Source organism: Pithys albifrons, chromosome 3, assembly GCF_047495875.1.
Source record: "Pithys albifrons albifrons isolate INPA30051 chromosome 3, PitAlb_v1, whole genome shotgun sequence".
Classification (NCBI taxonomy): Eukaryota; Metazoa; Chordata; class Aves; order Passeriformes; family Thamnophilidae; genus Pithys; species Pithys albifrons.
Genome location: NC_092460.1, coordinates 44,817,704 through 45,099,331, shown reverse-complemented (window position 1 = coordinate 45,099,331; position 281,628 = coordinate 44,817,704). Strand labels below are relative to the sequence as shown.

The window sequence follows — 281,628 nt, the reverse complement described above, 5'->3', positions numbered from 1 at the left end:
ATCGTGTCTCTCAGGTTGCTTGCCAGGTTAGACACTTTTACCTATTCCTCTTCAGTCCATCAGTCTGTGAAAGCCTTATTTTCTTCATATCCTTCTGCCACCCAGAGAACTTACTGAGCACACTATGCCCTGTGTTGCTCCATCACAGAGCTGGGAGGCTGCAAGTAGTGCACAAACATCTGCAGAGATGTTGGTCCTTCACTCACAGCCTGAGATGTTCAAAGCTTCCCAGCTTGGAAGATGCTTATAGAATCATAGAGTCATAGAATGGATTGAGTTGGAAAAGCCCTCCGAGATCATCAAGTCCAACCCTTGGGCCAACTCCAGTCCCTTTACCAGATCATGGCACTCAGTGCCATGGCCAAGCTCAGGTTAAAAACCTCCAGGGATGGGGAATCCACCCCCTCTCTGGTGCTTCCATGTCTGGTTGAGGAGCCAGTGCTTCTGGGACAGCTGTGGAAGTTAAATCCAATCCTGAGCTCAGAGCACAACCTGCCCAAACCCCACACCTCAGCAGTGAGCAAATCTCCATGTGGGATTCAGGACTTTCCTGGCACTGTGGAGAATAACATGGCACCACCAGGCATAGAGAGAAAGGCTCTGAGCTCACTTGTCCTAGACAGCTGGTTTGGGAGACAGGCAGTCCATCTGCATAAAATTCTCTCAGACATACTACATAATGCATGATACACCTCAGCCTGCCTTAATGACTATCCTCCAAAAGACTTGCTCTTCCACTTGCCATGCCCTCCCTGCATGGGTGGCAGTCAGACCCAGCCCTGGGCTGATGGATACAGCTCACTGAACTCACCTGAGGACACAGAAAACAGTTTTGTTAAGTTAGGAGCCAGAAAAGAGCCTGGTAAGAGGGGATGGGGCAGCACAGCTGGGAACAGAGGGAGATGGGAAAGGTGACAGCAAATGCTGCCTGGCCTTTCCAGCCTCTGGAGCCACTTCACACACAGGTTGTGAATAAGGGAAAGATTTTCCTTCTAGGCTAAATTCCTGACCAGGGAAGGATTCAGGGCTTTGTTGTCTGGGTGTCATTTTGTCTCAGTAGTTTGAGTTGCCTCATTTATCAGTTTATTAAAAAAAAAAAAAAAAGCCTGGCTGAGAATTATTATTTTCAGAGCAGCTGGACTAGGTAGGAAACCAGATCATCTTATAGTTTAAAAATCATGTTATTTAAAAGAAAAACCAGTATTATGTCAAGGCTGCCTTCATTTCTGAACATCAAATTTGCCCAACTTCCATTTCCACATGTTTCCCTGGACACTCACCCTGAAGGTGAAGCTGGAAGCTGCCAGGCTCACAAAGACCATCTCAGGTGAGGACTTCACTGTTCCTAAGCATTCCAAAGCCTGAAAAACACGCAAATGATTTTACAACAATGAACTGGAGTTCTAATAACAAAATTTTTAATCTCTATTTAGTCTGTGGTTTTCACATTCTTGGGTGTCATGTTCTTCCAGCTTCTGTTTGTTAGTAAAAGGATAATTCTTTTACCTTTTGAATTTGGCAAAAGATGGTCTAACTCCTTAAACCTTGGCAAGTGAGTTTGAAAGGATCATCAGATACCACGAGCTAATTTCATAAGCATTGGCAAGGCCATCATTGAGTGAATATAACTCACCCTTCAGAGGCTGGAGAAAACTCATGGGGGTTTTTAACTGATATAAAGGGCTCAACAGCACTATGAAAATTAATATTTATTTGTATTCAGAGTATATTTCACTTTATCCAATCTGCCTGTCTTAAAGAAGGTTTTTTCACACAGCAGCCATCCCAAATTCCTGCTTTTTGTTATCAGTGAGGGAAAAGCACATGAAGTGCCTAGGAAAGGCTGGCTCCACCAGGCAGCCCAGAAACTTTCATGCCTGCAAATGCTCTGAATTTCTGGAGGATAAAGGGCCCTACTCAGTATATTTGTGGCCTACAAGGATTATCTGTGGGATATCTGGTGCAACTGAAGTTATCCAGGTTTATGGCCAGAAAGGAAATCACATGTGTAACTGTGCAAAATAAAACTTTCCAGGAGAAAAGCTGGATTCTGATATTAAGAAGGGCAACCATTTGCTGTCCTTGTTGTGAAGTGCAAGAGGTGAAAAGGACCTGATGCTACAATGGTGTGGCATTGAGGTCACAGAGACAGGGAAAGGTTACAACTATGATTGTACAGTTTGATTGTACAGTTTGCTCCTTTTCCTCAAGAACAACAACTGCTGCAGTGGGGAGATGGAAATGTACCAAAAAAAGAAGTTTTTAAAATATAACATTGATTAAAATATTTTCCAGAGATCTGGAAACCAGTGAAACTGGTTTTGAGTCTGGCCTATCCAGGTTCTTATATTGTATTTATCACTAACTACACAGATGCCTTGTGGTAATACATTATTCATTGTGTGGCAACTCTGCCAGACATCAGGTGTTACCTCACCAAATTCTTTTTCAGCCCACAGAGGTGAAATAATTTTGCTTGCAAGGATCCTGGACAAAAAGAAGGCTGTTTGCTCTAAACAGAACTGGGATTTCAAGTTTTCCCTACCTTAACTCCAGGGGAAAAGTAAGGTTTAGGTGTCAAAAATGCTCAAAGACATTGAGGCAAATCTTAAAGGAGGAAACGACAATGGTTTGTAGCAGTTAAAAGCAGACAGTTTAAAGCACAGACTGTGCTTTAGATGCTGAGCAGCAGGTGGCACTCATGGCATTAACAGTTCTCCAGTGTGTCACTGCAGCGTCTGGGGACGAGCAAGGAGGTGGTTCAGAGATGCTTTAGGGACAGCCCTAATTGCCTGCCTGACCTCAGCAGTTCAGGTCATGCCAGCTGTGAAGTGACTGGCCAAAAACTGCCCCAAATCTCCCACGAGGGGGGAATTGTTCCTCCCAGTGAGAAGGTGGCTGTGCAGTGACTCTGGATTTGGAACTTTAACTCTGCTCCCAGGCACTCAGCAATAGGACAAGGGGGCACGGGCTCAAGCTCTGCCAGGGGAAATTGAAGTTGGAGAGCAGAAAAAACTTCTTCCCAGAGAGAGTAATCAGGCATTGGAATGGGCTGCCCAGAGAGGGGGTGGATTCCCCATCCCTGGAGGTTTTTAAAGTGAGCTTGGCCGTGGCACTGAGTGCCATGATCTGGTAAAGGGATTGGAGTTGGACCAAGGGTTGGACTTGATGATCTCAGAGGTCTTTTCCAACCCAATCCATTCCATGATTCCATGTGCCTTTCCAACCCAACCTGGGGCTGTGTGCTGGCCACAGGACAAGGTATGACCCTGCATTTTAATAGGGGAGGATGCAAGTAGTGAGAAACCTGCCTTGCTGTACCCCAGCTGTCTTTATAAACTAGATTCACCATGAATCAGTCCCACTCTCAGTCCTCCAGGACATCCAATGCCCCTTTCATGCACATCACTCTCAAGACAATGTTCCCACAACATAACTTTGAGTTCTCTCATTAACAAAGCCAGGAAGGAACTGTTCAAGGTGGTTCCTGTACTAAATGTGCTCAGGTAAATATTCCCAACGGGCGTGTCCTGCCAAGAGCAGCATTTTATGCCATTTACCTCCTAACAGCTGATCATGAGCAGTTCTTAGCAGGAACTTAAACTGATCTATCCAGGGGTAGAAAGCCTTCCAGTAAGACCTCCACACCAAATTATGAAAGGAGAGACTACAATTTTCAGTCTCCTGTTGGCAAAGAGTTCTGATATTTTAGCCTGTGACTGAGAATAAAACATCTCCTAAAGCCTCCCTGGGATGTCCTTTGTAAATAATGCTGTCAGCAGCATCCCATGCATGATATTTCAGTAACTACTTGATACTTATTAAATCACAGAAGTTACAACTGAACACAACTTGCATAATCGTTCCTTTTAAAAGGAATAAAAATTAAGCTCCTTGCTTGTGAAACTGCTCTAGTCCACTGTGCAAAGCACTTTAGTCAAGTCCTTGAAATTGCTCCAACTTAGTCTCAGACCATTTGTTAAGAAAAAAAAATATTACAGGCCCCTGAATTATGATTTAAGATAGATTTAATGTTTGTGCCCTGGACATCTGGATTGATCAGTTCTAGGCATGCCAAGCAAGTACAGGCTATTCTATGGTTAATATCCATAATTGTAAGTGATCAAGAAATAAACACTGGGATTTCTTCTTTAAAGCTGTTCTCCCCTCCAAGTATATAAGCACTTAAAAATCATGCTGAAATGTAGAGATTAAAGACCAAACTTGACTTGTCTAATAAAACTACCACACTATGGACTCAAAAAAAACCTCTTTGAATTTTGGTTATCAAATAGAAAATAATCATGTTTGTTCCAAACATTATAGAAACCAGACATCATTAACAGGCAAAGAATTCAACCCAGGAGAGATCAGTATCTTACCTACAGGGCTCTTCTAGGCCAGTGGCATAACGTTATTGTTGGCATGTTTTTGGCACGTAGCTCAGAGGAAAATTCCTATTCTACCCATCAGCAAAAAAGAAAAAAGGAATTACTCTATCAGAAACAAGGAAGAACTACACTTAGTTGGCATTTGGTGTGAGAAAAAGCTTCCACTAAGATGATGTCAGTGAAATCCCACCACAGGCCACTACAGCATTATTCCTACCCTTCTAAAAAGACCTGGCAAGTCTACACTTCCATGTAGTCTGTGAGACAAACATTAAAGGAGGATGCCAGAGCGAGCTACAGAATTACATGCTAAAAATAAAGTCAACAGGACAATAAACCAGGCCTGAAAATCGCTTTATTTGTTCATAAGGTTTGTGCGTTACAGCAAAGCGTAAACTGAACTACCATGAACATTTAATGTTAACCTTGGAGATGGATGGTGAGCAGAGCCCATGTGTGCACAACATTCTGGTTTCCTATTGCTGGAGTCTGGCACTGAGGAGTTACAGATCTTTGATATCCTTCTGTGTGTTCCACAGGGTGTCCGCGCTCTTCCTCAGCTGAGCCACCTCCTCGTCCTTCAGCTTTTGGTTGATGACACTGGTCAAGCCAGAGGCACTTAGGACAGAAGGCAGGCTCAGGAAGACATCATTCTCAATGCCATACATGCCCTGCCACGGACAAAAAACATCAGGTATGAACCCCATCACCCCAGATATCCATTTACTTTATGTAACAGGAAGCCTCCTGAGAGCAAAACTAAAAACTATCATTTTGCAGCCTGCACAAGTTCAGTCATGGTGTATTTGAGAAAATAAATAGAGCTGGTTTGGACCAAATGACTGGCAATACCCAGATGGCTGATTGCAGAAACCCAACCTTCCAAACTCTCAGTTTTATTTACAGACAGCAAGTAGCTGACAAGATTCAGATGTAGCATTGGGGCAGGTCGTCCTTCCTGCTATAGAGGCAGCAGAAAGTTCAACCAGCTCAGAGTCCCCCCTGCACCAGGGGTTGTAGAGCTGGTCCAGAGTAGATACAGCAGGTTACACCAGCTATGGAAGGAATGACACAGTTCTCCACACTGGCACCATTTTTGTCCAGAGAAGAGCAACGAAGCTGGTGAAGGGACTGGAGCACAAGTCCTATGGGGAGAGGCTGAGGGAGCTGGGGGTGTTTAGCCTGGAGAAGAGGAGGCTCAGAGGTGACCTCAGCACTGTCTGGAACTCCCTGAAGGGAAGTTCTGGCCAGGTGGGGGTTGGTTTCTTCTCCCAGGCACTCAGCAATAGGACAAGGGGGCACGGGCTCAAGCTCTGCCAGGGGAAATTGAAGCTGGAGATCAGAAACAACTTCTTTGCAGAGAGAGTGCTCAGGCATTGGAATGGGCTGCCCAGAGAGGGGGTGGATTCCCCATCCCTGGAGGTTTTTAAACTGAGCTTGGTCGTGGCACTGAGTGCCATGATCTGGTAAAGGGACTGGAGATGGCCCAAGGGTTGGACTTGATGATCTTGGAGGTCTTTTCCAACCCAATCCATTCTATGATTCCATGAATTGCAGCTGGGCCCCCACGAAGTTTTCCAGTTTTACACCAAAACCTCTTTCCAATCTATCTGCATGCCACAAATGGCACACTTTGCACAAAGGTAGGAGAGTACCCAGAACTTATTTTCACCTCTATACTTGTGAGAGGAGCAGGCTAAGAGGTCAGCCTAGAAAAAATGGCAAGAGTAAGCTCCCATTTTAAATTCCAGGTAGTATTTTACAAAGCCTCATTAGTTTTGCTAATTAAGACTACTTAGCTTGTCCACAACAACACAATGAAGCACTTCTCACCTTTACCAGTGTTGAGACTGAATGGATGCGGTGCAGGTTCTTCAGCATGGTCTCACAGAGGTCAGCACAACTAAGGCCAATGGCCCAGTTCGTGTATCCCTTCAGTTTGATCACCTCATAGGCACTAAGAAAACACGGAAAAACAGCTACATTAAGATGTCTTCAAGACTCAGTGTGAATTACAAGCCTTAAAACAAGTGAAAGTTTCCAACTAAAAAATATTTCAAACTCCTACAACACAGTCCAAGTTTTAGAATTAAAATATCTAAGTAGGAGAGTTACGTGTTTCAGCATTAGAAGAGAAAGCATAAAGTCTACATTATCCCATATGTCTAATAAAGAATCCCTGTTGTTCTCGCAGGATTAGCTGAAAAGAAAATCAGCTTCCATCTAGGAAGAGTTCTTAGTGAAGAAAAGCACACCCATCCCTAATACATTCTCAATATATCAGTTGCACAATCATGCTGAGTGTATTTGGAATTATAAATACTCAGAATCAAAGCCATGCACTACCTACACACCCCCTGGTGTTTTTAGACAACATCTGCAGAGGGTGCACTCATTTCACAAGTGAGACAAGTGATTCAGCAACACATAAATTTTCCTCCATCAACGAACAAAATTTTCCCCAATTCCAACGCTCTGCTCAGAGAAACACACTGCCTTGCCCTTGTCTTGTGCCCTTTGAACAAAGTTAACCACTTAAAAAGCTACATGTGAGAAAACAATCACACGCAGCTCTAAGCACTGCACCATTTAAGTGGGTATGTTATGCAATAGCTTGTTGGCTGCAGGATAATGAAGCTTCCCAGCTGACATCCTGCATTTTTGTGTTTAAAGAAGCAGCCTCACCTACTCATGCAGCCCTGTAAATAAAAGGGCATGAAAACTGCAGCAGAACAGGAGTGCAGACAAGCTAAGCTATTTTCAGCATCCCAAGTCATCCTCAAGTCATTGTACCTGTCAACCACTTGCTTGTGGACCTCCTTCCAGTTCTCAGGATCTTTGTCAGAGCCCATGGCAGGATTCAGCTGCTGGAGACAAACCCCTGCCACGTTAATTCCGCTCCAAACAGCCACTGCAACAGAGAGGGGATATAAGTTCCAACAGTACATTGCAATTCCCCCTCCACTTTTTCCTATCAAAAATAATTGAAACTGTAAGTAGCAGCAGCCAGAACCACAGTAATGTTTGAGCAGATTTTCGATTTTCATTTAGCTGCAGTTAATTCAGAGAACTCAATTATGAGACTATTTTAGTCCTGGCACTTTAACAAGTTTATTGTAACACGTGACAGCAGAACTTCCAGACCCTGGAAGGTGCAGACAGCCATCTCTGAAGTAAGAAACCTCAAATTCTAGCAAAAAGGCACATCTTAGCTGTTCAGCCTTTTAAAACTAATTTGACTCAAAACCGCAACAAGGATGTAGTTGCTGTTTCAATAATCAGTGTCAGGTTCAGCCTTCAAGAAATCTCTTCTTATTTGCATGAGTAAGAGAGTAGCAATATGCAAACTTAAAGGAATTTGCACCTCTCTTCATATTGGAAGCTCACAGGCAGGCTCATTCTCTGTTCCTGTGAAGTAACGGGGAATTCTGAGCTACTTCAAAGGAAAAACTGATGCAGGATGAGCTCTGTGTATGCTCAGCCAAACTCTGCTTTCATTATTGTGGGGCTGATCAAATGCAGTGGGACACTGAAGAGGTGGCTGCCCTAGAAATGCACAGCACAGAAATATAAAGCAGTACCAATGTACACAGATGCTCTGCTGCATCATTTCAGATTTGAAGTACATGAGCTGAGTTAAGACAGATGGGCTTCTTTGATTTTACATGGCTTTAAAAGTCTTTTAAACAACAGGGAGAAAAGTCAAGAAATTAGGTAGTAAGGTATAATTTTGTTGGCCAGAGCTTGGATTCCCAGTGTTTTCTGTTACCTCCAAGAAGCTCTGCCCTGGAGTTAAAAGGAGCTGATGCTGCCTTCAGAGAACAGGCTATGTTATGGTACTCCAAAAACTGAGGATAACAAGAAGTATTAAAAGCTGTGGCCTTTAGGGCACAACTTCAGCTCACAAAATTGGCCTTTTCAGTTCAGGATTTAATTATACAGCCACAACCAATTTATAAAACATTTGTAGCTGCATTTCACAGGATCACAGGGTTGGAAGGGACCTTGAGGCAATCTCATTCCAACACCCTGCCATGGGGCAGCCACAGCTTCCCTGGGCAACCTGTGCCAGGGCCTGCCCACCCTCACAGGGGAGAATTTCTTCCTAATAGCCAATCTAACCCTGCTCTCTGTCAGTTAAAACCATTCTCCTTGTCCTGTCACTCCAGGCCCTTGGAAATAGTCTCTTCTCCATCTTACTTGTGAGTTCCCTTCAGGCACTGCAATGCCACAATTAGGTGATCCCATAGCCTTCTCTTCTCCAGGATAACAATCCCAATTCTGTCATTTCCTGGACTTGCCTCAACTCTAATCTTCACAAAAAGACAGCCAAGTAACTTGAGTTCAGCTGCATCTGTTCTTTCAGAGTTTGTTCACACCTCTCAGCCCTCAACCTTTCACACTGTTCTGCTCATTCCCAAGGAGGTCAGAACTGCTCCTTACCACTGGAATCCCCATGCTCTCCCAAGATCCAGCCATGGCAGCTGCTGGGATGGATCCCAAGCCTCTCAGACAACAGATAACGAAACCTGGCCGTGTCCAGGTTGCAGCCACTGCCAATCACACGGTTCTTTGGCAGTCCACTCAGCTTCCATGTGACATAGGTCAGGATATCCACTGCAAGGAGAGACAGGCACAGGCAATCAGACCCCTCACACCAAGAATGCTCCAACCATTGCTTTACTGCAGGTAGTAGGGCAATCAGGAGGACTCAAAACACAGTTGTCCTCATTGCTCAAAGTATTTGGGGTCTGGCAGTTTGGGGGATTTAAGAAGAATGCACTGCTGGAGATTTTGAGCAGTAGCTTGGTGGGTCCTAAAAAAAATTTGAGGAAGACCTTTGGAGGTTTAGGTTCGTACCAGCTAAAGTTGGGACACATTTTTTGGTCACAGTTAAACCCCCAGGGCATTCAGAACTGGGACTGATCTCATGTGGTTAAAACAGTCAAGTAATTTCCTGAAGTAATATTACCTTCCAGTTCATCACCACAACAACAGGTAAAACAATTTACAATGAAAAGTTTGAGATTTGCATACCCTTTCTAGTTGGTAATTACTGCAGTTTGATTTGTGCACTAAGCAGTTTCTGCAGTTACCACCTGATTTTTTGATAAGTGTTTAAAACTGCCCTAAATTATTGTATTTGCACAGTAGCCATTTGCTTATAACACTGGTGTTCAGCAGGACTAATTATACACCAGCTAATTACTCAGCCCCCAGCTGAGCTGCCAGCTTTGCAGGCACTGTTTCTACTCTGCAAACTTATCTTTAAAAGCAGCACTGTTTCATCTCTGTAGTACTGGCCTCACTCCCATGTTGAGTCAAGCAAAGACAACCCTACAGGGACACCCCCCAAAGCACATCAGGATGTTCCCAGTCAGCTTTAGGTATCCAAATATCCAAACTGTCCCAGTGCAATGAAATATTTGCAAGTGAGCACATAAATATATGTAGTATACTCAGCCCTTACTCCACCACAGGCTTCAGCATGCAAATTCTTTTTCCTGAAAATATAGCCAAGAATATACGGCAAGATCTTCATGCTGAAAAATGGTCATATCACATCCACACATGAAAGTTATCCTTCAAAAATCAAAGTTTAGACTATCAACTGCTTAAGCCAAGTATGTAAAGGACTGAAGTACTTAACATGAAGAATTATTTTAAAATATGGACCCCAGGTCAAGTTCTCAATAAAGAGACCATCAGAAAGTACAGAATGTTTGTGCTCTGCTGTTGGCAACTCCCTGGCAAATGTCCACAAAATGCCATTAACACTCAATTTGTGTTTGAAAAGACTGCCAGAGAGTGAAAGTTGCATTTTATCCAACAGACTTTTGAAGTGTTTTGGCAAAGACTGGCCTTACCTGGATTGGACACCACGAGGATGGTGCAGTTGGGGCTGTACTTCACCACCTGAGGGACGATGAATTTGAAGACATTGACGTTCCTCTGGACCAGGTTGAGGCGACTCTCACCCTCCTGCTGGCGAACTCCTGCAGTCAGGATCACGATCTTGGAGTTGGCTGTGACAGCATAATCTGCACCAGAGTACAGGGGAGGGGACACAGAGGGTGTCAAATACACTTCTCACTAATTCAACAGCACTGTGTTAAAAATCATAGAATCACAGAATGGATTGGGTTGGAAAAGACCTCCGAGATCATCAAGTCCAACCCTTGGGCCAACTCCAGTCCCTTTATCCCAGGTCATGGCACTCAGTGCCACAGCCAAGCTCAGTTTAAAAACCTCCAGGGATAGGGAATCCACCCCCTCTCTGGGCAGCCCATTCCAATGCCTGAGCACTCTCTCTGCAAAGAAGTTTTTTCTGCTCTCCAACTTCAATTTCCCCTGGCAGAGCTTGAGCCCGTGCCCCCTTGTCCTATTGCTGAGTGCCTGGGAGAAGAGGCCAACCCCCACCTGGCCAGAACTTCCCTTCAGGGAGTTCCAGACAGTGCTGAGGTCACCTCTGAGCCTCCTCTTCTCCAGCCTAAATACCCCCAGCTCCCTCAGCCTCTCCCCACAGCACTTGTGCTCCAGTCCCTTCACCAGCCTCGTTGCTCTTCTCTGGCCCTGCTCCAGCCCCTCAGACTCTTTCCTGAACTGAGGGGCCCAGAACTGAACACAACACTCAAGGTGTGGCCTCCCCAAGGCAGAGTCCAGGGGAAGGGTCACTGCCCTGGGCCTGCTGGCCATGCTAGTTTGGATCCAGGCCAGGATCCCATTGGCCTTCTTGGCCACCTGGGCACACTGTTGGCTCCTGTTGAGCTTCCTGTCCCTCAGTCCCCCCAGGTCCCTTTCTGCCTGGCTGCTCTCCAGCCACTCTGTGCCCAGCCTGGAGCGCTGCAGGGGTTGGGGTGGCCAAAGGGCAGTTCATGCAGGTGTTACAAGCAGCTTCTCCACTGTGTGTTACATTCAAACCCAAACCATGAAACATCAATATTAAAGCCAGCACTATCTCTGAACATGGTGCACAGCCAGCCACTCTGAATCCCACTTCCACTTCCCAAATAATAGCATTATTTGGTGTAGAAAGAAGTACTAGAGTTTCATGAAAATCAGTTTTACTGAACAAGCTCCAAACTGTAAAGTGGCCATCAGAGATGTAAGACAAAGTCCAAAGTAAGAGCTCCTCCCATTGTTCTGGTGTTCATCCAAACTTTCACCCCAGTTCATGCTTTTTTTCAATGCCAAATCCTTTGAATTCTTTAGGATTACACAACTAATTCTCCACTGATAAGCAAAGTCACAGAATATCAGTACTGAATTAAAGAAACTGAAGTCCACCTTTGTCTGCCACAATCTTGTGAGTGTGAAGAAACACGCTCCCATGCTGCAGGTCCATCATTTCTCCTTTTAGCCTGTCCTCCACAACATCAACCAGAGCAAGCTCATCACAAAGGCCCTGAAACACCAAAATTAGGAGTTAATAAAGCACTTCACTTGCATTTTAAAGTCAGCCCTGAGCTGAGGTGTCTTTCATTTTAAAGCAATGTGCAAGAGCCATCTGAAAGCATCTCTTCTCCAAAGTTAAACCTGTGGGACAGAACATGCTGTTCTGATGTATCTCATAGTAAAGTCAGAGGCTGCTACAGCACAGGTTCATAAAACTCATTCAGACTTTCCAAAAAAGGTATTTATTATTTGTGGGGAGTTTGAGTTCACAGCCAACCCTTTGCTAGAAATGCACTTCATTATTTACTTATTCCCTTTGGAAAAAAGTTCTGTCTTTCAGAGTTGTAACAAATCCTCTAAATCTATCCAGCAAACAGGCCTGTTTTAAATATTTAAATATCTAAAAAACCACTCCACATAATTATTAAACAAGTATTCTCTTGCAACATGCCTTCAATTAATTAACTTCACAAAACTAAAGAATGGGAATAGACATTTTCCTCAATACTAAAATCAAGAGAAAACAGATTCTTTATTTTTCTCTACTATGCTATGTTTACTTTGCAGAACAGATTTAGCCATGTATGGTTGTTGCCCAGCCAGGGCAAGCTGGGAGATAACCTCATAGAGACTCAGAATAGGAAAACAGTGAAATGTGGGGATGGAAGGAAAAGGTATTTTTTCCTCTAATGCAAAACCTTCCTGCCTTTTGACAGAAATTTTTATTATCCTTGTAAATTCCATTATCCTTAAAGGCTGATCATGCAGTAAATTATATTAAAATTCAAATTACTACTTCTCTTTTTCCTTGATATCTACACCCCATTTGAAAGCAGTTAAACCATTTTAGCAACTAAAATATTGTCTCCTCAATGGAAAAATATATTTAACAGCAGGCATATTTAAAGTTTTCATTTCATACTTAGAAATCTTCTTAGTTTATTGCTTTCCTGCATACTTCCTTTAGCAGCTGATTTGATAAAACTGCTGAAGAAAAATCCCAAGAATCTGTATCTGTACTTGCTCTGTTCTCAAAATAGCCTGCAGGGTAAAATGAATGTCCCAGTTGTTTATACACTGTGAAAAAGTATCCTGAACTGAAGTCATTGGTGTTAAATTAAGGAGTCGGTGCAATTAGAAAGTGAAAAATTAATGTGTGCACATGTGCAGTTATGGATAGATTTGATAGATTTATTCCCACAGTCTGATGGGGCTTGCAGTCTAGAACTTGCAACCACCATTCCCCAGACTCTGCAGGTTCCCAGAGCAGGTTCTCAGTGAAACAGAAGAGCGGCTGGAACAGCTCCAATGATTAATGTCATGAATTTGCATCACTTGTGGAGAGAAAAACTCAGCTCACTCCCAGCACACACCGGGAATAAAGCCCACACGAGCATCAAATGCAGCTCAAAATACTCTCAGTGAAAGCAGCTGATTTGCGCCTGTGGAGATGTTCCCATTTCCTAAATCAGTGTGGCAACATCAGTGACTGGTCTCTAACAGAGAGGACTAAAAATAACCAACATGGAAGTTTTGGTGTAATGCAAATTTAAATATTGTAAATACAACACCAGTGAGCTGAAATAAGTGTTAGAGCCAACACTCTGCACAAGTGGAAGGCACATATGGGTTGACAGAGGCTGAACATGAGCCCAGGTGTGCCCAGGTGGGCAAGAAGGCCAATGGCATCCTGGGCTGAACAAGAACTAGTGTGGTAGCAGGACCAGGGCAGGGACTGTCCCCTGTGCTGGGCACTGGGGAGGCCACACCTCAAACCCTGTGTCCAGTTTCGGGCCCCTCTCTGCAAGAAGGACACTGAGGGTCTGGAGCATGTCCAGGGAATGGAATGGAGCTGGGGAAGAGTCTGGAGCACAAGTGCTGTGAGGAACAGCTGAGGGAGCTGAGGGGGCTCAGCCTGGAGAAAAGGAGGCTCAGGGGACCTTCTTGCTCTGTACAACTCCTGACAGGAGGTTGCAGCCACATGGGGGTCGGGCTCTGCTCCCACAGAACAAGAGGAAACATCCTCAAGCTGTGCCAGGGGAGGTTTAGATTGGATATGAGGAGATTTCTCACTGAGAGGGTGGTCTGGCACTGCAGCACCAAACTGGGTGGATCACCATTCCTGAAGTGTAAAAAGAGCTGTAGATGTGGCACATGGGGACACTTGGCAGTGCTGGGTTAATGGTCTTAATGATCTCAGAGATGGCTTCCAACCTAAATGAATCACAGAATCATAGAATGGATTGGGTTGGAAAAGACCTCCGAGATCATCAAGTCCAACCCTTGGGCCAACTCCAGTCCCTTTACCAGATCATGGCATTCAGTGCCACAGCCAAGCTCAGTTGAAAAACCTCCAGGGATGGGGAATCCACCCCCTCTCTGGGCAGCCCATTCCAATGCCTGAGCACTCTCTCTGTAATGACTTTTAATTTAAAGGAACCAGAGGGTTTTCTTACAGAAATATTTTAAACTGCAGCTTTTACTTGTAAGAGAATAAGAGCAGAAGCCTGGCTGAAATAAAATCCATGCCATCATCCATGATTGAAAAATTCAAAACCAGTTTTCACTCTGGGTTTGGTGCATACAACTGATAAACAGTAAAATTTTGTGATTAGGTATCTGAAAGCAAAACTTTATCCTGCTTAAAGCAGTGTACTAAACACAGATGAATGCTGGATTGTAGTGCAGTTTGTGGTAACATCACCTGGCTCCCTCACTGTACAGGTTTCAGGACCTCAAAAACAAATCAGTTCAGCCCATGAAAGACAAATATTGACTTAAAAAAATAAATATAGAAAACCACAATGAACTATGGCTTGTTTTCCCCTTAAATTTCTCCTTTGTATATATATTTTTTTAAACTATTTGCTACTTTCACATCAATACTTCAGTTTCACTGTGGCCTTTTCTTAATGTCAGTTTTTCCTTCCTCACAGGGCTCATGAACATCAGAAAGTAAAAACCGTTAATTTTTTCTTTATATTTAAAACCCCAGTATATTAAACATTCTCAGGGTAATATATTGAAGGATTATCCACATAAAACACGGCTGGTTTCGTAGTACATGCCAAATTTTTATCTGACTGTGAGCTACCTGATTTAAGTGGGCAGGGCAAATCTGTTTATGCCTTTTTAAATAAAAGATCTGCAGTTCCCATCTGTTTCCAAAAACAGCGTTAAGAGAAATCCAATTTTTAACTCACAATATTCTCTAAAAACAAGAGATCCTTATTGCATGAGCCGTTGCTTTGCTCAAAGGGAGTAATGTGAGATTTGCAAAAAGAAAAAAAGAAATCCTTTAACCAGTAATACGAAAAGTCAGAATAACCTCTAAACCCAGCCCTTTATTTTTAAAAAAAAATAGCTAAAACCTCTCTGGCAAAAATAGTCATATAACGAAGCAAAAAAGGCTTAAGAGAAATACAGAATTCTGCTTAAGGGGTTGGCAGTATTTTCAGCTATTATGGCACACATGCCTTAAAAGAGTGAAAAACATTTATTGTTCTGATTGCTACTCCATATTTCACACACATTTCTGCTCTGTCCACATTCTTTTCCCCATCAGAGCTCCCCTACCAAGCAAACTCCAGCTTTGTTGTGAAAGAATAAGAAAATTAAGAAGAGAATGAGAAGTTTGGCAGGGCCTTACGAGCTATTGCTCATTGTACTTTCCCAGCAGCTGCAAAATAACTCTGCCTACTGAGAGATTTATTGCTAAGCACGACGGGAAAGGTGAGAGAAGAAGGAGAAGCTGAACTGGGAGCTCAGCCTTGTCGGTCACCTGGTTGCTTACCCGAGCTGCCAATGATTCATTGCTGTGCTAACCTACCCAATTCTCCAGCATTTGGAAGGACAAATAGCCCGCCCAGAGCACTGTCCTTGAGCCGTACCTTGCCAAGGATGCTGATGGCAGCGGCCATGCCGACCTGCCCCGTGCCCACGATGGTGACCTTGCTGTTGGGGGCCGCATCTCCCGAGGCGATGGGGGTTATCAGCTTCTCCTTGAGAGTGGCCATGGTATTCTGCAAAGAGAGACGGCAAGAGCTGGGTCAAAGCAAGCCAGAGGGGGCATCTACGGCAGGGGGAGATCCGCCGATGCTCACGGCGCTTTAGGTAGGGTGGCCCCAGGGCACGATGCCCTTGGCTCGCAGGGCACCTTCCCTGGCCACGGGGCTGTGAATCCCGTCCCTCCCTGCGCTCGCCGGTGCCCAGCGAGGGGCTGAAGGGCAAACAACCAAACCCCGCTGGGGGCAGCAATGCTGCCATGGGCTCCCTGCGTTCCAACCCCGTCGGGGTTCCAACCCTCCCGTCGCCACACGGGGGCTCTGTGCGGGGACCTGCACCCCAGGCATCCCAAACCCGAACCCCCGGCAGACACAGCCCGGGCATCCCAAAACCGAAATCCCGGGAACCGCAGCCCGAACATCCCAAAACTGAACCCCTGGCAGACACGGCCTGGGCATTCCAAAACCGAAATCCCGGGAGCCGCAGCCCGGGCATCCCAAAATTGAACCCTCGGCAGCTGCAACCCGGCCATCCCATCCTCAACCCCCCGAGGAGCCACAGCCTGACCCTGAGCATCCCCAAACCTCCGCGATCCACAGCTTGACTCTGACCATCCCACCCCCGAACCCCCGGGATCCACCAGCCCGGCCACCTCCGATTCCGCCCGGCCCGGGGGAAAGCGCCTGACCTCGGCGGGACCGAACGGCCGGCTGGGGAAGCAGGGAGGAAGAGGAGGAAGGGAGGGAGGGAAGGAAGGATGGCAGCAGGGAGGGAAGGAAGGCAGCAGGAATGGAGGGCAGGCTCCGCACCCCGCACCGCCGTTACCCACCGGCACGGCTCGAGCAGCGCAACCGTGCGGGGCGCGCGCAATGAGCGCTCTGCGGCGGAAGGGGCGGGCCGGGGGGCGGTGGCCGCGCTCGGGGTCCGCCAAGGACGGCGCGGCTCAAGGGTGTTCGGCCCCGCTCCTCCCCGGCACTGCCGGCTGTTCCCGGCGCTGCGTTCCCGCAGGGATGCGGGGCCGCCCTGGCCAACGCCCGTCCCGTTCCGCCGGGACTCGTGGCCGCGCCGTCGTTGCCCGCCCCGCGTGTTCGTCCCGCACGCGAGGATGGAGAGAAGCGAAAATAAAGCGTTTCTTACCTATTCTGCCGGAGCGGGGTGGCTCAACTGGATGCTCTCTGCGCTATGGTTCCTGCCCTGAGGCTGGCTGGCTCCCTTGGGTGTTTTGGGAACGATCCCGCCTGGAGCCACGCGGTGCCTTGGCAGGGACGAGGGATGTAACCTGAGGCAAGGGCAATGAGGGACGTAACCCGATGCAAAGCCGCCGCTCCTCCTCCTTCTCCTCCTCCTCTTCCTCCTCCTCCTCCCCCTTCTTCGGCTCCGGCCGCAAACACATCACACTCCTCCCTTACCTCACCATATCCCACCAGGGCTTCCCTTTAAAATGGCAATACGGGGAATGAGCCCCCGGAACCTGAATGGAATTTTGTCCCTTGACCAAGTAATCATGCGGCACTGTAAGCGACAATGATCAGAAGAGACGACATCCTCTGGATGCTCTCTGCAGGGCTCATCCAACCCTGGGAATTCTGTGATTCTTTTCCTCGGACCTATGAAACATACAAAGTGAATTTGGGGGTATACATGAGATTAGCTGAGTTGGTTAAAACTTGGTTATAATAATGCCAGGGTCGTGGGTTCAATCCCCTGTGTGGGCCATTGACTTAAGAGTTGGACTCAATGATCCTTGTGAGTCCCTTCCAGCTCAGAATAGTCTGGGATTCTGTGAATGTGACTCTGTATATGAAATAGGGAAGAATAGCGAGGATGTTTCTATGAATGCTGCAGCATTATATCTTTCCAGCTGTAAAGGAAAAAAAAGTAAAGGCAAAACACAGAATGATGTGCATTTAGTTTCACTGGGGTAAAACCAGAAAGCTTTAGGTTCCTCAGCACACGTGATTGACTCTCTCTAGGGGGAAAAACCAGAACAGCAGATTCCAGAGTCCTCCCAAACAAGTCAGTGGGTTAAATGTTAGAAGGCAAAGAGCCTGGCCCTGCCTGCCTGTGACTATGGTTACCTTTTTCTTTTTTCCTGTTGGTGTAGCTAGTTTGAAGTTTTATCGATTTTTTAATTTATTATTTTGCCAGGTTAGTAATAACTGGATTAATTCCCTCTGGCTCAGCAGGCAGCCAGACAAACTCTGGTGCCAGGAGGAGGGAGGTGGTGAGTAAAGGATGAAACCTGCCTTTCTGGGCAGCAGCACAGATCCATGCTGGCTTTAAATTACTATCTAACCACGACCTACTTTGCTTCTTTAGATTGCTTGACATTGCAAAGGGTCTCCTGAGGGGAAAGAAATGAGTTAAGCCACCCACATGACACTTCAGATAGCAGCTTGCTTAGGAAAATCAAATCAACACTTTGAATTACAGCTGAAATAGCAGCTTAAGGTAAATAATAATTACACAGTGAAATGTGAGGAAATCTAGCCTATATAATCACAATGGAAACATGGACAGATGAACTTGAAGAAAATAAAGAGGAAGGGAGATGAAAAGGTTCTGGAGAGATTAGGGAAGGATCAGAGCAAGGTTTTGTCGTTCTTGAGCCAGAACCAAAGGTTCTTGTCCTGCAAAGTTCCCTTCTGCATTATATGTTCTTTGGACTCTGAGCATCTCTTATTATGAGCATTCAACAATCAATTATCATAGTACCATTTGCAATTCAATAGAGAGAAAAATGCCAAGATGCAAAATCTTGAGGCTTCTAAAGGCAGACTGGACTATTTGCCACATGTTACAATAGTTCTCGAGGCACTCATTTGCATCAGGCTTCATTTTGCACTCAGTGTTAAAATCACAGGGTATTTAATCCCCTCCTTGAAGTCCTTTCAATCTAAATAGACAAGGCAGGAGCAGGACGGTGGGTGGAAGAAAGAAGATTATTCCCTCTTCCTGCTCTTAATTATTTAGTTACTTATTGTTCCACATGATGGAGGATTGAGGCACAGAGAGGCGAAAAGATCTCCCCAGGGTCACACGGAAAGTCTGCTGGCATCAGGTCACAGTTTCAAAGTTCAGCTGTAATTTGGCAACATTGACTTTTTTGATGCAGTGCAGTTTTGCGGAAAAACAAACCCCAGCATTAAGGGACACAGTCTAAATAAATTTGCCTGGTAACCTTCATCCAAGTACAACATGTCTTTTGTGTATACGTTTTAGTCACATTCAACTTTTGGTTTGCATACAAAGTGTGTGATTACATAAATCTGAGATACTTCACTACTTGCATCTGTCCCATCATCCTCCCAAAACACATGAAAAGCAGATAGGATTTCCCTGCTGTTTCTTTTTTCCAAAACTATAGTTAAATCTGATTAAAACTGGCGATCTCACCTGTTTGAAGGAACGGTTCCTAATTTTTGGCAGCAAGCCTACTTTCTGTTTAATTTTTATTTAAAGATTAGACAGTGTTATACAGATAACACACTCATAATAGTTAAGTGCTTTATAACGTAGTTAATAAGAAAAACAAACACATCACGAGCTTGGGGACTATAAAGCAAAAGGAGTGAAATGTGATGATCTCATTTAATATATATCTTTGGAGCCAGAGGAAACAAATGGTTATAAATTTTGCAATTAGGTAAGTAATGGCACCCAGTTTGTAAGAACTAAACTGGCTCATTAAAAAGTTCAGGATTAAAAACAGCTACTAAATAAAATGATAAAACAGAAATGGGGCAAACTACTTACATGACACACACATCTGGCTGTGGCAAAGGACCTGGGTTGGGAAGGACCTTCCCTCCCTTCTGTAATGTTACAGGAGTAATTACTGTAATATTTACTGTATTACAGTATTGTATTACAGTAATTACAGTAATATTTATTGTATTACTGTATTACAATACAGTAATTTATTGTATTCCTGTAATGTATTACAGTTCCCATGAAGGAACACACATAATCTCTTTAACGACTTCTGAAGAAGTTCCACAATGCAGGACTTGTTGCTTCTCTAGGATTTGATTCCAGGTTTCCTCCCGTGGGTGTTGTACTTGGAGAAGGTACTCTGCTATTTGAATCTCCATGTCTGGATATTGTTTACCCTGCTTTTCCTAAGAGCAGCTTCATCTCTCCCACTCCCTTCCTCCTAAACATTCATTTGCACGATCCCCCTGTTTATCTTCTTTAAAATTATCAGCACTGTAAAGACAGACCAAATACAGTTTTTTCCATGTTTTACAGGAACCTCTGCCTGTGCTTCCTGGTACAGCCACAAGCTCCCAGGCAGTGCCTTTGAAGCAGGTTGCTGATGTGAAGGGTCAAGGCTGACTGTCCCCCCTCCTATTTGGGGAGCATCCATTGCCAGCTGAGCTCACCTTTGCCATATTGCACTCTGGACCCTTGCCACTCTGCCATTCACAGGGCAAGCTTTGTGCAAAACACTGTGGACACAACTGAGCTTCCAGTAAGCATTATTTAACATATTTCCCAGTACTGGAGAATGTTTGGCCCCATTGCTACAGCTGAGTCCCATGTGAAGGCTGGGAGGGATACACTTAGAACCCAGTGGGTACTTGCAGATGGAAGATACCCATGGACACATTTTGAGTTTTCTCCTTCAAACTATAAAAACATATCCCAGTTGTTCAACCAATCAAGTTTCCACTTCGGTTTGTAGCGCTGTAGGCAAAGCAAAGTGAGCCATGAGCTTTATATGATGACTGGAAGAAATGCCTTGATCTGGATCTAAAAGGGGCCCAGTTAGAATTTCTCTTATTCCTTTACATTTTTGTTAGAATCATAGAATCATGGAATTGATTGGGTTGGAAAAGACCTCCGAGATCATCAAGTTCAACCCTTGGGGCAGCTCCAGTCCCTTTACCAGATCATGGCACTCAGTGCCACGGCCAAGCTCAGTTTAAAAACCTCCAGGGATGGGGAATCCACCCCCTCTCTGGGCAGCCCATTCCAATGCCTGAGCACTCTCTCTGCAAAGAATTGTTTTCTGCTCTCCAACTTCAATTTCCCCTGGCAGAGCTTGAGCCCGTGCCCTCTTGTCCTATTGCTGAGTGCCTGGGAGAAGAGACCAACCCCCACCTGGCCAGAACTTCCCTTCAGGGAGTTCCAGACAGTGCTGAGGTCACCTCTGAGCCTCCTCTTCTCCAGGCTAAACACCCCCAGCTCCCTCAGCCTCTCCCCACAGCACTTGTGCTCCGGTCCCTTCTCCAGGCTTGTTGCTCTTCTCTGGACCTGCTCAGCACCCCAGTATCTTTCCTGATATTTTTCTTCATGACACTCATCTGGATTGGAACAGATGAATCAAAATAACTTCACTTTTTCCTCTAACTGTAACATGACTAGACAACTATAAACATATGCTTTGAAGGTAGATGAAAACAACCCCATCATCAAAGTGAGAATCCATCTCTCCTGTATTTCCCAATGGAGAGGTTTTCAAAGCAAAATCAAACCAAAAATAAAGCAGAGCCCTGGTCAATTTGAGATTAGCCCAGTTGGTTAGAGCCTCGTGCTAATAATGCCAAGGTTGTGGGTTCAGTCCCTTATGGGCCATTCACTTAAGGGTTGAACTTGAAGATCCCTGCAGGTCCTTTCCAACTCAGAATATTCTGTGAATTTTAGAAGTGCTGCTGCTACAGCTAAAATCCAATTGGAGTTTGTCAAAGTGCTACACTGTACCATATGGAATGTTACATGGAATAACATAATCAAGCTATAGCAGAACTGTTCTCTAACTGCACATACCACACACACACACACGATATCAAAGGTGGTTTGGTTGATACAGGATGTTTTATATTCAGAGACTGTCCCGAAACCAGGAACTGGTACGAGATGAGCCTCCACCAAGAGACCTGGCTGCTGTATTTTCAGAGTCCAACTGCCCTGCCAAATCCTTCCTAGCACTGAGCTAGAGGAAAAGAGTGTAAAGAGTAACAGCAAAAAGCACCTGATGAAGATAATCACCCGTACTCATCAGCTCATTCAGCTGCTATTTGGAACTCAGGACAGCAAACAATTCCCTTGTTCAAACAGGGACAGATGTCAAGCTCCTTCAGTGCATGAAGGATGTGGGGCTGTAAGTGTCCTCTTTGTATACCTCCTATCTTAGAGCAAGACAATTTAATGATGTTTTGCACAGTGATTAAACAACAAAAGAGAAAGTGGAATGTAATTGCTTTCACCACATAGTCAATAATTTCAATCAGGAATAGGTTTGCAGAAGTGAGTGACTACAAGGTGCATCAGCTGCACTGAGGAAAAGTAAACAGCAAATTTAGGACATCACATCATTTTAATAGGCTTTTAATCTACTCACAGATTTAGAAATAAGTGAATATGACAATCACTAAAGACAGCAATGAGTAGAGCACCAATCTGTAACTACAGGGGGATCTGGATAAAAATGGGGGGCTTGATACCTATCACATAATGTTCATTAATTTTTGTCTTCAGTTCTATGAACTTTTCAAAGCAGCTCAGATAAGGCACAGAACTAGCCCAACCAGGTATAGCATCCCACTTATAAAAATGAAGTTATAAAAGGACAAGACAATCCATCTTCACACCAAATACAGTTTTAACCTGCTTTCAGGATAGCTGTCATGCAAAACGTTGCCCTTATTTTTTAAACATTCAAAATAAACCACTTCTGGTTGCACTTTCTTCAGCCAAAAGCCCTTGACATCTAACATGGCCCATTTTAAATTTAATCATTTTAATTACTATTCCAAGTATGGATCAATAAAACTAAACCCCAAGCAGGGTCAATTTCTGCCTCCTTTTCTTAAGGTGTGAAAAAGAAAACAACAGACTTGCAGGGAGCTTGTGGCTTTCTGAGCCTTTTGTGTCTCAGCATTACCTAGGAAGTTTACAATGACATGGAGATTTCAGGAACACAAGCTAAACACACACAGGAAATCTCAGGGAAAAAAACTTGTGGTGCTTATCTAGCCAGTGTTGGCTGATATCACTGCTGGGGCTGGTTCAGGACCATTTCTAATAGTTTATGTGCACGAGCTACTATTAATAAGAAGTGTTGGAATTACAACACTAAAGACACAAAGAGGTATTCACAGAGACTAAATTTAGCTGATCCCCATCCCCAGCTCCTTCTGGAGTCTGGCAGTGTAAGCTTCTCTAGAAGGCAGCTCAGAGCATGAGCTTAATTTAGGCTCAGGTTACAGGAAAGGCAGAGAGCTGATTTAGTGTTTCCCAGCCCCAACACAGGGAAGGGACTCTCCTTGCTCATGCTGCTTCCTGAGCTGCTTCTGGAATTTGCTGGCACCGAACCCAGTCAGTTGGTTAATGAACAGAAATCTACTTCAAGGAAATAACAGTGAGGCTTCCAGTGATTCAATCAGCTGAGCTGGCTCTGGAAGAAACCGGCTCAGGGCTGACTTACAGAACTGAGGAACACTTTCCACATCTCAGTTTCTTTGTTTAGAAGAAAAGGGCATCAGTAATGAAAATAATGGTACTTGGAGCCAGTCAGAAAGCAACATCTTTTGATCTCTGATGGTTTTGGAGTGATGAGTTTGCATGGAAATCCTTCAGGTCACACTATGGAATTGCAAAGATGAAATACATCACTGGCTGCACTTTCAGTATATAGTAATGGTGTGTACTAAAGAAAACAACAGTCCTAACAAGTGCTGGGTCCTGCCCTTTGGCCACACCAACTCCCTGCAGTGCTCCAGGCTGGGCACAGAGTGGCTGGAGAGCAGCCAGGCAGAAAGGGACCTGGGGGGACTGAGGGACAGGAAGCTCAACAGGAGCCAACAGTGTGCCCAGGTGGCCAAGAAGGCCAATGGGATCCTGGCCTGGATCCAAACTATAGTGGCCAGCAGGCCCAGGGCAGTGACCCTTCCCCTGCACTCTGCCTTGGGGAGGCCACACCTTGAGTGTTGTGTTCAGTTCTGGGCCCCTCAGTTCAGGAAAGAGATTGAGGGGCTGGAGCAGGGCCAGAGAAGAGCAACGAGGCTGGAGAAGGGACTGGAGCACAAGTGCTGTGGGGAGAGGCTGAGGGAGCTGGGGGTATTTAGGCTGGAGAAGAGGAGGCTCAGAGGTGACCTCAGCACTGTCTGGAACTCCCTGAAGGGAAGTTCTGGCCAGGTGGGGGTTGGTCTCTTCTCCCAGGCACTCAGCAATAGGACAAGGGGGCACGGGCTCAAGCTCTGCCAGGGGAAATTGAAGTTGGAGAGCAGAAAAAACTTCTTTACAGAGAGAGTGCTCAGGCATTGGAATGGGCTGCCCAGAGAGGGGGTGGATTCCCGATCTCTGGAGGTTTTTAAACTGAGCTTGGCTGTGGCACTGAGTGCCATGATCTGGTAAAGGGACTGGAGTTGGCCCAAGGGTTGGACTTGATGATCTCGGAGGTCTTTTCCAACCCAATCGATTCGATGATTCTGTGACCTCGAATCCTAAAAATGCACGTTCCTTTCACTATGAAAATTGTGCGAGGGGGGAAAAATCCCAATTGATTTTCAACCTGACCAGTGACACGAGAAAAGTGTGTAGGGACATGTACTAGGGGAAAAGAGGGGGTGGGGGTCACTATTTTGGTCCTGGCCGCTGTTAGCTCAGGACCTCCGGGGCAAGGTGAAAGTCACTGGTTCCAGCTGAGCACTGGGCTGCAGGAGTGGTGGGGCATGTGCTCCTGCTGAGCCCCTGCCAGCCTCAGAGGAACATTATTGTACCAAAGCAGCTGCCAGGTCAAGTGACTGCCTGTGTATTTATAGCAGCAGGGCCGTGCCATTGAAGCAGCACTGAATGCCCAGGCTAACACAGGAAAATGAGCAGGTCTAGGGATGCCACCTCCAGCTCAGGTTCCCTCTGCTGCTCCTGTGCTGGAAGGCTTGTTTGCAGCAAGGATAAGTTCTGTCATGATCTTGTTAGCAGGCATAAAAAATGAAATCAGCTTGAGTTACCATATGGATTAAACCCAGCCGAGCCCTGCAAAGCATGCTCTGTGAACCCAGGGTTGGCCAGTCCTTAGAGAACTGAGGGCACTCCAGGATGAAAAATCACCCTAGTGCTGTCATAGAAAAAAATAAAATCCAAGTGCTTCTGGCTGTTAAGGGCCTCAGAGGTAGTGCTTGTGAGAATTTCATGCTGTTTAGACCAGTGTGCTTCTTCACTGGTAAAATGTCTTATAAGGGTAGGATTTGGTGCTGCAAAAGATTATGAGTATTTCTTTCTCAAGCACGAAGATAACAGAAACATCTCTTTAAAAAGCAGTTGAGAAGTACATGTGTCAGGAGCCACTGAGGTTGTTTAATTATGTAATTTACTATGTCTCTGATATTTACATTGTGCTGTCCTTGCATATGGCAGGTATCTGGGTCAGGAAATCAAGGGTGGTTTCCTACTGAGTTTCATATAAGCCCTTCATTGCTGCCACTCCCACTCAGAGCATGCAGAGCCTCCTGAGCACTGGTACTCTTTTCCAACTGGTTTGAACATTGAGAACCACAGTGGAGATGGCCCAGCTTGTACCTATCTGTTGTTTCCTTCAGGTGGAAGATGAAGATCAGAGTCATGCAGTTGGATGGCTTTCTTGGGATCTATATTTGACAAGAACTCTCTGTTTTGTGCTCTGGAGGGATAAAGATGTTATCTAGCCAGGCACAAGGACTATTACATCATGGTGTCCCACAATGTGTTGGACCTATCTCCACCCTGCTGATCTTGACTGCCCCATTTCCTGAGGAATCCTTTCCTAAGCATTGCCTAGTCTTTCATTTTCCTCATGGCTCCAAGTGTTTTTCTTATTCTCTCTAGGTATTCTCTGAAAATGTGGGGGGTTTTGTCTTTAATTGTGTCTATCCACAAGGTACAGAAGAACATAAACCCAGGAAAAAGAAGGGTGTTTTATAGACACTGTGGTCCAAAAGCAAAAACTTAGGGTTGGAACTTGAGATCTTTTAGAGTGGTTAAACCTTGAGGAGATGCAGCCACCATTCTTTCACGAGTTGTGGTACAGAAACCCAGATTTAAACCAGCCACATTTTGGGCCCTGCAATTCTGGTGTCCCAGCATGGAAAGCATGTGGGACATTCAATCAAAGCTTTTTCCTGAGTAGGAAAAGTTTCAGCTCATGGCTATGTCCATTTAGTAGTAATTTTATGTTACAGCTAAAGAGAGTTATATAAAACAACTTGTTTTACATTTTCCACTGACACCTTTAGGCAAAGCCAAAAGTCCTGCTGTGGTACTAAAACTGAAGGGACGTGCTCACCTCCGGCATGTGGAACTGCTCACTCCCACAGACAAGCAATGACTGTCTAACCTAATCCTTCTGGAAGGCAAATCCATCTTCCTTGGCTCACATGACCCCACACGAGGGCAAAGGTCCTGTTTTTGAAACCTTGTTGTAAACTTCTTTACCTTGGGAAGCGTCTTATCCTAATGTAGTTCCATTTACCTCCGTGGGGTTGCTTGCAAAGTAATCAGGGCTGATATGGGTGTCACAAACTGGCCAGAACCAGAGAGTCTTTTGGACCCCTGTGGAAACTGCCAGTGTGGAGAGAAAGGGTTAATGCTGCCAATGTGTATTATGGTTTCCCCTTAAAATTAATACAAAGGCATTTCTCTAACAAACAAAATCATTAGAGCATTGTGCTAATAACACCAAGATCCTGGTTTTGATCCCTTTATGGGCCATTCACTAAAGAGTTGGACTCGATGGTCCTGGTGGGTCCCTTCCAACTCAGAATATTCTGTGATTCTGATTTTATATCTACTCACTCTTATATTTACTTCTCTAAAGAAATTACAGTATTTTTAGTCAGCTATTTTCTTTTATTTACAGTTAAAATAACTTCTCCCCTAAGACACCAGATATTTGCATTTTGCCAGAGACCATTTATTTAGATATTCTGCCTGTATGTTCTGAGGAATTTAATCAAGGAAATTCAAGGGAAAAAAATCACTGCAGAAAGCACTGCTTTTCCTCCCCAGAGCCTGGATTCAGTGAATCCAGTGAAAGGATTTCAAAGAGCATCACAAAAAGAAATTGAAGTTACTAGCAGTGTTTAGAACACAGCATATTAAATAGATATTAAAATAGAGTATCCATAAGTATTAGTAATCCAGAAATAAGTAACCCCAATCATTAATTGCCTACAATTGACATTTCTTTTCAGTGGGTTGTTCCACATACAAGGCCACACAGGAACTGTATGTAGAGTCAGGCTTTTGTAACTACATCTTTTTCTGGGCAGAATGAAGCCTAAAATATCCATGAAAGACAGAAGCAGAGAAAAGATAGAGAATGGAATGTCATCACATATTAATTTCTCCTGCTGGAATTGGATTTGTTTCCCTGCAGAAGGTGGAAATTGGGTAAAAAAAATCTATTAAATTTAATTTTTGAAATTTTTTCAGGTAGAAACTCATGGATTTTTCTATGAAAGCAAACAGCTGGAGAAAGCTTAGGTTAAAATTTTACCAGGAGCATTATCTCAGCACACAAAATCTGAAGTGCCTTTGTGTTTCCCCAAAGTCTATAGGGAGTTTGCTTTGCTATTCCTCTCTGATTTGTGAACAAGGGCCACCCAGAAACATCAGCATCATCAGATAACCCTTATCTCCAGCACTTTATAGGTTGGCTCTAATTGCTTTACTTTTCAGAGTGAACCAGTGCCAAAGCTATTTGGCCAAATCTCTCTCTCCTCCAGCAAACAGAGCAGGGCATCAATCTCCTCCCATCAGCCCTCTGGACTGGAGTTGGGGAGAGCCAAAACTTCATTCTCCCCTCCAAGGTTCATTTTCCACCCTGCCTCCTGAAAGGCAACACAGCTCCAAATATGATCTTTCTTACAGGCTCTGCCTGTGTCTGACTGTATCTCTGGTATCTCTTGAGCACCGCTGAGCAGCTTCCTGGGAATTTTCAGTAGCACCTGAGAGAGGAATTGGGTTCCCAAAGCCACTGACTACACACTCGGTGAAAAATCACTGGAGGATTTTTCATGCTCCCTCCCTATATGGAAAATTGATGAGCTTGTTTTCTTCGCAGCCATTAAAGAATCCACAGGCTAGAGACATTCTGGAAAGCAGACTTCATTCCTTCTGCAGCCTGTAGCATTGCTTAGCATGGTAATCAGAGAAAGCTGGAGTGAAAGAACGGGCAAATCTTTTGTTTCTGTCTGTCAAACCCATTCCTATTTTTTTCCCATGTGGTGGATGTGATGAATCCACTGAAACACAGCCTGACAAAGCTAAAAAAGCTTCTAAGGAAGGCAAAATGTTTGTCTGTGAAGCAGAATCTACCCATGCACTCTGCATTTGTGAGCTTTGTATGGGAGAGGTTCAGCCACCAAAAGCAGCACAGCACAGGCAGCTGAGGAGAGGAATGACTCCAGCCAGGAGGAGACATGGGCAGATGGTTGTTACTCCATGTGCCTGGGATGCTGGTAGTAATGTGGATGGATTCCTGTTTGCATCATTTCTGCTCTCACTGGTGGATTTTCTCTTCCCCCATGTATTCAAAAGCAGCAGTGACTACACAAGCAGAAAGTGTCGTACAATGGAAAACGGGGGGGATGATTTAACTTGCACAGTTTCTCAGGACTAACCACCTAGTGCTGGTTTTGCTACCAGTTACTCTCCTGATACCTTAACAAAATTATCGCCCCGAGGGGTTTTTTTGCTCCTCCTGAGAAACAAAAGTTCCTTTTTGCGTTTCAGTGAAAGGCATTCAGTCTCTTTTCCCCACCCCCAGACTGTTTCCTGGGCAAACTCTCTGAGTTTCATTTTCTTTTTGAACCAGCTACATTTGCATCTCACTGAGCCCTCTGAAGCATCTTCTCTGTCACCACCGTCAGGGCTGTGCGGCTGTGCCAGGGCAGGGGGGCGTGCTGGGTTGCATATCTGGAGCCTGGAGTTGTCTAAGGGAGTCAGGACCAAGTTCTTTGCAGCACAACCCCAGAGAGAGCAGCAATGCCAGCTTTTCTGCCAGCCTGGGGCTCCCTGTGGCAGAGCAGCTGCTCTGGGCCATGCAGGCACATGTGCATGGAGGCAGGTGAGGATGCCAGAAGCCCTGGGCTGCCTGATGGCCTCCAGCAGGAACATCCATTTAGCAAGGTGAACTCTGACCAACAGCCTTAAGTTTTCACACTGACGTACCATTTGTCTTCACGAAGATTTACTATCCCTCATTCAGCTGTATGATGGATTGGTTTCCAGGAGTAAATTGGAAAAAAACAGCTTTTGCCTGTGGGTATGGTGAGGTTCAGTGAGTGAAATCAGATCTATGGTTGCCTGTGGCTGTGGGAAATACCTAAGTGGCACAGGGGAGGAAGAATCAGAAGCAGATTGAGCCTTTGATCTAATTTGTCTGTCTGGCACATGCTGGCATTGTGAAAAGCTTATTGGTAATTTAAATTTGTCCCTTAATGGCTTCATCTTTACTTCTTTTGGTTTTGATGCTACTGTGCCAATTCCAGGTAGGTGGTTAAGGCTGCCAAGTGTACAAAAATAACTGAGACGACCAACACTGTAGCAACCCAATTAGCACCACAGCAGCAACAGCTGATACCTTCCAGGTAACCCATTAAACACCATTAAGAATAGTCCTTCCACTGGGGGAGGTGATCTCAGGCACCTCCTGTGGCAGGAGAAATGAGTGAGAACCTGTTCCAGAGGCAGGTGTGGACTAAGGTGACTGACAAAGCCGTAAGTGCAGATGTGAGCAGTGCCCAATGAGGTGCAGATCCAGGATGCCCCTGCAGGTGACCAGGGAGGCAGATTTGCCTTGGTCTGGGGACTGATGACACATGTGAAGTGTGGATGGTGTTTATGCCCTCCCCCAGTTCCCCCTTTGCAGCGTCAGGACCTCGTTAGCTCTGCAGTTATAATTTGGGCATGATCTGTCTGTGCTGGGCGAGGCTGTGCACCTGACAGAGAGTGGGACTAAAGAGCATGAGCTCAGCAAAGCCCTTGCACCCACATGGCCCTGCAGACCTTCCATAAATTACTAAACCTGCCTCTGGGGACAGCCAACACCTCCGATCTGACCCGTATGCAGAGCAGCTCATGAGTCAGGGCCAGAAATGCTCCCGGTGTGACCCATCCTGCCATCATCCCCAGGAGGATGGGCTGGGAGCCAGCTCTTGTCCAAAAGAGGAGACTGTAAACAAGATGATACAACACAAGCCACAGAGGTGCAATTATATGTGGTAATGAATAAGAAGTCAATTATATGTGGTGATGAATGAGAAGTCCTGTAATCAGGAGGTGATTACTGATGACCTGGAGCACACGTGTATCTTACCTGTTCCCTTCTCAGCCTCTCTGTTTCCCTGTGGCCTTTCACATGCTTGTGCCCAAGTGCAGGAATCCTTCTCCTCTGAGACTGCAGAAGGATATGACCCTCCAAATCATGTTATCCCAGTCAGGCTGTTGTTCAGCATTCCTTAGTACAAAAAGTTTGATGTTATAGAGTAAAAAACCCAATAAATTCACAAAAGAAACCACTTAACATCCAGTATTATTGAGGGCAGCTGGTTTGGAAAGGAACATTTTTTGTTATTCCCTGGCAGGCATTGGGTTGGTACTCAGCCTGAAGTCAGAGCGTGGGATTTGGATGCCAGATGGAGCAATGATGGATGAATTGCCCAGATCTAATTTGCATTTGGCCACTAAGCTGACTTAGCTCTTTTTAGATAATTTCTTATACACTCTGCAAGTAATGTCCTTCGATTTTGTGGCAGGCATGAAATATTTCATATTCTAGCCTTTTTCATTCATTTTTCACTTAAAATGTATTTCATGACACTTTTTGTTAAATACAGGACAGGAAAGGGGGACAAAAAGAGAACGTGGAAAGTATGACTGGTCCTGTTAGTAGGTAAAGTATTTTCTGTGCACACAGGTCAAGTAATCTTTGCTCATTTTAACTCAAACAAGCTTAATTTAAGGATTCCAGCTCCTCCAGCATTACCAGAGGAGCTGCTTGGGCTGAGCAGAGTAAAACACAGGGTGCAAAGTTCCTTACCCTTGGAGAGGGGGATTCTTTCTTTGGCTGTCCTGCTTGATTGCAGATGCTAATAGCAGCTTCTCCTCTTACAGATTTCCTCTCCCAGCAGGGATTTAGGGTTTCCACAGCCTGCAAAACAAAGCCAGACTGCTTAATAGTCTCATTGTCCCACTCAGCCAAAGGGCAGCTCCGGCCAAGCAGAGCTGGGGTAGAAATCCCGCAGAAAGATTAACCTTTGGCAGCTCCCGCTCCAGCTTTGTTGCTTTGTCAGTCGGGGCTGTTTCAAACGACAGAACTGACTCCAGGCTGAACCTTGGGGGAGGAACCTCGAATTTTAATTCTGCCCCGCAGTGGTGTGTGATGGCTTTTAAAAAATATCCCACCCCACCCGGCCGTGGCTGCTCATTCTGCCACAAGTTTTTGTGCTCTAATGCTGTGCAGAATCAAAGTAGAGCAGAATCTTTGGTAGGATGCCCAAAGATTTCTTTTCTCACCCACTGGTATCAAGTATCTGAGCTAAAAAAGAGTGATGTGCTGTTATTTGGGAACAAAACAGGCTGTTTGAGAGGCAAAATTAAGTGCTTGTGTTTTGCAAACTTCTACAAGACAGAACATTTCCATACTAAGAGACACACACAAGGCACACAAACTGAATAAAACCTCCAATTTTTGTAGGGCAATTGTATCATCCTCATAATAGACAGGTATGACGTTTAGAAATCTGCAGCTTTTTAGGGAGAAGGTTGGAAAGCACCCATTTGAGTTTACTGTGCAGTTATAGTAAGCTTTTTCCTGTCAATAACCTGAATTGCCATTGCATGTGTAATTAAGAGAGTGAAAGTTCTATTTTGCAGATAATTGGGGTGTATGTGTTATAGGAAAAGAGCTTTGTTTAGGCAAACATGCTTCTTTTTTTCTCTGTGGAGAATTTGTTTAGCACTCCAATCTCCTACTCATGCATTATAAATGTTGGAATCACAGATATACAAAAAAAAATCTAGGAGATCATGAATGGTTTTTACTCTTTACTAAAACACTAAATTTACTTTGTTATTTCAGGAGGGAAAATGTATGTTAGAGCAAATTGCTAATTTTTTTCCATGTTTTTTAAATCTTTTGGGGGTCCTTTTTAACCTTCAGGTTCCAGAAGCAAAGATCCTATTTTGTCTCAGCGGTTTTTTCTTTAGCTTTAATGAAGTTTTGCTCATGAAACCACACAACATATGAAAATCCTGACTTATTTTGGAAGGAGAAGCATCAATAAAAAAGATCAGTAAGAACTGCATGGATAAAGAACCCCAGGAGTAATTTACTCACTGGCATAATGTTTTATGTTTTGTTTCTCGTTTAGGAAGGAGTTTTTATATTATTTATGAACTCGAATTTAAATCATATTTTACACACATGTGAAGCACTGTGGATTTCAAAGAAAATGGAGTTCTATCTCATATAAACTGTCACACAAAGAAAGCGGTTCAATAGAGACAATGAGACAATGAGCTGCCTGTTACCCCCAGCTCTGCTGTAAAACATTCATGGTGAAGCTTTCCAAGTGCAAAGTGCTTTGTCCTTCAGAAGTATATTTAAAACACCTCTAACCCGAGGCTGTTTAGTACCCTTGACCACCCAGAAGGTGGATGTGGGAGGCATTTTATTAAGCAAGGTACACAAATGCATCTTTCTCACAACCCAAAAGTGGCTTTGCGGGCAAGAGAGGCCTTGGAAAGACAGACACTTGCTAATGATTCCCTCATCAAATAAAAATCCCTACCAGTCGCATGGCTTTGTTTATTCGGTGGTTGAATATTACCTAAAGTACAGATAAGGGTGACTGTCCAGACCAGCAATCCTTCATCCCAGCTCTTCATCCCTCATCACTTCCCTGCTCCCAGCAATCAATTGGGTTTTAAATTCGCGGAGGAGGCATGAAAGGAGAGGACTGAACACTCCAGATCACAGAGTAGATTGTTCCTCTTACTACCTATTTGTTGGCAATTATTAACCCTTTACATTTTAGGGCTTTCCAGTCCTATGAATGCTATGCATTCATTAGAAATCTGTTTTCTGCTGCCATTAAATTTTCATTCTCCATGAGTGGCTGTCTTTCTGTTACTTCCTGCACTCGCATGAACAGTCTTTGAAGCAGCCTGGATAACTCCAAAAAGCCACTGAAAAGTCCTTTTTTGGTTTCCTTGTATGCCTTTTTTTCTCGCTTAAATTGACAGCTCAGTTAGAAATAAAGGAGTCCGAAGGGCTCATTAACAACACACAGCCTTCCCCATAACTTCAAAGAGATTTGCAGCAGCCTTTGCTCCTCCTCCTCTTTGTTTCCTATCTTCTCTACTTCGTAATCCAGGTGTTGTCTTTTAATTGTCAGGATTTTTTCCCCAGCAGTGTCCTAATAACACTCATAAAATAAAGTTATTCAGAGTAACTGTGTGTTGGGATTAAAGGGAGCGTTGCTCCTACTCCTGCCTTTGCTACTGCTGAGTGTGGTGACCTTGTCCTTGGAAAATCCTCTGTGCATTTCCTCCTCTGTGAGGTGTTGGTTCTGGTGGTATAAATCCCAAGGAAGTAATTCCAGTGGCCTGGAGAAGCCAACCCAGCCTGGGCTTTCTGCCAGGGCGCTGTGGATTTCCTTATGTCATGGTTTTAACCCCAGCCAGCAGCTCAGTACCTGCTCATTCATTCCTCCCTAGCGGTGGGATGGGCAGGGGAATTGGGGGAAAAAAGAGGTAAAACCTGTGAGTTAAGAGCAGTTTAATAGTTGGAATAAAGGAAAATATAATAGCAATAAAAACAGTGGAAAGGGAGACAGCAAAGAGAGAGAGAAGAATAAAGCCCAAGGAAAGCAAGTAATGCACAGCACAGTTGCTCACCACCAGCCTGTCCCCCAGCAGCAATCAGCATCTCCCAGCCCTTTTCCCTCCATTTATATACTGAGCATGATGATGTGTGGTGTGGAATATCCCTTTGGCCAGGTCAGCTCAGCTGTTCCGACTGTTCTCTCAGCTTTCTGTCCACCTGATTGCTGGCAGAGCGTGGGAAACTGAGAATTCTTGGCTTAGTGAAAGTGCTGCTCAGCAACAACTAAAACATCGGTGTGTTAGCAACAAATTCAAAACACTCAGTAAGAACCATTTGAGATGTGACCATCCTCAGGTCTGCAGGAGTTTTAACAATGTTTAGCAAAGTCTTTTCCCCTCCATAAACTGCTTTAGTTGCAGCCACGGGCTGTGAAATCAGCTCCAGAAGAGATTTCACAGAATCACAGAATCCCAGACTATTCTGAGTTGGAAGGGACCCACAAGGATCATCAAGTCCAACTCTTAAGTCACTGGTTTGCACCGAGTCATTACCAAACTATCATCTCAGGTTTGCCCATGGCCAACCAAAGTAGAATGGAGCAAGAGGTAAGAATTACAGAAACTGAAAAGAGGAGCACTTATTTTAACCAGTCAGTTTACGCTGTTTTTGTCTCCTTTTATATCATCATCTGACACTCATGCATTGCCCTGGAATGATTTCCTTACAGAGACACACAATTCCATTGGTGCACCTCAAAATGGAGAGCAGATGTTGCTGATCAGCTGAGTTTGGAAGATGCACAAGAGGCTGAAGCCTCTCACATGATCTGTCCCCAACTATTTGATTCTCCTAAGGGACCAGTAGCCACTTTTAGCTCTTAATTAAGTACTTTTCTGGATAACTCTGTTTCATAGTCTTTTTAGCTGTTTTGTGACTCATGTGGGCTGTTGCTATTTAGTTTGTTGTCAAAGGCTCTGTTCTGATGCTCCTCATGGCATTTGTTATGGAAAATGCACGCTCAGTCTTCCTGTTATGTTGCTCTCCCAAGGATGATGAGATCTGACAGCTGGGACCCAGATATAACCTGAGCAGAGGTCTTCAGTCTTTCCCAGTATTTTCCCCATGGCACAGACTGCATTCAGGCTTTTGGTGAAATGATTGTAAGAGCCAAGATCTCATTTGTGAACAGTCTCAGCTCCATTCAATGAAAATAAAGGACGTGCTGAGTTCTGTGGAGCTGTGGTTATTCTGTTCTGTGACCAACAAAGGAGCAATTGTGTTTGGAGTGAAATCAAAGATGAGCTCCATGAAGCTTTGACCTCACATGAAAAAGAGTCCAGGTACTCCAAGTGCCCACGGTGCTGTGGGGTGATGAGCTGGTAAGGCCTGATGGGTTGAGGGAGATGTCTCAGGCCCCTCTGTGGCCTTCTTTTGTGAAATCTTCAAGGACCCACCTCACCTCAGGGCATCTGCATCACCCCCCAACAGATTGACTATTAGTCACACAAACACCTGGAGAAGAAAGAAAAATATATAAAAGAAGTACAGTTTAACTGCAACCTGGGGAGGAAAACTTTCCATCTCTGGGAGGGCAACCTGAGAGCTACCCTGTCTCCCCCATTCCATCAACATTGCAGGGGTAAGCCATGGAATTATTACTTTATTTTCTTATACCTTATTAATCATAATTTGCTATAGCTCACTGGGTGTATGGGTGTTAACGGGAAGTGGCTCTATTTTTCCTGTTGCTTTTCTTTTGGGTTATTGAGTGTGTTTACTGGTGGTGTTGAACTGTTTAGTAATCTTCTGTTAGTTAAGTTTGCTATGGGAGTGATTTACTGCTGGGGTGGCCCTTGAAATGTGTGCTGTGCCCGTGTCTTTGGGGGTATTTTGTACAATCCTGCAGCTCAATGTTATGACCGACTAAGTAACCCTATATAGTTATTGTCACATATTTGTATTAATAAATGTTATTTCGGGAGCTATCGTGAGAAAGTTCTTTTCTCTTGTTGTTATTATGTGTGGTCCTCGTAGGGGAGTCAATTACTCCGAGGACACTTATAGCTAATAATTTCTCCCTGGCTTAACTGTTGGCATCATGTCAGAGGTCAGAACCCCTTCCAACCTGTGTGCTGTCAGTTAAAAGACAGACAGTGTTGGGGTACATAAGGATTTGATTGTCTGGAAGCACTTACAGCTAATAACTTTTAATTAATACAGTTAAGACTAGAAATCTTTGTATTTCTGTCTCCCTCCTCCCTTTCATGTGACAGATGCCAACACAAGTTTCAGTATATAAATAGGATTTTTTATATATATATATATATAATTTTTCTGCAAGTCCATGGCATCTGGGATGACTGTGAAGGAAAATAACTTAAAGAGAAACATGAAGATGCCAAGCATTTTTTTGGTGAACCTTTAAAATACTGGCATGTGTTTTGCAGCAGGCACTCTAATCTTGCTTCCTCCTTCCTATATCCAGCAAATGTCCTAAACAGCAGTCCTGGGGATTGACCTTTTTCCCCTCTCTCCTCTCTTCCTCTAAAATACTGAGGACACAGCACGACTGAAATCACATTCAGACTCTCACAACATAACACGTGTGCTCACTGTTTGGTAAATGTGTTGTTGGCATTTGCACCAAACTCAAAGCAAAGCTGCAGATAAAATAGACATTTTCCTGCTTGGGGTATGGAGGGCTTCAATTTAAATTGGAACATTTCTTTTCTTACTGTCTGTGGCAGAGAAGTTCGGACTTTCCAAGTTGCAAAGTTTTCGTGGTAATTAGTCAATTTCTGAAGCAGGATTATGTTTGTCTTTTTAATTGGCATGTTCTAGCCCGTTACAAACTGGTTTGTTACAAAACCAACCTACTAAACAGTGAATGGCTTGGCGTAATTACCCAAAAAGACAATTTGGTGAAGTGTTATTTCCCCATCTACCCACCCACATAAATAGATAGTTGTGTGTATGTAAAGTATTAAGTGTTTACACACATACAACAAATTTAAAGAGCCCAGAAAACAGTGTATGCACAGAAATGTGGCACATTGACTCATATCTGTTGTATTTCAGTCCCAGAGAGAAACTCCTTTCGGTCCTACAGAGCTTTATCATCATATTATCATACACAGAAAGACTAATTCTAATCTTCTCTATACCAGATACTTAAAATAAAGACATGCTAAACTGTACTCACAGCAAAGCCAGGGGCAGTGAGTTTGCTTTCTTGAAAGGCCTCAGTGTGAACTTGGGTGAGCTTTGTGCCCACTCGGAGATCTCCTTTGTGGAGGAGAAAAACACAGAAGGAGGAGGCACAAAGTGCTGGGATAAACTGAACAGCTCTGTCTGATGAGTCCTTCTGGTGCAATCTGTGGTACTTTAGAAGAGATACTGCTGTTCTCAAGAGATTTCTTACCAGGACACAAATTCATGCTTTCACTCCAAAATTAAACAAACTTAAATTTGCACCTTCTTCCCAAAATGCCCAAGCTCAGACAAAGTGTGAGAAAGCAGAAAAACCATTTGTGGGGGTTTTTTTTGTTGTGTAAATCCCATTCCTGGCAGTCAGGGGTGATGCTTTCCTACCCACTCTGACTCAAGTGCCTTGGAGTGCTTTGCAAACAGACATTACTTGTGCCTCACAGCACCCCCTGAGCCACTTCATGCTCCCTGTTGCCACACAAGCAAGGACACAAACAGGAAGAAAATAAAAACAGCTGTCCTAAACAGAGCAGGAAAAGCCTGGTTTTCACTGCTATGCTGAGCTGGGGTTGGGGCCTCTCCCCACAGCTCTGGTGTCCCCAAACAACACCACAAATGAGTTGCTGTTTCTGCAAGAGCTCTGGGTGTTATAGTTTAACTACCCACTGAAACAAAGAGCCCCAAACCCTGTCTAAGCTGCCAGCCCTCCCCAGGCCTCTGGATTGTGCCTCATGGCTCCATGTGATGTTCTCAGAGCTCCATGTGATGTTCTCATAGAATCATAGAATCGATTGGGTTGGAAAAGACCTCTGAGACCATCAAGTCCAACCCTTGGTCCAACTCCAGTCCCTTTACCAGATCATGGCACTCAGTGCCACGGCCAAGCTCAGTTGATAAACCTCCAGGGATGGGGAATTCACCTCCTCTCTGGGCAGCCCATTCCAATGCCTGAGCACTCTCTCTGTAAAGAAGTTTTTTCTGCTCTCCAACTTCAATTTCCCCTGGCAGAGCTTGAGCCCGTGCCCCCTTGTCCTGTTGTTGAGTGCCTTTGTGGCAGCAAGGCCAGAGCAATTTCCAGCAAACAAGAAAAAGCAGAAAACCCGTCTCTTTTAAGCTTTTAGGATGACTGTCTATAGAGAATAAGATTCATATAACTTACATTCTTTTACAGGAATTTTTTTGTTCAGATTTCAGCAGTAGATAAGGAGGTGAAGCAGATGACTGACCTCATCACTGTCTATAATTACCTGAAGGGAAGTTCTGGCCAGGTGGGTGTTGGTCTCTTCTCCCAGGCACTCAGCAATAGGACAAGGGGGAACGGGCTCAAGCTCTGCCAGGGGAAATTGAAGTTGGAGATCAGAAAACAATTCTTTACAGAGAGAGTAATCAGGCCTTGGAATGGGCTGCCCAGAGAGGTGGTGGATTCACCTTCCCTGGAGACTTTTAAACACAGATTGGCCGTGGCGCTGAGTGCCATGATCTGGTAAAGGGACTGGAGTTGGATCAAGGGTTGGACTTGATGATCTTGGAGGTCTTTTCCAACCCAATCGATTCTATTCTATGATGAGGAAGGTAATGGTGGTAGTTTTGGAAGATGGCAGAAGGCTTTGCTAGACAGTATTCAGATGGGAATTTAGCAAAGTGTTCTTCTTTTCCCTTTCAGAATCCAGATGGCAAGATAAACCTACTAAAGAAAGAGATAAGCTGCAGGTGCTTTTTTTCTCTCAATGCCCATTGTGGGGTGATGTGCGGATAAGGTCTGAGGGTTGAGGGAGAGGGCTTAGCACCCTGGGGAGGTGTTCCCCACAGCAGACAAATGCAAGGCAAACTGATAAGATCAACAAAGGATGGAGTGTTAAGAAATAGCACGGCCTTTCTTTGCGATATCTTCTATAACTGCTCAAGGGCCCACCTCACCTCAGGGCATCTACATCGCGCCCCCCCCCCCCCACCAGATTGATTATTAGACACAAACACCTGGAGAAGAAAGAAAAAGATATAAAAGAAGTACAGTTTAACTGCAACCTGGGGAGAAAAACTTCCACCTCTGGGAGGGCAACCTGAGAGCTACCCTGTCTCCCCCATTCCATCAACATTGCAGGGGTAAGCCATGGAATTATTACTTTATTTTCTTATACCTTATTAATCATAATTTGCTATAGCTCACTGGGTGTATGGGTGTTAATGGGAAGTGGCTCTATTTTTCCTGTTGCTTTTCTTTTGGGTTATTGAGTGTGTTTACTGGTGGTGTTGAACTGTTTAGTAATCTTCTGTTAGTTAAGTTTGCTATGGGAGTGATTTACTGCTGGGGTGGCCCTTGAAATGTGTGCTGTGCCCGTGTCTTTGGGGGTATTTTGTACAATCCTGCAGCTCAATGTTATGACCGACTAAGTAACCCTATATAGTTATTGTCACATATTTGTATTAATAAATGTTATTTCGGGAGCTATCGTGAGAAAGGTTCTTTTCTCTTGTTGTTATTAAGTGTGGTCCTCATAGGGGAGTCAATTACTCCGAGGACACTTATAGCTAATAATTTCTCCCTGGCTTAACTGTTGGCATCATGTCAGAGGTCAGAACCCCTTCCAACCTGTGTGCTGCCAGTTAGGAGACAGACAGTGTTGGGTACATAAGGATTTGATTGTCTGGGAGCACTTACAGCTAATAATTTCTTATTAATACAATTAAGACTAGAAATCTTTGCATTTCTGTCTCCCTCCTCCCTTTCACGTGACACCCATTCTGCTCTTTGTTGTTGTTGTTGTTGTTAGGAAAACAAAAACAAACAAACAAACAAACCCCACACCACAGAAGAACAGAATATTTCTAAACTGTTCTGAAATATATATATATTATTGGATGGTAGAAAAAGGAATAGAATAGAATAGAATAGAATAGAATAGAATAGAATAGAATAGAATAGAATAGAATAGAAAAGAATAGAATAGAACAGAAATGCTTCCAAAGTTACATAGCTTGTATAGTTAAAGAAAAAAGCTTTGGATTAACTGGTCTGTAATTACCTGCATAAGACAAAGGTATCATTAATCATGAAGGTAAAGCATTGCAAGAATGAATTAGGGGTTTTTGGGGAAAAAAACCTGTGCCTTTCAATTTGGTGGGTTTATTTTACTTAACAGCAATGATCCTGCTCCCTTGTGGATCTTCTGTTTAGCAGTGTACAATTGATATGGAATATCTGCAAAAATACTCAAGTAAATAGAAAAACAAACAGAAAATAAATAGTAGTAGAATAAGCAGTTTCCAGAAAAGGATTTCTAGGTTTTTTTTTCTTTTTTCCTGTTTTGTTCTCTTTTCTTCACCCTCATAAATTACACAGGAGCAATGACAACAAAACACTCTCCAAACACTTCCAGTGATCATGATCCCTCCCTCCCTCCCTCCCTCCCTCCCTCCCTCTGCAAGAGAAAATTATCAAAATTGACATAAGACAACTGAAAAGAGTCTTAATAAAACGGCACTATTTGTAGAACTGTGGACTGCTCAACCATTCAAGCACCAGGAGCTCATCATGCTACTGTGAATATTGATAATAAAAAGTCCTGCTGGCTTGTTATACCCTGACTTAACAGCACCTTCCCTGCTCAGATATCAGTTGTTCCATAACCCTACTAAAAACACTCCATTTCACTATTTTCCTTAAAAACAAAACCTTCTTTTTATACCAAACCTGAGCATCCTCTGGGATGACTCAGCTGCCCACAGTTCCACAAGGCTGCTGCTTAAATATGGAGGAAAAAAACTGTCATAAAACAGTTGGTTAGAGAAAAAGGCAAGGGGATAAAAGTCTGACTCATAAGTGCTCCATCTTATTGGTCTGTGCTAGAGTTAAAAAGGAGGTTTTAGGCAGGCCAGTTCCTAAAAATAGACAGGAGAGGTTTGAACAGAGAGCACAGCTCTGCAGAGCTTGCAGCAGGAGTGCTGCAGGTGCACTCCCATCACACCCTTATTCCCCATCTCTGGATATTCCTTTCCCACTTAAACAGGTTTATTTTCTCTCTTCTAAAGAAAGCATTTCCAAGGTGCTTCCAAATTAGGTGCACAAATGAGGAAGCAGATAAATGAGAACTCACAGCAAGGAGTAGTGTTGACTCTGCACACAGTCAGCCTGTGGGGTGCTGCTTTTTGATACTACAATGTTTAAACAGGGTCAGGATGCAAGAGGGGGTTGAAAAAGATATTTCCATTTACTAGAACTGATATGAGAAATGCATGTTCTTATTCGTAAGAATGAGTCATTTTCTAACTGCCTCAGAATAGTAAAAGAAGCTTCCTCGATTGAGATGTGTCATCAGTGTCACCTTTTTTTTTACACTTCTGAAATGTTTGGCAATTACTGCCTTCAGAGAAAGCCTTCAGGAAAACCTGCTTTCAGGGGGGATCTGTGTCTCCACACCTGGATGCGCACATGGATGTGGGTGTAGCAACAACTAAGAATCATAGAATCAGAAAATCGATTGGGTTGGAAAAGGCCTCTGAGATAATCAAGTCCAACCCTTGGTCCAACTCCAGAACAGTAAGCCCAGGAAGGCTGTTCTGTTGGCTGATTCACAGAGAAGGGTCAGGACTTGCACTGACTCATTATCCTGGTTTACAGATGGAAAAAGTTTGGAGCTTGCAAGGGTTCTAAGCCAACCTGAGCTTCCTTTAGCATTCCCAGGCGGGCCATGGTTTTAGTAAAAATAAGTGGGAAGACAATTTGTGGGAAGGTCCCCCAGGAATAAAGCCGGGGCAGGATGAGCTAATGGAGATGTTCACAGATAGCTGCCAGCACAGTGTTCTGCCTCTCAGTGCTGAGCCCCAAGGTTTGTTCCCAGCCAGGATCGGAGCTCTGTGCGGTGCCAACTTATGATCATGTTTTTCCTGGGATGCCAATTGCTCCCACGGTGCCAGTCCATAAGCACCGTGTCTTGGGTTGAGCTGACAAAATACCAACTGCCCAATACAGAGTTAAAACCTCCCCAAAAACACTTCCAGAGAAAATTCCCAGCAAGAGAGGAGAAAATTAAGAAGAAAATGTTCCCCTCCCTGGATAACACAGGGGGGATGGCAGCGAGGCCTCACCTGGGCAGGGCAGGGCAGGGCAGCCTGACGGGGCTGAGGGAAGGCCAAAAGAGGCAGAAGCTCCACCTGCTTTTCTTTTTATACCTCTGGATGATGTCAGATGATATGAAATATCTCTTTGGTTGCTAAAGTCAGGGGATGTTTGTCCCCTCTAATCTATGTCACATCCTCTGGGACTGCTGGAACTGAGGCCCAACTGAGGCCTGGCTGGAACTAAAAGCCCAAACTCACCCACACAGACTTGCCTTGCTCTGAGGGGAACTCGGGCTGTCAAGGAATTCTGGGCAGAGCACCCTGGAGGTTTTTAAAGTGAGCTTGGCCGTGGCACTGAGTGCCATGATCTGGTAAAGGGACTGGAGTTGGCCCAAGGGTTGAACTTGATGATCTCGGAGGTCTTTTCCAACCCAGTCGATTCCATGATTCTATGATTCTATAAGTCATGTGTGAAAGACAAAGATGAAACAAAAACAAGCATTTACAGAGCGAGTTTAGTGTTTAGTGTAGTGAGAGCTGGGAAGTGTTCAATACCAAAGTTGTGCAAAGGAGTCAATAGTGATCCCTGCATATCATGGAAAGCCTCATGTGTATTTTAATGCTGACCTTAGAACTACTCTGTGTGACACTTTCATGGAATCACAGAATGGCCTGGGTTGAAAGCAACTTTAAAGATCATGCCATTCCACGCCCTGCCATGGACTGGGACACCTTCAACTGTCCCAGGTTGCTCAGAGCCCCATCCAGCCTGGCCTTGGACACTTCCAGGGATAGGGCAGCCACAGCTTCTCTGCCCAACCTGTGCCAGAGCCTGCCCACCCTCACAGGGAAGAATTTCTTCCTAATATCCAATCTAAACCTTCTCTCTGTCAGTTTGAAGCCATTCCCCCTTGACCTGTCACTCCAGCCCCTTGGAAATAGTCTCTCTCCATCTTCCCTGTGGGCTCCCTTCAGGCCACAATTAGGAATCTTAAATGTTTCTCAGGAACATTTTCCCTCTGAAACACGTTCATTTCTCCCCTTTTCCACCTGCTGCATATCGACAGCAGGGAGAAAAAAGTCGTGCTGTCGTTTTCCCATGAAGCTTCAGGTTTCTAAGGCTATCCCTGTGTTTTTGTGTGTGTATCACTGACACCTACTGACCGAGCTACAAACCACAGCCTTGGCGGGTGGGAGCTGCCTCAGCTCTGTCATTATTTTAATAAAGATGTGCCTATAAAGAGTAGGAGAATTCTTAGAAATATCGGAGTTGCCTTTCTTTCAAGGCTGAGAACTTTCATGGTCTGAAAACCTCCTTTCAGTGCCCAATTCTGTCAGATTTTTGCCTCACATAGCAAGGCAATAACTCTCCTTTGGTGCACAAATGTGCTAATAAATTCCCAATTAATTTATGCATGAATGCCCAATTAACTCATGCTTGAATGGCCAAATAAATTATGCCACTTCTTACAGTCTTGTCTGCAGTTTAACTTGTCAAATGAATTCATGTGTCAACACATATTCTGAGTCAAACAGGAAGCCAAGCAAACCTAAACACTAATTCTTAATTTCTCTACACAGAGACACATGTATAAAAACATAAACTTTTACTGATGCAGACATTTCACTAAATCACACAGCTCTGTTTGAAAGAGAAGATGTTTCCTCCAAGTCTCACTCAATGAGTTAAATAAACCTTGCTGCTTTTCATACTGAATATGAAGCTGGTTTACAATTGGTTCCTCCGGATTTTCACATGGGAAACCTTGTCCATAGGGAAAAATAGAATAGATGGGGATTACAGTGGTGAGTATTACAAGGCTTGAACAGAGCCTACACCTGGTCTGTACTGGATCAGGCCAGAATCAGGAATGGGGTAAAACCTGGACTTGATCAAGGTGGGGATCCAGAATGTGGGAAAACCTGGACAGGATCAGGGGAAGAAACTGGAATGTGGGAAAACCTGGACAGGATCAGGGCAAGAAACTGGCATGTAGGAAAACCTGGAACGGATTTTAGCCAGAAAACGGAATGGGAGAAAACCTGGACCAGATTTTGGCCGGAAACTGGAATGGGGGAAAACCCGGACCGGATTTTGGCCAGAAACTGGCACAGGGGGAAACTCGGACTGGATCAGGGCCAAAAATTGGAATGGGGAAAAACCCGGACCAGATTTTGGCCAGAAACTGGAATGGGGGAAAACCTCGACCAGACTGAGGGAGGAAGCAGAATGGGGGAAAACTGGTACTGGATCAGGCATGGGATCTGGAATGGGAAAAACTGAGACTGGATCAGGTCATCAAGTTTTGCTTGGAGGATCACTGGATATGCAGAGTGCCATTCCCTCGAAAAATCTATCCAAATTTTGGCTTAGATTGTCATTTTGCAAACATCATTCCCCTGATCTTACTAGTGCCAACAGTAAGGCTTTTGTTTCAGTGAGAGCAGACACTCAATCTTCATCAATAATGTCATCTCACATCTAGAAAAGTCTTTCACTCACTGCTCCAAGATCACAGCCACAGGTATTTCTTACTGAAGCCCATGGGAGCACAGCTAGAACACACCTAGAAGGCACCCAGAACACACCTGGAATGCACCTGGAACGTGTTTCCAGGTGTGTTCAAACACACTTGGAACATACCTGGAACATACCTAGAACACACCTACAGCAAACCATGACTGCATCTCAAACACATCTAGAGAATGCCTGGAACACACCTGGAGCACATCTGGAACACAACTAGAGAGCACCCAGAGCACATCTGAAACACACCTAGAACACATCTGGAAAGCACTTGGAACACTCGGACAGTGCAGCTAGAACACACCTAGAACCTAATTCTGTTTCTGGAATCCTGCTGCATCCCAGCCTGGTGGACAGGCTGTGCTGTGCTTGCTCTCCTGGAAGTTACCAGGAGTGCTGGAAGGATGCTGATAGCAAAGGAGATCAGGACAGATGCTGGGAGATTGTGGCTGCCTTTCTCCATATGGAAAAACTGGTTTGTTTGCTGGGATTTGCAAAACGAGTTGTCTGTCAGAGACTTGATCCTTTCCATCAAGGGTGAAAGTCACCATGAAGGGGCAGACATTGAAGTATGTGGTAATGGCTGTGGCAGTTTGCACATTGTCAATTGACTTCTTAACACCTTCACCTTGAAACTGTTCAAAAGATGCCTTTAAGTAATTTACTGAGAACTTTCCAGTATCCTGAATAATTCAGAACCAGCTCAAAGTAGCATAAGTGGAAAAATGAGTGAGCTTTTTGTTCCTACACCACAGAGCTATGAATTTTAAGTGAGGTCACATAAATCATGTGTACAAAGCCTTTTTCTGAAGTCGATTTTATAAAAGTTCTCACTAGAAACCAGTAGATGGTGGTAACAACACGATTTCTTGGTTGGTTGGGTTTTTCTTTCTGCCTTTTTTTTTTTTTTAATTTGCATTTGAGGAAAGGATTGACAATTTTACGTGCTCGTGACATCTCAGGTACAGTTTGCTCGACTACAATGAGCCACCTGTCAGGCTTCAGATGTGAAAGGGAAACCACAGTTCTGTAACCCAGCAGTGGGAAAGAACGTGGCTCTCCCAGAAACAGCCACAAAGGACTTGCTCACAAACCTGAGAATAGACAGTGCTGATTTCAGAGCAGCTGGGTGCAAAGGGAAGGGATTGTTTTCCAACTCACTACAGATTTTAAAATACCTTCTGTATTTAGATTTAGTTCAATTTCCCCCTTTTGCACAGCACCCACTTTTGCATTTGCACCCAGGTGTTGCCAGGTTCATGCTGCAGCAGCTTTGGCTGGTGTAAGGTTTAAAAATTGAAAGCCCAACCAAACTCCATTTTTTAAAAATGTGTCTTTGAGGGAAACTGAAATGTTTACCAAGACCAGAGGAGAGGATTCCTCCTCAATAACCACATCACCCCTAACTAAGTTTAGGAAGAAACAAAAATTCAATTAAAAATGTATATAAGAAGGATAACTGTTCTTAACTACTATATATAGATATAACTATTAACAGACCAGAGCCAACTACTCCCCCAGCACCAAAAATAAACAACCCCTAAAACGTGTAGGTTCCTCCTGGTGCAATTATATTTATGGACAGTGGCAGTGTCACACCTTGGCTGGCTGTGAGGTGAATTCTCTCAGTCTTTTCCCAGCAAAGCAGAGACAAGGGGGTGAATGACTCATGTGGCGCAGGATGGAGCCTTTTCAGTGGAGGGAAGAGCAGACTCTCTCTCTTTGTCCTTTGTTCAAAAGAAGGAAATGATGGGAGTTGAGGAATGGTGGTAATTCCCAGAAATCTCCTTGCAGTCGAAGTCGGTCCCCAGGAAAAAGGTCTGCCGTGTGTCCCAAAGCAGCTGTGACTCTCCTCTCTCTCTCTTTCTCTCTCTGAAGCTCAGGGTGCCCAGAGATGGAGAGGGAAAGTGAAGAGCAGAGCCAGAAAGAGCTCTCACCAGCTCAGCAAAACGGGGGCTTTCCCCAGGAGCTGCCCCAACCCCAAGTGAAGCAGCACCCAGGAAAAGCCTTTCCCCTCCCAGGTGCATTGAGCACGTTTTCTCACCTCCACCTCACCATTCCGTTGGAATCTGGAGCCTTCAACCACTCCTTTGTTCTCAGTCCTGGCACTTTAACTCCCCAAACCTGTGTGTTGGTAGGGTGAGAAAAAGTCCCTGAAGGAACCCTTTGACAAAATGAAATTAAATTAAAAAATAATATAGAGGATAAGGTAAGGAGCTTTGTTGCTGACCAAGCTCTAGTGAGAGTGCACACACCAATATGATGTTCAAGCAAATCCCAAGTTTATTCAAAAACACAGGTATACATCACCTCAAGTGACTCTGCCCCAGGTAGAATGGTCTGACTCCAATTGGTTGAGGCTGGAAGCATGTCCTTTTAAGGTGAAAATGAAACTTGTAAGGTGGTCCTTTGGACCTACCTGAATTAGAGGCTGCAACAGAGCTTTCTCACTGTTGCTTGAGTATTTCTTCATCTGTAGCTGCTTCAGTTCCAGTAAATCAAAATTTAAGCTAATGAATGTTCAAAAGTGTCTTTACCAATCCCACATTCTTGTATTCCCCAATAGTTATGTTTTTCTAAACAGAAAACTCAAAAAAAATCACAAAAATGAATCTGTATCCATTAGACCAACGTCCAAACACTGTTCTGCACATGTGTTTCTTAACTTTTGTAACCAAGTCCTTGCACAGACAGCACATGAGGAACCAAGGTTTACACACACAAAAAATCATAATGGGATGTAAAATTAGAATTCCCTCTGTGTCTAAATTAGCAAATGTGTCTGCTGGTACAAGCACTTCAGCTGGTGGAGCTACTTACACATTCATTCCACTTAACAGTGGATATAATGTGGTAGCTAAAAGTGTATGAACACAAATCACACTGATATGTGATTAGTTGTAACCTGAGATGAAGATTTACTTGATTATTACACTCAGTCTGATTAAAGAACCATTTCCATATTCTGTAATCTTTACTACTCCTGTTCATAAACTTAGTAAGTCTTTTGAGACTCAGTTGGTAAAATGAGTGCATTTCTCCCACAATGAGTGCATTTCTCCCACAGTGTCAAAGCTATTTTACATTAAAAATAAAACTCTATTTTATGATATGAGACAAAATATCTGACAAAGAAATAACCTTATGAAAGAAATACAGCTTTGAAAAACAGGAGGCCTTTTTCCCTGTTTGAGGCAAATTGTTCCATGCACTTCGTATTTTTGGAATCACAGGATATGACAGGACTGGAGTTGGACCAAGGGTTGGACTTGATTATCTTGGAGGTCTTTTCCAACCCAGTCGATTTTATGATTCTATGATTCTATGTTACATTAGCATTCAGTTGGTTTATTATCATGAATCTGACATTGCTGTGTGTGCAATCATCACTCAATATTGTGATTTATGTGACCCAGGTCAGCCACCACAAACTAATCACCAGAAGTTATATCATCTTCTCAGGTATTCCCTTCATAGAATCATAGAAACAGTTGGGCTGGAAAAGACCTCCGAGATCATCAAGTCCAACCCTTGGCCCAACTCCACTTTGATTACCAGATCATGGCACTCAGTGCCACGTCCAGTCTCACCTTAAAAACCTCCAGGGGTGGGTAATCCACCCTCTCTCTGGGCAGCCCATTCCAATGCCTGAGCACTCTCTCTGGAAAGAACTTCTTCCTGATATCCAGCCTAAACCTCCCCTGGCACAGCTTAAGCCCGTGCCCTCTTGTCCTACTGTTGGTTGCCTGAGAGAAGAGACCAGTTCCCACCTGGCTACAACATCCTTTCTCACTCTTTTCCTCCACTTTTTCTCCAGCCTGGTTCCAGTGCAACCAAGCTGCTAACAACTGAGCATAAATCAATGAGAGACCCCAAAAGTCTGAGCTACTGGACAGAGGGTGAGTTGAAGCAGCCGTGAGTCAGAAAAGCAGCCTTGTTCTTTAGAGACATGACTGAGAACAGCTGTGCAAGTTGGTCCTTGCCTTGCTCGGAGGCTCCACGATATTCCCTTTAATCCTTCCCATTAGTAAAAAACTCCAGCCAGAAGAGGTCACGAAGCTGTAAAATACGCAAAGCCTCCCATCTCTGATGCGTTCTTTGTGGTCTATTTTTTTTGCAGCAATCTCTCTTGGTTCAAACTGTCCCGAGATGAATGGCTCGGGGAGGGTTAGTCATGGAAAAGTCATCACGTCACTCAGCCAGCACAACAGATTGATAAGGTGCTGTGGAAAAGTGGGGGTTTTTTTGTATTCTGGCAGTGTGGGCCCCCAGCCTGAGCCCAGTGTGCTCCAAGGATGCCCCAGCGGCTCAGTCACGTGTAAATCTCGGCCACAAAAGGTCTTCCAATAACGTCAAAGCAAACTTTACTTAAGGGGAACGAGCCCTGCGTGTAAACAGGGCCCAGAGAGCCCTTTGTGCGCTGATGGGGCTGTTAAACATTGTTCTCCCGCGTCGTTTCCATCGCGGCTAAGAACAAACAAGGCAGAGTGCACTGAAGCTTTAGCATTTGTCATCGGAATTGGCAGGTACATTTGCTCAGCAGCAGCAGCTCCGAGAGCTCACCGAGGGGTTTGCAGGTTCAGCAGCCATGGAGAGGCATCCCCAGGCTGCGAGTCCACGGGAGACAAGACACCTGGGGGTGAGCGGGCAGTGTGGGACCCCCCAGCAGTGTCTCTTCACTCCTTTGGTGGCCATGAGGATGGGTGGCACAGCCGGGCTGATGCCTGCTTGCCTGTGCTGATCCCGCTCTGTTGTGCTCATCCTGGAGCTGATAAATTGAACAGAAAAGTCCCCCTCTCTCCTGCTCTGTTAGAAAAATCCTTTCTTTTTTAGCTCACGACACTGTTGGGAGGACCTGATGCAGAAAGCGATTTACGCAGCTCAGACCACCATGTGAACGCTTTGCTCTGACCCCAACTCCAACATGGGAGGTGGGAATTATGAGTTTCATTACCTAAGGTCTGTAGATTTTATTCAAAACCATTCAGATCCAGGCTTTAACTCTTTGAACACCTAATGATGTGAGGCAAGTAATGAGGGTTTTTAAAACTCCTTATTCTGTCTCTGCTTTACAAGGGAATCTAAACCTGAACTCAGGTTTTCAAAGGTAAAAAAGGGAGGGTTTGAATTTGCTGTTAATCTGCTTGCACAGCTGTCACTCAGACTGTTCATGGAAAAGGGTATTTAGTTATTACTTGCAATATAGCCAGCAGTTCTGGTTTAGAAAAACAAGTCATCCAAGCAACAGACTAGAGATGTGTTGCATTTAATCTGGTCCTGTTCAGGCAAAGTTCTGCATTATTTCAATAAGGAACATAAAGAGAAACAGAGTATTTATTTAATTGATGTTTTGATGACACATTGAACAAAGGCAAATTTTTGGCTTGTTCACTTCAGCCAGTGGCTTTGGAGTACAGACTATCAATTCTTTTTTCATAGATGTGGTATGCAGCAAAACCCATCAAAAACTTGAAGCTTTAGTGGTGCAAGAGAAAGGGAAATGTGGCAAGAATCTGAGGTTATAGAGTTCAAAACTAAATACCCTTAAATATAGGGAGGCTCTATTGCTGTGGTATTTCTGTACCTTGATTTAAAAGCCTCAGTCTGGCCATGGATATGAAATCTAGGACTCAGTCCCAACCTTATTACTGGCTTGTTTATGGTCAGTGGCTCCAGCTTTAATTTATTGAAACAAGGACTACTGGCTGAAGCCTTTATGTCTTTTTTCTTGCCCTTCCTCATCCCTTTCTCCTTCTGCTTCCCCTAACCCTTTCCTTTTCCTTCATCTTCTCCATCTCTTTCTCCTTTTCTGTCTTCTTTGCTTTCTCCTTTTTCTTTTAAATGGAACCATTTCTTTTTAATCAGATCAACACTTCATAAAATCATAGAATCACAGAATGGCTTGTGTTGGAAGAGACCTTGAAGATCATACTGTTCAAACCCCCTGTCATGGGCAGGGACACCTTCCACTGTCCCAGGTTGCTCAGAGCCCCATCCAGCCTGGCCTTGGACACTTCCAGGGATGGGGCAGCCACAGCTACTCTGGGCAGACACACATTGTGTTGTCACTGTGGGCTTTGTCAAATCTTTGCACATCAATTTATCTCATCAGACTATGAGAAAAACAAGATTCAGCATCTGCCAGGTTATAATTCTTCTTTCTCCCAGACCTGTTTTTTTGTGAATGGGTTAGCCTACTCCTATGTGTTTGAAAACTCTCAAGGATCCAGCTGTTGAACTGCATGTTAGCTCAATCAAAACCCAAATAAACAGCAAAGATGTGTGGGAAAGGAACCAACTGTACTCACTGTGAACACAGCGGTGTGCAGGATGGACATCTTTTCCCTCTAGTTCCTCTTGTGATTCAAAGTTGGTTTGTTGTTGTTTTTTTTTTACCATGAACCCGAGAGTAACATTTGATCTCAGTTTGACTTCTGAAATAGGTCACTGTCTGGTTGGGGAGCAGAAGATACGCAGAGAAGATACGTCTGCTCAGAGATCAGTGTCTTGTGGCTAAGGGAGAGCAGATAGAAAAGCATAAATCAAAACAAACATCTTTGTCCCTGCTGTGGTTGAAACGGGCTCCTGTGGTATCCAGGGACAGCAGGGAATTTGGAAAGAAAGGTTGCATTGTGATGGTGTTTTTCCCCTTGTGGCTTCCTCAGAAGCTCACATGGGAAGATGAGGAACGCTCTGAGCTCAGAGGAATTGGGATGGTCAGGGCTTCTCATTCCACACAGGAGAGCAGGAGAGCCCCTGGGAGAACTGCAGAGCTTTGCATCAAACCAGAAAGTGCTGCTTTGGAAATACTGCTGGTTGTTTCAAGGGGAGCAAGAGGGAGTAACACACACAAACAGACCAGCTTTGGGCTCTCCATACAGAGCAATATTAAAATTATTTAATCTCCTCTTTGTTCTGTTTTATAAACTAGAATACCTTAAGGGATGAAGGGGAGAGTGAAAACTGCTGTGTGGAAGAAGTCCCTGACTTTTGCCTCTTGATTCATGTGTGAACATAAAACTTGAAGACTGGGAGATGACAAGTTCAGCAGCAGAGATGACAAGTTCTTCTGTTTCTAGAAAAGAAATTAGTCAAAAAATGATTAAAACAAAAAAATAGATGTCAAAACCAGCAAACAAATTGGACATATATAAGTCCATAGATCCTGATGGGTTGCTCCCACAAGAGCTGGCTAATGTCATTGTGAGGCCACTCTGAATACTGTCTACAAATCTGTTAATGTGTTGATAGTTTGATTTCTTTCTTATGTTTTTATTGGAAATAATAAATGATCACAATCCCAATTGCAGAAGTCCCCATGAAGATTCAAAGGACCAAAGACTGAACTGAATGTACCATCTCCAACAAAATCCATATTGCAGATATTATGACACTCCAGATGAAAATTTTCTCCTTGGCACTGAAAAATAATGGGAATTTTTTGAATTTTCATAGGCTGGAGAGGGCCTATGAACCTCTGTGCACTTCAACTGTTTAGATACTTCATAACTACTCTAAAAAAATTCTAGCAAAGTTGAAACAAAACAAATTTAAAGAAAATGACTCTGTAAAATGACACTGTGGGACTATTTCCTCTCAGTATAAACCATACCAAGCTCACAGGAGAAGACAAATTCTTCAGTAATTGCCCTTGCAGCAAACCCAGCCCTGAACTGATATTTTATATCCATCCTACCATGGGAAACAATACTAAAATATGTCTAATTCCAGCATGGTTTGCTTGGGGTTTTAGCAGTAATTTCAGGTCTTTAGTAGGTGCCCCGCTCAGGAAACCCACCCTGGGGCAAACCAAGGAGCTATGCCACTGGGAAGGTGCACACTGGTGTGAGCTGAAAGGGGGGGATATCTGTGGGAGCAGGGAAAAGACAGTGAGTCTAACTGAGGGGAGAGGTGAGCCCATGCCTGGCCTTCTGAAGTCATTCCTCATTCCTGCTGCATCAGTGAAGGGTTCTGGCACACCTAAATACGAGAAAGCCATTTCAGTAGTTGGAAAACCAGTAGTCCTTGCTGGGTGTCTCTCAGAAAGCTCCAGGGGAAGGTGACTACCCAGAAAAAAACCAAAAAACTAGACAGAATAAAAGCCCCTTGCCATACAGATAGGTGAGGAGATGTTGATCTGATTCCTCCATGCCTGCTGGAGAGGAAGCAGCTGAGATGCTGGAGTGGGTCCAGAGAAGAGCAACGAAGGGGAAGGGACTGGAGCACAAGTGCTGTGGGGAGAGGCTGAGGGAGCTGGGGGTGTTGAGCCTGGAGAAGAGGAGGCTCAGAGGTGACCTCAGCACTGTCTAGAACTCCCTGAAGGGAAGTTCTGGCCAGGTGGGGTTGGTCTCTTCTCCCAGGCACTCAGCAATAGGAGAAGGGGGCACGGGCTCAAGCTCTGCCAGGGGAAATTTATGTTGGAGAGCAGAAAACAATTCTTTGCAGAGAGAGTGCTCAGGCATTGGAATGGGCTGCCCAGAGAGGTGGTGGATTCCCCATCCCTGGAGGTTTTTAAATTGAGCTTGGCCGTGGCACTGAGTGCCATGACCTGGGACAAAGGGACTGGAGTTGGCCCAAGGGTTGGACTTGATGGTCTTGGAGATCTTTTCCAACTCAATCCATTCTATGATTCTATGAGATGCAGAGGGTGGCTGTGAGCCAGAGCAGGGGCACAGCGAACCTGCAGCTGTGCAAACATCACCTGCCTGTGTGCTCTGCCTTTCAGGAGCACAGACACACAGACCCTTCCAATCACAGCCCTGGGCCAGCCAAGGACGTGGCACTGTTTGCATCTGGGGCAGACTCAGAGCTGGTGGAAAGCTTAGACCCATTTGCACCATCTAAAGGACTAGATCCTGGTAAATAAAACCTGCATCTGGTGCTAGGGTGGTTTTGTGTAGCTTTTTCTGTCTTTCCACTGTAAAACAGGCTATAAATTCTGTGTTCAGAAACTCCATGGTGTAGGTTGTGCAGCTGAAGTTGAGTCCTCTGCCTGGCAGGGATGGAGATTTTTCCACACCTACATCACAAAGTGCCAAGTGCCTCAGAAGCACAGTCCTTGCCTGCCCCTCTCCTGGCACTGCCTGTGTGAATCCCAGTGCCAAGGGGTTGTTTGCCTGTGAGAGAGCCCAGCCATCTGCCCAGCTCTGCCCTGGTGCAAAACCAGAATAACTCTGGTGACTTCAGGAGAGACAAAGGGAATTGAGGTCAGGATCAGTTCTGCTTAATTAAATAAATAAAGGTTAAGTATCCTAGAAGATCCATTTTCCAGTGTCCTTAACCTTGTCTTTGCTGGTGACCTCCTTATTTATTTATTTACTTATTTTCCAGCCGAGCTTTCCATGGCCATTGACATAGATTTTCCAGCTTATTAATAGGGAACATCTGTGGTCCCTATGCCGTGTCCTCTATAGGTCATGGGAAAGCTTTATCTTCCTAATGAGCTCCATTCCTCTATATATTCAAGCCCAATTGACGGGGCCAAGCATGTTTATAAATAAATATTGCCTTGTAATGACCATTTCCATATGTCCCAGAGGAACAGAGATTTTGTCCTTTGGAGCTGGCCAGCTGCCTCCTTTGTAACAGTGAGAACAGTTTTCCCCTGTCTGGTTAACGTTTGATTTATGTGGAAATGAACTCCCCAAGGTGACAGACTCAAGAATGCAATGCTCCCAACTACTCTTAATAGTCAGAGAAGTTTCTTCATTCACCCACCCACCATTTTTCTCTTCATCAAACAAAATGATGGTTGTGTTTATTGAATATGTCTATTTGTTCCTGACCAGCTCCGTCTGCCTCAGCCACAACAGAGACAAAACCATGAGGAAGGCAAATGAGTTTCACTGAAGTGCTCTCCCATATCTTTCACTGATGTAGGACATTGCTAAGTTATGGAACAACATATTTGCTGGGAAATTCAGGGCCTGGATTGCAAAACTATCTGGTGAAGGCTTGGCTCTTCCTGATGAAGAAATATGCTGCAATATACCTTGTCTTCTGAAGAAAGCATGGTCCAATAGTTGCTTATCTCTGAAGGATGACATGCTGTCCCAGTGGCTCATTTCTTAATACTGCTCTACCAAAGAGAATATTTTGTAGTTCTCCCATGAGCCTTCATCTGCTCTGCATCCTCTTCCATCCAGGCAAAGATGCAGAGGAGGTCAGAATCCATCTTTTCAAGACTTTCAGAAGAAATCCACAACAGGTTTTAGAAGATCAACATACAGGACTAATGTATCTGTTAATCTTCCCTGCTTAAATTTTTCCTTGAGCTACATATGCACATGTGTTTATGTAGATATATACACACACAGAGTAAAGAATGTTTCTTCTAATTTTCCACTCTCCCAAAGCTTTTTACTGTGTGGAAAGGAGTGCATGTCTGTGGATTTCCATGCTTTGTAGGCTTCTAGTAAAGCCAGTCTGATAAACAGCCTCCAGGTTTGGTCAATCATGAGAATTGATTCCTATGGCTGTATTTTTATCCTTTAGTCTGTCAGACTGTTTCATTTGGTGTGATAAACATGTTTCCAGCATGAGGTCCAGATTTGGTGTGATTCCCATGAAAGATGACATTAAGAGAAAGACTAAAGTAAAATATCTCTATCTCAACTTCTATGATTCCTTGATCTCAATGCGAAACAAAAGCATGAAAAGTTTCCCAGTAGTGTCTTACCATGACATCAAAATCTGACTTAAATCTTTGGATTAAAAGAATAGGCCTGCCATCTTCAGTCATATTTCAGGCCACAAATATTTCAGAATGCAGGAGCTCCAGGCTGACACTGAGCTGCCCACATAAGGACAAGACATGGAGATGATAGTCCAAGGGAAAGACGAGGTGTGTATGTGTTTGTGGGGTAACCAAAACTTAGGACTAAATTGAGGAAAGAAAAGTAATTTTCTAGGACTTCATTTTATTACACAGAAGAAACAAAAAACCCAGAGAATTACTCCTCAGCATGTTGGGTTTTAGCTCTCAATAAAAAAAGACTCTACCAAAACAGGACATGTGTTTTGGGTGTCAAGGTGTTCCTCCATTTTAGTGCCAATTCCAGTTTTGGCTGATGCATGAAGGGCCAGACAGAGCCTTCCTTTCCTATTCTCTGGCACGTGTTCCATGGGACACTTCATAAGCAAACCAATTCCTGTGAATTCAGTTACTACAACCTTATCACGTTTCCCAATTTCTCTCACACAGTGTAGGAATGTAGGTTAGAAGGGGATGGGTCACTGTGGCCTGGTTTTGATGCCAGTGAGACCTTGCCTTGCAATCCTGGCTCTTCTGTTTTAAATGGCAAAGAGAAATCCACAACACCAGGAAATAATATAAAATATTGTTTGTGGGTATTTAATTTCAGGATTAGGAACTAGAAAAAAAACCCAAACCAAAACAACCACATGCCAAAAGAGCTGAATTGATCCATCACTGCTGGTATCTGTTCTTTGTTGTTGCTGTTGTGCAAACTGCATGACAGCCTTGCTCTCTGACGGTGGGAAAATCTCCTGAGAAGAAACGTGTCCTGCACTTCCTCTGGGAATGCTCAGTACCCTGGAGATTCTTCTTCCTTGACATTTTGGTTCTCAAGTGACTGCTGGACCTTTGCTCAGAGGAGATAAGTGATTTTTCTTTCCCTGACTACAAGTAGTACATGTAATTATGTAATTGCAAGGCTCTTGTGCTTAAGGCTAAACTGGTTTATGACAGTGGAAACACAGGGTTTGTCCTCCCAGGGCTTTGCTGAGCAAGACTGGGCTGGGCTGGGCTACTTTGACTATGTATTGGTGACAGAGAGCATGGCAAACTCAGAAAATCCCAGTTCATTACTGGGCTATTGTCCATCCCTGCTCTCCTACTTTGTCCCACAGGGAATTTGGGGGAAGAGCCAACAGAGTTGGGTGCAAAACAGAGCAGCACCCGTGGCACAAGTATCAGCGGTGATTTGTGCCTGATGAAATTATGGGGCACTTATTGTGTTGTTGAGCCAGCAAGAAACTCTGTTGTGTTTATAAAATGAAGACAGATATTTGTTCTATCCTCTGGACAAGCAGCAAAGTTAGTGAGAATGAAGGTTGTAAAATATGTTGGGCTTGCATCTGGAAAACCTGCAGTCCTCCATGGAACTCCAGATTCAGATTATGTTCATTTTATGTCAGAGCAAATTGCAAATTTTAGCTTACCTGAAGGTCTTCTTGTTTTCAGATCTAAACTGTTTGCATTCACAGCATTTGGAAGGCACTTGTGCAGGTTCACAGGAAAGACAAGTCTAATAAATACACATAGGTGACCCAAACAGCCTACCTAAATTTATTTTCATCATACAGTTTTCACATCTGGCGTTTCAAACAGCACCAGTCTATTCTGCAGTGTCTGGAGTTCAGGCTCTGTGCAAAAGGAGACAATTCTTTCAAAACCATGAGGTATAAAATAGGAAAAACCAAATCTTGCCCTCTTACTAGATTACTGGTGTGTCTTTTTCATTGCTCATTGAGATCCTATTGCTACATAATCCTAGAAATAACTAACAAAAATAGAAATAGCTGTCAAAAACTTATGAAACAGAAGCACCCTGCTGCCATATGGAAAGAAAGGGAAACTAGAACCTCACTGCCATTTCCTTTGCATTGAAATGTCTGAACAGAGATGCTGGTGCTTGGATGTATGTTCAGGGTCAAGGAGCTCCCTGGGACTGGAAGGCATACACCCACACTCCTTGGGATTAGGAAAACTCCCCTGCTAGAAAGTTTTATGCTCTCGAGATCCTGCTGCTTTTCCCTTGGAGTGCTCTTCCTGCCTAGACTCTTAAGCATGTATTTAACTTCAGAGCTTCCTTGAGAATCCTCATAATTTGGAGGGGGATTAATGCAAGTGTGCAGGGATTGCTGAGCTGTTTTTAGGGGTGCTAAGGTGTTTCACAGAGTCACAGAACGGTTTGGTTTGGAAGGGACCTCAGAATCACAGACTATTCTGAGTTGGAAGGGACCCATAAGGATCATCGAGTCCAACTCAAGTCAATGGCCCACACAGAGGATTGAACCCATGACCTTGGCATTATTGCAACCAAGTTTTAAACAACTTGAGCTCATCTCAGGGTCAATCTCAAAGACCATCTCATTCCAATCCCCCTGCCATGTGCAGGGACACCTTCCAGGTTGCTCAGAGCCACATCCAGCCTGGCCTTGAGCACTGTCTCAGTGGGTAACAGTGTTCCCAGTGTTGTAATTATGTTACAGTTATTCATGTTAGCAGACAGCACAATATAGTTCACACTGGTTTAGGTACCTGTGTCTTAGCATGCCATTCTGAGCACGATACCTGGAATCCAGCACAAGGGACTATTGCTGGTCAGAGTGTGTGCAAGACCCTCACATGCAATAACCAGTTGTTTAGCAAGAGGAGAAGCACAAGCCGTGGAAGGGAAGCAGGAATCTGCTTTGCCTTTGACAGTGCTTTGAACTGTGCTCTGGCAGCTCTGAACAAGCCTTCCCTGGGGGAAAATCAGGCCCATGTGCTTTGCAGAGCAAGATCCAGGGCTGGTCCTTGCTGCTGTGAAGTTCACATGGCCATGGCATCTGACCCAGCTGGCAGCGAGCCCTGGCTGATGTGACAGGGCAGCACGTAGCTGTGTGGGGGCTGCCCAGAGCCGGGGCTGCAACGTGTGTCCCTCCCAGCATCATCATCTGCCATCCTGGGGGCACTCCTGCAGCTCCCTGGGGCCAGGAGTGGGCACTGAGAGCCAGTGGCAGCATTTCAAAACTCGGGTCTCTGAATGAAGTCATTTGGTGAGGCTGCTGTGGCTTTCCTAATGAGCATTTCACCCTTTGGAAGGTACATTTTTATGTGTTTACATTTTATGGCATCATGGTTGATGCTGTTGGGCAGATGGGTCTGTGTGTAAGTTCAAATGCTGCAGCCTCTTGATGATTCCATGTCCCAAATTATTATGGGCAAGCTTTTCAAAGGGAGGGCTGAAATCTCTTTCTACTAAAAAAACCCCAACATTCCCTTTTCACAAAAAATAAGTTCAAGGGCAAAACATCAACAATTTTTCCATGTGTATTTGCACACTCACACTTTTATATGCCCACATTTTCCCACTGCAGTTTATTTCCCTTCTGTCATACTCCAAATGTCATCCCTGAAGTATCCATATAAAATGCATGGAAATCCTAAAGGGGGAAGAAGGACAAGTTTGACTTTGTAGCTATCCTGCCCTGTTTTCTGCCCAGATGGCACACTGGCACGTGCCAGCCTTTCTCCACCCCTACAAACATACATATAAGTCAAGATGGAAACTCCAAAAAGGAAAATGCTCATGTGAAACTCACTGAGACACTTGACAGAAATCTTAAACCAACACATTGCAAGGAGCTCCAAACAGAAATCAGTCTCCAAACCAGTGCTGCTGCTGTGACATCATGTCACATTAATAACTGCTAGGTTGACCTAATAAGGATGAAAATTCCCACTTCACAGCCCGTTCTCCCAAACAAAAAGGCATCTTCTGCTGTGTCAGACCTTTATTACTGTCTGCCAGAACACATGGAGATGGTAGCTTGTTGCTTGAGGCCCTGGCTGGGAGAGAAGTCCATCACAGTGATGATCTTTTGCTCTCTAAAGCACATGAAGGGATCTCTGGGACATAAGGATTCATGATATGATATATATGTGAAATTTATATGTTTGTGTGTGTGGGCAGAGACTAAGCTATCAGAGGAATCTTGGCTGGAAAACCAAAGTAAAAATAACCTAGAGAATCCCTGCTGTCGAATCTGGCAGTGCAAACACTTGACTCTTCATATAGTTTCGCGTGTGTGTGTTTGTATTTATATTTATGTAAATACCAAGTTAAAAAAACTTTTCTCCTTTGGTTCAATAATTTACAAAGAATAATTTAAATTTAAGGGGTTTGCTGATGAATTAATAGTCCTGTGCTTGAAGGGGAATGGGAAGCATGTGTTCATATACACAGATAAATTATGTTGGAAAGGAATAGGGACTTACCACCATTTGCTAGCTGAGGGATTTGCAGTGAGTTGAAAACACTGTGGAAGGTGTGGCTGCCTAAAATGATACCTTAAAATGATATTTTGAGCTGTGGCTACCTTAAAATGATACTTCTGTTTTGTGGACACCAAGAGCAGCCTCTCTGTGAGTGAGTGTTCAGATCTGGACATCTGAAATGAGAAAGGTACAGTTGATTTAGTTTCCATGTTTCCATGTTAAATTATTGTGCTTGCACATGTCTGTGTATGGTTTCACTTTAAACATATCCATCAGTAAAGCCCCTGGCACCTCTGCTTTGAACGCTGTGCCACTCACCATTCAGCACATGGTCAAGAATTCTTTATTTGGTCATCTCAACCTCTAGTTTCTCTGGTTTGTGCCTTTTCTCTAGTAATTGATATGACTGAAGTACATTAGCCCTGGACATTCTCCAGCTCCCCTGACAGCAAATGTACAGCATTGCCCCTTGCATTTTAAACATAGGATTTTCCATTACTTATAAACAGAAGAGGTTTGAAACTATTGTCAGGAAATATTTCAGGAGGTGGTGTATGGTTTGGGTTGCACTGTTTCCAACTAAACAGAGGTGAACCATTTATTAGGACTGAAGCAGAGAACAAACCCCAAAACACAGATGGCCCATTTTGCCTGGGACCTTCACTGACAAAAGGGGCACCAGTGGCTCCACTGGATTTTTGGGTTTATATTCCTGAAAAAGGACACACTGGAAAACTTGGCCTCACAGTGTACTACAAACCTTCACAGAAACATGATGGAATATCACAGGCAATTTTATTGTAGCCAAGCAGTTGATCAAACTATAAACTTACTTTCTGCTTATTGCCTGTTGCTTTTTGTCTTTACCCAGAGTGTCTGAATTAATATTTGAACAGATTATTGTCCCTGAAGGAAAATACACATGACTGATAACATGACATACTTAATATCAATATAAACTCATGTTAAAGACACTCCTGTCTTTAAGACTGGGTTAAATTTAATATTTCAGGTAGAGCATTCAGACTTGTTTTATTTTTCATGTGGATATATATATAGACAGTACAAAGTGGCTGACTGTAAGGAGAGCTTCAGTTCAGAAACTTTATTGCTCTTTTAATTTAACACCAAAAAGTGACTGACTGTGAGGAGAGCTTCAGTTCAGCAACTTTCTTGCTCTTTTAATTTAACACAAAATATTTAAAGAATGCGGTTGGATTTTGTATATGGAAAAAATAGCACATAGCAAACAATTTAATCTGATCAGCCAGGAATAGTATCTGTTTATAATATGATTTAAACCACCAGCTAAGGCTGAGCAGACAACATTTATTAGTATTTGCTACGTTTTAGAAAAGCTGTGGGATGAAAAACTGACCACCCAAGGGGCTCACAATTGTCACTTGCCCTTGCTCAGCCTCAGCAGAGCTCCTTTCACAGACTCCCTTCCTTGACAGACCAACCCACATCACCCAGAACCAGAGACCCAACACCAAAAAATATTCCCTGAAGGGTAACTAGGCTGGGCCATGGAAGAATGCAATTAATTTTCATGGCTCTTGTGGTTACAGAAGAAAAAAGGCACTTGAGGAAAGCAGCGATGTTCTCGGGATGAGGAAGACACTGAGCCCCAAACCACACCAGCCCTTTGCTGTCACTCCAGTGCCATTCCTCACTTGAATGGCTTTCTCACCCTTGCTGCAAAGACAAAATTTGACAAAAGTAGGAAGCCCAGTAAACTCCTGTGATTGCAAGATACTCTGAAGTGCAGCAGGGACCATTTGCTCATCCCACATCATGCACAGCTTCTCCTGTCCAGGGCCCAGAAAAGTGTGTTGGGATGAACACTTATCCTCCAGAAAATCCCAGCATGTCTGTGTATAACAGTAATGTCTTCAGGTAGTCAGCTCTTCTTTGGAGTAGAAAAAAAAAGTGTTAAAAGGGTGACAATAACTAAAGTATGGACAGTATTTTCCTTGAATGCATGTTTTGTGTCTTACATTGTAGTTTGTCTTGATGCTCCCAGCATTTCCCCTCCACTGCTGGCCAGTAACTCATCAGTGTTCTGAGAGTCCTCAGCCAGAAACACACTGAATAGTTAGTATTTTAAAGTATTTCTTTTAATCCAAGGGCCTTGGTGATGTGTCCTGGCTGTGAGAGCCTCAGTCTCTGGGGCTGTTTCTGTTGGACAGCACTGATCTTGTCTCTGAAGGCTATATCTCTCTTCTCTGTCCAATAAGGGAATGTGGGAGGATATTTTATCTTTACTGTCCAGTTATCATATGAGAAATCTTCTTTTTTTAAGTTCAAAGAATTCTTGAGGGAAAAGTAGGGAACATAATTCAGGGAGATAGGGCTGAGAAGCATTATGAATATCCTAGGGGTATTAGAAATCCTTGCCTATCAGCTTAGGTTAGTCTGGATGTGTTGTAAACACAAATACAGGGGAAAAATATTTTAGTATAAGCATTTGGGGGAGAAAAAGTTAACTGTCACCTGGCTATACAAGCAACCCAAACTAGGAAATTTGGGCTGAGGAGGTGTCTTGCTTTGAGCTGGCAAAAAAAAGGATAACACAGGGGAGATGGCAGCGAGGCCTCACCTGGGCAGGGCAGGGCAGGGTGGCCTGACGGGGCTGAAGGAAGGCCAAAAGAGGCAGAAGTTCCACCTGCTTTTCTTTTTATACTTTTTGATGATGTCAGATGATATGAAATATCCCTTTGGTTGCTTAAGTCAGGGAATGTTTGTCCCCTCTAATCTAAGTCACATCCTCTGGGCCTGGTGAACTGAGGCCTGGCTGAGGCCTGGCTGGGACTGAGGCCTGGCTGGGACTGAGGCCTGGCTGAGGCCTGGCTGGAACTAAAGCCAAAACTACCACAGGAGGTGGGAATTTGCAGCCTCATTTTGTATTCAAGAGTTTAGTATGAAGAGTAGGACATGATTTATTGCTTGTTGGTGCCTTCCAAACTACCACCCCTGTTGTGAAAATATCAGGCTCAGCTGAGAATATATTTTATCCAAATAATGAAAGATTTGTTCCTTTCATCACACAATATCTAATGTTTTCTTCTCCAGTCAAAGTTCCTCTCTAGTCTCAGACTAACAGCTTTTGCAGCTTGCAGCAGCAAAGCTCTGTGAAAGACATTTGGGATGGGGCAAGTCAAGCCCTGGCCCCTGAAATGACCCCATGGCCTAAAGTAACACAAGGCTTTGGAGCAAAGGCCTGTTGCATACACGAGGTATTAAGTAAATCTGAATATACTTCTGGCTCTCTTGCTGTCTGGAGTATTCCAAAAATCTTGGGTTAACCCTTCTGTGGATGATGCAAACGGCTGTGGTGCAATGTGTGCCCATGAGGGAATGCTCCAGGGAGAGGATCATTTCTCCAGGCTACAGCGATGCCATGAAGGGTTCAAAGCATGGCTTGCAGCAGGTTTTAGAGGGTTGGCACACAGAGCAGGATGGAGCTGGGTGCCCTGCAGGGTGTCCAAGAGGGGTGCTTTGAGACAGGGATGTCATAGGAGAGTTTGGGTTGGAAGGGACCTCCAAAGGTCACCCAGTCCAGGCTCCTGCAAGGAGCAGGGATGTCTTCAATGAGATGAGGCTGCTCAGAGCCTCACCCAGCCTGACCTTGAGTGTTTCCAGGTGTCTGTGTTTGGCTCAGCTTTTTTGCTAAGCCTGGACTGCTTTTTCTCTCTTCTTTTCCACACTCCCAGAGCAAAGGGAAAAAAAAACTGAAAAGAAAGCAAGAACTCAAAAGAAACTGAACCGAATTAAAACATACATATATTTTTCAGCATTTACTGCTACACATGCAACCTGCAGTCACTCCTAGGGGCTCCCAGGGAAAAGGGGGAAAAAAAAGGGAAAGGGAAATGGGAACAAGGAGGGACAAGAAAACAAAACAAAACAAAACTACAAGACAGACAATTAAAAACTTTAAAAAGGAGGAGAAACTGGCAAAGATACAATCTCACCATGTCCCGGGCCAGAAAAACCAACTGAAGAAAGGGACCGTCTTGGTTCCCTCTGCTCCCCAAGCCTCGGCAGAAGGAAGACTAAACTAAACTCCCTATCTCCCCTCCTTTGTTATGTGGAAAACACGTGTGGAATACTTATGTAATGTCCATTTCCCTAGTCAGAACTGGTTACTAAGGAAGCCTGGATCAAACCCATCACACCAGGGGTGGCACATCCACCCTCTCTCTGGGCACCTGTGCCAGTGGCCCTGGCAGGACACCAGTGGCTGGCTGAGCATCTGCTGGGACCAGTCCCAGGGCATCCAAAGCACATTCAGTTATTGCCCACTGAGTCATGATCCCACTTGCATTAACTTTTAATGCCTAGGTGTCTGTCCTGCCTGTCTCTTCAGCAGCTCTGGGGCTTGCAGAGCAACCTCCTGCAGAGACCTGACCTCCCTACCCTGTCGAGGTCCTGCTCACACTAAATGTTTCAAAAGAGAGCACAAGAAGTTCTGAAGGTGAAAGCCACAGAATGACCTGCTCACAGGGAAAGTTTCCTCCAAATGCTATTACTCAGAGGTTGGCTGTGACCCTGAAACATTAATCTTGATCTCCCCTGTAAGCCCTGCCTGTGTTTGTTTGCTCTCTGTATCCCCACCACAGTAACTCTGAATCTTCTGGGTGTCCAAAAAGAGGACAAAGGGTCTCACTGCCATTTTTTATGTTTGAAACAGAGAAATTCCTTAAGTGAAAGCTAGAAAGGAAAGATAAAGTTCAGTTGCAGAGATTGCATCTGTCCTGGAAGGACTTTGCAATTATTTTTCTCTGCTTAGAAAATATTTTTGCTCTTCCCTGGTAGGCTGTTGAAAGAACCAAAGCATATTAAATACACAGAATAAGCAATGTCAAGTAATACAGTTCCAGTTGCAGGGGAGTGGGAATGGCATGGACTGAAATTAGTGGGAAGGGATGATACTTCTATTCTGTGCTATTGCTTCTGATTTGGTAAATTGTTGTCAATGAGAGAGATGGATGGTTAAATGTCAACACGAACTGTCAGCAGTATTTGCTTGAAATCCCAACTGTTATTCTGAACTTGGCAGTCTGTTAAACACAGAAAACTTCAAATTCAAAATAAATCCCCTTTCTGATAAAGTTGCCAGGGAGAATAAATAATTAAACACACTGAGCTGTGGTCCTGCCAGCTCATCCCCTCTCAGCAGGCACAACATTGCAAAGCTGTGCCCGAAATGTGTCTTTTCAGTGAGGAATGCAGCTCTCAAACCCAAAACCTCTTCCCTACTCCACAGCTGGCTCTTCTACCCCTGGCCCCTTACAGGTCTGCTAAACTTGCTCAAAAAAGGCGGCTTTGCAATAAAGGGTTTTCTGCACAGAGCAGGAGCACAGCATGAACATGACACTCATGACATGTGTGTTCAACATCCTGGCAGGGCACTGAGCTGTCTCAGTGTTGTCTCAAAATACCAAAATCCCTGTCTTTGTCTTACAAGAAACAGAGTACATCAGGTGTAAAGCAGAGAGGGGGAAACAAAATAAAAATTGGAAGGAAGAATGTACTTAAATGAGAAAATGGCTGTGGGTAAAAAAACCTTCAGCTGAAATACTGAGAGAATATTGAGATAATATAAAAAGTATGACTGAAAAGGACTGTGGAAAAGGCTGGGATAAAAGGACTGGGAGTACAGAAGAATGAGTGGAGAATACAAAGGAAAGAAAGGAAAGAAATAGGGAAAAATCAGAGACAGAAGAGATTGTAATTGTCACCTTTTTTTTTTATTTGGTAGAAAATCTGCTTTTGTACAGCATCTGGCTTAGCCATGTATCAAACAGACAACCTCAAAGAAATACAGCCCTGGAAATGGAGGCCAGAGACAAATTGTATAGGCTTTGCTCTGACTCTTCTTGGAAGCTGCAGATATTCATTGTTTGCACACAAAATGGGCAGATTAATATCTCCAGATGTTCATCATCCAGAACACCAGTGGGCAGGCCAGGGAATGAATGCTTTCAGCAGAAACTTCAGTTTCCACTACTGCTTCAGGCAGAGTCATTTGTCGGAGTTGATGATCTGGAGAGCACCTGCTCCAAAAGTAGGGGCTCTACACCACGGAAAAATGCCCTTCTCTGCCACCACCCAACAGCATATGAAGCCTGAAAAACATCCATGCAACTCCTGATGAGCCAACTTCCAAAGAGAATGAGAATCCAGCATTGCTTTTGACTATTTTACCTGACAGGAATAAGCAAATATTTGGAACTGCAAAACTATTTAAACGCTTGAGTGGCTCAGAGAGTCGGTACAAGGATAGTACTTTTCTTGAGCCACAGATATAAGACTATTTTGGTAAGAAATTTAAATGGGAATTTGTCCATAATTATGCTTCTTATTTGCAGAGGGAAAAAAGCAGGTACCAATTTAGCATTACCAAATATGATAAAATTGGTTGTCGTACATTTATGTACTCTAGCAGAAAAATGTGTGCTGACACTTTTGGGACGTCTGTAGGTGAAAAATGTCCATTTTACTTAGAAGAGGAAAACTGTTTAACACCAATTCTCAGTGCCAGGTTATATAAAAGCACAAGTGAAGCACTGCTGATAAAAAAGTAATCCACCAGCAGCACCCAGGTCCCCCTGAAAATGATTCAGATAGCTTTGAAAATATTTTCTCAAGTATTATTGGCATGGTTGCTTCGTATTCCCATTCATGAAATCCCAGTGGCAAAATGTAACCTTCTGCTGGAGCAAACAGACTTAATCCTGTGAAAAATCCTGTAGGTGAAGGAAGTGCATGTGTTGCCCTCCATGTATGGATCTATATACAAAAACCAGCATTTGGTCTTCCACCAATACAAAGAGGATGTTAGAGAGGCATTTGATTGTTCTAGGTTGAATAATTTCAGTGCAACAGATGTTCAGGTGACAGCCAAAAGGACTGGAGTTTCTCAGCTTGGGCTACAGCTGTACTGAGAAGTGTGGAGTCCTGCAGTCAAGTATCTCTTTGCTGTTCCACTGGTTTTCCTGACAGTGCTGCCCAGAGTGGCCCCAGTTTGCCTGTGGGATGGACAGCTCACTTCACCCCACCTGAATTTAGTCTCAAAATGCCCTTGCCATGAACCAGTGGGAAAAAAAAGCCTGGAAAATGAAGGTAAAATAGTTGCTCTCCTCCAGTGAAATCACTGAGGAATTTAGCTTTGCCTTTTAAGAGAATTGGAAGGAATTCCCACCAAAAAGAACAACATCCAAACACCTCACACAGAATCCATGGGAGCTGTTGCATGTGGAAGTTCTGCAAAAGCACTCACTTCTGCCTGCAGGTGGGTAACCCACACCCTGTGGCAGTCGGCAGGAGATAAGAGACCCCTGACAGCAAAAGTATGACTAAAAAAATAAGTGTACCATTAAAACAAGTATAAAAACACATTATATTACATGAGTGAACTGTGTTTCCTTTAGTGTACGTGCCATTTTTTACTAATTCATCACTAAGTGCTAAAGTGTTTCCTTATGCCATTAGGTGGTGCTTTCAGTAAGTAATGGAATAAATAGTTCTTGAATGATTCTCTTCTACATCTTTTCTTAAGTAAAAGAAAAACTGAAGGAGAACCTCACAGGTGTCTCCTCCTTCCGAAGCCCAGAGACCTCCCCCAGAGCTGTGCCTCACGTTTCTGAGGTGCTCTGGCTGCCCTCGGGTGTGATGAACTGCACCTTGGGCACCATCAAGGAGGAGTTGGTCCTCCGCATGGAGTTGCTCCTCCGGATGGAATTGCTCCTCCTCATGGAGTTGCGCTTCCGCAGGGAGTTCTGGTGGGACAGCTCACTCTTCTGCAGGGTCTGGATGAGGATGGAGGGCTTTTCGTCGAGCTCCCGCGCGCTGCAACGCGGCGCCGCCACTTTGACAGTGTTGCCGAACTTGGAGTAGTCGACTGCATACACGCCCTCCTCTTCAGTGACGATGGGCACAAAGCGGTGGCCCCACAGGATCTCCTCGGCCACATAGGAGGTCCTCGCCTGCGTCGTGATGCCGGTGGTTTCCACGACTCCTTCCAGTATCACGATGAGCTCCAGGTCCTGGAGCACTAGGTCGGCAGCGGAGATGTCGTACAGAGGGCTCCGCTTGTCTATGACATGGCAAATGATTAAGGGAGCCACGAGGAAAATGTTGTTGCTTTCAATGGGGTTGTCCACAGGGATATCTACTTGGTGAATGGGTATGACTTCCCCTTCGGGGGTCGTGGTCTTCCTTACCACCTGGATTCTCACTGAGGCACTGATGATCATGCTTTTCCTCAGGTCTCCCACACGGAACATGAAGCAGAGCTTGCCGTTGCGGACGGCGATGACAGCCTGGCGGCTGAAGATCAGCGTCTCTGCCCGCCTGTGAGCCTGAGCTGTCTTCATGAATATGCAGCCCAGCATGACAGCATTGATGATCAGACCCACAATGTTCTGCAGGATCAACACCGTGATGGCCAAGGGGCATTCCTCTGTCATCATCCTGCCCCCAAAGCCAATGGTCACCTGGACTTCAATGGAGAAGAGGAAAGCGGAGGTGAAGGACCTGTGGGAGAAGATTGCAGGAATCATAGAAAGGATTGGGTTGGAAAATACCTCCGAGATCATCAAGTCCAACCCTTGGGCCAACTCCACTCCCTTTACCAGATCATGGCACTCAGTGCCACGGCCAAGCTCAGTTTAAAAACCTCCAGGGATGGGAAATCCACCCCCTCTCTGGGCAGCCCATTCCAATGCCTGAGCACTCTCTCTACAAAGAAGTTTTTTCTCATCTCCAACTTCAATTTCCCCTGGCAGAGTTTGAGCCCGTGCTCCCTTGTCCTATTGCTGAGTGCCTGTAGGAAGAGACCAACCCCCACCTGGCTACAACTTCAGGAAGTTGACTCTCAGGACAGAACACAAACTGGGAAACTGTTAACATTTACTTTGTAGAAACAAACCTAAGGGACTATTTGTATGGTTCTGGCATACTTAAGCCTTCTGTTAACATCAGCAAAAACAGCTTCGTGACTCTGTTTTTGTATGGGTGGTGGGTATCTGTTGGTGGTAGGGAAGACCTCAGAGCCTGAGCTCCTAAAAGACCATCTGTCACACGAGGTGAGCCTGAGCAGCCCATGGGAGTCTCTACTCAGAACATATGCTGCCCCACTGTGTTACCCAACAGCTCTGTAACACCTGGGCTTTCCACCTCCTCCACCCCATGAAGCTCCCTGTGGAGAGAGGTGGTTTTGGCAATAGTGAGCAATCAGCTGTCGCAGCAAGATCCTTCCACCAGTGCAGGGAAAGAGAACAGGGAAAATAGCGGCATTTCATTCATACTACCTGAATCATGACCCAGAATCTCCCTGACACTCCCAGATTCGGGACACTTCCCAAACTCTTGCTTGCCTTGTGATTGAACCTGCAGGATGAGGCTGCAGAGAGAGGCCAGTGGCCAGTGGGAGAGATGTCCCTGCACATCCTTTGCCCCAGGGTTTGGGTTTAGCTCACTGCCATGGCAAGACCAGCTGGCAAATTTCAGCACAGAAGTTGTAGAAGTGTGGGTTAAGTTAAATGCCCTAATATTATATGGTGCTGGACAGCAGAAAATCCTGTGCACAAACTTTTCAAAACACATTATTTATAGTAGCCCACAAAGTCATATACCCTGTATATTATCAAGGTTTTTAATTTCCTTTTATCACCAAAGGAAGTAAGTCTTTTCCTTCAGCAAAGTCTCTTGTGTCCCCAAATCAGTACCTTGGGGTTTATCTGGTAAACCTGCAGCATGCTGGGTCTCATATGAACTAATATGACAATCACCTTTTGAACACAGTGCAATCCACCAAATCTGAAGCACCACCATGCTCAGCAGGGCTTTACTATGGAAAATATGTCCTGCCCAGGAAGATGGGTCTGAATCATTCATTGGGTTCAGTTCACTTCTCAGTTAATCTGCTTTTTCATATTTTTCTTTTCCTAACCATACTTTCACTGGGGTCATGAGGAGACATTAAAATAGTGTAGGCAATATCAGGGATAATTTTCTATAGAATGAGAAAGTCCATCTTTCAGAAAGCCAGCCAGTCTCTGCAGAGATATCTTTGAAAGAACTCTTGACTTTTCTACTTTTTTAATCTTTAACAAATTCCTTTATATTGAGGGGGTTTATTTTTTGCATTTCACTCTGAAGAAATCAGGGACTAAGGAGTTAATTAATACAATCCATGGAATGATTACTTATGCTCATGAATATTTATTTACATGCAGAATGAAACTTCTGGATTAAACTTAATTCAGCTTAATTCAACTGAAAGCTCTGCAGAGTAAATATTCTGATTTCCTTTAACCATACTCCTTTTAAAAAGAAAAATAAAGAAAATCCACCCTTTTAATGGTGGAAGGAACTGAAATGGCAAGCTTGTGAAGCATTTTGACCATATGAAAAGGGAGCCAGAAACTCCAAACTACTCTGTTCCCAGGTCCTTCCCCTTAGAGCTTGGTAACAGTGTTCCTTTCTGGATAATGTTTGCTTTTTGTGGCAGAGCTGTGAGACTTAGAAATGTCTGCAGTACTTTGAGAAGTCAAAGTGCTGTGCGAGTTCTAGGCACTAGTTAAAATTTCAAAATCCAGTTTTCCCACAAATCTGTAACGGCACCTATCCAAGAAAGCTCTCCTGAAATATCTGTGGGCCTAAATCTCAAGGAAGTAGGTTAAGAATTATTTGCCATTATTTTGGCATATCAAAGACATTTTATGCCCAACTACTCACCATTCTTAAAAATGCCAGCAATCACATTGTTACTTCATGGCTTTGAGCCAAGTGGTAGCCAGATTTAACAAAACGAAGTATTTCACTATGAAGCAAAATGATTTTCCATGGCTTGCACATGGACACTGGAGCAGCTGCTGGCTGAGCCCCTCCAGGTCCCTGTTCTTTGGCACAGGCTAAACCAGAGAGTTACACCAATTCATCCCCTCTGCTTTTCCACACCCTTCCTGGCTCTCCTGGCAGGAGTCATCCTGGAAGAGCTGCCAATGTGGGGCTGCAGCAGCTGGGGCTGTGGGGAGGAACCGAGGGACAGAGCCCTGGCTGTGGATGTACCTGGTCCCAGCGGCACAAAGCCCTTGGCATCCAACTCAGGCTCTGCAAGGTGACCCAGTAACCACTCCATGGGGTGGGACAGGCCCAGGGGGCTGCCAACAACAAGGAGGGTTGTCCCCTCAGCTGAGCCTGAGGAGCTGGAGGGTTGTAGCTACTCCCTAATTACAGCTGGGGGTAATGCTCCTGCAGGCACAAGCTGGGTCATGACATCTCAGTTCAGAGGAGGCTGTTTGTGGCCACACATTGGAAGATAAATAAGACAGCAATTCCTGCTCCAATCCCCCCCCAAAACTAACGGAGATTAGCTCAGAAAAACCCCCATTTCTTTTAGTTTGGAAAATTCCTATTTAGCAAAATATCAAAGGGAGAATTAAATCTCTACTCCCTCATGAGCCAGATATAATGTCCCTTCAAATTTGGTGAAGTGCCTCAAAACTATGTAGGAGAAAAGGAGAAAAGTGGCATGGATACTCTGATGTCTCAGAGGACCCTGCAGCCCCCCAGACCCTTACAGCACTTCATTGTGTAAAGGCAGCTAATCTGGGACAGTCTGATGGTACCAAACCAGGAACTTTCTCCCTAAAAAAAGATATTTAACAGATGCTGAAGCGGTCTCATTGCTTATACTACCTCCAATCAACAGTCTTCTCTTCCATGTGTGTACATGCCGGTTTATCAGTGCCTCGACAACTCTCATGGGTTTGGGAGTGGAAGGTAAAATACCCTAACAGGTGATATTTAATATAGTCATCCCTTAAGCTTTCACTATCTGACACATCGTGTTCACTGTGGAAACTCATTCTGTCAAACCAGTGGCCTGTGGCTTCACCAAGGTATTTGGAAACAACCCATATTTAACTGTCTTGTGAGAGTCACCTTGAAAGACATCTAGTTTTGTCCTAAGTGACATTTCTCCTGCTAGCCCTTCCTGGCACCCAAGGCTGGTGTCTTGGGCACCACTCTGGAGTGCCCAGCTTTGGCTGGAGATGCTCCCGCTGCTGTAGACAATGTTACAATACATATAACACATACCCACTCTTGCAGCAGGCTCTTATCTCGACAGGCAAGGTATGTTACCCACAGAGTGTGGAGACACATGAAAAGCAGCAGGTCTCCCTCTCTCACAGATCCTGTAAGGAATCAAAGAAATCTACAGTACAGTATTTTCCAAGCCCAGCAGGCTTGCTGAATATACGTCATCTAGAGGAAAACACCGCACTTTTCAGCTGTCTCAACCAAACACAATGGTTCATGTAAACTAAAAGCTGCAGTTTAGGCAATGCCAGCACAGCAGGCAGCTCTGCTCCCTCCCCTGCCTTCATCCCACTGGCCGCACTTTACCTGACACACGTCACGCACGGCGTCCACTTCGTGCTGTTCGTGGGGTTTTCTGTGCTCGGGTCCATGTCGCCGTGGGCGAAAGCCACCAGCCACCACATCATGGCAAAGAGCAGCCAGCTGCACAGGAAGGACATGGTGAAGATGACCAGCGTGTGACGCCACTTCAGGTCCACCAAGGTGGTGAAGATGTCTTGCAGGAAGCGCCCCTGCTCGCGGATGTTCTTGTGCGCCAGGTTGCAGGCGCCGTTCTTGGCGATGAAGCGAGCTTTGCGTGGCCGGTCTCGGATGCGCGGCTTGCGCAGGTTCTCGGCAGCGATCCGTGCCAACACATACTCTTCAGGGATGATACTCTTCCGAGCCAACATCTTCCTGCCACCATAGTCCACTCAGCGAGATGAGAAGTGCGGGGTGGTGCCTCTAGAGCGTCTCCGCAGGGCTCACTCTGCCCTGCAAAAAGAGAGGACCTGGTCAAACTCCTTACCCGTGCACTACAGCAAGAAGCCCTCGTAGGTACCCCCTAGCAAACCCCATTACATTAAACGTTAATTCCACAGTGCCCTCCCTCTTTCAGACCATCATTTTTATATGAGCAGTTGGTATCGGCTCGTAACACAAAGGAACGATGCTATCTGGACGCTCCTTGCAGGAAGGGAGGCTGCACAAGAGTCTCAAAAACGCAGTGTTAAGTACCCTGTCGTACGCCAGGTCGGTTCCTCGATCTGTTCCTCCGGGAGACAGCAGTGACTGTATAGGTACCAGAACACGAATCACGAAGTTATTCTCATCCTTGAGGACCTGAAGAATCAAGACGTCTCTGGTTTGAGCCGAGGGCAGTCTGTGGAGAGAGCGTGCAGACTCGTTCCTTACGGCCACATCGCACCCAGCACCCTGCCGAGAGCCCCTGCCCCGATCCCCGCGAGCATCACAAGAAGGAGCCGAGCTGGAGGTGCGGGAAGCAGGGAACGGGACACCCCGGAGCAGGCGCTCGCCTTTCCCCTTCACAGCTGTCCTTCCCTTCCGCGATTAGGCGGAGAAACCCTCCCTTTATTCCCAAACTTTGTCCCCAGACGGGTGACAGAAAAATCCCACGAAAAGCGCGGCTCCCCAGCGGGCTGGCCCGTCCCACCGGGGCAGGGCAGGGGCTGCCTGAGCCCGCCCCGCCCCTCAGGGACCCCCTGCCCCGCCCGCACTCACCGCAGGCGGGGCGGGACGGGGGCTCGGGGGCGGGATGCGGCGGGGCCCGTGCGGGGAGCGGCGGTCGGGACTCGTGCGCGGATGGTGCGGGGAGCGGGGAGTGGGGCTGGTGCGAGCCTGGTGCGGGGATGGTGTGGGGAGCAGCGATCGGTGCCGGTGCGGGGCACGGGCGCTCCGTGCGCTGCGCGGTGCCCATGGAGGATGCGGCGCATGGGGCGTTTTAGGTGGGGACCAGCCCACTGAGCGGCGGACCGAAGGTGCTCACACCTCTCCGGGCGTTCGCAGCGCCAGCCCCAGCTGCGCTCCTGGTTGCCGCCCCTGGCAAGGCAAGAATTGCGCCTTCCTAAGTATATCTCGCCTGGAATCTGGCTTGCAAGCAGAAAGCAAAGCATGTGCGTAAGGGTTTGGGAGACCAAAGCCAAGATCTCATGACCTCTGCTGCCTTCGACAAACTTAATTACCTGTCTATGCAAGAAAAGGAAAAAGACGTTCCTTTTCATGGGTCACAGCTATTGCTGGGCAGTCAGTCCTATTACGATGTTCAGCTTGGTTTTGTGTTTGGGATGAGTATAGGAGAAATTAAGCACAATGACACAAAGCCCCCAGTGAAATCTCTGAAGTTCTTTCTCTTTCCCACTGGTTGAGGTTTAGATCATTGGCTCTTGTGTCTAATGGAAACTTGCATTCCCGGAAATGGCAGGCTTTTTATGTTTTGCCTTTTCCCCCCCCTCGAGTTATATGGTTTGTAATAGGAAGGATAAACAGTACATCAATGTTATGAAAAGATCTAAATTTATATTTTAATGAAGCAAAGTGCAGAGATTTCCTGCAACATTGAGTCCCCCATGTCCAAGGAATCTGTGTGTGTGAACAGCAGGGAAGTTTCTAATATTTTTTGTGTTTCACTCAAGCAAATTACCTATAGGGTATAAAATTCATACAGAACAAAATAGTACAGTCCTCTCCTTAAACCAGAGAAAGAAAAGTTTGACAGATCTATTGCCATTGGGAAGGTTTTAAGTGTATTCACGCTTGGAAAGACAGAGAAGGTGCATTTGACAGGCAGTGTAATCCCCAGCTTGAAGATATCCACTCTGCTGAACATATGCACATGCTCAGCTTTAATTAGATGAGTGGTTCCTGGAAATTCCTCTGGCACTGTCCTTTGGCAGTACCACATACCCAGTACCCAGAGAGAGGCAGATGCAGAGCCCCAGGCATATTAGGCAATTAGCTAAATATTTTTGTGTGAAATTAACTTTAGACAAATGGGCAGCTGCAGTCTGAAAAATCAGGATTTAAGCTAAATACCTTTAGATTCTAACCGGACTTTGAGTACAAATACATAAAATCTCTTGGGTGGGTGTCTGTGGGATCAGCCTCGTTGGTGCCAACTCTGAAACTTCCTGTGTTGGGTTTGGAGAATTTGGAATGTTACCCTGCTAGAAATGGGGTGGCAGGGGCAGCTTGAGAGGGGCTGATGGAAATTTTTTGATGCAGCCCTCCAAATGTGCATCTCACTTCAATGTAACTATTGGGAATAACAGATTTAATACACATTAAAAAAAAATCTCTTCCCTTTTCCTTTTTCCCTTATCATTTTTCTCTGCCTTTCTCTCTTTTAGGTCCTATGAAGTATTTGTTCCCTGCTAGGGCTGGAGACAAGGTTGATATTCCCCAGGATGGCTGTTAGATGAAACTCAAAAAATAGGGAGCTGTCTGGGAACTGTGCAGAACACCTCCTACACCTCATTTTTCATAAGATCCTTGAACTGTATGACACAGATTGATTAATGTCACGTGCCCAGTTGCAGAGTTTCCTCTGAAGCTCTTGAAATCCACAGCTTTATAAACAGGGGCACAGAAACACCAAGAAACATGATTTATGTACTTGGCACCTCAGAGCATTACATGATGGTGTGGCTGTTTTGAGCCTCAGCCCCTTCTGTCTCAGCCAGGGCTCCTCAGCTGCTGCTGTTCTCCTCACACCATCTCTGCTGGCAGTGACTATGACTGTGTGATGTAAAATCAGTGTGTGGATCAGTAGCTGGTTTGGAAAGATGGATCTGAATCATCTCTGAGGGCAGGTGGGAGCAAGGGGCAACTTTCCTCAAGCTGCTCAGGTGTAACAGAAACCACTGACAGCACGGGTACTCGTCAGGCTCTCCTGTGAGCTCTCAGCCCGACATGCTGGGGGTTTCCTCACCCTTCACTGGGGACCACACAGAGGCTGGAAGTTTTGTAGCTGAGATAGGAAGGGATCCATCAAACACACGCAAATAGTCTTGGCACAATCCCCCGTATGACTAAACAGAAGCTCCTGATGGCTTTACCCATTATAGTACAATGGAGGAAAAGTGCTCATAAAATGCTGCCTTTTCCTCTATACTGAAAGAGCTTCTGTCTCATAGGAGGAGATGCCTTCCTCCCTGCTGACACTGCAGATCAGATTAGAGGGTGCCTGCTGGGCCATGAGCACAGGGCTGTGAGGATCAGGAGCACCAGTCATGATTTTGGGCACAGCATCCACTTCCCCAAGTTACAGCCCATGAATATGCCCTGGAGAGTGACAGCTACTAAACCCCCTCTCCTTTGACCTTTTAAATACTTGCTTGGTTGTCACATGCACATTTAAGAATGAGATTTAAGTAATAGCTGGGAAAATCTCCTAAAATGTCTCCTAACATATTAGGTCAGGAACACAGTGTCTGAGTGCTGCCAGCACAGCCTTTTCAGGAAAAAAAATGATCAGAATTGATGGCAGGTTTGGGTCCAGTTTTGTTATGGCCCTTCATGCATCTCCTTCTTGCTGTTTCATTCCCTTCCACCCACAGGAGTTACTGATAATATGGTAAATATCACTTTACAATTATGTCTATCTAAAAAAAGGATTGAATAATGTGTTTGGAGATGAATCTGAAATTTCCACATTATAGCTGTGTCCGGCCCTTTCAGAAAATCCTGCTCCGTAATAAGATTTGTTTGAAATTCTAATCTTAGCTTAGAGATAGGATGACTTTGCAGGCATGCAGAGATGTCATGCACTTGGGAAGAGGCTTCCACAGAGACACAAAGCTGATAAGCCATATTTGGATAGCATGGATGAACTCTTCCCCAGATGAGCTGCCAGGACATCCATCAAACATGAAAGAGCAGAATCTGCAAACTAAGGGCATCTGTTGCCCTGAACCAGCTCTTTATTTTTTTCCCTCTGTTTCATGCAAGAGCAGCTGGACAAAAATAGTCTTTATCAACAAAATACATGTAACTAGTGCCCCTTATTCAACATGAGTTGTATAGAGAAGCTTGTTTGTTACATGCCATTTCCTGGAGCAGGAGTTTATTCTAAGGCTCTGGGAAGAGGAATCTCAGTTTGGGATTCTTTGCCTCCCCATGCCATAATTTATGGAAAGGCTCTAAAATCAGTTTCTAGGTAAGTTGAACAAGGTAACAAGAAGTCTCTATGTTGCTAGTTCATTGTGATGTTCTGTCCCTTTGGTGCTTCCCCTCTCTGGCTCACGGGCTGTAATGACTTTTTTCTGTAGAAAAACTGTCTGCTGATTCATTTCTTTATAGTGATTCTCATTTCTGAGTTTACAGACCAGACCAACTTCTGAATAGACTGAGTAGACATGTGAACTCTTTACCTCCTGTAGCTGGTGCAGGTGTGGATGGTCCTCTTCCCACTGTTTGCCAAGGATGGAGGCATCCAATGGTTTAAGTTCACCACAGAATCAGAGAAGGACTCCCTACAAACCCCTAATCTGCTGCACAGTGCCAGGGTGGCTCTCTGCTGGGGTGGAAGAGCTGGTGGGAAGTTCCAAGGCTGTTCTTCCAATCCCTAATCTGGCCAGCAGAATAAAAACACATATAACCATTAAATATGAAAGAATATGCTGCGTGGGGGCATCTGTAACTGGGATCCTGCAGGGTGGTGGGTCTGGACCATGTCATTTACACTAAGCTGCATTAGTTCCTTAGTTACATGGTTAAATATTTTACTGGACGTTTCAGGGATATTTATGGATGTAGCCAGAAAACCCTGAAGTAAATTAAAGGGAGAGTTAAGAAATGCCATGGGAATAGCTCTGAAGAGCAGCCCTAGCTGAGACTGTTCATTTCGTCCTTATACCTTTAATCCAAAAGTTGTATAACCATGTAATGTATTTATGTCTAAACCAGACTAATATACATACATGGGAATGAGTGCACTGGGCAGTGAAATGTGCAGTGTGGGAGCTGAATTTTGCATTATTGTATGGTAGATCATAGGAGGAAAATCTCTGTATTCCATGAAAATGAAAGAAGGCATCTTGCATGTGATGAATGACAATTGCACCAGAGAAACTTATTAAAAAAAATAAAAGGACTTCTTGTTTATAATCTCTGAAGAATGCGGCTTATTATATTAGAGAAATAAACAGCTCCTATGAGGAATGTCTGTTATATTTAAATGGGTAGTGTGTAACAGCAGATAAGTGCCATCAGTGATGAATAATTAATAATTACTGCATTAAATAGATTTCCTGAAAATCTCTCTTCTCCTGAAGGTTTCATTTGGAAGCTTCTCTGAACTCCACGGCTTCACACCAGCCAATACTCTCAGCTGTCCTGCTGGAACAGCATCATCAAATTGTTAATTGGTAAGAGAACTCCTCCCTCCCAACAGGTCTTTGATAATTTGAAAACCTGATCCTCTCTCCCCACAGTTCTGCACACAGGTCAGTTCTAGTGGAGGAAAAGACAGAGCAGTAAAAAACCAATGTGGAAATTATTGAGATGTCTGCATGGCAATGAATAATTTGATTTACAGTTTTGTTTTCAGACTTTTCTTAGTGCTCTCTTAGTTTTGCCTCTGAAAGTATTTCTTTCCAAAGAGACTAAAGAGCTCTTCACATGCCATCATGGAATTTATATCAGAGCATTGACATAACGTATTTGGATTTTACACCAAGTTGAGAGGGAGTGTCGACCTGCCGGAAGGCAGGAGGGCTCTGCAGAGGGATCTGGATAGACTGGAGAGATGGGCTGATTGCAATGGGATGGAGTTCAACAAGGCCAAGTGCAGGTCTTTTTGGCCACACCAACCCCCTGCAGTGCTCCAGGCTGGGCACAGAGTGGCTGGAGAGCAGCCAGGCAGAAAGGGACCTGGGGGGACTGAGGGACAGGAAGCTCAACAGGAGCCAACAGTGTGCCCAGGTGGCCAAGAAGGCCAATGGGATCCTGGCCTGGATCCAAACTAGCGTGGCCAGCAGGCCCAGGGCAGTGACCCTTCCCCTGGACTCTGCCTTGGGGAGGCCACACCTTGAGTGTTGTGTTCAGTTCTGGGCCCCTCAGTTCAGGCAAGAGATTGAGGGGCTGGAGCGGGGCCAGAGAAGAGCAACAAGGCTGGGGAAGGGACTGGAGCACAAGTGCTGTGGGGAGAGGCTGAGGGAGCTGGGGGTGTTTAGCCTGGAGAAGAGGAGGCTCAGAGGTGACCTCAGCACTGTCTGGAACTCCCTGAAGGGAAGTTCTGGCCAGGTGTGGGTTGGTCTCTTCTCCCAGGCACTCAGCAATAGGACAAGGGGGCACAGGCTCAAGCTCTGCCAGGGGAAATTGAAGTTGGAGAGCAGAAAAAACTTCTTTGCAGAGAGAGTGCTCAGGCATTGGAATGGGCTGCCCAGAGAGGGGGTGGATTCCCCATCCCTGAAGGTTTTTAAAGTGAGATTGGCTGTGGCACTGAGTGCCATGATCTGGTAAAGGGACTGGAGTTGGCCCAAGGGTTGGACTTGATGATTTTGGAGGTCTTTTCCAACCCAATCCATTCTATGATTCTATGATTCTATGATTTTAAATAAGGCTTTCAAAAATAATGCTTGAGGATACAAATATGCTGAGTTAATTTGCGCTTTTAAAGACATTTAGTGGGAGAATCATTGCTCCAGAGAGATTTTCACAAGTAGCCCTGTGGTTTCACCAGATTTTTGCTGACTGATTTAGACTGGCAGGATCACACTGGGTTGTGGTGCCTTCAAGGGAAACATATTCCAACTTTTGCCACCAGATAATGAAAACATGATAATGAAAAGATGGCCCCTGTCCACAGCCTTTTTTTACAAAAGTAGCTGTTTGTTTCAAGTGCATTATATCTCCATTTGTGATAAAATACCTGCAAAGCTTGTGTGAAGTGCAGGTGTGAGTTTTCCTTCAGCTCCTCATGGCAAAATGGTCTGTGAATGTATCTGCATCTTTTCACAACAAAGCACGAGAGCCCATTGCTGTAGGAAGCAAAAAGAACACAGTTAATTAAATAAAAAAATTTATTGTATAAGAAGTTGGAGGAGACCTACCTGACCACATTACAAATTGCATTTGTATCTTAAGAAAACATAATTCAACACAATTACTTTTTGCAGAGGTTTTATATATAAGGAGATGCCAAATTCCTTGGGCCATATTCTTCTCTGTGAGGCTGGTGAGGCATTGGAAAAGGCTTTCCAGAGAAGCTGGGGCTGCCCCATCCCTGAAAGTGTCCAGGGCCAGGCTGGATGGGGCTCTGAGTAACCTGGGACAGTGGAAGGTGTCCCTGGGGAGACTTGGAATGAGATGATCTTTAAGGTCCCTCTCACCCCAAACCATTCAGTGCTTCTCTGATTGACAACAAAGGATCTTCCTCCTTCTATGTTGCTACTTTTTCGCAGAAACAATTAACAGAAAAAGAAATGTGGATGAGATGAGAAAAACAATTTAGGATCTCTCACAGAGATGATTTTCCTGTCTCCAGTTAAAAGAAATGTGCACATGATCAGTGTTTGCATTCAAAGCTCCTTCACAAAAGAAGTTCACAGTTTTAGTGTGCAATGGCACTCAGCAATAGCACAAGGGGGCACGGGCTCAAGCTCTGCCAGGGGAAATTGAAGTTGGAGAGCAGAAACAACTTCTTTGCAGAGAGAGTGCTCAGGCATTGGAATGGGCTGCCCAGAGAGGGGGTGGATTCCCCATCCCTGAAGGTTTTTAAAGTGAGATTGGCCGTGGCACTGAGTGCCATGATCTGGTAAAGGGACTGGAGTTGGCCCAAGGGTTGGACTTGATGATCTCAGAGGTCTTTTCCAACCCAGTCCATTCTGTGATTCTATGATTCCATGAATAATGAAAGTTCATTAGTTTAATGCTCTAAACATGGTACTAGAGGAGGGTTGACATGACAGGAATCCAGAGAAGAACAGGGGGAAAGGAGTTGTGAGTGTGAGAGCACAAATGGGGCAGAGGGTGTGAGGCTAAACCAGGAAGGAGTGGGATGGCACAGGCAGAATAAAGAGCACTCAGGGGTACAAGCAGGAGCCTCAAAAAGGGTATGACATATAGAACTAGTGAGGAAAAACCCAAGGATGCTGTGGAACAGAATAAGGCTGAAGTTTCCTTTGCTGGGTACGTGCCACAGCCTAAGGAAACAGCTGCCAAACGGGATGTACTTTGGACTCTTATATGAAACCAAAAGATATTTGTTTCAAAGACTTTGTCCCTTCTGCACCCTTTTTAGTAACAAAAGAGCTGTCACACTGCTGGCAACATTCTCCTCTGTTAAAGGAAAACACATAATAAAAGTTCAGCCTAAGCCCTTGGTAAGGATATACCATCATGTGCACAGCAGCTGTAACAGCAGAGCTCATGTGTCTGCAACAGGTGCTTTGTGTTTGTTGTCTCTCTTGGAATTTGTGCATTTGGAACAGGATTAATTACTTCAGAAATGGGATTGTTCTTTTAAACCTGCTCACCAAAGGCTTTGAGCAATGAAGGAATCACACTGGGAGGTTTCTCTCAGCCCATGATATATTTTCTATATTTTTAAACAGCACTATTAACTTCTAGAGCTCTGCATGAGCAGGGAAGGTGCTTCTTACATCTGTAAAGGTGAAACTTAAGAGAAAAGAGGTGCTAATTATTGTACCTCTCTTAAATTCTGCAAGATAACTCCACAGTCCCACAGTGGGAACCAGGATCTCACTGAAGTACTATAAAATAAATCAGGATCGCATTGTCATCAAAGGTGCACAAACAGATATTTTTGTGTTTCATCTTCACACTGGCTGAGTCTGAGATCAATGAATCCAATTAGCTTTTCACTGAAGAGAGTGAAATTAAACCAAGAATGATTTTAGCCTTTTGGCTGTGAAATTCGGGTAGCAGTATGCAAACATCTGCTTGTTTTGAATTTATTTTATTTGTATGACAAAGGTCAACATGAGGAAACAATCCAGAAAAGAACAAAAACTTTTCACAGCAGTAGACAGGGAAATCACAGGAATACTTCCCCTCATAAATTGTTCAAGACTGAGATTCTTTGCTTAGTTGTGTAACACAGTTTTTATTTCCAATAGCCCAGAGTGAGAAAACCCTTCAAAATCACTAAAAAAAGATAAACCACTGTATCATTATTGCCTTACCAGACTAATTGTAATCCCAATTTTAAGTCCTACAACTTCTCCAAAATTCGGTGCATTTTTTGGGGCCAAATACTGTGCCTTATGTTATTTTAATTGCATCAAAAATAGGCTTAATTGCATCTCATGATCTTCTCAATCTTGTGGCAGTATGTAAATAAGAATCACATTGAATATGACTATAAAAGCTGATACTTCAATTGTGCCTTTAAAAATAGGTGTGTGAAACTCCTTCTGGAGGTTTTCATGGAGTTAACATGGTCAGCATTTAACCATGTGTGTTAGTCAAGTGCAGGCAACCTTTCCAAAGCTGTATGAGGTAATTATCTATCTAGATGCACATAAATTCTTGAAGATATAGTAATAATTTGAAAATCATAGCTCCTGATCTGATTCAGAGATGTGCCAGAAACGTGTAAGGGAAAAGACAGGTTACCTCAGGATAAAATAATAACATGAAGGACTAAAGGCATACAGAACAATTAGTGGCTGGCTAATTACATGCCATTTTAAGTAGTGTTTTTCTAATGGTCAAGAAGGGGCTCATATAAAAAATTGAAAAAGCTGATAGAACAGCACAGCCATACCATCAATAAGGCCTCTTTAAAAGCACTGGCTCAGTGGGTGCAAAAGAATCGAAAATCTGTCCCTGAAAACTTAACCTTTCATGATTGAGCTGATATTGGTGCCTTTTTCTGGGAATCCCTCTCAAAGGGAGATCAAGAAGCCACGCAGGTGGTTGTGGCTTGGCAGTTCATCCTCAGACTCTTAAAAGAGCAAGCCTGCAAAAACTCCAAAAATTATCGTGTATTTTGTTTGAGGAGTTAAGGTTTAGGTATTGCAGTTGATGTGCAGAACTGGTGTCGCGACAAGAGCAGGAAGATTCAGTTAAAGGAGACAAGAGGTTTGAAGATTTTATTGCTGCGTCATCGGAGTTTCAAAACGGCGTCCCTACCCCTCACACACAAAATGGAGCCTCTACCACACAGAGACAAAATGGTGGCCCTGCCCCTCAGACACAAAATAGTGGCTTTACCCCTCACACAAAAAATGGTGGCCCTACCTCTCTCACACAAAATGGCAGATCTACCACTCACACACAAAATGATGGCCCTACCCCTCAGACAAAAAATGGCGGCTCCACCCCTCAGACACAGAGTGGCGCCCCTGCCCCTCACACGCAAAATGGTGCCCCTACCCCTCACACAAAAAATGGTGGCCCTATGCCTCAGACACAAAATGGTGGGTCTACCCTTCAGACATAAAATGGTGGCCTTACCCCTCATAAACAAAATGATGGCCTTACCCCGCAGACACAAAATGGCAATTGTAACCCTCACACACAAATTGGTGGCCCTACCCCTCACACGCAAAATGGCGGCCCTATCCCTCAGAGACAAAATGGCAGCTGTACCCCTCAGACACAAAATGGCGGCCCCACTCCTGAAACAGGCAGTTAAATGCCTCCATGACACTCAATCCCATCAGCTCTCAGAAGCTGAGCAAAGTCAGCCCCAGTCAGTACTTGCATGGGAGCCCTCCTGGCAATACCATACTGGGGACTGCAGGTTCTCGTCCTGAGGACGTCACTGTCACCGTCCAAGCTTGCTCAGCCATGGCAGCCTGAGGAGCAAAGGACGGGGCCAGTTCTGTGCACATTTGTGAAGGTGAGCCATACATACCCCTGAGACACAAAATGGTGGCCCTGCCCCTCAGACACAAAATGAGGGCCCAAACCCTCAGGCACAAAATGGTGGCCCTAACCCTCAGACACAAAATGGCAGCCCTAAGCCTGAGACAGGCAGTTAAATGCCTCTCTGACACCTGATCCCATCAGCTCTCAGAAGCTGAGCAGGGTCAGCTCTGGTCAGTACTTGGATGGGATCCCTCCTGGCAATACCATACTGGAGGCTGCAGGTTCTGGTCCTGAGGCCTTCACTGTCACCGTCCAAGCTCGCTTGGCCGTGACAGATGAGCCTGAGAAGCAAAGGGTGGGGCCAGTTCCGCACACGATGTGCCTCACCTAAAACATCCACTGTGCAGGCTCCAAGGACACACCCACACGGGTGAGCCCTTCCCAACCTTGTTCACGAAGCTGAGCCATACATACAGACATACCCTTGAAACACAAAATGGCGGACCTACCCCTCAGACACAAAATGGCGGCCTTACCCCAGGACAGAGAATGGCAGTCCCGACCCTCACACACAAAATGGTGGCCCTACCCCTTAGACAGAAAATGGCAGCCCTGCCCCTCAAACAGGCAGTTAAATGCCTCTCTGACATCTGATCCTGTCAGATGGAAGCTGGGCAGGGTCAGCCCTGGTCAGTGCTTGGATGGGAGCCCTCCCAGCAATACCATACCGGGGACTGCAGGTTCTAGTTCTGAGGACGTCACTGTCACTGTCCAAGTTTGCTCAGCCATGGGAGATGAACCTGAGGAGCAAAGGGTGGGGCCAGTTCCACAGGCTGTGCCTCACCTAAAACATCCACTGTGCAGGCTCCAAGGACACAAAATTGCAGTTAGCAATAGGACAAGGGGGCACGGGCTCAAGCTCTGCCAGGAGAAATTGAAGTTGCAGATCAGAAAAAAATTCTTTGCTGAGAGAGTGCTCAGGCATTGGGATGGGCTGCCCAGAGAGGGGGTGGATTCCCCATCCCTGGAGGTTTTTAAAGTGAGCTTGGCCGTGGTACTGAGTGCCATGATCTGGTAAAGGGACTGGAGTTGGACCAAGGGTTGGACTTGATGATCTCGGAGGTCTTTTCCAACCCAATCGATTCTATGATTCTATGACACACCCACGTGGGTGAGCCCTTCCCAATCTTCCTTCATGAAGCTGAGCCATGACATACAGACATACATTTTCATGGAGGTGATTAAAGGATTGGCTAATACCACGTTTATAAATTCAGGTTAATTTTAATACAAAGTCTTGAGATACTGTACAAAATTCCTCTATAAGCCTATCAAAGCATGCATAGTTATAGGATGATTTGAATCTCCGCTTGAGGAAAGTAGCCAGAATTAACATGGATTTAGGAACTGACTGAGGGAATGAGCCATCATTGCACTGAGAATAGTCCTGTCACAATTAAAGTGTGCTAACTGAAGAGAAGCACAGGAAGAATTTCCTTGTTCCTGACGGAATTCCTTTCCCTCATTCACTGCTTCTACACTACAGCTTGGAGAGCAAAGTTGATGCCTTTGGAATGCAGCAGATTGCCCCAGGCATTATGGGGTTGAATTTTTTCCTGAGTCTTTTCCCCTCTGGGACAGAGTCCTTCTGGGGAACCTCTTGTTTCCTTGACAAACTGCATGATTCAGTTGTCAGTTCCAGCATAACACATAAGATCAGTGCGTTCTTCTGCTCTCTATAAAAGACAATAAAAAACCCACCAAATTCCCACGCAGTAAAAACTTCTCCCTCCATGTGTGCATGTGTGAGTGTGAGAAGTTTAATAGCTTTGAATTGACATTTTTATTGCTTCAAGGCATACATGTATTGCAATAGGTTTTATTATTTTGGAAGATGGAGGTGTGAAGGAAGAAACAAACAAAAAAAAAAAGAAAAAAAAAGTGATGTTACATTGAATAGAAAATACTTGAGTTTCATTTGTTTAAAAATAAGCTATGAAATTGCATCCTGTGATTCTTCACATGTCAGCCCGGACAAAGGAGGCAAAGATTCCATCTTCTTGGGAAAGCAGGTTCTCAGGTGTGTCATACTCTAGAATGTTCCCTCTCTTCATGACGATCACCACGTCTGCAGTGAGGATGGTGTGAACCCGATGCTGCCCCAAAGACAAGCAAACACAAGTTTTCATTTAGATAATTCCCACTGCAGGTCATTAACAGGCCTAATGCCAAGCAAAGCAAGCTGGGGAAAGGCTATCCTTGTTTATCCTTGGAGTAGGTCCTTGCACTTAATCTTTAATCTGATGTCCAGATTACTTTACAGCCTGTGCCACCAAGCCTGATGCACTTCACTTGGGAGTGCTAATTGCCATTATAGACAGCACAGCTGTTGGAATAACTCCTATGGCATCAATGAAATACATCTTCCAGTAAGGAAACATGGATGAGAAGCATCCTGGATATGCCTGCACTGGCAGGTGGCTCAGCATCCTGCTCTGCCCCTTGGTGTCTGTACCCCAACATTCCACTCTCCCTCTGGGCTGTCTCTTTCTATAAATGAATTATCTCCCTCTGAGACCTAATCTGAGTGTGCTCCAGGCAGTAGTTTAACCCCACAGTCGACAGGAATAAAACCAGTTTGAGTTTAATTTCATATGAACACACCCAGTCAGGTATAGATGGGGTGAATTCTTAAAAGTGGGATATTTCTCTTCACAGGCTGAAAAATCAGAGATCACTTTGTGGGTTGGGCTCCTCTGATGTGCCAGTTTCAATATTAGCTGCTTTTCTAAGCTTTGTTACATGTTTAGCATAAATAATCCTGAAACCCAGGGACTACACAATAAACCCCTTCTTGCACTGTCACATCAGGAGCTGTGCAGTAGAAAGGCAGCAGAATGAAAGGAAACTAAAGAAGTAAAAATAACTACCAAAGAGCCAGAAGTCTGGTGAACAGTGTGGACTGAGAGAGTCTACTTGTGAGTCTTCACCAGAGTGGTGAACAGGCCGTCCTCTTTGAGGAGTAAGTTTGAGGCAGTGTCACACTCAACTAGAAAGCCCTCAGAAAGGACTAGGACAAGATTGGCATCCAAGATGTGAGAGACACGATGCTGGAAAAAAGAAGAGAAAAACAGGTGGGTGAAGGAAGGATCAGAATGGAGAGAGGAAGGAAATGAAGCCAGTTCTGTGAGGAAAGCTAAATGTTAATGTGTGCTGCAGTGCTTGAGACACCAAGTTTGGAAGGGCAAAGCAAAAGGGAAGTCAGAGCACCTGAAGGAAGCCCACAAGGCAGATTGACAGAGACTGTTTTCAAGAGGGTGTAGTGACAGGACAAGGGGGAATGGCTTCAAATTGACTGAGAGTATGTTTAGATTGGATACTAGGAGGGAATTCTTCCCTGTGAGGGTGCTGAGGGACTGGATTGTTCTTCTCCAGGTTTCCCAGAGAAGCTGTGGCTGCCCCATGCCTGGCACTGCTCCAGGGCAGGCTGGATGGGGCTCTGAGCAACCTGGGCTACTGAAAGTTGCCCCTGGCCAGGGCAGGAGGGTTGGAATTAAATGACTTTTAAGGTTCCTTCCAACCCAGGCCATTCTGTTATCCTGTGATTCCAGGCAGAAGGACAATGCTGCAAACTGGAATGGTGTGTAAATGAAGAAGAGTGTGCACACCACTGGCATCTTCAGCACTTACACACCCAAGAACCTTATAACATATTGCAAATGAGCTGGGTTAAGTGGTTTGTCTGACACAAAGAAGTCACTGACAGACCTGAAACCAGAGTCCAGGAGCCCTGACTCTAATCTCTAACCACAGGACTGAGTTCCAGACATAGCAAACGAAACAGCTGTTGAAACATGTAGTTATCCTGTGGAGAAAACATCTGTTTGGTGACTAAGGCTGCTGTCACAAGGTGGAAATATTCTTAATGGTATCCACCATGTGCCTCCATGTGTCTGCCATACATGTGCATATCTGCATGGAGTTATGGAAGTCGTGGGCACTAGAAATGGCAGGAAAACAGGAAAAAATACTCTAAACCCTTAGCTGAGGAGATCTTAATTTTTGGGCAACTCCCACTGATTACAGTTTTCAAAACCTTTATCATAAACCCAGCTTTTTATCCTGAAACAGAGAAAAAATAACCCAACTCAAGAAGATTTTGAAATCTCATCTCATAAATCTGGGCAGTAATTGTAGGCACTACACATACACAGACTTCAGAGGCAAAATTTAAACCTAAGGTTTTGATGCAACTTTCAGTAACAGTTTAACCCATGCATCTGGTTTCAATTTTTTAGTCTTCACATTTTGTTGGAGACAGTGAAGATGCTGAAGTTCCCTGTGAAGTGTTTCTTGAGATTGGAAGGGTTTTAGTTTGGCCCTCAAATGCAAGGCAGCATTTACTGGAAGATTTCAGGTTGATCCAGTCTTGGCTTGTTCTGGTATCTGGGAATACCCTGAACTTGTGGTTTTGGTCTATGCTGTGATGTTTTTAGTTCTCTACAGTGATGTTTAAGGGGTGAAAGGCAAGGTAAGTGCCTGGGGAGTGAGGAAGGAGAGCATTTGCTGGCTCAGCACTCACTGCTATCGTGACGACGGTGCGGTCTGAGAACGCAGTCATCACAACCTTCTGCAGGATGTTCTCCTGGCAAAGGAAAAGCTCATTTCAGTTACATCACCCTTTTACATTTTACCCCATGTGTCTTCAAGCACAGAAGAGAGAGCATCATATTCCATCCTATCCCTGACCTGCACACCAGATCCCCAGCAGTGAAACGCTACACATGTAAAATCAGGGATTTTCTGAAATATTTATCTTTTTTTTTTTCCTTCAATCCCCAAACCACATCAACAGCGATGGCTGGAAGCAAGCACGAGAGACAAGCAAACCCAACCAGTTTTTATGCTGAGGAGATCTCATGGCTGGCACTCTGGTGCCCCTTCTCCTGGCAGATCCGTGCAATCCTGGTGCCAATTGCCATACTCACCGTGGCCATGTCAATGGATGCTGTGGCTTCATCCATGATGAGGATGCTGCTCTTGCGCACAAAGGCTCGGGCCAGGCAGAAGAGCTGCCTCTGCCCCACACTGAAGTTCTCCCCTCCTTCTGTGACCATGGCATCTGTAATCAAATCAGTCACTCTGAATGTCACAACCACTGAAATGCTGCAGGATTTTTCCACAGTGCATGGAAACCCAGGTTATTCTTCAGCTTTTTGGTAAGAATATTGTCTCCAGCATGGGGAGAGAATCTTCATTATGTGCCTGTCAACTCCTACATGATGGTTGAGAGTGTCAGATCATATGTGTCTGTTTATATGTGCATGCATGATTTTATTATTGGCCTATGTTCCCAGAAACTTAGTTCAGACATACCAAGGCCTCCTGGCAACGACTTGACCATGTTCTTCAGCTGAGCAATCTCCAAAGCTTCCCAGAGTCTATCATCAGTGCACTTGCATTCTGGATCCAAATTAAAGCTGCAAAGAAAACCACAACAGGAGTTTCACTACTGCAATTACACTTAGCTCTTCTGCGAATTAACAATGTGTGTCTCACTCGACTTTCCTTGGGCAGATAGGCTGGACTGCAGTAGGAAGGGTTCTTCCCTATTCCACACCTTTCTGTTCCATCAGGCCATGCCATGCTGCCTGTCACCCCCTGAGGACATGGACCTACCGGATGGAGCCGCTGAACAGGATTGGATCCTGGAGAATGATGGACAGTCGGGAGCGGAGGGTGTGGAGAGGCAATTTGCTGATGTCTATCCCATCAATCACGATCCTCCCTGTGTGAAACAACATGCAGAAGACATGAGGGAACGGCACAGAGCACGTGGTCCACAGGCAGAGAGGTGACACAGTACCTTCAGGGTGGAGTCTGCGTCTGGGACCTCTCAGCACTGTCCTACACGTGGGAAATGGGACTGTGTGGAACAACACAAGGCAGAGGTGGCCCAGCTGATTAGTGACACTGTCACCTTGCCCTCTGCCTTTCATTTTGTCCTCAGCCTCCTTAAGGGACAGGCATGGCTTTCCTGCTATGTGATTAGCAATAGCACCAGCAGGATGATTTGAAATGGGCTTTAGAGCCAAACCAGGCAAGAACAAGAGCAATTTATGTAGTCAGCCATGTCCTGGGCCTTTCTTTGTTCCCTTTGCACAAAATATTTACTTGGAGATTGTGCACAGTGGCTTTTGCATAATATATGCATGTAAATGCAATCCATACATCAGAAGACAAAACTATCCTTCAAACTTCAGAATGAATGGAGTGGCATTAACATTTTATCAAGAGGTAGGTCAGAAAAACCGAAAGGATGCCCTACTCCAAGGCATTTTAATCCCACTTGTGCTGGTTCCTACAGCTCAGTTTCATTTGAGTATATGGTGCAAATTAGCCACACACTGCTCTGCTGTCATAAGATTACTGGAAGCAGTCACATAAATCACTCCTTCAAAAGAAAGAAGCAAGAGGAGGCAAATAAAATGGAACACATACAAATTTAAAGAGATAACAAAGACCAAAGGCACAACATGAATGAAATCTTGGCTCTAGGAAAGTTAATCAAAATCTTGTTATGTAACTTTTCTTAGAGTCAGGACCCCACCCAGGAGTGGACCAGCACAGAGGCCAAATATGGGTCTAGCTGAGAGAGGGATGTGCACAGAAGATAAACAGAGCTTGATTAGAGAAGTCTTGGATGTTCCTATCGGGAAAAATCAGGGATACTGAAGGAGCAGACAATGAAAATATACAGAAAAAAGATTTAAGTAGAAGGAACATGTCAAGTTGGCCATAAGCACAGCTATTATTTGTGGTCATGAATCAGGAGCCCATTACCATAGATACATATGGGCACAGGAGCACAACAAAAGCAAGTGTTAATCTGCATCAGATTCACTTTCCCTTCCACATCCTGCTGGGGTTTCCTAGAAAACATTCCATATACAGTGGCTAAATTAGAAACACGGAAATCTCTGAAACCAAAAGATGACATTTTCACTTTCCACTTGGGTTTCTGTATTCCTGCAACAGCATACAAGTGTCTGTGTTATAAATGCCAGGGTGGCTATTGCCAGTTCATGCATGCCAGTTCATACTAATTAGCTGGGAGAGCAAAACCAGCCACATTTTCCCAACTTTCAGTTAGTTTCTGCTGCAGTTGTGGGAAACCACAATAAAATAAAAAATAAATATCTAGGGAATGGACTTGTTGAGTTCTAGTTTCTATTCTGATGATATTTTGACAGCTATAATAAGTTAATTCAGTTATTCTTTAGGGAGAAACTTAGACGCTCCAGAGGGTGACACATTTTTTCATCCTATCTCAAAAATGGCATATTGTTTTTTCAGAGCATACACACAAAAATAAATTTAATATCTTAAAAGTATAATCTCTGTGCAACATTTCCTGGAAGAACCAAGTGTTATTCACAATAGGACACTTTGTACTTTGAAGGATCAGGCGTAACAAACCCCATCCTAATCAAGTATCTTCTAAGCCAGAGAGCCCCAGGATATAGACTATCAAAAAGACTCCTCATTCTGAAGAAATAAAGGGGGAGCAGGTTAGGAGTGGCATCCTCCAGTGAAAACTCACCATCAAATATGTCCACCATTCTGAAGAATGCCAAGGACAGGGAGGACTTGCCACTGCCAGTACGACCACAGATCCCAACCTGCAAAAAACAGCAAGATGTCACTTCCTTACAGAGGAAAGCCACAAATCAGACCTTCAGTTCTTTTGGGAAAGCTGGACTGGCTTATGCTATGGCTAAGTAGAAAGTTCCTTCCCAAAGGCCAGTGGCAGACACCAGGGGAAAACCAAACCAGCACAGCAGGACACACTCCCCTTTCCTGCCTCTCTGCATCATAAGGACTTGTCCCAGGAACATTTCTGAAACTTCTGGGTTTTGATCTGGACTCCCAGGACACTTAAATATGAGATATTCTTGCATTTTTCCTCTGGTCCAGTGTGGTATTCCAGATCTAATCCCACCTGCCACCCAGACTCCCTATGCAAGGAGAATGGGCTTGGAAAGAAATGGGACTCTCATAAGGAAAGCTGATCCCATGCAAATGTAGTTTCTGACCCATGCCCAGGCACCTCACAGAGGACTGTCAGTGCAAGCTGTTGTCATTCTTGCTTTTCTGCCACCTTAGAAAAGAAAACAGCAGGGAAGGACCTGCTCTGGAATAAGGAAGATGGGCAGTAGCTTGGTACCTTTTGTCCTGGTTTGATATACGCCTTCACATGCTTAAGAACAGGCTTCAGGTTGTTCTCATACCGAACACACAAATTTTCTATCTTGATTTCCCCCTCCTGGGGCCAGTCTTTGGGGACCTGAGAGGGATCTGAAAGAGTTACGGAAAAGCAAAGTGAAAGGAGTGCTGTGAGGGGGTCACCCTTTACTACAGTCCCCTCTCCCATTCTCTGCTGCCTGGGCTCCTTCCTTAAGCCACGGGAGAAATGGAGCCCCAGGTCCCTGCCAAGGGAGAGCTGAGCTGGGAACTGCCAGGCAGGCACACTGGCAATTGGCCTCCAGACCTCAGCACAGAAGGAGAGAGGGCAGGCCCTGGAGCACCTCTTGGCAGTGACCCAGGGAGAAGCCAAAGGAGCAGGGAACGCCGTGTCCAGTGCAGCCTTGGCGTGTTCCTCGGTCAGTAACCGGCACAGGAAGGGCAGTGGGAGCGAGGATGTTGTTACTGCTGCACAACATGAGCTGTTGACATTATCACAGCTCATATTTCAGCCTAATTTGCAAACAGGAGGCAGGTTTTGTCTCCAGGCTGAGGAGCTTGGCTTTGCAGGGAAGCTGTTGGCCTGCCAGCCTTCTGGTCTTGCCTTTCAGCCACTTCTGAAATACCAACCAAAGCCAAATTGAAGTATGTATTGTATACAAAGTCTGAGGTGCAGCTCAGACCCCAGGTGACCAAGTCTGACAATGTGACCCTGTCCGGTAGTCCCCATTTTGAAGTATGTGACTGAAGGCACAATTCTAATTTTTATCCATATTTTTGTTTCCTAAATAGCCATATGGGTGTTTTGTTCATCCCATCTATAACTGGTGTTTTCTGATTGTACTACAGGGCCATTCTCTGTCTCATAGAATCATAGAATGGATTGGGTTGGAAAATACCTCCGAGATCATCAAGTCCAACCCTTGGGCCAACTCCAGTCCCTTTACCAGATCATGGCACTCAATGCCACGGCCAATCTCAGTTTAAAAACCTCCAGGGATGGGAAATCTACCCCATCTCTGGGCAGCCCATTCCAATGCCTGAGCACTCTCTCTGCAAAGAATTGTTTTCTGCTCTCCAACTTCAATTTCCCCTGGCAGAGCTTGAGCCCGTGCCCCCTTGTCCTATTGCTGAGTGCCTGGGAGAAGAGACCAATCCCCACCTGGCCAGAACTTCCCTTCAGGTAGTTCTAGACAGTGAGGAGGTCACCTCTGAGCCTCCTCTGCTCCAGTCTCCCTGGCACTGGTCAGGGATTTATTTCATGTTAGCACAGGCAACATATCCCATAGCTGCTTTTGGCTATCCTTGTCACTCACATCAGTGGCAGCTCCTCCACATCAATGAGAACAAATTTTGGCCAAAGTGGGGTGTACATTTTGCCTCACCAAGTCTACAGTTCTTTCCCTTTACCACAAAAAAACCGAAAAAGGTTAGAATGCAATACCCAAGCAGCCTTCGTAGTTCTCTGACTCCATGTTCAGGAAGCTGTGGACTTTTTTGACTGCACCCATCTGCACCTCCAGGTCAGCCAGATTCCTCACCACCCAGTTCAGATAGTTGGTGATCTGCATCACAAAATGATAACAAGGACAGTGTTCAGCCTTCTCTCTGTTCATCTACCTGTTTGCAAATAAAGGTTTAATATGTTTGGGAAAATCCTTGGCCTGACTCAGCACAGGAAGTCTCCAAGTGACATTCCAGCAGGATCAAATCCACAATAAGCCAGTCATACTCCATCACAAACAGCCCTGACATAGTAACTCAGTGCCTGGTATTCTCATCCTTGTCGTTTGAAGGAGAAATATAGAAAAAAAAAATCAAAGTTGGAAGCACTGTTTGGAAATATAACATTTTCTAATCTTTCAAAGACTGCAACGAAGGATTAAGGAAGTTTATTATTTGCAAATACATGGAAAAGATTTGATGATCATTTCATTTCTGTTTCTGCCTATGTCTATTTAGACAATCCATTTCTCTCTGTGAAAAATATGAGAAATTTTTAGCATAGAAATATACGAGGAAAAAACATGTTATCAATTAAGCAGCACTTTTTTCCTGGGTTTATTCTCATTTGTAATGAAAAGGATTTGATCAATAGTAAAGGTGTTACTTTTAGTAGATAATAGTTGACAATTAGTTCTCTAACAATACCCAGTAACTTAGACTCATTTCTAGTCAGGGCTGACTCTTTAAGGCTGAAAATTGTAAAGCTATTTCCTAAACATTCCTAAGTCTGTAGTTAGATGCTTATATATATAAAAAATTGAACTTACGAGGAACAGTTGATTGCCAAGAACCTTTGAAAACTGAGATATTTATATACCTGATAGAGGTTTAGAAATTCAACACAGTGAAAACATCCTATTCATAAACATATTCAGAGAAGGGCTTTGTCAGTTATTTTTGGTGGGAGATTGTTGAATCTGACAAATAAGGGCTTTATTATGAGTAAATCACCCAGCCCCACTTCTTTCCCACTAAGTTAATACTGATGCAATAGTTGTTCCTGCCACTATGACCATACTGCATTTGCCCCACTCTTGTGATTAACTCAGTAATATTTCTACTCTCTATGGTGATTGTAATTCACTCTGTGCTCCTGGTGCTCTCTCCTAGCCAGGAACACTAAAACACTGTTCGTTCCCCACAGCTCAGCCAAAATAACTCACTGCTAATGACAGTGGCAAAATGAATCAGCTGCTGGACCACCGAAGACTTGTCATTCCTATCTCCACGTCCTCTGCTTTGCTTCTGCTACCTGGCATGATGAGCCATGCCCACAAAGGTGCCAATCCCCAGATCCCTTCAGAATTGCATGGCCAATATCAGGCATCTGAGTAGTTTCCCTCCAAAGGCAAACCTGCTATTTCTGTTTCTTCAGCAATTGTTTTATTTGGTCTCTGGTTAAAGATTACCCAGATAATGGCAATCTGTGGAATAGTGTTTCCTGGCAGGTTTTTGCCATGTAGAGGAGGAACCAACACTGTGTTACACAAACCAGAGTGCACAGCAGGTCCTCTTACGCATTTTTAATTTCCCTGCCTGGCCTAGGAGCACGCAGGGCCTGGGAATGGCTGCATTTTTTTAATTGGCTCATAAAACCTGAAGCAAGTCCAAGTTGCCCTGAACTCTCTGAGATTTGGCTCAAATCCATTATTTGCAGGATTGGGGTTTTTTTCAAGATTAAAAAAGCTGGAAGATAACCATGTATATATAAAATAATATAAAATTAATACTTCTTGGTCTGAAAGTTCTTAAGCTTTGCCTTGGTACCTACTGTCAGAGCATAGAGCAGACCCAGTCCCACAAATCCTGAGTTTGGTCCTTCAGTGATGGAAGTGACAGCTGCGGTCAGAACGATACAGGCACCAAGGTAATCCTGGAATGAGCGAGACAGGGAGAGAAAGATTCCAGGCAACATTAAAATGCAGCAACAAAAACATTTGTTTAGTTGCAGAGCAGTGTCACTTTACTGAGAATTATTTATATAATAACACCTGGTAATGAATTTTTGCTTGTTTTTCCCTGCAGAAGAACAGGGTTGTGGTGCCCAACCTGAAACACTCTAAAGCAATAAGTGAAACAGGCCAGGAAGTTCAGCAAATCCATTTGGTGTCTCACTGTGGCAACAGTGTGACATTAACAGGCATTGCCACAGCTTATTCTGAGATTGGTATCCAGCAGGTACCAAAAAATCTAATAAGCACATAAAAAATCCATAAGAATGATATAACACTGACACCCCTAATTCCTACCATTAAACCAAATCAATTCCACTCTCTTTCTGGTCTTTTCAAATGTGGATTTGCCTTCCCAGAAAGGGGAAGTATCATTGACTTCACAAAGTCCAGGAAGGCTTTTGGTAGAATTTATACAGATCATGTCTCTGTTTTATTGGCAGAAGCTTTGCAGGAGCTGAAACATATTTTCTTGATGTGGACTTCAGTTTGGAAGTGAATGCCACATGTGATCTCATGGAATCCAGGTGCCTGATTAATGACACCCTTGGTATTCCCACTCTCCCACTGCTGCCTGCACTGTATTTACTTTGGATTACATTTTCCATCCATTTTTCTCTTCCTGGCTGATAATATCCTGCCTGAAATCTTTCCTTCTGAGGTTTGAAATGAGGGCTGCCTGGTTCATCTGTCTGTAAATTGTGTTGAGGAGATGACAGACTCAAACTTAAGTGGGGGTTGGATTTAAACTGTCAGAGAGGAGGTTCAGATTGGATATTAGGAAGAAATTCTTCCCTGTGAGGGTGGGCAGGCCCTGGCACAGGTTGCCCAGGGAAGCTGTGGCTGCCCCATCCCTGGAAGTGTCCAAGGCCAGGCTGGATGGGGCTCTGAGCAACCTGGGAGAGTGGAAGGTGTCTCTGCCCATGGCAGGGGGTTGGGATGAGGTGGTCCTTTTCAACTCAAACCATGTGATTCTGGGATTCTATGATTGCCATCACAGGGAATTCAAAGCACAGTGGGTTTGAGTCTCCATCAGTAGCTGGGACAGGACTTAACAGCTGCTATAAAATCCCACAAACATTTTGGTCATCTTAGTACCACTGTGCCATTAGGCAGAGCTAAATGAACCATTCCTTAGCAAGGCCACATTGTTTCTAAAGCTATGATGCAGCAAGGCACATTCTTGGATCAGATTCATTCCAGATTGTAGGCAAGTCTAAAACTGTGAGACACTAACAGGCATTGTCACAGCTTATTCCAGGATTGGCTGTTGCTCTGTTATTTATCTGTCTTAGATTTGGAAGCAAGTTCAGCTTGATCTTGGGTGCTGTAAGAAGCTGAAAGCTTCATCCACAAGGGAAAACTTTGCCACCATAAGAAATGGAGAACAACTCTGTTGCTCCAACAGCATACCAGGAAAAGAAGGTGAGTGTACAGCCTTTGATGTGGGGATTAATCATTCCTGTTGCTATTTGTGTCTGGCTGAATCAGGTCACTGCTCTGTTTATTCACTGCTCTTTTGGTTTCGGATGAGTAAGGAAACCACAGTTACTTTGCTTGCCTCTTCTTGCCTTACAGATCAGGGAAGTGCCTCATGCTGTCCCTGAAAAGCCACCCCAAAACCCTGGAGCCTGTTTCACTGTCAGTGGCTGCCCTGCTGTCACTTCTTTTTCAGCTGGAGTCTAGTTCTCCTGTCTTTCATGAAGCCAAACAGTAAAACCACAAGCAGTGTGGCCTGACAGCTGCACTTACAACTTAAACCTGTTGCTGGAGAGACACTTTAGAACGTAAAAGGTGAGTGGTGCCTAAAACAGCCCTGGCAGAACAGTGGCACAGTTCACAAAACTACTAAAAATCCATGTCCTTCTTTGAAAGCCGTTCCTGCTGCAGCAGCTCTGCAGCTGCTGCACAGTAGTGGAGAAAGCCTTGGTTCAAGTTATGTATATGTTTGTCCTTGCATTCTCTTCAGACACTACACAGCATGGCAGCAAAAGATGAGGGAGCCTTGTGTTTTCTTACTCCTGGCCAAACAAGCTGCAAGAGCTCTGTGGGTTTCACGTAACAACCCCGCTCTATTTTAAGGCACTGCGTGTACAACCTCACGGCGAGATTAATTCTCGTTATTCCCTTCTCCACATCAGGCAGAGCCCCTGTTTGCTTCCAAGGTTCCCAGAGCCGAACGTACCGTCCTGACCTCCAGCCATCTGTTGGCAGCCGACAGGAACAAGTAGGCAATGTTGTTTGTGTCCGTCAGCTCCAGCATACGCTGCTTAAATCTGGCTTCGTGCCTGCCGAGGGCAAAGTTGGCACATTACAACACATGGCACACTCACACACAAAAGGGTGGGGCATTAACTCTTCTCTGCCTCCACCCCACCCCTCCAAACCAGAAGTTTTTACCCTCCTGATTTGGCCAGAATTTGGGTTAAAAACTCTTCCCTGAGGAGCTGTGCGTGCTGCCATGAGTCCCCAGAACTAGAGCTGCACGTGCAATGGGGAGGATTGTATTGGAGTGGATTTTGGATCAGAGCCTATCCCCTGGAAGAGAATGCAATGCTGAGGTGCTGGGGACAGGTTTTGCTTCCCAAAGTTGATCCATTTTTTATAGCTGTGGACTGGGGCCACCCCCTGGTATTCTCACAGGTGATGTGCTGCTGTGACCCCTTCCTTCTTCCTCACAAGCCACCAGCAAGCCCTGTCAGCTTCAAACCTGACTTCAGAAGGCACCTGGCCAGCTGCAGGGCTCTTCAGCAGGAGTGACATCTCTAAAGTAACAAGTGACACCTCTAAGGTTCCAACTCAGATAGATTGATCCACAGATCAACCCCTTTCAGCTACGCAGCTCAGCTGTTTCCTCAGCCAGTCACACGTTTCCCAAACAACTGGGAAACTACAATAAGGGAGAGCTGAAGATCATCTCTGACTTACAAAATGAGGGGTGTTACCTCCACTGTCACTGGTTTCTCTCTCCCCCATATAATGCCCATCACAGTGCAAGGATGCTGGAGCCCCTGAGAGCTGAGGTGCATTTTGGGAGGGGAGGGAGAATTCTCTGTTGGTGTAAGTGTATTAAAATCACGGTGTCTTGCACAGTCAGATGGAAACCATTTTGTTGTTTCACATTCTGCTGTCTACTCAATACCCTTACTTGAATAAACCAGCTGAACTTCAGTCATCTGTTTTATCATGGCAAGCTCTTTCATTTTAAAGCCTCAGGGCCCTGCTGTGAAGCACCTGAAATCCCTGTTCTGCCAGAAATTTCCTTCTTTTTTTTCCTGCTGTTTCCCACTGGTGTTTTATTTCCCTCTATACAGCTTGCAAACATGGCAAGTAACCTCCCCCAAACAACTGGTGACGGGAATGACGTGAGGAGGAGCAAAGATGCACTGACTACTCTGCTCATCTGCCTTCCTGGCAGCAAAACTCCCCTTTTTCCTAATGGAAAATCTGACAGGCTCAATCTGTGTGTTTTCATCCACGTTCAGCTCATCTTCAGGCAGTTTAAGGCTTTTATCCTGTCAGATGACAAACAGCAAAGGTCACTGAGATTACTCCCTGATCCAACTGTACTACTTTGTGGTAAGTTTTGTGAGGAGCTGCTCTATTTTATCCTGGAACATACTGAACTCAAACTGCAGGGAATGACTAACAGGACTGTTAGTAAATACAAACTTGCTGACGAAAAGTGCTGGAGACATCAGGTTGCGGTGACAGTGGAGCACAGACAGGGAGATGAAATGGCTTCGATTAGCACCAGAGTTCCTGGAGAACTCAAGTGATGGTTGTGATGCCAAGTCCTTCTCCCAGGTTGCCTTTTGCCCTCTGCCATCCAAGCCCAGAGTGCCTTTTTTGCAAGGTGGAGCTGAACCACTCCCAAGAAGTGCTAAGCTCCTTCATCTCTCCAAGGAGATAGCACGATGAAAGGCCACTCTGAACCTCTCAAGAAGCACTCAGCTCCATCATCATCAAGCCTTGAGGATGATTTACTCTTTCAGTACGTCATTCTGGTTGATCAAACTTGTTAAAACATTTCCTGTTGACCGCTGGCTCACAACTCATCAACTCAGCAATGTTTCTGCTTGTCCTTCCACAGTCCTGACTGCAGCACTCTGCTCTAAGAGCTGAGCTCCTGAAGGGGTGAAACAGCCTTAGGATGATCAAAGAGGTGTGTAAATAGCCCTGCAGTGAGAGCTGCTCTGGTTTGAAATTCTGCATGGTACAGGGTGAGTGCAAGTTGCTCTTACTGGGGAGCAACATCATCTGGGACTTTGTCAGCCATGCCAGTGATAATGTAATTAATATAAAAGGAGAATATGGCCTATATTTCTTGAAATAAGTACAGAAAAACATACGTGCATGGAAAGCTGGAAAAATTCTCTGCATCTACTGGAATTTAGTATTCAGTTTTGATTGACAAGAGTAGGGTTTACAATATTAAGATCAAGCTCTGTTCTGCTGTATTTTCCTTGGAAAGTCTCTCAAGTTGCACACTGACTTTCACTTGGAGAGTACTATGAAGTTGTTTTCTGCCCAGGGAAGGGGTTAAATACAGAACTGATTCAGGGACACAGCTTGTAGGATACAGCACGGGGGTCTGAAGGAGCAATGCCTGTGCCTGCTTGGCAAAAGAGAGTTCCCTGCTGCCCAGGTAAGGCATGGTTAAAATGGACTCCTGCAAAAGCCTAAATATCATCTCCAAAAAATGTAATCATCTTTAATTCAGTGGAAAACCAATACAGAAATAATTAGAGTGTTACTGAAAATATGCAAAAGGTTTTAGAGGCATGGCAAAGCAACAGGAAAGCAAACTCTTTTCTCTTTTTCCTTTGAGATAGCTTAATAAAATTTGTCAGCTCCAAGACCTTGCCCTCAGACATACTCCAGGCCAGACCAAAACCCAACCTCCCTTTAATGTGTTTTACTGACCCAAATGCTCTAATGGTGGTGAGGCCTTCAGCTGTCTCAGAGAAGTGACAGAGGAGGGGGAGCTGGGTGCTGTCATCCAGTTCCTGGAGGTCCCTGGGAGTATAAAACACAACAGGCAATGGAAACATCTCTGTCTGTAGAAATCCCACCGCACAGCAGGCAAGAACAGAAATTTCACGTGTCACATATACTCTTTTCAGGATCACACAAAACAGTATTTTTATGGTATAGAAAGACACTGGCATGGGAATTACACATTCCACTTGTGCCACAAGAGCCTTTGATTCATTTCCCTGTCACCACCTCCTTCTGCTTTTGGTCACAACTAAGCTTCTCTTTGTCCCCCACTGATAATGACATCAGCATGTCTCTCCTGGAAAAAAAACCTGCTGTCCATTTTAGCCAATCCTAATCCCCTGTTACTCTCACACCTTCTGATTTATTAATATAATGAACTTGGATGCAGAACAGTTGATTTTAAATTTTATAGCATGTTATTTGTAACTCTTAGGTCAGTAATAAAACAGGAGTTGTGTATCTGTAACTTTATCAGTACCAGCTGGTCTAACAAAGAAAAATTGCCTTTCCAAGTAACTCTTGCTTCATTTTCCACATCTGTAAGAACCACAACATGCTGAATGTAAATATAACAGATAATAGCAGACCTTCTATTTGTAGTGTTAAATTCCCGCAGTGGTTGAAACAGAGACAGCACTGACAGAGAAATAATAAGAATGTTAAATTTCCTCAATTACTCAGCAATGGCTCCTCCAAGACCTGCTTGGAGCAAATAATATTTAAGTCCAAAAAAGTTCCAGTCTCCTGAAACAGGAAGGTTTTCCACACCACAGAGAAAAATACATCTTTCTGCAGCACTACCATTGGCATAGCAGGCAGTTGGATAAACAGATCATTAGAGATTTAAACTCTTTATCAAAATCCTGCTGTTTTTGCACTCTGTATTGGATGGGCCAGGAGGGATCAGTGCTCCATGATGCTGAGTGTTGCACTACACAGAGCTGAGCCTGCTACTGCTGTTTGGATGATAAATATCTTTCAAATTTATGATGGAAAATACCCAGAAGTTTCTGAAAGATGTCATGGAAAATACAACAAAGAGTCAAAGTGCTGCAAGAAATACTGTAAATATTTGCATTTCTAAAAATTAGTGGAGCTTATACTCCTGCAAAGTACTGTGTCCAAGTAGATTATAAATATTATTGCTTCTCCTAATTTCCCAAGACTAGATTTTATAGCAATAAATTGGATTTTTTAATTTCTGTTGTGCATTGACAGAACACAAGTCAACCCTGAATGCCTCACGAGTGATTTAAAAGAGTTTAACTCAAACAGAATAATAATGATTATAAATAAAAAATTGCATGGTTATTGGTACACCAATTTTGGTGAGGTAAGAACTAGGTTTCAGTAAAAACCCCAGAGAAATTAAGCAGATTGTTTCAGGTTTCAACATTTTTGTGGTTTGTGAATTGTGATTATAGAGTTTTCTTAAGAATAAAACTTGGAAAATCTAAGGAAAGGAGGTGAAAATTGGGGTAAAGTGAAGCAAAATTATTAATATATTGCTCTGTGCCCACTGTGCTCCATGGATTTAAGGGGAATAACTGGCACAACTCTTTCTCAGGCTACCTGGATAAGAAACTCCTAGTTTATGTATTTCATATTAACTACAAAAACAGCAGCCAAGGCTTTAACATGTGCCTGCTGCAAAGACAGGGCCAGACAGTTGCTAATAATGGCAGGTTTTTGGCCTCCCTACAGGTCAGCAGGAGCCTTGATGAGTAACTTAAAGCATTAGAAAGTGGTGTAAATCCAGATTCTGGGTGCTAAAAACACCAAAAAAAGACAAGAGCGAAGGACTGAATTTAAGAAAAAAATTCAAAAGGCTTGCTTAAAATGTTTTACTGAAGTATAGAATGAAGTTGGCATTTCTAAGAAATCATGATGCTCCTTTTTGTCTGAAAAGTTTTATTTTTAATACTCAGCCATACCATTAAAATGGTTTGAATATAATTATAAAATGCTGTACAATGGAAATGACTCTCTGTGGAGTTTTTTACCCCCAATCTGAAGAAAAAGCTGTGACTGATGTTAATCCAGGGAGTTATTTTCCATTCTCTACTAACCCTCAGAAGGTCAAAGAGGAGCTTTGAGCAGATGCAAGCTGGTTCAGATGATTAACAAACTTCATTCTCAACTGACTCTGCAGCCAACAGTGTACAAAAGTGATGCAACTGGTGTTGCTTCCCTAAGTATCCCATTTGTGCTCAGGTCAGCTGGAAAAATCCTCCAGTGTATGTCCCAAACCTCAGGATCAAAAGCAAGATGCCATGGCCATTTTTCCGTTATTCCTGCAGCCTTACATTCCCTCACAATTCTTAGTACCATTTTTTTGGGGAGGAAATTTCCAGGAGAGTTTTTTGGGAGGGGGTTTAATACGTACTTGGAAGCAACTCTGAAGTATTTCTGGATGAAATAAAAGGCTATCCCGAGAGGCACGAGGGCAACCAGGAACCAGGGGGTGGCATAGGAGATCATGCCAATGGCTGACAGGCAGAGCAGGGTGGACCTGGTCAGAGACTCCAGAGTAGGAGGGATGTGCTGGAGTGAAATAAAGAACACACAGAAGGCAAAAATCACTGGTGGTACCACTATAACCCTTTTCCTACACAGGACTGTAGGGAAAGTGGAATGATACCACTGTGCAGTCATTGATATTGTCCTTATAACAGATTTTTTGGTTTTGTGAGTCTAATAGCCAAAAGGGAAGAGGTTAAAAAAAATTAACCAATAGGGGTTTTTCCTCCTAAAAGTCAGAGCTTCAAATCTCGTGGGGAAACAGGAGCCATTCCCACCTCACGCAGATAACAAGCAAGGATGAAAAAATTGTTCTTCATAACCCAAGTATTTAGGGCAATCCAATGCTCTTTCTCAGAGCCTCTTCATTTTTCTTCCATGTTCTCACCACCCTTCCATTCAGGATTATTACCCATCCAAAAATTTCAATGCACAGCCACAGTGAAAGCATCCCTTCCTCTCCCTGAGTGCTTTAAATCCACATGTGCTACAGCCAGGGTGGAACATTCATGTGTCATATGTACTCCCATACAGTTAAAATTATTATATTCTACCCTGTTTCCTCTTCTGGGCCCAAAATAGGATGTTTTGCTAATCCAGATCTTCATCTGCATATGAAGAAACTGAGAGTCACCATCTCCCACTATATTTATTTTAATGGTTACCTGCCCTTATTACTTTCAACTTTTATCATTCCCAAAACCTACGTTTGCTACGCCTCTCTCTACTGAACATTTTAACACATCATCTTATTCAGTACCTAAGTGAAAATTTGCAAAGCCAAGGTGAAATAAAGCAGAATATATTGATGTATCTACCTGGTCAATGATATTTGTGTCAGCAGAGAAGCGATTTAGAATTAGCCCCAGTGGAGTCATATCGAAGAACCTGTTGAACAAATTAAAACCAAAAAGTTACCTGTAAAGGAATTCCATTTTGGGGTAAGAAATCCAGACAGAGAGAACACAGAGCTGACTCCACCCTTTTTATAAAACCAAGCAGTAAGTAAGAATATAAATGAATACATAGGGTATAAAATCTGCATCATGAATGCTGCTTAAATCCTTCTTTTGGCATTTCCCCCACAAAAAATATTCTCCCTCCTCTTCCAAAACCCTGCTGTCTTATGTCCTGCTCCCTCAAGACTTAAGATCCCTTCCAGAGATCTCAGCCTGTCCCTGGCTGCTCCTGCTGATGGGCACCAACCCCAGATCACAGAATCACAGAATCAGTTGGGTTGGAAAAGACCTCTGAGATCATCAAGTTCAACCCTTGGGCCAACTCCAGTCCCTTTACCAGATCATGGCACTCAGTGCCACGGCCAAGCTCAGTTTAAAAACCTCCAGGGATGGGGAATCCACCCCTTCTCTGGGCAGCCCATTTCAATGCCTGACCACTCCCTCTGTAAAGAGTTTTTTTCTGATCTCCAACATAAATTTCCCCTGGTAGAGCTTAAGATGTTCTAGGGGAGCAGTGGGACAACTTGATTTGTTATTCGGGCATCCTCTTGGTCATTCTGCTGCCTCTGTTGTCATGCACAGAACCCGTCCCCAGTCAACAGAAGAAACCTTGGTGTCCACCTTGTTTGTTACCATGTCCACCTTGTTTGTAACCGTGTCCACCTTGTATGTCACCATGTCCACTGCTCACAGCTGGAGCCTGCCAGCCCTCAGAGCTGACCTTGACACCCCAATCTTGAAGGGCCTCATCACCTCACCAGTTATTTTCAGCCTTTGAGACCTTGAAAGAAACAGGTCAGCTACAGGAGGAGAGGTTTGGATCCTGTAGCTTTTCCCGCTGTACCTGATGGGTCCAAGGATGATCTTGTTGAGGAGATTGTGGTGCAGGTTCTTGGCTGCTGTGAGGCCCATCCACTCCACAGTCAGGGATGTGATGAGGCAAAGCACAATGCCAGCTCCAGAGAGGATGCTGAAGACAGCTACATGGTAAGTCTAATAAAATGACAAATACATCAATCCTAGAAATAAAAACCCACTTCTGGTTTCTTCTAGGAGGTTCCCAAGGTACCAATCAGCTACTATGTCATATCACCTACATTACATAGTTATATAATTACTTTAATTATAATTATAGATAATATTTGTAAAATAGAAAACTATGACTGAATACCAATTCATTAATTTCACATAATTAGAAGTTTTGAGAGTTCTAAAATCCTTCACCCTACTGATGAATACCCTTCCAGACCATGGAATGATAGTTCTTAGAACCGTGAAGATGGACTAAATGGACAGATACAAAGGATCACACACTGTTGGCCAAGAAACTCAAACAAATTAGAACCTCTCAAGAATTAAGGCATTTGAGAGATATTGGAAAGTTCCACCTTATTAAGTTCAAGCATCTTAAAATTCCCAGAGCAAATCCTACACTAATCTACCTGGGTTACAAAACATTCAAGCCTTCTGAAAGTTTAGTAAGTGGATTCCAGAGAGATATTGTATATGAGTCAAATTTACAGCTATAAGCAGACTGCACTTAAGTAGCACAATTAAAGACTTTTTGAAATTGCTTTTCTGGCAGGACATTACTTGACAGCCAGTAATTAGGAAAATGGGGTCATTGACTTGGGTGTTAAAACGTCCAGATGGAAAAGTTTAGTATAATGTTCCTTCCTTTGAAAGGTCAATTAATTTTTTTCTACCTTCAACCATGTTTCAGTTTTGCATGTTCGAAAAGATTGACAAAATTTGAATTGCCTTTTTGTAACGTGAAGAATTTGTCCATCCTGTATAATAATCAATCCTCCTATTTCTATCATCTTTCCAATCTAACTGGCTTCTAGATGAACAGCAAGTAGCAATTTTAGAATATTTTTTCTTTATTTCTTTTCCCCTGTCAAGCTCTAGGATGTGGCTCACCTTGTCATCCTCAGCATTCCTGGCTTCATTGGTGTTGTCCATGGATGTCCACGTAGCCAGCCAGTAGTCTATGGCCACTATCACAGAGTGCTTCAACAACTTGGAGAAAATCATCAGGAAGAGCAAGAAAAATCCCCCAGAGGTGAGATATCTCCAGCAGGTTTTCCATGGCATCTTTGTCCTCAGCCTCATGACAGTTGACATATTATCATCTTCATCCTCTTCCTCTTCTTCCTCTGTGACTCAGACATTCAACCAAGTTAGCTGGGACTCAGTATTAGGAATTTTCCCTTGTTTTACTGGGTTTTAATTTTAAAGAAAAATTTCAGGTTGTTGCTTAGAAACAGCAAACACTTCAGACATATTTTCATGAGACTTCCTCTGTGCTAATTAAGCCATTCTATAGTTTGTCAGTCTTTGACTTTGTTAATAAAATATTTCTGTAAATCAAGCTCTCAATACTGACTATTTAGTAATAAAGCTTTGTCTCTGATAAACTGATAATTGTTCACATTCTGCTGACACACAATTGGTGGGAAATACCTGCTTCATAAGCATATAAACATGACATTTAATTTTTTTTCCCAGATAATAAGAATATTTATCTCACAGCCTTGCAGGCTGCACTCGAGGAAGGGAAATGTTGACCCCCTTTTGACAGATACCCCAATCTGTTTTCTTTGCAATCATTTCTGTTGTGTTACTTCTATCTCATCCCTCAATAACTCCAGGCAGTGTGAGTTAGCAAAGAAATTAACTTGTTTTGTGACACCCTTATCCCTGCACAAATATACAGAGAATTCCTTCAATAAATCGTGTCACAAACAGGTCGAACTTTTGACCTTCCAAATGTTACTACCAAGTGTCATCAACATCTTCACACTTCATAGCTGAGAACTGCCAGCTATTCAAGTGGAAAGGCAATGAAATATAGGAATAAATTAAATAAAGTGAAATGATAAAACACACCCTCATCTTCATCTTCCAGCTGTGACTTGGATTCTCTGGGGTACATGGCCCTTCTCAGGGTTTTTCTCTCAAGAGTAGTCTGGTCAGCTTCCATATCCTGAAATAAGGAAATGTGTTTATTCACTGGAGAGCTGAGCTGCCTGCCCCTGTGGCAGCACCAACAGGAACCTCCAGGAGACTTTACTTGGAGCACTCAGCTCACAGAATGGAAAAGCACAGCATTTTAGGATTTAACTTTCAGAAAATCCTATGTGTCCACTTACTTCTCACTCTCTTTCTTCCATTCTTTCATTCCCTCTCTTCAGAAATGATAAAATCTTCAAAAACAGTCTTTAGGGAATCCCAAATCTTCATGGCAATTAAAGAATAAAAGGCTAAGAGATACCAGGGGAATTCTCTTAGGCCATCCTTGGCCCATCAAAACATGAGATTTGCACCACATTTCAAAAGGTTGTTTGGTTTATGTGTCCTTACAACCTGCCCATTATGGATACACCACACACTTCCTGGAAAATCCATTCCAGTCCTTAAAACTCCTTCCAGGTCATGCAGTTTTGCCCTAATATTTAGTTTAAAATTTCTGAGATAGTTTGAGGGTTTTTTGAATTCAAATGAAAAATATTTTTCAGAAAAGCCATCCTTGTCAGAACACTCCTATTTACCTTCTCCAATTCTTGATCTTGGCGATTCATCAGAGTTTTCCAGTGCTCATAGAGCTCAACATCCTTGTTTTGGATATCCTTTAGTGTCCCTTCTCTAAGCACCATTCCATCCTTCATTGCTATGATCTAGGAGAGAAAGCATCTGATAAACCCCAGAGCTCCCATAATCACTGCCCTGGATCCTGCAAGACTTTTCTCAGTATTGGTGACATTACCATTACGCACATTTCTGTGTCCATTTGATTCAACATTTTATTAATAATTTCTAAACTTTGTTGGCACAGCTCCTAAACTGAAACTGGAAAGCAAAGATTACCTGCCTTTATAAAAAGCACAGACAAAACAAAGTAAGTAATAGTCATATTTGCAATTAAATAAAAAATTAACCTTGATTCAATTTCAATTAAAAAACTCACATAAATAATGAAAAATAAAATAGTTTTTCCACTGTAAAACCTGTACTAGTTAAAGTGGCAGTAAGACACATGGCATAAGGAATTAAGGACAGAATGTAATGCAGAGAAAAGCAGTAGTCCCATCAAGTGTGATGGTGTTCACTCCAAGTGCATGTTCATCCTCATCAAATTGGCATCTTGGCAATGCTCCCCTTACCCAGTCAGCGTGGGGCAGGTACTGCAATTTATGTGTCACCAGCACAAGGGTCCTCTTGTCCTCTTGCAGAAACTTCAAAATCCCTTCCTGCATTAAATGATCACTTAAGTGAATGTCCAGTGCAGAGAATGGGTCATCCTGCAATCAAATCAAATATTGGAAAATATTACAGCAGGATACACAAGCAAGGTTTATTTCTAAAATGGTGGGTTTTTTTTTAAAAAAAGTATCTGTTATTGCTGATATTTCACCTCTGCACTACAAAACAGGGAGCTGGAATCCACTGATCTTCAGTTCATACCAATTGATTTTTAACTGATTTAATTAATAATTTTGATGGGAAACCAGCACAAAAAAATTAAAACAGAGTTAGCAACTCTTCTGATTTCCTCCAAGCTAAACTGCATATATTCTTGGGCTTCCCTTTGAGTTAGAGAACCTGTTCTACTCTTCCAGTGTTGATTTGTGTAGGAACTCCCACCTTCATGAGTCTCCCAGAATGTTTTGATGTTCCCTCATGGCTGTTTATTTCCTAGCTCTGTCATTTGGATTTGGAGTTGAATAAAAGTCCCTATAGCTCTTCTAAATCCAATATAAATATATAGAATGGCAATTTTATTACCAACCTTCCATGGTCCATGTGGAAAAGAATCTTACCAAGAAGACAATGTTGGTGTTCTGATACAGTGCTCGAGCAACACAGATTCTCTGTCGTTGTCCTCCACTTAAATTAATTCCCTGATGAGCATAATGGATCAAAAAGAGGCATCTTTGAATAAATATTATGACAGGCCTTCAGAAATGTGATTTTTTACAATTATACAGAGCTCCAATAAATAAAAAAATCTTCATTAAAATGCTAATTCTGTTGATAAACAAGCATAATTCTCATGTGGTATCAGAAGAAAACTTATTACTCAGCAACTACTCATGGGTAAGTGTAAATTATGAAGAGCTCCACTGAGCACAGAAGGCTTTCAGATTGAAAAATTTAAGCAATAGTAGAATCAAATTCTGCATGCAAATTACAGGAGACTTTAGTCAAAAAGTCCCATTTGAGAAACAGCTGAAGAAGGAAAAAAATTTCAACTTTTTTTGTAGTAACACTTGATGAACTACAATTATTTACCAGTCCAATACAGACTAGATCTGAGTTGACACCAGAGTGTCTTCTTCATAGGCTAAACAGAAATGAAAGCATTTGTGTTATTTACCCTTTCTCCAATCTCTGTCTGATCCCCAAATGGCAGCAAATCAATGTCAGGCTGCAGAGAACAGGCATCTGTAACAGCCTTGTACCTGTAAGAACAATGTGGGTATTGCAATTATTCAATTATTTTGCTGACATAAACCCTCCAGCTCCAATTCCTGCTAAGTTTCTATGGCTCTGTGATGGCTGGGTTATTGCAGAAATAAGAAGGGCAAAAAGCATCATTCAGCAACTAATCCTGGAGCATTGTAAACTAAACACTGTAAAAAATGACATTTTTATTAGAGGTCTTTATTGGCAACACTGCTTTTTAAAGATTTAATTACATGCGTTTTTAGTATGTTCCTCCCTGTTGTGGAGCTGTTTTGTTGGGCTCTGGAGGATTTCAAGCCGTTTTTCCATTGAGTTTATTATTCTTCCCCCTTTAGGTGCCTCTTCATTTTCTTCACAGTGATATTGCAGAACAAAAGATCCTTACAGTAATTCTGACCTTGCCAGAACCAGGAAACCTCTTGCAAAACCTTGACATTTGCTGTGAGATTTCCAGATCTGGAGGGTAACACAGAGGACCTGCTAATAAGCAGCTGGGATCAGACTATTTGAGTGGTATAATTCAGCTTTGCCCCTTGAAATCAAGTGAATTTAGACTGATGGATGCAGTAGCTGAAGAATCGGGTCCCTGATATTTCAGATGCTTTTCTAGATTTTGAGGCATTTGGTCGTGGTTAAGTTTTATCAAGTCATCCCTCTTAACAAAGCACAGACTGGGAGGAATGAGGTGTATATTTAATAACTTAAAACAAAGAGAATGTTGCCTTTGAAAACATCAGCAATTTGTTTCCCTTCAATCCAGTCACTTTTCCCATAGTTGTTGGCTGACTTTTTAAAAGTATACAAGAAGCAAGTGCTGGATGGATGAGCACAAGAAGAGCTGTTCCCCTCAGCTTCCACATTCCCTTCTCCTGTATTTCTGAAGGAAGAATTGAGGTTATTCCCTTGAAGGAGCCCATCCTCAAACAGGCACTGTTTTTGTACAGTGGCTGCTCTCACAGCAGGATAAGCACATGAACTCAATGGAAACATTGGCTATCAGGAAAAAATTCATTGCAGAGAGAGTGCTCAGGCATTGGAATGGGCTGCCCAGAGAGGGGGTGGATTCCCCATCCCTGGAGGTTTTTCAACTGAGCTTGGCCGTGGCACTGAGTGCCATGATCTGGTAAAGGGACTGGAGTTGGACCAAGGGTTGGACTTGATGATCTTGGAGGTCTTTTCCAACCCAATCCATTCTATCATTCTATGCCTAGAAATCTCTATTTCCAGAGTCCTCTGGCAGCTTCACTCCATTAAAGAAAAAAGAAGTATGTCAGTACTCTCCAAAGAAGGGATTCATCTCACCTTGGAAATTACACCTGTGGCATCACTAAACCTACCCCAGAGTTTAACAGGCATTGATAGAGATTTTTCCAAACCTACAAAATGCCAAAAATCCCCCCACCTCTCTAAATGGGGCTGCCAGGTGGTTTTCCAAGGAGGATATTTACCTCTGTTTGTTAAAAGGGCTCCCAAAGATGATGTTCTCCTCCACTGTTGCATTCAGCAGCCAAGGCTTTTGAGCTGCATAAGCCACAGAGTACCTGTTCCTACTATAAACACACACAGAGCATCAGCAAAAAGCGAAACAATCACATCATGAACTGCCTGAGAGTCAGGGGGTTTGACATTAATTTTATGAAGGTGCATTCAGAAAAAAACAGGGAAACACAGAAGCAAAGCAACTGCTACAAAAGGGAAAGGAAGAATTTTAAATTAGATGCTTTTGTTAGAACAGCACCCACTCTCTCCCCTGATGGTAAAAATCTACATTCTAGGCTATATTCTATTCTCTTGTAAGTGGCTGGTACCTACCTCAATCTAGGAGGTGCAATTTTAATCCAAAGGCAAATTATAAATAATAAAAATGATTAAATTCTCATAAGAATAGTTATTTGGTAATTTTTTTTCTTTAACATCAAAACAGGTAATGAAACAAGACTGTTCAAATGGCACCAGTACAGCTGACTTGCTGCTTTCTGAGTTTTAGATTATTTTAGGTGGCCACACACATAAAATAGCTTTTTCTCAGTGAATGATTTTTTACTTTCAATCTATCAGATCCTCAGTGGACTGACATGATATTGGAAAAGAGGGCAGTTTAACACACATTGGGAAGAAATCACTGCACTCTCCCAAATGTTCATGAGACATCCTTTAAATGTGTCTAAATAATTACATGTTCTTTCCTTCTGGTTGTTTTGCCAGTGTACAGAAGCAGAAAAGGTCATGTAATTCCAGGTATTTTTCTGAGATGTCCAAGGTGTGTGAGGAAGGAGGTGGGAACTGGTGTCAGCTCATGGATCTGAACATTTATCATAGACTCTTAGAGTCATAGAATGGCCTGAGTTGGAAGGGACTTTAAAGATCATCCCATTCCAATGGGACACCTCCCACCAGCCCAGGTTACTCAGAGCCCCATTCAGCCTGGCCTTGGACACTTCCAGGGAGGGGCAGCCACAGCTTCTCTGCCCAACCTGTGCCAGGGCCTGCCCACCCTCACAGGAAAGGATTTCTTGCTAATAGCTAATCTAAATCTGTTGTCCTTCAATCTGAAGCCATTCCCCTTGTCCTGTCACTCCAGGCCCTTGGAAACAGCCACTCTCCCCTTTTCCTGTGGGGTCCCTTCAGATTCTCAAGGCTGCAATGGGGTTCCTTCTCAGTCTCTTTGATGCTATTGCTTCCAGCAAAACATTTGGTTAACTTTGTGTGTAAACACCTCGAATTTGCTACTGACAGAGAGGGTGCAATGGCATGAGAAACAGCTGGTTAGAAGCCACCAGTGGTGCCCCAAAACTCTGAGGAGTTTAAGCAGTTCAGGATGCACTGGCACAAAATCTGTCCTTGGGATTATCAGGCAGCAAATCATGGTGTGTCTCCCAACCGGAGCTCCGTGTGCCACCACTCCTCTGTTAGTTATGGTGTGGTTTTAATTTGCTTTGTCCTTCTAAACCCACAGGTCCCTTCCCCGGAGCCAGGGGTGGAGGAGGCACTGCTTGAGTTTAGCTGGAGCAGCTCTCTCTGTGACCTGCTCCATCCCACAGGCTGTGGCAGACCTGGCACAAATCCCAGAAAACACATGAAACACATGGGAGCATCCAAATAACAATGACTTAAATCCATCTAGAGGTCCTGTCTTGCACAATCTGGAGCACACCAACCTCCCAGTGCTGCTAAATGGGACCTGGGAGCACTGGACATCTTTTAGGACAAGACTGAGGGAGTGGGACGGTGTCTGGAGAAGATTGGGATCCACTGGATTTAACACAACCTGTCAGTTAATCCCACAGGAAACAATTATCAGCAATCAAAGCATTATCAATGATCAATTATGGTAAGGAAACAGAGATGGCTGAAGAGTACAAAGATGAAGGTTTGGGGGAAATTCTGAAGAAATTAATGAGTGTATTAAGATACACTATAAAAAAAAGAAATAATACCTTCTGGATGCTTCAAAAGAAGGTTCAGTTTCATTTACACTGTAAGTTATGGTAAATGACATTTAGTAAGCAGGAAACAGAAAGAATAACATTTTGTGCTAGTTTTAACTGGAGTTAAGGACATATCTTAAGAACTCAACATAAGTTTGGGGTTTTTTGTTCTTGAAGGGAAAACAAACAAGGTCTTAGCAAAAGCATAAAACTTTTCTAAATACAACAGTTTCATATCTGTAACACAGAGTGGTTAAGCAGGCAAATTATGTTGTTAGAAAATGTATTAAAAATTAAAAATGTATTGTAAAACTTAGTAAAAATTAAAATACTAATATTTCCTGGGTGTATAAAAGGCTGGCAAGCAATAACTTCTCCACATAGTTCTGCCAATAACCTGCAAGAGCTAATTTCACAGTCAGAATTCCCCTGGAGCAAAAATAAGCTTTGCAGACAAACTTTTGAATCAGAATAGATTTTGAAAACCTGTCTATAGCACTAAGGTTGTATGAAACACAACACGTAGGGCTTCCTTGGCAACAACCTCCACTTCTTAAGGATCACATCCTTAAGAAACACATTCTGAAGAGCATTCAATGGCAGTAATGGTACAAATGATTTTGCAGATCCCTCTGTTTAGTAATTGAGGCAAAAACAGTGTTGAGGGCCTGGAATGGCAGCAAAAGCAGCTCTAGGTCAGTGATGATGCTCATATCCAGGCATGGTGATGCATCACTGAAAAGTACAAAACCTAAAAGAGTAAGTCTATGCCAGAGAAACAGAAAAAGAAGGGACTAAAAAACTAATTCTAAGGCATTATTTTCCCAACTTAAAAAAAAAAGATAAACCCAAAACCTGAACAAACTTATCCTCCTCTCTCAAGACTATGAATCCTCCATCTGAAGTATTTCACTGCTGAGACAGAAATGTCTTCTTGACCACTGGCATACCAGTAAATGCAGTGCACTCGTAAGGAGAATATCTCTAGGAAGGAATGAAAATTCAAATAGCAGAGTCCTTGTAATGCCAGACTCATGTATTTAAGCGTCTTTCCAAAATGCCAGAACTGAGATGCAGCAGCACATCAGGACTTTGATAATTCAGGCCTCCCAAAGTGCACAGTCTGGTTCCTTTGGGCACCAGCTGTCAGAGAGAACACTGAATTACAGGTAAATCCTGCTGGTTATCTCAGAAGAGTCAGGGAGCCACAACCTGAGGCTCAAAAAAGACATCACTTGGCTAGAACTGGTCACTTATTCAGCAGAAGCTTCCAGGTCTTCTCTACAATAAAAAAAGTTACTAGAAAACAACATATGGGAGTCTAACAACAGATTGAAAAGGGATTGGCAATTAGGTGAAGCCAAACAATAAAGGAAAAACCCCTAAATTTCCTCTATTCAAAACCCCCACACTTTTAGCATCAGGGCATTGCAATGGAAGAGAAAGAGACAATGTAGATATTTGGTAGTGCCCTCTGAACTGCAAATTAAAAAAAACTGAGCACAAGCCTTGCCAGAGCCCTTGCAATTCCATATCAGATTTAATGTACTTGCCATTGGAGTCAAATAGATGACCTGAATGAGCAACGACTAATTTTTGGAGCTAAGATTCTTAAACTCTTTCCTTGCTTAGAAATGTCACTCCATGCTTAGCTTGACAAATACATTTCAATCCTTCCAAATTATGAGTGAGATTTCTGTGAGAACTCCTGTTCACCACTAATCCCATGAATAAACCCATATGAGACCTTTACTGAGCTGGGGTCTTCACAAACAAGGGCATTAAGTATTTGGTCTTATACTTTTTTACCCTGCTGAATGTGAGAGAGTGATGTTATTCCAGGGCATGGCAGTGGAATTGAAACTCCTGAGGTTTCTAAAAGGAGTATTTTATTTGTCTGAGGGGTTTAGCAATTTTTGATCTAGTTTCTTTATTGAAATAAGGCTTTTTATGCTGATTTTTCATCTGTATTGTAAAATATACATATTGGCCAAAATGAGCCATGGGAAGTTCAAGTTTGAAATGGTAGGAAAGTCTAAATTATTAGAATGATTAGTCATTTTATGAGACTTTGAATAGATAAGATGAAATAAAATAGAAATTCATTTAAATCAAGTTTTTAAGGAAAAGTAAAAAAAAGACACCTTGTTGAGGTTTGGACACTTTTACAGTAACTCTGAATGTTTTAAAATAAACTAATGCATCTATAACCAGACACTATTCCTTCAGCCTACAAAGTGAAAAAAGAGGAGAATAAAGGGATATAAAATCTCTCCTCTGCTAATCCAGGCAGGAAACTTGAGGAAAGATGAAGACTGAGCATCAAGATGAATTCTACCCAGGAGTTTAGAGGAGTTTAATCCTGTTCCTGCAACCAGCCACAGCAGCACAGCAGCACCAGGGAGTTGTGCTGATTTTGGCCACTGATACTTCTCTGATATCATTTATCCACCCATTTATACCTCCAGTGCCCATCATGTGGTTTATATGAGCTGTTCTTCCTGTGGTTGCCACCTGAGGGGAACACTGACTTTTCCTGACTTTTCTTACATCCTTCTGGATCCTTGAGGGCAGAACAGACCATTTGTGAGGGTCTATTTAGTAGTTCTCGTGTTTGATGAGTTTTTCACTGGGTGTACAAACACCTGTTTGCACAGAAACCAGTTCAATGCAGAGAAAATGTATGGCAAGTGGATTTTCACTGAGACATTCCTTGTTTGGCAGCCTGAGAAGATGATTTTAGTTTGGAGTGGATGAGGGGAATACATGTCTGCATAATCCCCACAACTGTACTTAATAATAGAGACTTAATAATTCAGATGTGAAACCAGCTTGGCTCAGTCACTGCATCCAGACAGCCTCAGATATGTCACAAACCTCAGACAAGGAGCTGGTTTTTTGTGTGTCCAAGGTTTGTAACATACCTGAGATGTGTCTCACGCAAGTGGGAAGATCTGAGATCTGGCCCCTAAGACTTGCCCTGGCCAAGATCTTTCACAGAAAGACACACCAACATGCCAAAGTGACAACCCTGGCAGCAGAACATACAGCTCTTCCTGCATCAACCTCCACAGCAACAGGATATTCAAATCCCAGTGATGCACTGCAGGGTGGCCCCAGTATAACTGGGGCCGAAACCTTACCCATTATTACTATTACTGTGTTGTTATGCCTGACTTTGGGGGGGAATTCACTGCATTCCATCCCTGGATCAGTAGCTGCGTTAGTCATGCATGTAGAATCACATGGAAAGGGATTTAAGAGGGTAAATAGGACCTTTATTATGGTTTTGTAAAAGAGAGGATCCACTTGGGTAAATACCTGAAGTATCCTTCTGTATTCATCTGTCTGCCAGGCAGTCTGAAATTACCAGCAAAACATAACCACGTTTGCATCGGCTACATCCTGGTACCAGTCACAGTGTGCAATGAAAACAGAGCCTGAGATGCTTCCTAAACCTGAGCTGCCTGGAGATGTACAGACAACCAACTGGAAGTGTGATCCTATCCCTTGAACAATGTGAGACTTCCATTTTTCTTTCATAATTCGTAATTCTGAAACATTCCATAAGCTGTCTCTAGTACATTTCTGAGATTTCTCATTTCTATACTCTTCCTTTGGTTTCATATCTTTTTCTAGGACAAACCTGAGTCTTTCTCAAATATATCTTTGAAAACAATTGTGAGAATCATTTCAAGGTACACTCTATTTATCCCTGGTATTTTTTTAAACAAATGTCTGAGTGATGTAAAAACCTCAAAGAAATTAATTGTGGTAAGTCACATATTCTTCCTTCAAAGCTTAAATTCACTACCTAAAGTTAGTCTTGCCTTGGCTCCAACTGTACCTGCTACTCCAGTGAGATCATGTGTTTAGAATAGCAGAAAATGAAGTGTAGCTGGAGAGCAAAAAATGCCATGGATACCAGCACAGGAAAAGCAAAAAACACTCAGCTTGAAATATGAAATAAGAAAAACACAACGAAAGAGGTTACTAGTCAAGAGATGGGGCAACAAATTATTGGTCTCTGTGACAAAATTCCCTCTTTGTCATCAAAAAGCTAATTGAGAGGAGTTTGTCTTGGTAGAATTAAGGAAATAGGATTGGTTTTTAAAATAAAAAAACAAGTCTTGGGGTTACTGTGAAGAGTAACACTGATTTCCATTAGTGAGACTTGATCAAGGAAGGAGAAAAATTACTACCTGTGTAATATTGTAGCACCTTTTTTTTTTTTTACTGCCAGCACCGGCAACTCTGAGGGAGAAATACTCCCTTTCCTACACATCCCACTGGCCTGAAGCTCCAGCCTGTCCCACTCTCCCTGGTGTGCACAGGAGCAGTTTGGCAGTGCTGACTTCAATTCTAGTGAGAACTGAAGCCTCTCTGATAACAGGAATAGTAGATGTCTTCTACTCAGGTCATTCACTAGCCTAATATATTAGATTATTATTACCAGGGAAATTAGCCATTAATTTCCCTTCCTAAGGCTGCTCTGCCTGCTCTGCACCATGCCAAAACAGCAAGGAATACCCTTCTGAAGTTTGCAGGTGATGCATTCCAGAGAGGATCTGGGTGATGGGAATCTCTCAACATGCAGTTCTGAGGCACGAAGTTTACATTTCTCACAGCAAACCTCAACCACCTTTTCCTTAAAAAGCCATTAAAAGCCACACAAACATACTTGCTCCAGTGAACTTTCCCCTCCAGAGTCTGCATCTCTCCCAGGATTGCAAGGAGAAGGGAGGACTTGCCACAGCCAACCTGGCCCACAATCATTGTCATCTGACCTGTGATAATAATGAAAACAACAAAACACATCTTAATAAAAGGAAAAACAATATACTCTAGTCAGCAAGATATAAATATAAGGCTATTTAATAGCATGAAGGTATTTCACAGCATTAACAAAATTATTATTATTATTATATCTTATTATTATTTTATTTTAATTATTGTTATCATCATCATTGTCATTTTTTTCAACATTATTATCATTAATAACAATAACAGAAAATAATGGTTCTTTTCACACTTGCTATGTAAGCTTTCCAAAACAAGCCAGTGTTTTGCAAACCTGTGGAACTACCAGACAAAAGACATCAAGGATTCAAGGAATTACAGAAAATCAGCTTGAAAAGGAGGAATTCATTGAACGAGAAAGTAATTAAGATTTTCTCAACAAAAAACTGCATTTTTTGAGATGAAAACAGTTGTGAACTGGGAGACTGTAATGTTGATTTATGGCAGGAAAAGTGTAAGACATAAATGCTGTGTCCCTGGGCACCAAGTGGTGGAAATAAAATACTGGATTAGATTCATTCTTGGTTTGAACAAGTTTGGAGTTCTCCCTCACTCTTTCTTTTTTTTTAATTTGTCTATTAAAAATAATAATTAATTTTTTGCAAACATCTTTTTCATATTTATTCTCACTCTTGACTTTGTTTGTGCCATTATAAGAACTATTTAAACTGTAAAGGTATGTGGAAACCACATAATTTATCTAATGATATTGCTGCATGACCAGCACAGGTCATGGCCTTGTATACGTTTTCAATCTTCTTTTTTTATTTATAAAAATCTAAATGTGTAGCTTTGGGCTTTTCACAACATCAAGAAACTCAATTAGTGACACTAATTTGACATTCCAATTTCAAGTTTAAGGTGTGCTTTTATCCTACCTGTTGGGATTCTGATGTTTATGTTGGACAACGTGGCCAAGCCACTTCCCCATGAAAAGTATCCATTGGTCACCTACAAAACAATTACCATGACTATCACATATATGAGCAAAGGAGGGGAAAAAGCAAAATGTGTGGTTTGGATTCAAAATATGTTACTTAAATAAATTGTACACACAAAAAACCCCCCACCAAGTTAGGTTTGTAAAGACTGCCAAACCCAGAAGAGCTTGTGAATAAGAAAAGTTCTATACACAAACATATATACTGTATGTAATGCAATGAAGATATTCTTGAGTTGACCTTTGTTTACCAAATACTTTCAGTCTGTCAAATATAGACTAAAGACTTGGAATAACAGCCACATGACCTCACAGGAGACAATCCAAACAGCAGAGCTTATCAAGGAATGAATCATTCTGCAAGTTCTGATATGTGGCCACCTGCGAACATATTCCCAAAGCACAAATTCAGTATTCACAAGGTTTATGCTGCGCATAAGAAAAGTGTTGCTCCAGTGGACTGTAGGCTTTCTGTCCAATCTTCCTTTGGAGACATGAAACATTCCTTGTACAGAGTACTCTGGGGGGACATGTGGCAAACACAACCTGAAATAGTGTCATGATAAATGACATCATAATGTAGATCAAATTATCATGGAATGATTTGGGCTCGAAGGGACCTTAAAAATCATCTTGTTCCAACCCCCTGCCATGGGCAGGGACACCTCCAGCTATCCCAGATTGCTCAGAGCCCCATCCAAACTGGCCTTGGACACTTCCAGGGATGGGACAGCCACAGCTTCTCTGCCCAACCTGTGCCAGGGCCTGCCCACCCTCACAAGGATGGATTTCTTCCCAATATCCAATCTAACCCTGCTCCCTGTCAGTTTGAACCCATTCCCCTTGTCCTGTCACTCTAGGCCCTTGGAAATAGTCTCTCTCCATCTTCCTTGTGGGTTCCCTTCAGGCACTGCAAGGCCACAATGAGGTCACCCCAAAGTCTTCTCTTCTCCAGGCTAAACAATCCCAGTCCTCTCAGCCTTTCCTCACACCTCCATCCTTCCAAAACGTTGATGCCAACTCAAAGGTTTTGATCTCGTTTCTAAGACTGAATGAGAACTCCATGAAAGGCCAGTCTAATCAATCTCTATTAATTCCTGCACATCCTATTTCCTAGTTTTTTCTCCCTTATATTCATGATGACTCTTTGTTCCCTGAGAAGACTGGGAATCACTACAAAGAGCTGCTCCGAAGCCAACTCTTCTCACTGTACTTTTGGCTAAAGTCCTAACTTATCTAAAGTCTTGCCCTTGCAATGGAAAATTTGAAGCAACTGGGCACTCTCAGGTGCTGTTTCAGGACATGGAATGAGAGGATGTTTTCAAACCACCTTGATGGCCACATCATCGATCTCCATGGGCCGTGTCTGCTTCCTTGCTGGCTGCTCATACCCCTCCAGCTGGTACCTCAAGGGCTGCCTCCTGTTGATGGCCTTGGTGTGCTACACAGGGAGAGGAACAGAGCAGGAAAAAAGTTGGAATCCTCAGGAGAAAGCAGCATTTGGTTCCCTGCAAAACAATCCATTCCCTTTCTTACCACTGTTCCACTTTAAAACAAGTCAGTGCTTTTCAATGTGTGTGATGATAAAAACACACTATTGTCATGTACACTTCTAACTGAAGCACAGAAAATACCTGATTTTTTGGTTCCCATGCAAAACCACCCCAAATTTCACCTCTGTCACCTTCCTCAATCCACTGGGTGAGTCTGTCCTATCTGAGGCAGCTCCAAACAAAGCTGTGCTAGTAAAAATGAAATGACATGCTGAGTTACCAAGTTTGTTCTTGGAAGCAGAAGAGCTGCGGGAGAGGGAGCACCTTCCTGAGACATAATTGTGATTTTGGAGCCAGCCCATTCAGACCTACTTGTATTTTTTAGCACCTCTGTATTGAACTGAATTGACATAATATCAGTGATTATATTTGGTTATTAATTTAACTTTTTTAGACACTGCCTTCATTTTTCCCTTTCCCATCACCTCTCCAGACTATGTCTATCTCTATAAGGCAAGACAAAAGGTGGACAGGAGAAACAAAACAAATGCTGAAATGGTTTCATTTTTCTTTCTTTAATTATAATTTTCAAAGTAGGAAAAGAAGAAATGTTGTTTGGGGTTGGAAAACTGATTGAATTCAGCTCAAAATCAAACTTGTTTTGTGCTAATCCTTTCTGTTGTCATCTTCAAGATTCAGTCACATTTCAAATCGTATAATCAGTTGGAAAGAGCTGAAATATCTGGCTTTAGAAAAATGCCAAAATTAAAAAAAACCTCCAACCCTTTCCCCAAATCATCTCCATTTGGGTTTTTCTGCCCTCAAATTTTACTCAAATTCAGTGCATGAAACAGCATTTTGGAATTAATTCCTATTTCAAAAGGTTTGCTGCAGTTTTCCCCCTCCAACTCTGAATTTCCCAAAGCAGGAATTGTTCCTACCTAAGGATGCCCCAGACACAAAGGGATGTACTGACAATGCACAGTACAAAGCCCACAATCACAGGAGATGCCCCTGGGGCTTTGATAAAAACTGAGGAGGATTAGTTTGAACCATGTGCAAATGGGTTGGTGTGTTATGGAGTTTTTATTACTACTGGCACTTCAGCAATGCTTAAATATGTTTGGGGAGCCTTTATGTCATAGAAACACAGAGACTAAGACATAAATGAGGCAAAATTCATCAGTATTAGAGTCAGGCTAGAAGGCAGATCTCTCAAGGTCTGTCAGCTCACCACTGGTCTTGTATGGGACTATTTTGCTTTGAAATTCAGTATCATAAAGCAGAACTTACAAGTCCTGTGTGTTTCTTGCAGGATTCATAGGACACAGAGCTGTCCCCCCCTCTCCAGCTGTCATCTCCAATCTCATCACTCAGCAGAAACTCATTCAGCTTCTGTACACTTGAAAGAAAACAGGACAGTGAGTTCCAAAAACCCAGGTTTCCATTAGGGTATGGCCATTTTTTGCACCAGGATTTATATGAAATGCTCCCAAGGAAGTGCATGGGATACTTTCAGTACTTTCTTCAAGCCAGAGGTGAGTGAGAAAGCATTGCTATTGTCATTATTTCTTCCTGTCAGTACTTCTACCTCCTCTTTGGGGAAAAAAATGTATGTGTCTAACCCCCATGTCAAGATTTCAGTCTTACATAAGTGCACCAAGCAAGAATTGATTTTCTTGTAGAAGATAAGAGACCTTGCTCTGATCATGCACCCAAGAAAACACCAACCCTCACTTCAAGTTTGAATGAGGCACCCTCAGAAGTTTTCAAGGCACTGGAACCACTCTTGGACATAAAATTGAAATTCTGACCAAAGTAAGAGCAATTAGTCATAAAACAAATGAGCACATACTCCTGTATGTATTTGATTGAGGATGGAGCCATGGAGTGGCCAAGCCCACATTCTTCATTCTTTGCTTGAGGGACATGATGTTCATGGGAGAAAGATGTTAGGAAATGAGTTTGCCAAAGGATACAGTTTGTTTTGGCAAATATGGTCTTTGAATAGTGCCCAGAGGGGTGGCCAGCAGTGTTAAGGAAAATGTACACACCATTTTGATATTAGGGCTATGCTAAACATAGCACAGGGATGTAGAGGCTTGGATGATTTATAGAGGGGCCTTGAGATTTTCCACTACTCAGAAACCCTTTTCAACCTAGGGAAAATGTCTCATGTGGCCCTGCTGCTGCTTTGATATAAATAAACCCTGTTTAATTATTTTTGTTTTTCAAAGTTAGTGTGGTGCTGGCAGAGGACAGCTGTGGAGCCTGAAGTCCCTTTGACTGCAATTAGTTGTCATTGTTACCCACCAAAAAGAGGCAGTGACAGCAGAAATGCAATACCTTGCCAATGAGCCTCAGTCTTGGCATGAAGGAGAGATGCTTCTGGGTGGGAAGGTTAGTTCTGTCCTCACACCCTGCTAGAGCTTGGCATCTGGCACGTTGCTGCCAATCAGATGTCACTTTGTGCCTCCTGGGACATCCTGGCACTGTGTAGATCCACAGAACTGCCCTGTGGCCACGACACTGTCCACACAGGCCACTGGCACAGCAGCCAAAAGCCAGAAATTTGACTTCCTACCAACCAGTTCCCTCGAGATTAAGTGCTTTATAGCCCAGCATGAAGGAATCTGTTCTGGAAATGCCTGGAAAACATCAGGCAGGACATTGCCAAATTCCCACTGAAAGCCCAATGCACTCTTTGTGGAGGTAGAGTTGTTCTTTCTTGCCTCAGCAGGGCCATTCTTGCTAAGAGAGCGTCACACCAGACCCTCCTCTCCCTCTGCACTGACATGAGTCCAGAAAGTACTGGATGAGCATGACGGGGAGTGCCCACCCTGTGAGCAGAGGAGCATTTCCCAAGGAATGAAAGCACAGCTCTGACTCTGAACTGCCAAAGGCAGTGAAATTATAAAAAGAGTGGAACTTCTAGAATCATGGAATCACATGGAATTATGGCCTGGTTTGGAAGGGACCTTAAAGATCATATTGTTCCAAACCCTGCTATGGGCAGGGACACCTTCCACTAGCCCAGGTTACTCAGAGCCCCATCCAAACTGGCCTTGGACACTTCCAGGGATGGGGCAGCCACAGCTTCTCTGCCCAACCTGTGCCAGGGCCTGCCCACCCTCACAGAGAAGAATTTCTTCCCAATACCCAATCTAAACCTGCTCTCTGTCAGTTTGAAGCCATTCCCCCTGTCCTGTCACTCCAGCCCCTTGGAAATAGTCTCTCTCCATCTTCCCCGTGGGCTCCCTTCAGGCACTGCAAGGTCACAATGAGGTCACCCCAAAGTCTTCTCTTCTCCAGGTGAACAACCCCAACTCTCCCAGCAGAGCTGCTCCATCCCTCTGATCATCTTGGTGTCCCTCCTCTGGTCTTGCTACCACAGTTCCATGTCCTTGCTGTGCTGTGTCCCTTTGTATCATTCAGTACAAAGAAACAGTCACTCAGACTTCTGAACACTCGAATTCCACACCTGACCTTTCTCCCAACCCCAGCAGGTACAAACACAACTTTCCTCCAGCACCTTCCCTGGTGTGTTACCCAAGCAGGTGCAAACAGAAGGGCCACTCACCTCACGATGGCTTTGACTGCAAACCTCACAACGGTGGAGAGCAGGAACAGGGGCGTGACCAGGATGTGGAACAGGGACAGGGATGCGAAGGCTTGGGCGGGTTGCAGCGGCTTCTCGTTGGTGTATGCATAGGTCACGAATGTCTGCCAACCAGGGAGCAGGGACAGGGACAGGGACGGGGACAGGGACAGGGACAAGAACAAGAGCAAGGACAGGGAGGAGAAGGAGAAGGAGAAGGAGAAGGAGAAGGAGAAGGAGAAGGAGAAGGAGAAGGAGAAGGAGAAGGAGAAGGAGAAGGAGAAGGAGAAGGAGAAGGGGAAGGGGAAGGGGAAGGAGAAGGAGGAGAAGGAGGAGAAGGAGGAGAAGAAGGACAGGGACAAGGACAAGGAGGACAAGGACAGGGAGAAGGAGAAGGAGAAGGAGAAGGAGAAGGAGAAGGAGAAGGAGAAGGACAAGGACAAGGACAAGGACAAGGACAGGGACAGGGACAGGGACAGGGACAGGGACAGGGACAGGGACAGGGACAAGGGCAAGGACAAGGACAAGGACATGGACAGCAGAATGTTTGTCAATTCACTACACACCTCACTTTACTCTCAGTAAACCGAAAAGTGTCTCCTCGCCAGCGGTTTCAAGAGATTTTGCACACTCAAGAATGAAATAAGTTTTCACTGTACAATCTAACTTTGTGGTTGACTTCTGGCTTCAGAGGAGACACATAACTCAGAAAAAGCAGTAAGAATTTAACAAATCTTATGGGTGGTTTTTTTCACAGATGCAGAAGTCTGGACAGTTCTGGTACACACTGTCACCTTACTTTGAGTCATGCCCTCAAAGTGTGATCCATGAAATTCCATCCTACTGGCATGCCATAGTTCCTCTAGTGCAGGAGGCTGAGATGCCAACCTGGCCAGAGCACAAGCAAAACTTATTCCTCCTTAAACTGCAGAGCCTTGAAAACTGAAATGGGGGCTTAGAATGCTCCTAATGCTAAAGAGACAAGCAAAGCCACTCAAAATCCCTTCAAAAAAGAGCTTTTCAAAACGGGTTATTTTTCAAGCTGCAATGACTTTTTTTGCTATTTTTTTATGGCAAAAAAATTGTATTTCTTTTTGGTTTTACCAATCCATCCTTTGGGAATGGATGCTCCCAGTGTCATGCTCTGTTAGCAGAGGCACATTAACTCATCTGCTGGTTTTAGGAGGAATAAGTGATACAAAACCAATGGTGTCTTTTCTTCTTTTCCACCACCCTTTTTCTCCAAATTTTATAAGAAAAAGTAAAAAAACCTCATGTCTTACTGCAAGAACAGCTGCTATTGGTATGGCTGCATTCATAAAAACTGGGAAAGAAAAACAAAGAAAGGCATCAGATTATGTGAAATAAGATAAAACAATTTTACAGTAAATGTATGACACCAGAATAGTGCAGTTTCTTGGATTTCCAATTCAAGTAATTAAAACTCCCAAAGGAAAATTACTCTACAGGAATAAATCTCCTTCCATGGCAGTCAGAGATCTTAAACACACCAACAAATAAGGCAAGAAATTCTCTCATCTGTATATTCCAGTAAACTCGGATAAAAATTATTATGTGCACAAATATTATGCAACACAACTGAAATATTACCTTCCCAACTCTTCTACATTACACAAAATATGATTTCTTTCAGACACTAATTTCTCTTTGCTGCAATCAGAGCTGCTAATATATAATGTGAAAATGAAGGTAAGAGAAAACTTACTATGAAAATAAATCAACAAGATACACTCTATATCTTCAACTTTCTGTCTTGCATATTTATCATGCCTTTTTATTTTAATCACGTTACACACACAAAAAAGTGTCATAGACAAGGTTGGATGTTGCTTTAGTTGAAGTCAAAAGAAATGCTGACATGAAGAACAGGATCCATTTCCAAACACTAAAAAAAGAGTTACTTACTGGAAAGAGAGGTGTGAAGTGCAAAGGTTTTGAGACTGGTGAGCTCCTTCATTCTCGTTTCTTCTACACTGGTACAAAATATGTGCTCCCAGGCATAAAGCTTTAATAACTTAATGCCTTTCAGTATCTCGTTGGTTTTCTTTAATCTCTCAGTAGAATAGTCCTTCATTTCAAAAGAAAACCAGGATAAGAAATTGGTAGCAGGTTTGTAGCCTTAATGAGAATGCTCTTTCCCCTTCACTCCTGTTGCAAAACTCCTTAAAAATGAGTAAATTTTTCTGTTTGTAATTTTGTACAGGTGCCATACTGAGAAAAATAATGTCATATCCATGTTCTTTGGAGATATTAAAATGTTTACAACCATGAGGAGAAATTAAATGATCCTGTGCTGAAAAGAAAAGTAACAGAAAACATCCAAAGCCTTCAAACAGAGGGTGAAACTCAGGGAGGTGGATTAATAGGTCAACAGTGTTCATAACAATAGATAGAAGACTATATGTGTGTATTTGCTGATCCAAGATTCATTCTGGGATCCAAACAGACCAGTTGTGAAAATAAATGAATTAATTATTCATATATACATATATACATATATATAATTGCCCCTAACCAGAAAACAGTAATCATAAGTTTTGGTAAAATCATAACTTTTGGTCAAATCATAATCCAAAAGATGTTATGAATCAGAGGAAGTCAGAAAAGAGCAATAAGAAAGATCTGGACTACTTCTGAAATTCTGCAAAGATAAATCCTCTGTATATTTTGGACAGATAGTACAAAGTGGCACAACTCAGCAGGATTGAGGCACGATGGAGGTCAGATCCAGGTATGCAGAATTTGCTCACTGAATATTAAGATAAAAAGGATCTCTAAATATTTGGCAGTTTAATCATCAAACGTTGATCTTAAAAGTTCAAAGATCATGACAATAAAGTTAAAAATTAGACAAAGTACCAGAAAACATTTCCAAATGGGGAATTAAATCAGACAGCAAAACAAATCTGAAGCACTGAAGAATGTAAAATAGATATTAATGCAGCAGTACCAGCTGATTTTTAGAGAATATCAATGTTTGGTCCTCACATTCTTCAATATTTTCCTACTATAATTTATCAGTCATGTGTACAATTTGCTAACATTCCGTGAAATGCATGGTTTGAATGTGGGAATAACACCCTCCTATGGAGTTGAATTCACACAAAATCATACTTGTTGAATGAAAAATACTCTTTGCAGGAAAGGCAGGTCAAGGCCCACGTACTTTTTTTTTTGAGATTCTCTTCTGACAAATGTGAGGAAGGAAGAGACACTGAGACACAGAGAAACAGAGGAACGAGGGGGAGTCTTCAGTAACAGAGGAACTAAGGGATGCTCACTAACCACAGGAACAGAATCCAGAAACCCTGATATCTTGTCCTCATTTCTGGACCACAAATGTCACTGAAATAATTTACTTACAAGAGTGCTCTTCTGAGCTTCAGCCAACTTTGTGGCTATGAAATATTGAATTGGAGCTAAGAGGACGATGACAGCAGCACCAACCAAGGCACTCACTCCCAGTAAGTTGTAGAGGAGGATCACACCCATTATTATCTGTCAATTAAAAAAAAACAACATAGGAGAGAAAAAGATAGATTTCAATATGCCAGAATGATACCAAGAAAAAAAAATTTGTTCTCCTAATAAACACTTAAAAGTTTCACAGGAATCAGCTGAGCCCACCCTTCAGAAGGTCACGTTTGGAAAGTGTGGGAAATAAACCCAGAAGCCTTTCTTTTTGACATTAACTAAACAGTTTGTGTTACTGCCTGGTGGTTCTAATCCAGGCTGGGTTTCCACAGAGCCGAAGAAGCATTAAGATGATGGTGCTTGCTCTGGGGCAATATTTAGCTTTTCAGGCTTTTGTACTGCAAATTATCATACCCAGATACCATTTTCTTAGGGAATAATAAGAGGTTACAGGCAGCAATTTGCACTTGGTGTAAACTGAAGCCCTTTCCTGGGGCCCTGATCCTGCAGTGAATGTTTGTCCAAGATATCAGGCCATCATTGGTGGAAAAACAAGGTATTTTCTAAGATTCACCCTGATCTTCAGGAGGATGTGGCTACACCTGATCACTCTGGATGGATATAAGTTCAAGATTTGCTATAAGCTGCTCTGCTTAGGGAGGGAGAGGCTTTGATAATTGCTGGTTCTTGGAGCATCCCTCAAAACTCAATTCCTTTGCATAAGGCAAGATGGAACAGTCTCATTGCCTTTTCCAGAGTGGAAAAGCGCTCATAGTTAATATAGGTTAGTTTCTTCCATCTTTTTTTTTCCTAAAAATTAATCAATTCAGACATTATAAGATACTGTAAGAGCTGGTTCTATCCATTTTTAAATTCTTTAATGTCAGTGGGATCACTAAGAGGTAAGGACCATGCCAAATCCACCCCAAGCTAAAACTGTAAAGATTCTCCAGCTTCATGGAAAACCAGCACGTCTTCGGTCATGAAAATTTCCTTTAGACTAATAATTTCAACCTTTTCTTCCTACAGATCTGCCTGTAGTTGTTTCCCAGCCTTGTTAATAACCAGATGTGAACAGTAACTAATCTTGTTTAGATGAGAGCTCCTCTGAGCACTGTCAGTGTTGCCGTCAGTCACGGAGCACAACTCAATTGCTTTTTGGTCCTGCCACAAAACCCAGTTACAAATGGGCACAGCAAAATGCAATAATTAGCCCTGGTCAGATGCCTGTGCTGCTGCCATGTGGCAGAAATAAAAGGAAGGGCTTTGTGTCAGGATTAGGAGCAGGGAAAGGATTGCAGGTCGTCCTTTTTAAAGTCACAGGCCACACCCATGACACGGAAATCCTGCTTAAAAAATCCTCTCTCTCAAAAAATCCCCTCTCTCTTCACCAGCCCTTGGAGAGACACCCTCCCAGCCCTTGGAGGAGATGATGGGTCACATTTCTGCTTGTTCATCTTCCTGGGAATGGACATAAAGACCAGGTTTTTTGTGGTAGTCTCACAGACATACAACCTTCTCAGCCAGGCTGGACAAGCTCTGAAATCAGGCCCTTTGATGCTGTACCTGAACAGGCATTGCCCACAGATTGGGGCACAGGAACAAGAACCACATCAGTTGGTTGGTTTCTATGGCAACCAAGTTATTGATTTGTCCCAGAGTCATCTCTCCCATTGACAAGTTGGAGGTAGAAAGCCTCAGGATCTTATTATAGATCATTGCCTATAGGAAAGGAATCAAATGGAAGTTAGGGTGAAAATGATATAATTATGAAGCAGCAGTGGCAGCAGGATGTTTTAAACTCGGCATCAGCCTGTGCCTAATTCAGCCCTTCTCCCAGTCTCTCACCTGAGACAGAGAGATGGAGACAGAGTGAGAGAAAGCACAACAGAGAGAACTGACTTAAAAAACTCCAGTTTTTTAAACTCCAGTTCCTCTTAAAAGCTTTGTTGCTTAACACAGACCTAAAATAGAACAAAATGACAACAAAACATCAACATTTAGGAGACTGGCCAAAGAGATTTTTTAATACACTTTTAGTGAACCTGCTTTTCTGTGAGACTGCCTGTCAAAGAGATCCTTGTTTGCTGTGAGGTTTTGATTCCTTTGTTTTCTCCCCTTTACCTGGCCAACTCTTCTCATAAAATTTGTAGAAGCTTGACAGGGGTTTAAATTAATCAGGGCTTATGCCTACTAAATTTTAAAGAAAAACATTGTGAGCCCAGTGCACAGTTAAAGACCAAATATCAAACACTGCGGTTCCAATGAAGCTTTTAAAAATAATTTGAGTGGGTTTGGCCCTGAGCAATGTAGAATTGATCAGAAATGTCTACAGACCATGGTGAATTATATCAGCTGCGTATCATAGAATATTCTGAGCTGGAAGGGACGCACAAAGATTAAGTCCAACTCTTCAGTGAATGACCTGTACAGGGATTGACCCCATGGCCATGGTGTTATTAGCACCAGCTGAGCTAATATGCTACTCAGAGTCCCCATTTTGCCAAGTGAGAGTCACAAAATGCACAAGGAAATAACCAGGTGCTCTTCTTCCCAAGTCTGTGCTATCTCATCCTGGGAGAAGGCAGAAAACCTTTGAAAGAGCTCCATCAGCCATAGTGAGTGCAACAGAAGCAGCTTCCATGCTGAGATATTCCCGTGGTTAGTCCCATCTGGCAAAACATCAGTTCCTGCTTCTGTTTTGCACATTGTGCTGCTGCTGCCTGAGGATTCTGGTCTGAGAGAGCCCTGCTCCAACCACCCACGTGCTGAGCTGGAACTCCTGGCTCCATTCCATCAGCACCACTGTCACAGGGGAATCAGGGGGGCTGGGCTGGCCTGGGAGACACAGCCCTGCAGATGCATCACTGCCTGCCCACCCCACGGGGCTCTGTGCAAGAGGGCATAGATGTTCAGCATCACCACTCAGGGCACGTGGACAAGGTTCCCATAAAAACAGGAGGCTTTGCAGATCACTCTGTTCACAGTCAGCAGAGCCAAACCCATAAGGAAATGTACTTGGGGGGACTAATTGACAGGAAACTCAACAGGAGCCAACAGTGTGCCCAGGTGGCCAAGAAGGCCAATGAGATCCTGGCCTGGATCAAAACTAGCCTGGCCAGCAGGTCCAGGGCAGTGACCCTTCCCCTGGACTCTGCCTTGGGGAGGCCACACCTTGAGTGTTGTGTTCAGCTCTGGGCCCCTCAGTTCAGGAAAGAGATTGAGGGGCTGGAGCGGGACCAGAGAAGAGCAACGAAGCTGGAGAAGGGACTGGAGCACAAGTGCTGTGGGGGGAGAGGCTGAGGGAGCTGGGGGTGTTTAGCCTGGAGAAGAGGAGGCTTAGAGGTGACCTCAGCACTGTCTGGAACTCCCTGAAGGGAAGTTCTGGCCAGGTGGGGGTTGGTCTCTTCTCCCAGGCACTCAGCAATAGAACAAGGGGGCACGGACTCAAGCTCTGCCAGGGCAAATTGAAGCTGGAGAGCAGAAAAAACTTATTTGCAGAGAGAGTGCTCAGGCATTGGAATGGGCTGCCCAGAGAGGGGGTGGATTCCCCATCCCTGGAGGGTTTTAAACTGAGCTTGGCCATGGCACTGAGTGCCATGATGTGGTAAAGGGACTGGACTTGGCCCAAGGGTTGGACTTGATGATCTCGGAGGTCTTTTCCAACCCAATCAATTCTATGAAATTAAGAAAACAGCTGCAGGGCCAAAATGACACTGTTAGGTTCCTCTATCTTTCCTCATCTGCAAAGGTGTGTTCTTACCCCCACACAGGGAGTGTTCCACCTCTGCAGCTCACCATGGTGGGGTTAGTTTCCAGCAAAAGGAATTTCTGCCAGCAGCTTGGGTGATGCTGCTTTGTCCAGTCCTCTGTGTAAAAACACAGCCTGAACCTTCCCTCAAACCACCACCAGCTAAGACTTCAGGTGAAAGATGAGACAAACAAAGTGGAAGCACAAAGCTGGAGCAGTTAGTGGGGGATTTTTTGGCAGAACATCTTGGCTCACCAGCAGGGCACCTCTCAGGTTGATGCCAGTCTCTGTAGTCACATAGTAGGATGCCTGCAGGAATGTCCTCTGCAAGATGAGGGCCAGGAAGAGAAGGACTGCCAAGACATAAACATTCCTGAGAAATTCCTCTGAGGAAAGATAGGAGTTTGATGGATCCTTCACCTGAAAAGAAAGGAAAAAATGATGCAAATGCATCCCTCATAGGAGAGATTGTATATTCTTTAGAAACAAGGAAATTTGGTCATTGCATTAAAATAAAAAAATACTGATGGAATTTTATTTTTATTTTATATATAGGAAAGATTTAGAAATCAATTTCCTCACTGCCCTAGTTATCAAAATAATTTTGATGCAAATTAAATACTCCACTCACTTAGGATCTCAACTACTAGCAGTTCTAAAATAATTTGGTTTTAGCAGGGAAGTGCCAGTAAGTTCACCATGTCTGCCTTGTCTTTAGTTTCTCCATCAAACTCTGGTGATTTGTAGCATAGAAATGCTACTCAGTAGAAAATAAAGCTCATTCCACTTGTGCTGCAAGGAAATTTTTTTTTATATGAGATTAGTTACTTATCTTACATTTGCATATTATGGAAACAATTCCTTCCAGAATTATAGTCTCTGATACCTGTGAATTCAGAATAATACAATGCCAGTAATCCCCACAAAGTGAGGTTTAAACATCTCAAGAGGGGAGAGAAAAAAAGTCTTGTTTAAATCACTCTATTTGTTTTCATTTTCTAGTTTTTGTGTTCATTGTTCTGCTCTGTTTCAGGCAGAAAAGGAAACAAATGTACCAAAATACTGCAAGGAGGACTGTTCCTCTGGTATTTCCGATCCAGCTGGAAGCAGGATGGACTGGAATTCTTAGGGAGATAAAAAAAAAAAAAAAGAAGAAGAAGAAGGGAAAAAGCCTTTTCTACTGAAATACCCAACCTGACTCTGAGATGAAAACTTTGGGCAATATAGGAAAGCAGACCACCTGCCCAAGACTCCTTGAAACAAGGATTGTTTAAATGCATGATTGGTTAGATAAATATATTTGAAAACTCATCTTTTCACATTCTGCTTCAGCAAAGCTGTCCATGTTTTCATAGTGCAGTTATCAAGAATAACAATTGTAAATACATTTTTTAATGTATATAGACTTCTCAGGAATTAAGGCAGAGGAAGCATGAAACTAAATTTGTTCACATTAATTGAAACTAGAGAGAATTCAAAGGAGAAATGGGTAATAGCAAGAACAACCAAGGGAAAGTTTATCAAAATCCATAATTTAAAGGCAAATGTATTCTGAAATGTATCCAAGGAAAATAGTGACTGTCACCAAGACAGGCTCTTGGAGTGGTTTCAAGATCTCCAGTGATTCCAATCTTAGCCAATGCTGATTAAAACTTCAAAAAACCCACAAGTGAAACCACTACATTGAAGAGTACAAAAGACAAATGAAGCAGAGAAGATAAGGATTCCAAATGATGAGATCCAGAAATTATTTTCAGAGTTAAATACCTTGTTTGTTCAACTTGCAAAAAAAGCCCCATTTTTGAAGGCAAAACATGCCCTTTGCCTTCTGACTTTGTGGCTCAGACCCAGCATGTGCAGGTTCAAGGATGATAAAGAGCTTTATTTGATAAGCCGTACAATTAAACTCTCCTTCAGAGCAGAAGTCTAAAGCCAAACTGAGACCATCAGTCAAGAAAATGAATGTCAGGAGTGAGCAGCCAAGAAAAAGATATTTGGATAGCGATGATAGTCAAATACTTTATCTGGAGGGGAAAATATTACTCCATAACATACCTATCTGCCCATTCAAATACAAATTACAAAGTGTATGGGGATGTTTCTGTTATCAGGAGACAGATGTAGGAAAATTTCTCCATCGTGTCCTCTCTGCTCTCAGCAAAATAACTGTATTTTTTCACTAATTAAATTTTTTTTTCCTTATGATAGGAAATGTTCTGTATCAGAGGCTTGTTCAGTGCTTAGAGGTGACCTCTGAAAGTTCAGTCTCAGTGAAACTTGAAATGAGCTGTATTCAAATGCCTTATGTGCCTCTCTATTATTATGAAAGTCATTGAATAAAGTGGATGCTTTTCAATTTCTCACATGGGCCAACACATTTCATGACTGCAACCAGCAGTATCATCAGTCACAAACAGACTCTGACTCCTCTCAGCTTCCCAGAGAAAAACAGATTTCAGAGAGCTCAGACCTGTCAGTGAACTACAAATTGAGGAATGGAGAGAAATGAAGCAAAATTCCCAGGCTCATCCTTGCTGGATGGATCCCTGAGGCACCACCAGTGGGTGTCCTGCCTGAAACAAAGAGGGACAGTTGAGGAGAGGCAGAAAAGTTGTTCCTTCTCACCAGAACTGCTGGGATGAATCCATCAACAAACAGACAGCTGGGAAATCTGAGGGAATGGTTGGAGTTGTGTCAGGGGAGGTTTAGGTTGGAGATTAGATGTTGTTCCCCCAGAGGGTGGTGGCACTGAACAGGCTCCCCAGGGCAGTGGACACAGCCCCAAGGCTGCCAGAGCTCCAGGAGTGTTTGGATGATGCTCTGGGGCACAGGATGTGACTCTGGAGATGGTGCTGTGCAGGGCTGAGGGCTGGACTGGATGGTCCTTTTGGGTCCCTCCCAGCTCAGCACATCCTGTGATTCTGTGAAAGTGGAAAAAGCCTCCCCTACCTGTGTTCCATTCATACCAAAGGTCACACTGCTCTGGTTCATAACTTGACTGTCTCTCACAACAACAAAAAAAATAAATACTCGATTTGCCCAAAAGAAAACAAGAAATAACACAGTGATGATCACACACATAGAAAAGCCAAGTGTACCAACCACCTGACACGAATCTAGACCTACTATCTAAGCCTTCAATCCATGTTGTCAGGTTACCTTTTCTGTGTTGTTTGTGTTGTTGGTTGTGTTCTGGAAACCCTGGACGATGCCAGAGATGCACAGTGGCCCAGCAAAGCCCAGCAGATCAGCCAAGTACCGGAATGTGCTGCTGAGCAGGATGGGGCGTCCAAAGGCACTGTACATGGCCAACCAAATGGACGGGCTCCGATTGGGCTGGTCCTCCACCTTTTTCTGGGAAACAGAGAAATAGGTGTCAACATGCTAAGAAAAAGCCTCCCTGGCTTTATATGGCAACATCCTGGATGCCCAAATGGCTCCTGAAAGGTGAGGTAGCAAACAACAGATTTCAGACACTCTTCATAGCAAATTCACGTTCTGCCTGCCCTTGGTGACTGTTGTTTCTCACCTCTGTGTCCCACTCCTTTTCTGAACCTGTGGGCACAGGAATGCAAGCACAGATTATGAGTCCTGGCAGGCAGCCACTGCTCCTTGTCACATGTGTGCTCAGGGGAAGGTCTGACCTTCCAGCCCCTTGCCCTGTGGGTATTCTTGGTGCCACAGTGGCTGTGAAATCACTTCACCCAGCAAAGGCTTCTGGTGTGACAAAGGAATTGAAGGAAAAATACATGGACAGACACCTGCAAGAATGTAGTTTAATTAAATTTATCTGGATTTTTTTTTCTCGTCTCTTGGATGCCTCCCAGGAAGATACACTTCAACTGATCACTTCTTGCTGTGCTCAAAAGGATGAAAGACCCAAATGGGAGGTAAAATTAAATCAACCAAGGGTCCTTTCCAGCCTTCAGTTCTGTAAATTTATGCTGTTATCACAACTCTTGCCCTGAAACACCAGCCAGCAGACTCTCTTTATCTAGTCAGAGGAGTTCTGATGTTTCTGAGCTCCTTTCAGTCTGATAAAGAGTTTTACTGAACAGATCCGTGGTTTGCACAGCCCTTCCTTGCAATTCAGGCAGCAGCTTTTGACACTCTAAAAAAGCATCTGTCATTTTTCAAGTAGCACAGATGCCTCCAAGCTGGAAGCCAAGCCAAGCCCTCCTGAGCATTCACAGAGACATTTTAAGCCCAGCCCAGCAACAACCATCCCCTGCCCCAGAGAAGTCACCAGAGAAAAGCCAGAGTACCTCTAATCTGCCTGGCTGCCTCCAGCTTTTTTTTTTTTTACCTCTTTTCTTAGTTTTTTCCTCTATGCCACTTCAACAGTGAGATGGAATATGTTTGTGGTGCCAAAAATGCCCAGGTGGACCAGATGGCTGCTGGAGACTGGACCAAGAAGCTTAGGAAGGAGAAACAAGCAGCATGGGGACAAAGGAGGGCTAACATTTCAGAAAGGGTAGGGATGAAACTGCTTCTTCTGAGGAGGGAAAGAGCACAAGAGCCTCCTGTCCTCTGCCCAGGCAAAGGGCTCTGGATTTGCTGCCAATGGGGTTTTGAGCCTGAGTGCAGTAAAGGGGCTGCTGTCACTCCCCTCAGAGAAATGATTGTCACTTTAACAGCTTGCTAGGAGCTCAGCTAAATTATTGGGAAAGAAGAGCTGCCATTTGGGGGAAAAAAACCCTGTCATTCTGCTCCGGATATTCAATTAATAATGAATTTGATAATGGCAATGGTTAATCCTTATTTCTGTAACAATGTAGTAGCCATTTTTACTACTATTACAACTCCCACATTTGTCATCACTATATGAAATCTATTCGCTTTTCATTGGAAAAACTACTAATTAAATCAAGTTATCTAATAATCTCTCTTGCTGAACACTGTTGTTTCTTCCTATTTTAATCAGGACTTCATACTAGGTGAAGTATCTAATGGGAAGAGAGGAGAAAGAGTGGGTTTTTCTTCTAATGATTAGCTCTTTTCCAGAATGATTCTTGAGTGCATAGAATTGCAGTAGAGTTGCAGTATAGACTGTTGTATGTGCAGCCCTACTCTTTATTTAGGGGCTGAAGGATGATCTGTCCATCACCACCCATTATAGATCAACTCTGCATCTGTTTGTTTCAATTTGCAGGGATTATTTTTGTTGGAATAGTAAGTAGCATTTGTTGTGTTAACTCTCTAGGCTGTGCTGCTGTTCTCAGCTGTGACACTGGATTAGGTTTTCCTTGTCTGTCCCCTTCCTTTCAAATCCCTGTCATTTACTCTACCTTGGCAGCTGGAATAAGGACAGCAAGGCAGTGCCTGCTGATAAATTAAGTCCCCTGCAAGATGTGCCTCAGTAAAGATGGAATTCTGAGCATTCCCATAGTCCCGGAGCTGACAGTGCCATCCTGGTGCAGTAGGGCAATGCTCTGTCCCTGGGATTCCTCCTTAACTTCATTTCCTCCCTTTTTTCCCTTCACAGGCAACATCCATCATAGCACAGGAATAGCAGACATAGGAAACTAATGTTCCTTGACTTTAAAAATTGATTTTTCTATGACATTCCCGAAAGAAAAGCTTTCTATTGACCATCAGGACAAACCCTGGAGGTTTTTAAACTGAGATTGGCCGTGGCACTGAGTGCCATGATCTGGTAAAGGGACTAGAGTTGGCCCAAGGGTTGGACTTGATGATCTCAGAGGTTTTTTCCAACCCAATCGATTTTATGATTCTATTAAAAAAAAAATCCACAGGATTTAGGTTGATGGGGTAAACCAAATGTGCTGATTTTATTTTCACATATGTGATGCACGATGCATTAGCATGTGGTTTGAAACATCTAGTCTGCTTGGATAGGAACTGAAACAAAAGCCAAGCAACAACAGAAATAGGATCTTATTTTTAGGGGGGTGGGAGGCGCAATTATCTGAGAATTTATTGAATTATTTCTATTTTCATAGCATGCAGAAGAGATAGCAAGACAATGTCATTTGAGCTATCTCAAAGGCATTTTGCAGTATAGAATACTCATGGTCATGAGTACAGAATGCAGTATAGAACACTCACTGGCTTCCATCAGGGTGTGATAAGAAGGGTTTGGAGGGGAACAGGAGCTTTCTTTCTGCAGGGCCACAGAGCACAGCTGAGATCAGTTGTGTCCAGGCACAGGCAGGGGTAACCCCACTTGATCCAGAAGGTGCTGGGGGTTACCCCCTCTCCCAGAAGGAGATTAGTGTAAAATACACACTGGCAGCAGAGACAGCGACACATCATCCCTTCCAGACTGCAGACCACACTCCAGCCTGAAGAATTTTCCTAATTTTCTGTCCCAGCCAGCACATTACTCCACAGGAATAAACTGCAGTGAGTTCCACTGCCTGGCTCCTTGGACTTGCTTTAGCTATGTGGTTTACTTTAACTTTATCTATGAAGTATCAGTTTACTTTAGGGTTGCAGCCTGTTTTTAAATATCAGCACCACTGTAACAGCTGTGCTAATCTCAAGATTTTAGACTACTGCAGAACTCAAAATATCTTATGTAAGGCAACCTTATAAAAGTAGGTGAGTGTAACTGAATGGGGTACATTTGTTCAAGGCTTCACACATGCATGACACACACCAAGGGAAGCCACAAACCAGAGATTGGTGCTCATGCACACCAGGAACAGCACATTTAATTTTCCTTGTGGCACCTGAACTGCTTATCTGTGCAGGCACAGACACATCTGCAGGTGTAAATAAGCTACAGGATTTGTCATTAGGAATGGCCCGGAGACTCGGGTCCTTGGGGCATGGAGGTGCCTAAGGGTTTTTGACCTCTTTAAATAGGATTTAGGCACCTTAAGGAGCTGTCCTAAGGCAGGCACTTCTCCTTGGTTGTGAAAAGGTCAGTTCCAATGACCCAGTAGCTTTCGGCTTAAAGCAAAAGGGTCTTGATTTCTAATCTCTGTAATCACCAGCTCCAAAAGGGAAGAGAAGCAACTTATATCTAATAAAATATAAACAACTGTACTGACTATCATTTCATTTCAGAGTGCACAGAAAGGAGCCTGCAGTTCCATTGGCAGCTGGGAGAAGAGAGCTGCCTAAATGCATCCAGAAAGTCTCTAGGAAGTCCTGCTCTCCCCAGGGAATTTTTCCCAATTCTGTACTGGGTCTGGCTGGTATGGAGTTAATTTCTTTCAGAGCAGCCCATACAGTGCTGTGCTTGACAGTGGTGACTAAACCACTGCTAAAACACCAGTGTTTTTTTATTCTTGATGTGTAGTTTTGGCTACTTCTCTTTCTGGAGAAAAGCAAACAAAAAGTGAAGATGAGTGTTTCCAGCTGAAACTATGGACAGAATGCCTTCTAGTTTAAGATGCTGCCTGGAATAGCTAAGATTTAAACAAAGCTTTCACTTTTAAAATCTAGCAAGCAATCATTTTGTTGCAGTTTTAGTTTCCAGTTGCACTCAATCTGGCAACTCCCTCCTGCTATAAATTCACTTAAAACCAAACAGCAACTGTTGGATTGGAACTTCCTATGCCAAGTTTCACCTTGGAACAAACAGTCCTAAGTTAAAAATTCCTAAAAGTAAGATTTCATAAAAGTTGAAAAAAAAATTCAGTGACACTTCACGTTTCTGAGGCCAAACAGTGACAGGAACATCTGTGCTTACCTTTTGTTCCTCATATGCTTCTTTGAGACAAATGTAATTTGTGAGTGCTCTCATGGCAATTGGGAGCTTTCCAATGGCCTTCAGGTCCACAGGTTTCTTGTGGGCAGATATAATGAGGGTGTTCATCCACCAGTAAGTGGCCTTTGAGAGCAAATTGACAAAGGGCTGCAGAAACCTCACCCCCAAGTCCTGGAGGTCCTCTGGGGGCTTCACTTTCTGAGGGTTCATGAAGAACACATACCTCTGGAGAGGAGAAAAAACACAACATGTGCTCAGAAATTACCCTATTAACAGTGATTTTTAGCAAAAATTATGCCCAGTACAACTACAATGTCAAAATTGCATTTAAAGGTAAATGTATGCTGAATTTAAACATGAATTTGCTTGTAAACAGGAGCATTTCCATTCTGGCAATTTCCACCAGCACCACCTATTACTGCCTGAACAACAAAAAAGAACTCTTGGGATATATAATCATATTTCAAATTACCAAGAGTAAGAATTTGTGCTGATTTACACATTCACTACATAAATACTTCATCAGCATTAACACAGAATGTATTTTATATACATACACACACATACACCCTCCTTACATGCACAAATATGCATCTATCTATATAAATATGTGTTCACTCTGTGTGTAGAGCTATGTAGAGATAGATAGATAGATAGATAGATAGATAGATAGATAGATAGATAGATAGATAGATAGATAGATAGATAGATAGATAGATAGATAGACAGGCACCCATACATACCAAGCCCAAGGGACACACCAAGGACATACATTTAAAAGACATGCCCACTGATTCCTATAGAATTAACCACATTTTAAAGACATGCCCACTGATTCCTATAGAATTAACCAAACATTTATGGCTAAGCTAAACATGGGCCTAAACTTGACCCAAAGCAGAGTTCCTGGGGCTAAAGACCCACATTAATCCTCATAATAACACTGATAATCATTTTCCCAGGTGCTGGTAAAGGAGCCACATACCCTGACTCGGATGACATTGATCTCCACAGCCATCAGCAGCCCATAGAGAATGACCATAATTCCAGTGATGCAGAAACGCAGCTGGGAAAAAGGAACACCATCCTGGCAGTATCTGACAAGCTTGATGGTTTTGGTGACAAAGGCCATTATCCAGTAAACGAAGAGAGCTGTAAGACAGGTGCACACTCATAACAACAAAAAATACAGAAGAATTTAACCACACCAGTGCTGCAGAAGTGTCAGCTTCCATGGAAGTGTCCAAGGCCAGGTTGGATGGGGCTCTGAGAAACCTGGAATAGTGAAAGGTGTTCCTGCCCATGGCAGGGGGTTGGAATGGGAATTAGAAATCACATAACTGAACAAATATCATATTCCCTCTTTGAAAGAGCAGGATGCAACCCAAGTGGGAGTAGGGAAATGAGCTCATTTTGGAACAGAAGTCATGGAGTTTAGTGGTATCCTGAATCCTGCTTGTAGCTGTCAACAGCTTGTTCAAGTTGCTGAGTTATAGATAATTTGGACAGTATCAATGTGAATGAAATATTATCCTGCAATGCCTAGTCTGACCATCTCCTGACTGAGACAGTAGACTGGATAATCTTGCAATCAACTGCAAAGGATACTGAGAAACAACAGAATCTGCACAGAAGGGTTTGTGGTCAGATTGCTATTAAAAATGGCCTTTTGCAATAGTCTTTTTGAAGAAAAATAAATTTTTCCTCAAAATAATGAGCAGTGTTAAAAATTTCTCAAAAGTTCATGACAGAAATACAACAGATATACAAGGCTTTGCCTTTTGTGATAATTTTAAAAATAGTTTTCAGCATGTACTTTATAAAAGGTGCAGTAACTCCTGTGATACTGCTAGTTGGAAGAGCAGAGAGGCATTCCTTTCTTTTTTGATATTCTCACATATTTCACCATTCTCTTCAGTCTCCACAAGCTGACTTTGGCTAAACTGCTGGGTTTTGTAAGAGAACATAAATATCAGCCTTAGACTTACCCAACAGTAGCTTTGGAAAGTTGGATGTCTCAATATTATGGTAATAGACTATGGATACAGTGGCAGCCACAAAGCCCATTATAGCTGGTAGGAAGAGGTGCAGGTGGCGAGATTTCATTTGTCTGAAAATAAATTAAGATAGAAATTAGTGAATTTGACACCTTTTTCCACCATTGTGTGAAACTATAGGTGTTCTGCTAATTTAGTCAAGGGGAAAAACATGACTTTCCTAGAGACAATAAGATTTTTATCTTGTGAATGCTTTAACTTTTGTCAATATTTACTTGCCATTAAAGCTTGAGAGGAGAATAAACAGTAAGAACAATCACCTTCATCCCATTAAAATGATAGACAGCTCATGAAATGATTCTATTATTTTTTTGGGGGAAAACATCCTTATGGTTTACTATCTACCCCATCACACATTAAGACTATGCATTAATGAAAGCAATTAGCTTGGTTATCCACCCAGCTCTGCCACTTACGTGTCAGAGACGATGCCCTCTGCTATTTCACACACGTGCACAAACAGGAGAGTGAATGTCAGGATCCACCTCAGGTTGTGGCCAGGGAAGTGCAGCCAAGTGTTGTGGTGGATCTGGACTTTGGAGCTCTGGCTTCCCCAGCCTGGGAAAGGATGGTAATTAATGAAAGAGAAAGGTGATCACACAGGCAGGCAGTGAGTCAGCTGGGTGGCATTTTTCTATTCTAAATCCATGGGTCACACTTGAGAGATACAATCAATACACGCTACACAAATATAAGAGGGCTAAGAGGATCACCCAGGAGCATCTCAGGTGCCATGTTATTTCAGTCTAACCCTGAAGACAATATGAGAACAGTCTTCCCACAACTGCAGACAGAAGTCCCTGAACAAAAAAATTATGAGAAAATCAACAAATTTAAAAAACCCATCTCAAGTGTCACCCTCAGACCAACAGATCTGAAATGATGGCATCTTTCCCAGTCACAGACAAGAGTGGGCAAAGTTTTCCACATACAATTTAAGCTATTGTGGGTTTTTTTCCTAAAATTGTTAGAAAATGGAAGGGATTTTCAATGGCCTCAATATTCTTTCAAAATTAGTTGGCTAATACCTGTAAAAACATTAAAGCAACCTGCTACTACTCAGTGCATAATACAGAGTGTTGGAAAAGATTTTCTCTGCCCCCAGACCTTGCATTGAACTTCCATCAAACACTTCTGCAGAAAACCCTGACATTCAATGGTGGCTTTCATTGATCTCAAAGAGACCAAAAAAAAAAAAAAATACAGCAGTGACATAAAAATCCAGCATTGTTGGACGGAGTTCTCCATAACTTTTGTTCCTTGAGGTTCTGTTTGGGGTTTTTTTTTTCAGCCTTTAGTTATTATTTTGCTGAAACTTGTTTCTGATTCCCTTGCTTAACTATTTAATGGATTTACAGTCACTGCATCACGTTACACCTTTGATTGCCTGGTACTGAGTGTTTTAGCCCACAGGTTCCTGTAGCCTATTATTCAGTCACTGTAGGGTCTTTTTACAAGATAAAAGCCCTTGAATCTCCAGTTCAAACATAGCCCCAAATTCAAATCTTCCCTGTGGAATTAATGTATAACTATGTACTTTTGTGATGCCATTAATGTGGCATGAAAGAATTGAAATGCTATTTCTCATGCAGTTGTCAGGAGAATATTTATTTTCATTAATAATTTGTGCTTTTTGGTGGTTATTCAACTCTTTTTGTCTCCTATGATCAGTTGAAATGCCACTGTTTGACAGCTCTAAAAAAGGATTAAATTGTATTTATTTCATCACTGCTAATTAACTGGGGTAAAGTGACAACTAGAGGGGAAAAAAGTGTCATTAGAGTACTAATTGAGATAGGGTTTTTACAAGAAAGTGTGAATTAGTGTTGCTCCACTGCCCTAAATTCCTCAAGAGGGATTTATCATTTCTTCTTTTCATTCCTGGGGGGGGAGGAAAAAAGAAAATCTCTATTGCTCTACTTTTGTTTACAAATGCTGGCAAAGGAAGCAATTACTCTGTTTAGAAAGTTTCCTACACTTCTCCTATCCTTAGTTCCACATTTTAGATATTCTATGAAATGCCCATCACTTGAAGGGAATTCAGCCCCACTGCCCTAAGTCCTTCCAATGTCTAATAATAGCAAAGGGTGAGAGTTGCCAATTTGAATTCTGAGGAAAACTTCTCTAGAGAGAAGTTTGGCTCTGATGCCTCTGGTTCTCCTCCATCTCTTCATGCTGATTAGTTCACATTTATATCTATAATTCCCACATTTCAAGTGGGTTGGCATCACATCCTCTGGGTGAAGCCTTTCCATGTCCCTTCTCTTTTAAAATCCATAAATACAACCCATCCAATGCTTTCACCACAGGCACATTGAACCATGCCTGACTATAATCCCCTGCTCAGGTGTTACCACAGCTCACCAACTCACCAATGAAGAGGATTGGGAAGGTGATGAACAGCAGGAAGACGTGGGGGACCAGGTTGAGGGCGTCCACGAAGCAGACATTACGCAGGACGCCGGCGCTGATGTTGTAGGCGGAGGCGTTGTCGTTGCCGCAGAACGCGAGACTCATCGCTCCAGCACCCCTGGCTGCTCCAGGAACAGAGGGTGGCTGAGCCCCTGGAGCTGAAGGCAAAATAAACAGCATCGGGGGGTAGGGAAGGAGCACACAGAACAACCCAGGCAGTCGCATTTTGACGATTATTTTTGGCTATGTCAAGTAGGACCCCACTGGAATGAAGGCTGTGTTTATGTGGCATTAGTATGATTTAGGGTGACCTCCTCACTGTCTAGAACTACCTGAAGGGAAGTTCTGGCCAGGTGGGGGTTGGTCTCTTCTCCCAGGCACTCAGCAATAGGACAAGGGGGCACAGGCTCAAGGTCTGTCAGGGGAAATTGAAGTTGGAGAGCAGAAAAAACTTCTTTGCAGAGAGAGTGCTCAGGCATTGGAATGGGCTGCCCAGAGAGGGGGTGGATTCCCCATCCCTGGAGGTTTTTAAACTGAGCTTGGCTGTGGCACTGAGTGCCATGATCTGGTAAAAGGACTGGAGTTGGCCCAAGGGTTGGACTTGATGATCTCGGAGGTCTTTTCCAACCCAATATATTTTATGATTCTATGATTCTATAGTTTGCTAATATTGTTTATATTTAGTTGCATTTACTATCTATAGTAAGTGCTATTTTTTAAATGCATTGTGCTACACCATTCAGTGTTCATCATATGCACAAATATTCTCTCTGCGAGAAGAAGGAAGATTTGAACAAAAAGCATTGCCATTTCTCATAAGAAAACCAGAATGGAATAAGCTGGCTTGTAGAGGAATTTCTTATAGAATATGGCCATGTGAGTGATCCAGACTGTATGGACTCTGTGAGACTGAAGCAGCTACCAGCAAAGAATAAACAAAGGCACAGCTGCTGCTGAGTGGTAAAGAAGAAGTCACTCCCCAGGAGTTCACACGTCAACTCCCCAGACTTTCACACAAGAACTCTTGAAAGTTTCTCACAAGACTCTTGAGATTCACCTGGGAGTCATTAGGATGTTTTATCAAAACACTGGACTTGCGAGATATGGAATATAACCAATAAGAAATGTTGCTTTGTGGTGTGAGAATTACTATAGTCAATTAGCATGTAGCTTTAACACCATATAAACTGCTTGCAATGTATCAGTAAATGGCATTCTACCTAAAACCACAATGGTTCGTTGTGTGATGTCCTTTGATCCTCTACATTACCTGCTCTGACTGTGTGTTCCTGCTCCTCTGGTGAGCCAACACTGCCTGTGCAGTATCTCTAACCATGTGTTGCACCACGTTCTGCTCCGAACCTTTGATGTTTATGATTTGACAGCTTTGCATTCGCTGATATTTTGTATTTCTTCTCTGTTACACAGAGCAACAGTGACACACAGGAGTCATCCCAGAGGGCTGACAAGCTCCTCCCCAAAGTAGGCAGCACTGAAGATGCACAGCCAGAACATCAGCATTTATGCTTGATCCTGCAAATCCTTATGCACGTGCTCAGACCCATCCAGGCAGTCCCTGACTCCCAAGGTTTCTTGGAGATTATCTCTGTGCACCGAGATAAGCTCATGTGTTCGTGCTTCCACGCTATGGTATGACCCAGAGTTATGGACAGTTTCTGGCTCTCATCAACCTGTGTATCGTTTATTTTTTTCATTCTTCTTCATAGGAAGTTGAAAACAAGATTGCAACCAAAAATATTCCTTGCTCATTTCTTTGCCTGAGACTCACACAGAGCAACACAGTCCTGTGGATTGGGTTGAGTAAACTCATTTACTCAGTTCATTTTCCTTTCTCAAATTTGACATACCACAACGGAAAGAATATATTTAATTTAGAAAGAATATATTTTAATTCTGCAACAATTGGCATTAATGATAGAGGAGTTCTGTTGAATCAGAACAAGATGGAGATGAAAAAAGGCATGAATGCAGTTTGAAAGAAAAAAAATGTTTTCCTTCTTTCTTCAAATAGTTCAGATTAGTTCTGTGAGCCTGGTTGTTTAAAAAGGTGAGCATAAACTACCAAGTACTCCCTTAAATACAGATCTTCAAAAGATAGAGAATTCTAAGAGGCATTTTGAACCTTTGCTAAAGTCCCTTTTCACTTTTAACTAACTTCTTGCTGGATCTGAAAAGCATAATCCATATTTGAAACATATCAGTGACATTTGTGAAGGAGTTTCTTTGAAAAGAACGTGAGAAATGCAGTTCCTTTCAAAATACATCACCAATTTATGGCTGAGATTTGCCAGAAGTAAAGCATAACTTGCATGCATGTACTTACTGTGATACACAAGCTGATGGACAACCCACTCAACCTTCAGTAATAACCATCTGCTAATAATCCAGCACAATGTGGTGGAGAGTTTGGCCCATTCTCTATAAAGAATAGAGTGATATCATTCTATCATTTTATTTTTAGATAAAAATGCATTCATCAATGAATAGCACTAGCAAGGCAAAAGAAAAACTATGTTAATATTAGTTCTGTCTGAATACACTGAGGAGTTACCAGGAAAACACACAAAGAGCTTCTCAAAAAACTACACAGAGGCTGATTTGGTTTAATTTGTGAAAACTTGGCTTGACTCCTTTAAGAGAAACTTAGTGGTAATGATAATCTCTTGAAAATCAGAAGTGCTGTTTCCTCATTTTTATCGAAGGTCAGAAGTCCAAGGGAGTTCTGCTGGGAATTTTCCTCCCTTTCCCACAAAGAGGACTCTTTTCTGAGACAGTACAAGATGCTGTTGTGGTCTCGTGGTTGGAGTGGTACTGAAAGGCAGGAGAATCCTGGGTTCAAATGAGCACTGAATCATTCCCTTCCAGTGTAGCTTTTGGCTTCCAGTCAAAATTAAATCTGGGAGAAAGGATTAAAACCGCATCCAAGAGAAGCTAAGGGAACTGTTGGGTTTTTTTCCCATTTTCCTGGAAGGGAAATGGAATAGAGGCACTAAGTGTTTCAGTGGAGGAAAAGCTTATTAACTACATGAAGAGTGTTATCTCCCTGCTAACAGTTTGTAGAGGTTTTCTATTACACCAACAGCACACTCAGTTCTCCTTTGCATGTTGCCAGGGCTGAGGAAAGAATCTGATCCTATTAATACTGATGTGTAGAGACAGTGCCCATCATACTGGTGATAATTCCCAAGACTAGGTATGAGCAGTTTATTCACATTACTTTTGTTACAGATTCATTTAAAAAATGAAGCAGAATTCAATTATCTCTTAAAATGAGACAGAAAATCAAGCCTAGGTTGGTTAGTTTGCAAAAAAGTCCCCAGAAAATCAAAAACAATGTTGCATTTTCAATGAAATGAAATAGAGTAATTGACAATGCATTCCCAAGATTTTAAATCAGAAAACACTTCATCATTAAGGAGCATATCCAGTGATCATACTCATTAAACCTCCACAGGCTTGAAATCCATGAAAACATTCTGGTCAGTGTCCTGATGCAGTGCTGACCCTTTGCAGCTCATGGGTTTGGCCTCATAAAATGCCAGATCATAAAATGTACAACTCCCCTTTTCTAGCAGCACACAGCTGGTACAGCATGGCATCCATAGGGAATAGAGGGGATGGGAACTCTGGAAGCATTAACAGTCCAGGGATCTTCCCTTCCACCCCTTTGTCCCCTTCCACCGTGCTGGGAATGAGCTGTGACTGGAAGTGGAGGGTTCGTGTTCTGCATCTGTTGGTGTATCCCAACTTCCACAGCACCTTCTGGTGTTTACACAGACAGGCTGCTCCCAGTTCCCTGTGTCTTCAGGAGTGCTGTATGAAAATACCCTGCAACACAGCAGAGCTCCAAGGAATCTATCATTCCCACCCATTTCTGGAACAGAAGGCAGATCTGATAAACCCTCCATGGTTTTGTGACTCAAACCACTGGACCTTGCTCTGTGTTTTGGAAAACTTGCATACATGGGAGGCTCTGGAAGTGCAGGGATACCCAGACACATCACCCCAGGAATAAAGCATGTCATGGAGTTTCTACTTCTTGGCTCAAGTTTCACAAATAGGGGAAAATACATTGGATGAAATGTTACTGACATCTAAGGGATGAGTGAGACTCCCATTTGGTTCAAGGCTGAAATTAGCCATTGCTTTCTGCTGCATCAGGGCCTGTTTCCAGAAGCTAATTTGCACCAGCCTCAAGGCTTAACAAGCTGTGCTCATCCCCAAAGAAGGGCAGAAAGAAAAACCCCTAAGGCAGAATAAATCCTTGATTTCTTTAGGCAGTGCATTTTTCAAGAGTGCTTTTGCAGCTCCACTGAAAAATAGCAGGAGCTGGACCATGACAGGTTTTCAGATGCAATCACTCATTCCAACAATGCAGCTTCCAGTCTTCTTTGAATTAAAATTTGATAACTTAATGGCAAAATTTCTCATGCCCACCCTCAGATCCCAGGATTGGAAAGGTCAGCGTAGCTACACAAGGACACATTCTCAAGGCTGTAAACAGTGTAAGTAGAATATTCAGAAGATTCAAAAGACTGATTTGAGAGTGTAAGTTGCATTTTCAAACAGCGTTGTAGTATTGGGAGTTAAGGCTAAAGAGATCTTTAATAATTCTAAGAATTTTAAAGGCATTTAAAAGGCCTCAGCTATACTGGCCTTCAATGAGGGTTTGAAAATTTGCACTCAAAAATCTGAGCCTGGAAATTAAGACAGTTGGAAAGACCTTGGTTGCAGATACCAAGTGTAAGGTAGGACAAAAAGGCACTATGCCTTCCTCTTCTGTACATCCATAAGAATTCATGTCATGAAATGAAAAAGTGAAAAGGAAGAACAACTTTAGAGCAACCATGAAGAAATGCAGTTGTTCTTACTCTTGTAATTCATCAAAAACTGCAGCTGGGAAGGAAGATGGAACTTGATTAAGCACTGATCCAATTTGGCTCTCAATAAAAATTCAACTATTCTTCCATTGCTTTAACTCCTCTACTAAGCCAGTGTTGGGCTTTGGTCAGAATTGGATCTGTGAGGGGGTGAAGCAGATCTTTAGAGAGGTGAGTTTTGCCCACATTTGTTTCTCTCAGTGCTGAGCATTGTGCAAGTGCATAACCAAATACATGGAAGACTTCTGATATTTTTCCCAAGCTCCAGCTGTCGGTCACTGCCAAAGACAAAATGCTGCGCACAAAGGACAGCAAAACCTGTAAGGAACAGTCACACTGGAGGTGTTTGAATTACTCCTAAGCAAAGTCAGAATACAGGGCTGACTGAGGCTTTCCCAAAGGTGATTTTCTCTGAGAAGACAGAGTTTTTCAGCCACAGTAAGGATGGAAATCAGAGGAAAAACTCCAGTGCTGAGCTGCTGCACTTGCCACACTTCAATTCCAAAGCTGGCTCATGCAGGACTGTCTCAAGGACCACAGTGGAGAAATGTCCACTAGTTTCTTGGCAAATCTTTATCTATGGATCCCACAGGAAGGGACACTCACTGGAAGGCAAAGCCCTCTTCCCATATGGATTTATAAAGACCTTTTCTTTAAGCTCCTGCTCAGGTTGGAATCTTTGGAGCTGAAGGCTTTGACGGGCAAGCAGCAATGGCTGCACAAAATGGGAGCAGTGCAACCGCCACATTGAGGCAGTAAAATGTATAACCTAAACAGGAATATTCAGGAGAGAAAAGATGAAAGGGTAGCAAGTTCTTTTGAGATTTGTTGGCCATCTGCACTTACTGACCACTAACTCTTGTCAGCATTTCAGAACGGCTGTTGACATCCTCATATATTCGTTTCACAAGACATCATCGTTCATAGTTGATACAAACAATGGCTTTTTCAGAGCCAAATTCTCTTTCTATAGAATATAGTAGACCATATAGATATGCTGGGGTGATGGCACTGCAGTGAGTACATCACAACATATCTGCTTCACTGCTAATTAAAGCAGGAAATGTTATACTTAATAGTAATGTTGTCAGATATACCAGGTTTAATCTACCATTTCACTCAGGGGAAATGCAGTAATGTGTTAAAGATCATCTGATAATAACAAGTATGTGTTATCTGAGGGTACCAGCTGCATTCCTCAGTAGGGGTGCCAAGTACCAGGTAAACTTTTGTTTTACAATATACAGACTGACAGGCCTTTGTCCTTTAAAGTTACTGACAAGTTACTCACTTTAACTCCTGTCTTTAGGAGCTCTCCAACTCATCAGAAATTCTCAGCGTTGGTTTATCTTCCTGCCTTTGAAAATGCCCTTTGCTAAAGGCTAAAGCCACGAGCAAAACTTTACAGAGGAAGGGAATGGAAAGAACAATCAGGAGGACAGGCCCATGTGGGTGCCAGGGAAGGCAATTCTCAGCTCTCCTTTGCATCATTTGGGAATCTGATTTCCCTTGGTTTACTTTAATGAGGATGTGAACTATCTGGACAGCAATTCACCCTGCAATGAAACAGCTAAAAAACCTTGTGACCTTTAAGCATTTACATTTTTATGCTAAAATCCTCATCACCGGCAAGTTGAGACTTTCTGGGTTTTGGGCTAAGGGGTACAAACATAGTCATAAGATAATAAACAGAGAACAGCACAAAAGGTCTTCACTGTGAAGAAGACAAAGGTTTTGGGAAGACAAAAAGAGGTCAAAGTCGTAAACATGAGAATGACATAATGCTGAACTTAAACACCCACAAAGAAAATTTTAACAAGCATAAATGGGGATTCTCAGGGCACTAAGCCAGTTCATGAGATATATTTTCCATAAGCAACTGTGAGGAAGAGAATGGGAAAACAGTAGATAATCTAAATTTCCATAAAAACTATGAGAACATCCTGACAACCTCACCAAGTATAAAACTACATGAATTCTAGTTAAAGACATTTTAACTACCTTAAGGGTCTTTTAAAGTGGACTTTAAAAAATCTTCACATTCAAGAGTTTCATCTTACCTGGATTATACCTCTGTTCGTCATGCTCTGCAAGATACTTATAACTACAAAGAAAAGAGTATAAATACACTCCTCAGGTGGAGCTTCCTTGGGGAAATAAAAATATTTTGAAAAACATTTATTGCAGTAGTTCTGTTGCCCATATTTAAAAAAATATATATGGATTGATAGCTGCACTTTCTAAGTAAAACAGATCAGTTTACAGAGCATACTTGTGTCTCAGTTCAGATCAAATTTCATGTTGGTCTTACAAATTATATGCATTATATGCCTGTATATGCACACACATAATATATACATAAGTCTCTATATATAGACAGATATGTGTGTGCATATAGATGCAGGATTGAGAAAGTACTCCCAGTTTTACAAAAGTACTTAGTTCTTGTCTTCTGAATAAATCAATCACTACAAAAGCAAGAATTTGTCTTTCCTCCTTGAACTTCACAGATTGAATTTCAACTAAGGGGAAATAATGAATTTGTAGGTTTGAACAGACACAACAGCAGGCCTCGCCCTGAGGTTTGCCACAGATTTGAGGTGAGTGCTCTGAATCTTTGTCCTTTTTGTGTGGAAACCTCCTCGTTTGTTCTCCTTACCTTCCTAAACGCCCTGGCCCTGCCACAGCCTGTGTGATCTGAGCATCCTTTGCAAAATGCGCCGCCCCTTTAAAAGCAGCTTTATGAAAAACTATCCCACACAAACCCCCATTTCCTTTTTATTCCTATTTAAGCTGTGACCACCTATGCCAGGCAGTTTCCCAGTTTCCCTTGGTCTTACAGGGATGAATTACCTCCGGTGCCTGTCAGTCTCCTCATCGCTCGCTGCCCTGAACCAGCCTAACCCAAACGGTGCTGAAGCCAATGCAAAGAATCTCATTGACTTCGGGAGGCTTTGGGATCAGGCTCAAACCACAGAGACAATCACGGCAGCGGCGGCGCTGAACAGGCTGCTGGCACAGAAAAGCCTCTCACATCTGCAATGCTCTCACAGGTCTAACACAGCACTTTTTTTGTCTCTTTTTTGGTTAAGTTTCTCCACACAATGCCATTCCTTCCAACAGCAACGTGCTGCTCTGCCCTGCTGGAAAACCTTCACACGCCAAGACAGGACAGCTTTAAAAAAAAAAAAAAACCCAAACGTAGCACTGTGAACAGCAGAAAAAAAACCCAACAAAACCAAAACATCAGCAAGAGGAGACAGTAAAGGCTGAGAACGCCTGCGAAAGGAAAAGGAGACGGAAAAAGAGATTGGAGTTGTAATCCCAGCAAAGAGCGAGGAGCAGCCCCGTCCCACGGATATAAAGGCGAGGAGGAGGAGGAGGTGGTTAGTGGGAGATCACGGGGGAGGGTCCCCCATGCCCCTGTTGGTTGCCGAGTGTTAGACCGAGCTCTGCAGCTTACCTTTGGCAACACAAACCCAACGTACCCACCCAAAGTGCCACTCGGCTGTGCTATGTGATCGATATCATCCCGATGGCAGGGTTTGCCTCTACTTAGCGAAGCCGCTCCGAGCCCTGGAGTGGATTATTTTTAGGCTGGTGATGGGAAGATCAGCTGCTGCCTCCTATCGAGTTTCCAAAGTGCACAAACTCTTCTTGTCTTTCTCATGCGCCGAAGGGGGCAGGAAACTGGGAAGAGACAGGCAAGAAAAAGCACCAATTTTTCGCCTCCTGAAGCTGCAGTCCCCTGGGATTTCTTCTGCTTGCTTTTATTTTCATTTCCTTCCTCTCTGGAGCAGTAAGATTCCAAGAGGCTGCATTGCAGCGCATGGACTATTAGCGGATGGCTATTCTGAAGTAAGGGATTTAGACAAGGTAGTCTAACTTTGGCCAGGCTTTGGATCTCTTTAGAATTAAGCTTAGCTAATTGGAATTTCACAACATAATTTTGCATGCCTTCCACCATATTGAGCAGAAAAGCCTACTCAGATATTTTTCTTACCTAAACTCCCTCCAGCACTTCTGCTTTAAGACACAGACCAAATCCCACACCTTGATCCCACAGATCTGCTTCTTTAGAAACAGCTTTTTTAAAACTTGAAATAAAACTCCAAGCTAATTTGATGGCCATACCAAGAATACAGTTTTCAATATAATAGCCCTTATTTACATGGGATAATATTTAGCTGAAAAACACATTAGATATGTTCACTCAGAGGGAAAGAAGTCCTGACAGGGCCTACATGTTTGCTCTTTTTCTTTCAATGTCCTCATATAAAATGAACGAAGATTCAGACTTTTTTCATCATTACTTGAGCCCTGTAACTCGAGGGCACAAACTGCATTTACTTCTTTTTCCCTTTCTCTTATTTCTTTCCTTTTAATGTATTAAAGTTCAGTGCTTTGGAAAGAAGGTTGTGGATTGAAGCTTCTGAGTTCTACTGTGTATCTATGTCTTGTTAAACAAGATTTAAAAAAATAAATCTCTAACCCATCTAACCATCATCTGGAATAGCACCACTATGAGATATTTTTGAAAATACACATCATGAATAGCATTTATGCTCATAATTTTCTTTATTAAAACATGAAAATTCATTTCTGTCTATGAAATTTCAAAATGTAACTCAGTCCTGTCATTTCCACAGTATTGTTTAAACAGGAAGGGAAAAAAAGAAAACAAAATGAATGTGGAATCAATCAGCATGTTTCATTTTGCTGTTTCTAAATGAAGCACTTTCAAGCCTCTTCTTTCCTTTATGTGACAAGCTAAAACGTTTTGAAAAGCGTTTTTTGAAGGGATTAGGAAAAATGAAAAGCTCTTGAATGTCAGAACACCCTGAGCTCTGATCTGAAGGGATATTTTGTATCAGGGCTTTGCGATTTACCGCGAGGAGGGAAAGGGGGGCAAGGAGGGTGGGGGGAAAAATGGTAATTACGGGAATGCAAAATATTTTCGGGTATGTGGACCTTTAAGTGAGCGGAAACAACCACAGGCCGATCCTCAGGTACTACACGTCACCAGTTTTCCCGCGTCAGCTTCCAGAAGAGGAACGCTGGGGGACCGACTGCTTCCCGCGACGGGGCGGGGAGGGATGCGGGGAGGTGGGGGATGGCGGGAAGGAGCGCGGAGGGTTGCGGGGAAGGATGGGGCGAGGGATGAGGGGAGGGATGAGGGGAAGGATGGGGCGAGGGATGCGGGGAGGGATGAGGGGGGAGGGATGCGGGGAGGGATGAGGGGAAGGATGGGGCGAGGAATGCGAGGAGGGCTGCAGGGGAGGATGAGGGGAAGGATGCGGGGAGGGATGAGGGGAGGGATGAGGGGAAGGATGAGGGGAAGGATGGGGGGAAGGATGAGGGGAAGGATGAGGGGAAGGATGAGGGAAAGGATGAGGGAAAGGATGAGGGGAGGGATGAAGGGAAGGATGCGAGGAGGGATGAGGGGAGGGATGCGGGGAAGGATGAGGGGAGGGATGAGGGAAAGGATGAGGGGAGGGATGAGGGAAAGGGTGCAGGGAAGGATGCGGGAGGGGGATGAGGGGAAGGATGGGGCGAGGGCTGCGGGGAGGGATGGCGGGAAAGGATGGCGGGAAGGAGCGCGAAGGGATGCGGGGAGAGATGGAGGGAAGGATGAGGGAGGGATGCGGGGAGGGATGCAGAGCAGTATAAGGGAGGGATGCAGGGAAGGACGCAGGGCAGGATGAGGGATGCGGGGAGGGATGCAGGGAAGGCTGTGCCGCCCCGCCAGCCCCGCGGAGCACCCACCGGCGGCCAGGGGGTCCCTCGGCGGGCTGGCGGCCCCGCAGCTCCGGCACTACGTGACCATGGCGGATGGGCAGCTGAGGGACAGAGGCTGCTTCACCTGGTGGCCTCGTGGAGCGGCGGGGAACGCAAAAGATTCTAAGCAGATGTCGATGAAAGCGCTGGGGTTTGGCACCGCGACATCCCCGGGGCAGCCGGCTGGGGTGGGGGATTCCAGTAGCCTGGCCAGCCTATCCCAAAGGAATTAAAATGGCGGAGCAATAGCAGGAGTGGGAAAAGGACTCACCTGGGAGCCGCTGCAGTCCGGATTAATAGGCCCCAGGTCCTGGCTGAGAGCTCTCCACCTGCATTGTCCTGGTTCGTTTAACTCTCTGACCAGGGATGGAAAGGTGTCTGTACTCTGTGGTCACCCAACAGGCTGCTCTGATTTCAGATGAAACAGTTTTCTCTGCCATTCTTCCATGCTGTGGATCAATCCACAGGTCTCCCTCCGGGTGCTTTTATGGCACTGCAGGACCCGCAGAGAGGGCACCGGACCATGACGAGTTCCCATTCCCAGCCAAACTCAGGTTTGCAGCCTGCAGGTTCCATCTTTCCCATTCCTTAGGGAAAGAGCTGAAATCTCCATCATTTCACCCCTGTGTGCACATCATTTGGTTTGAAATCTGAACAATAAAGCTGCTGTTTTGGAGAAAATCTCATGGATGTTGTGCTGAGAAAGTGGGGACAAATTCCCTGACTTATTTTAAGCCTACTTATATAATTTATACCAGGGCTTTATGCTAACATAGCAATATAAGTAAATATTCAGAGTAAATTACGTAAGTTATGGGCTATCAAGTCTTTATTTTACTTCTAAATTTATCACAGTGACAGAATCCCCATAGTGCTGTGTCAGAACTTGTGCCATCATATAAAAAGATCAGACTGACACAGCTTCAAGATTAATTTTACTTACACTTACTACCCTACCTAAAAAAGGAGGGTTTGCTGTATTTAATTACACATTTCTCATTTTGTCTAAAAAATAATATTGGCTTTACCAAGAAAATGTTAATAAAGTAGCAAAGATTAATTTTTTATTTTCACTTTTTTATTGTAATGGAAAATGCAACCTGGTCTCCGAATAACTTCTCTGTCCCTTTTAAATATTTATTGTGATTAAGCTTGGAGGGGGGAAGCAGTAGAAGCTTAGTATTATTTGAAATATTTTCCACAGCTTTTTAAAAAGTTATTGCTCCTGGTTTCTATGGGGAAAAGTGTTGTGGAAAATATATACAGCAAAATTTCAACACAGCAATCTAAGCAGTTCTAAGAACTCTATATGGAGAGCTACAAGAAAATCCCAGACCTCGGAGTTCATCACTATAAAAGGTGAAGAAACCCACAGGATCTGAACAGGGATTTACAAACCTTCTGATCTTTGAGGGGCAACTGCACACCAGAGGCACCATGATTTGCCTTGGTATCTCTTAATCTTGGCCCAACCTAAGTGCAAAGTTATATCCTGCACATAATATAACTTTTTAAGCCTCCAGTTTTATTTGTTCTGTTTGACAACGGTTGTTTTATTTAAAAAAAATCAGCCACATATAGTTTGGATTACACTCTTCTCTTCTTTTTCTGCTTCAAAAACCCCACAAAACCTGAGAGCTGTTCTTTTAATATTGCAGGGCTTTCAAGGTTGTCAAGAACAATGCAAGATCTCCACATCCTCTAAGTGTAGAGGAGTTGCATCCTAAATATCATCAGGTAACTGAGTACTGTAATTTAAATTCTACCAAACCCATAGATCCACTTGTTCTACAGATTACAATGATCAGGCAATTCAGACTGTTCCTGTGTGTCACCCAGAAAACCATCATTATTTCTAAGCCAGCAAACCCACCAGTCAGATTTTAAACCCTCTGCAACTAAGGCAGAACTAAACTAGAAATAGGTTCATTTTCTGCCGTAGAACTCAACCAGGCACCTGCATTGTTTAGTCCCATTTACAAATTTTAGCTTTTAGATACATGGTAGCCAGAAATAAAAATTTAGGTGTCTAATTTCAGTGTGAATGCCTGGAAGGAGCGTTAGATACTAAACACAGAACTCGCCTCACCCAGGATTAAATGGCAGATATTTGATTTCCTACATCTCTGTCTGTTGGCCAGACTCCCTCTGTGGCCTTTGGAGAGAAAAATACATTTTCAGATGATTATCCTTTTCATCTTAAACTGGGTTTATAAAATAGTGAGAACTAATTCCCACCTGGGTGTGACTGTCCCACCCCATGGAGAGTGAGAGTGTCTATCTGGTTGTTACAGGCCTAAGTAATTCCCAAACATAGAATTAGGGAAGTGGTCTCTTGCTGCTCCACATGCTATGCTGCATTTGGAAATGAACCTAAATCACTGGAGCTTTTTATTTTCTTGGAGGAGGAATTAAGTCTAAACAATTCCTTGAAGTTTTTCAGGAGCACGGGGCTTTTTTTCCTGGGTTTGTTAAACAGCCCCAGAAGGACTCCTTGATCTCCCAAGGGACACAGGAGAATCAGAGGTAAAATGAAGTGAGAAACACACTGATCCCAGGCACAGTCACATGTGGGATAATCACCCCAGGGAGATGATATGCGAATTGTAGTGGTTGGGCTTGTGTGAATTATGGCAGTACCTTGATTTTGACAAGACAATAATGTGTTCCACCTCCACCCCAGCTCACCTCTGAACCAATGCTGGCTGTGCAGATGATAATCTGCTGCTGGTGGGGAAAGACAGCAAAAGTTTCCTCTTCTGGCACCCTTTGTGTGGGAGCAATCCCCAGATGTATTAAAATTTTGCAGGCTGCATCCAAATTTTAGAGGTGGGCTCCTGAATGATGGTGACACCGCCTTTCCTTGGGAAAGAAAGCACCCAGACCCAGTATTTTGGTGGTGCAGATGATAAAACACCAGGGGAAGGTGATGCAATTCAAGGAGTGTGAGTTCCATGTGGAGCTTCTCAGTTGGCACTTACCGTGACTGAGAATTTTGCTGGATATTTTTAATTTAGGTCCAGGATCTCTTTGACTGTGAAAGAATGTGCTGGCACATATAACTGGAAAGGAAAGCTCTTAGTGCATAGTACAGGCGATTTTCTTTGCTATGAAACCCACTGAGTGTATCCTCTCCCATCGTGAAAAACTTTTGTTGCCTTTTACCTTCCAGCAGCTCCACCAGATGGCGTGATGTGCTTCCAAAAAAGAAATTAAATGCACCTCCAAAACTCCATCACCACCTTCAAAATGAGAGACCTCTAGGGATTTCTCCCACACAAGGAGATAGAGCTGTTGCTGTCCTTTACCTCCACCAGGCACCACGAACACCAGGAATGGATTCTTCACTTCCACAGAAAGGTACTGTCATCTTCTTTCTGGAGCCAACAGCCAAGATTTTAAAAGCACCTCCAAAACTGAGTGTGTCAGATGATTACTCCAACCCAAAATGTGCCAGAACACAAAGCTTTTGCTGTCCTTTGCCAACCCGAGACACCTTATAATCTGCACCACTGACACTTCATCTGGGACTTCCTTTTTCAGGAGATGACCTCCCAAATTTGGATATCTCAAACCAGGTATTTTCCCTTGCAGCAGCATCTTTGTCCAGTTTTTGACATGATGAAGCTTGAAATGAGCACCATGGAGGGGAGATTATTCCCTGCTTGCTGTGACTGCCACTGCCTGGTTTCCCAAGAACTGCAGACACAATCCTGCTGTCCTGACTGGCTCTGGAGTGAATCTCTCCTTGGTAAGGCTGACTTTGAAGGGAAGGGAAAGGCTTTGTGTCACAGCAAACAAGTTGTGCTCATTAACTCCTCTGCAACAATTACACTGTGATCCAGAGCTGCAGTTCCCAATTTTAGGGGGGGAAACACAGCCTGGAAACCCATCGAAGAGAAAAATACATGATGGAAAGAGATCATAAAAAATTATTTTCTAGGTGGTCACATCTATGAAGACACAGATTTACGTGAGGAGACGGACCTGAGTAGAAACGGGAAATGCACCTCATTTCCCTCCCTGCTGCGTTGAAAGATAAGCTCTCACCAAAAATTATTGATTTACCATTATTTTAAGGGCTTTTTGCCCTTCCAAGCACAGTTGATTTCCTATTTCTTGAAGCATAATTGAGAAATTTGTGTGCAGCTCATTCTTCATTATCTTGAGGTCTCTTTAAGTTGTGTCTTGTTGTCCTTCACTTGGAAAGAAAAGGTTGTGTCCTGTTTTCCTTTACATAGAAAGAAAAAGAAGGAAGTGATGTAGGGAAGAGGAAATTACATTAATTTTGGATTAAGTCTAAACAATTCCATGAAGTTTTACAGCAACACAAGGCTTTATTTCCTGGGTCTATTAAACAGTGATTAATATGCAGTAAATTCAGCCTTGATCTCCCAAGGGGCACAGGAGAACTGAAGGTAGAATGAGGTGAGAAACACACATCCCAGGCACAGTCACATGTGATAATCACTGTCTTTTAGCAAGAACTGGAAGCACAGTATTAATAGCAATGCCATAGAAATTAAAAAAGACTAATCAGTAAGTTTCACTAAAGGTGAATTATGATCTGCTTTTGGAGGGGTCACTGTTTCATATCACACTCTTGCTTTTTCTTAAGAGAAATGTTTTTATCACTTTACCTGGTGTTTCTCCAGTTGGATCCTTCTAGAATATGAAATTATCACATGACTGAATTTCAGCTAAAATCCAGTGATAATCTATTGAATTCTCACACTAATAATAAAAAGCCCATTGGTAATTTGCACTCCTTTGCCACCTTGAATCCCACCAGCTTCAAAAACCATACATGCAAGAAAAAGGTTATTTTACAGTTCTGCTGGGTCTTTTCTTCTAAGACTTCTGTAACACACAAAAGATTTGGGAGAAAGAGACAAACAGAATATTCAAAGCCAATATAGGTCATGTTTCTTTCTTCCTTGTCCACCAGGACTCAGAAACCCTCTTCCAGAAGACTAGGACAGGTGGATGGATAGATAGACAAACCAATGCAGGTTTATACTGCACCACTAACTTTTATAGTAGAGAATGAGAAATAGTTTTTGGCCTGCCTCGGGAGAACACATTATGTTCATGAATCCATTGGTTCTGCTCTGCAACTCAGAAATGCCTCACCAAGGCTAATGATTCACCAGTTTAATGTCAGTAGACTGTAGTTGCAACATGGGGCAACAAGTTTCACTAGTTGCTACCCTGCCTTTAACCAACATTTATGCACCAGTCCCAGGTGGTTTCCCAGCACAAATAGTAACACAATCCTGCAGAGCATTTTTTTGTGTCTCAGCTACTCAAAAGAGAAAGATTAAGTGAATACAATTATGTGCATGTAATAATAACACACTGAATAGCCACGAGCACTAACAGAGTTTTCAAGCAGTTCTACAAGACAGAGAAAATTAATGGGTCGTTGAATGGAACTTATTAAAATAATCAGCTGCAGGACAAATAGTATCCAGGATAGGAGGATCAACATGTATTCCCTGTGATGGAAGGTATTTAGGGGGACTTGGATGGCAATGAAGGAATTTTGGGAGTGGGACCTGTGAGTGAACACTCTTAGCTGCAGGACTGACATAGCAGGAGACTACCAGGTAAGGGGATGGTGGCAGAGCCTTAAAATGGGAGGTAGAAGAGATGTTGCATATGAGTATATATGTGTATATATATATATGTATGTGTGTATATATATATATATATATATATATATATATATATATATGCATTTATATGTTGCATATATATATATATACACACATGCATATAACTCCATATATATATAGAGTGCTGTATATATTGTATTGCAAATCCTTTCACTTCAAAGTCAGTAGATTTGGATCCACACAGGTAGGACAATGTGAGTGCCAGGACAGAAAAAGTACTAGAGGAAGGAGAGGAATCTGAACTCCATTAAAAAGGTCAATAACTTGACCTTCAACCCACTCCCCTCGGGGTAGGGGCGGGGTGAGAAGTAATTGGGAATGAACAAACTCAGAGACCCTTTCTGCTCACAGAAGGGAAGGGTCAGGTCTGCAGAGATCTCATGATGCCCTTCACTGAACTAGTTCAACATCTAAAGGAAGGGCTTGTAGCTACTGCTCTTCTCCTGATCTGACTGGAAGGCTTTAGAAATCCCTTCCAAAGAGGGAGAGAAACAGGCCAGCAAAAAGAGGCAAGAGGCAGAAACAATCAGGAATTAAGTGACAAAGAGGGAAAGAGAGAAAGCAAAAGCCTGAAGGGCAGAGGACAGAAAAAGGCAGAGTAGGAAGCAGAGACTGGATTTAACAAAGAACACGGAACCTGCTCCTTCTTCCGATCACTGGACTGGTGAGAATGAACTGAAACCAGAAAGGACAAGAAGACTTTGAGCAGCCTGAGACACCCAGAGGGCACAGAATCACCCTAAGGGATGTGTAACTCAGACATGATCTGCTTTGTTTTAGGGTGTTGCTTATGGGTAAGTCACAGCTCACGTTCCTGTTTATGGGTCCCTGCTCTGGAGTTACTGTGGAAAGATGGAGGGGCATCAGCAATTGACTGTCTCAAAAATTTCCCTGATATTAGAAAAAAACTGGACATAGAAAAGGCACACACATGGGAGAGAATATTTGCTGTTTTTCCAGGGAGGGTGTCCCAGAGTTAAGGGACCTTAAGGTAATGAGAAGGGTGGGAATGCTGGAGGGACAGAGCAGAATTCGTGTCAGTGTGGGTATAACATGAAGCAGAGTATTTAAAGGTTCTTCACAGTTGAGTGTGGAGAAGGATCTACACCTGGAGCATGATGTGGCTTGTGCTGGAGAAAGGGGACATTGTGGTGAACATAAAGATAAGTAAGGCAATGGTACTAAATAGGATTTTAATGACTACAGGAAGTTAAGATATGAAACAATGCAGTTGGTATCACAGAAATTCAAATCTACAGCAGAATATAGGATGGAGACAGGGGAAGGTAGATAATAGGAAGTCCTTCCCCCATAGGAGGTTCAGACTGGCAATGGTCCAGGTAACAGAGATTAAAGTTGTATATGACAAAGATTCAATTCTCTCTAACTGGGTGGTTTTTGGTTTTCTCCTAGTTCCCCCAGGTGAGAGGTGAGGAAGGCTGCCTCAACTCTGAATTGTAAGTATTGGTCAAAATTGCTCCTTTTTTTGAGAAAAAAAATGAAGGACAACGGCAGTAGTGGACATGAGTGTTATGACTTGATGGTTGACATTTTCCAGAAGAGCTTATTTAATTGTGAGTAATAAAAACTCATGTGAAATTGCCATTGCTTTGAATGGGAAGTGTATTAATTACTATGTTTATTGATCAACATACGGATCATGTTCCTGCTGCCCATTTGCATAACTGCAATAGGTAATTTCAATTGACTGAGATTATGAATTTGGAATTGAAATTTCCCTGAAAAAATTGTTTGAAATACACTGCTTTGGTGAATATTCCTATCAGTGATGTCATTTGTAAGAGTAACAGATATTATTTATCACAAAAAAAGACAAAACAAATGTGGGTGCAGCTCTAAGGTTTGCAAATGGAATTGGGCAGGTGTAAATATCAGGATGACAAGAGATAAAGCCAAACAGAAGGGAAACTCTCCTAATAGGGTGATTGATGAGGCTGGATAATTGTATCCTCCCCAAAGCACAATTGAATTTCTCATCATTGTGCCACTTAGGAGCTGGACAGTAGGTGAAGAGCAAGAGGGGAGATGGGAGAAGGTAGCACAGGGATATTCCCACTTATGTGATATTCTGTGAATAACTATTTTTGTACCCTCTTCTCTTCAGCTGCTCAGGTACAGAGTGGGACCGTTTGTGGTATATCTGGTAAGAGAGCATATTTTTACTCTAAATATCTGCATCTCTACACAACTCCAGTAGCAAAGAGTGGGGTTAAATGTGACATGCTCAAGTGTGATGCCACCCCCCGCTTTCCCTTGGGATGCTCTAATGCTCTACAGTAGCAAGGCAACCCCTTTGCTACCTCATCATCTTTAACAAATGTTGACTTGCCAGCCTCCTTTTTTATTCCACATATTAATCTAGGTGTATGAACAATATTAGTAAAGCATACATGGCACACTATGCCTTTTAAAAGTCCTATTTTTTAAGTAATTTTGGTCTGATTCCTTAGTAATTCTCATCAGGATGAGATTAAAAAGGACAATAGTTGTTGACCACCAGAAGGCTGCATTAATATATATATATATATATATATATATATACACATAAATATATAAATATATATATAATTTTTAATATATATAGAAAGAGCACAGCCAAAAGATTGTGAGATCTGATTTTTCCTCACTGCTTATTGCTCATGACAAGTTTTGGTCCCTTAATACAAAGAAGATGCTGACAAACTGAAACAAGTCCATTGGAGAGCCAGTAAAAAGGACCAGGTTTCTTCAGCTTGGAGGAGGCTGAATGGGCACCCTAATTTCAGTTTTCCACTAACTAATTGGGATCTTGAGAGAAGACGGAGAGAGAGACTTCTCAGAGGTGCTCAGCAAAAGTGACTGGCCAAGTTGCATACAGAAAATTCTGATCAGACAGAAGGAAACACACTTCCACTGAGGATGGGGCAGCACTTGAACACGTGCCTGGGGAGGGGACAAGGGATTGCATCCCTGGGGAATGTCCAAACTCTGCTGGATAAGAGTTTTAGTGTTTAGTGTTGAGATCAGACAGAGATGTTAAGGGGTGTCCTGCAAACTAAATCTCTGTGTCCTAACTCTGTGTGCCCCCCCTTTGCAGGGTGGTGGTGGTGGTTGGGGGGCTCCTGCTCCTCTGTGGGCTCGTGTCTGTCTGCATGAGGTGCTGCTTCCACTGCCAGCACACAGGGGACGAGTCGGGGCCGCAGCCCTACGAGGTCACCGTCATCGCCTTCGACCACGACAGCACCCTCCAGAGCACCATCACCTGTGAGTTGGCTTTCACCCAAGATGGGGCCTTCAACATGCCACCAAGGGAGGGGCTGCACTGGCCAAAGTGACACCCCAAGACTGGCAGGGAGATGTTCACAGCACAGTGGGATGGAGGGAAAGTGGCTTCTGTACATCCCATTCTGTACATTCCACAAAATCAGGTGCTGCAAATGCAGCCAGATGGTGGATCCAGTTTGGGTGGAATTAGGGCAGCTACAGGTCTCAGTGGCACTTCAGGAGAGAGTAATTATGGGATGTCCTTGATTGGGTTTCACACACACTCCTTTTCAGGAAGGCTGAAGGAGCAGGAAAAGGAAAACCCTGGGGCTGTGGGGACAGAAGATCCTGTGCCTTGCAGATGGTCTCTAATCACATGATGCTTTCAGGATGAGGCAAACGGCTTTTGTGTCCTCCCTTGCAGCTCTGCACTCTGTGTTTGGGCCTGCTGCCAGGAGGATACTGGCAGTGGCACACTCCCACAACGCTGCCCAGGCAACACCACCCCTCTCAGCAGCAGACACTCCTCCAGTGTACGAAGAAGCTCTGCACATGAGCAGGTTCACGGTGGCCAAGGCGGGGCAGAAGGTGCCAGACCTGGATCCTGTTCCAGAGGAAAAACTGCAGCCACCTGCTGAGGGCAAGGATGCCCAACCAGCCCTCCCAGGACATTAGTGACTGGTTCTCCTTAATGGCAAGTAACACAGAATAGTTACATGCAAAGACTAATTCATCCGGGTAAGGTTAGGAATCTCAGATTAAGTTCCTTAGTCTAAGGAGAAAGGGGGGAAAATTAACTAAAATTCAAAATATTTTCGGATCTAGCATAGATTGATGGCTCTTTCTGACACTTCCTTGAGATGATTTGGCATTCTGCAAGTCAATTTATTACATACACACAACTCCAGTATCACAGTTTGCACAAATAAGCAGGCAGCAGGATCAAGGTGCTGAGCCATTTTGCAGGCCAGGGACCTGCAGGGTGGTTGCAAATGCAGTCCCATTCCTCTTGCCTCCAGCCTAAGTTTCCTCAGGATGGCAGAGAGGTTTCCAAAACAAAAGAAAAAAAGAAGAAAAAGACATGTGAGAAGATCTATTAAGACTCAATAATAACACCAAACTTCTGGAAAGTGCCAAATATTTTTTGTAAGTTTAAAAAAAAAGTAACAATCTGCATATAAACAAAAGACATCATATATACAGACAGTATAATATGCAGTATGTGCCCTAAATGCCCTGCAGGATATACAGAGTGAAGCCAGTCTGGTTCTAAATAGGATATATAGCAATTCTGAAAGAGTAGTCACAAGCTCTTATATTTGAATTAAAAACACCATATACATGCCAACAGATCAAAACAAATGGAGAAGCAAGAGCACTACCCCTGAAATAAAGCTCCATCATATTTTAATTGCATTTCTATTGTATCATTTATTAATTCCTAATGTTACTGTCAAAACCAGACCTCTTCCAGTAAGGCCATTTAAAACATTTAAGCCATTCCTCAGACAGAAAAGTTTGTGAGTCTGTCCTGATTGATAAAAAAGATAAAAAGAAATATTAATCAAATGGATGAACATGGGTATGGACCATCTGTAAAATGTTTTCTTAGCTTAGGCACTCAGGACAAGGTGAGCGTTAAATTATAGCAGTATTGCCTCTACCCAGGTTCAGCTCCCAAAAACAGTAAAGTAGAAGGACATTCAAATACAAATGATAAGTAGCCATGAATGAATTGATGTGTATGTTGAGGTTGATATGAATGCACATGTCACAGATATCACATCTTTCTGAGACACCTGCAAGGCTCTTCTTACTGAAGTTCCCAAATTCTCACTGCCCCCAGAATGCTGGTCTTCTTTCCTGTGCAATGCAAAAAAATATTTTGTAGATAGGGAGAACAAGGACAACATTGGACAAGGTCCCAGATATGTTTCGGAACTTAACTGCTGTGAGATTAACCATAGAAGATTTTAGAGAAGGCTGATAAGATCACTTCAGGAGTTGAAAAACGCTGACTTGAACAACAAAAACATCTTTGATGATGTCCCAGACCTTGCCCAGTCACAGGAATTTTGTGTCTAAGGCTCTTGATTTCCAAGGTTATAAACTTCTTCCAGAATTGTCTAGTCATTGCCTGACTGTGTCATTAGTGAGTGATAAACTGGAATGGAGTAAGGAAGTTTATGGCCCTTGTGCAATACATCATGCTTGAATCATAGAAGAACAGAATGATTTGGCTTAGAAGAGACCTTAAATATCACTGAGTCCCACCCCCTGCCATGGGCAGGGACACTTTCCACTAGACCAGGTTGCTCAAAGCTCCATCCAACCTGACTTTGAAATAATAATAACAACAGTATTTGGGGAACATCTTGAGGAGTGACCCACTATATCAGCTGCTCCCTGAAATCTGTTCAGCCCTGATGTCTCCTCCAAGCTGTAGAACATTTTCCTGGAAGGCTCTTGTTTACTCCACAGTGAAATCCCAAAGCAAGCAGCGACACTGGAGTCTGCTGAACGTGCGTCAAGTGCTGTCAAACCCAGAAACTTCCTGGAAGTGTTGGCAGTGGTTTCCAGGGGGAACGTGCTGTTCCTACTCCACCTCCTGCCTGTGAACACGGAATTGAACACACGATGGCAGCGCTGCTCCACAGGGCATCAATCCTGCCTGGCATCTCGGGGATGAGCAATTTTAACAATTCACCATAGTAATTACACCGCAATTCCACCCCCCACCCCCCACCCCCCAGTGTGTGCAATAATAAGGGAAGTTTGAAAATTCTTCGTTTTCCTCTCCTCTGCTATCTCAAATATTTTAAATTCTATGAGCTTTTTTTTTTCTTCTATGTATTTATGGAATCGTCTTTAAATCACAGAATGTTCTGAGTTGAAAGGGACCCACATGGATCATCAAGTGCATGGCCCATATGTGGATCAAACCTGTCATCTCAGTGCTACTAGCACCGTGTTCTAACAAACTGAGCTTGCTTCTTTCTCAGTTTCAAGGGGAAAAGTTACAGGCCACTTGCACCCAGAGCTGGGCATTACCTGCTGATTTCTATGTCTGACCCTCAAATTCCTTCCCATCTGCTCACATCCTTCTTTTCTCATCTCACTCCCAGTTTTTAGGTTCTATGCTGGTACCCTTAAGGGTTTTTTACTGGCAAGATATCTAAAGTATTTCAAGTGGCAATAATGACAGAAATAACTTCAGTTGCTTGAGGATTGTTTCCTACTAAACTGACTTCAGATGAGCTCTCTGAGCACATAATGCCCAATAAAAATCAGACTTAAACAAACAAAAAGCAGGAATACTCTATTTAACCACAGAAAGTTGTGTAAGAAAGCAAAGACAAGGCTCTTGCTCACAGATCTGTTACAATTCAAAGTTCTGTCCTCTGAAATAATCCAAAAATGAGGATAGAGTCAATAAAGATCACAAATATTTTGTGAGAAAGCAGGACCACAGCCCATAAAAATACAGCAAGTTTCCTTATTAACAGACCTAAATTGCAATTTGCTGTAATTTGCTGCTTATCATCCTGCAACAAGGTATATTCCTTAATCTCATAATACCATTTGTATGCTTTTAAGCAATTTGAGCAAAGCTGGGCCATACAATAATTTGGAGAGGAATGAGCAGCTTTTTTGTGAAAAATAAGAAACTAGAAAATAGAGTAGTGAGGCAGCAGTTCAGCAGAGACAACACAGAGTCCTCTTCTGGAGGGAAGGAAAATATACACACAATTAGACATTGTTTGCTGGGGGTGACGAATCCTGTGCCCTCATCCAAGGCCAATGTGCCCAGACTGGCTCTGAAGTCACCAGACCAGTCGTGAGGGGTTTGGGAGAGACTGTGCCAGGAGTGGACATCAAGAACAGAATCACAAGTGCTTTCAGGTACACCATCTGTAGTTTAATCCCCATTCAGAGTACAAAGTAGAAGTTTCCCGACAAGAGAGGCTTTGATATGCTGAATCTACAATATAGACTGTAAAAAAATTAAAGTCAGCCTGTGGAGGCACAAATGAAGTATCCCAAGGGAGGTACTAATGAAAGAGAAACCCAAGGGAGTCCAGACTTCCAAACAGCTGAGCAGTTTTGCTGAGCTGGAGCCCTGTTTGGTACAGCACAGACTGCAAACCCTGCCCCCAGGTTCTGTGCAAATATTTTTATCTCCTGCTTCTATGGCTACAGCATTGGCAACGCTTGGGAAATCCCTTTTAGAAGATCCCTCTGTGTGAGCAGAACACACAGCAGCACAGGACGTGCTCAGAGCTGTTCTGACACTCTGGGTTAAGGAAAACTGGATTGTTTTGATAGCCTGTGGATTGTGCTGGCAGTCCAGGGAAGGAAAACTGGCCAACACCACTTCCAGTTCCTCGTTCTGCACACAGATTCATAACATGGGGCTTGTCACATGCCCATGGCATGACATTTCAGTAACTCCGAGTCAGATGTTTAGCTGTTTGTCCCTGCTCCTGCGTGTGTCATCTTCCTGCCTGCTGTTTTGCCAGTGATGTTATTGTTGTTATTGAAGCTGGAGGAGCCAGCTGGGAACTTGGTGGGGAAGCAGGAGGAGCGAGTCCTGTGGCTGCTCATCCAGGGCTGCATCATCAGAGCAGGAAGGGAACAGTAAGGAGATTTGTGAACCTCATGTGGGATTTTGTTGAGGAGAAGTCACCTAGCAATGCACTCCCAGGCCATGTCTTTCCATCAGGGCATGTCTTTTTATTTTGCTGCCTCCTGGCATGTCTTTCCATCAGGACTGGGAAGAACCCTGAACCTTCTCTCTGGTCTGTCACCAGAAATTCAAACCAAACAAGGCTCAACTGCCTCACGTGTAGTCCTGGGGATGGAAACAGCAAAACGTTGGAGCTCAGTCTGTTAAAATGGCCAGAATATGCTGGTGGGTGGGTGAAACGGGCTAGAAAACTTCCTCCCTCTCGACCTTGACCACACTGTGCTGTGATGCCATCAGTTCCAAGCACAGCTATTACAGAATGCTGCAGTGCCACGAAACCAGGATTTTCCATGGGTCTGGACCTTGGAATTCCATCAGTCTTGTGCTATTCACTGTTGGACTGAGCAAAACCAGTGCATCCTTCCAACTCAATCCTCTGATATGACCTGGCAGCTACGGGAAAATATTCACATGTCCTGACACAGACTCAAAGGGGCAGTGGGGCCATCCCCCCGTGACGTCACGGCAGCAAGGGGGTCCTCTGTGAGGTCACGGCAGCAAAGAGGCAGCTCCCCGTGACGTCACAGCGATCTGCGGCACAGCGGTGCACCTTCCCTGTGACGTCACAGCGCTCTGCAGTGCAGCAGGGTCCCCAGTGACGTAACACCTCTCCACACCACGGCGGCAGCAGGGGGTCCTCTGCGTGACGTCACCGCAGCGGAGGTGAGGAGTGGGGTCATTTCCCATGACGTCACAGCTCCCCACGGCGCAGCTCGGCAGGAGAGGAGCTCCTCCCCGTGACGTCACAGCGGCAGCGGCGCCCCTCCCCGTGACGTCAAAGGGAGGCTTTGCTCTGGCCCGGCGGCGGGGGGAGGGATCCTGCGCAGCGCTCGGGAGCGAAGGGGCATCCCGGCAACCATGAAGTTCCAGTACAAGGAGGACCACCCGTTCGAGTACAGGAAAAAAGAAGGCGAGAAGATCCGCAAGAAATACCCGGACAGAGTGCCCGTGAGTGTGCGGGGGGCGGGCCGGGGGCGGCCCCGCAGCGCCCCTTTGTTCTCCCTGCCCTGGTGCTGTGCTGCATCGCGGGGGGATCGCGAGATGCGGGGATGCTGCGATGATGCCGCGATGTCGCGATGCCCCGATGCGAACTGTGCCCAGCTCTGCATTGAGTGGGTGGGTGCGGGCGGTGAGACCCCTTTTTTTCTGGGGTAACTCCCCCCCGCGGTCACTGCCCATCATTTTCTGCGTGGGGAAGGAGCTTACCCTGTGTAAAAATGGAGGAGAACAATGAGTGGGTTAAGCCATCACGGGAAGCATCATCCGCCCCCGTGTCATCGCGTATTCTCCCCGTATTTTTATTTTGCTGCCTCCTGGCTTGTCTTTTCGGTATGGTCTTGCTCTGTTCCTTTTCCTTTGCATTGAGCAAAAAAATTGCTCTTCTCAGTCTTTTTGCCCTCCTTGTGGGGAAAATGTCCCTTGGAATGCAAGGTCATCCAGCTAAACTTTGCTTCCTCATTCTTAGGTCTCATTGCTGGGCCTGTGGAAAACTTCTGCCTTTATAATTATTAACAGTAATTGGGGGGGGAAAAACAAACAAACAAAAGAAATGACAAATCTAATTAATCACGTTTGGGGATTCTTTTTCTTTTAATAAACATTTTGCACATATTCTTTCTTTCCATCCCCACTGGAGAGGTCTGCCCTAGATTTACAGCACTGCAAAAAAACCCCCTAAGGATAAGGGGGAAACACTTACCAAACCCCATGTTTTCCCTGCAGGTTAACAGCATATTTTTCTCTTGGGAGTGACCCTCAATTGGACTAGAAACAAGTGTTTGGAAGGCAATATTTGGGTGCATTTGTTTTTTTGGGATGCCTGCCATGGCACAGCAGGTTGAGCACACGGGGAATCAATAGTGAGGCGTGTGTGGTTTGGTGTCCATGGGGAGGACCTGAAGTCAGGCAGGCTGTAAATTGAGGATTAACATGACAGGTTGTGCTGCAGAGAGTGAGAAATGTGGCTGGAAGAGCCTGTGGGGAGCCCAGGACCAGACCTGATCTGGCAAGAGGTAAAGGAAGTCATAGAATCATAGAATGGATTGGGTTGGAAAAGACCTCTGAGATCATCAAGTCCAACTCTTGGGCCAACTCCAGTCCCTTTACCAGATCATGGCACTCAATGCCACGGCCAAGCTCAGTTGAAAAACCTCCAGGGATGGGGAATCCACCCCCTCTTCTGGGCAGCCCATTCCAATGCCTGACCACTCTCTCTGCAAAGAATTTTTTTCTGCTCTCCAACTTCAATTTCCCCTGGCAGAGCTTGAGCCCGTGCCCCCTTGTCCTATTGCTGAGTGCCTGGGAGAAGAGACCAACCCCCTCAAGACAGGGGGTGCATCAGCAGATCTTTATAAAGAAAACCAGGACCAAAATAACAGAGTCTGCTGGAGTTCAGGATAAATGGAAATGCTGCATGGCAAGGCCCACTGGGGATTATTAGGGGTAGCCCATAGTCAGAGCTGCACAGGAAGCAATTAATGCAGCAGCCTGTTCTTCACTCCTGTCTCTGCCCTTCCTGACAGCAGGAGCCTTGAGGATGTCACCCTTTGGCTGCCCACACTGCAGTGCCCTGCATTCTGCTGAGATTTTATTGCTGGCACAGTCCTGCATTGCCACAGCCACCACTCAGCAGCAGCAGCAGAGGTTCAGATAATCTGTATCTGCCCTCTGGATTATCTCTGTAGGGTTTTTTGTGTGTGTCAAGGGCTTAGTGCTGCAGAAGAAGTAACCTGGCACACTGACTAGTTGCTGGTCGGATTAGCAGGGCACCTCCATTCCTTCCCTGCCTCTTTGCAGGAGGGAGATCTCTCTTAAACTCACTGGTGATCTAATTTAAATCTTTCCTAAATCTTCCCTGGGGGGTTAGAAGCCCCAACAACACTCTCACCTCTTCCTCACAGGCATGACTTGTTTTCCTTTATCATTTAGTGGTACATTCAAGCCTGGGTCAGGGGAGTCACAGCCAGAAGTTCTGCCTGTCATTAGTTTTTTTAATTAGAGGCAAGAACTGAATGTTTCTCTCCACTGCAGTTTTATTGTGTTAGATATTGCCTTGCTGTGGATGTGCTGGTAAAAAATGTGCAAAGTGCTGTTGCTGTTCAGTGAGGTTGTGGAACTGTCATTCCTTCACAGCACTTACCAACTGCATCTTGCACAGAAATGCATGTCCTATCCCACAAACTTGTGCTTATTTAGGTGCTTGAAATTCCTGAAATAGTAGATACAACTGTGTTTCTGTTTTAAAATCAAACTTGGAAATTTCAGGGGGTTTGGCTGTGTTGGTCACATTCAAATGGAGCACAGGGAAGAGATGTCCAAGCTGGGATCTGTGGGAGCATGGAACCCTTGGAAATTAATCTCACAGATTGAGTATTTACAACTACAGGGTCTAACAGAATTAAAAAGTTGGGGAAGTTGATAAAATCCAGCTTTAGATTGAGTTTGGATGGTCGAAATGGCTTCTGCAGAACAGCAAGCTACATAGTTTGAATCATGTAATGTATTTATTACCAGTTCAAAAAGACATATCACAGAGGGGGAAAAGATAGCCTGCAGTTTTTTTCTGCACGAGCCTAGTATTTCCAAAGGTTCCAGTGCAAGGAGATCAGGTCACTTTGGAACACTTTCTGCTTCTGAGGTAAACATTTGCCTAACTCTGCTAACAAAGATTACCTTGTAGTAGAAGGTCTCTTGGTCTGTTTGACCTTAAAGCTGCTGAGCTTCATAGTTTTCTATGTTATAATGGCATTAAAATGTAATGAAGATTAGTATTTTGTGTTAAAGATCTCTGTGGGTCCAGTGGCCCAGATACTAGGCTGGTTTTAATTACTGGATATTTATATAAATAAGGAAATGTCCATGGCTGTATGAATTATGGAAAATATCCTTATAGGATATGAATATCAGAGTAAAGGTGACTAACAAGGAACTAAAGATTTAATTTTTTTTAAATTCCCTGATGAGCTGTAGTTTGCGTTTAATTCTTTGCTTCATTCTAGAGCATTTGATACTGGTGAAAGTAGAAATTAGGGTGTGGGACTACTGGGAGTAGGGCTGATTTTGTGCAGTTTGGAACCGTAACCTGGAAAGTTTAACTTACTTGTGTCACTTCTTGTGTTCATGTCTTGGCCTCCTACCAGCTGCTTCATAAAAAATTAACCTGAATTGGGAGCATCAAGGTGTCCTGATTTTTTTTTTCCTCAGCCATTATGGCTTATTTTTATGTCTGTGCTGGACTCCATTTTTCACTCACCATATTTACTGCTGCAGTCCTGAGCTTCCAGGACAGCTATTGTTAGTAATTTTAAGTCAGCTTCTCACCTATCTCTTCTTAAATGTTGTGTATTTGTTATAGATTAAATTAATAGCTATAGGCCTGTTAGCACCATCAAAGGGTAATATCCACTGCTGCTTTTTGGACCATTTTGATTTATGATATTCATATTTGTTTCTTGCTTTCTCTCTCTCTCTCCAGGTAATTGTGGAAAAAGCACCAAAAGCCAGAGTACCTGACCTAGACAAAAGGAAGTATCTTGTGCCTTCTGACCTCACAGGTAACAATGTCTACCTCCTTTCTTCCTGATTTTCAGTGAGAAGGTTTCCTGATTTTCAGAAGTGCTTTTTACTCTATGATGAGCACAAAGAAAACATCCAGTCAGGCTCAGCATCTTACCTATATCCCAGTTTGCTGTCCTTGTTGTATTTATGCACCTTACAGCCTGGATTACAACATGCAGAACTCCTTGAGCTCCTCTGAGGTGTCCCACTGGCTTGGGTGACATGCCTGTGTCACAGCTGAGCTCTGGCCATGATGCAAATGTCTGAATTGTGTCTCATGGGCAGCAGCACAACCATCAGGCAGTGATGACCTACTGCAGAGTTGCCAGAGGCTTTGTTCCTGTTGCAGGAAGAGACAAGTTCTTGAAACAGTCCCATCCTTTTCCACCCCTGTGGTTGGAGTCATAGCTGCAAAGTTCCCTTTCTGAATAGTCAGGGTGATTTTGTGTGTGGTTACACTTGTTTTCATTGAAGAACATGAATGAGTTAAAGGAACAGCATTTATTTTTCTTGCTGTATATAATGAACTACGAAACACTTTCTTGCGCAACACAGTTCAAGGATTTATTTTTCAGGAATGGTATGACCAATTGTACCAAGGCTAAATTCTCTGAGGTGTCTCTGATCTATGGGATTTAAAGGGGTTAAACTGGTTAAAGGACTTCTCACCAATCCCCTTAGTAGAGCATTTCTCACCATAGTATGGAGTGTGGATTTAGAGGGTATGAGGTGTGTACCTGAGAGCCTGGCAGCTCTCAGTGGATTGACTGCTCATGTGGTTACAATCATGAAATTACTGCTTTCTTTCACTGCCTTTTTTTTTTCCTGCATTGTTCATTTCCCCCTACTTTTTATATACAGCACATGCCCTCTACCAGCCAAAGAAAACAGCCATGGTTAGGGTTAAAATCAAAAAAGAAATAGCAACAGAACAAAACCCCAACCAACCCAAACCAACCAAACCACACCAACACCCAACATTCGTTCTGCATCTTAGGCATTCTCTGTTTCTCTTTAGTTGGTCAATTCTACTTCTTAATCCGAAAGCGGATCCACCTGAGGCCAGAGGATGCCCTGTTCTTCTTTGTCAACAACACCATCCCTCCCACCAGTGCTACCATGGGCCAGCTCTATGAGGTGAGTGTGGCCTTCTTCTCTTGCCTTTGGTTGGAGTTTGCAGAGGAATGCCCTGCTCAGCTGGCAGTGGTCCAGCTTGTTCACAGATACCTGAATGTGGACCCTCTTGCCCTGAGCTGCATCCCATCACCTGTTCAGGGAAGTTCCATCCCACATTTAGGAGCCTGGGGAGCCTTATAAACCCAGCTAATTGTTTGCTACTTCAAAGGGTTGTGGGAAATTGTTGCCCCAGCAACGTGTCGGTCCTGCTATTTTAACAAAGCATTGAAATAAACCACTATATTTCACAGGAAGGATTCTGTCTGGGGCAGGGAGGGGGCAGAACACAGGCACTGGCTTTCCTGTTTATACCAGAGAGATTTCCTTTCAGCCAGCAAAAGAACACAGTATCACTGAGCAACCAATGTCTATAAATAGGTTCTTAAGGAACACTTACTCTTTGCTTAGAATTCCTTTTCCACTGCTTGTGCTGTGGAAGTGAGGACTGTGTAGGATGCTGTTAACATTGCTGCCCACTGTTTCTGCTGAGCAGTGGTGTTTGATCGACCTTACAGGCATATTCAATGCCCAGCAGATGAATATTGCTCATTTCTACAGCCATTATGTTATGGGTGGTTTGCAGCCTGCATTGATTTCTCCTTGATTTCTCCTTCTGCTCTGTTAAAATGTGTTTTAGTAAAAGGGCTCCAGCATGGTGCTGTGAGCCTTGTCTGACCTGTCTCTCTTTGACAATAACTGGACACTTCATCAGTATGGGGAAGGGTGAAGATAAAAAAAAAAAGGGTGAAGATAACACAGGCAGGGAGTTTTCCAAATCTGAACACATGGGAGGGAACTGTCTGACTGTCCAGAACTGAGGTCAGAACTCACACTGCAGACTTTTTGTGTCAGTCAATGTAATCACTGAACATCTCAGCTCTACTGCCCACATGTAAAACAGGTCTTGAAAATACCGGCCACTTGTCAAAGTGTTCTGAAAAATTAAAAATACCACCCAGAGGCGATTTTTGACTTGTTTAAGGCCATCCAAGTCTCTGCTCTTGATGTTAAGACCATACGAGTGCTGAGCTGTGCTGCACAGCTGGTTCTGTTGCCTGCTTGCAGCAGAATCTGGCTGTGGCTCTTCAGGTAAAACTCACTGTGCCCAGAAACGTGTCATGCCTGTATTTAGAAGTAGAGCTGTGGCCACAGAGAGGGAGTTGGGAAGCAAAGTCTTCAATGTAAACAGGGAGAAACAGAAAGGTTATACCCCCTGGTTACAGTGATCTCTGGGCTGGGCTTTTTCACATGTGGGGAGTTCCAGGGCTTTGCTTTGCTGCTTTATCCCCTTCTCCCTTGCAGGATAACCACGAGGAGGACTATTTTCTGTACGTGGCCTACAGCGACGAGAGCGTCTATGGCAAGTGAGCAGCAGCCCCTCAGGCCTGCAGGGTGGATGGACTGATGGATGGGATTGGCAGGGGAGGGGTTGTTGGAGAGGCAGGAGGAGGAGGATGCATGAGAAGAGGGAAAGAACTGGAAGCGAACCACCATGCACACTGTCATCAACTTCCATGCATTAATTATAACCATTGTTTTTTTCAGTTGAGGGGAGGGAGGGTAGGGGGGGAAGGGTGAACTGGAAGACTAACGGGGGGTTCCACACTGAGGGATGGGGAGACTCCACTACTCACAGTTCTTCTCTTGCCACAGCTGGAAGTAGTTAGCTAGGTCTGGAGGCTCCAGGAGAGAGGCTGGGCAGAATGGCCATTTCCATGCAACCCTTTCAGTGGATGAAGAAGGCATGCCATGTATTGTACACTGACCCTGTCATGTGCACTCCTGTGAGCATCCAGTGGCCTGTGAAATACTTCACTCTGCTCTCACAAGGCTGTCCTGCCCTGACAGTCCTCACTCTAGCTGCCACCTATGAATTTTTCCAAGGGTATTGTGTTTCCCATCACTTCCATCAGTATTAGAAGGGCTGACTGTCCACCTGTATTAGAAGGGCTACCTCTGAGAGCTGGGAACTCCCCAGCTATGGGACATGAAGGTTGGGGAAAGGAAGGAAACATATTAATTTTTTTTTCCTTTGTTGCTTTAATTGCAACTGCTGGACAAAAAAATCAGAGATGACCCTTTTGTTCTTTTCAGTGAAGTCAACTGATAAACCTGTAAGCACAGGGCTAGGAAGGACCTCAAGAGAAGGACTAGCCCCCACCAGCTCTGAGGCAGGACTGGGTGTCCCAAACATGTCCACCATGGCTGCTCAGCACACTTGTTCTTACTGAACTTCACTGAGGAAGAGCCTGGAGGCTGCTGGGATTGTCTGTTCAGTTCCTAGCTAGCCTACAAGTGAGATTGCTTTTCCTGATACCTGACTTGTCTCGCTTGCTGTGCATTAAGACAACTGACTCCTAGTGGTCTTGTTATTGGTGAGCACAGAAAATTATCCATCAGTGTTATCCTTGCACCAGTCTGCTGCAGATTTGAAGGTGGCAGAAGTCCTGTGGGTTCAGCCTTCCCTTCCATGTCTCATCCCTGTACAGCCCTTGTACCACATGCACAAGTGGAAGAAATCAGTCACTGCCACAATGTGTTTTGCTGGCTTTTTATGATTGGATAACAGTGCCACTCTTTGCCACAAGAGAGGTTGTTTTAGACTTGAAGGAGAATAGATTATCTGTAGATTTTTTTTGTTTTAAATAATTATTTTATTTTAAAGCAGTGTTGTTCTTAGAAAGGTGCCAGATGGGTGATGTCCTGTGCAAGCCTTATGCTGTCATGCCAAAGCAGTTTCTTCCCAGTGGCACAAACAGCAGATTTGCCCATAACTGCCATAACTATGATGAAGGAATGGGGTTTGGAGAGCGAGAAATTTCAGGAAACTTCTGGGGTCTCATCTAAAAATCAGAGAACTAGACCTGAATTGCTATAAACATTCCTGCATTTCAGAGAGGGACCAAGAGGGAGGAAGAGACAAGGATGAAGAGTGCAGGCAGATTCCAAAATAAGTTGAAGGTGTTTTCTCTATTAGTTCGATCCCAGTGCCCTGTGTTCCTCAGGAATGAGAAATCAAGATGAGTGCTCCTCTGATTGTGGGAAAGAGGTAATCAGGTTTCAGCCTTCTCTGGGTGTTGTTATGCAGAGGTACATGAGGCAGAAGAGCTCCTGGGAGTGTCAGAACTATGTGAAGGTTGGGGAAGGCAGTTTGGAGAGGCAGGAGGGGGGTTATTCCCTGTGTGGAGTGGAGAGTGGCAGAAGAGTGGGAGACAAGGAAGGAACCACAAAGGGTGTAGACAGGCTGGTCATAACGAGGGAGCAGAGGATGAAATGGTTGGTGTAATATCCCCAGTGTTACATCCTGAACTCCAGGTTGGCTGTTCCATCATGTGTTCATCCGGAATAGTGTTTGGATGAGTTGCACCTACTGCCAGCTTAGGTCACTTCAGTTTTCTGCTTGCACTGCTCAGTCCTCTCTTTGAGACTCAACTACCAGGCTCTCTTCACAGCCTTTGGGTTCAAATCCATATCAGTCTCATGTTTTGGGAAGCTCTGAGTGTTGTGAAGCAGAGAACAGACCCGGAAGGCTTTCTGGGGTGAAGGACACAAGACAGGCAGAGGGTGTGTATCCCTCTGCTGCTGTCCCACCGAGCACACGTGGTTAGGTGTGCTCAGGGGAGAGAGAGTTGGCATCTGGGGTGCTTGGTTGTGTGTTCAGACCTCTCCTCCCGCTGCTGAGTTTATAAATGACATGTGGGACTAATCACAGCTGTTTGTTACATGTAGAGTTTACAGTTGAGTTCTTTTAACAGTTCTTTTAACTGGATTGTGGCATTTACTTCTGTTTTTGTGCTAGTCCGGTATTGTACGAGGCAATGATGGTAATTTTTTTGTGTTGGTTAGCTGCAGGTTCTTGTAAAATAAAGTTCAGACTAGAGCTTAATCAACCTATCAATAAAGATGCATTTGAAAATCACAGATTGGTCCAAAATGGGTGACTGGCATTTCTTCCCAGCGTGGGCGTATAAATAAAGGAACAGCTTTGCCAGAGCTGTTGCTTGATGTTTTCCTGACAACCCCAGATCTACTCAGTCCTGTCTACCAGGAGAAGTCACTTAAGTCCTTTTTTTGGTGACACTGTCACACACACACCAAGCTCTGTCCTGCCATGCCACCAGTGGGAACTTTTATTAGACCAGGATGATGTGAGAACATTCTAAGATGCAAAATGGATGCAGCACTGAGGTGTTTTCTGACATTGTAAGGCCCTGAGCAGTCCTGACCAGCTGATGGGGCCTCAAGGACATCACCAGCCACTGTCTGTGGCAGTGCCATGGCTGAGAGGCACAGACACAAAGTGTGCAGGCACATTTATCCCCATTTACTGTGTGATTTGCCTGGGCCAAGTGTGAAACGAGCCTGTACTCAAAGGCTGGGTCATTTATATCTGTAACCTGTGCTTCGTGGGTTGTAGGAATGGTAGCAATGTAGAATGTAGCAATGCCTGGGGGAAATGATGGGCTCAGCTGCTTTAGGGAGGCTAAGGAATTACAGCTCTGTCTTGGTCACCATCACTGCACCCACCATCCTTCCTCTACTTTGCAAGAAAATACTCTCCTGGAGCAGAGACTGCCTAAGGAAAGAGATGGCCTGAGGTATTAGGGCCTGACAGCATCACTGTGAAGGATATATATGGGCTGACATGAAAGGTCCAAAATTATGCTAAACTCTGATGTTTTCACTCTCAGAAAACAGTCATGTACAGAATGGAAGAAACACTGATTAAAACAGAAAAAAGACTACCAGAGGGACAAAGTCCAGCTCACTGTTGTCACTCAGTCTCAGAGAAATGCTCCCCCAGGATGAGCCACAGAGAGGGCTTAGGACTGGCCCAAGCAGGACTGGCTCAAGCAGGACTGACCCAAGCAGAGCACAGCCCACCACAAACAGCCGGTGCCCCAGCTCATACTGCCAGTCTTTAGGAGGATGTTGCAAGTGCCAAGGATTTGTGTTCTGGAAGCTTGCAGGCATTCCAAAGCACAGCTCAGGCCTGGATATACAAGTGTTGCAGGAAATAGTTAATATTCTCCTGGAAAAGCTGGATCTTTCTGTAAGGTAAGAGTCTGATTCTCCCTTACTTTACACTGGCCAATGTCATCTGCATGTTGTATTGTTCTTTGGGAATTAAAAGGTTGTTCATAAATGCTATAAATAGAAGGATAAATGCTATACATGGAAGCAGGAGGAACAAAAAGATCCTAATTTTCGAGTGATGACATTGCTAGAACTTCATTAAGGTTGAATGGAGTGGATTGTGAGCTGAAGGGAAAACTGATCTGGTTCATCTCCTGTCTAGTCTCTATTTCCCTCCACAGCTTAGAAGAGTCTTTGGCAGAGCTCAGCACCCTGTTTTGGCTTTTTGTCAGAATTCTCTCATCCCCTGAGCCATCTCCTGCAGTGTCCACACACCATCCAGGAACCTACAGAGCTCCCCAGCAGCAGCAGTCCCTGACCCTCACCATCCTTGAGCCAATGGATAGAGCCCTTTGAGGTTTGGTTTTGCTGCCTTGCTTCTTGACTCCTTTGGAATGGTTTTCCATGTAACAGTAGCCCTCTGGGAATGCAAATCCCTACATTTATAAATCCCTACAATTTGCAGAGGATGTAACTTTTCGCTGTATGTTGGGGCAAACCCATCCCCATCCATGTGTGTTTCCAGCACAGGAATAAAGGGGAATAAAGACTGGACAGGAGATGAACCAGATCAGTTTTTCCTTCAGCTGATAATCCATTCCATTCAATCTTAATGCAGTTCTAGCAATGTCATCACTTGAAAACTAGGATCTTTATGTTCTCCTCCTGCTTCCATGTATAGCATTTATTTCTCTATAGCATTTATTAGCAATCCTTAATTCCCAAAGATACTTGGCAGCCAAACAGTGAGCAGGGCTGAAAAGTTCCTCACATCCCATGACATTCCCACAACAAATACACTCCTGTCAACCCACCACCTTTGTGGCAGGGCAAGGGAGTGAACAGTTAACACAGGGATGGGTTTTCTTTCTCTTATTCTGAGCCCAACAGCAAAATAAGCTTATAATTGGAGGAGTGGTATAACCCTGCAGATATGAAGGGCAATAGAATAAAGCTTTTAGGATAGAAAAAGCAGAGAACAACAGGCAAAAAAGCCTTTTAGAATGAGAGCCAAGAAAGGCAGGAATCGGTCAGCAATGCACCATGCAAGAGTGTGTGGAGAAGATGGTAATACAGATTAGAATAATCTAAAATAAGTATTGTTCCATTTTCCAGTGGGTGTTCAGAGGTGACACTGGAATATTTCAGATCTCACTGTGTTTCTTCCTAGGGACATGTAACAGAAATGAGCAAGGACAGGGCTGATATCACACAGTTTGCATTTTATTCCTTCACACTCGTAAGTTCTAGATGCCATTTTTAGCTCTTTGAAAAACATTGTCTCCAGCCTGCACCTGGGGAAATACAGGTGCACAGATGTTCACAACTGCTTGTCCTCCTGATTTCTACACTTCTAATAACAAGCTTAAGCTCTTTACACAGTCAAATTTGCAGTGGGCATTCTGTATATTCATATTATCTTTCCTTGATGAAAGAAACCCTTTATCATCTCTGGGAACAGAGCATTGTAACATTTGGATATTGTGGCCTTGGAACAGCTCTGATTTCTTTGCCAGAACCAGCAACAAGGAGGTGGTTCCTGCTCCTGACATAGTTCCAAGGAAACACTGCTGGATTGTCTCTGAGCAGCAGCTCTTCAAAGCTCATTGTTACATTTATCAGTGCCTTCTTTCTCTGGAACAAAAAAAGGAGTCATGGTGCAAGTCTGGAAAAAATAAAAATGCTTTTTCTTCTTGCCATTTCCATTTTGTTGGATTTTCTGGCAACTTAGAAGTATTTAGCATCTGCTCTTCTGTTTTATTATGAACATGTTTCCCAAAATTTGCAAACTTTTGACTGTTCCAGAAGGCAGAATCAAGTGGATATTTGGACCAATTTCTGAGCTCTTGAAAAATCCCAGACCTGTTAAGGCAGGTTTGTATTTTGGCATATTCTCTTACTGTAATATTTTCATATTTTCCCAGAAATCAGACAACAGACAGAAGTGTGACATCCCCTGTGGAATGGGATTTAGGTTGATGGAGTGCAATGACACTTCTCTGTGGCTTGGACATCTTCTCTGCTTCTGCACCTGGTGTTGGGTTGTCCAAGCTACAAAAATCTCCTCTCTGCAAAGGGCTCGTTGTCCAAACCTGCTCGCCAGGGAGGATCTGAACATGCCACCCAGTCTAGGAGCATCTTCTTGAGCAAGATATAAAGAAACAAGTATCAAAGGCTGTTGCTCAAACAGGTTAAAGGAAGAGCAACACCCCCAAAAGGGAGGAGGGATGTGAGGAGACACATGGAAAAAGTCATTGCTGCGGTCATGGAATAAAATTGAGTTGGGGGAAAGAGGAAAAAAGCTCTTTACAATAAATATTTAGAAATATTTATTTAATTGTTCACTTTTCCCCCACCTCAGTGTTCAAGTCAGTAACCAAAAGTCTGCACTATTTGGCAGTAAGTTAATTTAAATAAAATTCCTGCTGCTTTGGCCATGACCAGGAAGTTATTCCACTTTGGAAAAGCATCCAAGACCTGCCTGGTGGCACAGCTTGGAAAAAAGCAGCAGTTCCAACTCAGCTTTAGCCTTTTGTGTGATGGAAGTTCCTCCCCTCAGCAACAATTGGTTTCTTGACTTATTGTTAATTAATGGTTCAATTAATGGCTACAATTTGGGAATGGGATTTTTCCTGTGGAGTTTTGTGCTGCCCCTTAAAATGTACAGAAAAAGAGGTGGGGTGAATTAGTGTGAGACAGAAAACCCCCACCTATTCTGGTTTTCCACTTTCAGGTAATTGTTATCATAAACATTTTCTATTAAAATCTCATATTGCAGTCAAAGAACTCAAATAACCACTGCTTATGTAAGGTATTTATTTGACTGCCTGATGGGGGGTGTGGGAGTTGTGAATCTGCAAAGTGTGGAATGGGGATTATAAAGTCATATTTATACAGATTAGGTAATAATAATTGTTAATATATAAAATAATAACTATTATTACAATATTAATTATTAATATAATACAATTTTACTATTATTCATTAAAATTATATATTATATACCGATTATTAAAATATTGTTCATACTATTATAGTAATAAATATAATTATTTATTACTGATATATTTAATATCATATATAATAATAAAAATAACAGTAAAATAAATATAAAGAACCCAAGGCCACAACATTAGGTAGGATTCACTGTCATGAAGTTTAGAGGCTTCAATCATCAAAATACTCGTGAATCTCTTCTGCCAAACTTGTGCTTTATTAGTAAATATTATTCAATTTACTTTCCACACAAGAATATATTAATAGATTTCATAATGACCTCATTTCATTGTAATTAAAAAAAACAAGAACCAAAACAAAACCCAAAACAAACAAACAAACAAACCCACCAGAACAACAGAATTAATTAGCAGTTCTGACTCATATATTTGATGACAAGACTCTGGTCAAGAAGTAGAGAAAAAAAATAAAAGGGAATTTTAATTAATTAAAAATATTAAAATACATGTCTGCAGAAATATTTTATATTTAATTGGGAGCTTATTTCAAACATATTACTTCTTGCTAGTTAATTACTGTTGCAAAGAAAGATTCAGAGTGCTCAGAAGTGCCAGCTCTGCCAGAGCAGTGCTCATTCCCACCTGCTCCTGTGGGAGGCTGATAACCCACAGTTATTTTACACACAGGATAGTTCCTTCTGCTTTCCAGACCAGTGGCTAAAATAACCCCTATTCCCATGAACAGGGTAACTCTACATGTAGAATTCCTTCTATGCCACTATAAAACTTAATCTGATTTAGATTTAGTCACTTCTAAGTCTGGGAGGGAAAAAATCAAATCAGAATAAGAGTGCTTACATAGAGAAAGAGACCAGTTAATTGAGGGGACTTAAATGAGACCTTATCATAGAGTAGGAAAATGTCAAATTCTCACTATGGACAAATTCACAGGCAGGCTCTTGGCACAGATTTGCTTTCAGGAGACACCAAAGCAGCTCTTTTGTCCGAGGCTGTGGGATGCTCAGCAGGCAGAATTCCCATGGATTCCCCTGATCAGAGCTTTGACAGCAGACACAAAACCTGAGCATTGTGTGCACAGGACTTTGCTCTCTGTGCTCTGAGAACAGGGCTGTGCTTGTTCCCTGGGACAAGGCTCCCTGTGCCTCATTCACCAGCCCTGCAGCAGCTCTGAGATTGTATTACCTGTCTGAAACACACCTGGCACAGCTAAAACCTCTGAGAATATCCCATTCCTGAGCAGCAGGCTCGAAAAATCAAACACTGGCTTTAATGAATAGTTTATTCACCAAAATGCCTGGTAACTGTGAATGTGACCTAAATAATTTCCCAGGTAGCTTTGAACCTGTTTTCAAGTGAGGGAGAGAGAAGAGGATGTTATTACTTGAGCACTTGGAAAAGAAAAAGTTTCATTTCTTTGTGTCAGATTGAGACCATGAAGGGTTTATGGATATCAAGGTGGAAATTGGCCAACACCATGAGAAAAGGCAGAGGGAATGAGCCCTCTTTAGTGGACTTTGCAATGTACATAGGTGATACACATGCTGTATGAACCCACATGATATTTATTTCTGCATGGAAACATAGTTTCTAACAAAGCCTAAGTGATACAGGAAAAAAAATCATATTCTTTTACATTCAAAATAGAAAACTCCTTAACATTGTCTTTGAAAGATCACTAAGTTCTGATGGAAACCAGGATGTTTCTTTTTGCAGCTGTATATGTTTAATACCTAAAGTGGTTGAAGATTTCCTTTTGAAAAGCCACCATTTAGCTTTTCCACCCCCATTTCCACCCCCATTTTGGTCCTCATTTTGGTCCCATAGGATGCTGCAGGCCTGAAACTGGTTCTGAAATCATCAGGGATTCCACTTTATGAAAACACTGAAACCTAATGAATATCACCAACTGCAAGTGGCTTTTTGTGGGTCTCTGTGCCCTTCAAATTCATGCAAGAGCCATTGGAAGGATACTGAGTGAACATTGAATCTACTCTTCACACAGAATGGTAAAATTATTCCTTTTAATGTGCATTTCACAAGTACCTTTAATGCTCAAAGTGCCAAAATAATGAGAGAAAAAACCTTAAGGCACTGTCAGCTTAGAAACCACCAACAGCAGAAGGGAGAAAATTCCTTTCACAGACTGATTCTGCGTCTCTTGAAATGAAGGCAAAATGTTCACAACTCCAAGTGCCTCTAATTTTTCACAAATCTGCATGTCCATAAAAATTAATGATCAAATATTTTCAGCTAAGCTCTGTACAGCTTCTGTTATGACATACAAATATTGAACATGGCTTTTTAATTTGCATTGGTTTTGCTGTTGTTGTGGATGTTTGGGGGTTTGTTGTTTGGGGTTTTTTTAAACTATAAAGCACTAGAGAAATCCCAGACATTTACTGAACACTTCCCCAGCATATCTACTTTTTTGAATATCCAACTGATGCATTTCCTGCGACAGAAAGGATGGGGAAAGACTTCCAGTAAACTTGTGCTGGGCAGGGGAAGGAAAACAGAACAAAAGGGTCACAGGTCAAGGTGAGGACAGGGAGAAATGGGTCACCAATTACCATTATGGCAAAATAGACTTGACCTGGGGGAAATTAATTTATTGCTAATCAAGTTAGGGTAGGGCAATGAGAAATAAACCCAAATCTTAAGATGCCTTTCCTCACCTCTCCCTCCTTCCCAGGCTTGATTTCACTCCTGATTTCTCTGCCTCAGTCCAGCAGAGGGGTTGTGGTCAGTCCATCACACCTTGTCCCTGCTGCTCCTTCCTCCTTAATGGGGAGGACTCCTCACACTCTTTCCTTGCTCCAGTGTGGGATGTTCTTGGAACTTCTCCAGTCTGAGTCCTTCCCTGAAGGAGCAGCTCTCCACAAACTGCTCCAGTGTGGGTGCCTGTCCAGGGGTGCAGTCCCTCTTCAATGTGGGTGCCTGTCCAGGGGTGCAGTCCCTCTCCAGCGTGGGTCCCTCTCTCCAGAGGTCCCTGCCAGGACTCTGCTCCAGCACAGGCTGCCCATGGGCTCACAGCCTCCTTTGGGCACCCACCTGCTCCATGTGGGCTCCTCCAGGGGCTGCAGGTGGGTCTGTCCTCCCCTGTGGACCCCCATGGGCTCCAGGGGAACCTCAGTTCCAGCACCTGGAGCAGCTCCTGCCCCTCCTTTCCACTGCCCCTGGTGTCTGCAGGGCTGTTTCTCTCACATGCTCTCACTCCTCTCTTCTGGCTGCTGTTGTGCAGTATTTTTTACCCTTAAACATGCAGTCCTAGAGGTGCTGCCAGTGTTGGTGCTGGGCTCAGCCTTGGCCAGCAGCAGGACCTGTTTCCACCAGACATGGGGGAAGGTTCTGGCATCTTCTCACAGAAGTCGCCCCTGGAGTCCACCCCATAACCAAAACTTTGCCACACAAACCTAATACACTCCTTCAACTCAAGTTTCTCATTGCATTTTCTGCAGTTCCCCAAGCACACTTTGCTCTCAAATGACCACTGGCAGAATGAACTCAACACACTGGTTTAATATTAATAATAATAGTTTGTTTTGTCTGGCCTGGAGGAGAGATGTGACATATAAATATGTTTGAAAACCAGAGGGATCCCTTCCAACACACACACACCTCATTCTGAGCTTGCAAAATATTTAGGAAGGGAAAATTCAAGAGATTTCCCCTTTACCAACACGTGCCCTTCAGAGGATGGTGTATTCCCTCACCAGACTGTGCACATCAACACCAGCAACATCAGCATAGAGTTCAGGCACCACTGGCTCAGGCACCTGCAGAACTCTGTGGCCATTGCTGCTCTTCACTGCTGCTTTGAGGGACCAGATGAGCTGTGCTGGAGAAGGCCTGTGAGCTGCATCCCACTGCCAGCAGGACCTCATGATGCTGTACCTGTAGGATGGAGAAGCAGGAAAACACTGGGAATGAGAAACACCAACAGCAAGTTTTACTACAGTCAAGTCATATTTCAAATGTCTGGAGAACTCCCCTTTCTCTCCTTCATGTCAAGTTCTTTCAATAACCCTTTGAAATCTGCAGCCACATAATGTATGGACATGCAGTTGTTTGCCAGGATGTCAGCTGGGAGTATGGAAAGGGAAAAAGATTGTCTGGTATCCCCTTTTGAAACAGAATTATGGAAGAAAAAATTAAAAGAATATTAGAAAAAATTATGTCTTCACACAAGGAAACCTGCCTTAGAGCTTTCCTCTTTTCATTTCAGTGAATAGCCCAAAACTTAGAGGAGAAAGATGACTCCAGAGTACTCCTGCACCTTGCAGGGAGTGACAAAATGCAAGGGCACATAAGGAGATAGAAACAAGTGTAATTTGCAAAAGAAGGAAAGGTTTTTGGCCATCAAGGTTTCATGCAGCAGATGTGACACACATCAGAACAAGTTACTCAGCTTAGTCTACACTTAGAGATCTTGTGTAAGATCTGGTTTTCTATGCCTGCCCTCATTTAGCTCTTGCAGATCTCGTTTAATTGTTCATAAGGCAAGTGGCTTACATGGCTTGCTGGCAGCTGGAGGGCTGCTTCATAATGTTCTGCCTCTGCAGGTATGATAAGATGGCACAAGGTGGCACCTCAGGGTATGGTGGAGCACCTGGAAGGGCAAAAGGAGTAACAGTAGGAAAAAACTGTAAGGTAATGGTTGCAAATAGCAGCTTCTATGCAAGACTGCCTCCATTCCATACCAAAATCCAGTTTCTTTCCTACCACAATGCACACTGACAGAAAGCCTAAAAGGAATTGCCAAGACTTTGCAAGCTGGGAAAAAACAGGGTGTTTGTTTAAATGGCCCAACTTTACATTCTGAAATTTGAGAATTTGGGTCTTCTTAATTTGCTGCTTCCCTACATTTTTTTTTAATTTTCACTACATCTTCTTACCTAATGTAATCATTTCATACAGCAGAATTCCAAAAGACCATCTGCAAGAAAAGAAAACAAAACCACGTGGAGCATTTTGCTGGGATGGATATGCCTTCAGGACATGAAATGATACATGAAGGAGTGAAAAAGAGAGGTCTGACAGACTCAAAAATTAAACCCTACATGTCTGCCTTGATGCTGGGGGGTTTCTTCAGGAGCCTCTCTGGTGCCTGCCACTTGACTGGCACCCCCCTTGTGACTGAGGTGGCCCCACGAGTGTGAGTTTCATAGGCCAGACCCAAACCACAGAGCTTCGCCGTGAAGTTGGGCTGAAGGAGGACATTCCTGGCAGCAACATCACCATGGGGCAGCTGCTTTTCTTCAAGGTAAGCCTGGAAAGTTGGAAAAGAAAGAAAACATGATCATTTTAAGCCTGGAAAGTTGGAAAAGAAAGTAAACATGATCATTTTAAAAGGGTCTGTAATTGATATATAAGTTTTCACTTAGTTTATGCTTGTCTTCCACACTGTGGAATAGAGGCACCAACATCTTTCAAGCACACTGGACTCTGTTTTAACAAAGCCCAAAAACTCAGTGCTTGGGCCAAGAAGACTTAGACCACCACACAGACTTGTGTTGCAACAAAGCAAGAAGGACAAAAAAGCAGCAAATATGAGCAGACTTACCAGAGCTGCTGCAACCTGCTGTCCAATGTTATACACCTGCCTCTCAGTGAGGTCACAGGGGGTCCCATTCACTGCCAGCTTGTCCTGGAGACAGATTGGTTTGGGTCCAACAGATGCCAGAGCAGCAGGATGGTGTGGGGGAATGGTTCCTTCTAATCTCATAAAATGAGTACCATCTAATCTCATGCTCCCCCATGTAATTTCACAGTTGATCATAAATTGAGTGAATAGAATCCCAGAATATGCTGAGTTGGAAGGGACCCATCAGGGTCATCAGTTCCAATCCTGGCCCTGCTCAGGACATCCCAAGAATTCCATGATGTGCCTGAGAGCATTGTCCCAACATTTCCTGAGCTCTGTGAGGTTTGACACTGTGCCCACTGCCCGGGGAGCCTGTTCAGTGCCCAAACCACCCTCTGGGTGAAAAACTTTGTCCTGAGATCCAATCTGAACCTCCCCTTGTATTTAGGGTTCTTTTTAGCTTGAGTTAACATTTTCCATGGACTGCATATTTCCAGACCTCATACCCTCAGATTGTATTCCTCATCAGCAATGGGCAGATATGAACCCATCATTTACATATGTAAAACTAAGATTGCTTTTCTACCTGTGCATCATTTCATTTTTAGACTTGCTGAATTTCCTCTGTTCTTTTCATTGGCCAGTCTCTCAATCTTGGCAGATCCTTCTGCAATTCCTCTGGGTCAGCCCTTGCCTTTACTGGCTGAAATCATCAGTAACCATCATCACCTCACTGTCATCCCATTTCTTTAGGTTATTAATGCATGCCACAATCAGCAGCAGGTCCTAGAGAGTTGACCTCCCTCCAGTGCAAGCACCAACCTTTCATTCTTATATTCTATTTCTTATCTTTTAAGCAATTAGTTGTCATTTAATGACCTTCTCCCTGATGCTGTAACTGCTCTGCTTTCTTCAAAGCATTTGAAGGGAGACATTATTTCAAACTATAGAAATTCAGGAAGCTGTATCAATTCTCACTCTAATTCCAGTGCCTGCCATACCCTTCAAGGGGCTACAATGGTCGACAAAGTTTGGTTTAACTTTACAGAACTAGGTCAATAGAATAGAAGGTATTCTAGTTTAGACCTGTGTGGAACTTCTCTGGCGGATGGAAATAGTTTAAACTGATGCATGGAGAGATGAAAAGAATCATCTATGACTTATGGACTATGATTTATGGATAGAAATGTACCTAAGGAATTTCAGGAGCTGTTCTGCCATCACTTCTTTTGGCTCACCTTCCGACATGTCCACAAGAAGGTCAGCAGGTCACCAAGAGACACGTCCTCCATGACCATATAAAGTGGGAGCTGGTCTACACAACATCCAACCAGTTCAACCAAGTTCTCGTGATGGCCAAGGTTTTGATGGAATTTAATCCTTCCCAGGAAATCCTTTACTTCCTGGGAACTAGCCAGGCCTGAAAGAAAAGAAAAAAACCAAAACCAAATGAAAAATACAGCAAACATATAAAACCTATGCAATAAAACCAAACAACAGAAGTAGCAAAGGACAGGGTGAGTAGCTTAAAATCGAGATGGTCAGCAAGTCTTTAATCCTACCAAGACATTCCCACAAAAATACCATTCTGAGCAGCTAACATGATACAGGACACAGCTTGGTCTTGCCCAGTAGTGACTGGCCAAGTTGTGCCCAGCATTGTGCCCATGACACACAGATCTAGTCCTGAGATTGGCTCAGTTGTTTAAAACTTGGTGGTAATAATGCCAATGTCATGGGTTCAATCCCCTGTGTGGGCCATTGACTTAAGAGTTGGACTCGATGATCCTTGTGGGTCCCTTCCAACAGAGTATAGTCTGAATAGTCTGTGAAAGCAGATCCTGAGCAGGTGCCTCACCTTGCAATGCTTTCAGCACCACAGTCCTGGTCTTCCCAGAGCTCCCAGTCTCCAGGTGTGCTCTGTAGATGCTCCCATGGCCACCATGTCTTAGCAGCTGCCAGGGGCCTGGCAGGAGTTTCTCCCGAGGTATCTGGAGCTCCTTCAGGGTCAGGGATGCAGATTGTAGCAGGCTCTCCACAGATGCCTCTCTCAGCTGGATGTAGCTGTTCTCTGCTGAGCAGGAGTCCTGATGGTTCCTTTTCTTCACTGACAAAAGCAAATACACCTCATGCATAAAGACAGGCAGATGAGCTCTTGTAAAAGGTGGCAATGCTCATCCTTCTATCCTCTTTAATTTGTGCTCCACAGTGTTACGGAAATCAGGACAAAGTAAGGAATTGTTATTGTACCTTATCCTGGCCCTTGAAAAGGAGAAAGAATTTATCTCCCACTCTATGAGAATGAGGTTAGAAATTTCTAGAAATTTTTCCTATATTTAACTACATAAACTTTCTAGATCAGACACATTTTTATTTCATTCCCTTTCAAGCAATGACCATTTCTTTTTATTTTCAGCTCTTAGCTGCTATGAAAGGGACATGCGCAGGGTGTTCACACAAAGGCCTTATCTTTATTCTCAATTATTTCCCTTAATATGGTCTTAAAAGGCCTCTACAAACCCCAAATAAGCTCAAAACTATATTTTCATTTCCACACAGCAACACATGGACCAACAAACCTTTCCTTACCCCCTCACCATGTTCATGTTATCTCCATAGGAGGTGGGAGACAGCAGCTTGAAATTAAATTTCTTAACTGGCAGTATAGAAAATGGATTAACTAGCTGTGATCTACCTCCAAATTACTGTGATTCATAATCACCCCAGTGAAACCCTCCTTGCAGTGGCCTTTGGAAGGCTGTCACATAAATGCACTTGGTAGCTCTCATGTCTATGTTAAACAGCCTATATGATATTCTGCTTTAGATTTTCTCAGATCCATCTGCACTACAGATTCCACCATTGCTGTTGCAAAGTGGAGCAAATCAGAGTTCCCAGTTTTTCTAATATTCACTGGATTGTCACTCAGGATCTTCATAAATGGTGCTGCCTGCCAGCTCAAGCAATGGGGAAATGGGATTGACTTCTGGCCACTGAAAACAACACACTTTCCCCTGAATGAAAGCACTTTTCTTTTTTTACCTTGGGATGGTGGGGGTTGCTCCTGCTTTGCCCTCATGCCTCGACAGTGGAGCCACAGAATGACAGTGAGCACAATGACAAAAAACCCCACGAGGAGAACGGGGACAACAATCACTTCAGTCTGATGCTCACGCACCACTGGCATTGGGGAAAGGGAAAAAAGGCAGGGAATAAGTACCAACAATCCATTTCAGCAACTTTCAACCCCCAAAATTGTGTGTTCCATCCCCTGCTCCTTGGAAGAGCAGCTGAACACTGAGAGTGCTGCCACCCTGTTTTTCAAAACTTATTTAGGTGACTTAATGGCATTGTAGCCTTTTGTGAGGACCATCCAGCACTGAAACAGAACCAGCACATGCAGAGGGACAGCAGGGAGTGGGAAGGGCTGGGCATTGCTGTGCCATCACAAATACATGTGCAACCACAGCTGCATCCCCTTCCGTTAAAATGGTACAGAGAATTTTAAAGAAAACAGGCTGTGGTCACCTGCTTTGGAATTTGACTGGGAGACATCACAGTTAACAAGGTTTGTGAAGGTAACCACCTTTCTTTTGAGTTGGTGCTATTTTTGCATAGGGCAAGATAACATTTCAGTTCCCAAAGATGCCAGAAAGTCATGAAATAAGAATCTCACAAAACTGGCCCTCTGGGAAGCTGCAGGGAATCTTTAATGATGACTGGATGTCTCACTCAAAGTAGAAATTCTCTAACATGATATGTTAAGCTGATTCCTGCCCCAAAGGCTGCATCCCTGTAAAAGTGTCTCCCCTGAGGCACAAGGAAGGCTCAATCCCATTTTTCTGTGTGGGCTGGGATGCAGCTGGAGGAGGGGGAAAGGGCTCGGTCTGATTTTTAATAAAGCTGGACTTCCTGCTTGGTATGTGAAAGCTAATAGACTTTATTACTATAAAGTTAATGAGCTTTATTATGAAAATATTAGTAAGCTTTAGTATTCTAAAGGGGTCTGTGGATCTTACCACACAGCTTGTCATTGCTGCTGCATTCCAGTAGCGTCCGTGTGAACCTTTTCACATCCCCTGCCATGTTCAGTTCCAGGCAAGGAGCTCTCCAACCTCTGCCTTCTGCACAGACACGAGGAAAAATAACAGCATTTGTTAGGAGAAAGGCTGGTTCTGAAGCAACAAGTGAACTGAGCATGGAGCTTTCTACCCCTACATTAAGTATACTATCTGAATTGTAAGACGAATAGTTTCTGTGGTGCTGCCCTGACCATCAGAGGGCCTGGACTGCTATTTCTAAACTGCAAAAATCAAAGTAGGGAGTAGTGATGAGTGATAGGAAGGCAAGGCATTCCATCACTGCTTCTTATAAGCACTGCCAAAAGTTTCAGACTTAACAGCTTCACACACAGCATCATCTAGAACATTTCACAGACTTTTATCCTGTAAGTAATGACTTTATTTTTGGCAATGAGTGGCAAATGTTAATAATAATATGTAGCATTGGTCTTATGGACTTGGGTGATGGAACATTAAACAGAGTTTGTTCTCACAAGTAAAATTAATGAGTGAAATTGGGCTGGGTCACTCACACAACAGAGGCAGTAAGAAGAGGACAGTGAAATATAACTGTGCTTTAAGACACATGAATAGTCTGTTTCCTTTTTTAATTTAATTGGATTGGATTGATATGCTGGCAAATTCACCTGGTTTCAAGGTTTCAACCTCCAACACACACACACAACAGCCAGGAACAGTCCTGGCTTCTTTCACTCTCAGATACTCACAGATAAGAAAGACACTCATGAAGAGACCCAGAGAAATAGACTTTAGGACCATTAGCCAGCAATTATGTTGTATAATCTGTCATGAACAGTCCAAGCTCCAGGTTTGATTAGACAAACCCATTTGCACTCTCTGTGTCCATCCTCTTGCAACACTCAGGAAGCAGGAAAAGAAGTTGTGGTCAGTGTGATAATTATGATGTTCCTTTCAGTGCTACTTTTCAGGCTGAGACCAAATGAATTCTCACACTTGGGCTCTTTCTGCAGATTATTTGTCTAACAGTGGCATTATTGAAGTTCTTACATTCCTGTCCTCACAGGAATGGGAACTCAGAAACCCACAGAACTCCCATTATACATTGAATATGTTTTGCAGTGTTCCAGTAGGGCCCACATGACAGTCATGGGGAACTAAGACATAGCAGGTGACATATTGCCAGTGCTCAATTACTTATTTTATTATCTGAAGACAGTTTTCCAGTACCAAGCCAGGATAAAGGGGACAAAAAATACCTTAAAAGGTCCAAATTCAGAATTTGCATTAGAGAACTGCTGCAATTGCAGGTAAATGTCAGCTGGTTCCACTGTGGTTTTTTAGTACTGTTTTACATACTCTGAATTCCACTCACTGGAATTCACAGACTCATTAAGGTTGGAATAAGGAGAATAAGCTGGATATATTCACAATAAACAGACAGTTTTGCCACCGAATGTGTCTGACTAACAGCAGTTCCCACCATCAGTGCAAATGAGTCAATCCCTGTGCAGTGATTAGCTATTTTGCCTAAAGAAACAGCTGCTTAATTTAATAAGACAAAAACAAAGGCTAAGATTCATTTGGATCTTCATTTAAAATGTGCTACGAGCTGGTACAGAATCAATGCAATTATTTATCCAGACTTCCTATCCCACATTAACTGCACACCACTTTATTATAAAATTATTCTTCCACTTGTTTTCCACTAATTATGAGGAGCAATTGGAATACAACTAAAGACCAGCTGAGCAATGCCCACTCCAGCCCAGCATCTTGCCTGACTGATAAAAGACAGAATAAATCCTTTCACCATGATGCCTTCTACTTAATTTCCTGCAGTGGCACGACCTTACTGCCAAGCTTTTCCAGTCACCATTTCTCTGCTGCTTTTATTCTTTTCCTCCTCTTTTTCATGACCTTTGAACGTGCTCACCAGTCAAGGCTCAGGGAGCTGCTCTGCACCAGCCTCATGTCCTGGGCGTGCACTGAAAGGGAAAGGAGCCACCAGGAATTCCAGGAACCACCAGGACAGGACAGCCCAGCAGCTGTGGATACTGAATGGGAGGGAAAAGGGAGAAAAGAAGCACCATGGAAAAGCAAACAGAGCCATTTCCCCCTTTTACTAAAAGCAGCCTCCAAAACAAATACAAAACAAGTCTGACAGGTTCCAAGATTAACAGCCTGATGCCATAAGAACATATTTCTGCAAAAATCTATGCATTTGTCAGACTATATATTGTGTCTCTTCTGCCTTCAGAAGACCTCAGAGACTGTTTCCCGTGGCCTGGCAGGTCATGACACCTTTGCAAGGTTTCCCTGAACCATGGAATCATCTCATCTCTCACCTGTGGTTACCAAGCAGCAGCTTCAACTGCACTTGAATGGGAATGGGGAAAAAATGGGAAATTCTGACCAGGCAGCTGAGATTTTAACACAGCAGAGTCACCTCTGTCCCTGTTCACAAGGATTACAAAAAATGTGGCTTGTTGTACTGGTTGTACCACTCAGCCATAAAGATTTAGAAGTACAACTCACTTTGGAGCCAGCTGGTAGTTGTAACACCCTGTAAGAAAACAAAGCCTTTCAAAAATCACGGACAGGGACTCAATTTCCTCTTAGTCCACAACTAGAAGCAGCACTTGAACACCAAACCCAGGGCAGCTGCTGCTGAAGAATGTCAAGGGAGAGAAAGAAAATTAGGCTGACCATTTCTGAAGAGCTGGACCATGGAGAAAACAGCAAATAATGAGGTCCATGCTGCTATTTGAGCTGGTGGGTTACTCAGGGCAAACTTGGCTCCTTTTCAACACAGCAGAAAGATAATCTCACATTCATTTATTAGTGCCATGTAAGGAAGTCTAAGTACAGAAGTGTGAAAAGGTACAGAACCTGAATGGTGATTAAGACAATAAATTTTTTTCCTTATGCAGACACAGCCTTATTATGGGTTTTGAAGAATTAACATGTATCTTAATCACATTACCCCTGACTTCAGGCCACAAAAAGTAATTCCTCAAAGGTAATCTGCAAAATATGTTAAAATAATTTTAAAAAAAGAAAAGTGAGGAATATATTAACCTAGAGTCCTTAGTGAGCAGTCTGATTAGGATATGAAAAGTCTAGAGGCCAAATTCTCAAAATTTTTACTTATGATTTCCTTTTGTGAAGTCAAAATCAGACACTGCTTTTGAAAATGTCTCCTTACAGAGCAAAAGCTGTCACAGAACATAAGAAGAATGAAGGATTCTTTTCAAATGACCATGCATGTAACTCTTGTAAAAAAACCCTCCTGGGTGATAAAAATATTGCATAACATCACATTGCTGCTTAATGGCTTAAGAAATGGAAGATCAATCTGCTTGCGGGAATTCACAGCCACCTGACTCTGTGTGCACAACTTTAGTGTCGCAGTTTCCCAAGTTTTGGGTGTTTCTGGGTGGATTTAACACAGATTTTGTTTATCACTTAGTCAGTAGCTCATGCACACACCCAGGCAAACACAGGGAAATCTATAGGTATCTGCACCACTTTGGATTAGAGTTCACTGCCCCACAATCAAGCAGCAGTGATGGAAGTAAAACGTTAATTAGTTCTGAATTCAGCCCTAGGCAGGTATTACTTAACCAAACACTGAACATATTTATCCACACAAGCATCACCCTGCACTGTTTCAGTGAACTGAGACTGATTTTATATGAAACTTAATTACTTTGTTAATTCCTTCCTGCTTAAAAAGTGCCTATAAGCTATTTTGTTCAAACTAACTTGTGTGTAGAGGACATATCCCCCTTACTTCTTTTCTCTAACCCCCATATCATCATGATCACAGAAATTTAGAAGTAACTCCAATACAAGAAGTAAGAACATGTATATATATATGTATATACACATGTATATATGTATATACATATACATGTATATACATGTACATACACAGACTTTATGGTACAGCTACATTCCAACTCAGATCACATTTCTGTTAATAAAGGTCTTTTTAAAAACTAAACACTCATCAACTGCTCTTCCAACAGGGCTCTCTTCTCCCACTTACCTGGATTGCACCACTTCTCCTGCCCTGCAGTTGTCTTTTCCCGCAGCTGCTTCCCAGTTCCTTTGAGGCCACTCCTAACAGAGCTGCTGATTACCTTGGTGTGGTTGTAATTCTCATGACTAAGTTCCTCCCTCACTGATTTTTGTGCCCCAGACCCGCCCAGCTGCAGTTCTCTCCTTGCCCAGGTCTCCTCAGTGCGTGCCCAGGGATGCCCAACACGCAGCTGGCAGGCAGGCTCTCCTTTGCCAGGCTCTCCCTGCCTGGCTGCTGCTGCCCTGGGGACAGGGACAGCAAGGCAGAGCCCTCGGAGAGCAGCTGGAAAGGCAGATAAATACAGATCAAGAGGGAGAGGCTGCTGGAAGAAACAGGAATCAGGTGCTGCCAGTCATGGGCTCACATTCAGGAAAAATGGGTTCTCTGAACAGAAAATCTGCACAAAACCCCCGAGGCTCCAGGTGCTGAAAAAGCATCCTCTGAGGGACACAACCTGCAGGTGGAGAAAGAGAGGAAAGGTTAACAGTCTTCAAACATGCCCCAAGAGCCAGCAGAACGCTGGCTTTTCTCACAATCAGCCTTGCCCATTGGTACCCCTCCTGCTCAGGCTGTGCAGGCATTTTCCATCAACTCTGCCCTGCCCTTTACTCACACCATCCTGAGCTCCCCAGCCACACCAGACGACATTCTTGACCTTGCCTTGTGACCTTTTCCTGCCCTTGGTGCCCACAGAGCTGGACAGCCATGGGGTGGGAGCTCCACTGCACCTCAGCATTCCAGTCCTGGGGATCTTCTCCCCACCCAACCCGTGTCTGCAGTGCCAGCTGCTGCCCTGCCCTGCCCTGTCACTGGTGAATCTGATTCCTGAGTCCTGCTGAGGAGTCTACACAAGATTATTTGCTTACCTACTTCAGGGAGTTGTATGACAAGAGTTAAACAACTGTTGAGAGACAAACTTCATTTCCCAGCCAACATCTGGGAAGATGTGGCAGGTGATGTGGTGTCTGCCAACTGTTCCAGCAAAACTCAACTACTCCTGTTAACACTCTGGTGCTTCAAATAGTTATTGCTGTGGGAAAATTGGAGTTGTGGCAGAGTCAATAGCTTGAGATAGCAAAATACATTAGGTAATTTATGCACCAAAGAGACTACATATGACTATATTTGCACACCAGTGCATCCCAAAATTCTCCCTGGAGTTATTCTTCCAGCTGGCATTTATGACCCATGTGGTAATTATTTCATCATGCAAAATGGAGTGGTTTCTTCATTGCTTGATCTCTCTACAACAAGTGGCAGAAGTTGGCAAAACAGTATTAGTGAAACAGTCCTGGGATGTGGACTTTCATTCCCTCAGAAGGCAGGAGAGAAACCTCCCAGGCTGAAAAGCTTCTTCAGTTCAAAAGATCAGGACAGCTGCACAGTGTAGGCTTAGACTCTGGTTTCAGCTTTCCTCTCATTCTGCTACACTTGTATTGACTCTCTGTAGTATTGTCTTCATGAAGCAGCAAGGGATCTGTCTTATACCTCATTCTCCATTAAAAAGAGGCTAAAATGCAAAAGGAGATTTCCTCATTTTCTTCACTGCAATGAGTTATGCTTCACAGATTCCTTTCCCAAGGGCACCTGGGAAAACCGATTCAGATTCCTGTTTAAAAACATAATTGAAAACATTCCTCCTCCTTTCAGCTTCTCCCCCCTCCCTGCTGTGGAAGAGAGTGTGGAAAGGCAAAAGGTTAATATTCAAGATAACACATGCAAAAGCAGCACCCAGCGCTGCTTTTAATTTCCCCGATCAATCTCTCCATTGTGCTCCCAGCCTGACTGGTTGGATAAGATTATTTTAGTGGTTCAGAGTTCAGGCCTCAGACTATATAATCCTCCTCACTCATCCACAAGCCTCTCCCTCCTTCAGTAAAGTGACAGAAGTCATTCATTGCCCTGTGAAAAACAAACGTTTCGTGCTATGCCTCGTATTGTCTGTGCATCCACAAAGCAAGCGCTGCCTGTTTAACTGCCCCGTCCCTCTCCCTGCTTTTCCCCCAGGCAACTGTGACTCAATAAATACCCTGACAGGCAGCAGACTGGCAGCCTTATTAACATAACCATCCTCTTTATCTCCAAGACAGCTACAAACCTTCCAAACCACACACAGCCTCAAGACGGGATTCTGGGACTAAACAGCAATAAATTCAACCACAAACCATTCATTGTCCTGTGTGAGGGGCACTTAATTAAAATTAGCACAGGGGTGCTAATTTTGCAGTTCAACTTCCAGGGTTGAGCCTACTCCAAGTAACTGCTGCTAGACAAGAAAAAATGCCAAACTTTCAGGTGAAAGGATCCTCTTCTCAAATATCACTGTGGTATTCACTTCTATGTCAGTAATTTAGAGGCTGTGAAGTCTCTGACTTACTTTCACACTCTAATGTAAGACTTTAAACCATGGTTTATGGCTGATAGACTAGGACTAATCTTACCATCAACCTAAGCCCACAGAGGGGTAGAAACTCAGAAGATAAGGGGCTAATGTGTGTCAAACACCAATAGCTGAATTTAGCAAGGATTGTTGGTAAAAATAGACAAGAATTGGTAATTACCAAGGATCGTTGGTAAAAGTATACAAGGATTGTTGGTAATAAACAAGGATTGGAGGTAAAAATAGACTTCCTTTCCCCTTCTTCTCCTTTTTCCTTTGCTGTCCTTTTCCATTTGCTCTCCTTTTTCCTCTGCTCTCCTTTTTCCTTTCCTTTTTCCTTTCCATTTTCCTTTCCTTTTTCCTTTCCTTTTCCCTTTCCTTTTCCCTTTTCTTTTCCCTTTCCTTTTTCCCTTCCTTTTTCCTTTCCTTTTTCCTTTCCTTTTCCCTTTCCTTTTCCCTTCTTTTTTCCTTTCCTTTTTCCCTTCCTTTTTCCTTTCCTTTTTCCTTTCCTCCCCTTTCCTTCCCTCCCCTTCTCTCCTTTTTCCTCCCCTCCCCTCCCCTTCATCTCTTTTTTTTCCCCCCTCTCTCTCTGTCTTTCTCTTCCTCCTCCTCTTGTCCCGTTATCCAAACCCCACTGCTGTGTGCTTACATAGTAGGTCATGGACTCACATACCAATTTCCATGCCAAGTATGTAATTTAATTATAAAACTTTGTGTCAGTTTTTGTGGATCCTTTGACTTCTGTCATTCCTTTTGACCACAGGCATTTACATATCTTGGGTACTCCCTTTCCCTTAAGGGTGGAACATCATAAGAGGTTGACAGGCTCAGTACCTTTTGGTTTCTCCAAGCCAGTTATTAATCCCTGACTGGGTAAGAACCAGAACAAATGACCTAAAAGTGGAAAAAAAACCTCCCATCATTATCCCAAGTCTCCATTCTGCCTCATGAGCTTTGCCTCTCAAGATAGCAGGTCTTCTTAATTAGAGAAAAATTAATTAGCCTATTTAATATTTAGATTTTTTGCCCTTGAAAATGGCAGTTCTAGTGTGATTTTCAGTTCATCGCTGCAGTTGTTATTTAAAATTTCCAAAGGAGCAAAGGCTACAAGGGGGTAGCATTATATGAAAAGAAATAAAGAAATAAAAATAGCTTCTCCATATAAAACTGAAATGAACTTCAGCAACACAATACTCTGTGATAAATCACATGTAAATTGGGGGAAATAAATATTTTGTTTATTTTGAAGGTGGATTATCATCTTCAAACAAGCTACTTGACTGGCTTTGTTAATCCCCTCTGTATCTTCTGGTTACTCCAATAAGTCTTTGAAGGACCACAAATTGAAGATCCCAAGTGTCCCATCCTCAGCTCCCTCAAGTTCTTTTTGAAGCTCATCAAAGTAAGTTCAGAGAAACTCAAAAGTTTAAGTGGTTTACAACCAAATCAACAGGAGTCTGTCAAAAAGACACCCAGCCACTTGCTGCCATTAAATAAAAATTTTGGGAAGTGATATCGTTTCCAACGGGGCACCCCCAACTCTTCCAGTACCTCCCTCACCATCCTCACTGCAAAGTTTTTATTGCCTTTTATCTGATCTAAACCAACTTTTTTCCCCTGTAAAACTTGCTTCTCGCCCCTACTCTGAAGCCTCTCTCCATCTCGCAGGTGGGGAGATACAGACCCCGCAGGGAACGGCGTTGGGATCCAGGGGTCAGGATGCGACTTCCCGGAGAATTCAAGGAATATCCCCGAAATCGAAACGGGCCCGCCCGACCGCGCTCACCGCAGCGCCGGTGCGCGTCAAACACAGAGCCAGCGCGCGCGCGAGTGGTGTGCCAGCGCGCGCGCGAGTGGTGTCTCGTCGCCGCCCGCGCCTGCAGGCCCGTGAGGGAGGAGCGGCGGCTGTGAAAGCGCGTGTAAAAATAAGTAAAACGGGGAATGTGGTGTTTTTAAGGGCTCTGGAGCACAAGGTTTGCCGGCACACAATCACCCCGTGGGGCTGGGGGGCGAAGAGACGCCCGAGCGCCCAGCGAAAGGGGAGAGCCCGGAGCCATTTGTGAGAGTGGGCGCGGCCCTTCCTGCCCCGTGTGGCGGCGATAAAACAGCGGAAAAAACCCCTGCTGGGTGTGTGACAAACCAGGTGGTGGATTTAGTCACTGATGTGATTTTCTTCCGCAGTTCTGTCCCATCCACCTGCTATTTAATCACTGATTTCTGTCCCATCCACCCGCGGCCCTCAGGGAATTAAAGGCAGCGCTTTGTCACCCTCAGTTCTGAACCCGCTCCCGTGTTTCGGCCCCGGGCACTTTTACACCCTGAAATCTCTCTCCTTACGGCTTAAAACAGAGGTCAGGAGGTCATAAACACACACACGGGGACACAACTTGGTGTATGTGCTCGGCTGTGAAATCGTGGTTATAAATGGGGATTTTGCACCTCACTCAGAAAATCAAGGGTTGCCCCAGGTCAGGTGCTTGAAGGCAACTCAGTAGAGAAAGTTTTCTAATTAAATGTTCCACACAGTGATCATGGTCATCACTGATACCAAACATCCCTATTTGGCACATTCTATTTATTGAGTGTACTTCTTTCTATTTCAATTTATTTCAGAATAGATTGAAAATAATACACAGCATATGTGTGATGTTCAGTAGCTTCAAGGTCAGGTTTTTGTTGAATTCACATGTAAATTTGAAATGTATTATGCTCCTTTATTATTATTTATTGCAATATTACTTTCTCTCAGCTGTGGAAATCAATTCACTTTTTAGAGTAAAATACGGTGCGAAATTCCTGTTTTTCTTGTAGATGGCTGAAGCAGAACCTCAGGGAGAAAACTGGGAAAACTCCATGAAGAAGATGGAGAACTGCAAAAAGGACTTAGAAAACCTTCTGGAGGAAATGGAAAAAATAACAGGTACGGGTCTTTATTAAGAATGATACAGCTTTGTCTACTAAAGACACTAAAGATTTATTATTTATATTTATTCTGGTAAACTTCCTTGTGATAGAAATGCAAGTGGAAACAATCACCACAACTAATGCCCTGATGTTCTTAATTGTGAAAAAACATGTAAAGAGAAGTTTCAGATGGCTCAGAATTAAAAATCAGTAGCTGATGGATGCCTAGTTAAAAACAGAACTACTTAAGGTATTTAATGTACAATTATTAAGATATAGTATGTAAAATGAGACTTAATTCTAAAAAATGGTGGGATAGATACATAACACCTCTCAGGTTTAACTCCTCAGCTACAATAAAGACTCCTCTGCAAATTTAATCTTAGTCCTGTATGTGTAGAGAGGCTGCATATTCCTCTCCACGTTCTGCAACATTTCCACCAGAAACCGTGTGCTACCAACAAGAACTGTTAATTAAACTGTTAATTAAACAATTCATGAGTGACATTGAGGAAGCTACTGTCAATTCTTGGTAAAACAAAAGGGCAAAGTATGGCTTAAGTGCTCAAACTATTTGCTCACCTTTATTAACTACTATTTCAAAATCAATTTCATTATTTAAGTTACACATTCTTTCAAGATCGATTTCATTATTTGTTATTAAAACCTTTTATCTCTGTGTTGCAGTCTCCTTGGTGTTAGTCTCCCTCACCTAAAACAAACCTCTTGTTTTTTTCTGGAGGGAAGGATTCTTTATATAATCATAGAATGGATTGGGTTGGAAAAGACCTCCGAGATCAAGTCCAACCCTTGGGCCAACTCCAGTCCCTTTACCAGATCATGGCACTCAGTGCCACAGCCAAGCTCAGTTTAAAAACCTCCAGGGATGGGGAATCCAACCCCTCTCTGGACAGCCCATTCCAATGCCTGAGCACTCTCTCTGCAAAGAATTTTTTTGTCATCTCCAACTTCAATTTCCCCTGGCAGACCTTGAGCCCATCGTGCCCCCTTGTCCTATTGCTGAGTGCCTGGGAGAAGAGACCAACCCCCACCTGGCCAGAACTTCCCTTCAGGGAGTTCCAGACAGTGCTGAGGTCACCTCTGAGCCTCCTCTTCTCCAGGCTAAACACCCCCAGCTCCCTCAGCCTCTCCCCACAGCACTTGTGCTCCAGTCCCTTCTCCAGCCTCGTTGCTCTTCTCTGGCCCCACTCCAGCCCCACTCCAGCCCCTCAATCTCTTTCCTCAACTGAGGGGCCCAGAACTGAACACAACCCTCAAGGTGTGGCCTCCCCAAGGCAGAGTCCAGGGGAAGGGTCACTGCCCTGGGCCTGCTGTGTTTTAAAACAGTCTGATGCAACTTTCTATTCTACCACCTCTTTTGTTGTCATTTTAAAGTGAAATGTCCATCTCCCTTTCACATACCATTCCATTATTATATAGCAGTATAATTCCATTATGAAGCACTTTGAGACATTTATAAAGAATACTGACCAGTCTGAGTATTACTACAGGCAGTTTCCACTTTAGTTTACAGCCAAGCCTTCCCTGACTGGTAATAATTCATGTCTTTTTGTTTGTTGTATCAGCCATTGCTCTTTTTTTTAACCCAAATTCCTGCTCAGTGGTGTCTGTTGGGTTTGTAGTGCATGCAGCCTGGATGACCTATAACATGGTAACCATCCACACCAACCCTGACCTGAACATCTCCATGAAGCATCTGGAAAATGCCTTCCTGAGGTGCAAACAACAGGTGGAGAGGAAGTGGCAGGAGGTGTTAAAGGAATCTGAAGGTGAAGAGCAAACAAAGGAATAAACTGAATTAACCCTGGAAAAAAATCACTCCAGTCTTTATTTGCCACCCATGGAGGTTTCACAGCCACTGTGGAAAATGGATTGGCTTTCGTTGTGCTAAGAACTTGTTTGTGAACATCCACGGAGGTGTTTTAGTGGGATTACACAGTTAATATTTATGTTATTGCAGGTAAAAGGTAACAATGTGTCTATTTCTGAGTCCCCTGAGTAATGCTTGTAAGTGTTTGCACACACGATTCTTGTGCCTTTCCTCCTGCAAGTTCCTCCTTGAATTCTTTGAGCCCTGAGCAAACTGTGAGTGGGGAGCAGGGCTGCTCTGGTGGGGGCATCACTGTGCTATTGCACCAGCCCCTGCCTTCCAAGGAAAATTCTGTAATTCCTCAGTTTTCCCAACAAAAAACAGGTGAAATTCTAGATTGAGTTAGTTCAATGCAGGATTGCCATGCAGGTGTTCAGTTACAGGGTTTTATTATTCAGGTAGCTCCAGGTATTATTCATGTAGTTGTTTCATTGAATTTTTAACCATTTCTTTGAACTGGTTTTCCCACAGAGATTGTTCTCCTCAAACCCTCTGTAGGGCAGTGTGACTTAAGTACAAGTTTTTTACCATTATAGACTGCAGTGTGTGTGGTGGGACTGCTGCAGAAACCAAACCAGGTTATAAAATGTGCTTTCCTCCATATATTCCTACTTTACCATATTAAAAAAAAAGAACAAAAATTGTTAGTTTTTAGTGGATTAAGAGCACCACCTCGTGGCTTGCAGCTGTACATAAATGTTTTATCTGACATGGAAGTCAGTGGAACAAGTTTTGAGAAGGATCTTCCCTTGCATTCCACTCTGTCTTTATTATACCCCCAATTCAGGTTATCTCAGAAAAGCTCAAGAAGAGAATCCATATTGTTTTACCTCTCAGCATAAATTGTTGCAAAATTCCAGTCTGCATTCTTGCAGCAATTTTTCCTGAAATGTCATTTTACACATGGATTGAGTTCTGCTAGTAACTAGGGAATTCTCCTCAGAAAGTTAAAAAATGCTTAAAATAGCACACATGGCCTCTTCCCATCTCCAGAAAGCCTGGAGAAAAACAGGCAAGGTGGCTGTGAAATCACGGTGATTTTACACACAGCTTGTTACACACACCAGCTCTGCATTACACAGGGTGTCTTAAAGGAAGAAGGGCAAGACAGAGGAAAACTGTTAACAGCACTCTCCAAATCAGACAAAAACAGGAGTATTGTACAATGTAAGTGAAAATAATTGGCTACACCAATATGAGCTGAAACTATGGAACATGAACCTTGGAAATAAATTGGCTATTACAGACACACTGTACAAAACATATTTTAACATAATTGCTGTTCCTTAATATATTGAAGCAGCAGAAGTTTAACTTGAGCTGCAGCTCAAGCTGGCTTAGGCTGACACCAACCACTTATCTAAGACTACATGGGGCTTAACACATTAACTCCTGCTCCAAATTTCTTGAGAGCAGGTTGCTTTCAATACTACAGATACATTTTATAGCCAATTTTCCTTACAATTCTTAATTCTAAGGACCTTCGTGATCTTAGTAAAGTTACAATTTACAAATCAAAACTGAGAGCCAAGCACTGAAAAATGATGATGCATTTTTATGCTGATCAGAAAACAATGTAGATCCCAACTCAGTGATAACTTGGTGCAGGTCTATCCTATCATGTTTTAAAACCTTCAGATATTAAAGGTAATTATTCATCTCATCAGCTGGTGTTAAGATCAATTTTCTGCTCAGTGCATCTCTGTTGAGCTTTAGGACTCAAATCACAGCATTGCTCCACTGCTGTCAACAGCACAAAATAGAAGCTGAAGTGTAAAATGATTACAATATAAAAGTGGCTCCAAGTAGTTACAAAAGCAAGTGAACTACTCTGCAGATTCAAAATCCATGTAACCAAGAGTCTTTTTAAGAAACCAAAGCAACAAAACAAACTAAACCTCCATCTGAAACTCTACCTGAGGCAAATAACCCATTATCTTATTGAAGGTACACACACACCAGTTGCCAAGAGAACTGACCTTCATTATTGAGCACCAGTTTCGTAATTTTTTCTGCCAAATTCAAGTAACCTGGGCCCAAGTGGCCTAGCAAAGGAGCAAATTATGCCCAGCCTAAGACATCTAAACTGTAATTTCACTAAGTGCTTTAAACTTGCTAGAGTTAAGCCTGTATTTCCATAGGTGGAGATGAAGCGGGTTTGTCATTCATCAGCTTCTGTTTTATGCAAATATTCCTCATTACAGAGGCAAAAAAATAGCAAAGAGAACTAAATGTTGGGACACTACTTGCATTTTTCCCCTCAATCTTTCATAAAGTAACAAGGACTAGTTAAGTACTTTCATTAAACTGGTTCAATCTGACCTACATTTTTGAAGAGGTGAAGAAAATTCTCTTTGGCCTGTCAAAACTCACTTTAAGAAAAAACCCCCACCTACTTTTGAAGAACTGAATGCAGTTAAGTAGTTTTGATGACAAATCCTTCAGTAATGTTGCAGTATTTATGAATACCTTGCATCTGGCTATTATGATGAAATTGCCAATGTGCCTGAAATAGATTTAGTTCTGAACACAACTTTAATAGGGTGCAAAGAATATGGAAACTAAAGGAGACAAGAATAAAGAGCCAACAGTTCCTCTACTCTCCTTTAGTCCTACATGTGTACAATTCCAGCCTTGCCCTGCACCAAGGGGTTTGCATGAGGTGTTGTTCAGTAGAGGCTGGATAAAGATCGCACAGCTAAAAACAGAAAGGGCTGTTTGAAGGAAGCAAATCCACTATCTAAGGTTTGGGTAACAGCAGTTGCAAGGCAGGAATGTGAGAAACGTTGGAGTAGAGAGTGAAGGACACAATATCTGAAGAAATGCACCCATATTCTACAGCTGGCAGTGGACTGATAACACTTGCAAGACAGCAGTTTTAGGGAGGAACATCAGAAAAGCACAGACACTGTCAGACAGCAAAGGCCTTTGCTCATTAACACAAGATGGCACAGGTAGAGATTTTACTGGTTTCAAATAAGAAAGAGCAGGAGGCCAATAAAACACACTGCTCTGGTTTGTGGGAACAAGCATGGATAAAGTGGCACTATAAGAGTGTCTTTCTTCAACAGAGGGGTCTCAAAACTTGTATTTTACTGTATACAGAGCCAGAAGAGCAGAAGGAACAGTGTAGGTTACAGCTCCTGTATAATTTCTCTGCAGAAAGTGTATCCACCCATATCCTTATGTATCATCCAGCATCCAACACCAGACATCATGACAGAGCAGAGGCAGCTCCCTTTCACACACAAATACCAAAGCAACAAGATACTGAATTATTTTAAATATTAAAAACCCCACCAAAACGGATTTGAGTAATTGAAATCACTTTTATTTGTGAGGAACGTCATCCAGTGCTGCAGTTTCAAATAGATCTTAACAAGGAAAGCGGAAGTTTCTCCTCCCCAGGTCCTGCAGGGAACAGGACTGGCACAGAAAAAATCAACTCATCACACTTGGGAGGTTTAGCACCAGCATCCAATAAAAAAACCCAAAAAAATGCATTTTAGTTCAATTTTAGTTCTTTGGTTGCTTTTTTTCCCCCTTTTCAGTTTGATACCAAAAGAAAAATTGAAATATTCCTTACTAGTAAAAGAGTGAAATTCTAGGAAAAAAAACAAAAACCCAAAAAAACAAAAGCTCCTCAGTTGCTGTTGAAAGTAGGGAGGTTTTTCTTTCTGAACCTCGCTCTCTTTTGCTTTCGTGCATCTGTCTCGTAGGCGTTCCGTGGATCTCAGCTGCTGGTAAATTTTGTTTCCTTTTGCATTGCCGTGTTTCAAGTCTTTGCTTTTGTCATCACTGTTGACCATTTATTGCTTGTGTGTTTCTTTGGTGTTAACTTTTGAGCTGTATTTTTTTAGGACACCTGTTGAAGAGCCATATTAAAAAAATGCAATTTAAGTTTCATTTTCTTGTTGAATAGGCAAGATATCAGGTGAGAATAGCAGAATAGCAGACAGGATAAACATGACTGGCTTATCCTGTCCATAATGAGGATCTTCTTAAAATAAAATATTACTAATTATCAGCAGATGTTGTAACTATATAGACCAGATAAAGCTTCCTGAACAGAACTGTAAAGCAAAACTTACTTTGTGAGAAACACAGACGCAGAGGCAGAAGAGAAAAGCAGGAGACTGCTCTTGGTTTGCCTACCAAGCACTCTCAGAACTCATCACAAATATCAAGCCACACATAAGGGCAAGTGGACAGCGTACAAGCCCTGGAAGCAAACCCAGCTCTGCTTCAGCTGGAGAACAGAACTCTCCTTATTCCTTACCTGAGGGATGGTAAAGGTGCCTGGGGAGCCGGGCGTTACTCAGCACCACCACTCTGCTCTGCCACTGGAGCAGGAGTTTCAACAGGTGTTTCAGTGACCTTTGTCTGAGACACAAGAAACCCTTATTAGAGGCAAAGACTGACCTCCAGACCCTTCCTCTATTCAGCGGTACAGCCAGCATAACACAGCTTTTAAAATCATCAAGAAAAATACATCTCCAGAAAATATTAACCTTTAGTGTATTTCCTGTAATTGGATATTTCACAGCAGACTCTGTCAGGGGAAGATCTCAAGTAAACACAGAATGAGACAATCTTTCCTCATTAAGGTAAAAATCTGTTTGCAGTTTCCTGAAATGACTTGGTCCCAGCAGTTCAGGAAATGGATCCAGAGGTTTCAAATCCATCTCATACTGCAGACAGAGGGTTTGAGGAAGTAGCAAAACACAACTGCTTCTCTCCACTTGAAAAACAGTTGTTACAGCCTGACCCCAATTAAGTACTACCCAAAAGCAATCCCTATCCCACTGCTGGTTCCATTTAAGATAAGCTGCTAACTCTCCAAGGTCAGAGGCAGGCAAGGAAATCAGCACTTCAGAGCTGGGCATCACTTACCCAGCACACCAACAATACACTTATTAAAAACTCATATAGGACAGAAGGTCTTGAGCATTCACCCCATCAAAAACTTGGTTTCTGCCACACAGAATCACAGAATTACAGAATGGTTTTGATTGAAAGGGCACTTTGAAGATCATCTTATTCCAATCCCTCTGCCATGGACAGGGACACCTTCCACTAGCCCGGGTTGCTCAGAGCCCCATCCAGCCTCGCCTTGGACATTTCCAGGGATGGGGCAGCCACAGCTTCTCTGGGCAACCTGTGCCAGGGCCTGCCCACCCTCACAGGGAAGAATTTTTTTTCCTAATATCCAACCTAAACCAAGTCCCTGTCAGTCTGAAGCCATTCTCCCTTGTCCTGGAACTCCAGCCCCTTGGAAATAGTCTCTCTCCATCTTCCCTGTGGGCTCCCTTCAGGCACTGCAAGGCCACAGTGAGGTCACCCCAAAGCCTTCTCTTCTCCAGGCTGAACAATCCCAGCTCTCCCAGCCCTTGCTCCCAGCAGATGTTCCCACCACCCCTGTGGCCTCACCTCTTTGCCCTCCTGTGCCGGGGCAGCCGTAGGGCGGGGCCGGCGCCGGTAGTTGTAGGGGCGCCGGTAGCTGCGGCGCAGTGGCTGCTGCCCCATGGCCGTGGCCTCGTGGTGGTTCTCCTTGTTCTCGGCCTCGCCAGTTGCTGGGGCAGGGCGGGGGCGAGAGGGCCCTCTGAAGAGGGGAAGAAAAAAGCATCAACAGGAAAGAAGCCCAAGGAGGTTCAATTACAGCAATTTTAGCCCAGCAAAGCCTTCCATAACCAAGTGCCATAGTCAGCGATCTTGAATGCAAGCAAACCTTCCCTTTGGAGTTTGACTGGCATTGAGCTGAAGAGGAAAGACAAGCACCATGTGTGTCTTCTCACTGCTGAAGGTGTATCAGCCTATTCTACATCCTTTGGCATCACCATGCTACTCATTCTGGGGCTCTCTGTAATCAATCATCATTTATCTCTTCTCCCAGCCCCCAAGTCTTCAGTCACTTCACTCTTAATAGATTTGTTCCCCTTCAATCATTTTGATGAGTTTTCTCATTATTCTGGAAGCTCTCCAGGCTCTTCAGCATCCCCTTTCTCCAAAACATCTCACAAAACTTAACTAACACTCCTGTTTTGTTACCTTCTCCTTCAGGAGGTTCTCAAGGAACCTAAAGTTGACATCTTGACTGACAGCAATACCTTCCACTAACACAGGATATACTACTACATTAAACTACGTAAGACGAATGACAACTTCAGTTTTTACTGAATAGTAAGCTTTCCTCTGTACCTACCAGCAGCCCCAGAGCATAAAACCAAGCTTGAGTGACACACACAACTGAGTTCAGTGGGCTTAAGCTACTAGTCCAGTGCTGAACTGCAAATCACTGCCTGCAGTCCACAAGAAATGCTACAAAGCACACCCTGCCCCAGCAAATGGTGGGCCTACTGTCCCAGATCCAGTGGGATTTGGATTTGTTACTTGTCCAGCACAGTATGAGTGTTCAGCTGGGATGACACAGACCTTGCAACTCACTTCAGTTGTGAGAAGTAAGGGAAGAAAAGAATTCTTTGCCCTTTCTTGGCCAGTATGTCTCCAAACAACATATAAACACATTAAACAAATTCTGCAGTTGTTTCCTTATTCCTGTGGCTCACTCTTTCCCTAGAAAGAGTAAAACACTTCTCACTGTCCCTACATTTGCACAAGTGCTCCTGCACTTGGAAGCCTGTGCAGAACACAAAAGCACCTGAACTGTAAGCAAAGGAAACAGCACAGACCTGCGATAGCGGGGACGGTAGGAAGTAGGATTCCTGTGCACTTGCTGAAGTTGTCCTCCTTCTGTGACCCCATCCTTGATCTCTCCCTCAGCACCCTGCTACCAAAAGAAAACAGAAGACACTCAGAGATGAAGTGTTACCTTATTTGGCAGGCAGTGTATTAACCATGAACCCAAATGACTGAAAGCAAGTCCAAAACCAGTGTATCAGTACAGAAACATCAGCATATGGGGTAAAAACAAGCAGCAGGTTCTCAAAAGGCTTTAATTTGGGCAAAGAGGAGGACAAAACAAGAGCCAACAGTGCTGCCCCTGTTCCTCACAGTAACAGACTAAAAAACTACCTGATGATGCCTCCACCCTGTGTGCCAAAAAAGGCACAGATCTTGACAGTTGTCTCTGGTGCACATTCAGGTGCATTTCAGTAAAAGGCATGGCATTGTAAGGGGCAAATGTGTTATGGAGAAGCAGCCACTGATCAGGGCACTTCCCAGTTCAGAAAGCTAACTGGAAGAAACTTGTCAGAGACCTCTTCTAGCTCCATTCTGCACAAAGCCCCACTTCACAGAGAACTCCAACAAAACACCAACCGTAGGGAAAAAAAAAACCACAGTACATCATGTCAAATGCTCTTCTACACAGTCTTGTCAGCCCTTCAGAGATGCAGTGCTTATCTGCCCCCTGTAGTTGTTACAGCTGGTAGTCATAAAGCTGTATGCCAGTATGGGGGTTTTGTTTTGTTTCAAATGCCAGCCATCAGCAATATCCGTTTTATAAAACATGACATGATTTACAGTTCTTCCCTTTCAGAGAATGAATTTAACAAGAGATCCAGAAACAGAAGTGCATCATCTGCATCTGATCCAGGAGGGAGCAAAAGTTACTGCCTCCTGACAGCCTTTAGTAGTCACTTATAAGTTTGAGAGATATCCTTCCAATTCTACACCACCATCATAGTTTGCTCTATTTTAACTGGCAATCTCAGGTACCTGTGTGGGCAATGGACTTTTCTTTAGATAAAATAACAGGATGATAAACCTTTAATAAAGGCTGAAGTGCTGTAGGTCACACCAAGAAATATTGAGGAATTAAATGAACCTCAGTGACCAACCTTGACAACCTTACCATAAAATACCCTCCAAATGCATTAATAATTTCAAGTACACTTTGTAGCTTTCCAAGTCTTCAAAAAGCAAAGACTTGGTCTAATGGCAACTCCAATATTTCATGTGCTGCTGAGACTAGTATAGAAAATCTGAATTCAATTAAAAATCCCACAGTCATCTGTTATGTTCCCTCACATATAAAGCTGATCAGGGTAAGTAAATATCCACTAACTAGGTAGATAGTAATAACAGGTAGCATCTGATGGAGATGAGATCTAATTGAGAGACCCAGAAGTCAAAAGGAAAACGACACTTGTCAGTTTACAACAGCTTTATCCTACTGATGTACTTTGCAATATCAATCTGTTCTGTTTTTATCAAGATACTTTGTGCTACATACAACTTGAAGTTGATTAGACCCACAATGCATGGTCAGAAGTGCCTCAGGCAGCGAGGTGAGAAACAGCACTGCCAGAATTGTGTGGCAATGGCAATTCAAAGATCTGGGGATTTGCCTTTTGTAAAGCAGAGATCTGCTGCTGTTCTCACTCTCACTGTCTTCCTCTCCTGAGGACTGGCAAAGCCCAGAACAGGAGCATGCAGCAAGATGTGAAGGGAAGGACAGACCCAAAACTAAAGCAATCAAACATGTCACAGCATAACTGCTAGTTCTGAGATTTCTGAGCAAGCCAAAGTGAAACCAGTGCTTGGTCCTGGCACTGCAATGCTAAAAACCAGAACCACAAAGGCCTAGGAGGTCCTGTCTGAGGGACAACAAGCATCAACCAGTGTAACTGTGGGAGGAGCACTCAGCATTTTTCATTGGCTAAAGCCCTCCTACAGCACTTGACAATCAGCATCACATTCACAGCTCTTCAAAAGGCACTACTGAATTTTTGTACATGTTTATAATGGCACAGCCCAAGTCCACTCCTCCCTGCAGAGGGCTGAGTTGGAATCTCAGTTAAAAGACTCCATCTCCTGTAGTGATGGAAAGAATGACTAGACCTGATGAAGCATCACTCAGAAACAACACAAATGTTTTACTATTCATCTTGAACTGAATACTGCTACAGCAGTATGTTAAATGGTTTGGGCTTAAAACAGAATAGCAAAGCAACTGAACTGCTTAGCCCAGAAGTCCTGATGATTTTCTGCATCTTCTAGAGTAGCACAAAACTTCAAGAACACATGACATTAGTATCACTGTCAATTGATCAGAAGGGAAGTATGGCTCCAGAATAGAACAATCACAGAAACACAGACTATTTTGAGTTGGAAGGGACCCATAAGGATCATTGAGTCCAACTCTTAAGTCAAGGGCCCACACAGGGGATTGAACCCATGACCTTGACATTATTACAACCAAGTTTTAACCACCTGAGCTTAATCATATTATGCTGTCATAAATAACTGAAACAGGTGTAGTTTGACCAGAAAACAGAACCCAAGCTCTGAGGTCTTGTTTTACTATACATTAATTAAGTATATGAGATTAATTTATTAAGAAAGCTTCATTTGTACTCTTAAGCATCACACCATGTCTGGCACACATATGTTCATCTCCTCTACAGAAACCTTCCAACTCTGTCTGTACATTCAAACAAAATAGCAGGTCACCCTAAAGGACATATGAAAGAAGCAGGTCTGCTGCACTCTGCATTTTCCTCTGACGACCACCAAGATAGACAGGCAGGCTGTGACTTTGCATGATCTTCCACAGATTCTCTAACCCTAAGGTACAAAACTTTGTTGTTTTCCTCCAAAGAATAGTTTTGTAAGCATTAACTAACTGCAATGAGCTTTTTAACCACCTGCTTCCCCTAATTTCTTCTTCATTCATTCTTGGATCTATTAAGCTCAATCTCTACCTTTTGTATAATACTATTCAGCTTCTCAGGGCTCTTTTCTACAAGAAGCATGTCAGCCATGGGGAAACCAACTTGCTGTGCTATGAGGTTGGCCTGGAGTTACTGACTGACATCAATCAAAAGTTCTCGAATCTTAGAAGGCCATCATGTCAGAAGTCACAAATAAGCAGTTTTAATTTTTCTTTCTTCCAGTAAAAACCTTTCACCTCTGCAGTCTAGTAGATATTTTAAGTATAGCAGGTGTGGGTACACTTAAACCTTTTCCTTCAAGTGTGCAAAAGGACTAAATATACTTTCAGCAAACACAGCTCAAGAGTGCCCAAGAGCTGGAAACACTTCCAGCTGTAGAGAGGCAGAACCTTCAATGACCCTTTATTCAAACCCAAGTATCCTGGTTTTTTGCCACTTGGTGTGAAAGCTCAGCCTGCAAACTGTGTAACCCTCAGAAACAAAGACCTGCTCAGTAATAAACCATCACCAACTTCCAGCCTTCTCCAAGGTACTCCAAGGTACTCCAAAAGAACACCTTTAAAGGCTCAGTGGTGACCAGCAGGATGAAAGGAAAGACCTATTGATAGCTGGAATAAACAACCAGGCTTTAAGGAAGGATTTGACAACACTTGTTCTGTTTGCCCCTATGCTGCCATCTCTGTAGAACAACAGGAGAATTATTCTGCCTGGGCAGAGCCTTCCACCATATTGGATTATTCAGACATTTCAGCAAGTGATGATCAGACTCAACTATTACAGAAAGTAGAATTAAACCTCGAGTATGTTCCAGTTTGTTGGACTATTCCAGGCACCAATTCAGCAGAAGCACAGCATGGACAGGAGCAGAAATTGCTAGAACTACAGTCCTGTACCTCATGTTTACTTCCTCCTCTGCAAAACTCTGCAGGGAAGCTGCTTAGGAAGTCTTGCAGACAAAATGAACAGTGGGGCACAGCTGGTTTGAAGGAAAAAACCCAACCCAAACACCATTATCTTTATACTGAACACCTGTAAGCAGAAGCCTATGAAGGGATGATACATGGAGGTTTTGGTAGCTGGTCAAACTACTACCATGCCATGCAAAAGTGACAAACTTCTAAAATAAATCCCACTTTCCAAGTAAATCTCTCAAGTTATGGTTATATTACTTAGAGTAATATATTTGCTTCAGGTAAAGGGCACAGTGAGCCACTTGGGTGTCTCACTCCTTTGTGTTTACTTTTCAAGCCAACACTCATGGAGAGGCTTTTAACACACTCTAGAAAAACATGACAAGGGTGGGCCTGCAAGATACCAAATAAAGTATCAGTGTCAACATCAAGATGTGCTGGAGGAACCTTGCATTTTATACTACTGAAGAAGACTCACAACTTAATCACTGACAGCTTACTAAATGCCAGTGCTGAAGGTGCAGTTCCCTCTCATGAGAGAGCTGGAGAGCTGCTGAGGAGGTGGATGCCCACCAGGAAAGGAACTGAACTCACACTTCGAGGTGGTCCACGGCGTCGGCCAAAGTAGCCCCGTCGGTAGCGGCGCCGGTCGGCAGCGTAACGACTGCCTTCCACAGGGACCCCGTCTGGACCAGTGACATTGGCTGCCTCTGCACCCTGAGAGCACAAAACACAGTCAGCCAGGGGCCTCTGAGAAGAGACCAATCAGCTACAGGGACAGATGAAACAGCAAAGAGGCTTTTTTGCCTTAGTTCCAAGCTACAGCAATTCCTTTCTCCCATGAAGCGCAAAAGCAGGTTTGTTATTCCCAATCCCATCATGAGTTAAGATCCTAAAATCCTATCAGTCTGAGCTTGGAGGAAAAAGCAAGAAGCAACTGATTAAAAACAAAGAAATGAAAAAAACCCATCCTCAAAAAAAACATTTAAGAAAGTAGGAGCATAAAGAACTTGAAAGTTCTTACAGTTATTAAGCTACCAGACTCCAAACATTCTTCAGGGCAGTATATGCCTCAGTTAATAATTACTGAGCAGGTTCTCTAAGCTTCAAAGCTCTATCAAGTAAAGTTACTGATTCTAGAAGCACTAGGATGTGGCTGAAGTAGTTTTAACACATATCTAGAAATACACCCTAAAGAAGCCTTTAAGAAACAGCTCTCCCAAAATAAGACTGTATGAATGCCACCTACCTGGGGATTAACGCAGACAAAAACCCCAGAGACACAGCCAAGGTTCTCTGTCAAGTCCCCACTCTGCTGGGCCACACCCCAAGCCTCCATAATTTCCTACCTTCTCTCCCTCAACCACATCAAATTCCACAGTCTCTCCATCACCAACACTGCGCAGGTACTTCCGTGGGTTGTTTTTCTTTATTGCAGTCTTGAAAGAAGAAACACAAAAATACATTATTTATGTTTTTTATCTTATGAATTCATAGCCCCAGCAATGAGGGAAGCGCAGCATTTTTCTGCTACAATCCCAACTCTACACACCAGCTCAGTCACCACACCAAGATATTCAAATACACAGATGTGTCTCATTCCATGTCCCGCTGAAGGAAAACTTAACCAGTTTGAAGTTGATCTTGACTGGTTCAGGGAATGTGTTCTCCTGGCTGCTGAATACAATCTGCTCTGTGTTTCAGGCAACAGGCCAGCATGTCCTTCTAGCCACACCTTTCCCTGTACCCTGCAGCATCCCTCAACAGCTTCAGGAAGAATGTAAGAGTGTACATATTGTTACTACCAAAGCAAAAATAACCCAGGAGGGTGGGGTTTTTTTCTTTATATACAGAAACAAGAATGAGCTGCTCAAGTGAATTCTGCTGGAAATTAATTCAGCAAGCAGAGACTCTCACCATTAGCTCAAACAACTTTGCTTTCTGCTAAGCTTTTAGTGTAACTATCCATTTCTAAAAATCAGAGGTGTTAGCTTTTCTATAAGTGTTATATATTAATACTGTACCCCTTAATCTGCAGTGAAATTAGTGATTTAGTTCTGAAACAACTGACTAAATACTTGGGCTTGAGATGTCAATAAACTGTATTTCAAACTCCTTCCCCTTCCTTATAAGTGCAGAGGAAGAACGGACTAACAAATTTCTTTTCAGCAAATGGTGTACTTAAGATTAATAAAGTCCCTCAAATAGCCTCCAAAAAGCCAAATGGAAGATAATCAACAGGATTCTTCATGTTCTATTCCAGCTTTATGAACAGACAGTTCGAAAATTCAGATCTGCAACTAAATAAGCTGCCAACAGGAGACAGAGGCTGCTACACACGGGGCTGGAGCTTGTTTTATAAAGGCAATCAGGACAATTTCAAGTAAGTTCTAGAATTCCAAGTAGAAACTGTAGAGCTTTACTGCTGACTACTTCAGCTGCAGGTAAACATTGCTGAAATAAGCCTCTAATGAGCTTAAGCTCTAAACTTGATGAAAAGACTTTTACTCTGTGTATCCAGAGGGGAGCAAGCACCGTTCTCCCTGTTACTGTTTACCAGCACCCTGCAGGCTCCAGCTTTTCTGATTCAGAAGACAGATGTTTTATATTAACACAGCACTCAACAACAAAGCCTTTCCTTTCCAAAGGGGACACTGATGAACAGGCAGCTACAAGAGTCTTCAGAGCTAATTCAGGGTTGTGTTTCAAAGAGTTCTTCCCCTATGCTCACACCGCCACATTATATGGACATCCAGCACTGTCACAGCAATAGCCAAAATTTGTTACACCAATTACTGGGGCAGGTACACCAGGCTTTGCTCAATCAACACAATCCAGTGCAGTGAAGAAAGACCTGCACCACACAAGAGATTAACTCCTCTTCATTGCTTGTTCATTCAAACTACACCTAATTAGACTGGACTTTTCTGCCTACTGACACTTCTAATGGTGTTAGAATTGCAAGGCACACTCCACCCCACAAGGATTGATCCCTGTTGCTCACAATACCTGGAGCTGACTGACACTGTGCCCCAGCCAGCACCTTGCATGAACCAAGCAAGGCTGAGCAGGTGAGGAGCCACCCTCCCCCAAAACACTGCTCGGGTCCCCCGCAAAACAAAGGGTTAACTCAAAGCAAGCCATGCATGCCCTAAAAAGAAAAGCATTTTAATCTGTACTAGGTTTATAAATAGCACCCAATAGCCAGACACCAAGCATTAACCCCCATTCCAATCATGAGATCGGGCTGCTCCCTCCCCACACTGGTGCATGCAGGGGAGGAGGCTGTATCTATTCAACTAGGTCAGCCTTATTCTGAAGGGATTAGGCATGTAATCCAGCCCCTCCCGGGCCGGCGCGGGGAGGAGGGGCAGAGCCGACAGGGAGCTCTCTGGGAGCAGGACGTTTGCTCACACCATGGATTTGCCTCCCTCGCCCGGCGGCCTCATCAGCAGCGCCGGCCAGAACGTCCCGGGCTCTGGGACAGGCTCTGCTGAGGAACATCCTACACGGCCCAGCCAGAAACATCTACTGTGCCGTGCTCAGCCCACCAGGAGGGCTGATGGGGTGCAGGCCCGCACATGATGTGGTATTTCTGAAACAACGCCAGTTTTGCTCTGTGCTCACTCCCAGAGCATTTACAGCCCCAGGAGATGGGAAGTGCCCACCTCCACCCGCCCTCCACACACACCCAGCAGGTGACATTCAGGTGAACAGTCCCTACAGGTGAAGGAGACAAAGCAGCACAGGTAACAGCTGCTTGCTGTTTGGGTCTCTGCAGGCGGCTTTCCAAGCAGAACAACAGTGATCCGTGTTATCTCTGCCATAAGCACAACAGCCATTTTCCACGATATCCTCTCACAGGTATCAGAGACCTCACTTGTCTTCAAGGCAGTTTTACAGTGCTGCCTATCCAGAACATGTTTCTGTTAACTAGAACTCTTCCCACCCTCCCCTGGACACACTCATGTGTCAGCATGCTCACAGCACAGCTCATTAGGGAAGGAAAACGACCATTAAAAATCGGCAAATGCACTGACAGCTCCTGCTCTCAAGTCCACCAACTGAACCAGGAACGTGCACTGTGCACACTTCCCATCAGGCTCACTCTCTCCCAGCTTTATCCAGTTTCAGTCTACTCCCTATGACCCAGAGAAACAGCACAGGCTATTTAGTCATGAAGCCACAGGAACTAAACTAACTCTCAGCACTGACTCAACTAACTTTATTGCACATATCCTCATCATCTGTGAGCAGCTCTGAGCACAAGTTTCCTGGTTACAGTTGATGGAAATACTGTCACTTATGCCACAGAGAAAGTTCCTGCTTTTAAGGATCCATCACATGAGCCTGCAGACATTTTATATGGGACCAGTTCAAGGGGCACTATTGCCTTTTCTGATGAATGATGCAGATGATGCAAAACCGGATCTAATCCAACTAATGAGTTCACACCAGCATGGAGATACCATCCTCTGTCTTGCCATTATTTGCCTGCAACCTGAGAGTCACAGTATAAACTTAGAACAGCCTCCTGACAGCTCAAGGAAAGTGAACCAATGACGAGCTGCTGGGCAACCTCTCCCTGCTTGGGCACACTTGGCACACAGCCTTCCTCTTCTTTTCCCTGGGAGCAGCTGCTTCATGCAGCAACAGCTGATGGCAACCAGGCTGGTCGAGGGCCAGACTAGATCACTTTCTCTCCAATACCAGGGAGGGCAGAGAGAACAGACCTGCAAATGAAGAGGGTAGGAAGGAACAAAAGGCACAAGGAGCTTGAGGAAATGAGGAGGAAGGACAGACAAGTAGCAAAGTATTCACAAACAGAGGAGTGATCTCACCCATGGGGAAAACCAAACAAAACAAAAACCACACCAGAAAACTCTCCAAGCATCTTTAGCATTCAAATTGAAGCAGACAAAAGGAAGCATTAAGGGGGTTATACCTCACCCTTCAGTTATATTCCAGAGAAGGGTAACAACCTAATTTCTCCATGAGAATTTCAACACAGACATCCATTCAAGGTATCTGCAGTAAATATTGAAGGAGAAGCTAGCACAAGGTTGGGTGGCTGTTGCAGGAGTTGTATTAGAAACCTATCATAGTACACATCCCTAATTACAATTACTGCTGTCTTACCTGATGAACAAAAACATCTTCTTTGGTATCATTTCTGTGGAAAGAAAACAAGAAGTCATAAGAGTTTAAACTAGGAGACTTAAATAGAAATTCCTGGCTTTACAAGTGAAACCCTCCTTCTCTCAGTCTGTAGCACATGCCCTGAATTCCATACATTCTGTCTAAGTCTATGCTACCAAAATCCTGCTCTGAACTTGTAGGGTCATATGGTGGAGAGCAGAAAGGACTCCCCAGCCTTCAAGAGCGTGAGAGGACAGGGGGAGGTTCTCTGTAATCTTCTGGCAAGCATTCAATGTTTTGTTTTGCACAGAGCACAGTTAGTGACTGGACTGCTTGTTTTTCACTATTCTCGCTGCCCCAAAAACACTTGCACAGGGACTGCAACCTGAGCTGTTACCCCAGAGGTCAGACAAGACTAGCCACAGCTGTTAACAGAGATCTCCTTTCAGTGAAACTCAAAGCAACGGTGCACAAGAGGTGTTAGCAGAGTCCATGGGAGGAGGATCCAGACAGGAACATGAGGTTGTCTGGATTAGGTCAGACAGTTCAGGCTTCCACGTGCAAAACATGAAGATAAGTCTGAGACCTTGATTCTGCGTTCCCATACAACAAGGAAGAGCCTAAACCCTGCCATCTGTTCACTCGACTCCTTCTCTGCAAACACAACAGACAGGTCAAAGAGCTTGTGAAGATAATGCATAATCCAAAACTTGTTGTGCAGGATTGAAGCAGTTGTAGACTTCACTTTAGGCAGACAGCCGACAAGTTACTACACCATAACGAGCCGAAGGCTTCAAGTCAACTGCCATAAAAGATTTTAAGAGCACTTCTTAACTCACTTCTAAGCTTATGTAACACTGGCTAGAAACCTCCAGGGACTGAGATTAATACTGCACCACAACTGGCTTCAGATCCTTGAGACAGGGGGTCTTGCACCCCTTGCTGCACTTACCCAAATCTACCTGCTGGCAGAATGAAGCAACTTACCAGGTATGTCTTTTGCAACACAAGAGCTCAGCATGCAAGAGTTTCATTCTTCATAAAGCACACAAGACATTTAAGCCCCTCAACCCCACAGATACTTGGAAGCCTGGGTCTTGTGCATCTGAGCCTGCAATGTCATCAACATCACCTGCAGCCCTTTGGATTATCAGTGCCATTCAGATGAGAAGGGAAAAAACAAACAAATCTCTGTGAAACCCAGGCCTGAAAGACCTTCAATGAGATGCTATCAGAGGATCTCAGTGTGTATCCACAGGAGCTATTTTGACCAGTTGACACTTAAGTTTACAATAAAAGCATTTCCCCTCAATCCTCCTACCTTTAAAAAACAGCCAGGCAGTCACAAAAGGATATACAGCTCATTAAAGGTGTACTGTGAGAAACAGGTAACAGACCAAATTTGTAATGAGTTTGACCCTTTCTGTTTTCTCCCCATACACTCAACCTTTGATTGGGGGCGGTAGAGTGTTTTCAGGAAAAAAGGTTGTTTGAATGTCTGGCCAAAGCTGACTATTGACTGCATGAACCTGGCAGTCAAGTCCTCCAGTCTCTGTTGCATTTACTAATGCACAGCATGTTATCTGTACCACAAGTTTTAGCACAGCATAAATATGACTATCACAATTTAAACATACCTGTTGATAAAGCCATATCCATTTCTGACATTGAACCACTTCACTGTGCCAAGAACTTTGGTGGCTGCAAAGAAGAAGTTAAAGAATTTAATCTAAAGTCTAAGAAAAGGCAACATGGTTACAAAATTACTTCATACTTGCATATCCCCCAGTTCAGTTTATACTAATGCAGTAGCAAGATACAGTGCTTTAACATGCTGTTCTTCAGCCAGGGGTTTACCACACAGCACAAAGCTCTATTTGCAGAATTGGCCATCCATCTCTTTTCTTTTTGTATTTCTTTTCCCAGAAATGGGCAGCAGAGTTGAAAATCCCACTGCCATTCATCAGTTCTCTTCAGCTTAGTAGCTGGACATGAAACATAGATGAAGAAAGTCCTTTCTTTCCCTAGGAGTTACCCTTCTTTCTTCCTCAGAAACCAGAACTGGCTCAACACGCAGTATTAAGCACTATGCAAATCTCTCAAGGGGAAAGGCTGCACATCCTTATTTTGGACAAGCTCTTCTTTACATTGTCAGCATCGCTATAACCAAATAAAATACCACAAGACTTCCAGAGATGATCTGTGATTTATGAGTTAGGAACTGACCAACTTGATGTTCTGTGACTTCCAGGATCAAGACAAGCTCCTGTCTCAACACTAAAAGAGCATCTACTTAGAAGCCATACTGCAGGATCTGACAAAACCTGTTCATCCAAATTACAGGAATGTGTGGGAGGAACTCCACGGTGATGGAGGCAGTTCAGCCCCTCCTTCCCCCTCAGCAACTGGGTGGACACCATGTACTTGTACTTTTCAGACCTTCAGTAAAAGAGGAGGTTTGGCCCCTACAATTTAATAGTTATTAAATACAGCTTGTTAGTTAACACAGCTTGATCACAAGTATCCAAGCAATGTACGTAGCACTTACTTGGAAAGCATCTAGTCACCTACAGATGAGCTGCTTACTAAAACCCTTACACCTGTGTTCTGGGGGTGGCAGGAACCTAAGGAGCAATTAAAAGGAGAACAGTCTAGAGAAGCACCAGTTCAGAAGTCCAAGCCAGGCTGCTGGAAGCAAGAACTCACTGTAAATTGTCACCTTCATCTGCTCTATGCCTGCATTCTTCCCTAAATGCCCATGAGGAGATGACAGAGCTAGGCAGACCTTCAGTCTCATGCAGTCCTGCCAGTCTCATACACCCCTCTGAACACGGAGCTCAAATGAGAATGTTTACCAGCAGCAAACCATTGTAGTGCTGCTGCTGTTATTACTTTCAGTAACAGCATTCCATTTGTAGAAGTGAAGTTTTTGGTCTCCTTTAACACACTTTTTAACAGAAAATGTTCTTACTTAGAAGCAGCAAAGTCATGTTAAGACTGAGACATCACCTAGAAATAAAAGGCTCTGCCTAGTACAACACACATTCACAAGAATTGTTGTTTACCGAGCTAGAAACACTCTGAGTCAGTAACAGTCTTCAGCATCAATATTTACAGCTGTAGTATCATGGGGACATCACCACATACAGACAGTGCTACCACGAGGGCTCTGGCTACACAAGCTCACAGCACTAACACAACAGGAGAAGGGGGAACACAGAAACAGGTGCCAATAGCACATGGCAGGTTTTAGCCTACTTTAAGAAACAATGCTAATACCACTGAGTCCCTCAACATCATCCTTTCCCTCCCCTGCAAAACAGCTTTTGAATCTGTTGGCCTGTTTCAATCAGATTAAGAACAGGGTGAGAAGCTTAGGAAGCATGGCAAAAACCCTCAGAGAGGTCAGGAAGCCAGTGGAAGGAGGGGTAGCCAAAACTCACTGTGTGGCCAGCTGGCTGCTGTGTGTTCACAGCTTCACAGCAACTTTTGCACAAGTTGACAGAAACAAAGCATGAGTTATTGGGGAAATACTATTCCCTACAGACATCAGTCTTACAGTCTATGCATCACCGTGGGGCCGAAGAACCTCAGACAACAGCATGACACTGAACACCCACGTGGCCCTGGCACAGTCACTGGAAAGCCTGAGCTGTCCTAACAGGGAAGTCAGGCAAGAAGGAGGACAAGCCCAGAGGGAAACACACTAAGGAGTTAAACTGATGAGTCAGAGAAGGTGGTTGGTGCTATGACGTCTGTCCCACCAGTGAAAGCCCACATATTTCTACAAGATGCTGTACTGTGATGCTATCAGAGGAAACAATCACCAGCCACTCCCACCCGTGACAAAATAGCCTTTTAATAAGCAAAGCCAAAGCTTCCTGTGACCAGCAGAACCAGAGAAAGTTGAGTAACCTTTATCTGCATTCCTAGAAGTCAGACATTTGGATGTCCTGGGTAAGCTGCGACTTTGCTTCTAATGAGATCTTTGTGAAAGAAGACTTAAGTGAACATAATTACATGACTATTAACAAGGACACCTGTGATGGACTGCAAGGTAAGGCCATTTGCAATTAGCATTATCAGTGATAATTTTCCTCACAACTCCTCCTAAAAAGCTTTCCCAGCAATAAGGCCATTGTGGAAAACCATCACCACAGCGGTTTTCCTTTTCCTGCCTGTCTGGGAAAAGCATTTGTGCCTTCACCTCCCCTCCACCCCTTCTTCTCCAAGCAATTGGTGAACAAGGTAGAAAACATACCAAAAATAAAACAAGCCATATTAAGGTAAGAAGCAGACAGACATACCAACAGGTACAGATGTAGTGATTACTGTGTAGTACTGTGTGCTAATTACTTACAAATCAAGTAACAGAGGAAAAATATCACACAAACGTGCCTCCAATCTGTTTTCCTACAATTCTTCCTCTTTTACCTCTATCTGCTGCAGCAAGACCTCAGTCTTCCCTTTCACAATAAAAGGTGCTGTCACTTTTTAGTGAAACTTAGAACTCCACACTATCAATCAGTTTTAACTTCACCTTTACCAACCTTCTGAAGTTACACAGTTATAAACAGAAGATCCGTATTTCCACTGCAGACTAAAAGCCTTGCCCTTTTCAACAGGTTGACCCTATTTAATCACAATGAAAACAAAAAAACCCCACACTTGCTTGAGAGGTGGCAGCATGGCATTTTCACAGAACATGCCGAGCTAGAAGACACACAGGGATTGCTGAGTCCAATCCATGGCCCTGCACAGGACCATCCTCAAGGGTCACACTATGAGCTTAAGAGGATGATCCAAAGGCTCCGTGAGCTCTGTCAGTCAGCTATGATCACTGCCCTGGGGACCGTAGGGGTTTTTTACTGACAGGAGAAACTAAATATAATAATTACAAAGGAGAAGAAAGAAAGGCAAAGTCCCAAGCAAACAAACCCCAGAAAGATAACAAAAAAAAAGGCAAAGTCCTAAACAAACAAACAAGTAACCAAACAAACGCCAGAAAGCCTAGAAACATTGTTAAAGCAGGCAGAAAAGTTGTGGCAGTACTTTAGAAGTAGAGAGGAGCGCGCAGCAGAGCGGCAGGTGCCGGGCGGGCCCTGCCTCGCTGTCCCTCGCTCTGCCCCGTGCCCTGTGCCGAGCTGAGGCAGCGCCGCCCGGCACCCCCACCCCTTACCCAGCACTTTCTTCTCCGTCTCGGGCGCTGTGGTGGCGGTGGCGGCCACGCCGGGGGCAGCCTCTCCCCCGGGGACAGGCACAGCCGCGGCGCTGGCAGGGCTCTGAGCCGCGTCCGCGCCGGCAGCGGAAGGTGCGGAGGAGCTGCTAGTGGTAGTGGCCGCGCCGGCAGCGCTGGGCTCCGCCGCCTCGCTCATGGTGCCGTGCGGGGCGGGCGGGGGTGACTCTCGGGCCGCGCTGGGTGTTCTCCCTTAGCCCCAAAATGGCCCCGCACAAGTTTTTCAACGCGGCCCGCGGGGGCCGGACCGGCGGCACCGCCCCCTCTGCGCCGTTAAAGGCGCCGCGCACGCCCTATCGCGACATGGCGCGACATGGCCTGCCGCGTCCCCACGCCACTCTGCTCCTCACTGATAAATATTCCGTGCAGTTTTGGTTACCACTGCCCCTGACTAGCCTTTAGTCCTGCTCAGCACCAGCACAGATGGTCCTAGTTAACTCACTGATTAGCTGGTTTAATTAGTTGTAATTAGGCCTGAAATCACTCTGAGCCGCCATACAGCACAAAAAATTGTCATCAGGTGTTTCTGTGAGAGCGTGAGTAGGGAAGGTTATAATGCTGGGAAAGGTTTTAAACTTATCTTTCATTTGGTTTAACAGCAAAGGAGGAGAGAGGACCATGTGCTGGAGGTACCAAACCAGCACAGGGATTTGGGGAGTACGACGAGCTGCTGTAGTGGAGTGTGTGCTGGATGCTGGAGGTGTAGGATAGGGATTTGGGAGCACGGGAATCTGTTGCAGGGAAGGATTTGTGGGATGCTGGATGTGTGGCACAGGGATTTGGGAGCCACAGGGACCTGTTGCAGAGAACCATGTGCTGGATGCTGGAGGTGTGGGAGGGGGGTTTGGGAACCAGAGGGAGCTGTTCTATGGATGCTGGAAATGTGGGAAAGGGATTTGGGTCCACTGCAATCTTTTGCAGAGAAAGATGTTCTCGATTCTGGGGGTGTGGGACAAGGAGCACAGGGAGCACAGGGACCTGTTTCAGAGAAGGTTGTGCTGGATGCTGGGGACGTGGGACAGGGATTTGGGGAGCACGGGGAGCTGTTGCAGAGAAATATTTACGGGATGCTGGAAGCGTGGGACAGGGATTTGAACAGCAGAGGGAGATGTTGCAGAGAGGGATGTGCTGGATGCTGGAAGTGGACAGGGATCTGGTGAGCACGGGAAGCTGTTGCACAGAGGATGTGCTGGATGTGCAGCTGTGGGACAGGGATTCGTGGACCACAATGACCTGTTGAAGAGTGGATGTGCTGGATGCTGGAGGTGTGGGACGGGGATTTGGGGAGCACGGTGAGCTGTAGCAGGGAAGGATTTGTGGGATGCTGGAAGTGTGGCACAGGGATTTGGGGAGCAGAGGGAGCTGTTGTAGAGAAGGATGTGCTGGATGCTGGAAATGTGGGACAGGGATTTGGGGAGCACGGGAATCTGTTGCAGGGAAGGATTTGTGGGATCCTGGATGTGTGGCACAGAGATTTGGGAACCACAGGGACCTGTTGCAGAGAACCATGTGCTGGATGCTGGAGGTGTGAGAGAGGGGTTTGGGAACCACAGGGAGCTGTTCTATGGAAGGCTGTAATGGATGCTGGAAATTTCGGACAGGGATTTGTGGAGCACAGGATCTCTTTCAGAGAAGGATGTGCTGGATTCTGGAGGTGTGGCGCAGGGATTTGGGAACCACAGGGAGCTGTTGCAGAGAAGGAAGTGCTGAATGTTGGGGGTGTGGGACGGGAATTTGGGAACCACAGGGACCTGTTTCAGAGAAGGATGTGTTGGATGCTGGAGCTGTGGGACAGAGATTTGGGGAGCACGGGGAGCTGTTGTAGGGAAAGATGTGCTGGATCCTGGGGGTGTGGGGCAGGGATTTGGGGAGCACAGGGAGCTGTTGCAGAGAAGGATGTGCTGGATGCTGGAGGTGTGGGATAGGGATTTGGGGAGCACGGGGAGCTGTTGCAGAGAAGGATGTGCTGGGGCTGTGAGACAGGTATTTGGACAGTAGAGGGAGCTGTTGCAAAGGAATATGTACGGGATGCTGGACGTGTCGAATAGGGATTTGGGGAGCACGGGGACCTGTGTCAGAGAAGGAGGTGCTGGATGCTGGAAATGTGGGACAGGGATTTGGGAACCGCAGAGAAGGATGTGCTGGATCCTGGGGGTGTGGAACAGGGAATTGGGGAGGATGGGGACCCGTGTCAGGGAAGGATGTCCTGGATGCTGGAAATCTGGGACAGGGATCTGGGTCCACTGAAATCTTTTGCAGAGAAGGTTATTCTCGATTCTGGGGGTGTGGGACAAGGTTTTGGGGAGCACAGGGAGCTGTTGCAGAAAAATATGTACTGGATGCTGAAAGTGTGGGACAGGGATTTGGGGAGCACGAGGACCTGTTGCAGAGAAGGATGTGCTGGATCCTGGGGGCGTGGGACAGGGCTTTGGAGAGCACAGGGAGCTGTTGCGGAGAAATATTTACGGGATGCTGGAAGCGTGGGACAGGGATTTAGACAGCAGAGGGAGATGTTGCAGAGAAGGAGGTGCTGGATGCTGGAAGCGTGGGACAGGGATTTGAACAGCAGAGGGAGATGTTGCAGAGAAGGATGTGCAGGATGCTGGAAGTCTCGGACAGGGATCTGGTGAGCACGGGAAGCTGTTGCATAGAGGATGTGCTGGATGTGCAGCTGTGGGACAGGGATTCGTGGACCACAATGACCTGTTGAAGAGTGGGATGTGCTGGATGCTGGAGGTGTGGGGACGGGGATTTGGGGAGTTCGGTGAGCTGCAGCAGGGAAGGATTTGTGGGATGCTGGAGGTGTGACACAGGGATTTGGGGAGCAGAGGGAGCTGTTGTAGAGAAGGATGTGCTGGATGCTGGAAATGTGGGACAGGGATTTGGGGAGCACGGGGACCTGATGCAGAGTTATATATACGGGATGCTGGAAGTGTCAGACAGGGATTTGGTGAGCAAGGGAATCTGTTGCAGGGAAGGATTTGTGGGATGCTGGATGTGTGGCACAGAGATTTGGGAACCACAGGGACCTGTTGCAGAGAACCATGTGCTGGATGCTGGAGGTGTGGGAGGGGGGTTTGGGAACCACAGGGAGCTGTTCTATGGAAGGCTGTAATGGATGCTGGAAATTTCGGACAGGGATTTGTGGAGCACAGGATCTCTTTCAGAGAAGGATGTGCTGGATGTTGGAAGTGTGGGAAAGGGATTTGGGTCCACTGCAATCTTTTGCAGAGAAAGATGTTCTCGATTCTGGGGGTGTGGGACAAGGTTTTGGGGAGCACAGAGAGCTGTTTCAGAGAAGGATGTGCTGGATGCTGGGGGTGTGGGACAGGGATTTGTGGACCACAATGACCTGTTTCAGAGCAGGATGTGTTGGATCCTGGAGGTGTGGGAAGGGGATTTGGGAACCACCAGGAACTGTTACAGAGAAGGAAGTCTTAGCATTTGTGTTGAAAAAAGACCCTAAGAAGACTAAAGGTATTTATTTCTTTACCATGGAGAATGAGAGATTAATGATGGATATAGGATAGAATTTTAATTAGTGAAAGAGAGTTTTGTAATTTAGAACCAGTGAACTTTAGTTCTTTGTTAAAAGTGCATGAACAGCTGAAAAATGGCTACATTGCACTGTCTGGAGGCAGGATTTTTGTTGGCCACATACACACACAAATAAAGTAATGCCTCTCTTTCTGAAACTAAAGGGACAGTGTTAGGAAGTTTTAGTCATCCCGACCATCTCCAAGGTATTTGGCAGCAATTTTTGCTCTCTTTTTCAGTTTTTGCACATGATAGCACCTCATCCTTATTTCACATTTCCCTACTATATCACTTCCCTTACTTGCCCCTGCTGGTGCCCATTCTTTCCCACCAGATGGATGCCTGACCTGAAGCACCTTGGAGGTCTTTGGAGAGCATCCCTTGATGAGCATCCCTCAGGCAGCAGTGCCCATGTCAGCTCCAGCCAGGTTTACCCACTCCCACCTCAGTTACTTAAACCAATTCCTGTATCCCAGAAATTCCTGCTTTTACAGTGCTCCTCTTTGCATCCTACTGGACACAGAAGAATAAATACTTTTTGACCCATAGTTTTCAGTCCTCCACTCCATGTTCCTTTCATTAATTTAAGAATATGTCCCTCTGTGTCCTTTTCCAATTTCAGGGTAGATGAAAATGTCTTAGAGGGTGTTCATTTGAATGAATTTTGAGAGGAAGCCTTTTTATGTTGAATCAAATGCACAGTCAACACACTGACATGCACTTGACACATCAAATTTGTTTTCAGTGAACTTGTGAGTTTTCTTTCCCTCGGTTTTAGAGTTTACTGAAAAAAACCTTTCAACAGAAGACTAGGATACAGTATACAAGTTGTGGAAATGGACTGTGATAGAAAATGTTCAATGTTTTCCTCTGGGTTTTTACATTTTTAATGAGCTTGGAGGAGGTGGTTGGTGAGCTGAAACCCATTCAACAAAAGATAGTAAAGCTGCAAAGTTAAACAAAGTAAAGCTAAGAAATGGCAGGAATTAGGTTACTTATAAACTTGAAGCTCAGCCCCCTGGAGTGTAGGGATAATTATATATTTCTTAATGACATGATCACATATTTCTCTTCCCACAGGATCCTGCCTTTTTTTTTTGCCAGCAAAGGTTTTGCTTTCCAATAGTCCCTTTCATCCTCCTCATTTGATGTGCAATTACTGAATGCATATTTTATAACCCTTAGACTAGATGCAGAATTATTAATTCCCTTCTCTCTTCAGGATCCTCTGGTGTTTTGCCCTTTATGTATCCAGGAATCACAGGCACTGCTGAGTGTATTTACCATGCCCACTCTGGCACTGGGGGGCACAGGTAAAAAGGGATTAATGCCACTCTTTCCAAGTCTCTGCTGATTAAGTATGGCTGCCTTGACCATCCTTCCATCTTTTCCAGGGAAGCTGCTGTTCCCACAGGTTGGGTGGGACAGGGGATGCCTCCGTGAGGCTGGGACATGTGGCAGGGAAGTTATTTTATGGGCTTATTTTAAGTCCCTGGTTTCGGGCGAGGTCAATCCTGCAGATCTCGAGGGAGAGGAGATGTCTTGGAGAACCAGCAGGTCCGAGGCAGCTGCCCACGAGCAGCAGATACTGCCAACAGCGATATTAATGCTGAGAAGATCTTGAAATGGACTGCTTATGGTTTAAAGAAAGCTAAAAATCATAATTGTTATAAAAATTTCATTATTGAAACCAAGCCCAGTGAATTTGGAGTGCTGAGAACTGTCACAAGAGTTCTAGATCAGATAGGTAGAGTCTGTGTGATGATTTATGGATATAAATAACATTTTTATTTATAAATATCTCTTCAGAGGCCTCAGGATCTGCTGAGAAATGTGAGGGGAAAACAGGATTCCTGAAGATTTTCCATGGTAGGTGGTGTGCAAGGTGGCTGCGTTCCCCTGTCTGGGACAGGACACACTCCCCCAAGAGGTGAGGTCCAAGAACATGCTAAGAACAGGTGACATACCCAAGAACATGCCCCAAAACAGGGTAAGAAGATGTGGCATGCACATGAGCATGCTAAGAACATGCAAAAGTCATGTGACATGCCAAGAAAATGCTACAGTCATGTGACATGCTGGGAATATGCTACAAACATGTTAAGGTCACATGACATGCCAGGAAACAGGCTAAGAACATGCTACGGTCACATGACATGGTGGGGAACATGCTGAGGTCATGTGACATGGGGAACATGCTAAGATCACATGACATGATTGAGAACATGCTAAAACAAGCTACAGTCACGTGATGTGTTGGGAACATGCTAACACCATGTGGCATGCTGAGGAACATGGTAAGAACATGCAAAGGTCATGTGACATGCCGGGGAACATGCTCAGAGCATGCCCTGCATGCTCTGCCCTGCAGCTGCAGTACCTGCAGAGCCCGTGGTCCCCCTGCTCATGAAGAACATCCTCTTTGCTCTCCAAATCCCAACTCCAAACTCACCTACATCAGCTTCCTCCTCAGTCCTGCCCTCAGCCCTCACCCCTGCCCTCCCAAAGCAGTGCTAATCTCCTTTTCCCTTCAGCCTCTTTTAGCTGGCACCTTGGCAGTGCAGAGGGCACAGAACACCTTTCCAGTGCAAACCCACCCACTGCTGACACAGCCTGCCACAAGTCCTTTGCCTCAACTCTGTGCCCTTGGAGCGCTTTAAAAAACACACTGAAAACCCCCAAACACCTGGTATGTGCCAGAGCTGTGCTGGCTGCCCTTCTGCTGGGCACCTTGGCACAAACCTGCTGTACCCACCTGCAACCTCCTCCCTGCTCTGCCCATTGTTCCAGGCTTTCCCAAGCAAGGACTGAATTTTGCTTTGTCAAAGCCTGTGTTGACTAAGCTGAACCTGATCTGCCTGAACTGTGTGTGCCCCCTGCCCTGTGGGGGTTTCTCTGCTGTACTCCAAAATCAGCACAACCAAACGTGCCTGGGCTGGGAGGAAACAGAGGTCACACCTCTGCAGACTGGAACAAGCTGGAGGAAAGCAGTTTGCCCTCTCAGAGGGCTCTCTGAGCCCAGTGGAGGGGCTGAGAATTCACGATGAACCCATTTTCAGCAAACCACTGAGACTCTGCTGTGTGTGTTCACAAACAGGTATTACCTCCTGGCAGAACAAAGTGGCAGAGGTAAGACTTACACACCAAATTCTCACCTGCTCTGCAGTCAGAATAAGCCCTGTTAGAGGAATAATTTTGTCCCAGTTTCCAAATGCCCTGTGCATGCCATGCCCATTCCTGGGCACTGGTTTCCTTTCTGCACAGATGCAGCTGCACAATTCATGGATGTATCATTATGAACACATGATAATGTTGCCTCACAAGATTTTTCCCTCTCTTCATGTTATCCTGCCTCAGAAAGGAAGGTCTTGTCACTGTCCCTTGAATCTCCAGCCAGTGCCAAGTTGTGGCAACGTCAGTGTGAGAAGCTGCTCTGTATCTCCCTTCCTTTCACTGTGGGCACTGAGACACAGACAGAAGATAAGGAACGCAAAACACCCAAACATGGTTTGTGTTCAGCTGGTGAGGGTTTTTCAAATGGCTTGGGGGCAGAAGGAGAGGCAGCAACAGGAAAGCATCAGACGCTAAAGACAGGCTAGTCTGCCCTTGATCCACAGAAAACTTTCAGTTTTTTATATCTTCTATAAACTGTCATTAAACATTTCATGAGACTGTGAAGGAAAAAGCAGAAGATAAACATCAGTAAAAGATATGAAATGATTGAAAGTAAGGACATTACTTTGATGCTTTAAGTACAGTGCTTAGGATCCTGCAGAAGCTGAACAGCCAGTTTGCTAATAAAGTTCCAACAAAAACAGTGATATGAATTTCTGGCTTTTATAGGTTTAGGGTTAGAGGTTTCTGATTCCCAGCTAAGTGACTCCCCTGGGCAAGGAAGAATGAAACTCTTTGCCTTTGCAAAGAATGAAACACTCAAAACCCAGGGGCTGTACTGGAAATACACTGACTTGATCATTATTGCAACAATATATATGGTGTGTATATATATATTACAATATTTATATAATTTGTATAAACTAATATTCTCTTGATAAGAATTAAGAACTTTTTTTATGAAATGACAACTCAAAGCATGCATTCTGAACGCAACTCCTTGCTGTGCTGGGTATTATTTCTTTCCTCTAGTAGCCTATCTCTTGATCCCTATAATAAATGAGCTGTAGGTTCTGTAAAAGGGTGTTAGTGGTAAGTGTTAATATTGTCATAATGATGGTTCAGATTCTTGTAGTAAAAGAAGAAGAAATAGAAACAATAAGAATACAGGTACTTGAGGCTGTTATCACTTAATGCAGTTAATGATTTATCACCACTATTAAAAAATTGCAAACCAGTCCTTTACATGCTAAGGGTTGGGGGGGGTGGTTTGTCATGTAACTGTTCTGGGCTGCTAATTCTTTAAAGGTGGAAAGCTTGATGGACTGAATGAGTGTGTCAGTGGTATATGGATGGTTTATTTCACTAGCCATTAATTCTTATTTTCAGATGATGCATGTCTGTGGAAAACCAGACAGAACAACCACATACTGGGATCAATCTCGTTGCTTGAAGCCAATGGTAAATCTTTATTTGCACCAGAATCTCTTAGTGTACTTATGCATGTATATTGGCCAAATATCTGTATATTTTTATTTATATGCTTTAACTTTTATTTATATGCTCTAACAAAATCCTAATTTATATGCTCATGTTGCACTTGGCAAGCTATTTCTGGTAGTTAGGATAACAACAGTTGGGATGATTAGCTACCAAAACAGAGAGAACAAAAGATAAAAATGGGCATTTCATGCTTCTAACAGCATAGCAGATAAATAAACTAGTTGGATCTGTGACTGGCTGTTGCTGAGAGTTGTGAATGTCCACGGAGCCACAAAAGTAAGCTTTTCCCAAAGTGTTTAGTTTCTTCAACAAGTAAAACAGACCACTTTGGCTGCTTTTGAGGGCAGGAAACTGAGGTCTTTGGGGCACTTGGTGCTGGTGACTCTCAGTCTGAACACAGGGAGGAGCAGCTTGGGCTGGGCTGACCAGAAATATCCTTACACGTAATCTGGGATTCATCCTTGCCATGAAGAATGAAATATGTGGGCTGAGTCACTCCAAGTGCAATCTTGGTCTTCGCTGATCTTGTGTCCTCCATTAAAATAAAGACCAAAATCCAGCTGATTCTGTGCTCGTCTCACACTTGAATCTTCTCACAGGCCTCTGCAAAAGAATATTATGGTTGGTTCTTCAAACAAGGCTAAGAGAAGGTGTTCACTGCAGGATGGTGAAGCTCATCTAAATTCCAGGCCTCATATTTTGAGGTTGGGATTTTCTGGTTTTGTTTGGGTTTTGTTCTTGCCTTGTTTTTTTGTTTTTGTTTTTTGTTTGTTTGTTTCTTTGGGGTTTTTTTTGTTTGTTTTTTTTTGTTGGGTTGGTTGTTTGGGTTTGGTTTTTTTAAATTTTCTGACTGAGTCTTGCCTGTGTATTTGAACCTTGACAGGTAAGTAGGTGCATGGTCAGATGTGTTAATCATCAGTAGTGTTGTTTTAATTATGTGATATTTAGTGGGCACATGTTTCCAGTTTTACCCCCAGCTGCCTGTTGTAAAGTGGGAAGTAGCAGCAGCCTTAGGAACTACAAGACTTCAGTGAACAATATTTGGAGTCAGAACTTACTAACTGAGCTGCAGTGACTTTCAGTCTCACTTTTGGGAAGGCTTAATGGGAAAGCAAGACTAGGGTTTATTGCTGTAGAAGGCTTTGGATGACTGGATCCAGGGGATGCTTTTAGTTGTAATTCCACTGATGGGTAACATCTACATAATCTTGTTCTTCCAGAGTAGTTTGGCAGGTGGTCACTCTGTGTTTTGTTAGTACAGGTAGGCAGTGAATTGAATCAGGGCCTCCAGAGCACAGACATTGCCAAGCTAGAATAGTAATGGCATTGCCTGTAATATCACTAATATTGAATATTCTTATTTAGTTGTTTAGGGGGGTTCTCATGGCTTGGAAAGGGTGAACTCATCTGAGCTTTCACTTTTAGTATTAAGTGTAATAAAGCATCTCTTCCATTGATTTAATGTGATGACAATTTTTCAGAAGTCAGGGCTGAAAGTCTTGCTATTGCTTTCAAAAAATAAAGATCTCCCTCCCAGTGTGTAGCAGGTATATTTAATTCAAATATAGTATTGGCTGAGATAATGGGAAATATTTTTGTAGTAGAGCTGTCAGTTCTGAACAAGCAAATCCTTCTCTCTGGCCACTGTAGTATTGAGAAAGCATCTTTCAAACCCTTGAAGATGTCATAGTTTTGTAAAATATTTAGTAAATTATCACTACTATCTCCAAGTATAAACATTAAAGTACTACTAACTGGGGGGGAAAAAAAGAAAAAAAACTTGATAGGAATCTTAGACTATGTAGTACATAATCTCAGAAAGAGAATTTAGATTTCAAACGTTGTTACCACATTTTACAGTTATGTCCCCAACCAGTGTCTTAATTTATCTTGCTGACCCAAACCTGAATTTAGTAATGCAATGTTCTCTTTAAAGAGCAAGGAGCCACAGAGACTGCAAATGCAGGGACCTTCTCTTCCTGATCTCAAGCCACGTTCTTTGGAAAAACAATAGGCCACTGATGATATCCATCAGGCTGCTCTCTCCCTGTTTCCTTTTCCAGGAGGCTTTTTGCAGAGCTTCAGCTTGGAAGGCCTAACTATATTTTCAGTCCCAATACATGAAAAACTTATGTGTGCAGTGGGACTTTTGAGGACCAAAACTGAAATAATGTGAAATTCTACAACACTAAGTTTGGGTTTCTGATTATCAGTATCAAACAAACCCCAGGAAAGAAAATCTGCCAGCAAGAAATGCTTCCTTTTCTATGCAGAACTTGAGGCCTCGTGTGTAGGTAAGTGAAATGTTCTTGAGAAACTCAAAATTAGGAAGCTCTGTTTCTTCCTAATTGTTTTTTTTCTCTGTGTAAGACTTGTTGAACAATATTACAATGATTCTCTGAAAGAATTCGAGTAAGGAAAGTTTTTGAATAAGGAGATTTTTGAATAAGGAAATAATTGAATAAGGAAATAATAGGGAAAGGTCTGTGGTAGCTGGAATGGGTCTTTGCTCTTGTCCTTGTCTGCAGACTCTGGAACAGGAGGATGACAAGGAAACAAAAGCAGTCATAGTAAGAGGAGGAGAAGGAGATCACCCTGTGAGATGCTTGTTTGTACCTGGTCTTGAAAGGTGAAAATCCTGTGAGGAGGAGGAGAAACTGGGAAGAAAAACTTCTAATTGTTTACTCAGAGATAAAATCTTAAAACTTTTAACTGCTTGAAGGGAATCTGTTGCTGTAACAGGACAGAACTAGTGGTACAAAGTGGTGCAGAGGCCGGTGATGGCCTGGGGGATGCTCTGCCATGGGCTGGGACTGAGGGGCTTAGGGAGGGGTGTTCTCCACCAGAGGCACGTTAAGGAGGGTTGGCTGAAGGTGTGATGCTGACAGGTATGATAGAAGATGATAAAGCTCGTGTAGATGCTCATTCAAAGGTAAAGTAGCTCTTCTTGCTTAATTCTCTGAAAGATTAAAGCCTGTTCTACCTCTGACTGAGAGGGCTTAAGTGGGATTCAATCTGAGTGACTGCCAGCACACAAGCTCTTAGTTCTGAGTAACTACTGTGGCCTTGGGCCAATCATCCTCCCAACGTATCTGACTGTGGGACAAAGACACCGGTTTGGCTTTCAGGGGAGCAGAATAAATTGGAAATAGCAGTTCTCAAAGTCCTGACTCTGGCTGGTGTAAGAACTTGCTGGGCAGGGCTAAAATAAATGTATGTCTCAGTCTTAAAATGCTGTTCCTCATATGCTCAAGTGATCCCTGGCATAAGGACAGCATTGTGTGAAGAATTAAACAGACAAGCTTCCAACAGCTCCAGGGAATTGTTACAATGGCATCAGTGTAGAAGGAGCTCATTGCTGCAGTTGAATAAGAGGGGGTTTTGCTTCCTGGGCACTAACCTTTCTCCCTATTAATTCTTTGACATGGAAAGAATTAATAGGATTCCCACAGAATAGCTTCTTTATGTGGCTTTAGGAACTTAATTATTATAAAAGAAACAGTGTTATCCCTACAGCGACTTTGTTACTGTTGGCTTTACAATAGGACTTCTGCCTGAAAGGTCCCTGTCTCCTGCTTCCCTTCCTGCTGTAAACTCAGCAAAACAATGGGTATCTCTCAGAAGATGGATAGTCCTGCATTTCATCAGCAGGACGTGTCAGCCAGGCCTCATTTATCTGCAGGAAAGGAAGGGCTTCACTCTGCCAGAATAATGTTTCTGAAGCAGACAGAATGAAAAAAAATATATAGCTGAGAAAAACTGTCAGTGTGGCCACAATTTTGTTGAAAATTCCGTAATTAAGAGGAAATAGGAACATAAATGAGCATCTCGGAAAAACTGATTGTTTTTACTGAATAGCAGGAAATTGTGTGTGCTGCACTGGATGTTTTTTCCACCTTTTTTAAGTTGCCATCAAGGCTGAGGCAAAGTTCTCCATACTTGGAGCAATCCCTATCCAGAACTTTCCCAGTTGTTGTGATGACATAGATGCCTTTTAGATTGACTGAGTCTCCTATGCCTTAATTGTTCTCAAATTTTGTACCTATTAAAAGCATATCACTCACAACTGAGTTAGTCATAGGCAGCTGCTGTAAAAGAGAACAGTTTGGACAGTATGAAACAGTAATTAAAAACAGTGATGTGAAAAACAAGGAGATAACAAAGACTATTTCAGACAGGAAGGTGTCTTTTATTTGAAAGGTTCTTTCCCAGTGAAAGTTGGCCAATGAAACAGGGAAATTGCTTGTTTTGAGTGGAATTAAATGTAACAATCTGAAATTCTTTGTCATCGGGTGACACCCATAGTCACGAATGGCATTACATTTGCAATGCAAATATGGCTCAGGGTTTATATTTACACTTAAAGTGTAAATAAAGATGTAGAACACGTGGCCTTCCTCAGCAAGAGAGAAATATTTTGAAGAGAATGCTGGATGTTATTGCAACAGTCAAGAAACACAAATAAAATTTGTTCTGAGTGAAGCCAAGAGGCAGAATTTCCTTACAGAGAAAGTACTGATGCCTAAAAGGATACATGGAGTTTCTGAGGACAGCAGAAGAAACAAGAAGCATATTTAAAAATAGACTGTGTTAAAAGTAAAAATAACCATGGGATACTTATCTAAAATAAGAGAGGAATTTTTTTTTTCTCCCAGAAACTTCCTGTCCTGTTCCTAACAGTCTAAATCAAATGCCCACCAGAGCTGGATAGACTGTCAGCTGTTCTTCCAAGAAAAAAGATTAAGGTACCATCTTTCCCAGGATGGCAAATTTTTAATATAACTGAAAGTGCATTTTGATAATAATAATTTAATATTTAAATAATTTAACAATCTTTTAATGGTGTAATATTTTTAATGTTTATAAAAATCAAAATGCTAAAATGAAAATGATTAATATGTTAAAGTGTGACTCACCACATCAGTAAGTTATTTATGGCATCCTAATAATGTCATCATGATGGGAGTTGCATCACTGATGAGAGAGATAATTACACCACTAATCTCTTTTAATTCACTGCAAGAAAAACTTAAGGGTTTGAATATACATAAAGTTAAACTACATTTTATAAATTGAAAGAAATAGTGCTCTGTTAACTGAGGTCTATTTCCCCAAGCAGTTTTTCAAGTGCATATATGTATTTATTAGGTTCAGGTAGCCTCAAGCCCTGTATATATTTATACCTACATTAAACTCTGTTACTCTAAGTAATGAATTCAAATTACTGCAGCAGCCTGTGTGTTAATCCCAATGCAGGCAAATGCTGCTTTCATATTTGGAGTTAATTCACAGGCAGAAAAGAGTGTTCATCCAAAAAGATGCCTTCAATAATGCTGCTTCTGTATTGTTTCAAGTGGTACCTTTGAAAAGGGGCAAAAACTTGACAGTTGAAAAGGTGTGTTGAAAATTCTGAGAGCAGTTATTGTCTTTCAGGCTTCCAAAGGTGCCTTCTAAGCATTTTTAGTCTAAATGGAAAGAAAGGATAGGAAGCAGCTGGAAAATACTATTCCCTAAAGTGGTGTCTTGAGAAACCTCCAAATCTTGAATTAAGATGTTCATAAAAATTGGCTTTTGGTAATTTTTTGTTCAATTAATAATTCTGCCTTTACCTTTTTATCTTCAAAATTATAATTTCATAGCATTTTTACAGGTGTTTCATAGCAGTTGCTAATTGATTAATGAAGATATTTAAGTGAAAAACTGGAAAACACAGTTATTTCTCGAGTTGTATCAAAACCTTAATTCAACGTTAGTGTAAAAAATGTTGTGCAAATTGCTCATTTCTGATCACTCTCCATTCCCTTGGAAGGCAGTTTGAGTTCCATATGAAGAAGACTCCCAAAATAGCACAATATGAATATAAATTTACTGTACCTATATTTTTGTGTATATATATTACATATATATGCATATATATTACATATATATATAACATTTATATATACAGCTTGTATATATATTTATAAAGTATAGTAAGTGTGTATATATGGAAATACAGCAAAATGTATGTAAATACAGCAATAAATTATATACAAGGTAGATGGCCATATTATAATGTAATATGTATAATTATACCTTATATATGTATATAAAATATCCATATAAAGTGTGTTCCAGCACAAAGTCGATGCAGGTTGAACTCCTGTCCTCTGCCCAGCTGGAATTCCCTTTCCTGGCAGCAGGAACTCAGTCCTGCCAGGGAGGGCTGTGATTTACACTGAGTTCCTGTGCTGTTCCTTCGATCTTTGAACAAGTTGGAGCATTATTGGCCCATACAAAGAGATGAATGAGTGTTTTGGTGTTGAGGTTGAGTCTCTAATTGTTCTGGCACGGAGAAGTCCCAGCTTTGACAGCGCTCCAGGCAAACAGAACCTTGATTCCCTACAAAAAGAGCTGGATTTATGGCTGGACGTGTCCCTTGTCATCTCTCCCGAAGAAAGGTGGATTATGCAAAGCTTCATCTCACACTTAATGAGACAACGTAAAAAAAATGAACTGCAGCTGTGGCCAGAAGGGAAAGAAGAAACAATTAATTGCACGATTTCTGCTCTCAAACGTGAACTGTGGACTTTCAACAGGGGAAAGAGAAGAAAAGGAGATTACAGGAGGGAGAAACCATGTTCAGTCTTACACAGCTTAACCAGCCTGACCAAATGTCGCAGTGGTTAATCGCCATTAACACAGAAGGTTTTTAAGGACACATTTTCTTCAGAAGGTAAAATTTGCTGTGGTCTCACAATGAAGCTGTGAGTGAAGTTAATTTCCCAGTGAACTTAAAACTCCTTAAGTTAATGAGTCACTGCCTAAGTGAAAGAGTACAGGAAGGCTTGGCGCTGATCCTGGTCTTATCCAGATTCTTCTTGCACAAGAACCATGGCCAAGAGGAAGGGACTCTCAGAGCTGTTTTCCAGCCCTGCCCAATGATGCAGAGCTCTCACTGTCCCCAGCCCAGGCTGTCCCGAGGGACAGCGCCGGAGGCAGGTCCCTGATGAGGGGGGCAGATGGACGGGAAACGCAGGAATGAGCGGAGGAGAAGAGGAAGGCTGAAGGGACAACACAAGGTCACCGCCGTGGCTCCCACTGGGAACTGCAAACAGTCCTGTCTAAAACAAACACCCCCGGCACTCGAGGTGACCCCACAGTGGCCGGAGCCCCCAGAGGTGAGCCTGAGGTGTCCTGCAGGGACAGACCTGGCTGTATCCCCCGAGGTGACCCCGAGATGTCCTCCAGGGTCACTCCGGTCAGTGTCCCACCGAGGTGACCCCGAGGTGTCCTGCAGGGTCACACCTGGCTGTGTCCCCCTGAGGGGACCCCGAGGTGTCCTGCAGGATTACACCTGGCTGTGCCCCCCAAGGTGTCCTGCAGGGTCACACCTGGCTGTATCCCCCGAGGTGAACCCCGGTGACCGGAGTCCCCCAAGGCGAGCCCGAGGTTTCTTGCAGGGACACACTTGGCTGTGTCCCCCGAGGTGAGCCTGAGGTGTCCTGCAGGTTCACACCTGGCAGTGTCCCTCGAGGTGACCCCGAGGTATTCTGCAGGGTCACACGTGTCTGTGTCCCCCGAGGTGTCCTGCAGGGTCACCCCTGTCAGTGCCCCCCGAGGTGTCCTGCAGGGTCACACCTGGCAGTGTCCCTCGAGGTGACCCCGAGGTGTCCTGCAGGGTCACACGTGTCTGTGTCCTCCGAGGTATCCTGCAGCGTCACCCCCGCCCATCCCGGGCCGTGTCCCCCGTTCCCGCAGCCCCCCCGTGCACGCGCACCAGCCGCGGGGCCGCGCGCGCCGCCCCTCCCAGCCCCGTCCGAGGAAGGGGCGTTGATTGACAGCCGCGTGCAGCCAATGGGCGGCGCGCAGCCGGGCGCGCTCAGCCAATGGGGCGGCGGCGGGGCGGGGCGGCGCGCGCCGGGCGGGCGGGGGCGGCAGTCGCGGCGGCGGCGCCGAGCGGGGCGGGTCGGAGCGGAGCGCGGGGCAGGGGCCGGGCCGCGGCCGCCGGATCGCCACACAGCCCCGGGCACGGCGCACGGGAGGCTCCCGGCGCTGCAGGTGAGGCTGCAGCCTTGCGGCCAGGCTGGAGGCGGAGGTCGGGGGTGAGGTCCGTGGCGGGCGGTGGGTGCTGGGCCGGGGCGCGTGAGGGGCCTCGTGCCGGGGCCGCCTGAGGGGCCGCCGCTGCCCGAGCGGCGGACGCGGGGAAGGTGAAGCTCTCCTTGCACGGCCGGCGGCGGGGAAGGGCAGGGCTGGGGCCGGATGACGACACTGGGTCGGTTCCTGTAGGAGAGCAGAGCTCGCCGCTCGGCAAAGTTGGGTGACCCACTCAGGCGGCTTTGTGAGGGGAGAGAGGGCGACGATAGAGCTCTGAGCTCGGGCCGGGTTGGGTTTTCCCTGCCGGCGGTGAAATCCCGGTTGGTGGCAGGAGGTGTTTCCACGGCGTTTTAAGCTGCTCACAGCCCTCTGCGTGTTGGTGTGGACCCACCAGCCTTCCTGGCCTTCCCATTTTTGGCTTGTGGAAAGAATCTCCTCATGTCCCGAACCGCAGGGTCTGTGAGGACAGACAGGGCTTTATGTTACCTGGTCAGGGAGGGACAGGGTGTGTGTAGTGTCTGCCCGTGGCTGTGTGGGTCTGTCCCGGCGGTCTCTGGCCGGAGTGATTCAGAAGCTGATAAATTCACCCTTCTGAGCCTTCACCCTCTTGCCCTTTCTGTAAAGGGAGCCAGAAGGATGCGATGCTGCCCTTTGTAAGCCCAGCGTTTGGAAACTGAATGTAACCTTGCAGTTTCGAACGACCGGATTACTTATTAAATTGTTGGGGGTACTTTAAAACCACTACACAGCTGTACGTATTTGTCTAAGTCTGATCATTTCCACCTGACCCAGACTGGGGTAAAAAACGAGTCTTGGGATGTATTAATTTTGTTTTCTTCTGTTTTGCTCCACGACCTCCAAAAGAGTTCTTAAAAGATTGCCATGACACTGTTTCCTCTTGCTGTTGAGGAGTGGGGTTGTGTGAGGGGATGCCCTTCTGCTTATTTGGATCTCATTCCAGTATTTGCTCAGCCCTTCTCTGAAAACAAAACCTTCCCACCGCTTTTAAAAGTTGAAACAATGATAGTGCGTTACTATAATAGTCGTGGTAAAGGCTGCATTATGTAAGCAACCGGGTTTTAGTGCAACAAAAGGATCATTCTCGTATGGCTGTGACCACAGCGATGGAAAAACTGCTGTGTGGCTTCCTTGGGCACGGAGGACACACAGGACACGATGGCTCTGCTGGAAGGTGAGGGGTGACTGGGACACTTTGCCAGCTCCGTTTCAGGTGGGCAAAACTTCTTCATTGCGTTCTTTACTTAAAGGTGATTAACACCGAGGGCTCGTGTGCTGGCTCTTCTGTACCTGCCTGAAACGATGTTTAGTCAAACTTGCAATTTGCTTTTAAAGATAATAGTTACATTCTGCCAGTTATGACTGAATCATATGGAGTGTGCAGGAGTGTCTCTGTTTATTTAGCACAATGCAGCATCATTTTAGAGATCATTTTAGCTTGGTCATGGGGAGCAGGAGAGGGGTGCAGGTGCTACCTTGGCATGGCTGTTCTGTGTTGAAGAGCCCCAAACTCTCCCTGGTAGGCAGTTCATAGATCTGGAGTCGATGTCTTTGGCTCAGGGTCTGTGTGTTGTGCCGAGCTAGAACAAGTAAAACATTAAAAACTGCCCTGGGGGTTGAACTGCTCGCCACACACCAAGCACCAGTGTCGGTGTTCAGGGAAGGCTACGTGGCACAACTGCTGAAACAGTTTATTAAAAGTTGGTTGATAGGCAAAACTGATTTGGATTTTATTTTTATTGAATGAGTTTTTTTTCTCTCATTTTAATGAGAGTGGATTGGAAGTGGATGCAGTAATTAACATTAAGCTGACAAGATGGGGGTTGGTCTCTTCTCCCAGGCACTCAGCAATAGGACAAGGGGGCACGGGCTCAAGCTCTGCCAGGGGAAATTGAAGTTGGAGAGCAGAAAAAACTTCTTTGCAGAGAGAGTGCTCAGGCATTGGAATGGGCTGCCCAGAGAGGGGGTGCATTCCCCATCCCTGGAGGTTTTTAAAGTGAGCCTGGACGTGGCACTGAGTGCCATGATCTGGTAAAGGGACTGGAGTTGGCCCAAGGGTTGGACTTGATGATCTCAGAGGTCTTTTCCAACCCAATCCATTCTATGATTCTGTGACAAATTAGGTGGCATTTATGATTGGTAGCCTTGATGTTAGCTGTGTGAGTCTTTGTGGATGGCCTTAAGTGTTCTTTCACTTTTTTTTAAACTGTCATAGGTTAATGAGAGAATTTCAACCTTCCACAAGTCATCTCTGCAAGAAAAGCTTCATTTTACTTTGTAGTATATAATTACTTGTATTTTTCTAATTTTTCTTTTCTATGTCTTTGAAACACCATCACAGTGATGTCACTTTCTGACTGTGATCTAGATCATTGTGATGTTTGAGTGTTTTTAAACAATACCTTCAGAAAATACCTGTATTTTTTCTCATTGGTAGTTGTTTGCTTTCTTTTGTTGTGTCAAGGCACGTGAATGTTGGTCTGAAAATCAGTGTTGTGAACCAGGGAACATGTTTGGATGATTTAGTGTTAGGCATGAGAAGTTTTGTTCTCGTGGTCTGTCTGTACAACGCATGGATGTCTTTTCCTGCTCTAGAGCTGTGTCCATTCTGTGCTTTCCTGACTGTGGTTAAAAGGAGCCTGAAGGCTCCTGCAACTTGAATTGGCAGCCTGTGTAAATTGAGGACAAGAAATTTCTGTGCTTGTTGCAGGAATTGGAAGAGCATAAAATGCTTAGCAGTGCTGCCAGTCAAAAATTGCCTGTGCTTGTAGGAATCTGTGGCAGTAATACAAAGTAGCTAAAGGTAATAATAAAAAAAAGGTGAAAAAAAAAGCTCCTAACTCACTCAGCTTTCTGTATCTGAGTTGGTGCGTGGCTCTCTCAGTGTGAGAGTGGCAGGTCCTAGAGAAAGTTCATCTTCTCCTACTAAGGCAGGAGAACAGCAGATGCAGATTGAAGGGGTGGGGTTTGGGTTTAGATTTGTTTAAACATGCATGTAAATTGATACATGAAAGTAGTGTCTTCTTGGTTCTTGGAATTTCTGCTGTAAAAAAAATGCTAAGATTTAATTACTTACTTGATTCCTGAGACCTTGAATCAAAGACCAGTCTCTGAGATTAACAACTTCTTTGTAAGGTAGGATTTAATTCCAATTCTGTCTTAATTCCCAGAACTTCAAGAAATGACATTGTTCCTTTCAGCTAAACCCAGTTAGTGATTTCTGGCTTGACTTAATGTACTGATGAATTGTTCCCAGGAGATGAAAAGGAAGAAAGCAGGAAATAACAGTGATGTAACTGTACTGAGATAAACCAAGCTAAGGATTCTGAGGTAGATATTTAATATGAGTGTTACCTGGCTAATTGGCTCTCTGGGGTTGAGAGGAATAACCTGGAGTTGATGGTAAATTCTGTTATATTCTGGGGTCTGCAGTCAAGCTTGGATTTGTCACGAGGCTTGAATGTTGCTCCTGGTGTGTTCCCCTTCCATGTGCCCTGCCTGGGCCAGGGAACAGCCCACATTTCTCTGGGAATGCTGCTCCTTGGAGGGAGAGTGACTGTGCTGAGCTGGTGTGCAGGGGTAGAGCCCTGTGAATCTTGGTGGACAGGATGTGTCAATATTTGAGCAGTACCCAGCCCTAATTAGCAAACAGGGGCAGACCTGGCCTAGCTGCTCTGACACTGCTCAGGAATGGGCTCCAAAGGAAAAGGCTCTCCAGGTGATGTGGTTCGGTTCGGCTTCTTAGAGCCTGCAAATGTTTAAAAACTGTTCTGGCATAGACAAGGTGTTGTAAATATTTAGATAATATTGGAAACCTGTGTATTGCAGTGTTTGGCTTTGGGCCAGGGTGTATTGTTAACTGTTTTTTGCTTGGGCACAACTCTAAGCTAAGATTTACTTCTAAAATATCTGCAGCCAAATATTTTAAACTACTTTCTTTGCTTTTATCGCATACTCCAGACCAGTGAATGACAAACCAACAGCAAAAAATTGTGAGGATAAGAACAAATCCTATTATTAAATATTTCTTTCAGTTTTACTGAAACAAAAAATGCTGGATTTTAGGTAATCTTTTGACATAAACCTTACAGATGTGAACATAGATGCACAGCCATAGTTCACTAGTCTTAAAAAAATGACAAAATAGAATAAGAATATAATAATGTGTTTGTTGGTATCCTAATTTCTGACTTAATAGGTTAAATGAAGGGTGTGTGGTGAATGTGTCCTGTAATGTGAAGTACAGATTTCAATAACTGATCTGCCATGAGTCAGAGGACAAATGGGACATCTCTTTAGTTTGACTTGTGCCTCTCATCCTCTCCCTTAATAGAGGCTTTCTGGGCAAGCTGACAGCTCCCTGGATCCCTGCTGAGGGGAGCAATGCTTCTTTCTTGTTGGGAGAAATGAGGAATCTCTAATAATATTGGTAATGTGTTCAATGCCTTCGTCAAAGGCAATGTGTTCTTTGAGTTAGGACTTTGTCACCTGTATTGTGTGTTAAATTCCATCTGATTTTAGAGCTGGGCAAGTGACCCCTGGAACACAGATCAGTGGGGCCAAAGCACCCCATGGCCATGTGGCATTTTCCCTCAGCAGCAGCTGCTGCAGGAGCAGCTGAGTGCCCTGTGTTGTTTGTGCGTGTTGGTGGGCTCTGTTAGATACCAGTTAGTGCTCTTGTGGTGCTGGAGCTGCTGGGAGATGTTCCAGAGTGTCTGTGGAGTTTCAGTGCTCTCTACAGCTACTGATATTTCACATGAGTAATGAGTATTTTTGCACAAGTGTCACCACTCCTTCCTTGACCACTTAGTCATAGAGAATCACAGAATCATAGAATGGATTGGGTTGGAAAAGACCTCCGAGATCATCAGTCCAACCCTTGCTCCAACTCCAGTCCCTTTACCAGATCATGGCACTCAGTGCCACATCCAGGCTCACTTTAAAAACCTCCAGGGATGGGGAATGCACCCCCTCTCTGGGCAGCCCATTCCAATGCCTGAGCACTCTCTCTGCAAAGAAGTTTCTTCTGACATCCAACTTCAATTTCGCCTGACAGAGCTTGAGTCCGTGCCCCCTTGTCCTATTGCTGAGTGCCTGGGAGAAGAGACCAACCCCACCTGGCCAGAACTTCCCTTCAGGGAGTTCCAGACAGTGCTGAGGTCACCTCTGAGCCTCCTCTTCTCCAGGCTAAACACCCCCAGCTCCCTCAGCCTCTCCCCACAGCACTTGTGCTCCAGTCCCTTCTCCAGCCTCGTTGCTGTTCTCAGTTGGGTTGGAAGAGACCTCTGAGATCATCAAGTCCAACCCTTGATCCAACCCCACTGTGATCACCAGCCCAGGGCACTCCGTGCCCTGGGCTGGTGATCACAGTGGGATTGGATCAAGACATGGTGGATTCTCTGTCCCAGTCCCTTCTCCAGCCTCGTTGCTCTTCTCTGGCCCCGCTCCAGCCCCTCAATCTCTTTCCTGAACTGAGGGGCCCAGAACTGAACACAACACTCAGGAATGCAGAGTGCAGGGAAAGGATCTGTCTGCCTACGTTATAACCCCATGCAAAGTGTTCAGTTTGTGACATGTACAGTTAAGTTTGTGTTATTAAATGGGCTTGACTTATGTTCAACAATGAAAAGAACTTTTTTACCTGTCTTTTGAGGGTCTCAGACTTTATGAAGACTGTGTTGGCTGTGCACTTGCTTATTCCTTGTGTCAGGATAACATCTTGTAACTTGTTAAACTAGGTGAGAAGTTTGTTGCTCTTTCTGCTCACAGAAGGAAGGCAAGTTCAAACCCAGTGATAATCAGGATGTAATAAAGTCAGGAATATAGAGTGTGTAGAAATGCAGTTTATACACAAATCTGTTGCTCATCCTGGCAGCTCAGGTTGTGCTACATGAGCTGCTGAAACAGCTGAGAAGGATGTAACAACATTTACACACTCAAGACTTCACTATAAACCCTCAAACTGTTCATAGTTAGTAAAATTGAAGATGTGCATAAGCTCCTGTTTCTTGATTTTTACCAATTATAAATGCATAGGTGAATAGATCATTATCAAATTATCTTAAGTTCATAAATTTAAAGGTAAACTTGTTGGTTTTGTCTTCAATTTTTGCTTAAAATATTTTAGTGTGGAAGGACCAGAAGACACTTGAAATAGTTTTTAAAATCAGACAAGTTCCAAGCAGAAAGGAGCCAAAAGTCCTTGTCCTTCTGCTTTTGGAATACTCACTTGTAGATGTTTTAAGGTATAATGCTGACATTTGTTCTTCTGTAGTGAAACATTGTTTTTATAGAAAAAAGTGAGTGCTAAATGATTTTTTAAACTCCTAGCAGAATATTTAAATTCATCTGTTAGCACATTGTTGTTAAATCAAGTTTTGAAGAAGCAGCTTTGAATTCCAACTCAGTGCTTAGTTTTCAAAATTTGTAGAAAGAATCAGGTATGGTTTTAGAATGTAATTATTTTTTCCTTTTTTTTTCCCCCTCCCAGAGTAAAATATAGGCAAATATAAAATAGAGTTTTATTTCCTAGACTGGAAAAACTACTTCCCTATTTAATTGTAACCTTTTGGGTTTGGTTTTTCTTTTTTTTCCCCTTTTTTTTTAAATCAGTGGAATTCTAGAAGAAGAAGAATTAGTTGGATTTTTGGCTGTTTTCAGTCAAGTGCTATTCCACCTGATGTTTTTTTTTCTGAGGCAGGTGCTCAGGTTGACCAGCAGAGAACATTGTAGCAGATAGAAGAGCATTGCAGAACATTCTGTGCTTTTCTTTGTTTAATTGTTCTCTGCACTGCATCTCACATTCTCTGGATGCCACCAGTGTCTTGTCTGTTCATTGAGGTAGGGCCAAAGTTGTTGTTTATGTCCATAAACACCAATTTGAGGAGATTCTACGACAATTTAAAGGGTCTGTAAGTTAACCTTAATATTGATTTGGAAGGAGATTTGATCTTAAAATTGGTTTGAATTTGGCCAAGAAATCCTTTGTCCAAAGTAATATAAAAGCAGCTGCTTGTGCTTTGTAGTGTCCCTGTCCCAGAGAGCAACGTGTGGGTTTGGTCTGTGTCAAATGACTGTATTTTTAGCCCTTGGAGCCTATTCCATAGTTTTGGTAGAATATAAATGCTGTGGGTGGTACAGGTATCATGAGTAAAATCTGTGTGGGGCAACGTTAATCATTGTCAAGTCAGTAACAAACAGTTCAGGAGGTCATAAACACCAAGATAAAGCCAGTGCCATGCCTTGATTCTGGATTTATTTGGGGTTCTGCAAGATAACCTGGGGGTTCCTCACTTCAGACTTTGCTCAGGCTGATAAAGTGTCATCTCTTCTCTCTGCGAAGATCCAGTTATTGGGGTTTTCACTGCAGAGAAACCAAAACTGCAGCTGGAGATCTGCCCTTTATTCCTCCTCCTCTCTCTTGCCAAAGAGGCCACAGAGGAAGCACCTTTGTCCTGACTTGTTAGTAGGGATTGCAGAAACATTTGTGTAATTGTAATTAAGGAAAAATGGGGCTAAATTTAGCCTGTCATGAGTGTAATGCTGAACAAAATTACTGGGTTTGCAACAATAATTTTAGCAGTTTTTATGCCACTGCTAAGAGAGCTTATTGCATGGTAGGGACATACAGAGGAACAGGTTTTGGTGTTTTCAGACACATCTAAAGGTATTTTCCTTGTGCTCATTTTGTGAGGGTTTTTTTGTGCTTGCAGTGTTTATTTCATATTTCATAAATGTGGATAAAATACTCCATTTTTTGAGTGAATAATGCATCATATCAGCATCAGTATAATGTCAGTACTATATCAGCAAAATATCTTTTGATATGGTTTGTCTGAGTTGTGATTGGTGTTGATAGTCCAGTTTTGAAGTTTATAACGTTTTTATGACATTTAAAATTTTTCAGGGATGTGTCAAGTGTCTAATTTAACTCTCATACTCACTGGAATGCAACTTATTAAGTAGGAAAAGCACCATGAAAATCTGCTGTACAAATTGGCTCTTTAAAGCTGGAGATTTTATAAATGCACCTCTCAAAATGTGTTTTGAGTTTGCCAAGGAAAAACATGTCACTTGAGTCTTTCTACTTCTTATTGCAGTGAACAGTTAGAGAACAAAGTTACACGATCTCATTGCAGGGAAAAAAAAGCTTCAATAAAAGTGTTGTGAAACCCTCCCTGTAATGCAAGACTTGTGCAGTGTCCAACCCTGCAAATGGGGAGAAATAAGCAACATAAAGCTCCAGCTCTTGTTAAATTGCTTCATCAGCTGCTGCTGCAACCCCTCCAGGAACCTCTGCAGTGCCTTCCACAGGGAATTAAACGGGAGCTGCTGGCTCTGGTTGTGCAGCTCAAGTGGCTTGTGAGAACCATTGGAATGTGCAAATACCTGTTGGAATTAATTTTAAATTTTAAATTTAATTTTTGTCACTTTTGAATAAATTTCGAAATTTAATTTTAAATGAAATAAATTTAAGATGAAAAAATAATCCCCCCCAGGCACTGACATCAGAACCAGTGTGTAAGTTTTAAATTTGGAGTGCTGTGACACATCTCAGTCTGGCTCCACTCTCTACCCCCAAAAAAGGAGTGAAGTCCTGCCTTCCATGGATCCACCACCACCCAGTTTCAAGTGCTGAAGTGTTTTATGGAGCTGTGAATACTGAAAGAGGTGCTGGAAATCCAACTACATAACCTTAAAACCACATTTTTATATCTCGTTTCTCAGTTGTTTTTCTATTTTAAGGAAAAAAAATTAAATCATCATTTTGGGTGAAAGGCCAAGCAGGGATTTGGCACACAAATGACAAATGCATAAAATGAAAATGGAGTAGTTTGAAATTTTGTCTAAAACTTAAATATTCAAGAATCCGACTGTTCTGAGCTGGAAGGACCCACAAGGATCATCGAGTCCAACTCTCAAGTCAATGGCCCACACAGGGGATTGAACCCATGACCTTGGCATTATTACAACCAAGTTTTAACCACCTGAGCTACTTGAAAATTCACTTAACAATTTGTTATTGGATTTATTCTGATTTTTTTTCTAGAATTTCAAGCTTGGTACAGAATTCCAAGTTATCTGTGTTAAGCTGATGAAGATTCAGAGAGCAACCTGCATCTAGATCCTGAAATTGTTGGATATAACCTTGGAACGTGGCTATTGAAATACCCTAATTAGAGGGCTGTGAAAGATGATTTTCCACCTTTGCAGGCACTGCAGGATGGACAGTGGGGATGGATTTGCTTTGGATCTGTCAGTTGGATCCACTGGGAGTTATTTAACCTCAGGGCAATGTTCGTGTTCCTGGGGCTGAGTCAAAGCTGTGATCCAGCACTGTCCAAACAGCCCTCTTTGATGCTGCACTGATTTTAGGCTGAAAAGGTTGTTTCTGGAAACTTCTTTATTTGATGAATATTGTAGGGATGTAGCTCATGTATTAACCCACACAAGGAACCAGGAAGGACTTGGAAAACCCCTTAGGACTTTGCTGGTGTCACATAATTCAGGCTGCAGTGCTGGATTGTTCCAGGCATTGTTCCTGAGCCTCCTCAGAGTGAAACCAGCACAGGATTGGTGTGGCAGCTGCTGCATCTTCTGTCACAAAAAACTCCCCAGTTTTGGGGGTTTGTGTTCTAACCAAATGGTGGCCAGACTGGTCTGGGTTCACTGGGGTTCTTCCCTTTGTGGAGCAGTCAGAATAAACACAAAAACAGCTCTGAAAGAGCAGCTTCATTCCTTTCAAAGATGTTTCAGGTGCCAGTGGTATCAATTCAGGACTGAAATATGTTGGATTTAGAGCTGTATCTTTGTTTTGGGGTGTTGTTGGGCATTGATGATTCACGTGGTTTGTGTTGAGAATTGTGATATTGGATTGCTTGTGCTCTCAGAGCAGCTTTAAGCATGAGATCAGGTAATTGCAAAGTTAATAATGGTGTGACAATAATGAGATGATAATGCAAGTGCTGAGAGGGCAATAAAGGGGACAGATGGATGTTACAATACAAATGTGTTCATGGGTAAGAAACAGGTAGTTACACCATGATGTAACAGTAAATTGACTTCCCAATCCAAATCTGGCATTAGAAATGCAAGCAGATCTAACCTTTCTTTCCTGTGAAGGGAGAATTTTTCCTGATGGAATTATTTTTGGTGGAATTGGATTTTTCCTGATGAAAACAAAATCTGGTGGCCTGTCCTCTGTCACAGGTAAGGCTCATGGAGAGATTGGAGCCAAGAGTCTCCAGTGCTGAAGTGTTACCTGTCCATGACAGGATCAATAAACATCAGCCTTCCTAGTCTGGAAATTGGCATTTTTAGTTGGAATTAAGGCCCCAGTTTTTAAGATGGTCGGACAAATGAGGTAATAAAGCATTTTCTCTTCCTAAGAAATATTGTGAATATTCAAAGTCTTTGTAGAGCTCTTATGAGGGGAAAAGGTTTGAAGGTGTTGAGAGATGGATGTTCCGTTTTCAGTTCCATCAATTACAAGGTACAGAATTAATGCTCATTGTCTAAGGAATCAGCTTAAGGTTATTAAGCCCTTGAATACTCTACATAGCACATATTTTAGAGGTGATGTTGTGAGTGTAATACCTGTTTTTAGGTTTTTGGGTGACTGAGGCATCAAACAGATATTTTGCCTCAGTGAAGCAGCTCTTTCATCTTTCAGATATGGACAGTTGTACAGGTTCTTTCAGCATAAACTGAATTTCAAGTGAAACAGAAATATTAATGTTCCTCCCTCTGCTGGGAGGATGGGAAAGAAAGAAACTTTTCCTATAGGAGCATCTTTGTGTTTATCCTTCAGGTGCTCAGTGCAAGAAAAACCTTGCAGCTGGACTCACCCTCTCTTTTGTGCTTTTAGTGTTCTCTTTTAATGTTATGCTTCCATCTGAAACACTTTGCATGTTCTGAAATAACCTCAGTAAATACTCCAAAATACATTTTAAAAGTATTTCTGAAGTGTGTTCTTTGGTGTGCTCTGAGCTTTAGGAGGTTTTCTAGAGGCAGGGCTGCTTTTCCTGATGTTGTTGATATCAGAGGGTTCCATTAAGGCTTAAACCTTCAGAACCAGGAGGGAAAAATGCCTGTTCTCAGCTGAAATCTTCTTGTCTTCAACTGTGGCATTAAAGGGTGTGATTATGAAAAATATCTTTATATGTGGCTTGTAAGTACTATAAGTAATATGTTTTTATATGCCATTTCTGTTATCTTTCCTTCATTGTCATTCATTTTTTGTCTGAGCTTTTTCCTGCATTATTTCAAGATTTTACATATCTGTTTTATTCTTCCCACTGCCATATGATAAAGGTAGTTAAATGTGAAATTTATTATTCATTGAGCAAGCACATCATTTTCTTATTCTTGGGGAAAGAGAAATCTTACTTTCAGTTCAACTTCTAAGATGTTTCTGCATAATTGAAGCTTTAATCTTGCAGGTGTTTGAACCCATCACTCCTTTCCTTTTTTAGGCACAGAAACTGTCTATTGGTTGGTTTGTGTGCATATAAATTATATATTTATGTGGTTTGAACATATATATGTTAGAAATGTGGCTTCAGCCATTCCCTTTGAGTGTGTGCAAGTTTGATACTGTAATTCCAGAGTGATTTTTTTGCATTTTATTTTTGCATCTTGCAAAAAAACCCAACTGAATTCTGTTCTCATTTAACAGATGATGTTGCATTTGGCTGGAGTGACTCCAGACTTCTTGGAGTCCAATGTAATGCAGTTTATCAGTTTGATTACCATGTGTAGAATGATTTGCAGTGAACTGAAGAGCTTGAGAAATTTGATCCCTTTGTTCTGAAGCTCTCTGGGCCTGCTTTTCCCAGCTGTTATGGCTGTCACTCTGCAGGTTTGAGAGGTTACTGACCCATCAGTTAAACTGATGCAGCAGAAAAGGTGTACAATTCTACCTTTGGTAGCAATTGATGCTGATTTTGAGGATCCTTTAAAATGCTGAAGTCACTCAATAAAAAGGCAGTTGTGTGTTACTGCCTTTAGTAAGACTTTGCTTCCAAGCTGTGATCCCTTTCACAGAATCATAGAATGGATTGGGTTGGAAAAGCCCTTCGAGATCATCAGTCCAACCCTTGCTCCAACTCCAGTCCCTTTACCAGATCATGGCACTCAGTGCCACGTCCAGGCTCACTTTAAAAACCTCCAGGGATGGGGAATCCACCCCCTCTCTGGGCAGCCCATTCCAATGCCTGAGCACTCTCTCTGCAAAGAATTTTTTCTGCTCTCCAACTTAAATTTCCCCTGGCAGAGCTTGAGCCCGTGCCCCCTTGTCCTATTGCTGAGTGCCTGGGAGAAGAGACCAACCCCCACCTGGCCAGAACTTCCCTTCAGGGAGTTCCAGACAGTGCTGAGGTCACCTCTGAACCTCCTCTTCTCCAGGCTAAACACCCCCAGCTCCCTCCCTTTGGCCCATATATATTAAAAATGATCTTGCGTACTTAAATTTTCAACAGTTGGGTGTTTCAGACTGATCTTGAGAGAGCACTAAACTGCTTTGCATTCTCTACTTTTATTTTCTCTGTCTTTTGGGTGTTTCAGTGTGCAGGTTGCTGTCAAGTGCTGTGCAGTCAGTGATGGCCCAGCTTTATTAAGTGCAAAACCAATGGTGAGTGCAAGGACTGGCAGCTCCTGGGGCCTCCTGTCCCAGTTTCCCTGAACTCCAGTTCAGGCTGCAGAGTTCAGGGCTGACCTACTTGTACTTCAGTCAAGCATGAACTGAAAATGGCATGAAAAGCTTTCCTGGAAAGCTGCAGAAGGGTTAAAACCCCGAGTCTCTCTAAGGTGAGTTGCCCAAATTAAGCATTCCTTTCACATTATTACATGTAGGGATTCTGCACTGCAGTGATTGGTGGGTTTGGTCACAGAATATGTGCCCAGATCTGTGAGAATCACTTGCTGCTCTGCTGTGCTTTCTGTTCTAAACCCTTAATAAGATTAGTGAGACCTTGGAGAACCACAGGGAAGCTTCCTTCTTCTCCCTTGCCTAACCTGGATCTCACAGGCCTGTTGTAAAGCAGCTCCTTGCTTTGCACCCTGAAAACTTTGGATTTTTCAATTATATTGGGGTTAGAGTGGGTTTAAGTGTGCTGTGTATGCTTTAAAAAAACAAACAAGCCAAACCCAACAAAACCCCCTGTCTGTCTTTGCTTGTCAAATCACAAGTGTGAGGAAGGCCATAAAATATAAAATATCACCATAATATTTAGGAGTGATGCTTCCAAGTAGCTCAGACCACTGAGTTTGGTGTGTGGTGAGGAGCCAGTTCATTGTATTTATTGCAAAAGATAATAAATGTTTCTAGGGAATGTGGAACTCTGCTGGGTCAGCAGCCCGTGCTGTGGAGATTACTGAGTCATAAGTACAGGTCTTCTCACTGGGTTGCAGTAATTATCATTTCAGGACCAGCAAATTAAATTGCCTGGAAACATGAGAGGTCCTGGCTAAAGTTTAGCTCAGATTCACTGAGCTGAAAATCTGTTTAAACAGAATTCAAGAGTTTCTTTTGTCAGTGGCCATGTTACTGAAACTAAGTGTTGAGTAACCTTCTTCCTCAACTTCAGCACAAGCAAACAATTTAAATTCTCCTGATAGTTCTTTAGAAGCTGGATTCAGTTTGCTTTGAAATCTGAATTAATCGTGTTCAATCTGAAATATGAAATACTGTCACATGCTCCTTTGCAGTGTTACACTATGGCATTGATTCTGAAACACTCCGACAGATCTTTGATTGTTCCTGAATGAATAATTGCTTATTTAACTTACTGGAAAGAAAGACAGTCAGAGTTAAGTGTGCCTGTGGTTGTTTTCTTTCTGTATTTATGAACTGTGCTCTGCAGAGGTCTGTAAGAGCGATATCAGTTCCAGAAACGACCCTGCTGAAATGATGTGTAAAGTTTATCTGAGATGATCACAACTGTAAAAGTTGCTTTAAATTTGCAAGGCTGTTTTCATTTTTAGTGTTTCCCCCAATACTGAACTACCCTTTAGTCTATTTTGAGAGCTGAGGAATGTTGCAGGATGGTTTGATCCACTTTGTGTCAGCAGGGCTGTGGCAATGAGGGGATAACAACTGCAGGAAGAACTGGAAATAATAATGGAAACTACTGTTTGGAGCTTTTTCACAGCCTCCAGTTGTGGAAGTGGTGCTTTCATTCATTCAGCAAAGCTCCCAGGGCACAGCTCTGCCCCAGCTCTGGCTGTGCCTGGGGCAAAAGCTGTGCTGGCCAAGGATTCCTGATGTTGCAGGATGGGGCTGTCACTGCCCTGTGCTGAGGAGCTGTCACAGAATCACAGAATCAGAGAATCAGTTGGGTTGGAAGAGACCTCTGAGATCATCAAGTCCAAACCTTGATCCAACCCCACTTTGATTACCAGATGATGGCACTCAGTGCCATGTCCAGTCTCACCTTAAAATCCTCCAGGGATGGGGAATCCACCCCCTCTCTGGGCAGCCCATTCTAATGCCTGAGTACACTCTCTGCAAAGAACTTCTTCCTGATATCCAACCTAAACCTCCCCTGGCAGAGCTCAAGCTGTGCCCTCTTGTCCTACTGTTGGTTGCCTGAGAGAAGAGACCAACCCCCACCTGGCTACAACATCCTTTCAGGGAGTTGTAGACAGTGTTAAGGTCTCCCCTGAGCCTCCTCTTCTCCAGACTAAACAACCCTACTCCCCCAGAAAACTGCTGACTGGGCCTAGTAGGGAATAATCCATTCAGCTCCAAGGAGTTCTGTGTGGAAATGGGATGTCTGTGCTCTTTATATGAATTACAAGATGAGCCCACTGTGGTCTGAGAAACATGAGCTATTTCACTGGTTCTGGGAGTCTTCTCCTCTGTCACTCTCAGCAATGCCCTTCTGGGACCCTGCATAGGAAGGCCTGTTTTCCTTTGTGCCTTCTCTGGATCCGTGCTAAGAAAAGACACAGTAAAAAGATGAAGGTGGAGGATGCTGAACTGTTGGTCATGCCCAGATTTACAGTTTCTGACAGTGCTTTAGACTTTGGAAATACGTGTGTGCTCAGGACAGTCCCAGGGCTGGTTTTGGTTCCAGTGAGGCTCTGATTGATTCTCTCCTGAAGGAAAGAACAGCAGCTCCTTCATTTAACCTTCAGATGCAGGAAGAAAACCCTGTGCCACCTTAATTCCAGGGTTTAGATGTGCTGCTGTTCAACCCTCCTCAGTATTTCATTAATTAGTATCACAGCCCCACATTTCCTGGGATGGAAAAGTACAGCTTTGACTGAAGCACCAAAACATCGCAGCTGTTTCCCCAGTGACGTGGCTGCAAAATGTGCCCACATGTTTCACTGAGGGATTTAAAAACACTTCTCCACTCCTTGGGTGATTAAAAATAGCAACCTTTACCATGGTCTCTCCTATAGTAAACTTGACTATCCCCATCTTCCAGAATATTCTATGTATTATCCCCATAAACGTGGATACTCAGCTGTGCAGAGCCACGTTGGGACTGGAACCCCTGGGCTGTTTGGAGTGTGTGGGGAAGGGAAAAAGGCATTTTAGAACACTTGTCAATATGTCCCTTTTCTCTGCAAGTCAGTGCAGCTGTAAATGCTGTTTCATGGTTTCTCTCCTGGAGAATATGTCAATATTATTCCTCTGCACCATCCTTGGGTTTGTTGTCAGATTTTACTTAAACTGAATATTCAGTGTCTGTGCTTTAGATATTTCCCTGGACATTTTACTCAAATAATTTTTCATTATGTGTGTGTATAACTAGGCATCTAATTCCACTTGGTAAAGGGTCAGTTACTTATTTTTAAAGTATCTGAGCACCTGTAGATTTCTTGGTAACTAAACTCTTATCCAGTTTAATTTGCAGGTTCCAAGGGGCCTTGTGCCCCCTTCCTACTTCTTTGAAACAAACCTAAAGGGCATATTGAGGGATGGGCTGATTCCAATGGCATGAAGTTCAACAAGGCCAAGTGCGGGTCCTGCCCTTTGGCCACCCCAACCCCCTGCAGTGCTCCAGGCTGGGCACAGAGTGGCTGGAGAGCAGCCAGGCAGAAAGGGACCTGGGGGGACTGAGTGACAGGAAGCTCAACAGGAGCCAACAGTGTGCCCAGGTGGCCAAGAAGGCCAAGGGGATCCTGGCCTGGATCCAAACTAGCGTGGCCAGCAGGCCCAGGGCAGTGACCCTTCCCCTGGACTCTGCCTTGGGGAGGCCACACCTTGAGTGTTGTGTTCAGTTCTGGGCCCCTCAGTTGAGGCAAGAGATTGAGGGGCTGGAGCGGGGCCAGAGAAGAGCAACGAGGCTGGAGAAGGGACTGGAGCACAAGTGCTGTGGGGAGAGGCTGAGGGAGCTGGGGGTGTTTAGCCTGGAGAAGAGGAGGCTCAGAGGTGACCTCAGCACTGTCTGGAACTCCCTGAAGGGAAGTTCTGGCCAGGTGGGGGTTGGTCTCTTCTCCCAGGCACTCAACAATAGGACAAGGGGGCATGGGCTCAAGCTCTGCCAGGGGAAATTGAAGTTGGAGAGCAGAAAAAACTTGTTTGCAGAGAGAGTGCTCAGGCATTGGAATGGGCTGCCCAGAGAGGGGGTGGATTCCCCATCCCTGGAGGTTTCTAAAGTGAGCTTGGCCGTGGCACTGAGTGCCATGATCTGGTAAAGGGACTGGAGTTGGCCCAAGGGTTGGACTTGATGATCTCGGAGGTCTTTTCCACCCCAATCCATTCTATGATTCTGTGAGTCTATGATTCTATTTATCTCATTTTTATATATTTAATATTAAGTTTAATTTATTAATGTTAAGGTTAATTTCATTTTGGGAGACCCTGCAGGGTTCATGCATTGGTGGGTGTTGTCTCAGGCACTACAAAAGTGAACATTAGAAAAGGGTGAACACTTGCAATTAAATTGCAGGTTTTCCTGCACTTTATAATTTGAATCACTCAAACCTAAACAGTGGAAACATTTGATTTGAAAAATCAAAGCATGTTTTTTCAAGTTACTTTACTTGACAAATGGTCCTGAGTTCTTCAGGTGGTTTTCTGGCAAAATTTGCTCAAAGCCAAATTTTAGGTGCTTTTTTTCCTGTAGTGAAGGAAATGTTAATGCGGATTTTTTCCTTTCTCAGAAGGAGGACCTGAGGCTCTTAAAGAAACAAGTTTTAAAATTAACAATGCCATCCAGCTTTGGGCAGAGCATTATAAAATAAACACAAGTGCAGGTTTTATCTGCAGACCTGTGTATTTTCTTTTCCTCACATAGTTTATCCCGGTTACTGCATCATCTCTCAGACCTCCAGATAAACAAAAAGTATAATCTGAATCTGTTAACGTTCCATTGAAGTATATGCAGGTATTTTAATCTCCCCACACCACTTTATCAACTCTGCCTCCTTAGCTGGTGTGTCTGTGCTGTTTAAAACATGCATTTTGCAGTGTTAATAATGATTTCCTGTGGTCAGTGTCTGTTGAACTTAAAATTAGAAACATCTGCACAGCCTCTGGAGGTGATGAATGACTTTCCAGGTTAAAACAGAAGTTGCACAATTAAAATTATACACCCAGTGGCTGGTCAAGCAGAGAACTAAAATTTTAGTTCTGTTTTCTTTCAGTGTCAAACCAGAGAGAGCAGTGGCTCCTGGCGTGGGCCTGTCTGCTCTGGGGTGTGAGGGTGGATCGTAGTTGGAACTTATGAAACAAAATGTTAACTTTGATGTTCTGATGTGTGTTAAAGCCGTGACTTGGATGTGCCTTCATTGCCTGGATATTTATGGCAGGCAATTAATGCTCCTCTCCGTGGGTACAACTGTAACACCCAGGCTGAGCTCCCCAGGAAGGAGGGATTGAATTTCCTATTTTGGCCTTTTGCTGCTGGTTGTTGCTGCAGTTGTTGAGAGATTTTCTGAAATTCCTCTGAAAGAGGGTGCTGCTCTCCCTGTTTTGTGCATTGGAGAGTGAGAATTAGGCCCAAGGCATTGACTGGAGACTGCAAATCTGAGGCCTGGCTTCTGTTAATAGAATGCAGCCATTCTACTTATTGCAATTAGACTTCAGAGCCCTTGGTAGTGATTAATTGTGGTTCGGTGCATTTGTTCCCTGCACCAGGGGCTGCAATTCTCTGGTGTCACTGGAATGTGTAAACCAAAGCCACCTTTTTGCCTGTATTTACTTGGCCTATGAATTTATGGATTTCTTTGGTGTTAGCTGTGATTCTTAGCAGGGTTTGGTGCCTGATTTCACAATATTGCTGAGGAAATTATGTCACTTTTTCCTTCCTATACAGACAGTAAGCAGATTGCAATCCTGAGGAAACTGGAACTCTCATACAGAGCAAGTCCTTTGGAGAGAGTAGAGAAGGAATTAATGTCTAAATTGCTTTATTTAACCAGGGAACATGAGCTCAGCACATCCATGGCAGGCACACTCAGCAGGCTGCACTTAAAGCATGGGATGTATTTATTTCTATACAGTGAAGTCTCATTTCCCTCCTGCTCTGCGTGGAACAAAACATGAGCCCTCAGTGAGTAACAGGGAGCAATCTGTAGCTGAGGGTTTATGAGCAGCTCATTGAGCTGAGTTGTGCCCTTACATAGCAGGAATTCACTCCCTGGTCGTGGAACGTGGAATCCTGATGAGTCAGATCCACAGTGACAAATACTGTCAGGCCAAAAATAAATTTAAAAGGTTTACAATAAGTTTAAAAGCCAGGTGCTTTTGTCTTCCAGACACTGTTTCACAGTGAGCCCACCAAAGTTACCTGTTATTAGGAGCTTGAGGGGGTTTATCTGAAGGATTTCTTTCCCCTCTTTCTGTCTGGAAACACCTCCAGGTGAGTTTTTGATTCTCACTGGGTCATTTCAGCTTCTTATAAGTCTGCATTTATTGCACAGATTTTTGCCACCTGACATAGGAAGGAAAAGAGAGTAAAAAAATTCAAGTATTTCAACATGAACAAAACAAGGAATTTTGCAAATTTGCTTCCAAGGTAACGACATCAAACCCAGCTTGGTGAGAGCAGAGGCAGCACACTCTGTTCAGCTGCTTTTCTGGTGATATCTGAAGGTCTGCCTGCTCATTAGGAGTTAATATTTTCCAAAATCCTGGTGTGTTAAGCCTTCAGGATGTTTATAGCAATTCTTTTCACATTGTAGGCCAAGGTCTTAAGCACATATAGCATGGCTGGAATGTTCCCAAAGAGGAAGCTTGAAAAAAACCCTCCCATTAATTTATTGGCTTGTTACAAAGATCAGTGTATCCTGATTTACAAGAATTGCTTAAAAACCAGAGTCAAGAAACCTGAGCCTTATTTGTTTGCACCATTTCCTCAGCTATTACAGCCTGTACTGATTGGTATAGAGTTATTTTTCTCTGCTGGACTTTATGGCTTGTTTTTAGCCTCTCTGAGTTCTCCTGGCTAATTTGGGACTTGCTATGACAGAAGGCAACAAGGGCTCTGAGCAGCTTCATGTTGGGTGGGTTTTGTGTTGTAACGACACAAGTAAAAACTTATTTTTAAGGCCTTTGGACTTGATGATGCTGGAAATATTGATATTTTGGTTTTTAATGGAAATTCCAAAGTTCCTTGACACAAGGGATGAAAATATCTTGAGGAGTATGAAAGTTCTGAACTCCCCTTGTCTGGCCAGGAGCTCACTGAGAAAAAGGCCCAGAGCAGCACCCGGGGGGGTTTCTGTCCAGTGAAGGCCTTGAATGTGCCTTTGCTTGGAGGAAAATGAGATTTACACCTGTTTTCTCTTCCTCCCTGCTGCAGTGTAGCTGAGCAAAGACCCCCCAGCCTTGTGAGGTGATTATTTGTGGAGAATCTGTGCTGTCTTGGTCTAAATTGTCCAGGTTTATGTGACAGCTGTAGTTGTTCATAGATTTGCTTCTTGTAGTGAAAGGGAAAAAAGATACTCAAAGAAAAAGATACTCAATGAACTTTCCTTGTGAAACCTCTGCAGATTCACTTGAAGGAGAGGAGGGCCAAACCCTGACAAAACAAAGAGCTCTGCTGGAATAATTCTCTTTTCTGACTCGCTCCACTCAGTGTCCCTGTCTCAGAATTCAGTTTATTTTTGAGTGGGGCTGTGCAAATGGTGTTTTTCTGTGCCAGCTGTTGCCATGACTGCACAATATTTCCCCAAATACGCTTGCTCATACTTTCTCACAGTGTAGTATTTGGCACAGGAAACCTTCATTCCATCAGTATTTCCTGAGGTTGAGCATTTTCAGGCTTTTATGGAAAAAAGGGATAACTCTGCATGGCGTAGTTATTTTAGCTGAGGAGGAATAAAAGGGTTTTTTAAAGAAAAAAACCCTCAACCTGTTCCCTCATTTAAGAGAATGTTCCTCTGCTTGAGCTTTTTCATTTTTTCCACGCAACTTTTCAGATTAAATTTCCAGCTCTGGGGTAGTTTGGGCTGTTTTGTTCAAGGTAAGTGGACAGTGGATTATTCCTTCCATAACCCTTCCTGGCAACCTTTGGAATCTTGTCCTTCCCTGGTTCTGCATGGCATTCCTGGCACGTGGGCTCAGGGTAATTAGGGCTGCCTTAATTGAAAAAATAAATAGGTAACAGAATCTGTGTGTATTATCTGACAAGTTGTGTTTAAACAACTCTTATACTAACAATGATGGTTATGCTTGTGCTAATAATATCTTATGATACATAATATATATTTATATATTATAAAATAACACCATAGATCATGGGTAGAGATGCCACTGCATAACACTCTTAGGAAAAGCTGTTTAATTTCAAACTGTCCTTGGGATTTTGTCCAACCAGTTCAAGTTTGTTGCACTTTTGTTTCCTTCTTGTTATTTAGGAGAGGATGTGTAAAGTTACAGACCAAATGTGATTTTTGCTTTCCCTGATGTGTTGTAAAAGTTGCAAGGGGCAAAATTGCTCTGCAAAGGACACATTGTATGTGAAGGTGCTGCTGAGAAACTCAGAACTGAACAGTGTTTTAACTTTTCCCTTTTGGTTCAGTAAAAGCACAGGTGGAAAAGCTGTTTTTTGGTAATTACTAATAACATGATTTAAGGATTGTTACACTGACATGTAAATGTAATTTACCCCTATAAGATCTTCCTTTCTAAGTTGCTCTTTTGTAGAACCTTTCTTATATTTTTAAAATTAAAAATGTAACAGTTGATGTTCTTGGTGTAGTTAGTTGTGTATTCAGAGTTAAGGTTATTTAAGCTTTTTGTAAGTCACATTATGTGAATGAACTGGGTGAAAAACTGAGTAAGGTATTTAATCCCACGAGTTGGTGTAAAATCTGTTTCCCTACATGAGCCCTGGTGGTTGTTAAAGGCAAAAAGTGTAAGAAATATCAACAGGAGAATGTGGAGCATCTGTGGAGATTAAACAGGGATTTGTGTTCTGTGCAATAATTCATGGACAAGCATCTCACTGCTCAGTCCTTTCCTTTGGCTGGAACAGGAATTTCTGTGATTAAACTCAAAAATCTGGTGGAATTTGATACATGCAGATGCACTGAATGTTTTCTGGACAACAAATGTCATGATAAAGAGCCAAGGACTTGGTGGGGTAGAAGTTTCCTGTTGCAAAATGCCCTGTGTGGTCACCTCTTGTTCGCATTTGGAACACTGGATATCAAAAAATTGAATTACATTGCCTAACAGAATTTGTCTTTTCATAACTCCATAACTGCTTTTCACTAATCATGCTCATAAATATTTTTATTTCTCTCTTTGCAGCTTCTGAAGGTGTTTAAGCTCCGAATACTCAGAGCTCTTCATACACAGCAATGTCTGGGTCATATGATGATTCTGTTGGAGTAGAAGTTTCCAGCGACAGCTTCTGGGAGGTAACCCAAGTGTTTTAGACAATATTTTGCTTTTATTTTTTATTCTTACTGTAGAAAATCTGATTTTTATACACTGTAAACTGTGGAGGGAGCTGCAATACAAGACACCTTTGGTTATTGTGATCTGCGGAAATAGATAGAAATTACTTTGAGATTTTTGACCTAGTTCTGTCAAGGGTCTTTAGTGGGCACAGAACTTGGGGGTCATCCCTTTGGGTTGGACGTGCAGTTCAAAATTGAACCTTTGTCAGGTTTTATTGCCAAAGAGGGGCTTTTAAAATGATCACCATTAAATCTAAAATGACTGTTAAAGACTTCTGTAAGTGTACATAAATTACAAAAATAAGTGTGTGAATGGACTGCATGTGTCTAAACATAAGTATGAATTTTATTGAGAAGTTGAGCTTATCTCAATGGAAAAGCATAAAAAGATAATATAAAGTACTTTGCAATATGAGTAATTTGTGCTGCCCCAGTGTGACAATTTCAGATGTTATGATAATTTAAGCTTTAAGGAAGGTTTTGTGGGTTAAAACCAAATTCTCTTTGTGCCATTGCATTTATTGTAATATTGTTACTAAATTGTAGCTCTGACTTATAATCTCTTTTGTGTTGGGTTCGTTTCTCCTGCTAGTTTCCCTTTAAACCAGCACAGAAAGGAATCTTCATAAAGCAAAAAGAAGGAAAAAAGAAAAGGTATTTTTCTTACAGGAAAAAGAAAGGTTTGTCAGTGTCAGTAGTGACATCACTGGAGGTGAGCTCTGTCCAGACCAGCTGCATTCAGGAGAACAAACTTCTGCCCTTGCTGAGGCAACTTCTGAGCAGACTTCCTTGGCAGAAGTGTTTCGGAATGAAATAAGGCAGCAAAATGAATGCTGGGCCCAGGGGGAGGTTTTTCCCTGTGTGTTGGGCACTGTGTGCTTGGCAGGAGAAGGTGACTCCTGGTGGCTCTTTGCAGCAGGCTGGTGTCCTCGAGATAGTCATGTCTGGAAGCACAAAGGATGACTGGTGGAATGGCAGTTCTATGAATTCTCTGTGATTGTGTTTGGGGAAATGTGAACTCAAAGAATTAAATCCAGTAAAGGATGATCAAAAATAGCAATTAGCCGAAATTAGGACCTTAACAACTTGGGATAGTGGGAGGTGTCCCTGCCCATGGCACCGGATGAGCTTTAAGGACCCTTCCAACCCAAACCATTCCATGATTCTCTGATACTTCTGCTTTGGAGTCACATTGACTGAATTTTAATCTAAAACCTGTCCTTTTCCCATGTGCTCTGAGTTGGTTGTTCGGATTCTGGAGACTGCAACTTTGCCTTCTCATCATAATCTTTCTGGAAAGGCATAACTAAACAGCTTTGATCACTGTGGAGTTTTTTGACTTGATTGGAAAGGATGCGGTGCCTTTGGAATGCCAGCTGAGGACTTTAAGCCTTGGGCCACAAGAAACAAAGAACTCTTAATCAGTTTGGAAGTTGTTCTGTTACCACAGGCCCTCTGTCACTTACACTATTTTGTTGGAGGTTTTTAAAGCTGTTTGACACAGGAGGTTTTTCCTTTGTTTCCAAAGTCAGCTGCAGTTTGTTTAAAGCCACTTTGCTACCTTTCAGTGGCACAGCTGAGAGCAGGGAATGTGTTTGAGCTTGGCCATGGCACAGGAGGGACAGTCTGGCAGGGTGAGTTTTGGAGTGTTCCCTCAGACTCCAAAATAGCTCAGATTTATTTACCTTTGGAGGGTGCTGCAAAGCCCACCTCTTCCCTGAAAGGCATTTAGGAAAGAGTGAGGTGGCTGTGGGTGTGGGGCCTGCCTGAAGAACTTACTGTGAAAACTGGTTTTTATTCACTGCATGTTTTTTGAATTCTTTAGAATCATAAAATTGATTGGGTTGGAAAAGACCTCCGAGATCATCGAGTCCAACCCTTTAGTTCTTTTAGTTCTTAAAAGTTGGTGTTTTGTTGAGCTGATAAGAACTGTGCTTAATAAAACGTTGATAAGTCAACTTCCAAGTTTTTGCTGTTGCTGTTGACAGAAGATTCATATAATCTTGTCTTTAGGAAATAAAACACTTGGTTCTCTATTAGTTTTCTGGCTCTAGAAGGCTTTGGTTTCCTCTGAAATTGTCATGGAAACTTCCAACTCTGGCACGAAGAGTTGAGTTCAGTGCTTGACATGTAATGTGACTTGTTTCCTCTAAAGGTTAATATGTTTTATTCCAGCAGAGATATTGTTACCAGATCCTGATTTGTGGTTGGGAAGGAGTTATCTTGTCCAAAGGGAACTGGGGAAGTTGCTGTTCGGGTTTGTGTTCTTGGTGATGGCTCAGTGCAGATCCAGGAGGCAAAAAATGTGTCAAAACCAAGGTTTAGGCACAGGTAGTACCTTGGAACAGTTGATAGGTCTGAAAAAACAGGCTTTTAGAATTCTACCTGTTTGTTTAACATGAAATGGAAATAGGAGCTTTCACAATTAAATTGAAGGGGTTTATTTTCATATTTGGTTAACTCAAGCTACTACTTAAAGGTTTTTTGTCTTTCAGCAGGATGGTAAGTCCTTTACAGGAGAATAAATCCTTTTCATCTAATTAGTGCAGGTGTTTACTAAATAAAAGGGCTTTAGAGTCAGAGGATTTCACACATGTTTTCATAAAGGTTGCTGAGAGAACAAGGAATTGCAAAATAATAAGAAAATACTTTCTGAAAGGTAATTCCCACAGTAACAGTGGAGGATTTCATCAAAATTTCAGTTGTAGTAATGTCATAATTTAGTGAAGAAATGGAACCCTCTCTCCTTTATTTGTTTTGCTGTCAAGCCTCAGTGTACCTCAGTGTGTCTGGTTAAGCTCTTGGTTCAGAAATTCTAAAGGCTGAGGAATCTCATTGATGTGCTCCAAGCAGGAATTCCCTCCTGGCTGACAAGGGTGATGTGCTTTGGGCAATCCCAGGGAAAGGTTGGTGTCTGGAGCAGGGTGGCAGTGCCAGGTTTGGAAACCCCATGTGCAGCTGGAACCCTTTGCATCTCTTTCTCATCTGTGATGTGAACTCTGAGCATTTGCATGAGTGCTGTAAATGCAAATCTGAGTTGCTCATAATAATTCATTCCTTTTTCTGCATCCAAAAATAGACATGGCAAAACTGGTTGGTTCCAACATTGTGTTGATTTAGTGAAACCCAAGCCATGGACAAACATTGGGCTCATTCTACTGCAGTAGTTTTGAAAGAATTTGGTGTGTTAATAATTAAAAAGCTTCATAAAATGTGCTTTCTATTTATTAATTCCAGCCTTGCTAATCACTGTTATGGTTGTATTAAAAATGCCATGAGCAGGACAAGGCCACTGCTGTTGTTCATTACACAGCTGTGGAGGTAAGAAAGCCAGTGAGTGAGTGCTGCTGGAGATCAAAGCACAAGTGTCTGCATATCTTGCAAGGTCAGACATCCCAAGGAACAGGTCCCCAGCCTGTGGGATCACTTGTTTTCAGACTCTGTGGTACTTCCCATCCTTCTCTCCCTTATTTTGTGCTGCTATCAGCCATGGGGAGCCAGTGAGTGCCCTGTGCAAACCCCTCCTCACCCAAACCAACAGTCACTGAGCAGCTCCCAGGGGGAATTTCCAATCCCCACTCTGGAGTACAGACAGAGTGTTCCTGTGCTGAGGGATTTCATTCCTTGTCAAGGAGTGCTTTTTGCTGATGAGGCAGACTCTGTTCTGTTTTGCTTTTCCATTTTAGAAGTATTTGGCCTCTACAGTAGGAGATTCCTGTCACAGATGCATTTTTAATCTCCTCCTAGCACTGAGCAGCATCATGTTTTCCATTCCTGTTGGCCAGGTATTTGCTTACTGGAGTGTTTGGCTTAAGATTTTGTGGGTTTAAGAACTTCCTCAGGATTTTTCTTGTAACCACTGCTGAATTTATATGGGTAAGCTTAGAGAATTTACTCACAGCATATGCTCGTTATGCACCAAGCTAATTGTTTTTATTTGTAAAACCACACAGTGTTATAGATGTTAGTGCTGGTTGAAATGTTTGGAAACTTCCCCTCTGATGCAGCTGGAAAGGACTTTTCCTCCTGGTTCAGTGGAATGCTGGAAATAGGGTTTGGCCATCGCTGTGGGTGGGTTTGACTGAACCTTCACAGCTTATTATTCTGCTCCCTGCCCAGTTTGCCCCTAAAAACACCCTTGGTTTACCCTCTGGTGTCTGTCTTTCAGATGGTTCCAGTTCATAAAGGCAAACTAGTCATGAATAAGCTCTGCCAGTTGGAAAAGGAGTTGACATCAAATCTTTCTTCAGGCATTTGAAACTCCTGAAATATTTGTGGTTGTAACAATTACCATGATATGCTGGAATTAACTAACAGAAGTGGAGCAATAGCTGAGCATTTGCAACCACCTGGGCTGTCAACAAATTCAAATACTCTTCTTTTTTCCGTTCATTGTACCAGAAAAACCTGCAAAGTGTGTTAAACTCTCCAGGCCTTTATTCTGCTCCATGAATATGCCTTAAAAAAAAAAAAAGAGTCTGTTAGTTGAGGTAAAGGAGCCTACATAATCTAAGACTCTCCCCTTGTGTTTAGTGCTGTGACATTGTAAAATAAAGAGGTTGTAAACTCTTAACTAGAGATCATGTCAGTGGCAGGGCTTGGCTACAGGATCAGCTGAGGCTTTTTGGTAGCACAGCTCAGTATTTCAGAAAAGGAGAAACTGGTGGTTAATTTTGTGAGAAAAATCTCGGCTCGAAGAATTTTTAGAGAGACGAGAGTAAGGAGCAAAGCAAAATAGGGTTTAATGGCCTCGCCACAGCGAAGTCGCCGGGGAGCACACGGGGGAGGGGGAGGTCACCCCCATTTATTTCCTTCACGCCACGCCCTCTTCCCTCCCCTCCAGGAGTCCATCCCTCCGTAGTCCATGTGTGGTCCCGTGCACGCTGATTCGAGGTTACTCCATCACTTCACTTCTTCACTGCCTTCTTTGGGCAATTTCTTGCTGCATCATCAACGCTGATTGGCCCATCCAGTCACCCTATCAGGCCCTACCACCGTCCGCAGGCCCTGACAACAGCCCCCCTTGCTGAGGCTGCTGCCTCACAGACTGCCCGCCAAATTCTCCTGTCTAACCTGCACGTGGAGAAATCCCCCCCTTAAAGGGCCATTCCGCTTTTCCAAAAAGCAATTAACACAGAACCTTTTAATTCAACTGTTCAAATCAACCAAAACCCCTTCCTTCCACACCTCCCACAACGAACCCTCTCTTTTTATTTCTCACATATCAGCTTAGAAAACTGTGAATCACAATTTTTACAGAATTCAGTGACTCACTGATTCCATCAAAAGAGTGACCATTATAGTTGTTTTTTTAAGCAATAAACTCTGGGGGATATTTCCTTTTGAAGTGACAACTAAAGACACACAGCAACTGAGTTTGGTGTCATGTAATAAACTCTCTTTTTCAGCAGGATGTGGTGTCAGTGCTGAAATGAAAGTGGGAGGTAGTTTTTAATTATTTCTTTTTCTCCTTGAATTGGTAAGAAAGTTTGTAATCTTGCAATTTACCTTCCTGAAACAAGTGACTTCTTTGTAAGACAAGGAAATCTCAGGTTTTGGTGTCTGTTTAACTGGAAATAGCCCAATGCTCAGATGGGTCAGAAAATTCTTCTAACTAGCAAAATCATTTATGTTCATATACTGAGCAGGGCTAATTGAGAAACCTGAAAACTGAGAAACCTGAACATTGCAAGGACATTATATAAATGTGGCTCTGATTGAAACAAAGAAACACAGAAATTTTTTTTGCTGGTTTTGTTCCTGGTCAGTTGCTGCAAATAATAATTTGTCATTTTTGCTTTAGCTCAAATACTTCTTGTGAATGGGAAGGGGGAAGTCTTGCAGAATGTTTGCCTTCTACCCCAGAAACTGGAGAAAATAGTCTTGAATAAAACAATGTATTGTTTTTCAGAACTCAGGGAGTCTTCAGTGTGTTCTAGGTTTTTAATTTAATTGTTTTAACTTATCTACAGTTAACTCAGTAGTTCCTTGGTCACATAAAGACTGGAATTCTTTTCTTTTTACTTGGCTCTGTGGTTTGAAGACTTTGTGTTCTCACACCTCTGACTCTGCCTCCAACAGTGACAGGCTGTACATTCCACTTCTCCAAAATTTGTCATTGCTGTGTCCATAATTTAAGATGCAATTTTTTTTCTTGGTTTATTCCACTAGGTTTTTAAAATATTAACGTACCAAGTTTCATAACTCATGTTGTCTGTCATGGAACACAGAAAGATGCTGTATTTCCAAAATGTTTGTACTCCTCATAGGGCAAATATTGGTGTAAAAGGCTTTCTTTGCAATATTAGGAGGTTTTCAGGTATTGCAGAGCTCAGCTCAGTTCCCTCAGTACCTGTCTGAAGTTTGTCCAACTGCTCCATATTACCACGAGGTGAGAATTTGCTCAGGCAATGCAAAATGAAAGGATGAAACATGCCACAAACAGCCAGCTCTGGTTCAATATTAGCCTTTAAAATGCTAATTAAACAGTGAGAATTTATGAAAGGAAGTGCTGGAGACATAAATCCCAGGGCACATAACTGGAGACACAAATTGGTGCTGATATGAGGCTTCAGTAGTTGTGCCAAGTCAACATAACCTGTTCTAACACTCTGACTGTGGCCCTGCAGCTGGAATAATTTAGTGCAGGTTTGTCTTCATCACAAAGGCTTTAAAAAGTATTCTTTGGGTACTTCATTCCCTCAGTGCTTTGGTGTGCATGTTGTGTTGGGTGGTGTGCAGTGTTTGCCTGGCCTGGGTTTGGGGTTCTCCTGGAAAGCAGAGGTTATTTTCCATCCTTCCTTGGTGAGGGATGCAATCGGCTGACAGGGGTGCGCTGCCTGGCTGGATTTTTGGTGCCAGCTGCTTTGGGAGCTTATCATCTTCACTTACATTGTGGCTCATGTTTAAATGTGCATTTCTTGACACGATTTAGGTGCTGCCCAAACTTCCTTGACCCGTTGAAATGGATGTAGTCCAAACCAAATACCAGACTCCAAGGAATTCTTTGAGGCTGCTGTCTGAAAGAATTGTTTTGTCCTGTCAGTGATGGGTTTGATTTTATTTTTTTCTCCAGCTTTAATGAGGAGTCCTAACATAGCTCTGTATTTATCAGCACAGTCACTCTTTCTTCCAGTATTTAATATAGGGTTTTGTTTTTCCTTTTAAGAGTATTTCTCTCTATACTGTTTTCCTCAAGCAAATGATTGCACATCTGCTGCCTAAATTCTGAATAAAAGTGAACCTGAATGGTTGAATGTTCTCCTGTGTGTCAGATGTGAGACAGATACGATTCCCCTGTTAAAATGACTAACATGCTTTACGTATTTGAATGTTTAATTTACTGCTAATCTTTATTTTCAGTCAGGTGGTTGATGCAGATAAGAAACTGCCTGTGGCATTTAATAGGCTGGGCAAGTTCTTTTAACAGAGTTCTTAAGTCTTGTTTAATGTTTACAAAAGCCAACCTGAGTGACCTTGAATGCAGTGGAAATATTACTCTGGGAGCAATATGAGGCTGTTTTTCCCCCCTTCAGTCCTCTAGATTAGTTGTTCCATGTTGGTGTGTGCACAAGAGTGAAAGGAGAGCGTTAATTAGATAATGGATGTTCATTGTTCAGTGTGCATTTCTCTCCATATCCTCATTCTATGTCCTCCCCCATTGCATACATCATCCTGCATTGCAGGACTAGTGACATGTAATCAAGCTTTCACTTTTAAAATTAACAACTTTTTTATAGGAGAACTTGTGGCCTTTGCTGTATTGTTGCTGTTAAGTTTGAAGATGAGTTGAATTTAAGATGAATGACCCTTATGCTGTACTTGATTCCTTCCTGCTAGATTATCCTTTGTGTTAATTAGAGGTTTATTTTGCTCCCAGAGCTTTGAAGCAGACCCTGAATGTTCGTCTCGTTGCAGGTTGGGAATTACAAGAGGACAGTGAAAAGGATCGATGATGGGCACAGGCTTTGCAATGACCTCATGAACTGCATCCACGAGCGGGCCCGGATAGAGAAGGGCTATGCCCAGCAGCTCACAGAGTGGGCCAAAAGGTGGAAACAGCTGGTGGAGAAAGGTAATGCCTTCTGGCTCTGAGCTCTGAACAGTGGGAAAAACCCCTGTTTCTGTATAGCTTTGTTTTGGTGAGTACAATTACTGTACTTCTTAGCCTGTAATGGAGTCTTTGCAAGAGGCTCAGTAATGTGACAGTGACCAAACTTTTCCTGGTGGGAAAACAACCAGACCAAGCCCTGCTCTTTGCAAGGTTGGTTGTGTCTCTCTGAGTCTTGCCCCAGCATTGAGGGATGTTCCAGAGAACTGTCTCTAGATAACTGATACACACCTTGAAAAGGGATTCTGGATAACAAGGGGGGAGTGGCTGTGGGGAAAAGACCAGTGTTGCTCTAATGGAAGGACCAGTGAGACCCCATTTTAATATATTCTACAATAGTTTGTCCTTTCATGCCTATCTAGGCTTTCAAAAAGCATGTTGAGAAATGGAAGGGCAGTTCAGAGGTGGAATTGTGGCACAGGGAGGAGTACTCCCGACTACATGTTATTTTTCCTCGCATAAATTTTGTAATATTCTACATTTCTATGAAAAGAAACTGTTGCCTTGTCTAGGTTTGCATCAATATTGCATTTACAAGTGAATGTAAGTCAATAGTTGGAGGTAGTTTCTTGGGAATATGAGTCCCAATGGTGATGGTTACTGAGAATGACACTTTCTGTTGTGTTTAGGCCCACAGTATGGAACAGTAGAAAGGGCTTGGTGTGCTTTTATGTCAGAAGCTGAAAAAGTGAGTGAACTACATCTAGAAGTAAAAGGTTCACTGATGAATGAAGATTTTGAAAAAATCAAGAACTGGCAGAAGGAAGCCTTTCATAAGCAAATGATGGGAGGATTTAAGGAAACCAAAGAAGCAGAAGATGGATTTAGGAAAGCTCAGAAACCCTGGGCAAAAAAGCTGAAAGAGGTACAGCAGTAGATTATGTGTTAGATATCCTGTGTTATAATATATAATATATAATATAATAATGTCTCAGATCTCTCTGAGGGAGTAAACTCCCTGCCCTCTCTGCTGCACCCTCCTTTCTCAAAAAGATCTCTTGCTTTCTGTCCTCTTCTGAAAATAAGTATTTTCTCTTAGTCTCTCCTAATCTTGATGACTTCAGTGAAAATCTGGAAAGAGTGGAATTTAAGCTATCACTTAAACAGTATCTGATTTCCTGCCTTTGAAAGTTATGAATTGCTCAAAGAAAAGAGCAGGGGAAGTTTTTTTGTTGTTATTTTTTCTTTCCCCCCGCCCCGTCCTGTAACATTATTCTTAAATAACAGGTTTGTAGATGGAGGAGAGCAGGAGAATGTGGGTATGAGGGGAAAATGTTCAGCTGGGGACTTTCTGTAAACCTTTTATTGAGTGTATTCATCACTTCTCTGAGCTGTATGAGTGACATTTCTCATGTGGTGAGAGAATGCTGCAATAATTTCCTTGTGTTGACTCCCTGGCCTAAATGAACAAAAAAAATCCCCCACAAAAAAAAAGAACGAACATCCTGAAACAAAACGTGGCACTTCCTTCATTGCATCACGAAACAAAACCTGATTTTAAGGCTGAAAACTGGCTGGTGGTTGCTGTGTGCAAATACTGCCATGTGCTTTGCAGGTGGAAGCTGCCAAGAAAGCCTACCATGCAGCCTGCAAGGAGGAGAAACTGGCCATTTCTCGGGAAACCAACAGCAAAGCTGACCCAGCACTGAACCCTGAGCAGCTGAAGAAGTTGCAGGACAAAGTGGAGAGAAGCAAACAAGATGTCCTAAAGGTCTGCTCTATGCTAACATACTTTTCAACCTGTAGCTTGTGCATATTTCAGCTTTTTTCCCCTCCTGGATGTGCTGTGAACAGCAGAGGAGCTCTCTTGGAGTCACAGCCCTGCACCAAAGTGTAGTTTGCTCCCAAGCAAGTCTCACTGCCAAATTAACTCTTCTCTGAACAATGAAGGATGTGTTGCCTCCATCTCATGGCAGTACATTCATCAGGGAGCTGAGCACAATGACCCAACAAACTCCTGGGACAGACTTGTAACCATTTACTGGTGAGAGCTGAGCTGTTTCACTGGACCGGCTCAGACAGGTGCTTAAAACCTGCTGACAACATCTAAATACATCATCATTCTTACTGCAAAATGCATTTTTGAGGAAAGTAAATGGATAAAATTCGTTTAATAAACTCTGTTCTGTTGCCCAGTTTGGTTTATCTCTTTGGTGGCTGCCACTGAGAGGCTTTGCTAGTGTGACTCTGCAAAGATGTGTTTCTCCTCTGAGGATGGTGTTCTGTGATCTGGTTGGAGTTCCAGGGGTGGGATCCTTCACTTCTGTCTGGGGATGATTTCCATAAATTAGTGCAGAGCCTGAGGTTCTCTCTCTTACCTGAGCTCACAGCCTGTGCAATTTGTGTTCACAGATACAGTGTTGGGGGTTTGGTCACAACTCACAATGTGTCAATTACTAAAGGAGAAAAGACACCACTTTGAGAGGTCTCCAAATGACTTCAATAACTTGGCTGCCTGCTCTGATTTACTCTGTAGCTCCTTGGCTTTTTATCTCTAGTATTACATCAATATGTCTTATTGTTCAAAAGCCAGAGAAGAGGCTTTTAGAGCTTTATTTTAACTGTTTTGCAGTTTATTTGGATACCTCTCATCATGCTCTAACACAGGTACAGTGGCCATGAGAAGAGATTGCAGTTTGGGAACTTCTGCTTGAAATCCTGGCCACTGCCACATTGATAGCTCTGTATTGTGAGATAGTAATAAAATACATTGCTAACAGTTTGTTTTTCTACCCCCAGACAAAAGAAAAGTATGAAAAATCCCTGAAGGAACTCGACAATGCCACTCCTCAGTACATGGAGAACATGGAGCAGGTGTTTGAGCAGTGCCAGCAGTTTGAGGAGAAGCGACTGCGCTTCTTCCGGGAAGTGTTGCTGGAAGTGCAGAAACACCTCGACCTGTCCAACGTTGCCAGGTGAAACTGCACCACCACTTCTCACTGGGTTTGGGCAGAGCTTTGACAGCGTCCTGTGGGCTTGGCACAGAACCAGCTTCTGCTGTCCTGCAGACAAGCTTTTAAATTCAGGACACTTCAAGCTTGGCGTTCAGGAGTTTAAATACAGTCTTGTGGGCATCCTCTTTTTAATGACAGCCAGTAAAATTACTTTACACAAGAGTCATAATTCTAAAGTCTGGCAAATAAGGATTTTATGGTTTGGGAACTTCTAGTAGGTTTATTCTTCCTTTTTTACAGGCAGTTGACAGGCCTGCCAGTTTTTCAAAGTCTGTCTTGCTGTATGTTGTTCTTTTTAAATACTTTGTGAACTTTGAAATATTGTTTTAAAAAAAGAGCAGGAGAGTTGCCCTGCTTCTAAATGTTATACTCAATTCAAAGGCAATTTGTTTTGCAGTTACAAAAATATTTACCGTGAGCTGGAACAGAATATCAAAACAGCAGATGCTGTCGAAGACTTGAGGTGGTTTAGAGCCAACCAAGGCCCTGGGATGTCAATGAATTGGCCTCAGTTTGAGGTAAGGTCAGAGCACCTAAAACCCAGAATTGTTTTGTCTGTGTTTTCCTCTTTGCTTTTGTAATATCCTTTTCTACTGTAACTTCAGGCTTCCAGCACTGAAGTTTTTGTTTTTACAAGTCATGGCAGTTTTCTTCTCTTAATTATGATTGGGCTCTTCTCATCCCCCAGCTTTTGGAGGTGGTTCTGCTGGGCACCCATTTAAAGAGAAAAGGGGCAAACCAGAAAAATATAGTGTTTTGTTTTTTTTTTTTTTTTACTCTCTTTCACTATTCCCTTATTAACCATAGTGGAAAATATCACTTATTTTTAAAATAATGAGCAACTTCAGGTTAGAAGGTTTAAGGAAGAGAACTCATAGAAGTACTGCAGAGTTTTCTTTACCTAAACTACTGAACTACAGTTACTTCTCTGTGGGAAAAGGACCATCCTTTTTATCAAGCATTATAATTAACAAATACAATACTCTTGTTACTCCTCTCCTAATCAAGTTCTTTCTCATTTACATGCTACAAGGATGACGTAAGTAAAAAAGTCATGATCAAATGACTATGAAATTGCATTGCAAACTGCAAACATGCATAGGTCAGTGGTCTTTAAACTGTAGTAACTCAGAAATCCAGTTTGTATTTTACAAAGTTAAACCAATGAGGTATCTCTCAAAAGTTGTCCAGAAAGCACTTCAAACTGGCCTGACTTTGCTACATGTAGAAGCCAGTAGTCAGACCAACTCTGAAAACTTATTTTCCTGTTAAAAAACTGGAGTTTCTTTTATCTTGAAGGCTTCTGAGTGGTAACATATCTCAGCATAAGATAATTTGCTTGCATCCAGTTTGTTTGCTGTTGGGTCCTGCTTATATCAGCATATGCAGCTCAGTTTGACTCAATGTGTAGTTGTGTTTAGGTCTCATCCTGCCTCTGAATGGCTCAAAGCACCAGGGAGGGTCTACCAGTGGCACCAGGAGTCTTGTTAATACTTGTGTTAACTCCTAGAAATGGCTTTTTAGGACAAAAAATTGCACTAAATCTGGAATGAAGGACCTTATGGCTCAGGGACAGCAGAAGTGATACACAATGAGTTTAAAAATTAGGTGGACACTTCTTGAGAAGTAAGCCCTGTCTTAAAATACCTTCCTAAATTAGATGTAACATTTACTTTTTCAGATGTCTTGGCATTATTTGAAACTGTGAGCCTTCACAGTACATCATTTTAAGAGCTGCACTGAGCAGCTCGTTTGATTTCTCCAGTTGTGTGCTGGTATTTTAGTCTTTCCAAAGTGCTCCGAATACTGAGCAGGGAAGTCTAGGCAACCTGGGAATTCTGTGAATGGCACAGATCCCTGTTTGTGCTGATGGATGAGAACTGTGGCTGGAACATTTAGACTAACTCACCTTCTGAATCATTACTGGAACTGTTGCATGGAGAGCTGTGTGTCCCATAACTCAGTGTGAGAATGAGATGTGGCAGTGGCTCCTCCAGGGCAGTTTCTCAGCCGTGTTTTGCTCCCTTGGCAGGAATGGTCTGCAGATCTGAACCGCACCCTCAGCAGGAGGGAGAAGAAGAAAGCCTCTGATGGAGTCACTTTAACTGGCATTAATCAGACAGGAGACCAAGTTTCACAGCCTAACAAACACAGCAGGTAGTTCTTTTCATGCCTAAAAAAACTAATTGCAAAAGATCCTCACCTTCAATTGCCCTAAGCTCTACAGCATCAAAAAAATCACTGTTCAATCAAATGATAATTATCTGTGAGCATTTTTAGCCATGTCTCTGCAGTTCACAAATTAATTTGGGGATTATTCTGGGTTTTGCAGTTCTCTTTCCCTTGGGAATTGCAAGAAACCAAGCTTCAGGAGAAGCTGAAGTTCCTGTAGCTAATCCGGTAGTCTCTTGCTATCTTCCTATCTCTAGAAAAGGCAATTACACTTGGAAATCTTAGCCTGCAAAACAGTCACTTCAGAATTCTGGGTGTAATTAATACAGAACTGTTTAACATCAGAATTCTGTGTGTAATTAATACAGAACTGTTTAACATCAGAATTCTGGGTGTAATTAATACAGAACTGTTTAACATCAGCTGCTTGAAAAAGGACTGCAAGTGGCTCGAAAAACTGCACTGCCTATAATTGCAGGCAGCAGGACAAAGAAATGATGGCCCACAAAGGATATTTCTAATTGTGGAGGAATGAGACTTTCCAGGTTTTCTTGGGTCTTGTGCTGCCCTTGGTAGATGTTTGGGCTTTTGTTTAGTTTTCTTTTTTGCTTTTTTTTCTGAATTTGGCTGAAGGAGGGGTCTGCTGAGGAACTGCCTGGTGGGACACCAGTGACAGTTCTACTATTGCACAGGCAGGGTCACCATAATGCTTTTTCTTTTCCAAATTAGCAGTCTTAGTGTCCAGAGTAACACAGTGCAGTCAGTACAATCAAGTTACAATCCCTTTGAAGATGAAGAAGATACTGGGAGTACTGTCAGTGAAAAGGAGGACAATAAGATCAAAAAGTTGGTGAACTGTTGTTTCTTTAATTGTTTTCACACTCGCACTTTCTCTCTCCAGGGTTCCCTGGGTTTGGTTTCTGTAACACTCTGCTGGTCAGTGCATGAGGTGTTTGTAAGCAGTTGTGTGAGCAACACTGTGACCTAACTTGTCTTTCCTAACAGATGCCACATCTGTTGCCTTGATCTTTGGTTTGAAACTACTGGGGTTATTGGCAGTTGCTAACAGAACTGCTGTTGCTTTTTATCTTCCTTCATCCCTCCTATAAAATGTTAAACTGATGTGGTTTTCTAGTGAAACTGCTGCTGGGGCTTTACTCTGTGTCTTCTTGCTGAATAAATCTGCTTTTTAGGTTGCTTTCTTTTTTGTTTAGGACCTTCTTGAGCAGCTGCCTGTTCCCACACTGGGGATATACCACTCTCTTAAATGGCATGTGCATGCTGGACACTGAACTTCCCTTTAAATCATAGAGTTGTTGCAGGATGATGAAGTTTCTTAAGTTTATTGATGGGTTGCAGCACACAAAAAGTGTTGCAAGCTACTCTAGAGGTGCAGAGAGAGGATTCTGCAAAGCAATTTAAATGTCTTATCCTAAACCAGATAATTCCTCTCACCTACTACCTACATACCTCTTAACCTTTCTGGAGTAAATAATCCCATGGATTCTGTAGCTTTCTTGATAGAGAAGCTTTTTGAGTGTGGGGAGGTTGTCTTTGATATGTATTGATTTTGCCTTTTTCCAACCTGGGAAACGTATTGTAAGAATACTTTTATTTTTCCCCCCCTTGGTTTTTGTTTTATTTTTTGTTTTAATGAGGCATTGTCAGTTAAAGAGAGGTGAGAAGAGACCAGAAAGTTTCAAACCTGGATCTTAGAGAGGAGTTTAAGCTTAATTAGGGGAGCTGATATCTTAGTGGTATTTCTAGTCTCCTGTTTCAAGAGCAGAAAATAATAATTTTAACATTGATTTTCAGTGTTAGCAGCTATGAAAAAAACCAAAGCTACCCTACAGACTGGTCTGATGAAGAGTCCAACAATCCCTTCTCTTCCACTGATGCCAATGGAGACACCAATCCCTTTGATGAAGACACTTCTCCAGCCATGGAGGTGAGAGTCCGAGCACTCTATGACTACGAGGGCCAGGAGCAGGATGAGCTCAGCTTTAAAGCTGGTAAGTTTAAACACTCACTTCAAATATTTATCAAAAAGGAGAAGGGCTGGGGATCTTTTTTCTCTTCAGTTTTTATTTTCTGGACTCACAAGTTGTATTTCTTTAAAAGGGAGCCCATGCATCAGCAGTGGGAGGAGATGTTGGGAAAACCTTTTAACTTGAACAAAATAGTGTTTGGTTCCTGTATCAGTGAATAATGCCCAGTTTTGTACCACGTAGTGCCTGTGTCAAAGGTTAGTCCTGTCATAGACAGTGCTCACTCCCTGCAGTGGGGAGTGATAGTCCTGTGCCAGTGGGTGCTTAATCCTTGGATTTATCTATCCCAGTTGATTGTTTACTAGTAAATGTCTTAGTTTTGAGAACAAAGACAGAGTGTCTGAGCAAAGATGATAAGAAAAGCACATCTTGACCTGACCATGTATTGAGACATTTCCAAGGAGAAAAGAGCTATAAAAGGATAACTTGGGGAATGGGATGTTTACCAAACAACCACCAGAGACCCTCAAAAGACCCCTGCTCATATCCAGGTAAATCCACGGGAGCATTTAGCATAGTGTGCATTCCAGTAAGTATCATGGGTATGTAATGAATATGTATTAGTTTTATGGATAGAAACTGGTTTTTAGACTGCTGAGTGTGCATTGAGAGGTCCCTCCTGCACCCTGTGCTGGAATTAAGGACTGTCAGCTTTCTAACCTCCCAAACTGGTTGGAGAGTTTATTTCTCCCTTTTTTTTTTTAAAAACCTGTTTCTCTGAATGTGCAACTCCTTACGTAGCCCTTATCCCTCCTAACAGTGTTTCTAACTATCCCCTGGTTGGCAGCACCCACTTCTCATCTCTTTGGAATATGCTGGGATGCATCTGCTTGGGATGTTCCTTTCTTACCATCTTATGTTAAACAAAATTACCAGCAGAACTGAAAATCCTCTCTCTTCTCACATGGTGACAGTACCAGATGCTACTTTGAGCTGTCTTGAAGTGCCAGCCCTACAAATTTTAATAGGGGAACCCCTAAAATCTGACCTTGCTGTTTTGATGATAACGATTGTAGGCTTCCAGAGTGAATGAAGGGGTTTATTTGTCCATAACTTTGCTGCCCTGACAGGAAGGTAGTAGCAAAGCATCTGTGGAATGCACAGCAACCCAAATTGCTGCTCATTCTGTGGGCTTTACCTGCTCTTTTCTTCCAGCAGGGTGGGAAGCACGTTAATCCTCTGAAATACATGGAAGCAGCAGGGCCTGCAGGGAGGAGCCTCTCAGTGCCCAAACTGCAGTGTTTGTACACAGAGACAGTGGCTAAACACAAACACAGGGCTCTGTGCTGCAGCACCAGGGGGTGACTTGCACTCAGAGATCTGAACAAGTGGCTCTCACTGTGAGGCCTGGAGAAATAAAGTGCAGGAAGTAGCAACTGTCACCTAAAAATAGCTTAACACCTTGGAAGAAAGAGCATTGTGACAACACCAAATTAACAGGATTGTGTCACTCAGAGGAAAGGAATGATGTGCTAGACCATGAATCCCCTCACAGATGCTGAGTTATGGGATGGCTGCTCAGAGTTAGTTTTTATACAGAAGTATTTGTGTGATTAGATTTACCCTGAACTAAAGTCTAAGGAAACAACTCAGCAGCTCATGTAGGAGCCAGTTTCAAATGCCCTGTGCTCCTGTGCAGGTGTGCCCAGACTCCTAAGCAAAGGATTAATGCATTTTAGGGATTGGTTTAAATGCACAGGGATATTCTCAGATGGGATTTCCTTGGGTATTCCAGGAATTTGCCTGCAAAGTCCTTTGGGTTCACTTCTGGATGCTGCACAAGTTCTGTATATTGTAGAATATATGCTCTGTACTTTAATACATGAAACTCATTTTTATTTAGTGGAATGCTTTATGCATCTGGTGTTTTTGTTGGGTTTTTTTTCCCTGTGGGAGGCTTCCAAAGAGGAAGAATTATTTTATTGATTTCTTACGAGAGGTCTTATAATACACCATATGTCTGTCTTGCCCTACTGTGGCCCTGCCATGGCTGAGAATAAATAGCTACAGTAAATGTTGTCAGAACATGTTATTGTGTATTCTGTTTTTATCATCACAGTTGTTTCACTGTAACTGTTCTGCAGATGACACTTAGAAGTGTTAATTTATTCATGGACCTCCAGGATCACTGAGTTTCCAAGCCCAAGCCTGAATACAAATGCAGCAGCACTGGGGCTTCCTGCCATTGCAGTGTGGGGTTTTTGTAGCCTTTGTTTTCACTCTTTATTAACAGAGTTCACTCTTTATTATCATACACTATGGAAGCAACAGGAAGGTTTGTATCTGTGCACTCTCTCCTGCAGTGGTAAAAAAAGGTCTCCATCAATCCAGTACAGTCAGCAGTGCCAAACAGTTGTGCATAATGGGTTTTTTGGTTATCTGGTAAATGTACAAACCAGAGGAGATGAAGCTTTAACCTCTTTTGTCTAAGACAGGAGCTGTAGGAGACAGATGTCTTGCAAAGATTTAGTATGAAACTTGCCCATTTCTACCAAAGAATTTGCAGTCCTTAGGCTGGTTCACATCCTCCTAAAAGACACCAAGACCCTAAACCATTTGGGACTGTAGTAAGTGGTTAAAATCTTCACCCTGTATTTCCTGTTGCTGACAGAGGTGAAACACAGACCAGGTTTATCCAGGGAAATCATTTGACGCAGGTGAGTTGTACATGAGGAAATAATTGTTGCTCATTGTGGCCCTTTTGGCCTGGCTGAGGTGGGTGTTCATTGTCTCATGTACAGCATCTTGGAGACTCTCTAATGTCAGAGTATTTCCAGGATTAGAGTAGTCAAAATGAAGGTATGTTATAGTTCATAAATGCCTGGAGGAGGCAGTTTCAGCTTTTGCAGAAAGCAAACCCTGAGTTACTTCATTTTTGTAGCATTTTCCTCCTTATATCCCGTAAACTCTGAAAGTGTGCCAACATTGATTTCACTTGCACTGACACATGTTGAGGGTTATAAATGTAGGATCATTCGAGTTCAGAGGTACTTGTATGATCCACAACTATTTGACTGCTCAAACCTTTAAATAAATGATCTTAGAGTGAAATAACACAGCATAGAACTTCAGAAGTTTAAAAACACCACAGTACTTAATTTCAGAAGTTTTAAAAAATGCGTAGACCTTTTTGAAATACCATGAAGGTCATATTTTAGTTTCTAAGTGCTTGTTTCTTCCTGTTTGGAATGTGGGAGCCTCTCATTCCACATGCAAAGCTGTGATAGATGTTCTCAGTATCAGATGCATGAGGAGCAGGGAAGGAAGGGTTTCTGCTGGGTCATGTAGGGAATTGTCACTCATCTTCCTGGTGTTCCTTACAAGGTTACAGTGTCCTAACAATTCTCCTTCTTCTTCCAGGGGATGAATTAACTAAAATGGAGAATGAGGACGAGCAGGGCTGGTGCAAAGGACGTCTGGACAACGGCCAAGTGGGGTTATACCCAGCAAACTACGTGGAACCCATCCAGTGACAAAGGGCACAGTAAACACAGAGGTGTCACCAAAGCTCTGGAGCCTGTACAGTGTATTTAGTCACAGTGAGAGGAAGGGGGGGTGGGTGTATAGAGTGTATATATTTTAAAGCCAAGGCAAGAGCTTGGGAGCAAAACGATGCTGAATTAAAGGCAAAAGTCTGAACCAATCATCTGACATTGTTTTCACAACTTGTGCACAATCCAAAGGAAAAGGGGTTGGGGGGAAAAATAGTATGATAGGAAAAATACTTTTTAAGCTTCTTCTTCCCACATGGTCTGTTATTGTGAATTCTAAAGATTTCTGCATTTTCTCTGCTTATGCCTCATCCTGCCCTGGGTATGTGGCTTGTGCTCACTTTGGTTAATCAGTTATTTTAAGTGACCTTCAGTAACTCACAACTTGAATTTTAAAGATTATTATCGTTAATTTTTTATTGGTTCTTATTGATGTCAGAAAGATGCAGTATTTTTTTATTTAAATGCCATATAGTTAAGCACCTTTTTTGTATGCTTGGATTTATCAATGAAGACTTAAATTATGACATAGATTTAGTCCCCAGCTGACTGAGTGAGAACTCCTCCCATGGTGTAGTAATCTTGCCATGTGGTCAGCATGGCTTGAAGTTGTACATGGAGTCGTAAAACAAAGTGCTGTATTTAATAAATATCTGTTACAGAGGGTTATTTGTAGCAGAGATATCTGCAGGTGTAAGGGGTTGGGATCCTGTGATCAATGTTCTTCACGTGGGTTGGCACACTAAGAGTGTTCCATTCAAAGGAAAGATGAATTAGGCATAAGCCCCAGAGTAGTAACCATTTCCAGCACATGTTTGCAGGGAAAAATATGTCCTTTTAACTGCTAATGATTTTTGGGTGATTTGAAATGTTAAATCTGTGAAGGCTAATTTTCTTGAAGAGAGAAGACTGTAAAATAGACTAAATGCTTTTATTAAGAGCCTATCTATGTTGTGTATATGTACATATGATTTGATATTCCAAAATATAAAGAGCATGGCTGTTAGTTATCAAGCCTTTTGGTGTCAATAAGATTTAGACTGTTTTAAGAGGTTAAATTATAGGTATATTTAAATCTGCTTTCCTGCCATATTCATTACTGTACAACAGACAAAGTATCCTGTGATTAGACTTTTCAGAAGTACAGTAAATCCACCAATATACTCCAAATCAGTATTTGTGAATAAATGAATGGGTGAGAATATAAAGTAGCTTTAGTCCTTATGTGGATTATTGTAGCAGAACACTGTAAAATCTACATTTGCAGTTACAACTTGGCCAGGTGTAATCGTGTCCAGTAGTAGCCACTTGTGACATTTAAAACTGGGTTGTGAAATTGCAGCAGATTTGTGTTAAACTCAGTATCAGGTAAGTAGAGATGCTGTGTTAGGAAGCTACACTGTAATGAAGCTGACAGAGCTTTCTCAAGGTAACTATAAAACACTGTTAGTCTTGGACTTTGCCTTTGGAGCTTATAGATACATTTAGTCCTCATTTTCAGTGAATCCAAGTGTGCAGGCTGAGCAGGTGGATGTTTGTGTATGTCTGTCCAGGAAAACTCACCAACATCATTGTTCATCCACAGGATGGTCACTGAAGTTGTCAGGAATTACTGGTTTGGGTTCTCTGTATTGTAAGATATTTTAGAAAACAATAAAATCTGTTAATCCCTTAAATACACAGAATGCACCTTTTGCTATTTCAATGCGTGTCAAAATAGTCTAATGAAACAAATAATGAGCATATCATTCCATTCTTGGTGACAAAATGTACATTGTCTGACAGAGCCCAGAGAGAATGTGCCATGGGGGGGGCATTGTGCTCCTGACAGGAACAGGGAGGTGCCCAGGAGTTCTTGGCAGAACATTCCAGCAAGATCTTCATGGAAGAAGAGGAAACTCTTTTGTGGGTATACAGGGTGTCCTGTGATGCTGCTTGCTGAGGTGTGTCAGGTGTCATGGAGCTTGGGTGAGCAGCTAAGCTTTGCCTTTTTTTTTTTTTTTAATATCTGAACATTTTCTGCCTTCTTTGAGTTTTCTGGTGGTCAGGGGTTAATGTAGCACTGTTTGTGATGAGTGACTGAAAGGTTTGTCCCCTCCCCATCAATAGTGGCTGAACAGCAGTTCCCAGAGGGTCACAGTCACTGGCACAGGGTCTGGTTGGAGGGGGAACTCCTGGAGAGGGTCCAGCAGAGCCTGGGGAGGTGATGAAAGGATTGGAGCATCCCTGGGAGCAGGACAGGATTGCAATTTATCCTGCACAGGTGAACTGTAACATGGATCTCCTCATTATCTAGTATATAGAATTGGTATATATTCTTCATAGCCAAATTTAGAATGAGGGTACTAGGGACTCCATCTGTTTAAGATGGAATATTAGGAGAATCTTT

The 281,628-nt window shown here is 43.4% G+C and overlaps 9 protein-coding genes and 1 long non-coding RNA gene across 36 annotated transcripts; 5 read left to right on the top strand and 5 right to left on the bottom strand.

Moving 5' to 3' along the window:
- Window positions 1-4,728: 4,728 nt before the first annotated feature.
- LDHB (lactate dehydrogenase B) lies at window positions 4,729-17,117 on the bottom strand. 4 transcript variants are annotated; one of them, XM_071551586.1, is made up of 8 exons: window positions 16,929-17,117; window positions 15,677-15,808; window positions 11,679-11,796; window positions 10,259-10,432; window positions 8,835-9,008; window positions 7,185-7,302; window positions 6,225-6,348; window positions 4,729-5,062 (listed from the first exon to the last, which is right to left on the bottom strand). In XM_071551586.1, the coding sequence occupies exons 2-8, from the start codon at window positions 15,800-15,802 to the stop codon at window positions 4,895-4,897; spliced, it is 1,002 nt and encodes a 333-aa protein (XP_071407687.1). In that variant the 5' UTR covers window positions 15,803-15,808; window positions 16,929-17,117; the 3' UTR covers window positions 4,729-4,894. The 4 variants fall into 4 exon arrangements, with proteins under 4 accessions (XP_071407687.1, XP_071407688.1, XP_071407689.1 ...); XM_071551587.1 differs by lacking the exon at window positions 16,929-17,117 and adding an exon at window positions 16,621-16,714; XM_071551588.1 differs by lacking the exon at window positions 16,929-17,117 and adding an exon at window positions 16,601-16,677.
- A 46,056-nt stretch (window positions 17,118-63,173) lies between these two features.
- On the bottom strand, window positions 63,174-72,920 carry KCNJ8 (potassium inwardly rectifying channel subfamily J member 8). Its single transcript, XM_071551585.1, has 3 exons — window positions 72,519-72,920; window positions 71,829-72,275; window positions 63,174-67,949 (listed from the first exon to the last, which is right to left on the bottom strand). The coding sequence occupies exons 2-3, from the start codon at window positions 72,191-72,193 to the stop codon at window positions 67,049-67,051; spliced, it is 1,266 nt and encodes a 421-aa protein (XP_071407686.1). The 5' UTR covers window positions 72,194-72,275; window positions 72,519-72,920; the 3' UTR covers window positions 63,174-67,048.
- Window positions 72,921-84,876: 11,956 nt separating this feature from the next.
- ABCC9 (ATP binding cassette subfamily C member 9) lies at window positions 84,877-153,369 on the bottom strand. Of its 12 annotated transcripts, XM_071551574.1 has the most exons (43): window positions 153,278-153,369; window positions 150,692-150,918; window positions 144,672-144,766; window positions 142,288-142,485; window positions 140,332-140,473; window positions 139,847-139,968; window positions 138,844-139,010; window positions 137,841-138,083; window positions 133,337-133,531; window positions 130,433-130,597; window positions 127,993-128,148; window positions 126,376-126,510; window positions 124,918-125,080; window positions 124,275-124,315; window positions 122,974-123,116; window positions 120,687-120,795; window positions 119,228-119,341; window positions 117,839-117,911; window positions 116,842-116,947; window positions 115,482-115,520; window positions 112,170-112,208; window positions 110,181-110,282; window positions 108,644-108,728; window positions 108,087-108,167; window positions 107,430-107,567; window positions 106,818-106,943; window positions 106,156-106,252; window positions 105,187-105,422; window positions 104,108-104,256; window positions 103,123-103,192; window positions 102,171-102,328; window positions 99,707-99,799; window positions 96,966-97,068; window positions 94,600-94,701; window positions 92,767-92,887; window positions 91,306-91,436; window positions 90,682-90,760; window positions 88,758-88,866; window positions 88,455-88,558; window positions 88,067-88,200; window positions 87,661-87,723; window positions 86,009-86,188; window positions 85,151-85,234 (listed from the first exon to the last, which is right to left on the bottom strand). In XM_071551574.1, exons 4-42 carry the CDS (start codon window positions 142,430-142,432, stop codon window positions 86,051-86,053), a joined length of 4,716 nt encoding a protein of 1,571 aa, XP_071407675.1. In that variant the 5' UTR covers window positions 142,433-142,485; window positions 144,672-144,766; window positions 150,692-150,918; window positions 153,278-153,369; the 3' UTR covers window positions 85,151-85,234; window positions 86,009-86,050. The 12 variants fall into 12 exon arrangements, with proteins under 12 accessions (XP_071407672.1, XP_071407676.1, XP_071407674.1 ...); XM_071551571.1 differs by lacking the exon at window positions 86,009-86,188 and having other exon boundaries at window positions 84,877-85,234; window positions 153,278-153,366; XM_071551575.1 differs by lacking the exon at window positions 86,009-86,188 and having other exon boundaries at window positions 84,877-85,234; window positions 119,231-119,341; window positions 153,278-153,366.
- A 1,303-nt stretch (window positions 153,370-154,672) lies between these two features.
- Window positions 154,673-156,751, top strand: LOC139669363 (uncharacterized). Its single transcript, XR_011697252.1, has 3 exons — window positions 154,673-154,743; window positions 156,179-156,366; window positions 156,601-156,751. It is a non-coding gene; the product is annotated as an uncharacterized lncRNA (long non-coding RNA).
- A 2,234-nt stretch (window positions 156,752-158,985) lies between these two features.
- TMEM52B (transmembrane protein 52B) lies at window positions 158,986-165,219 on the top strand. 2 transcript variants are annotated; one of them, XM_071549825.1, is made up of 6 exons: window positions 158,986-159,478; window positions 160,098-160,141; window positions 160,810-160,848; window positions 161,782-161,948; window positions 162,373-162,642; window positions 164,430-165,219. In XM_071549825.1, exons 1-5 carry the CDS (start codon window positions 159,431-159,433, stop codon window positions 162,621-162,623), a joined length of 549 nt encoding a protein of 182 aa, XP_071405926.1. In that variant the 5' UTR covers window positions 158,986-159,430; the 3' UTR covers window positions 162,624-162,642; window positions 164,430-165,219. The 2 variants fall into 2 exon arrangements, with proteins under 2 accessions (XP_071405926.1, XP_071405925.1); XM_071549824.1 differs by lacking the exon at window positions 164,430-165,219 and having other exon boundaries at window positions 162,373-164,417.
- Window positions 165,220-167,451: 2,232 nt separating this feature from the next.
- On the top strand, window positions 167,452-176,349 carry LOC139670196 (gamma-aminobutyric acid receptor-associated protein-like 1). Its single transcript, XM_071551570.1, has 5 exons — window positions 167,452-167,643; window positions 171,170-171,248; window positions 172,271-172,389; window positions 173,731-173,792; window positions 174,523-176,349. The coding sequence occupies exons 1-5, from the start codon at window positions 167,554-167,556 to the stop codon at window positions 174,533-174,535; spliced, it is 363 nt and encodes a 120-aa protein (XP_071407671.1). The 5' UTR covers window positions 167,452-167,553; the 3' UTR covers window positions 174,536-176,349.
- Window positions 176,350-181,626: 5,277 nt separating this feature from the next.
- STYK1 (serine/threonine/tyrosine kinase 1) lies at window positions 181,627-194,696 on the bottom strand. 4 transcript variants are annotated; one of them, XM_071549821.1, is made up of 11 exons: window positions 194,618-194,696; window positions 192,103-192,223; window positions 190,146-190,250; window positions 189,169-189,306; window positions 187,985-188,233; window positions 187,365-187,546; window positions 186,106-186,189; window positions 185,603-185,811; window positions 185,438-185,478; window positions 185,055-185,151; window positions 181,627-184,436 (listed from the first exon to the last, which is right to left on the bottom strand). In XM_071549821.1, the coding sequence occupies exons 3-11, from the start codon at window positions 190,210-190,212 to the stop codon at window positions 184,232-184,234; spliced, it is 1,272 nt and encodes a 423-aa protein (XP_071405922.1). In that variant the 5' UTR covers window positions 190,213-190,250; window positions 192,103-192,223; window positions 194,618-194,696; the 3' UTR covers window positions 181,627-184,231. The 4 variants fall into 4 exon arrangements, with proteins under 4 accessions (XP_071405922.1, XP_071405921.1, XP_071405923.1 ...); XM_071549820.1 differs by lacking the exon at window positions 194,618-194,696 and adding an exon at window positions 194,221-194,349; XM_071549822.1 differs by lacking the exons at window positions 192,103-192,223; window positions 194,618-194,696 and adding an exon at window positions 194,221-194,349.
- A 3,800-nt stretch (window positions 194,697-198,496) lies between these two features.
- SYCE3 (synaptonemal complex central element protein 3) lies at window positions 198,497-201,423 on the top strand. Of its 4 annotated transcripts, none has more exons than XM_071549817.1 (3): window positions 198,497-198,562; window positions 199,445-199,553; window positions 201,181-201,423. In XM_071549817.1, the coding sequence occupies exons 2-3, from the start codon at window positions 199,445-199,447 to the stop codon at window positions 201,348-201,350; spliced, it is 279 nt and encodes a 92-aa protein (XP_071405918.1). In that variant the 5' UTR covers window positions 198,497-198,562; the 3' UTR covers window positions 201,351-201,423. The 4 variants fall into 4 exon arrangements, with proteins under 4 accessions (XP_071405918.1, XP_071405919.1, XP_071405917.1 ...); XM_071549818.1 differs by having other exon boundaries at window positions 198,523-198,552; XM_071549816.1 differs by having other exon boundaries at window positions 198,527-198,760.
- Window positions 201,424-204,737: 3,314 nt separating this feature from the next.
- YBX3 (Y-box binding protein 3) lies at window positions 204,738-222,591 on the bottom strand. Of its 2 annotated transcripts, none has more exons than XM_071551568.1 (9): window positions 222,293-222,591; window positions 218,751-218,814; window positions 217,114-217,147; window positions 213,324-213,413; window positions 212,569-212,691; window positions 208,118-208,215; window positions 206,859-207,030; window positions 205,708-205,811; window positions 204,738-205,293 (listed from the first exon to the last, which is right to left on the bottom strand). In XM_071551568.1, the coding sequence occupies exons 1-8, from the start codon at window positions 222,486-222,488 to the stop codon at window positions 205,743-205,745; spliced, it is 846 nt and encodes a 281-aa protein (XP_071407669.1). In that variant the 5' UTR covers window positions 222,489-222,591; the 3' UTR covers window positions 204,738-205,293; window positions 205,708-205,742. The 2 variants fall into 2 exon arrangements, with proteins under 2 accessions (XP_071407669.1, XP_071407670.1); XM_071551569.1 differs by having other exon boundaries at window positions 208,118-208,212.
- A 15,825-nt stretch (window positions 222,592-238,416) lies between these two features.
- Window positions 238,417-280,938, top strand: PACSIN2 (protein kinase C and casein kinase substrate in neurons 2). Of its 5 annotated transcripts, XM_071551564.1 has the most exons (12): window positions 238,417-238,543; window positions 251,162-251,404; window positions 260,313-260,422; window positions 268,382-268,538; window positions 269,204-269,439; window positions 270,130-270,285; window positions 271,314-271,489; window positions 271,926-272,046; window positions 273,561-273,685; window positions 274,430-274,546; window positions 275,516-275,712; window positions 279,109-280,938. In XM_071551564.1, exons 3-12 carry the CDS (start codon window positions 260,363-260,365, stop codon window positions 279,219-279,221), a joined length of 1,458 nt encoding a protein of 485 aa, XP_071407665.1. In that variant the 5' UTR covers window positions 238,417-238,543; window positions 251,162-251,404; window positions 260,313-260,362; the 3' UTR covers window positions 279,222-280,938. The 5 variants fall into 5 exon arrangements, with proteins under 5 accessions (XP_071407665.1, XP_071407667.1, XP_071407668.1 ...); XM_071551566.1 differs by lacking the exon at window positions 251,162-251,404 and having other exon boundaries at window positions 274,433-274,546; XM_071551563.1 differs by lacking the exon at window positions 251,162-251,404 and having other exon boundaries at window positions 238,418-238,543.
- Window positions 280,939-281,628: the final 690 nt, after the last annotated feature.

Coding starts and splice junctions, on each gene's coding strand:
- LDHB (XM_071551586.1), bottom strand. CDS start 15,802: ATGGCCACTCTCAAGGAGAAGCTGATAACCCCCATCGCCTCGGGAGAT. Junction 11,797..15,676: donor CCATCAGCATCCTTGGCAAG/GTACGGCTCAAG, acceptor TTGGTGTTTCAG/GGCCTTTGTGATGAGCTTGC. Junction 9,009..10,258: donor CCTCGTGGTGTCCAATCCAG/GTAAGGCCAGTC, acceptor CTCTCCTTGCAG/TGGATATCCTGACCTATGTC.
- KCNJ8 (XM_071551585.1), bottom strand. CDS start 72,193: ATGTTGGCTCGGAAGAGTATCATCCCTGAAGAGTATGTGTTGGCACGG. Junction 67,950..71,828: donor CCGTGCGTGACGTGTGTCAG/GTAAAGTGCGGC, acceptor CTTCTCCCACAG/GTCCTTCACCTCCGCTTTCC.
- ABCC9 (XM_071551574.1), bottom strand. CDS start 142,432: ATGAGTCTCGCGTTCTGCGGCAACGACAACGCCTCCGCCTACAACATC. Junction 110,283..112,169: donor TCTTTTGAAGCATCCAGAAG/GTATTATTTCTT, acceptor GTGTGTTTATAG/TAGGAACAGGTACTCTGTGG. Junction 87,724..88,066: donor CATCCATTGACATGGCCACG/GTGAGTATGGCA, acceptor TTCCTTTGCCAG/GAGAACATCCTGCAGAAGGT.
- TMEM52B (XM_071549825.1), top strand. CDS start 159,431: ATGTGTAACTCAGACATGATCTGCTTTGTTTTAGGGTGTTGCTTATGG. Junction 159,479..160,097: donor TTTTAGGGTGTTGCTTATGG/GTAAGTCACAGC, acceptor GTTTTCTCCTAG/TTCCCCCAGGTGAGAGGTGA. Junction 161,949..162,372: donor CCTCCAGAGCACCATCACCT/GTGAGTTGGCTT, acceptor CCTCCCTTGCAG/CTCTGCACTCTGTGTTTGGG.
- LOC139670196 (XM_071551570.1), top strand. CDS start 167,554: ATGAAGTTCCAGTACAAGGAGGACCACCCGTTCGAGTACAGGAAAAAA. Junction 167,644..171,169: donor AATACCCGGACAGAGTGCCC/GTGAGTGTGCGG, acceptor CTCTCTCTCCAG/GTAATTGTGGAAAAAGCACC. Junction 171,249..172,270: donor TGTGCCTTCTGACCTCACAG/GTAACAATGTCT, acceptor GTTTCTCTTTAG/TTGGTCAATTCTACTTCTTA.
- STYK1 (XM_071549821.1), bottom strand. CDS start 190,212: ATGGCAGGGGATGTGAAAAGGTTCACACGGACGCTACTGGAATGCAGC. Junction 185,812..186,105: donor AGCAGGTTGCAGCAGCTCTG/GTAAGTCTGCTC, acceptor CCAACTTTCCAG/GCTTACCTTGAAGAAAAGCA. Junction 185,152..185,437: donor GTATGAAATGATTACATTAG/GTAAGAAGATGT, acceptor TTGCCCTTCCAG/GTGCTCCACCATACCCTGAG.
- SYCE3 (XM_071549817.1), top strand. CDS start 199,445: ATGGCTGAAGCAGAACCTCAGGGAGAAAACTGGGAAAACTCCATGAAG. Junction 199,554..201,180: donor GGAAATGGAAAAAATAACAG/GTACGGGTCTTT, acceptor TTGGGTTTGTAG/TGCATGCAGCCTGGATGACC.
- YBX3 (XM_071551568.1), bottom strand. CDS start 222,488: ATGAGCGAGGCGGCGGAGCCCAGCGCTGCCGGCGCGGCCACTACCACT. Junction 213,414..217,113: donor AAGATGTTTTTGTTCATCAG/GTAAGACAGCAG, acceptor TCTTCTTTCAAG/ACTGCAATAAAGAAAAACAA. Junction 205,812..206,858: donor CGGCACAGGAGGGCAAAGAG/GTGAGGCCACAG, acceptor CTTGTGTCTCAG/ACAAAGGTCACTGAAACACC.
- PACSIN2 (XM_071551564.1), top strand. CDS start 260,363: ATGTCTGGGTCATATGATGATTCTGTTGGAGTAGAAGTTTCCAGCGAC. Junction 260,423..268,381: donor CCAGCGACAGCTTCTGGGAG/GTAACCCAAGTG, acceptor GTCTCGTTGCAG/GTTGGGAATTACAAGAGGAC. Junction 268,539..269,203: donor GAAACAGCTGGTGGAGAAAG/GTAATGCCTTCT, acceptor TGTTGTGTTTAG/GCCCACAGTATGGAACAGTA.